General features: G+C 38.2%; 1 protein-coding gene across 1 annotated transcript; it reads right to left on the minus strand.

Annotated features, from left to right (window-relative positions):
* Positions 1 to 129,728: 129,728 nt before the first annotated feature.
* Positions 129,729 to 130,325, minus strand: LOC145157408 (uncharacterized). Its single transcript, XM_079076451.1, has 2 exons — positions 130,293 to 130,325; positions 129,729 to 130,244 (listed from the first exon to the last, which is right to left on the minus strand). The coding sequence occupies exons 1-2, from the start codon at positions 130,323 to 130,325 to the stop codon at positions 129,729 to 129,731; spliced, it is 549 nt and encodes a 182-aa protein (XP_078932577.1).
* Between the last annotated feature and the right edge of the window lie 158,033 nt (positions 130,326 to 288,358).

Here is a 288,358-nt window from a genome sequence, read left to right on the forward strand (position 1 = left end):
ATCAAATTCGGAATTTTTCGGATACCAAAGACCTAGTTTTGGGTTGCCTTTGAGGTACCGAAAAATTCGTTTAACAGCAATAAGATGAGATAGTTTTGGATTAGCCTGGTAGCGCGGGCATTGACAGACCGCAAACATCACGTCTGGGCGACTTGCAGTCAGATACATCAGTGATCCAATCATCAATCGGTAGTACGTTTGATCTACGGATTCGCCTTCAAGATCAGGAGTCAGCAGTGGTCTCTCCGCCATGGGTGTCAAAGCAGGTTTGGCGTCTCTGAACCCGAACTTCTCGAGCATATCATCCACATATTTGGCTTGATGAATCAGGATTCCGGTTGAAGATTGTTTGACGTGAAGCCCCAAAAACGTGGTCATTTCCCCCAATGAACTCATCTCGAACCGATTTTTCATGACGTCCTCGAACTCCGTGCATAGCTGAGGACTTGTCGACCCGATAATGATGTCGTCCACATAGATTTGAACAAGAATTTGATCTGGACCGACATGCTTGATGAATAGGGTCCGATCAATAGTGCCGCGTGAGTAGCCATGATTGAGCAAGTACTGTGCTAGGGTAGCATACCAGGCCCTAGGGGCTTGATGCAGCCCATACAAAGCTTTGTCTAACTTGTAGACATGGTTGGGAAGTTTTGAGTTAACAAACCCAGGAGGTTGCTCAACATAAATCTCCTCATTCACCTTGCCGTACAGGAAAGCCGTCTTGACGTCCATTTGGTATACAGTGAAGTTCATGTAGGAAGCATAGGCGAGGAAGATACAAATAGCCTCCAAGCGCGCCACCGGAGCATAGACTTCTGTATAATCAAGACCCTCAATTTGCCTGAACCCACGGACTACCAATCTCGCCTTATTACGTACAATGACACCCGAATCATCCTGCTTGTTATGACATACCCATCTGGTGTCGAGAGATTTCTTGCCTTTAGGCAGCTCCACCAACTTCCAAACCCTGAGCTTTTCGAATTGATTGAGCTCGTCATGCATGGTATCCACCCAGCTGGGCTCATTCAAAGCCATTTCGAAGGTCTTGGGCTCTATTTGAGAAATGAAGCAAAAATAGAGACATGTGTTGACATCTCCACTCTGGCTTCTCGTTTGAACTCCGTCGCCTAGCTGGCCAATAACGTTCTCTATCGGGTGATCGTGCTGTATGCGATAGGGGATTTCGTGACTGATGTCATTAAGTGAAACGGGAAGAGTATGAATATTAACAGCTTCTTCATGTGCTGAAGAATCCACGGTAGATGTACCAGCTTCGTTTGGTGGATTTGCTACAAACTCATCAGCGATTTGATCGGGAAAGAGAAGGTCCATCATATTCTGAGTGATAGCGGAAGCATCTTGGTTCATGAACTCTCTTTCGACCGGAGTTAGAGGAGTAGCATCAGCATCTGGAGTAGATTGTTGTGTTGAGGACTCAGGAGAAGCAATTAGAACGGTAGACTCCACCGGAGGATCAGTAGCAGAAACCAATGGTGGTCTGTAGACAACCTCTTCATCTTCGTCTTCAATAATAGTCTTCGAGCAAGAGGTAGACCCAGCTTGGTTATTAGACGACACACTAAAAGATTTGAATAGCGATGTGTAGTCAAATAGCCAATCCACAAATAGCCAATCCGGACCCACCCTAGCGTCCGTTTCATTCTCTTCAAGCCAGCGAACATCGAAAGACTCCACTATTTGTTTCGTCTTCTTGTTGTATACCCGGTAAGCAGTACGAGCAGCGTAACCGACAAAGTAACAATCATCGGCTTTTGCATTGAATTTTGGGTTGGATTCCAAGTGGAGAAGGGTGCAAGGGCAACCAAATACTCGGAAATGGCTGACCGATGGCTTGTGTCCATAAAGAATTTCGTATCGAGTTTTCATCTGGGCTATGTTGATCAGGTCACGATTTTGAACGTAGCACGCAGTGTTGATTGCCTCTGCCCAAAAGAAAACTGGAAGTTTAGAATCACAACACATCGTCCTTGCTGCGTCTTGTAGCGTCCGATTTCTCCGTTCAGCAACACCATTTTGTTGTGGTGGCCTAACAGAGCTATACTGATGCACAATACCCTTTTCAGCGCAAAAGTGATCAAGAACAGCGTTCTTGAACTCTGTTCCGTTATCTGTGCGTAGCGCTTTCACTTGGTGGTTTGTTTGATGCTCGATCATTATAATGAAATTTTTGATGAGGTCAGCGATCCCAGCTTTGTTGGACAGAAAGAAGACCCACGTGAAACGAGAGAAATCATCTATCATAAAGAGACAATACGAATTTCTGTTGATGCTGAGAACGTTGACCAGACCAAACAAGTCCATGTGCAACAAATGGAGCACCTGACTGATGGAGTTGACTTGTTTTGGCAGATGTGGTTTCCGATGATGTTTGCCTTGAGCACAGGAAACACATTTTTCAAAAGTAATGAAATCTCTGACGGGCAAACCGCAGACCATTTAGTTCTTAGCAAGCCGATTCAGGTTCTTTGTATTTGCATGGCCAAGTCGACGATGCCACAACATTGCGCTTTGTTCGGAGACTTTGGAAAAGAGACAAGTAACTTCATCGGGCACATTGTTGTTCATGTCAATAATATAGGCATTCCCATCCCGCTTAGATTTGATGAGAATCTACTCTTCCGGAATGACAATGTCTGGATTTAAGATTAGACATTCTTTATCAGTGAAGTATGTTGAGTAGCCCTTGTCACAGATTTGAGAGACACTCAACAGACTGTGCTTCAGCTCAGGAGCATAGTTGACATTCTCAAAACTAAGCACTCCATTCGTCACCGTTCCTTTTTGCGTTATCTTTCCGCCTTCTCCGCCCGCGAAGGAGACATATCCCCCATTAGATGTCTGAATATCGTGCAGTTGGGAGATATCTCCAGTCATGTGCCGGGAGCAGCCGCTGTCGACATACCACGGTCTGACGACATTCCTCCGCAACTGTCCCTGCACGATGAGCGGGATCATTTAGATTTAGGAACCCAGGTCATCACTGTCCTGGGTTTCCTTTTCGCTTTCTCCGATTTATCTTTTAATGATTTCAAATTAGGATCCTCATTACTAATCACTTCAGAGGATGAAGATCATGGATTGGAAATTGATTTGGGCATCCAATGATATTTAGGTTTTACAATATTCTCGGGTGGTTTTGAAATAGGTTTCTTATGAGTGTGCACTGAGCCTCTGGATGTTCTACCAGAAGTGGTTGAAGATCCAGAATTGCTTTTTGACGAAACCGATCTTGGCGGAGCCTTGTTAGGTTTTGGAAAACTATTTTGAGCTTTGTTAGAAAAAACCTTTTTATTCTTTTGAAAAACATCCCTTTTTCTGCTTCGATCATCTTTCCAATCATCATTTCGAGAACGAGTTCTTGAGGATTTTCTAATTAAAGACCTTCCTCGAGATTCGTTCTCTCCTCTTGGTGACATATAGCTCACAAAGATCCTATTTTGACAATTCCTACCTATATGACCACCAACACCACAATTAAAACAAATATGTTTATTATTTGAACTTGTACTACATTTCTCAGATTTATTTTCTTGACAGACACTCTTACTCTTCTCAGAAGAACATGCATGAGAAATAGGTTGTGAGATAAGTGAGGGTGCCTCAGAATGTGTGACTTGTGGAATTGATGGGTTTTCATGAGAATCACAAGCATCAGAATTACCAAACAATTCGTCAAACAAATCAAAGAAATTAAGTTCCATAGTAGCAGATATGGAAACATCACACGAAACATTATCAGTCTCAACATCAGAAACACAATACTTTTCATTTGAAACAGAAATATCAGAATTAGAAACAAAAATAGAAACAGATTCTCCAGCTTCATGCTTTGCCTGATCTAATGGTTGATCTGCAGGGGAAGTAGAAATGTTAGTACTTTCAACATTAATAAATCCACCTGAAACGAAACCAGACGGCTTGCCATAAACCATAAATGATTCGTTGGCAATCTCATCCTTGGATAGGGGTTGATATTGATATGTATGATTATAAGGAGGAGGTACACTATCATATCCTAGACCCTTTTGTTGGTTTCGTTTAAACTGCATGCAGTGATCAATCATGTTGGCAACTACCTCGCTTGATCCATCAAATTTTCTAAAATCAAAATATGCAGTTTCAAATTGTCTTTTTAATGTATCAAGCTTGGTAATTAACTCATCATTTTGTCTTTTAACATAATCATAAAGCTCACATTTTTCACTGTATTCTGTTTGAATTCTCTTAAAGTCCTTTATTTTTGTCTCTAACCGGGCCTTAAGGGGTTTCTGCCCTTTCCTAAGCTGATAGCCCTCATATCTAAGGTCCTCTACTTCTCTACGTAATAACTGAATTTCATCATGAAGAAGTTTGACATATTCATTACATGCCTGAGAGCAAGAAGGTAGATTTACCTCACTCTTCCTGGGCTAGGAAGTAGAAGATACCATCAGAGCAAACTGCATTTCCATTATTTCAGCTTCAGGATCAGCTTCATCATTCTTCATGGGAACATCATCAATTTGAGCTAGGACAACATTTTCTGGCCCTGAAATATTTAAAGCCTGAATTTGGTCCTCCCAATCAAAGGACTGAGCGACCATAGCAGTTTCACCATTAACCGCAGCGCCTGCACGGTTGTTTCCCACTGCAACCATTGTCCCGTTGTTGTTCGTCCTACGATCTGGTTTTGGACACTCACGAGCAAAATGACCCGGCTCGTGGACGTTGAAACAACGTAGCTTGCCCTTGTTGAATCCCACCTTTTTATCAGCATTCATGCCCCAGTTGTTTTTCCCTATTTTGTTAGCAAATTGCTTGGCCCTGAAAACAGCCATAGCAATCTGCCATGTAATGTCCATTTCTTCCACGTCTTCAAGATGAATCTGATCCAGGTCAGCAAATGACAGCTGAGGTGGAAGCTCTCCAACTAAAAAAGCATTGTAGCAGTTAACAAGCCCAGTGGCTAGAGCCAGATTTTCATCAGTGTCTTTAGTGTTTGAGGTAGAGGCTACAACAGGCACATTTGGAGAGGGAACAACTTGTGGAGTGACAAATGGCTGGCTTTGAGAATGAGAAATGGATGATGCAGCAGCGAAGGTCTGAATCTGAGGTTGTTGAGTAGCAAAAGCTTAACCTGAGGAAGACATGAATGATGAGAGAGCATTGTTGGATGAGATTCCAAGATTTGCAGTAGAGTACGAGTTCACATGGTTGATTTCTCTTTGTTTATCATCAATATCACAAGCTTTGATGATCGCCATGATTTCAGCAAGCGTGAGACGATTCAGATCCTTGGTCTTCTTAATCACAGCAACATTCATGTCCCATGATCTAGGAAGAGCATTCAGAAGCTTCTTGTTGATCTCTGACTTGGTCAAGAAAATTCCAGATATGTTCATGTCAGTGGTGAGAGTTGTGAATCGCTGCAGCTGTGCCTCAAGAGTCTCTCCGGGAACGTAGTTGAACAAATTGAACTTTTGTCGCAACATGTCCTGGCGACTCTCCTTCATATCTTCATTTCCTTTATATACCTCAATTAGTGCTTCCCACAAATCTTTAGCGGAAGTATACTCTCGGAAGCCTTGAGCAATATCAGGAGATAATGCCATGGTTAGAGTGGCTAGGGCCCTTTCCTGTTCTTCCACCTTTTCAAACTCTTCATCTGTGTAGTTTTTAACCGCTTTGTCAATCACTTGACCTCCAACTGTCATAGTGATTCTAACAGGGCCTCTAAGAATGCTTCTCCAGACTTTGAAATCCTTCATTTTAATGTATTTTTCAATTCTGTATTTCCACTCAGGAAAACCATCTGCAGACATTAATCTAGGAATACGCGTAGTAGTGCCCATGACATTATCAAGTTCGTGGAAATGAGTTTGACTTTGAGATTCCATTTTGTCTTTTTCTAGAAGGAACAACTCAATAGGAAGATCAAAAATTAGAAAAATTTTGAACCAAGAAAAATGCGTTTCACACTTCAGCCGCACACGCAAACCGCACACGCTGACTGCACACACTTTGACCGTACACACTGACCGCACAAGCTGACCGCACATACTTTGACCGTACACACTGACCGCACAACCAAACGTACACTTGGCAACACACTGGGCAGTACACCTAGCCTTTCACTTGGCAGCACTCGTTTAACCGTACTCCTTAACCGCACTCCTTCAAAATCTCAGCCTCACACCTTCAAAGTCTCAACCGCACACCCAAAAATACTAGATTTTTTAGTGAATTTTGGTTTCAAACTAGTAAAAACAGAGATTAGACGTAGTTTCTCGATACAAAATATAAGTGCACTTCAAAAACCACAACTATCTTCAACCGCACACTCTTATGATTCTTCAAATTGACACTGATTAGGCTCGGATACCAATTGTAAGTCCCTGATCTATAGATCCAAATCAGTGATCAATGAATTGCAAGCAATCAAACAGAGTGTAGAAGAAGTAGAAAGAGAATTAAGCCAAGCATGCACACATCTATTACACATAAATGTCAGGTACACCTTGGGAAACACATACATACGTCACTGTTCAACTGACACAGACTCAGACTATTTATACCACATGAAGCATCACACAAGTGTGCAGCCGCACACACGTGTACGGCCACACACAGCGTGTGCGGCCGCACACACGTGTATGGCCGCACACACGTGTATGGCCGCACACACCCACTAACAAACCACAACCACCACAACACACTCTAACATCCTACCAAGACCTATACATTAGAATGCCTAGCCCAAACCACAAAAGTATAGCCTATCACCACTCTTACCCACCACACTCTTGACTAGTGGAGGGTCGTTAGCCGCACGGGTAGGATAGGGCAAACCCCTGTCCTCATTAAAAGTATAATGAATAAAGTAACTAAATGTTTTTACTAAATTCCCAAATCTTAGTTACTTTAGGAAAAAGTGAAATCGATGCAATTCCATGGAATTACACTTTGTACCCTTGTCAAGACAATTAGTGGAGCGTGTGTGGTTAACCGGCACACTAAGTTGGGTTTGGCATTGGTAGCGAAGGATGACTCGATGTTTGTCATAGATCGATGGAGCGTGTGTGGTTAAGCGGCACGTCGATTAGGTGATTGTAACATTGAGGGCACCACGTACATTCGCATGGTTATTCACACCTTATTTGTGATCCTCGGCATCCCAGTCACAAATGAAGGGCATAATCGAGATTAAACATGACATTGAAAAGTTCAATGAATCTCAAAAGATCTAGGAGTTTCAATTCATTTAAAACTTAACCTTCTTTTCGTTTTTCATGGTGGAAATTGGTAAATCGTCATTTACCTACCTTCAAATGTTCTGCGAGTTGGATTACGGCATCCCTTTTCCAATTTGTAGGATATTGTGTTGGGTCCTAGCCTTAATATCTCATTTGGGTGTTTTATTAAGGACTCAACTTGAATTTTCTCCCGTTTCGTAGATGTCAAAGTCTGACAACTATGGTCTTCCTAAATCCATTGGAAAAAAGTTTTCCATGTGAAGATGATGTTCCATGATTGTATTGTGGAAATGGAAATCATGCTTCATTTCCTCCACCTCCTCCAATAATTCTCCCTGACCCACGTGTTCGAAGACTTGAAAAGTTCAAGGTCATTCAAGCCCTATTGGCAAAAGACATGAAAATGGAAAGTCTATATGTGCTCATGTCTTAGATAAAAGATTACATATTGATAGACTGGGATTGTTAGGTGTCAATGTTTAAAGTAAGTTGGCTGTTGACTGGGTTCTTAAGTCACTTCCAGAATCATATAGTAAGAGAGTACTATATGATGGACCGCGACATGACCCTTATTGATTTGACTTATTTGCTTATTGCTGCTAAATCAGAAATGATTTGGCGCACCGGTCAGCAAATTTGTCTGGTAAATCAATATCCCAACCTTCTATGGGCAATGACAACATTGGAAGTCCAGAAAAGTTTTCTCTACGCAAGAGAAAAGCTGAGTCTGAGATAGTCCCGTGTACCATTCCATAAGAATCCATGTGTTTCTACTGCCAAAAGAAGGGGCATTGGTTACGAAGCTGCCCTGACTACCTGAGAGATCTAAGAGATGGGAGAGCCAAGATGTATGACTCTGCATCAGGTAAAATCCACTATCTAACTCTATTAAGTTCCTTTTTTTGATTCTTGATACATGATGTGATAAGATTACATTTGGTGTTTTGTAGAATCGAAGAAAAAGGAAGCTTAAAAGGAAAGAAGTGAGCTAAATCTGATCATGAAGAAGTGGATCTTGATCACATGATTCAAATATCGGATTATTTTAGCTACTACTTTAGAGTTAGGATAGACTACTAAATAATATTTGCATAGTTTTTCATTTGTAATCGCGTTGTAAGGACAATATTTTTCTGCAATAAAATAAATTTTGATTTATCTTATTTATGTTTTCTTGCGATGGATTTTATGAAAAATTGATGTTTGAATGGTTCTATTGTTAGCAATATTGTGAATGGATTTGATTCTTAGTTAGTTATTTGTGGAAATGTCATAAATTTACCAAATGAGGAAAGTTTCTCATCACCCAAGTTTCAATTGGACAGAAACTTGGAATCATGCAACTGATATTGTGTGATGAATGAAAACCTTCGTATTTGGGAAATTGAAACTAATTCTTTGTTCACATAAGTATGTGAGTCAAGTGAAGGACTAGGAGATCTGGTACACAATGTTGTGCACTGGTCAAGTCCACCACAAAGAACAATAAGTTTATTCGTCATGATTTACTAAAAGTCTAGTAAACGTGATTATGCTTACAAGATTAAGTATAATTCTGAATCATTGAAAAGTTTCAATGAATAGCAGAACGAATAAGAAGAATCAATTAGGCAGAAAGATAAAAGTTTCTCCAATCTAAGAAGGGAGAGTACTTTTGTATCATGTTTTATGATCTTCTTGGTTATTGTAGGAACCATATTACAATTCATCCTCTAAGGATACCTTAGTGCACTAGTTTGGCTAAGAAGAGGAATGGTGAATTGTAGAAATGGTTAAGTCAATAAGATGTATCGTACTTCGTTCCAATATCAAGTCTTAGAGTCATACTCCAAGACTGTGAATTGAGTGACATAATCTTAAGTAGGAATGTTCTACATTTGCACATTTTGGTAAGTTGTGATGTCTTGGATAAGACAAAGACCAGCTAATACCAAATTGTGTGTAGGTTTGTCTTGATAAAGACATACACTGACTCTTGAATATTTGTTTTGTCAAGAAATGTTTCTTGACAAGAGAATCTTATATGTCAAGAGGTCAGTGGGAGTCTAAAGATCTTGGAAAGTTTCAAGAACAAATCAAGAAGTAAACCTATTAAACACTAGCACACGACTTGAGGATTGTAACCTATCGTGTTGACAAAATTTTATTTCTGTGCCAATCCGATTGAGTGATTATGCATATGAGTTCTACGAGTTCTCAATTGAATGCATAAGGGCAAACACCTTGATCAATGAAAGTACATTGACTGGCATAGGTGGACTGCTAAATAACTTGGAAGCAATGATGGGACCCTTGATGGCAAGAAATTAAGAATGAACAAGTTCTGTCCATAAGAGGTTGAATTTGTCACAAACATTATCTTACGATTATGCTTATGAAAAATTTGCATGGATAGGAACACATGCACCATAAAATCTAAGTGTCATAAGGTTTCTCTCCTTCATGAAAATGATTGTGAGGAAACGCTTTCACTAAGAGAGATTTTAAGGAGATAGCGATTATGTAAATTGCATTCTAAAATTCGATTATGATTACGGCATCCCTTTTCATAGTTTGAATTGTGAGATTTGGCAATTAGTTTGAACAATCAAGATTTATTGCTATAAGTTCTGGAATTGTTTAGACACACATGTGAGCAGTCTAAAGTAGGGTGTATGAGTTTGATATGCTTTTTTGCTATAAGTTCTGGAATTGTTTAGACACACATGTGAGCAGTCTAAAGTAGGGTGTATGAGTTTGAGATGCTTAGATAAAAGCTTATCAAAGCATATCGTATTAGAAACAATGAACTTTGGAAGCCAATAAGTATTGTTTTCTAGAAGTTTAGCTGGTTTCTGAATACGCGTCAAAGCTAGTGGGAGCATAAATGTTATGCTAGTATGGATATAATCATCATGTTAGTGGGAGCATGATTATTATTGCAAGTTAGCAATATTAATTATAGAAAACAAAAGTTTCACTTTGCAAAGTTGCATAGGTTGAAAAGTTGTTTTGCTATAATTAAGGGAGAGAATGTTATACTTCGTTTCAAATCTAAAGGTTTAGATCGAGAAATTTTAATCAAATTTAGTCAAAAAGATATATGAATGTTATGTTGAAAGGATTCAACGTAAGAGAATTCTATATATGGAAATAATTGTTGCGTTCTCACACTCGATTATGATTACGGCATCCCTCTTCATAGTTCGAATCGTGAGAACATGGCAAATAGAAATAGAAATATTATAGCAAAAGACTGGTAAAGTATCATGTCATTGTCATATTCGACCGTTCTAAAATTTTCCGAATGCCTAGCGCATTAAGAGGGAAAGAGGACTAGAATCGGATTTGACTGAATTAGTTAAACAACTGTCAAGGATAATCTAAAGTTCGCCAAGGATTCGTCGCTTGTGAACAGTTGGAAGTATAGTAATGGAAGGACCATATTGACATTATTATTATTAGATATGATTCTATTAATAATGAGTTGTCATATGGAAAATATGGAAATGTTTCCTTATTGGGAGTTGGACGTTAAGAGTTTATGTGTAGATTAGAAAAACTTTTATGCAAGAAGGATGTTCAAAGGAATGTACTTTGAATGTGAGACTTCATGTCTATGGAATTGTCTTGTAACAATCTCCAATAGAGCATTTTGTAATTTCATTGGCCGAGTCTTGGTGACTTTTGTGCCATGACATTACGAAAGGACTGTTGCATAAAGTGTTAGAATCTAACATATTCTATAAGTAGAAAGAATTTGGTATTCTTACACTTGTGGTAAGGATTGGGAATTGTAAAATGAGTGTGATTGAAAATGTTATTCAATTATACTATTTCACAGAGCAAGGACCATAAGTAAACATAGTGTGCATGCTAAGAGCATGGGACAATTGTCGTTATAATTCAAGTAAGAAGTTGATTACCCGAAACAACAAATAATGAATAATCAATATGGTGATTAAATAAAAGTGTTTATTTATACTCAAAAGTTTGGGGCCATATAAGATTAGTATTATTCTTGTGTTTCAATTTGCATGTTTTGACTTCCTAAATAATTGAGTTATTTGAGAATAAACGAATTATTTGAACGTTCCACAGTCGCTCATACTTTGGGAGTAGGTATGAAAGAAGATTGTCATGAATTGGTGTGTAGATTGTCTAAAGCGTATTAGACATATCAAAAGTTTGCTACAACGTTCATGAGTGCTTATGAATATGATTTGAGCATTGGATTAAACCCACGCTCACTTGGATCGCTTCATGGATTTTTTATCACGAGTGATTGGTGAGACGATAATATCTTGTATTCTTGAAACCAAGATGTGTGAGTTGTATCTTGCGAGTCGGTTGCACGTTGATAATATGTAAACGCACCAGTAACTTGGTGTTATAAAACGTATTGTTGTGTGTGATTCGGTGAGTGAGTACAAGCGAGCATTGAGTCGAAGTTTATCCGTTCCTTTTACCCAAAGTGGGATAAAAGCGATATCTGTGGGCCCCTCGATGATTTAGTGATGACAAGGGAAAGTGCTCGGCCGGTCCAGACTGATTTGATTTGTTCAATTATCCAGTTATCATAAATCAGAAATCAGGAAACGACACATAGACTGAGAGAATGATTTCAATCCATGTATCACGTATATACGATATCTAGAATGGAGGAATATATGATCCCTTATCTAAAGGACGCGTATCTGATAAGATCAGAGTTGACAGCGGCTTTTGAAAGCTACGATTCCGGATCTGGATCTGAAGTCATACGCAGAATAGTTATTAGACTTATCCAAGTGGGAGACTGTTGGATTAGTGTCTAAGTCCATAACTATTTTGGTATGTACTTGACCCGATGGTGCATGGTCCTTTTGGGTTGCCTTCACCAAAGCAACTTGATAGGATGAATTATGGAGAGAGAGGATTAATTATGATTTATTAATATATTATATGAATAATATATTAAAGGAGAAATCATATTGTTTAATTAATATTGGTCAATAATTAATTAAGAATTAATTTTGTGGCTAAAAGAGATTAATTAAACTTAAGGGACTAGAACTGTCAATTGTGTTATAGTTGAATATTGGGCTATTGGACTCCTTATTAGAGGAGTGGACGAATTCTATGGGGAAACCCATTAGAAATCGTCCAAGGCTTCTAAAGGAGGAGTCCATGGGTTGCTTAGGGCCTAAGCAGTCAAATTAGGGTTTCCTTGTTAGATAACCCTAAAAGCCTCACTATTTAAGTACCCCTAGGGCACCAAAAAAACGTGGCTATCTTATTCCTTAGGGTTTCTAGATGTTTTTGAGTGCCTCTCCTCTTCTCCTTCTTCATCCTCTTGCTCTTGGTGTTTGTGAGCCATTAGAGGAGTGACATTTGTAACTCTAAGCTTTTCAGAAGCCAATTACAACAAGGAATAGATTGTTATTGCTACATAACAATCAAGGTAAGAGCTAAACCCTATTCTTATGTTTATATTGATTATCACATGCTAGATCTAGGGTTTATGGCTTTGGATGATTATTGCATGTTCATTAGACAAACTAGATCCAAAGCTTTAGGGTTTGCATGTACACCATAGGAATGTTGTAATGCTCAAAACCCATCAAATAGCGCCTCGCTCTCGCTGCTGAACAAAGAATCGATCCGCGCTGTGGCCTCTCACCCTAAATTACTAACTCTCCCCCACTGGGAGTGCGAACTCTAACCAACTGTCGCTCACAATCTATCACTGCTCCATTGGAACTCAACCAATCCATACCCACTATAACTTTGTTCCCCCGTAGGGGAATAGCAACCAAATCTACTGGGAACCGCTCCTCAAATAACCGCAGTGTACATCCTCTATGAACTCTCGCGAACCTGACGGTCCTGTCATCTGCTATTTCCACGTCAAGTGGACAATCCAGCTCCCTCGGAGCTCTGCTAAATCGCTTGCTAAGCGCAAGTGACACAAATGATCGGGTAGCCCCCGAATCAAAAAGTACCATAGCTAAAATGTCATTCACTAGGAACGACCCTATGCATATATACATAACATAAGTAATAATCAAATAAAATGATAATAAGAAGATGGAGAAGATACATACCAGTAACCACATCTGGAGTCGCTCGCGCCTCCTCTGCTGTCAACTGAAAGGCTCTGCTCTTCGCCACTGGCGCCTTAGCCCGGCCCTGACGGCCGTGTGTAATCCTCATATTAGCAGGAGCGGGTGCCACCACCTTTCCTGCTGATGCTAAACTCGGACACTGGGACTTCTTGTGTCCCCTTTGATTGCAATGTAAGCAAATCAGATCGGATGCTGCTGTGGTGGTAGTGGTAGTAGTTGTATAATCCCTACTCATATGCCCAGTCCGACGGCACTTGAAGCAGCCGGAACTCCCCGCCTTGCACACCCCATCGTGCAACCTGCCACACTTGGCACACCGACTGTGGCTCTGCTGTCCCCTAGACCTGTGATCAGACACCTTGGGCTTCTTGCCCGAACCCGCTGTGCCAGACGCCACCTCTGGCTTCCTCTTCCTCTCCATCTCTAGATCAATCTCCCTCTCACGAGCCCTCGCAATCATGTCCTCTAGTGTCTTGCAGCTGGAGCGGCTCACAAACTGGCGGATATCACTCCGCAACATCTCATGGTATCGGGCCTTCTTCATCTCCTCGTCCGACATATACTGCGGAACAAGAAGGGCCCTCTCCCTGAACTTGGCGGTAATCACCACCACACTCTCTGTCGTCTGTTGAAGGTCCTGAAACTCTCTAGCAAGCTGCTGCACCTCAATAACAGGTGCAAACTCGGCCCTGAACCTGGTCGTGAAATCACCCCAGGTCATCGCATCCAATACTGTGTCATCATCCACGGTCTGTCCGACCTCCTCCCACCAATCTCTCGCCCTGTCCTTCAGAAGGCAGGATGCTAATCTGACCTTGTCCCCCCTCGGGACATCTGCTAATGCGGAACGCGTTGGCGACATCCGCCAACCACCTCGTACTGGTAATGGGGTCCCGAGCCCCATGATAATCGGGAGCCCCACATGCTCTAAACTCCCTGAAGGTGAGCGTGCGCGACCCCATCATGGCCGCCACCTCAGTACGATAGGCGCTCAGCTTCTCGTCCAGAAGATCTAGAATACCCTCCTTGACCGTACCGAAGATCACAGGAGTTTGCTCGAGTATAACGCGAGTAACCTCTGAGGAGAGGAACTCCCTAGTCTGCTCATCTAGCTGCCCGACTCCAGAGCCCGAGCCTAATCCCTCCCCGGCTCCTAAACTGCCGACTGCTGGTCTGGGTCGTAAAAGCACCATTCTAAAAATACATCATAACAGACATCCGAATACTAATATAACTGAAGGGATCACATATACTACAAGTTCCCTAGTCTCATCTCAGCCTTCCTTGATTCGAGTACGGATCCTCTGCTTTCAGTAGTACGGGGCTATACTACCTTCCACGTCTATCCGTACTTTCCTCAAGAACTGTCTCGACTCCACCAAGTCCCTTCTACTACTACTACTGCTGATCTCATGCTAAACTCATCCTAGGCTTGCCCCAGGGTAATCACCAACCCACTCTCCGCCATCAGCTGCATAAGAAGTCTCTGCTTCCTTTCACTAACTAGCTCGCGAACACTATTACATATTACTAAGACTAGATAATTCTTCGAATGAGAGATCCTACTCTACAACGGTTGGACTCAGACAAGAGTTGCGAAATAGAGCTAGACTTAACCTTCTGGAATTATTTAGTCCTTGCGATATGCAACGTAACATATTCGTTTACTACTTAGTGAAAGATAACTAAGACTCCTAAAAGCACAAAGCAAGCAGTATTCGAGCATTGAGTACACATAATCAAGCATCTACTACTCTGACTATCATACGGGCTAATCTGTACTAGCATGCAGTTCTCATAAAGCTGAACACATATAACAGGCACATAAGGCATCCTTCCTAGATCCTTAGTCCTAATCTAGCATATTGTTCTAATAAAGCTGATAATCATAACATAACATAAACTTGTATGGGTAATTTGGGAGTACTTACTTGAGCTCGGCTGATTGCATGCACCACACCCTTTCTCTTTTCAAAGTTCCTTTCTATTTTCAAAATCCTTTTTGAAAAATGATTTTCTTTTGAAAATTTCATACCACTTCCTTAGTTTGAGTTCAGACACACCCGAAAGTGTGCCCGAATCCCTCAAACCAAGGCTCTGATACCAACTTGAAACATACCAAAAATACAACCCAAAAATTTCGTTTTAAAAATCATCTCATGACATAAATATCATTACCATAGTATAAAATCATAAAACATGTATCTCAAAAATATCATAAGATCTGTCATCATATCATAATCTCATATATAAAATATTAAAGTAAACTCCCAGGCTAAGAAAAACTGTGGTGTGTGCCATGCGATCATCCCGAGCCCTTCCCTTTGCTAGTGGAAGTACCTGAAACCAAAACTGAAAACCGTAAGCAAGAAGCTTAGTGAGCTCCCCCAAACTACCACATACCATACAATAACACATATGACAAATACTGGGCCTTGCACACTGCATCGGGCCCCGCCTGGCATCGGACCGAAGTCCAGCATAATTTGGGCCTCGCCCGGCATCGTACCGAAGTCCGGCATAGTTTGGGCCCCACCCACTGCATCGGGCCCCGCCCGGCATCGGACCGTAGTCCGGGATAAACTGAACATACCATGAGCATAAACATATAACATATAACATAAACATGTAACTGCTGCATCGGGCTTGCCCGTCATCAGACCGAAGTCTGGAACACATAACTCATAACATAAGCGTATAACTGCTGCATCGGGCTTGCCCGGCATCAGACCGAAGTCTGGAACACATAACACATAACATAAACATGCATGAAGCACAAAGACATCAAGCATACATAACTACTTCTCGGGACCACCCCGGCATCAGACCGAAGTCCAGAAACGTATAAACTGCATCGGGCTAACCCCCAGCATCGGACTGAAGTCCGGAACTACTAACATCTAAACAGGCCGGCATTGTGGCCGTAGACCCGTTCCTACTGGAAGGAAACTGTAACACTAGTCAAAATAGGTCAATAGACAATCACATGTGATTATGCCAATCATGTAATGTGATTATGTTAAACTAGTAATGTGGTAAGAGTGTTATGTAGTTCATGATAAATTCTAATACAAATACGAACCTTCTTTATGATACAACTCAATGTATACGTCCATACGATTCCAAAAATATAGAGAATGTTTAAATCTAACTTCGCATGAAGAAGTTATGATAAACCGAACACTATAAATCTCTATAATAAGTGGAATTTACAATAGACTTAGAATTAGCTATTCAATTCTAAAAGAGAGTTGTAGTACTCGTAAATACCTACCCGTGGATATAAAGAACATCAAAAACGGAGTTCGTATGCAAAAGTTATGGCCTTCCGAAGATATCGCTGTCAGAAACCCTAATTTGATTGAACTCACGACGTGAGCATAAAAACTCACGACGTGAGGACTCAAACCGCCACATTTCGGATCTAGAAGGTGTGACGAGGCTGCGAGGGGATAAGATCCAAACTCACGACGTGAACAAGGAGTTTTTCACGACGTGAGGAGTCACATGGCCACCTTCCGAAGCTAGGGACGCAAATGGCAAGTCTACAGGATGAACACGCAGGACTCACGACGTGAGCCTTATAAAACTCACGACGTGAGGTTCTAAAATCATTACTATAAACAGTAGGTCCGACTTCAGCCATTCTTACACCTAAACTTCTTCCCTTTCTCTCCTTTGCTGAGGCCCTCTTGCATCCCGAGCCCCGACGACCTCGCACGTTGACCATTTTTGCTTAGATAACATAAAATCACGCTACTAGGGTGAGTTTCACGGCCCCACTTTCTAATATTTCGGGGGAAAACGCATGCTAGATATTATATATATGTTATTATTACGTCTATATGATAGTATATAGTTATAATAGCTGGGGTATAGTTTTTCTAAATATAATATTTTGAATATATACAACTATTATCAACTTATCAGTATGTTAATTTACTAATGTAGATCTTGAGTTATACTTAAGATTCTATATATATGTTGTGTGCGATATGGTTCCGAAGTTATATTCGGAACTTTTAAGTTTATATGTTAAGTTATAATGTATGTTGCTATTAATAGTTTTATGTCAAGATAAAACTGGATATGTTATACGTTGTTATTGTTAGTTTTATGTTAAGATAAAACTTGGTATTGTTATTGATAGTTTTATGTCAAGATAAAACTAGGAACGTTATATGTTGTTATTATTGGTTTTAGGTCAAGATAAAACCTGGTTTTACTTCAAGATATAGTTGTTATACTGCCTAAATATTATGAAGTTAGGAGTAATGTTTAAAAGCATAGTCTAGTAACTTAGGGTTTTAGACATAAAGATGCTTTTGTTGTCAGAGCTATAGGAAGCCGTCAAAGTCTACATGAGTAATTGTATTTATCAACTAAGATTGGGGATCTTAGTGGAAATCCCTGAACTGTAACCGTTAATCCCGTGTGAGCGAGGAAGTCGTGTATAATTAGTATACGGGTTGACCACCCCACTTGTGACTGTTAGCTACAGTCAACCAAAAGCAAGTGATGAACTATCCTTTTATTTGTTATTGTTCCGGCGTCGATGAAGCGTACGGTGTTGTTTCTCATGGTAAATCATGAGTGTGTTTGTTTCTCATGGTAAATCATGAGTGTGTTCTATCAGAGGTATTATGTCATAGCAGCGGTTACAGGCTCATGGTAGCAAATTGTTAGAAACATTATACTTTGTCGTATACAAGTATTAATGTTAAGTATAAGTTTCCCCTACTTATACCTTAGGATTAAGGAATGTTTAGGTATAACACTTAATTGATAAGTAAACTATTATACCTAATATACATACTAAATGTTGGAGAGTCAAAATGATACTTTCAAAAACTATACTTTTGAATGTGGTAAATGTATTATTTTATGGAGTCAAAACCTGTGGACTCACCAACTTTATGTTGAGGTATTTTAAAATGGATGTGTTTTCAGGAACTTGAAAAGCTGGTATGTATTCGAACAGAAGAAGTTTTACTATTACCTTTCTGTTCATTAAGAAGTATGCCATAGTCGGATATTATGTAATAGGTTCTAGAAAAACAGTTATGTAACTTTCAGTTATCAATAAAGGTATGTATTTTCTTTAGTACTGTTCAATGTATGTTATATAACTGTGATACGAAGAATAACGTTACACTACCCGGTGTTTCTGTCGATGGCTGGGGATGTGACAGAAACTCACCTCGTGTGTCTGACTGCTGAAACCCTGAGTGAGAATTATCTGGCTGCTGCTCCGGCGACTCTCCGGCTATAATTCCCACAATGACATTTAGTCAAAAACATATAACTAATCTCAGGGTGAAATGACCATTTCACTCTTGGTTAAAGTCAATATTCTGGTCAAAGTCAAAATTCTGGTCAAAGTCAACATTCCGGTCAAAGTCAACATTCCAGTTGACCTGGCTCGCCGAGTTGGCCCGCCAACTCGCCGAGTCCCTATTCTTTCATCTGCCCCCCCTAACCCGACTCTACTCGTCGAGTTTAGCAAGAACTCGACGATTTCCCTTTCCAATCATATCATCGGGACAATCCTCATCTGACTCGCCGAGTTCTTCCTAAACTCGTCGAGTTTTCTTCATCTTATGAATGTGTCTAGTCTGTGACCCGCCGAGTTGTATGAAGAACTCGTCGATTCCATCTTCATAAGTTGGGAGATGATCTTGGACTCGCCAAGTACGTTCCTGCACTCGCCGAGTCCCATGGTTTCCAGATCCATGGCTTCGTCCATTTCATTGAGCCCCTTCCCTGGACTCATCTAAAACCCTTCTGAACTAAAACGGGTTCCTCTGAGTCATAAAAGTTTTGGGAATCAACTTACGACTCGCCGAGTCCCAAGAACGGCTCGCCGAGTCCATGCATGTCCAAGTCTATAATTCGATTTCTGATGTGCAAAAACTCATCCAGAAGGTAGATCTAAGCTCCTAAGATCGGTATAACAGGTAAAGTCATGAACTTTACGTTCATGCATGGGACATTTATGCTCAAAGGACCAAAAATGGGGTTTATTTCATACTTGGGGTTCTCATGGCCATAAAGATGGCACCTTTATGCCATGAGGACCCTCCAAGGTTCCAGATCTGTGTGTAAATCGACTTGGGACGTCCAAGTCCCAAGGATCAAGCTCCTTGGACCCCAAAACCTCATAAAAATGACCACAAGGATATCTAAGAAACTACAAGTCAAGTATGAGGCTTGATTATCAGAAAGTGAAGAGAAGCTAATGTTGTTCTTTGGATCTACAATCTCCTCTTGAAGTCCTTCTTTTTCCTCTTCTTCTCACAAGCTTCAAATACACCAAATAACTCTCAAAATTACAAAAAAAGCTCAAATTCACTTATGGGGGATTAGGGTTTCGAGAGTACTGCTCTGGAGGTGATGGAGGCTGAACAAGAGGCCTATAATGTTGCTTAAATAGGGTGCAAACCCTAAATATTAGGGTTCTCCCAGACTAGCCTACTCGTCGAGTCAAGGCGTGGACTCGCCGAGTAGACCACTGAAACCCGCGTCCAAACCTGGCATCTACTCGACGAGTCAGTGCTACAACTTGTCGAGTAGATCTTATAAAATGACATTTAACGAATTAAATACATACCAGAAACGGGGCGTTACAGGATTAAGCCCCTATACTTCAGATCTAACTCCAAAACTTTAAAGGTACTCTGGAAATGACCTCATGAGGGTAAAGTTTCCAACTTTACCCACCTCTAGTCCTTCTTAATGGGTTTAGACAAAACCCTAGCTTATTAAGACATAACTCTTAGGTCCAATAGACCTTATTACTCCAAACCAATACAGGGGAAACCAAGATCTAGACCCTAAGCACCCAGCAAACATGTAAAGCTTCAACCTTTCCTTTCATGCATGGGCTCTTGGGCTAAAAAGGACCATCATAACATTATTAGGGCTTGTATGGGACTTTAATGGCATAAAGGTTGCAACTTTATGCCTTATTCACCCTCAAGGACATCAGATCTGAAAGGATCTTGGCTTTAAATGTCCAAGTCCCAAAAGCTAACAATCTTGGACCAAAACCCCATAAAAATGACCATAAAGAGATCTATGAAACCATAAGGCAAGAAAGGAACTTGATTACCAAAAAATGATGAAGATGAAACAAACTTCCTGGATCTACAACCTTCTCCTTGAACCTTCAACCTCCTTCTTTTTCTTCTAGACTTTAAGAACACTCTAAATCCTTCAATAATGGCTCACACACTCAAAGAGAACATTAGGGTTTCGAGGGTTAGGCTCTGGACAGTGGAGGCTACAAATGAGGCTGATGGAATGAGAATGAGATGTTTAAATAGGGTACCAAGTCCCGATTTTAGGGTTTCCCACCCCAGACCAAACTCGCCGAGTTGGTCCCCCGAGTCGCCGAGTCGGTCACTTAACCCCTGCCACGACAACTTGCTCCGAATCGTCGAGTTCTTCCTTGGACTCGACGAGTTGACCCATTACCTTAGGGTTTTCCTTCCATTTCTTGGTCTGCTGGATTTGGGGTGTTACATATATATATATATATATATATATATATATATATATATATACACACACACACACATATATATATATATATATATATATATATATATATATATATATATATATATATATATATATATATAAATAGAGAGAGGGAGAAAAGGAGAGAAAGAAAGAGAGAAAATTATGCAAATTATCCTTGTTGTTTAGTATAAATCGCACGCTTGGTCCCTAACTTATTTTTCTAACTCAGATTATCCTCATGTTTTAATTATGTAACGCAGGTAGTCCCTATATTAAAAATTCATCAATTGTTTCTGTTAGATACCCACGTGCCTTGCACGTTGGGGGTATAATAGTCATTTACCATTGCCAACGTTCTACTGCCAAGAAATAAAAGATGAATTGCTTATGAGCATGATCGGAGACAAACATACACAGATAAAACCTTTGAAAACCCTTGATCGAGAGAACCCTACATTTGAAGACGACGATGGCACCTTGGAGGATACGTGCTACCATGGACGAGATTGACATTGCTCGTAGATATGGTAAGTGTTCACCCTCAATCTATGAGTAATTTAAATAGAAAATTATGTTACTCATGCATCTTCCCCTCAATCTATAGCTGGACATCCTACGATATTCTCTATCTGATTACACCATGGTGGACAGTTTACACAGCTCCCTTGAAGAAGGGTCATCAAAAGCAAACAAAATTACATTGATTTACTGGACATTGACACATTTTCTATTCACGACATTGATGAGATGATGGGGGAACTTGAGAATATTGATTTAGACCATACGCTGCTCTACTATCATTTTCTGAGACCATTTGGCAATTTGGATTTTGGGTTATTTGCTTTGGGTTCTGATCAGGATGTTCACCATATGGGTACGTATGTTGGTAACCATAAGCTAATTGACGTATATACTGAGCATGGGAATAAAAATTTACATACTTATTCTATGTCCCCCAATCATAGTAAGGTTAGAAATGTCAAAATTAAAGAGCCACCAGCTTGCTCCAAAAGGTTGTTCTGGGAGTGGCATGACTATCTAATTAAGAATGAGAGTCTTCTAGACCTAACCCAAGTTGAGTATGAGAGTTTTTGAGACCAAACACATGTTAAGAATAATAGTTACTTGGACAAAGAACAATCTGTGGTCGACCATGTTGATTTTGAAATGAATTTAGAGCATGAGGATGATGATGATGATGGTAGTGGCCACAATAATGGCAGCAATAGTGATGAGTTTGATAATGATAGTGATAGTGAAGATACTTATTTTTTTTATTGATGAGGACAATATCATACACGATGTTGATGTGGATATGAAAGATTTCGATATGAACATTGAGAAGGATGTAGAATGGGTTGGAGGTTCTTCTAAAAGTAATGTACCTGAAGATACATAAGAAGGTGACTTCGAAGTGATCAACACAAAGGTTTTGTTGTCTGGGTCTTCATCAGATGAGAAAAATGATGGTAAGCGAAGGAAAACTATTAGATCCATACAAAGGGCTTATGAAAATCATGTAGCCTTGGGTAGTGAGCCTTTATACATTTTTCAAACTTTCAGTTCATGTAAGGCCTTTAAGAGCAAGCTAGAAAAAGGTCGTGATGAACCAATCATTACTTATATTGAGTTCATTAGAGAGTACGTTATGAAGAAGATTGTCAAATTGGTCAAGGAAATTCAGAAAGCTGTAGGTGCTTTGACTCCTACAACTACAAAAATATTGGATAAGATAAAAAGTAAGGTAGAACAATATATTGCAACATTTTGTGGTGATTGAAAATAACAAGTTGTTGGACCTTGGCAAGATCAGGGTATTATGGATGTGGGTCAATAAAGTTGCACGTGAAAAAGGTGGGAATTGACAAGAATACCGGGAAAACATGGTGTAGCAGCTACTTTGGACATGGGGCGGAATAACAAGGATGTGGGTATCCCATAATCATTTGTGCATCCATGTTACTGGTTATCAAGATGGAAATAGAGGTATTCTTTAAAAGTTAGCCCAATCAATGGAAGGTCCATGTGGGAGAATTCAACTATACGAACAACTTTGTTGCCTCCAAAACATCGTGTTGCAATAGGAAGACCAAAGAAGAAGAGAACAATATCAATTGTGGCGGTGATGAGTTTGATGATGATAATGATAGTCAAGATAATGATTTTTATTGATGAAGACAGTCTTATACACGATGTTGATGTTGATATGAGATATTTACATATGTGTCACACACCCAAACCAGAACGGTAGAAACGTCTGAGGGTGGATGACTTCATGTACAATATCATAACATAATGAATAATAGTGACCAAAGCCATACAACCATCATAATTATAAATAAGAAGATTACATTGTATCCAAAACATTGTTTGTTTCAATACCAAATACTGATGGGTTTTGAGCATTACATCAATCCTATGGTGCACATGCAAACCCTAAAGCTTTGGACTTAGGTTTATCTAATTGTACATGCAAATCATCCAAAACTTACAAACGATAGATCTAGCATACAAATATCGAAATTAATAACTAATACAAGTTTAGATGATTACCTTTCAATTGAAGCTTCAAGATCATTGACTTGAGAGCTTAGTATCACAAATGTAATACCTATAATCGATCACAAACACCAAGGCAATTAGAAGAATGTAAGAGAGATAGGAGGGAGGTGATTTTCGGCTCTAGAAATCCTTCTAGGGTAAGGTGTAGCCGAAAATATGATGCATAGGGTCCCTTTATATACGTGAGGATTTGCGTTTCAGTCAAACACTTATCCGGTTGCTTAGGCTCTAAGCAGCCCATAAGATCCTTTTGGAATCCTACCTTGGACGAATTCTTAAGGCCTTATCCATAAAAATTCATCCACCCTATCATTAGGGTTTCCTCAGCCTACTTTGCAACTATCCAATAATTACAATATCAGTCCCCTAGGTTTTAATTAATATCTTTTGATCACAAAATTAATTTCTTAATTAATTCTTGACCAATATTAATTAACCAATATGATTTCTCTTTTAATATATTATTCATATAATATATTAATAAACCATAATAACCTCTTTCTCTATAATTCATCCAGTCAAGTTTCTCTGGTGAAGGCAACCCAAAAGGACCATGCTACAACCGGGTCAAGTACATACCATATATAGTTATGGGCTTTGACACCTAATCCAACAGTCTCCCACTTGGATAAGTCTAATAACTATAGATGCAAGTATGTCTTCAAAATCTGATTAGCAATCGTAGCTCTCAAAAGCCGCTGTCGAACTCTGACACGTCCTTTAGATAAGGGATCGTATAGTCCTCCGTTCTCGAGATATAGTGTAGAAAATTACATGGAACATAGTCATACTTATTGTCCAGCAATTTGTTTCTCGATCTCTGATTTTTCTGACATAGAACTTAATTGAACACATCAACTTAGTCCTGACCAGGCCCAACACATAAGTCAAACCAAATCATCGAGGGGCCCAAGATATCACTTTTACCCTCGTAGGATAAAAGGAACGGATAAACTTCGACTTATATGCATTTACTATTCACTTATCAAATCATACACAATAATGTGTTTTATAACATCAAGTTACTGATGCGTTTACGCATCATCAATGCACAACCAATCTAAAAATAATAAACCATATATCTAGGTTTAAAGACGATATGATATTATCGTCTCACAATCACTCGTGATTAATTCCATGAAGTGATTCAAGTGAGCGTGGGTTTAATCCAATACTCAAATCTTATTTCAAGAGCACTCATGAACGTTGCAACAAACTTTTGCTATGTCTAAACACTTAGACAATCTACAAGCCAATTCATGACAGTCTTCTTTCACACCTACTTCCAAAGTATGATCGACTGTTGACAGTTTAAATAATCTTATTATTTAGGAAGTTAAAAAATGCAAAGTGAAACAATAGTAAATAATTAACACAAGTTAGCAACTTTACTCATAAATAATACTCTTTTATTTAATCATCAAATGTTAATTACATTTTATCTATTACAAGTTTCTAAAGCTATCTAATCACTAAAACTAATATCGTCCTTCAGCCCAATGCTCCTAGCGTGCTGTAAATGCTTAACCCTACTCAGTCCCTTCATAAGGGGATCTGCTGGGTTATCCTCTGACGATACCCTCTTCACTACGAGGTGTCCCTTTTCTACCCGATGTCTAATAAAGTGATATTTCCTGTCGATATGCCTAGATATTCCATGATCCCTAGGTTCCTTGGTCAAGGCAAGCACACATTCGTTATCGCAGAAAATATCCATAGGCTCCTTTATGGCAGGTACAACTCCAAGGTCTCCGATGAAGTTCTTTATCCATATTGCCTCCATTGACGCTTCACTCGCTGCTATCTACTCTGATTCACACGTTGAATCAGCCACAGTTTCCTGCTTGGAACTTTTCCAAGTCACTGCTCCTCCATTCAGGGTAAAGACCCAGCCTGACTGAGAGCAAAAGTTGTCTCGGTTGGTCTGAAAAATGGCGTCACTATACCCTCGCAGTCTTAAGTCATCACTCCCACCGAGGATAAGAAACCATTCCTTAGTCCTTCGTAGGTACTTAAGAATATTATTTATTGTGGTCCAATGTGCTCTACCAGGGTTTCATTGATATCTGCTGACCATGATCAAAGCGAAGGCCACATCAGGACGAGTACAAGTCATAACATACATGATCGAGCCAACAACAGAAGCATAAGGTACTCGGCTCATCTCTGCTATCTCGGTTTCGACACTCGGGCTTTGAGTCTTACTCAATTTGGTATTGCTTTGGATTGGTAACTCCCCTTTCTTGGAATTTTCCATACTAAAACGCTTTAGCACTGTATCGAAGTAAGTACTTTGACTAAGTCCTATTATTCTTTTACTCATGTTTCTCATTATCCTTATCCCTAGAATATAAGTAGCTTCTCCGAGGTCCTTCATAGCGAAGCACTTCCCAAGCCAGGACTTAACCTCCTGCAAGGTTGGGACGTCGTTTCCTATGAGTAGTATGTCATCGAGATACAAAACGAGAAAATTAACTATCCTCCCACTGGCTTTGACATATACATAGGACTCATCCTCGCTTCTAGAAAAACCAAACTCTTTGACTTTCTCATCGAAACAAAGATTCCATCTGCGAGATGCTTGTTTCAATCCATAGATGGATTTGTCAAGCTTACACACTCTATTAGGGTGCTTCGCATTGACAAAACCCTCTAGCCGACTCATGTAAACATCCTCAGCCAATTTCCCATTAAGGAAAGCGGTTTTGACATCCATCTGTCATATTTCATAATCATGAAACGCAGCTATGGCTAGCATAACCCTTATAGATTTAATCTTTGCTACTGTTGAGAAGGTCTCATCATAGTCAACTCCGGGAGTTTGAGTAAAGCCCTTCACCACCAGTCACGCCTTATACATTTGTACTTTCCCATCCATGTCGGTCTTCTTCTTGAAGATCCATTTGCACCCGACCGTCTTACGACCTGGTACATTGTCAACCAAGTTCCAAACTTGATTACCATACATGGACCGAATCTCGCTGTCCATGGCCTCTTTCTACTTTACAGACTCCAGGCCTGCCATGGCTTCCTTGTAGCTGTTAGGTTCATCCAAATTTATTAGTGTACTATCACTAATAATCGTATCACCCTCACTTGTTATATGAAAACCATATAACACAGGTGGAACACTAACTCTACTGGAATGTCTAAGAGGTAAGGACTCGTCAATCGGTTCAACAGGAGTTTCCTCCTCGGGTTGAGCGTCAGCGTTAGAGGTTCCTTCATCGCTTGATTCTTCAAGATCTTCAAGATCAATTTGCCTCCCACTGTCCTCTTGACTTATGAGTTCTTGCTCTCGGAAAACCCCTATCCTCGCAACGAAGACAACATTGTCACTCGTTCTATAGAAGAGATATCCAAATGACTTCTACGGGCAGTCGATGCAAATACACCGCTCACTACAAGGTTCGAGCTTGTCGTGAGTCTCTCGTAATAGGAAAGCCTCGCAACCCTAAACCTTTATATGTGCCAACGAGGGAGCTTTCCCTGTCCACGTATCGTGAGGTGTTTTGGCATCCTTCTTAGTAGGGACTAGATTAAGGATATGGGCGACAGTCTCTAAGGCATACCCCCAAAATGATATAGGTCACGAACCACGACTCATCATGGAACGAACCATGTCTAACAAGGTTCGATTGCGCCTCTCAGCCACACCATTCTACTGCGGTGTCCTAGGTGGCGTCAATTGCGAAACAATTCCGCATTCCTTGAGGTAATCGTGGAATTCACGACTAAGGTACTAACCACCTCGATCGGATCGGAGCATCTTAGTTTTCCTGGCCAGCTGATTCTCCACTTCTTGCTTAAACTCTTTGAACTTTTCAAAGGTTTCTGACTTGTTCTTGATTAAGTAGATATATCCATATCTGCTATAATCATCGGTGAAAGTCACATAGAAGCGGTTCGCATCCATTGTGGTGGATCTAAAGGACTCACACACATCGATGTGTATGAGATCCAATAAACTGTGACATCCTCATTTTCACGGCCACAAAATACCGATTTTGTTTATGCTTTATAAAAATCAGAGTACCTCTTTTTATAAAAATGTTGCAGAATTTGTTCCCAGAAAAACATGATAAATACGTTATCAAAGCATTTCCGAAGAAATGTATTTTTATCCATTTTAAAACATTTGGGATGTCATCGTCAATATAGAAACATAAGCATAAACAGAACTTACATTCATTTACACTAGTGATCTACATCTCTTTTACATCCCTCAGTGTAAAGTAACTTCATATCGACACATGTGATACAAATAAGCTTAAGCGGGTCAGGTTAGGAAACCTGGTGAGTACATAGGGTTTTCAACCCACAATAATATAATTATTATGTTAAACATCAAACAATCAACCCAATTACCCATCCCCATTATCTTCTTTACTCTTAAGGATCTACCCTAAGATTCAGCTATTCCTCGTTCATTCATTCCTAAGGATCATCCTAAGGAATCGACACGAAATACATCGTTGCCAGGGTTTACTCGACAGGCACTAAGTCGCATAGTCGCCAAGGTTTAGGCACTAAGTCTCATAGTTACCAGGGTTTAGAGTACACCGGGTGAACACATCGTTCACAACACCTACAGGTTGCGAGCCTGCTAGTGTTCTACTGCACTGTCAAGAATAGTTCGTGGTTGTTATCCATACTCTGCTAGATGACGGGGCCTTCGTTTGGTTCATCGCTTGGGTAATCGCTTGGCTCATCGCTTAGGTCACCGCTAGGCTCATCGCTTAGGTCATCGCTTCTCACCATAATTTACCACTCATATATCATCGCTCATCATTCATCTCATCTTTCATCGTTCATCATTTATCTCATCTATAATCTACCCATGTTTTACCCAACATATTTTGTAGATATAAAATAATATACAGTTTAAATCATTTAAAACATGTATAAAATCGTTAATCCAGCATAGATAGCAAGTATACAGATAATATGCACACGTAACACGTAATTTATATAAAATACTTCATATCTATGTGTAAGATGAAAGTAACTATGCATTCACTTGTTAATATGGTGATTCCGAACTCAGACAGCGCTTCGCTTCTTAAAAATAATTTCCTTCGACGAAACCTAGTATTATTACCACTAGATTTTAGTCTAATATTTACCGTGACTAATTATTAGTCTTATTATTATTATTATTATTATTATTATTATTATTATTATTATTATTATATAAGCGTTTAAACAATATTTTCCAACCACTATGTACAGACAGGGCCAGACATAAAACACCGGAGGGCAGGACCATTTTGGCATATAACACTTCTGAAATCCAACAACCCTATGCGGCCCTTTAAACCAGATTCCCCGGATCGCGAGTAGTTAAAAAGATATTATAACGACACTTATATAAGTCATAATAATAGCCTAAATATTTATTATAAGTTCATAATAACAATACTAATTTTAAATATAAGCTATATTAAAATAGGGTAAGCATAACTTGCGTACAAGAGGGTTTTAGCTAGGAGTAGAGCTTTGCAGGGGCAGAACTTCGTCGTTGAATCTTTCTAAGAAAGATTTGTGCAACGCTTCAGCACTCACCTTACTATACTAAAACTACAGAAAGAGAAGTTGAATCACGAGGGACCAAAATGCTCGGGGGATAAGAAGAGAAAGACACTTGAATCAAGAGAATGGTGCAAGAAATATGAGAGCCCAAGGCTGTTATTTATTGTAATTGAATTTTCAAAAACTACCCTCATAGTTACTTAATGACCTTATAGTTATATAAACAACTAAACACCCATTTATAATGCTATTTTAAATAGATTTAACGATATTTGTACTAAACTAATGTCGAAAGTATTCAACACTAGTCTTATAATGACCGCATTGTCGATACCTTTCTAATGATATATACATATGTATATATATGTGTATATATATGATTTATACTTTATTTTAATACGTAAATATGCTATTATAATTTGTAACTCGTTCATACGAACTCTATTTTTGACGCTCTTTATATCCACACATAGGTGGAGATGTACTCTAAAATTTTCATTTAGACTCCGTCGGCTAGTTTTGACTTTATTTTTAAAAGTTATATTTTTAGCAGGCCGGGACAGGAAAAGTCCGTTAAAAATTCATAACTTATTCATCCGAAATCCGTTTTCGTCTGTCTTTTTACCACTACGCTACTATTAATGAGATCTTCAATTCTCATTTAGGTTGCATTGGCCAAAAATCGATCGATCTAAAATTCGAATTTCGGGTTGTGCACTGCTATGCCAAATCTTAGAAAAATCATAACTTCCTCATACGAAGTCAGATTTTGATGTTCTTTTTATGCACACTCTTGCTTTAACGTATATTACAACTTTCATTTAGATATCTAAGGGTAAAAATTAGCTTATCAAAAATTTACTTTTTATGTTACGCGGTGTTGTGCCGGTTTCGCCGCAAAACTTCGACGTCCCATAACTTCTTCGTTATAACTCGGATTTTGGCGTTTTTTATATGTACAGAACCCTTGTAACATATAATATAACTTGGTTAAGATTAATCCTTCTAAATAATCTTCCATCAAAAACTTATTTTTGATGTTCATTGTCTCTAAATTGACTAGCCTAAATCTGCGGGCGTTACAATTATCCCCCCCTTAGGATGATTACGTCCCAGAATCATCAACAAAACAGGGCTTGTATAATGAATCCATACGTTATCTCTTCATTCTAGGTAATAATTGTAACTTTTGTATTCCTTCGAATCAGTATCTATCTCTTAGACTTATTGACTGCAAGCAGTACTAGATCGTGCACTCACTCTCTATCTCACGTTAGTCTTCCAATCATGACCTTCGAATCACAATCTTGATTCCTTATTGGATACTCCTTCTTAAAAATACTTAAGATAAGTTCTTTGATTACCACCATGGACCAATGGGTCATGTTCTAATGACCTCTCATCGTATGATGCGACGTTTAGACTCAAGTCCTTTAGAGTCAAATTCCAGAACAGATTATACCTTCCTTCATGTTCTAATGTGATATAATCACATTCTAGCATATAGCAATTCTAGCTACAATATTCTTACTTTAACAACAATCGCGGTACTTCTACTGATCGCTTCGTTTATCCTTTGTTTCAATCTTTTGTCTTAAGTCAGATGCGACATCGAACTTGGTTCTCTGAACCATTTAACCTACTCATCTTAGTCGAACTCGATTTGGTATAACCACTTGGTTCGGAACAACAATAATCTTTTTAGTCATTACCGAAACGATGGTAACGACATACATGAACAAAACGGAATCAATTACTAGCGCCTTGGTAACCTTGTGACTTTCCCTGATCCTAGTGTGAGTCTTGTGCTTCCGGTAGTATAGGCCTCTACTACCTTTCACACCTACTGTAACGCCCGTGTTTCTGGGCAAAGCATTAATGATGGTGTCATAGTCTAGGTCAACCTTTGTAACTCATTTTGAAGTAATAAAAAGGAATTATGTGAATTATGTGTTTATTTCCTTAATTATTATAATTTAATGAATTAAGAATAAAAATGAGCTTTGAAAATAAATATTAGATAACGCCGATATCTATTAAGAAAGTTGTAGTGGTTGAAATAAGGATTCTGAAGATATAAATAATACCGAAATCCGAGTTATAACGAAGAAGTTATGACCTGTCGAAGTTTCGCGACAGAACCGGCACGACGTTGTATGACGTAAAATGTGAATTTACGATAAAGTGATTTTTAGCTTTAGCGGTCTAAACGAAAGGCATAGAGTTCATTAAACCGAGAGCGTGCATAGGAAGAACGCTCAAATCTGACTTTGTATGAGGAAGTTATGATTTTTCTAAGTTTCAGCTTAGCAGTAGACAGCTAGAAACTCGAATTTTAGATCAAGTGATTTTTAGCCGAAACAACCTAAACAAGAATCGAAGGTCTCGTTAATTAGAGTAGTACAACGGTAAAAAGACAGACGAAAACGGACGTCGGATGAAAAAGTTATGAAATTTTAACGGACTTTTCCTGTCTCGGCCCATTAAAAATATAATATTAATATAATATTAAAAATAAAGTCAAAATTAGCCGACGGTGTCTAAATGAAAGATGTAGAGCATAATATCACCTACGTGTGGATATAAAGAACGTTAAAACAGAGCTCTTATGCCAAAGATATGGATTTTTGAAGTTCGGAGCACAAACTTCGAGAATTTGACTGCATTCACGACGTGAACACAGTGTTCACGACGTGAACTCAGTGAACGACGCGTTTCGAGCCTAGAAGACACACGGAAAGCCTAGGGGATGACCAGGATCAAAGTCACGACGTGAACAAGCATTGTTCACGACGTGAATGTCGAATTTGCACCCTATAAATAGAAACCGAAGGCTGTCGTATCTTGTTTACAATCTCAGCTTCCTTTCACGTTCTACTATCCTTTTAGCCTACTTTTAACCCCCCGAAGGCTAGGTATCATCCCTAACACCCGAAGCAAGTCCCGACGCCCCGAAGATCCCGAGAAAAAGAGTTTTCGAGCCGAAACTCTGCCCGCGTGAAGCCTGGTTTTTGAGAAAAACAAACCGGTTTCATCGAAGAATATTATTTTTAGAGCCGAAGTACTGTCCAATCGTCTTCTTAACAAGTGAGTGTGTAGTCACTTTCATATTACACATAGATATGAAGTATTTTCTATAAAATACGTGCTATGTGTAATTATATTGTTTGTTTATTTGAGATGAATGTTGAATGAATGTTTTATACAGGTTTTAAAATGTATATGTATTTTTATCTACTAAAATGTTGGCTAAAACATGGGTAGATAGTTGATGTGTGATCAAATAAAATGATGAGAGGCCTCGATGTTATTGTGATCCAGTCATCTAGCGGAGTATGGATGACGACCACAGACTCTTCTAGACAGTCCAGTGGAATGCTGGCAGGCTCGCAACCTGTAGGTGTTATTGAACTTGGGTGTTCAATTGATGTACTCCATCCCCCACATGGTTGCCTTGTTTGACATATATTGCTGAGGAACCCCCGAAGCATGTGTTGTCGCCCCGATGAAAATCCTTAGGCTAGGTCCCTTGTGATAGTTGTTTTAGGGACGTAAAGTGAGGATAATAGGAATGGGTAATTGGGTTATTGTTGGTTGATGAAATTAATATAATTATATATTATGGGTTGAAAACCCTATATGCTCACCAGGCTCCCAAGCCTGACCCACTCAGTTTTCTTTGTATTACAGGTAGTGGCGCGAGAGCATAAGTTGGACGACTTATCAAGATATTTTGATTATAGGCCTGTAGTGTATATAACTGTTGTAAGGCTTATAATGTGCCGTTTATGCTTTTGGTCTGTATCAGAACATGACATCCCGAGTTTTGTTATATAATAAAAATACATTTCTTTATGAAATGCTTTGGTAAATCTTATTTTATCATATTCCGTTTTGGGAACAAATTCCGCAACTCTTTTAAACAAAGGATTACTCTGAAATTATTTTAAAAGCATAAATTAAACCGGTCTTTTGTGGCCGTGAATTTGGGGATGTCACACCTACTCATACTCGTCTCAAGTATTGTCTCGCATTTCTCCAAGTTATTATCACAAAAACAGTTTTAACACATACAAATGTGTCCAAATAATCATAACGATTTCCCTAGACTCTATTAGGACTTCTTCCATGCATATCTTCAACAGCAATTCTGCTTCAACTCGGTTGGTGATGGAAACACCAGAGGATAGGACAACTTCAGGAATTACACCAATCATTCTATCATCCCGTCAATCAAATGTGTACATTCGTATGTACCATACTCCTCTATACGTAACGTTATTTTATCAGACGTATTTTAAAAGCAAGATACCACTCTTACGATATCTTTCGATAGGTATCATTCACTATCGTAAGCCTTCTCATTTCATCCATTTATTCAATTCACTACGAGTCTTCACCAAGACGTTATGTTCACGGAAGCACACGTTCAGTGAATCGAGACGAGAATATAGATAGAGAAGATTTAGACGTGTATTCCTCCTTATTACTCTGAAAAGTTACATGCAAGTTCTAATATCGTAATTAAACGTTTAGAAACATGAGCACATAAAATTTCAAGATCCGGTCGACAACAGACCATAGATCCAATCAAATAGAGGCATCATAAAGCATCACAAATCATTTAGCACATAAAAGCATTTTAGACATCTTCCCTAAACGAGCTAGTGCTCGTGTCTATTCAGGTGTACTTCCTAAAATATATTAGACACACTCCTCATGATCATCGCTTAGAATTCTAAGTTTAAGTCTAGCAATAAATCCTTATTCCTAGTTTGCTTAAACTAATGCTCTGATACCAACTGTGACATCCTCATTTTCATGGCCAGAAAAGACCGATTTTGTTTATGCTTTATGAAAATCAGAGTACCTCTTTTTATAAAAATGTTGTAGAATTTGTTCCCAGAAAAACATGATAAATACGTTATCAAAGCATTTCCGAAGAAATGTATTTTTATCCATTTTAAAACATTTGGGATGTCATCGTCAATATAGAAACATAAGCATAAAAAGAACTTACATTCATTTACACTAGTGATCTACATCTCTTTTACATCCCTCAGTGTAAAGTAACTTCATATCGACACATGTGATACAAATAAGCTTGAGTGGGTCAGGTTAGGAAACCTGGTGAGTACATAGGGTTTTCAACCCACAATAATATAATTATTATGTTAAACATCAAACAATCAACCCAATTACCCATCCCCATTATCTTCTTTACTCTTAAGGATCTACCCTAAGATTCAGCTATTCTTCGTTCATTCATTCCTAAGGATCATCCTAAGGAATCGACACGAAATACATCGTTGCCAGGGTTTACTCGACAGGCACTAAGTCACATAGTCGCCAAGGTTTAGGCACTAAGTCTCATAGTTACCAGGGTTTAGAGTACACCGGGTGAACACATCGTTCACAACACCTACAGGTTGCGAGCCTGCTAGTGTTCTACTGGACTGTCTAGAATAGTCTGTGGTTGTCTTCCATACTCTGCTAGATGACGGGGCCATCGCTTGGGTCATCGCTTGGCTCATCGCTTAGGTCATCTCTTGGCTCATCGCTTAGGTCATCGCTTCTCACCATAATTTACCACTCATATATCATCGCTCATCATTCATCTCATGTTTCATCGCTCATCATTTATCACATCTCTAATCTACCCATGTTTTACCCAACATATTTTGTAGATATAAAATACATATATAGTTTAAATCATTTAAAACATGTATAAAATCGTTCATCCAGCATAGATAGCAAATATACAGATAATATGCACACGTAGCACGTAATTTATTTAAAATACTTCATATCTATGTGTAAGATGAAAGTAACTATGCACTCACTTGTTAAGGTGGTGATTCCGAACTCAGACAGCGCTTCGCTTCTTAAAAATAATTTCCTTCGACGAAAGCTAGTATTATTACCACTAGATTTTAGTCTAATATTTACCGTGACTAATTATTAGTCTTATTATTATTATTATTATTATTATTATTATTATTATTATTATTATTATATTATATAAGTGTTTAAACAATATTTTCCAACCACTATGTACAGACAGGGGCCAGACATAAAACACCGGAGGGCAGGACCATTTTGGCATATAGCACTTCTGAAATCCGACAACCCTATGCAACCCTTTAAACCAGATTCCCCGTATCGCGAGTAGTTAAAAATATATTATAACAACACTTATATAAGTCATAATAATAACCCAAATATTTATTATAAGTTCATAATAACAATACTAATTTTAAATATAAGCTATATTAAAATAGGGTAAGCATAACTTACTTATAAGGGGGTTTTAGCTAGGAGTAGGGCTTTGCAGGGGCAGAACTTCGTCGTTGAATCTTTCTAAGAAAGATTTGTGCAACGCTTCAACGCTCACCTTACTATACTAAAACTACAGAAAGAGAAGTCGAATCACGAGGGACCGAAATGCTCGGGGGATAAGAAGAGAAAGACTCTTGAATCAAGAGAATGGTGCAAGAAATATGAGAGCCCAAGGCTATTATTTATAGTAATTGAATTTTCAAAAACTACCCTCATAGTTACTTAATGACCTTATAGTTATATAAACAACTAAACACCCCTTTATAATACTATTTTAAATAGATTTAACGATATTTGTACTAAACTAATGTCGAAAGTATTCAACAGTAGTCTTATAATGACCACATCATCGATACATTTCTAATGATATATACATATGTATATATATGTGTACGTATATATGATTTATACTTTATGTTAATACATAAATATGCTATTATAATTTGTAACTCGTTCATAAGAACTCCGTTTTTGACGCTCTTTATATCCACGCGTAGGTGGAGACGTACTCTAAAACTTTCATTTAGACTCTGTCGGCTAATTTTAACTTTATTTTTAAAGTTATATTTTTAACAGGCCGGGACATGAAAAGTCCGTTAAAAATTCATAACTTCTTCATCCGATGTCCGTTTTTGTCTGTCTTTTTACCATTGCGCTACTATTAATGGGATCTTCAATTGTCATTTAGGTTGCGTTGGCCAAAAATCGATCGATCTAAAATTTGAATTTCGGCTGTGCAGTGCTATGCCAAATTTTAGAAAAATCATAACTTCCTCATACGAAGTCAGATTTTGACGTTCTTTTTATGCACACTCTTGATTTAACGTATATTACAACTTTCATTTAGATATCTATGGCTAAAAATTTGTTTATCAAAAATTCACTTTTTACGTTACGCGGTGTCGTGCCGGTTTCGCCGTAAAACTTCGACATGCCATAACTTCTTCGTTTTAACTCGGATTTCGGCGTTCGTTATATGTACAGAACCGTTGTAACATATAACATAACTTGGTTAAGATTAATCCTTCTAAATAATCTTCCATTAAAAACTTATTTTTGATGCTCATTGTCTCTAAATTTACTAGCCCAGATCTGCGGGCGTTACATAAACCCTCACCCCTTTCACAAGTACCAATGAAGCGTGACTTGGTCATCTTTCCAAGCAAAAATGACTCTCACACGTCATTGTCCCTAAGGTTGAATGACTCCAACACTCCATCCTTTTGGAGTTGGGCTATGCGCTTCTTGTTGACATATCCAAGACGACAATGCCACAAGAATGCTTTGCCCAAACTATTGGAAGAATCGATATGTAACACATGATTTCCTAAGTTGTCTACAACCATCACAGTTTCATATATACTATTACAAGGAAATGATTCAAAATAGAAAGAACCATTAAAGAAAGCATTAATAGAACCTTTTTCATTATCAAACGAAAATCTAAAACCTTGTTTATGCAAACCATGAAAATAAACAATGTTTCGTGTCATTTCTAACGAGTAACAACAATTATTCAAATCTAAACCTAACCCACTACTAAGCACTAAAGAGTAAACTCCAATCTTGGTGACAGGCAACGCTTTCCTATTCCCCATGATCAAGTTTATCTTCCCATGCTCCACATCCCTACTTCTTCTTAGAACCTACAAATCAGAGCAAATGTGAAAACCACATCCTGTATCGAGGACCCAAGATATAACATGTGATGAGTTGTTAGAATGAATAGTATAAATACCTGCGAAGGATGGTTTTATCTTCCCATCCTTGATATCTTGCAAGTACTTCGGGCAGCTTCGTTTCCAATGCCCTTTGTCGTGGCAGTAGAAGCACTCTGCATCCTTCGGGTTGGAAGAGGGAGCAGCAGGACCAACTTTGGTTCCACTTCAAGAGGTACCATCGTGAGACTTTCCCTTGTGGCTCTTAGAAGGAGTCTTCCTCTTCTTTCCTTCTCCTTGCCCAATAGCCAAAACTGGGGCAGGAGTAGTAGGAGTAGATGCAATAGACTTGCCTTTTAAACTGCTCTCAGCAGTTCGCAAGAGATCTTGAAGATTGCTAAGTGTGACTTCCTCCTTGTTCATGTGATAGGTCATACGAAACTGGTTGTAGCAAGGAGGTAAGGAATGGAGAATGATATCAATCGCCAGCTCCTCATCGAAGTTAACATTTAACTTCAGCAAGCGGTCCACATATCTTTGCATCTTCTACAAGTTGGCCGTGATGGACTCTCCATCCTTCATTTTGATAGTGATCATCGAGGCGATGATCTCATACCTCTCTTGCCTGGCACTTTGATGGTACCTTTCCATTAAGTCCTGGTGCATTTCATAGGGATAGTAGTCCTCATAGGACTTCTGGAGTTCAGCAGTCATAGTAGCTAGCATGATGCAATGGACTTTCGTTTCATCCCTTTCATGTGCCTCGTAGGCAGCTATTTCTTCAGGAGTGGCAGTATTGACATTTGATGGGTTTTGAGCATTCTAACACTCCTATGGTGTACATGCAACCCTATAAACCTTGGATCTTTGTTTTCTCTATTATACATGCAAATATTCAATATTCCAAGGTTTTATCCTAACTAGCATAATATGAAGTAACTATACTACAAAAGCCTAGTTAGATAACATACCTTTTGGTGTAGCTTGAAGTCTTTAACTTTAAGAGCTTATCCCCAATAATGTGGAAGCCTCAAGTGGAATCACAAATCAACAAAAACACCTTGGAAAACTTGAGAGAATAGCAAGCACTTCTAGAAATCGGCCCACCCTTTGTCCTCACACACTAGTGCCATTTCATGTGCCAAAGACCTCTTTTTTCATAGTATAGAGGATTAGGGTTACATCCATGTAAACCCTAATACCCATGACCTTTCATTTACATAGGATCCATGGGTTAAAAGCTCCATGGACCATCCATGAAAGCTTAGCCCAACCTAAATAAACTTGGCCCATTCCATATATATAAGAGTCCATATTTAATTAGTTCTTTTTGATCACTTAATTAATTCTAAATTAATTCTTGATCAATACTAATTAAATAATATGATTCCATATTAATATGTTAGAACTTATAATATATTAATATAAATCACAAACATACTATTCTCAAAATACTATCCATATAAATTGATCCGGTGAAGTGCAACCCAAATGGACCATGCCAAATCGGGTCAACTACATACCAATTATAGTTATGGACTTAGACACTAATCCAACAGTCTCCCACTTGGATAAGTCTAAAACTATTATTGCATATGACTCCAAAACCCGACTAGCAATCGTAGCTCTTAAAGCCGCTGTCGAACTCTGACCTTAGTCAATGACTTGTCCATTAGATAAGGGATCATATATTCCTCCATTATAGATATCATATGGACTGAGACATGGATTATAATCATTCTCTCTGTCCATTTGTTGTTTCCCGATTTTTGATTTATGACGACCGACTAATTGAACAAATCAAATCAGTCCAGGCTTGGCCAAGCACTTCGGGGTGTCATCACTAAATCATCGAGGGGCCCACATATATCGCTTTTATCCCTTTAAGGGTAAAAGGAATGGATATACTTCGACTCATATGCTTGTTCTACTACTTGTTGAATCATACACAAAGGCACGTTTTATAACATCGAGTTACCAATGCGTTTTTGTACAATCAATGTATAACCAACTCATAGGCAACAACTCATATCTCTAGGTTTGAAGAATATAAGATATTATCGTCTCATGATCACTCGTGATAAAATCCATGAAGTGAGTCAAATGAGCGTGGGTTTAATCCAATACTCAGAACTTATGAGCACTCATGAATGTTGTAGCAACTCTTGCTATGTCCACTACCTTGGACATCTACAAACCAGCTTCATGACAGTCTTGCCTTAATACCTACTTCCAACGTATTATCGACTGTGGATGGTTTGAATAACTTAGTATTCAGGAAGAACGACCTAGTAATTCTGGAAGTCAAAACATGCAAAGTGAAACACAAGAATAATCGAATCCAATATGGTCTCAGAACTTATGAATATAAATAGAACACCTTTTATTTATCACCATATTGATTACACATTATTCATTGCATATTGTTTCAAATTATCAACTTTATACTTGAATTAAAACAATAGTTGTCCCATGCTCCAAGCATGTACACTATGTTTTCTAAACACTAGTCATGCCATACACCAAGTACGCACACTATGTTTTTCCAAGCATTAGTTATGCCATACACCAAGTATGCACACTAAGTTTGTCTATGATCTTTACTTTGTGAAATAGATCGATTGAACATAATTCCAATGATTCTCATTTCACAATCCCAAATCCTTACCGCAAATGCAAGAATTCCAAATTCCTGCCATTTACCGAAATCTTGTTAGATTTTAAACTTATATGCACTGATCCTCTTGTAATGATTATGCACAAAGTTACAAAGACTTGTCAACAGTCATTACAGAGTATTCCAATGGAGATCATTCCATGGAAACGAAGTCTCAAATTCAAAGTACATTGCTTTGAACATCCTTCTTGCATTAAGTTTCCTAATCTTACACAGATTTAATGAATAACTTCCACCTATGGGAATATTTCCATATTCTCATTTTGACTATCACTTCTGAACAAGAGTTGCCTCTTTTCAGAATATGTCAATATGGTCCTCTCCAAAAATTTACACCATACTTCCAACTGTCCCTGAGCAACCAATCTTTGGTAAACCTTAGATTGTCCTCGACAATTGCTTAATCAAATCAGTCATATCTAGTTCTAGTACTTTTTCCCTCATAATGCTCTAGGCATTTTGAAAAATTTAGAACAGATGAATATTATAGCACATGCAATCGACCCTATATGCGAAGCATATGGGACACGATTCATGATGTCTCACATAAAGACATGATACTAGACTAGTCTTTTTCTATAATATTTCTATTTCTATTTGCCATGTTCTCACAATTCAGATTATGAAAAATGATGCCGTAATCATAATCGAATTTTAGAACGCAAATAATGTTCCCATATATAGAATTTCCTTATGTTGAACCATTCCAACATAACATTCATGTATATACTTGACTAAATTTGATTAAAATCTCAATCTAAGCTTTTAGAATTAAAATGAAGTATAATTTCCTCTCCCTTAATTATAGCAAAACAACTTTTCCCAATTGAACTTTTGTTTTTCTATAATTAACATTTCTAACTTGCAACACTTATCATAATTATCATGCACCCACTAACATGACGATTATTCGCATAACACTTATGCTCCCACTAGCGTTGACATGTACTCAGAAATTAGCTGGACTTGTAGAAATCAATACTTTATTGACTTTCTTACCAAAGTTCAGATTTCCGATACGAGATGCTTTGATAAAACTTTATCAAAATCATACACCTTTCCTTAGATAGCTCATATGTGTGTCTAAACAATTTTAGAACTATGAAAAGGGATGCCGTAATCATAGTCTCAATTGTTTAGACCTTTTCCATTACTCACAAGTCCATGTTAGTGTGTCGGTTAACCACACATGCTCCACTAACGACTTTGAGAATGCAAATATCACAATTGCTATCTACTTAAAATCTACTTAGTGAAAGCGTTTCCTCGCCATCATTTTTCATGAATCAGAGAGAAACCTTATGACACTTAGATTTTATGGTGTATGTGTTCCTTTCCATGTGAATTTGTCAAAACCATAATCAAGACACGGTTAGTGACAAATTCATATGGACTGAACTTGTGCAGTCTTAACTTCTTGCCACCTGGCAGCACAAGGGCCTACCATTGCTTCCATGTTGTTATGAAATCAATTGAGAACTCTCAGAACTCATATGCAAAGCCAACTTTAACTGGAATGGGCACATAAATAGGAATATGTCAACACGATAGGTTATAAATCTCAAGTCATGTGCTAGTGATAAACTACAGGTTTTATTTTTGATTAGACTCTTTCAGAATCTTTTAGACTCCCACTTTCCTCTTGACATATAAGACTCTCTTGCCAAGACCCATTCCTTGACAAACAAATATTCAAGAGATAGCGCGGGTTCTTATCAAGAAAAACACTTCACACAATTGGCCTTAGTTGGTCTCTGTTTTATCCAAAGCATCACAACTTACCAATTTCAAATGTACAATAGTTGGACACATTTTACTCTTACATTTGACAAGTGTTAATAAACCTTCTTTAAGATGTGTCACTCAAACTACAATCTTGGAGTATAACTCTAAGACTTGTTTTGGAACGAAGTATGTATCACCTTCTTGATTTAGCCATTTTAATAATTCATGACTCATCTTCTTAGCCATAGGAATGCACTAAGATGTCCCTAGAGGATGAATTGTGATATGGTCTCACAATCATTAAGATGATCATAAAACATGATACTAAAGTACTCTCCCATCTTTTCAGATTTGAGAAACTTTTATCTTTGTGCCAAATTTGATTCTTCTTATTCGTTTTGCCGTACATCGAAACTTTTCCAATGCTTCAGAATTATACTTAAACTTGTATGTATAACCATATTTACTAAACATTAGTAAATCATGACGAATAGTCTTATCGATCTTTTGTGGTGGACTTGCCCAGTGCCCAAGAATGTGTACTCGATCCCTTAGTCCTTCACTTGACTCACATATACATGTGAACAAGGAACTACTCTTAATTTTCCAAAGATGAAAAATTCTCATTCACCATACAATACAACTTGCATAATTCCAAGTTTCTATCCAACTGAAACTTGTTTGATGAGAATCTTTCCTTATTTGGTAAATTATGACACTACCACAAACGAAAGAATCAAATCCATTTTCCGATGTTGCTATAAATGGAATCATATAAACAACATTTTTTTTTTCACAAATGCCACTGTAAGGATATATAAAATAAATAAAATCAAAAATTTTCTTTTATTTTAAAACTTGCGGAAAAACTTATCCTTACAATGAAAATGCATATGAAAAACTATGTTGTTATCTATTCCTAAGCAATCTATCACAACGCTTAAGCAACAACTCAAAATTCTGATCACTGAACCATGCGATCGAAATCCATCTTCGCGATCAGAATCAGCTTACTCTTATTTAAGCTTTCTCTCTTTTCTTTGATTCTTAAAACTTCAACATGTGAGCCAGTCACATCATGTAATAAGAATCTCCAAATATGAACTTAATAGAGTTAGATAGTGGACTTACCTGAAGTAGAGTCAAACTTTTTGACTTGACCAACCTTATGATCTTTCAGGTAAATAGGGCAACTTTGCAACCAATGCCCCTTCCTTTGGCAATATAAGCATATGGACTCTTTGGGAATGGTACACGAGACTGTCTCAGACTTAGCCTTTCTCTTTACCATTTGGTCAATCGAGTTGACTATGGTCGATCCCTTTCCATTGGGAAGAGAAAGCTTTTCTGGATTTTCAATGTTACCATTGTCAATGTCCATGGCAGTTTGGGAAGTTGATCTTCTAATCAAATTTGCTTTACCAATGCTCCAAATCATTGCTGATTCAACAACACCTAGTCAAATAGATAAGATCATTAAGGGTCATGTCATAGTCTATTTCATAGTAGTCCCAAAGGAAACTCACTATGTGACTTAGAAAGTTATTAAACAACCAACTTTCTTAAGACTTTGACACCCAACTCTCCCGGCTTGTCAATATGTGACTTCATCTTCAAGATGTGAGCACACATAGACCTTGCTTGCCAATAGGGCTTGAGTGACCTTGAACTATTAAAGAACGTGTGGGATAGGGAGAATAATTGGAGGAGGTGGAGGAAGAGAAGTATGATTTCCATTATCCAACCATGGGACATCATCTTCATTAGGAAAGCTTGTTCCTAGGGATTTGGGAAGATCATGGTTGTCTGAACCAGACATCTACAATGGGAGATATTCAACTTAGTTGATTTAAGTCCTTAATATAACACCCAATATGAAATATTAAGGCTAGGACCCAACACAATACTTTTATAACTTGGAAGAGGGATGCCGTAATCCAAGCTATACAATATTTGAAGGTAGGTGAATGACGATTCACCAATTTCCACCATGAAAAACGAAATAAATTATTAGGTTTTTAATTGGCTTTGAAACTCCTAGATCTTTTGAGATTCATTGAAATTTTCAATGGCATGTTTCAATCTCGATTGTGCCCTCTCAAGTTTTGTGACTGGGATGCCGAGGATCACAAAACAAGGTGTGGTTAACCATGCAAATATACTAGGTACCCTTAATATTTATCACTTAATCGATGTGCCGGTTAACCACACGCGCTCCACCGATCCTATGATAAACATTAAGTTACCCTTTGCCTACCTTGTTAAATCCAGGTTAGTGTGCCGGTTAACCACACACGCTCCACTAACGACTTAAGCAAAGTGCAAAGTGTAATTTCATGGGTTAGCACCAAATTCACATTTTCCTAAAATAACTAAGATTGAGAATTTATAAAAGGTTTAGTTACTTTATATTTATCATTATACTTATAATGAAAATTATAGTCCTTGTCCTACCCGTTCGGCTAACGACTCTCCACCAGTCAAGGAAGCGGTGGGTGAGAGTGGACACCCATTAAGCTGCCATTTTATAGGCAACAACCTTATACCCCCCTTATAGATCGGCTTCGTGAATGAGGCCTACTAACAGTAAGACTGACTTGCTCCTATACATATATATATATATATATATATATATATATATATATATATATTATTAACTTATAATACTATAAAGTATAAGGGTTGAATTTTAACTTTAATAATCTAGGGTTTGGAATTAAACTGTGTGTGAGACTTTACAAATTCCAAAACTTGAGGGCAAGTTTTGAACTATTCAAAAACCTCTGGATTTTCATAACTTATGAGTTAAATTAAGGTTTTAAAAACTTTAATGAAGATATTCTTGAACATCCATAACTTGAGGACAAGTTATGGAGTTCATAAAACAAAAAGATTCTTCAATTATGTAACCTATGCATTTTAATGAATCTTTAAAAGAAAAAACTCTTCATTTTCCATAACTTGAGGACAAGTTATGGAGTTCATAAAAACCATTAAGATCAAATTACCAATTAACACAATAATCAAGTAATTTTTCTATGAACAAGATCAAACTCATAAGTGAAGATAATTCATATCAACAATTTTCATGAACTTAGCTAATCACATAAACAAAAACAAGTCTTGAAACTTGGACAATTATCATTTATTTGGATGAGAATAAACATTACCATAACATAAAAATCAAGTTTTATGAACAAAAACACTTTGTGCTAATGATTCTGTCACACCCCCGAACCAGACGGCGGAAACGTCTGAGGGCTCGCGTGACTTAAATTGAAATATCATCACAATGAATATACATGAAGCATAACATAAACATCACCATGCATTAATACATTACAACTGACTTTGTTCACATCAAGTACATTGTCTAATATTACATATCAATAGCATAAATTGTTTGAGATTCACAAAACATAACATCCAAACACACTTGGAAATTTTCTTCCTCTTATCTGTTACCTGAGAATATAAGTTATTTTGAAAATGGTCAACATATATAATGTTGGTGAGTTCATAAGCAGGTTTGTTATGAAAATGTTTTGTATAGTTTGTAAAACCCAGAAAATCCGATATTTTCTGAAACGGCAATTGTTATTACAATAGGTGTGATGATCCATAAGTATATGCGTGAATGATTTCAAAACGTGAAAAAGATGATATGTTTCTCATAATGAATTCTTGTATTGAAAGTGCATTTGAATAATGTTGTTTCCCCGGAAAACCCGATGTTTTCCAATAAAATAGTATGTTCGTTTTGTATTATTGTATCGTCACAACGAATGAATATGATTTCCCATGATTACTTAGATGGTATTGGATCTCTATGTGAGTCGTTATAACCATGCATAATAATGACTAGTTCGTCTGTCTTGGCATTCTTGCGAATGCCGGTATTGAAATTAAGATTTTGTCACCCTAGACTGGCCGAGTCTAACTGTAGCGAACAACTTAGGTGTGGGGGAGTCACCCCGTATAGATCTATACACAAACTGTCGCTCTCCCTCCAGGAGACTTTGATTATAATTACAGACTACGACCGACACTTATTGGTGTCGCCCGTTATTACTCACTAAATCGAAATGAAATTGAATAACCTTGTTTAACGACCTGATTTTTGTTTACTTGAATAGAAGATAAGCCTAACAGACGAAGAGAAGAGGACTACGGGGGCCAACTAATCATGTATGTTATTAAAGGCTGTCGAGTATGCGAAGGACTCGTTCGCCCATCACGCATATGATTTATTTGGACCTTACTAGCAATGCAAATGGGCCACTACGGCCCAATAGCATGTAAAAGTCATTGAGGGTCCATTAGGCATGTAATTGGGTCACCTGAGGCCCAATAAACATGTGTATTTATGTTGGGCCCAAAAATCATGATATTGGGCCACAAAGGCCCAATAACACGAAAGAAGGTATTTGAGTCCAACAATTGAATCGTTTATGTTTTATCGAGTTTAAGTTCGTATTGTTGATATCTTTGTTGTCTACTAAATGTTTATTCACAATGTTTGAAAAAAAATAACTTAACGTTCGAATTATAACGAAGCTTTAGTTATATATATATATATATATATATATATATATATATATATATATATATATATATATATATATATATATATATATATATATTTCAAATCATGCATTAAAAACGTGATATTTTTAACCCAAACATTTATAATTGTTTATTTGGCCCAAAATATTTAGGTTGATCATTGTGGTCCCTTTTTCTAGAAAAATGGCACTTTTAGTCCCTTTTTATGAAAATTTACATTTTTGGTCCTTAAACCATTTTTCTTGATATTTTCCACCGAAACTTTATTTGAATAGAAATTTTAGCCCAAAACTATTGCATTTGTCATTTCCAGCCTTTATTTGTAAAAAGTTTACATTTTTGGCCCGAATTCCGTAAGTTTTACAGTTTCGACCCCAAATTCAAAAACTTTGCAATTTTAGTCCAAATTTGGTAATAAGCTCATTTTTAACCCCTGAAAAAGTTTATTTACATTTTAGACCCATAGTTTGTTAACTTTTCCAATTCAGCCCCTCAAAACCTCATTTTTTTCGCAACTTTGGGCCCAAAACCCATTAGGCCCAATTTTAAGCCTATTAAGCTAAAATTTATGTTTTTGACCCTTGAAAAGTGTTATTTTCATAGAAATCAACTTTTATAAAAATAAACAACTTATAGCCCTCATAAAACCGACAATTTACAATTTATACCCAATCTTTGTTATTTTTGCAAAAATGACACTTGTAAGGTTCTTTTGGTTTTGTTTTTTTTACTTTTTAAACTTAAGGACCCTTAGATCTATGATGTATGTTGTTTATTATGTTTTTGTTCATGATTCTTTCACCATTCTTGCTATAGATCTCGAAATATCACAATTATCACAACCAAAAACTAAGGAAATCACACATAAGATGCAAACACACATAGATCATCACATAGTACTTGAATTCTCCCCCCCAAAACAAGTAAAAACCGAAAACAAGGGGGTATGAACTCACCTTGGTTTGTGGTTTCGGTTTTGGAGAAGAAATGAAGAAGATTTTTGGTCCTAGCAAGCCTCCTTGAGTTGATTTCGAAATTAAGAAGCTTCTAACGAGTAGATCACAAAAATTGTATGAGTTAGGAAGAGGCTTTGATGAAATAAAGAAACTAGGTCATGGATCCAAACAACAACTTACCGAAAGTGATGATTATCTTGTAAAAATCCCCTTGAGACACAAGCAAAAACCTTGAGAACTTTTGGAGGACGAAGGAGGATGATTTAGAGATGTTTGGAGAGAGTTTGGTGTGATGTGTGTGTGTTTGGGGCTCTCGGCCGAGTAGAAGAAGAGAGGGAAGAGAGAGGTGGTGAAATGACTAACATGGATACATGAAGGATCTTTCATGGATACATGGTATGCAATAAGGAGGTGGCAACTCCCAAAGTCAACCCTCACCTATTTACCTCTTCTTTTTTATGTTGGGCCGAGTTGGGCTTGGTAAAAGAAACATGGATTACTTGGCCCACTTCTAGCCTAAGTTCGAAACTATGATATTCATAAAGGAGGTTTTCACCCTGTTGGGCTTCTTTGGATGGTTAACGGCCCATATTGTATAAAAGAATGAGTTTTACGGCCCATTAGGGCTATTTAGATTTGTTATGGCCCAACAAGGTTAATTAGGTTAGTTATGGCCCAATAAGGCTTATTGGAGAAGTTTATTCCATTTTAGGCCCAATATGGCCCAAAATGTCCATTCTTATGAAGGTGGGTTGAATTAGAGCCGAATTAAGAGTTCTATGTCCAAACTAGTCAAATTGGAGACTTATTGGGCCATTAGGCCCAAATAAGAAAATCCTAGTCCACATTGGACTTAAACCGGGATTTTTAGGGTTTCCAATCTTTTGTTGACTATTTAAAGTCTTTGCATAGAGTGATTGATGGAATCTTGTTGTTATTGAATAAACATCATGTTTTCAAGTCATGGTTACAATTGTTGCCATTGATAATGCTTACATAAGGGTAGAACTTCCTAGCCAAATTTGCTAGTTGTGACATCATCCCCCCGTTAGAGGAAATTTCGTCCCGAAATTCTTTTCGAAGCTAGAATTGAGAATGCGAGAATAGGTGAGGGTACTTTTGCTTCATCTGGTCTTCGCGTTCCCTTGTGAATTCCAGTCCACGTTTCGCATTCCACCGAACTTTCACAATCGGAATGTGACTTTGCTTAGTACGCTTCACTTCCCTGTCCATGATTTCAACTGGTTCCTCGATGAACAGGAGATTCTCGTTGAGTTCGATATCTTCCAAATGGATGACGAGAGTTTCGTCGGATAAGCAGTTCTTCAAATTGGAAACATGGAACACAGGGTGTACACTGCTGAGCTCGGTAGGTAGCTGCAGTCTATAAACCACTAGACCAATTCGGGCAAGAATCTTGAATGGTCCAATGTACCGTGGGTTTAGTTTTCCCCGTTTCCCGAAACGAATCATCCCTTTCCAGGGAGAGACCTTTAGCAACACCCGATCCCCGACTTGAAACTCCAAGGGCTTTCGCCGTTTATCAGCATAGCTCTTCTGTCGGTCTCGTGATGCTTGAAGTCGAGCTCTGATTTGAACTATCTTCTCTGTCGTTTCACGTATGATTTCTGGTCCTGTTAATGCATTGTTTGGTGTCTGTCCTCTTGCTAGCTGAGTGTCGCCTACCTCAGCCCAACACAACGGTGATCTATATTTACGACCATATAATGCTTCGAAAGGAGCAACTTTGATGCTTGTGTGATAACTGTTGTTGTACGAAAACTCAATTAAAGGTAAGTGGGTATCCCACAACCTCCCAAAGTCTATCACATGTGCTCGAAGCATATCCTCAAGCATTTGAATGATTCGCTCACTTTGACCATCCGTCTGTGGGTGGTAAGCAATGCTCATGTCGAGTTTTGTGCCCATAGCCTTTTGAAGTGATTGCCAAAAGCGTGAAGTGAACCTACTATCCCGATCTGAGATGATAGATATCGGCACTCCTTGGAGTCTCACAATTTCCTTGATGTAGATTCTTGTCAGTCGCTCCATCTTGTAAGTCTCCTTTATTGGCAGGAAATGGGCGGATTTTGTCAACCTATCAACTATTACCCATATGGCATCCATTCCATCAGTTGTCTTGGGTAATTTGGTCACAAAGTCCATGGTAATCCCTTCCCATTTCCACTCGGGTAGTACTGGCTGTTGTAATAGTCCCGAGGGATTTTGATACTCTATCTTCACTTTAGCACAAGTGAGGCACTTGCTAACGTAAGTGGTAATCTCTGCCTTCATGTTAGGCCACCAATAATTTTGCTTAATATCCAGGTACATCTTATCTGATCCCGGATGGATGGAGTATCGTGTCTTATGAGCCTCATTCATGACTACTTCTCTGAATCCCCCAAGTTTAGGGACCCAAATTCGGTTCATGAAATAATATGTTCCGTCCTCCTTGACTTCGAAGTTCTTTTCCATTCCACGTAACGCTTCGCTTGTTCTGTTTTCTGTCTTCATGGCATCGAACTGGGCTGCTTTGATTTTCGAGGACAGATGGGATTGAATGGTTATTGAAAGAGTTTTCACATGACGATTTGAGTATTCTTTCCGACTCAAGGCATCAGCTACCACGTTAGCCTTGCCTGGGTGGTACTTGATTTTGCACTCATAATCGTTTAGCAGCTCAACCCATCTTCGCTGCCTCATGTTTAACTCCCTTTGATTTAAGATGTGTTGGAGGCTCTTGTGGTCGGTGAAAATGGTGCACCTTGTACCATAGAGTTAGTGCCTCCAAATCTTCAAAGCAAAGACCACGGCTCATAATTCGAGATCATGGGTGGTATAATTCACCTCATGTGTCTTTAGTTGTCGGGATGCATAAGCTATCACCTTCCCACGCTGCATGAGTACACAGCCTAAACCCTGATTTGAAGCATTGCAGTAAACTACGAAGTTCTCATTTCCCTCTGGTAAGGATAGTACTGGTGCACTACAGAGAGCTCATTTCAGAGTTCGGAAGGCAACCTACTGCTTTTCCGTCCATTCAAATGGTACGCCCTTCTGCGTAAGCAGGGTAAGTGGCTTGGCTGTTCTAGAGAAGTTCTGAATGATCTTCTGTAATAGCCTGCGAGACCCAGAAATTGACGAATTTCTGTGGGTGTCGTTAGGACTGCCCATCCTTCAATGGCTTTGATCTTAGAAGGGTCCACATGTATCCCTTCTTGACTGACAACATGACCCAAAAAGTTTACGCTACGGAGCCAGAACTCACAATAAGAGAGTTTTGCGTAGAACATTTCGGTCCGTAGGGTTTACAATATTTGCCGGAGATGTCGGCTATGCTCTTCTTTGCTTCGAGAATAGACCAGGATATCGTCAATGAAAATGATGACAAAGTTGTCGAGGAATGGTCGGCAGACTCGATTCATCAGGTCCATGAATGCGGCAGGGGCATTCGTTAAACCGAAGGGAATTACAACGAATTCATAATGTCCGAAGGGAATTACAACGAATTCATAATGTCCATATCCTCTTCTTGGACCTTGAGTTGGTGGTAGCCGGATCGCAGATCTATCTTAGAGAAGTAATTTGCTCCTTGGAGCTGGTCGAATAGATTGTCGATTCGTGGAAGGGGGTAGCAATTTTTGATAGTGAGCATATTCAGTTCTCTATAATCGATACACATCCTAAAGGATCCGTCCTTCTTCTTAACAAAAAGCACCGGAGCTCCCCAGGGTGAGAAGCTAGGTCGGATGAATTCTTTTCTCAAGAGTTCACTGAGATGGCTTGACAGTTCTTGCATCTCCACAGGAGCCAACCTATAGGGCAATTTGGCAATTGGTGTACCTCCCGACAAAAGGTCAATTCGGAACTCGACTTGTCTTTCTGGGGGTATCCCCGGAAGGTCTTCAGGAAAGACATCCGGGAAGTCGCAAGCCACTGGGATGTCTCGAATATTGACCTCTTCCTTGGACTTATCCACTATGTGAGCCAGAAACGCCAAGTCCTTCTTTTGTAGAAACTTCTGTGCCTTAATGCACGAGATGAGATGAAGGTTCGTACTGGGTTTGTCTCCGTATATAACTAGGTTTTCGTGGTTAGGGAGATGAAGGCGAATGACCTTCTCGCAACACATAATTTCGGCATGATGGGGGCTCAACCAATCTATGCCGATTATCTCATCGAAACTCCTAATAGTTACAGGCATCAAGTTTATTTGAAAGGCGTCGTGATTTAAGGTTAGGGTACATCCTATGTAGATTTCCCCGGTTGATTCTGTTTTCCCATTAGCCATTTACACCGTAAAGGTTTCATTAAGCTTCTGGGGTTGTTGTTTTAGCATATGTTTGAATTTATTACTCACAAAACTTCGCTCTGCCCCGTATCAAACAGAATGCATGCATATGTGTGGTTAAGGAGAAACGTACCAGTGACAACAGCGGGATCTGAACCGCTTCTCCTTGACCCATGGTCAGCACTCTCCCCGCTCCTCCATTCCCTTGGTTGTTGCTATTGGGGCAGTTTCGACGGAAATGTCCAATCCTTCCACATCCATAACAGGTGTGGCTAGCCCCAGCGTTGTTGTCGTTGTTGTTGTTGGTGTTGCTGTTGTTGTTGCGGTTGTTGTTGTTTCCTTGTTGCTGGTTCTGGGGAGGATAGGTCCTACAGTATTTTGCCGTGTGACCCTTTCGGTTGCAACTAGTACAATGCATCTCCCTGCATTCACCATTGTGATGGAGATTGCACTTGTTGCACTTTCGGAGATTCCCAGAATACTGCTTAGGGGCACTTGGGGTGGATGAGGCTGGAGCATGTGGTGTGGAGGGAACTTGGGTGGTTGCAGCATGAACTGTCACTGTCTGTTGTTTCTTTGACGACTCGGTGCCTTGTCGTCCCTTCCGCTTGTTATTCTTTCCTTTCTTGTTGTCACTCTCCTTCTTGTGTTCAGTTTCCCCTACCTTCTCTCCTTTCTTGTTGTTGTGGTCGTATAATTTCTTGGCCAACCTCTTGGCACTGTCAAAGGTCTCTGGATTCGCAGAAATCACGTTTCCTTGAATTAGGGGAGTTAATCCCCAGATGAATCGTTCGATTTTCTTCCCTTCAGAAGTAATCATGCAGGGCACAACAGGGACAGTTCGCTAAACCTCGATATGTAGGCATCGATGTCGGAGTTTCGGACTGTGAGTTCCCATAACTCTTGCTCCATTTTCTGAACTTCGCCATGCGGGCAGTACTCAGCCATTAGCATTTCCTCCAATTCCGTCCAAGGCATGGCATTAGCCACCAGAAGAGTCATAGCCTCCACATGTCCATTCCACCAGGTGAGAGCTTGATCAGCAAATATACATGCTGCAAACATCACCTTGACTTCTTCAGGGCATCCGCATATCTCGAACACCGATTCCACCTTTTCAATGCATCTCTTCAGGGTTATCATTCCCCCTGTTCCATTAAAGGTTCGTGGCTTGGCGTTGGTGAAATGTTTGTAAGAGCATGCCTTGATAGGTCCTTGGTTCATCCTGCTGTTTGAACTTCCGGCCCCCTGCCCGTTTCCTCCACCATTGTTCCCATTGTAGATTTGCATCATTGCTGCTGTGACTGCATCAGATACAGCTGCTTGAAACGCAACTGAGTTGATTTCTGGTGGTGTCGGTGGTTGATTGTTTCCGCGGTTTGGTCTTTGCAGCATCTTGCTGTTATGGAACAGAAAGATGTTGAGTACGTATTGTATTAAGTTGGGAATTTCGTGAGTCGATTTTGCATTTAAGTGATTCCATATATTTACACCAAACAATAAGAGTATAAAACACATAGCAGATCAGAACATCACAAATAAACACATAATATTTTCCACTAATAATATTCGCACTTTGATACATGAAAATTTGCTCGAAAGAGCATACATAAGGGTACAAAGTTCGGTAGCATAACGACTCTATGAGCAGTGTAATCACTTAAACATGGAGTCAGTAGTACATAACATGGTAAGCATACGAGAACATAGCACTAGTAGGGTAAATCTTGTCCTAAACACACTAAGGGGCGCCCAACGGTGGTGGCGAAATCATATTCCGAAATGTTATGCCAACAACAGGGCCATCTCAATCATCTCTCCAATGACTTCATCCCTTTCTAGTTCAGCCTGCACCGCTCATGCTTCCATGGCAAATAGCTGTTGCCGTAGTGCGGATGGGCGGTCTGACGGCGGTCAGGCCACTAGAGTTTCCAGATTTTGAGAATGTTAGAAAGGAGTATCATAGCGGCAGAAGGGTTGGTCTTGTTCCGGACTTGGGATTTCTGTGGGGATTCAGGAGCCCATAGGAAAGATATCGGTGTAGTGAGAGATCCTTTCGGTGGTGCCTTCGGGTTGTGGGATTCAATCTATGTGTGATTAAGGAGTGATTTCGGGGACAAAATCTAATTCAAGTGGGGGAGAATTGTAACATCCTGATATCTGAGGTATGGCATTTTGATATATGGGCATGAGTTTGAGTGGGGGACTCGACGAGCTGGCTCCTCAACTCGTCGAGTTGGGTCGCGGCTTGGAGACGTGTCGAATGGATGGACTCGACGAGTCGGGTATCTGACTCGCCGAGTCAGCGCTGTGGACAAAAACCCTAAATCCTTGGGCCTGAGACCTATTTAAAGGCCCTTAAGGCCTCCTATTGCGGCTACTCTTCTGGAAGGAAACCCTAAACCGTGTGTGAGAGCTTGGAGTGAAGAAGAAAGCTATTGTGAAGCTTTGTGGTCGTTTTTTAAAGAAAGAAGTAAAGGGTCAAGCTAGAGGATCAAGAAGAGGTGTAGGATCTGCTAAGGTTTCATCCTCAAAGCAACAGGGAAGGTATAAATCTCGATTCGTAACCTCTCCTTAGTGTAGATTTCTCATTGTGGATAATTAGAGCTTTTCTTCTTCATATCTTTTTGGGGCTTTGTGGATTTGAGAGTTGTGAGGAGGTTTAACCTCAGATCTGGACCCTAGGAGGTCCCAAATGCCTTATGATTCATGCTTCTCTTAATTTTGTTGAAGCTTTTGGTGTGTACAACCCTTCTAGCTCATGTTTATGGCATGTATTGCTCTAGATGCCATGCATGAGCGTAAAGTTAATGACTTTACGTGATTTCTGAGCCCCATAAGTGTATATCTGGAGTTTGGGAAGAGATCAGGCCCTGAAATCGTCTGTATGCATGAGAGTCTGAATAGACTCGCCGAGTCCAGCTTCTGACTCGGCGAGTAGCCTAGGGTTTCTCCCGAATAGCTGAGTCGCGTAATGACTCGATGAGTCGGAGGGTTGACCCGTCGAGTTGGGTCAGCCAGAGGGCCCCTGACAGTCGATGGGACTCGGCGAGTCACTATATGCACTCGACGAGTTAGGTCAAAAAGGACTGTTGACCAAGTTTGACTTCTGTTGACCTTAGGGTTTGGTCAACAATTAGAAATGAGATTTCGGAGGGATAAAATGGTCTTTTATTCGCTCCAGAAGTTAAGAAGGAAGAGAGAGTGGTCCTTGGGGTATTTGAGTAGGATCAAAGTGATAATTAGAGATGTGTAATCGATGTGTTAGGCGGAGACTAGTTCGGGATGTCCGAGTACAAGATTAAACTGGACGGCTTATGAGGTGAGTCTTCTCACTATACTTTACCTTGAGTGGTAAATAGAGTTATGTGACAGAGTATCTTGTATGCTATATAGGTGATGTGTTGCACTGCATTATTTCTATGTGATTTATGTTGTGTGTATTCCAGAGTTACAGAGTTAGGACCGGAAGGTCCACAGAGTTAGGACCAGAGGGTCCACAGAGTTAGGGCCAGTGGGCCCATAGAGTTATAGCCTCGAGTGGCTAATAAGTGTTATATGTGGTATTTTGGGGAACTCACTAAGCTTTGTGCTTACCGTATTATGTGTTATGTGTTTCAGGTTTTCTCAGGATCGCGGGACGGCACCTGCTTGATTGTACACACCAGAGAAAGAGTTATATTTTGAGGATCCTGGATTATTAATGGAGTTGTGCTTGTAATTTGAATAAACGAGATTTCTATACAATATGTTATGAAAAGTATGCGATTTTGAAATGAAAAATCTGTTTGAAAATTTTCGGTGTTACAAGTTGGTATCAGAGCCTTGGTTTGAGGGATTCGGATGCGCCTTCGGGTAAATCTGGACTCAAACTGAGGATTTAAGAAAAAATTTCGAAGAAATGATTTTTCTAAAGCGAGCAAGAGTTTCTAAAAGAATACAAGTTGGAACAGTGTGTACAATCAGCCAGAGCCCGAACGGTGATTTCCCAAAATACCCTTACGTTTGTATTATGAGATATTTATGAGATATGCTATGAGATATTATGCATGCTAGAGATAGGCTAGGCATTTCATATGTTAGGACTAGAGTGGCCTGATTTGTGATGCCTTAGCCTAGGAGTTAATGTTATATGTGATGTGCTGAGTAAGAGTATCCAGCAGGAATCCCCTAGAGAGGGATTTGAGTAGAGGAGTAATCTAGGAGAGATACCTAGATAAGCATTTGAGGAGTCTACTGAGGGAGTAGTCAGATGCCCGCGTGGGGTATAGTCGCTTGGGTTCGGTGGTATCCTTTGAGTATGAGGAGAGCAAGTGGGTAATGACCTAGAGTGGTTTTGCATGTTGGTAGAGATTATTCGATGCCCGAATGTTGCTTGCTTCGTGCTTTGTGGAACTCATGATGATGAGAGTCAGCTACTAAGTGAATATGACGATATTCAGGAGGTAGATGGCTGGCATCATAAGGAGTTCTTCGGCAGCTGATGGCGGAGAAGTGTGAGTACCTAGGAAGAGCCTAGAAAAGGGTGACCCTAGTCAGATGAGTACGCTGACAGAGTAGGATATTTCGTAGGGGAGCGAACACGCATGACGGGGTTGGTGATTGAGAAGGTCGAGCAGCTACTTAGGAACTCGGGGATGGTCCGTGTGGAAAGTATGGGTAGATGTGGCAGGTAGTATGGGCCCGTACTACTGAAAGCAGAGGACCCATACTCGATACAGGGAACATTCCGGAGGTTTTAAGTAGCAGATTGAGAGGTAATTTCATGGTTCGTGTACCATGATAAGTAGCAGATCGAGAGGTGATTTCATGGTTCGTGTACCATGATTTGCAGGAGATCGAGAGGTGATTTCATGGTTCGTGTACCATGATTTGTAGCAGATCGAGAGGTGATTTCATGGTTCGTGTACCATGATTTGTAGCAGATCGAGAGGTGATTTCATGGTTCGTGTACCATGATAAGTAGCAGATCGAGAGGTGGTTCCATGGTTCGAGTACCATGATTTGCAGCAGATCGAGAGGTGATTTCATGGTTCGTGTACCATGATTTGTAGCAGATCGAGAGGTGATTCCATGATTCGAGTACCATGATTTGTAGCAGATCGAGAGGTGATGTCATGGTTCGAGTACCATGATTCGTAGCAGATTAAGAAGAGATAACATGGTTCGGGTACCATGATTCATAGCAGATCGAGAGGTGGCCACATGGTTCGAGTACCATGACCCGTGGCAGTTAGTGTTATTGGTTCTACCAGTTATTCAGTGGTGATTGGTTAGACCGAGATCAGAGGTGAAAGAGTATGGGGCCAGAGGGCCATGATGGTCGAGTTTTAGTGAAGCATCCCTTAAACGGGAGATCGAGTTAGCTTCGAGGGATTGTTGGTGAGATGCCAATTGGAGTCGCAAGACTCAAGAATGAGTAGAGATGGCGGTTATGGAGGATTACGGCATGAGTTGAGCAGTCAGCCGATGGTGGAGATGTCATTTTCTGTGACCTGAGCGGTGCTATTTCTGTTCCTGTGGAAAACAGGAGAGGTATTGATATTTTCGGTTTCGAAGGTTAGGGGTGAGCCCTGTGGGGTAGCTTTCGTTACGATCTTTCATCAGAGTATTTGGGCAGTATGTCTGCCGAGAGGTAATGTTAGAGCATGAGCAGGTTGTCAGCGGAGACTGAGATGGTTAAGGACAAGGATACACCCTATTTGAGCATAGTAGGGCATGTATTAGCTGTAGCGGCAGACGATCAAGAAGAGGATATTGGGGCGGTAGCTCTTATTGTCTATGATGAGTATCAAGTGTGGTAATGAGGACTCCACTCTTATTACAACCCACGTGCTGGAACGTTGGTTGAAGAGTCGAGGATGAGGAATATGATAGTTCATTATTTTCAGACTGAGAGTCAGGGCTACGACTGGAGAGTTGAGATGTCCGGTAATGGGATGGTATGAGATTCTGAAGGACTAGAGGTAGTCACGATGAGAAGTTTCTGAGGATTTCATCGGAGATTCGGGGTATTTGGAATTGCTTGACCTCCATCGGGGAGATCATCGAGCATTGCTTATCACCTCCCAAGAGTAGGTGCAATGTTATTGGTAAAAACAGTCTGTGGGATAGATTGTTAGCGAACCAATTGGTGATGGTTCGAACCCTGAGTGGGGGAGAACCGGGTACTTTTGAGGAGATAAGAGATTTGTTCAAGAGCGTTTAGAGAACTGGATAGAGAGGCATGCGGTACGGATTCCTGAGACCAGGGTTATTGGTGGTCAATGAGAGGTGCAGAGTGAGAGAGTGCATATGGTACGTGTTTGAGAAAGGATGAGTGTCTCCATGGCAAGTGGCCGTTGGTCGGAGACGTTATGGTGGTTAGGAATCCTTCAAGGTTAAAATGGTGAATTCGAGGTGGTTGGCTTGTGAGGTTAGTTCGGCGGTTGAGAATTTCTGGATCAGAGTATGGGCTATTATATGTAGTATGGGAAGGGAAGAAGTTGTTTGGGCAACCAACTTCAGGGTTGTTATGAGTATTCTTGCATAAGTTTTGAGCAATAGAGGAGGAAGTTTCAGATTGTCATCTTCGTGTTCTGAGTCGTTGGCAATTTCTCCGTGTTTTAAATTGGGAGATGGAGTATTCTGGGGTTACAAGTGGCACGAGAGAAAGACCGGTTGCGAGGTTCCGAGGAAGCAAAACGGTATCTGAGTATGATGCCATGAGTATGAGATCAGTGGTAGAGTCAAGACACTGTTAGGCGTTGTGATGATATTCCGTGGTATCCGAGTTTAATGTCCTAAAATGTCGGATTATTTTGAGTTTGAGTTTGAGATGACGAGTGGTGTATCAAGTGTCTATGGTTCCGGTGGGGGCCCTTCAGCTAATTGACATCAAATGGATTTATATGAGAATGTGAATTGCAGCGAGAAAAAGAGGTTTTGTCACGACGGTGGTCGTCCGAAGTAGTGATGCTTAGCCTGGATGGGTGTGTGTGTACCTATCTATGCTGGGCCGCAGAGCATGAGTTAATGATCGCAGTATGGTGTCAACCTGAGGATGAGACTGTGAAGTGGTAAGAGTAAGTGCGGTAAGACTGCGGGGAGCTGCAGTTTCAATGAGTCAGTGCAGAGAGGTGTGGTGATGCTACGAGGAGCCGTAGTACTCATTATTCAATGAGAGGTTGTTGTGATACTGCGGGGAGCCGCAGTACTCACTAGTCAGCGAGAGGGTGTTGTGATACTGCGGGGAGCCGTAGTACTCACTAGTCAGCGAGAGGGTGTTGTGATACTGCGGGGAGCCGTAGTACTCACTAGTCAGCGAGATGGTGTTGTGATACTGCGGGGAGCCGTAGTACTCACTAGTCAGCGAGAGGGTGTTGTGATACTGCGGGGAGCCGTAGTACCCACTAATCAGTAAGAGGGTGTTACAGTGCGGCAGGGAGCCGCGTTATTTGTTAATCAGAGCATGACGCAGGAGAGTTCTTAGGCTTGAGTAGCCTTATTGGGTTGAGTATTCGGGAGCCTGGGGGCAGATCAGGAAAGAGACGGAGGTCTCTATATTTGTCGGTAAACGTTATACTCTGAATTGAATTGTGGTTGTCGCAACCCAGGGGAATTGGAGAAGCGGTTTATGCACGGGTTGCGCGTCATGAGTCATGAGTTGAGTGCTTCATCGAGTCGAGTGGTTCCGACTCTGGGTCAGACCAAACTCTCGAGTATGAGTTTGACTCTGGTGGTGCGTTCGGTAGGCGGAATGAGATTCTGGATTCTGAGGTGGCTTCCATGTTGAGGGGAATTGTTTATCATCTAATGTCTTAGACCTGGGTAGGTCAGTACTGGGGTACAGGAGGTACCGCGAGATGCATGAAACTATGAGCAGTAGACAACAGAGGTTGGGTTGAGCTGATTTTCAGTTAGGGCGTAGCATTAGCTCGGGGTAAAGCGAACTTCGTGACTTGTGTGTCACAATGGGCCAGGGTAGTTATAGGGAGGAGGAAACCATTGGGACGGTCGGGATAATGCAATGGGGTAACCTTTGGAGGTTCTATGGTGGAAGATGAAAGTGACCTGGTACTCAGGGTTGAAAGGGGGTACCTGAGAGGAAGCTGAGGCTTATGATTACTAGATGTCAGAGGATGTTTCTGAGCAAGCATGAGCATTTCCCTGAGTTTGAGGGCAGAGTGTTGAGAGTCCTTTGTTCAGATAGGATTAAGATGACAGTGCAGTGGATGGGTCCTTGGTGTAGCGTGACCCTTTCGCTCCTTTGAGTAGGGCATGGAGCACTTAGTGCGAGTGGTATGAGTGATCGGTAGCCAATTGTTGGTTTCTGTTTGGGAAGAAATCAGAGGAGCAGGGAGTTATCAGGGTTTGTTGATTCGAGTAACAATTAGCGTGGTGGTTGTTTGGATAGGCGGTCTGACGGCGGTCAGGCCACTAGAGTTTCCAGATTTTGAGAATGTTAGAAAGGAGTATCATAGCGGCAGAAGGGTTGGTCTTGTTCCGGACTTGGGATTTCTGTGGGGATTCAGGAGCCCATAGGAAAGATATCGGTGTAGTGCGAGATCCTTTCGGTGGTGCCTTCGGGTTGTGGGATTCAATCTATGTGTGATTAAGGAGTGATTTCGGGGACGAAATCTAATTCAAGTGGGGGAGAATTGTAACATACTGATATCTGAGGTATGGCATTTTGATATATGGGCATGAGTTTGAGTGGGGGACTCGACGAGCTGGCTTCTCAACTCGTCGAGTTGGGTCGCGGCTTGGAGACGTGTCGAATGGATGGACTCGACGAGTCGGGTATCTGACTCGCCGACTCAGCGCTGTGGACAAAAACCCTAAATCCTTGGGCCTGAGACCTATTTAAAGGCCCTTAAGGCCTCCTATTGCGGCTACTCTTCTGGAAGGAAACCCTAAACCGTGTGTTAGAGCTTGGAGTGAAGAAGAAAGCTATTGTGAAGCTTTGTGGTCATTTTTTAAAGAAAGAAGTAAAGGGTCAAGCTAGAGGATCAAGAAGAGGTGTTGGATCTGCTAAGGTTTCATCCTCAAAGCATCAGGGGAGGTATAAATCTCGATTCCTAACCTCTCCTTAGTGTAGATTTCTCATTGTGGATAGTTAGAGCTCTTCTTCTTCATATCTTTTTGGGTCTTTGTGGATTTTAGAGTTGTGAGGAGGTTTAACCTCAGATCTGGAGCCTAGGAGGTCCCAAATGCCTTATGATTCATGCTTCTCTCAATTTTGTTGAAGCTTTTGGTGTGTACAACCCCTCTAGCTCATGTTTATGGCATGTATTGCTCTAGATGCCATGCATGGGCGTAAAGTTAATGACTTTACGTGATTTCTGAGCTCCATAAATGTAGATATGGAGTTTGGGAAGAGATCAGACCCTGAAATCGTCTGTATGTATGAGAGTCTGAATAGACTCGCCGAGTCCAGCTTATGACTCGGCGAGTAACCTAGGGTTTGTCCCGAATAGCTGAGTCGCGTAATGACTCGATGAGTCGGAGGGTTGACCCATCGAGTTGGGTCAGTCAGAGGGCCCCTGACTGTCAATGGGACTCGGCGAGTCACTATATGCACTCGATGAGTTAGGTCAAAAAGGACTGTTGACCAAGTTTGACTTCTGTTGACCTTAGGGTTTGGTCAACAATTAGTAATGAGATTTCGGAGGGATAAAATGGTCTTTTATTCGCTCCAGAAGTTAAGAAGGAAGAGAGAGTGGTCCTTGGGGTATTTTAGTAGGATCAAAGTGATAATTAGAGATATGTAATCGATGTGTTAGGCGGAGACTAGTTCGAGATGTCCAAGTACAAGATTACACTGGACGGCTTATGAGGTGAGTCTTCTCACTATACTTTACCTTGAGTGGTAAATAGAGTTATGTGACAGAGTATCTTGTATGCTATGTATGTGATGTGTTGCACTACATTATTTCTATGTGATTTATGCTGTGTGTATTCCAGAGTTACAGAATTAGGACCGGAAGGTCCACAGAGTTAGGTCCAGAGGGTCCACAGAGTTAGGGCCAGTGGGACGGCACCGGCTTGATTGTACACACCAGAGAAAGAGTTATATTTTGAGGATCCTGGATTATTAATGGAGTTGTGCTTGTAATTTGAATAAACGAGATTTCTATACAATATGTTATGAAAAGTATGCGATTTTGAAATGAAAAATCTGTTTGAAAACTTTCGGTGTTACAATGTCATCATCGGTCCCATCAAACTCGTAGTCCATGTCCGTGTACTTGTCGGGCCCAATGTCGTGTGCTGCCCCTTGTTCTTCCTCGGGGTCGTCTGCAATCATTCCGTGGTCCACCAAGACCTGGTGAAACTGAATGCCTTGATGCTCCTCTGTCATGGTGACTGTGATGAGGAACACGTAAGGAGGGTATATAATTAAACCATTATTAATCCTAAGATATTTTTAGGTGTTATAAAATTGGATTGATGTTCTCCTCCTGTTTAACAAGAGGGTATGCCTTAGGTTTACTGACCATCGCGATCGCCATAGGGCATGTGATAGTCGTATTCTGAAGAAATGTAGTTGATCAGGCTACATTTATCCCTAATACAACCGTAAACAGTCCTGGCTTAACCGAGACGTCAGGTTTTTCCCAATCATCTTCTTTGACTTGTTATTATGTTCATTTTTCTAAGTCGCACAAGTAAGAGTGTTTATTAGTTTATTTTATTTGTTTTGTTCAGAGTTGTTTAGTCTCTCTTTGGGTTTATAGTTGCATATTAGTGTGTGGTTAGATATGTCAGTCTACTATAAACAGAGCTCTGATACCAACCTGTCACACCCCCGAACCATACGGCGGAAACGTCCGAGGGCTCGCGTGACTTAAATTGAAATATCATCACAATGAATATACATGAAGCATAACATAAACATCACCATGCATTAATACATTACAACTGACTTTGTTCACATCAAGTACATTGTCTAATATTACATATTGTCACACCCCGCTAAAGCGGAAACGCAAGGTATGACAGCGACAAAGGTTTCATTGCAAAAGATAAAGATACATCACCATAGCAATATTTAAAAGTTTACAACCCATAGCTTAAACAAAACAAAGTACAAGTTTTCCAAAATGACATTGTTCAAAATATATAACTTCATAAAATAACTTCCACATGATGCAGCATGCTCTATGATGATGAATCTCTATATCCACTTACTAATTATTTCCTGAAAAAGCATGTAAAACGAGCGTCAACTATGAAAATAGTTGGTGAGTTCACAGGTTTATAAAATCAAGATTTGGTATAAGACTTTTCATAAATACAAGTACATTGCTTTAATGAGAACAAAGTTCATTGCTATAATGAGAAACAAAGTTGATTGCTAAAATTGATAAACGAGTTTATTGCCATAATAAATAACAAGTTTATTGCTATAACGAGAAACGAGTTTGTATGTGTATGAGCAAACAATGAGTCTCAACCGAACCTATGACTGAAGCCCTATCAAGATCTATGCTTATCGTTCCATAGATGAATATGGTATCATGCACTCCAGCAATAGGGCGAGTGAGGATTTGTCAATTCCTAATAGCGCTATCCATAATGACCATTGGCTCAAAGAGTTAATGGTTAGAGATAAGGGAAGGGCCTTAGTACGATAAGTTCTCATGTTCCGTGTTGCATAGACATACATAGAGAGACATAGCAATACAATAGCAATCATGTTTGATATAAATCGATTTAAATACAACATGCAAATAATAGTTTTTCGGGACATGCTTTTCCACCCCAAAACATAAAAACTGAAAATAGGGGAGTGCGTGAATACTCACAATTTTTCGAGTAGATACAAGTGGTGCCTTGGAATACACCAACGTCTTAATGCCGGGATCCTACGACATCAAACACACACTAGTGAGTTTCCATGTCGAAAACTAATGCTAATATACTAAACTCTACATATAGTGAAATGCCAATTTATGTTCTAATATTGGATTTTATATTAATTGGTTACACTTTTTCTGAAATGATGAAATTCTACAAGTCATGCGATAAATACAACTTTGGGATATTAATTTTCCAGATTTAGTAATATAAATTTAAGGGTGTTTCAACACATTTAAAGGTGTTTTAAATTCCTAAAAATGTCAAATATTATCAAATAGTTTCCAAAAATTGTCAAACCTCGTATTTTTCATTCTAACAATAGAGGTTTTCCAGAAAATTTTCCTTGAATTTTTGATATGGTTAACTATTTTCCAAATTTTTAAGCCTTCATAACAACATAAATTCACGAAAAATAGCATTCAAAGGATAAAAATTCTCAAACTTTTTATTTTATTGTTATTACACATTACTAAGCTGGGAAAAATATAAAAATGGATTTCCAAGCTGTTTAATTATATTTTACGATTTTTGAGCATTTATTCCAATAAAAATTGAAATAAATAGAAAACAGTTTCCAAAATTACCCAAACTTTTTATTTAACTGTTATTATACATAACTAGGCTGGGAAAATATAAAAGATATTTTTCAGCGGGTATTTCTATTTTTCCTTGTTTTATCCCCTTAAATAATCATTAATTGAAGAATAAATAATAAACAGTTAGAATAAATTACCACAAACTTTTGTAACATCATTTACAGTGTAAGTAATCTGGAAAAAATACCAAAAGTGGTTTTCATGTTGTATAATCCGGTTTTGGGTATTTATGTGTATTTAAGTGTATTTAAGTGTATTTAACCTTAGCAAATAGGAGAAAAATAGTATACAGTAGAGAAAAATCATCAAAAGTTTTATGTAACCTCCTAATGTACAACATGATGTTCTGGTAAATTTTCATGAATTTTGGATAATCATAACTATTTTTCCTAGTTTTAGGCCATTATAATTACCAAAAATTGGGAAAAATAGGAAGGCATGATGAAAAATTCTGAAATTATTTTTCTGAGTCTCCAACCTCAGGTAAGAGCTGCGAAAATTGTTAGATAAAATTTTCACACTCTTTAAAGTGGTTTTGCGATTTATTGGAACCAAACAAAAAGAACATCAAAAGTCATACTAAACAGAAACATAAATCGATGAAACTTAATGAGAGGTCATTATTCACCATAGGGGTCATCCCTGAATTTATTCCGGATTTATAGACCTCTGGAAGTATTTTATGTGATTTATGCCCTTGTTTTCTTGTAACAATTTTAATAAATCAAGGAAATGATAAAAACTCTTGAAATTTTCTAGATGTTCATATTACCTTAATGGGAATCTGGAAAAATTTTGATTTGAACAGAAAAGAACTTTTAGATATTTGTATAGACAAAATCATTTACATGCACTATTAACAATGTACTTTGATCACCAAGCTCTTTAGCTTGGTGTTCATCACATGCATCACGGTTTGAAGACCATGCATGGACATATCTTTGTCATAGTGATGTTTTTAATGGAAATACTTGAATGCATAAGGTGTATGAACCTTTAAAACTTGTAAAAAAATCCGAACTTTAGTGTTTGACATAGGTTTTGGTCCTTGGATTTCACCATTAAACAACATGCATGTTGTTCTTGGGTGAAACCCTACCACCATCATCATCAAACTCGACATTCATGAACATGTTCATGAATGTTCATAAAGAATGGTGTAGAAGGAAGAGAAGTACAAGAAAACCCTTTAAAACAAGAAGGAAAAGTAAGGGAAAATGAAGGATTTTCATGAATACCTTGAAGAACAACCTTAGAAGATGAAGATTTGAGTGTGGAGAGGTGTTCTTGGCTGATGATTTTCGTGGGTTTGGAGAGAGGAAGAGAGAGTTTGAGTGTTGTAAAGAGTGGAGTGTGAGAGAGAGAGTGAAGGGGAAGTTGAAGTGTAAGAGAGGGATAAAATGATTAAGATTTTTGGGGAAAAAGAGTGCCTTCGAGGAGGGGGCCGATTTTATGAGTGAGAGAGGCTCCCTCTCTCTTAAAATTCAAATTATATGCATTCCCTCTTCAATTTTTATAAAACCCTAATTTTTATAAAAATGCTTCTTTATGTAATTCTTGATTTATTTAAAAATCTTTGTTTTTAACTAATAAATTATGATTAATGTTTGATAATTAAATTTTTATGTCATTGATTATAATCTATAATTTGATTAATAAAAATTTTATATTAGGAAGTTTATAGCAAATTTTATAAAGTTTTTAAGCTTTAAAGTTTATAAATTTGGATTTTTGGCTCTTTAGGGTTTTTGGAATATTGGTTGATATTCACTATCATATTGGAATGTAATTAGAATATTTTAATTTATTTTTAGGGTTTTATACCCTTTTTCAATTGTAACAAAGTTTGAAGTTTCATTCTAATTATGGTATTGGCATTTCCTATTGTAGTTAAGCAACTTACTAGAATCGTAAGAGTCAAGTATATTAGTCCTAGATCTTAGTTGGATCCTAGTTTATGCAAGATTTTGACCTAATTTATACTACTAGGCCATGGCATGTTGTGCATGAATGGTTTTTATAAAGATGCATGAGTCTGAGAATGACCTGAATTGACAGTTGTCACAGTATCCCCCACTTAAAAAGAATTTCGTCCCGAAATTCATTCTATGTCATCGTTTGTCATTGCATGGGAAAAGTTGTGGATACTTTTCCTTCATGAAGTCCTCACGCTCCCAGGTGTACTCCGGCCCGCGTTTTGAGTTCCATCGAACTTTTACAATCGGAATCTTACTCTTCTTAAGTTGTTTCACCTCTCTGTCAAGGATTTCTATCGGTTCCTCAACAAAGGTTAGCTTATCATTGATCTTAATTTCCTCCAGAGGTACTATCAATGCTTCGTCGGTTAAACATTTCTTAAGATTGGAGACGTGGAATGTGTCGTGAATGGCGCTTAACTCTTGGGGTAATCGGAGTTTATATGCCACCGGACCAATCCTTTCAATGACCTCGAAGGGTCCAACATATCTCGGGCTTAGTTTTCCTTTCTTACCAAAACGTACAAGCCCTTTTCAAGGCGACACCTTTAGAAGTACCTTGTCTCCAACTTGGAATTCTAATGGTTTTCGACGATTATCCGCATAACTTTTCTGACCATCTCTGGCGGCTTTAAGCCTATCTTTGATGATAGCAATCTTGTCAGTTGTTTCCTGGATAAGGTCGAGTCTAGTCAATTGTCTATCTCCGATTTCTGTCCAGCATAAGGGCGAACGACACTTGCGTCCATACAATGCTTCATATGGAGCACATTGGATACTCGTGTGGTGACTGTTATTGTAGGAAAACTGAATTAGAGGCAAATGAGTATCCCAATTTCCTTTGAACTCAATGACACACGCCCGTAGCATGTCTTAAAATGTTTGTATTGTTCTCTCTGTCTGCCCATCTGTCTGAGGGTGGTAAGCTGTGCTCAAATTTATCTTGGTTCCTAGTGCCTTCTGTAACATCCACCAAAATTGTGATGTAAAACGACTATCTCTATCAGAAATGATAGATAGGGGTACACCATGCAGAGAAACAATTTTGTCGATGTAGATTTGGGCCAATTTTTCCATCTTGAAGTCTTCCCGAATGGGGAGAAAGTGAGCAGATTTCGTCAGTCGATCCACTATGACCCAAATTGAGTCGTGACCTTTAGAAGTTCTAGGAAGTTGTCCGGACAGTTCTTGCATCTCGGATGGCGCGAGGCGATATGGTGCTTTTGCTACCGGTGCCGCTCCGGGAATTAAGTCTATCCGAAATTCGACATGTCTGTGAGGGGGTAGACTGGGTAATTCCTCCGGAAACACTTCGGGATAGTTTTGAACCACTGGAATCTCCTTGAGTTGCTTAGCTTCGGGTTCTCTTTCTAGCACGTGGGCCATGAATGCAATACAATTCTTCTTCAGGTACTTGTGAATCTTCATGCTTGATACAATGTTTAAACTTATTCCTGGCTTCTCACCGTGTATGATAAGGGTTTCTCCATTGGGGAGAGGTACCCTGATGACTTTCTCGTAACAACCAATGTCCGCTCTATTTTTGGATAACCAATCCATTCCTACTATTACATCAAAACTACCTAGCTCTATAGGAATTAGGTCAATGCTAAAGAGTTTATCAGCTAAATTCAGAGTACAGCCAGGAATTATTTGATTAGCCCTAATTTCATACCCATCAGCAAGTTCAATAGCATAAGTATTCCTCATCTTTCTCGATTTCAAGTCAATTAATGGTCTAAATGCTAAAGAAACAAAACTCCTTTCTGCTCCCGCATCGAATATTACTGATGCAAAATGGTTGTTCAGGAGAAACGTACCTGTTATCACCTCAGGGTTCTGACGAGCTTCTTCTGCACCAATCACAAAGGCTACACCCCTTGGCCACCCACCTAGATTTCCTTGGAAATTTTGCCTAGCTTGGCCTTGTCCATTGTTACCAGGCCCCTTGTTCAGTTTGGGACATGCTCTACGGAGATGATCAGCACTCCCGCACTCGTAACATGCCCTTTTTCCATCCTTATTCAGCTTACAATACTTCGAGTAATGGCCTGTTTGTTTATAGTTTTGGCACACTGGGCAAGCTCCCTTATGATGGAAGTTACACTTATTGCACTTCGGAAGCGGTCCTGAGTACTGCTTTCGCTCCTGCACTTCCATGACTTCCGGTTCCTGAGTTTTCACTGGTTCTTGCTCCTGGGCTCTTACCATAAAGTTTCTTGAGACTTTCTGCTTCCTCCCTGACTTGCCTCCATACTTCTTCTCTCCCTGATTTGCTAGCTTCCTCTTGCTACTAGAGATTTCCTTTGTCGATGCTCCCATCCTTATCACATCATTGGTTAGTCGATTTGCTAGACTTACTGCACTTTGAATGGTAGTTGGGTTTGCTGAAGTAACCATTCCCCGAATATCTGGTGCCAGACCCCAGATGTAACGATCTATCCGTTTCTCCTCAGGAGTAACCATGTGAGGTACCAGTTTTGCTAGTTCGTGAAATCAGACTGTGTACTTCTCTATTTGTGTTCCAACCATAGAATGGTTCCAGAACTCAGATTCAAGCTTCTGAATTTCATCCTTGGGACAATACTCCTCTATCAGTAGCTTCTTCAGGTCTTCCCAAGTTAGCTGATATGCCGCTGCACGACCTCGGGTTTGCACTAGAGTATTCCACCAGGTCAATGCCCTATCTTGGAGTAGACAAGTTACATACTCAACTTTGTTGCGCTCGAGGCATTTGCTAATGTGAAGGACCGACTCCATGCTGTCAATCCATTTCAGCAACCCGACCGCACCTTCCTTTCCATGGAACTCCTTAGGTTTACAGGCCATAAAGGACTTGTAGTTGCATTCTCTTTCATTGTTTCCCCGGTTTCCTCCACTACTTCCTTGGTTAGCATTAAGTCCCGTAGTTACTTGAGTAACAATGTTTGGGATTGCTTCCAAGAGCTGTTGTGCTACAATTTGAGCAACATCGGGTGTTTCGTTCTGTGGGCGCCCGCGATTAGGCCTTCCTGACATGGTTCTAAGACACAAGAGAAGAAATATGTATAAATACATAAAATAATGTATAATATTTAGTTCACTACTATTTTGAAAACCGTAAGTGTTGTCAAATTAATGGTTTGCATTAATACTAGGAATATAGATTTAGAAAGGAAAGAAAAGAAAAATCTTTTTATTCGACCATTGACTAAGAAAATTCTAGGGTTTGACCTCATAGTAAAAGTTTTCAAACATAAAATAAACTTCTCATCACCATTTGAAATAGTCTTAAAACCAAAGCAATACATAAATTCCCAAAATAAAGTTTTAAATGTTTTTCCCCAAAAGACACCCAACATGGGTTTTCGTTTCGTGACAAAATAAAATAAAATACTGAAATCAGAACCAATTACTAATCGCTATCCCAACAAGAAACATCAACACCACAATCAGTAATAGCCCTCCAAGCACATAATATGCGGTCATCGCACGACCTGCCACTCGTCTAGCAGCACTAGCAGTGTCAGCAGCCTCCATCGAATGCTGAAACAGGATTTCCATTCTTGTCAACACTTCATCCAAAACTTCCCGATGCCCAGCTATCACAGCGAGACTGTGACGTAGGCCCGCTGCCATCGACTGCATTCTCCGGGACTCCTACGGGGTCATACCTGGCTGCCTGACAGGTATCCCTATGACTCGCTGTGGTGGGGGTGCTCTCGGTCCTGCAATGCTAGGTCCTACCCTGGTAGGTCCTGTCGTGCCAAGTCCTGCTGTGCTGGTGGCTATCCTTCCTGGAATGGGAACACTCTTCCTCGCCGTCCTCCGAATGCGAAGCCCATAAAGTGGTGGCTGTGGCATCACCAATGTAGGCGATGCCTCGCGTCGCTGACTCGGGGCGCTGTCATTGCTGATCTCCACCGTGTTTCCTGTATCTTCTGTGTCTTCCGAGGGGTCTTCCTCCACCGAGGCGGGGGGATCACGTCGAGGGATAACAGTGACGTAGCCGGACTCATCGGCTGAGGCGGTAGCGTGAGAAGATGACGATGTCCACATAGTGGACTGAGACATAGATTCAATCAGATATGAAATAAATGACAATGCATGCCTATAATATGCAATGCTTACTCACACCAAAATTAACCTTTTTGAATTTTTTTTTTTTTTGAAATAAAGTTTTCTCAAAAATTTTGTTGAACATATTCCCATTATAATTAGCTCAAGCTTTGTATAAATCTTTCCTTAATTAAACATAGGTGATCAGGCTATGTTTAAGTGAGGTCCAACGATACAATTCCCGACCTAATTATATTAGTAATATGTTTGATGTAAAAAGAATTTTTATAAGTTTTGGTTATAGGTTGTGTTTTCTTAAAGGAAAACTGATGTTCTCTATAACTTTAGCTCTGATACCACTTCTGTCACACCCCGCTAAAGCGGAAACGCAAGGTATGACAGCGACAAAGGTTTCATTGCAAAAGATAAAGATACATCACCATAGCAATATTTAAAAGTTTACAACCCATAGCTTAAACAAAACAAAGTACATGTTTTCCAAAATGACATTGTTCAAAATATATAACTTCATAAAATAACTTCCACACGATGCAGCATGCTCTATGATGATGAATCTCTATATCCACTTACTAATTATTTCCTGAAAAAGCATGTAAAACGAGCGTCAACTATGAAAATAGTTGGTGAGTTCACAGGTTTATAAAATCAAGATTTGGTATAAGACTTTTCATAAATACAAGTACATTGCTTTAATGAGAACAAAGTTCATTGCTATAATGAGAAACAAAGTTGATTGCTAAAATTGATAAACGAGTTTATTGCCATAATAAATAACAAGTTTATTGCTATAACGAGAAACGAGTTTGTATGTGTATGAGCAAACAATGAGTCTCAACCAAACCTATGACTGAAGCCCTATCAAGATCTATGCTTATCGTTCCATAGATGAATATGGTATCATGCACTCCAGCAATAGGGCGAGTGAGGAGTTGTCAATTCCTAATAGCGCTATCCATAATGACCATTGGCTCAAAGAGTTAATGGTTAGAGATAAGGGAAGGGCCTTAGTACGATAAGTTCTCATGTTCCGTGTTGCATAGACATACATAGAGAGACATAGCAATACAATAGCAATCATGTTTGATATAAATCGATTTAAATACAACATGCAAATAATAGTTTTTCGGGACATGCTTTTCCACCCCAAAACATAAAAACTGAAAATAGGGGAGTGCGTGAATACTCACAATGTTTCGAGTAGATACAAGTGGTGCCTTGGAATACACCAACGTCTTAATACCGGGATCCTACGACATCAAACACACACTAGTGAGTTTCCATGTCCAAATCTAATGCTAATATACTAAACTCTACATATAGTGAAATGCCAATTTATGTTCTAATATTGGATTTTATATTAATTGGTTACACTTTTTCTGAAATGATGAAATTCTACAAGTCATGCGATAAATACAACTTTGGGATATTAATTTTCCAGATTTAGTAATATAAATTTAAGGGTATTTCAACACATTTAAAGGTGTTTTAAATTCCTAAAAATGTAAAATATGATCAAATAGTTTCCAAAAATTGTCAAACATCGTATTTTTCATTCTAAATACAATAGAGGTTTTCCAGAAAATTTTCCTTAAATTTTTGATATGGTTAACTATTTTCCAAATTTTTAAGCCTTCATAACAACATAAATTCACGAAAAATAGCATTCAAAGGATAAAAATTCTCAAACTTTTTATTTTACTGTTATTACACATTACTAAGCTGGGAAAAATATAAAAATGGATTTCCAAGCTGTTTAATTATATTTTACGATTTTTGAGCATTTATTCCAATAAAAATTGAAATAAATAGAAAACAGTTTCCAAAATTACCCAAACTTTTTATTTAACTGTTATTATACATAACTAGGCTGAGAAAAATATAAAAGATATTTTTAAGTGGGTATTTCTATTTTTCCTTGTTTTATCCCCTTAAATAATCATTAATTGAAGAATAAATAATAAACAGTTAGAATAAATTACCAAAAACTTTTGTAACATCATTTACAGTGTAAGTAATATGGGAAAAATACCAAAAGTGGTTTTCATGTTGTATAATCCGGTTTTGGGTATTTATGTGTATTTAAGTGTATTTAAGTGTATTTAACCTTAGCAAATAGGAGAAAAATAGTATACAGTAGAGAAAAATCATCAAAAGTTTTATGTAACCTCCTAATGTACAACATGATGTTCTGGTAAATATTCATGAATTTTGGATAATCAGAACTATTTTTCCTAGTTTTAGGCCATTATAATTACCAAAAATTGGGAAAAATAGGAAGGCATGATGAAAAATTCTGAAATTATTTTTTTGAGTCTCCAACCTCAGGTAAGAGCTGCGAAAATTGTTAGATAAAATTTTCACACTCTTTAAAGTGGTTTTGCGATTTATTGGAACCAAACAAAAAGAAAATCAAAAGTCATACTAAACAGAAACATAAATCGATGAAACTTAATGAGAGGTCATTATTCACCATAGGGGTCATCCCTGAATTTATTCCGGATTTATAGACCTCTGGAAGTATTTTATGTGATTTATGCCCTTGTTTTCTTGTAACAATTTTAATAAATCAAGGAAATGATAAAAACTCTTGAAATTTTCCAGATGTTCATATTACCTTAATGGGAATCTGGAAAAATTTTGATTTGAACAGAAAAGAACTTTTAGATATTTGTATAGACAAAATCATTTACATGCACTATTAACAATGTACTTTGATCACCAAGCTCTTTAGCTTGGTGTTCATCACATGCATCACGGTTTGAAGACCATGCATGGACATATCTTTGTCATAGTGATGTTTTTAAAGGAAATACTTGAATGCATAAGGTGTATGAACCTTTAAAACTTGTAAAAAAATCCGAACTTTAGTGTTTGACATAGGTTTTGGTCCTTGGATTTCACCATTAAACAACATGCATGTTGTTCTTGGGTGAAACCCTACCACCATCATCATCAAACTCGACATTCATGAACATGTTCATGAATGTTCATTAAGAATGGTGTAGAAGGAAGAGAAGTACAAGAAAACCCTTTAAAACAAGAAGGAAAAGTAAGGGAAAATGAAGGATTTTTGTGAATACCTTGAAGAACAACCTTAGAAGATGAAAATTTGAGTGTGGAGAGGTGTTCTTGGCTGATGATTTTCGTGGGTTTGGAGAGAGGAAGAGAGAGTTTGAGTGTTGTAAAGAGTGGAGTGTGAGAGAGAGAGTGAAGGGGAAGTTGAAGTGTAAGAGAGGGATAAAATGATTAAGATTTTTGGGGAAAAGGAGTGCCTTGGAGGAGGGGGCCGATTTTATGAGTGAGAGAAGCTCCCTCTCTCTTAAAATTCAAATTATATGCATTCCCTCTTCAATTTTTCTAAAACCCTAATTTTTATAAAAATGCTTCTTTATGTAATTCTTGATTTATTTAAAAATCTTTATTTTTAACTAATAAAATATGATTAATGTTTGATAATTAAATTTTTATGTCATTGATTATAATCTATAATTTGATTAATAAAAATTTTATATTAGGAAGTTTATAGCAAATTTTATAAAGTTTTTAAGCTTTAAAGTTTATAAATTTGGATTTTTGGCTCTTTAGGGTTTTTGGAATATTCTTTGATATTCACTATCATATTGGAATGTAATTAGAATATTTTAATTTATTTTTAGGGTTTTATACCCTTTTTCAATTGTAACAAAGTTTGAAGTTTCATTCTAATTATGGTATTGGCATTTCCTATTGTAGTTAAGCAACTTACTAGAATCGTAAGAGTCAAGTATATTAGTCCTAGATCTTAGTTGGATCCTAGTTTATGCAAGATTTTGACCTAATTTATACTACTAGGCCATGGCATGTTGTGCATGAATGGTTTTTATAACGAAGCTTTAGTTATATATATATATATATATATATATATATATATATATATATATATATATATATATATATATATATATATATATATATATATATATATTTCAAATCATGCATTATAAACTTGATATTTTTAACCCAAACATTTACAATTGTTTATTTGGCCCAAAATATTTAGGTTGATCATTGTGGTCCGTTTTTCTAGAAAAATGGCACTTTTAGTCCCTTTTTATGAAAATTTACATTTTTGGTCCTTAAACCATTTTTCTTGACATTTTCCACCGAAACTTTATTTGAATAGAAATTTTAGCCCAAAACTATTGCATTTGTCATTTCCAGCCTTTATTTGTAAAAAGTTTACGTTTTTGGCCCGAATTCCGTAAGTTTTACAGTTTCGACCCCAAATTCAAAAACTTTGCAATTTTAGTCCAAATTTGGTAATAAACTCATTTTTAACCCCTGAAAAAGTATATTTACATTTTAGACCCATAGTTTGTTAAATTTTCCAATTCAGCCGCTCAAAACCTCATTTTTTTCGCAACTTTGGGCCCAAAACCCATTAGGCCCAATTTTAAGCCTATTAAGCTAAAATTTATGTTTTTGACCCTTGAAAAGTGTTATTTTCATAGAAATCAGATTTTATACAAATAAACAACTTATAGCCCTCATAAAACTGACAATTTACAATTTATACCCAATCTTTGTTATTTTTGCAAAAATGACACTTGTAAGGTTCTTTTGGTTTTGTTTTTTTTTACTTTTTAAACTTAAGGACCCTTAGATCTATGATGTATGTTGTTTATTATGTTTTTGTTCATGATTCTTTCACCCTTCTTGCTATAGATCTAGAAATATCACAAGTATTACACATTATCACAACCAAAAACTAAGGAAATCACACATAAGATGCAAACACACATAGATCATCACATAGTACTTGTATTCTCCCCCCAAAAACAAGTAAAAACCGAAAATAAGGGGGTATGAACTCACCTTGGTTTGTGGTTTCGGTTTTGGAGAAGAAATGAAGAAGATTTTTGGTCCTAGCAAGCCTCCTTGAGTTGATTTCGAAATTAAGAAGCTTCTAAGGAGTAGATCACAAAAATTGTATGAGTTAGGAAGAGGCTTTGATGAAATAAAGAAACTAGGTCATGGATCCAAACAACAACTTACCAAAAGTGATGATTATCTTGTAAAAATCCCCTTGAGACACAAGAAAAAACCTTGAGAATTTTTGGAGGAAGAAGGAGGATGATTTAGAGATGTTTGGAGAGAGTTTGGTGTAATGTATGTGTGTGTGTTTGGGGATATCGACCGAGTAGAAGAAGAGAGGGAAGAGAGAGGTGGTGAAATGACTAACATGGATACATGAAGGATCTTGCATGGGTACATGGTATGCAATAAGGAGGTGGCAACTCCCAAAGTCAACCCTCCCCCATTTACCTCTTTTTTTTTATGTTGGGCCGAGTTAGGCTTGGTAAAAGAAACATAGATTACTTGGCCCACTTCTAGCCTAAGTTCGAAACTATGATATTCATAAAGGAGGTTTTCGGCCTATTGGGCTTCTTTGGATGGTTCACGTCCCATATTGTATAAAAGAATGAGTTTTATGGCCCATTAGGGCTATTTAGATTTGTTATGGCCCAACAAGGTTAATTAGGCTAGTTATGGCCAAATAAGGCTTATTGGAGAAGTTTATTCCATTTTAGGCCCAATATGGCCCAAAATGTCCATTCTTATGAAGGTGGGTTAAATTAGAGCCCAATTAAGAGTTCTAAGTCCAAACTAGTCAAATTGAAGACTTATTGGGCCATTAGGCCCAAATAAGAAAATCCTAGTCCACATTGGACATAAACCAGGATTTTTAGGGTTTCCAATCTTTTGTTGACTATTTAAAGTGTTTGTACAGAGTGATTGATGGAATCTTGTTGTTATTGAATAAACATCATGTTTTCAAGTCATGGTTACAATTGTTGCCATTGATAATGCTTACATAAGGGTAGAACTTCCTAGCCAAATTTGCTAGTTGTGACAGATTCTAATCCAAAACAGGCCAAAAACTATTTTTTTTTCACTGAATAGTCACCACCTCGTGGTAAATTTTACCACCTCGTGGTGAACTGGCAGATTAAAAAAAAACGATTTTTCTTGCAAATAGCATCAAGTATAATTGAAAACAAGCCTAGGCTCTCATACCACTGATGGGTTTTGAGGATTCTAGCACTCCTATGGTGTACATGCAACCCTATACACCTTGGATCTATGTTTTCTCTATTATACATGCAAATATTCAATATTCCAAGGTTTTATCCTAACTAGCATAATATGAAGTAACTATACTACAAAAGCCTAGTTAGATAACATACCTTTTGGTGTAGCTTGAAGTCTTGAACTTTAAGAGCTTAGCCCCAATAATGTGGAAGCCTCGAGTGGAATCACAAATCACCAAAAACACCTTGGAAAACTTAAGAGAATAGCAAGCACTTCTAGAAATCGGCCCACCCTTTGTCCTCACACACTAGTGTCATTTCATGTGCCAAAGACCTCTTTATATAGAATGGAGGATTACGGTTACATTCATGTAAACCCTAATACCCATGACCTTTCATTTCCATAGGATCCATGGGTTAAAAACTCCATGCACTATCCATGCAAGCTTATCCCAACCTAAATGAACTTGGCCCATACTATATATAAGAGTCCATATTTAATTAGTTCCTTTTGATCACTAAATTATTTCTAAATTAATTCTTGATTAATACTAATTAAATAATATGATTCCATATTAATATATTAGAACTTATAATATATTAATATAAATCATAAACATACTATTCTCAAAAGACTATCCATATAAATTGTTCCGGTGAAGTGCAACCCAAATGGACCATGCCAAATCGGGTCAAGTACATACCAATTATAGTTATGGACTTAGACACTAATCCAACAACATTAACCTCCTTGAGCTCCTTATAGAGAACATATTATTTGTCCTCGTATCTGGTCACCATTCGTATGTTACGAATCCAGTCGTTAGGTGCCATTAAAGATCACTCTCCCACAAAGGTTCATCAGAGAGAAGGAGCCAGAAGCGTTAGAGCCTGAAGCATTGTTGTTGTTTTGATTAGACATCTGAAAAAGAAAAGAGACAAAGTTTTGATTAGATATGTCACACCCCAAAACCGGAACGGCGGAATCGTTCGGGGGTGGAGGACGTCATGTTCAGTATCACAACAATGAATAGTAGTAAACAAGCAACAACATCATCCATTGCATTAATAATATAATTTTAATACAAGTGTGTTCTGTCAAGTTAATAGACACCAAAAATATAAATCAAAATAAAATATGAGTCTTCAACGAGCTCCATCTTCTCAAAACCTGGCACCGGTACCTGTCTACTGGTGACCTGAGAATACAAGTTATTTTGAAAGAGTTTATTAGCTTTAAAGTGTTGGATTAGTGTCTAAGGCTGTAACTATATTTGGTAAGTACTTGACCCGGTTATGCATGGTCCTTTTGGGTTGCCTTCACCATAGCAACTTGACAGGATGATTTGTTAAGAGAGAAGAAATATTATTAATATATTATGAGAATAATATATTGAGGAAATAATAATATTATTTGATTAATATAAGTCATATATTAATTGAGAATTAATTTGGTGACTTAAAGAGGTTAATTGAATAAAGGGGCATAAACTGTCAAATGTGTGATAGTTGTATTTTGGGCTATGTATCCTTATAGATATTAGGGTGAACGAAATTTAGGGGCTTGGCAACCTTGATTTCGTCCAAGCCTTGTATCTAGAAGGATCTTGGATTACTTAGGGCCTAAGTCATTCAACTAGGGTTAAAGGAGAAACCATAATAGCTCATAGTATAAATAGGACCCTTGGGATGGAGAAATCGACACTCTTGCAAGCCAAGGAACCCTAGGGCCGATTTCTATCCCTCCTCCCTCTCTCTCAAGATCATCTTCTTGCTAGTTGGTGTTTGTAAGCCATTAGAGGAGTGACAATTGTGACTCTAAGCTCCAAGAAGAAGAAGTATCAAGCAAGTAATTCAAGGTATTCTTTCAGATCTGATTTCATATGATTAGATTCAATATATTACATTAGATCTAGTATTGCAAGTCTTGGATTCAATGCATGTTCAATTAGAGAAACCTAGATCCAAGCAATTAGGGTTTGCATGTGCACATAGGAAAGTTCTTATGGCTCAAACCCATCAGTGGTATCAGAGATTTGATTGATTTCTATTGAATTGATGCATTGGTTGATTGCTTGTTGCTTGAAAAATTCGATTTTGTGATTCTGACTGCTGTACTCGGCGAGTTCCACTGTGGACTCGGCGAGTCCATAGAGGTACTCGGCGAGTTCGAGCGTCAGAAGGAGGAAGTTTCGGGATTTCTTGCTGTTTTACTTGAGGATACTTTCCTTAACTGTTTTGGGTCATTAAAATCCGATTTTAATCATATATATGAGTATATTCTTGACCTAACAAAAGATAATTACCAATTAGTTGAATAATAATTTCCTTATATGATAATTGTTGATTATTTGAATTGAATTGGTAAATTGTTTTGCAAGTAACATTAAATAAGATCAAATTGAGATAATCTAATTAGATGATTTATATTATTTGCTATTTGATCCTTATGCTTTGAAAAAGTTCAAGACTTGTCCTCAAGCTTTGAAATTTTAAATTTTGTGATTAAAAGTTTAATTTGGATAATTTTAAATTTCAAATCCCTAGAATTTTACAAGTTTAAAATTCAACCCTATACTATTATATTATTACAAGCTTAATATATATATATATATATATATATATATATATATATATATATATATGTATGATTTACAATGCTAGTCTTACCGTTAGTAGGCCTCATTCACGAAGCCGGTCTATAAGGTGGGTATAAGGTTGCTGCCTATAAAATGGCGCTTAATGGGTGTAGATTCACACCCACCGCTTGCTTGACTGGTGGAGGGTCGTTAGCCGAACGGGTAGGATAGGGCAAACCTCCTCTCATTAATAAGTATAATGAATCTATATAAAGTAACAAAACATGTTTTATAAAATTCCCAATCTTAGTTACTTTAGGAAAAGTGAATTGATGCAATCCCATGAAATTACACTTTGTACCCTCGCTAAGACATTAATGGAGCGCGTGTGGTTAACCGGCACATTAATTGGGTTCTAAGCAAAGGTGGCAAAGGGTGACTCATTGTTTGTTATAGTTCAATGGAGCGTGTGTGGTTAACCAGCACATTGAATAGGTAACTGTAACAGTGGGGGCACCTTGTACATTTGCATGGTTATTCACACCCACTTTGTGATCCTCGGCATCCCAGTCACAAACGAGAGGGGCATATCGAGATTTAAACATGTCATTGAAAGGTTCAATGAATCTCAATGAAATCTAGGAATTCTCAATACATTTAAAACTTAAAGCTTATGTTTTTCATGGTGAAGAATTAGTGAATCGTCATTCACTTACCTCCAAATTATTTGCATGTTGGATTACGGCATCCCTTTTCTAATGTGTAAATAATGTTGTTGGGTCCTAGCCCTAATTTTCTTTTTGGGTGTTAATTAGGGACTTAATCTAATCAAACTTTGTTCTTTCTATTTGTAGATGTCTAACGCAAACAACACAGCTGCTAGCTCATTTCCTCTAATGAGCCTTTGTCAAAAAGTGACATTCGATGGAACGAACTTTAGCGAATGGATAAGATACATTCGCATAATCGCGCGTTACGAGGACAAAGAGTATGTTCTCGATGAGAAGCTCGAAAAGATCAATCCAGAAACTGCTACTCCTGAAGAAATGGCTGTCTTTGAGAACCATGAGCGTGATGCAACGAAGGTCCATTGCATCATGATAGCCACAATGAACTCAGAATTCCAAAAGTCCTATGAGGATATGTATCCTTATGAGATGCATCTAGACTTGATGGAGAGGTATCACCAAAGCGCGAGGCAAGAGCGCTATGCAATCATAACGAATATGATTACTGCTAAAATGGGAAGTGGAGAGTCTCTTACTGTGCACTTGCAAAAGATGCAAAGGTATGTTTATCGTCTTCGCAAGTTGAATGTCAACTTTGGGGAAGATTTGGCTATCGACATTGTTCTTCACTCCTTGCCCTCATGCTACAACCAATTTAGGATGACCTACCACATGAACAAGGAAGAGGTCACCCTAAGCAAACTCCAAGGGCTCCTGAGGACTGCTGAGAGCAACCTCAAGGACAAGTCTGTTGCACCAACTCCCAATCCACCCGTTGCTCCTGTTTTGGCTATTGGACAGGGAAGGGGCAAGAAGAGGAAGGCTTTTTCAAAGAACCGCCACAAAGGAAAGTCCCAAAATGGTTCCTCTTCTAGTGGGACCAAGGTTGATCCTGCTAAGCCCAACCCAAACCCAAAGGAAGCAGAGTGCCACCATTGCCACAAAATAGGGCATTGGAAGAGAAGCTGCCCGAAATATCTGCAAGCCATCAAGGATGGGAAGATCAAGCCATCTTTCGCAGGTATTTACACAATTAAATCTAATGATTCATCTCATGCTATTTCTTGGGTTCTTGATACAGGGTGTGGTCACCATATTTGTTCTGATTTGCAGGGACTAGGAAGAAATAGGGATGTGGAGCTTGGAAGAATAAATCTGATCATGGGAAACAGAAGAACGTCACCTGTCACCAAGATTGGAGTGTATTCTTTAGAGCTTAGGAATGGTTTGAATTTAGAATTAAATAATTGTTGCTACTCGCCAGATATGGCAAGAAACATCATTTCTTTTCATGGTTTATTTAGACAAGGATTTAGATATTCGTTTAATAATGAGAATGGTTCGATTTATGCTTATCTAAATGGTGTTTTATATTTTGAAGCAATGCCTGGTAATGGAATTTATGAAACTGTTATGGTTGTAGATAACCTAGGAAATGATGTGTTGTGTATGGATTCTTCCAATGGTATGAATAAAGCATCCTTGTGGCATTGTCGTCTTGGACATGTCAACAAGAAGCGCATAGCCCAACTCCAAAAGGATGGAGTGTTGGAGTCGTTCGACCTTAGGGAAGATGACACGTGCGAATCTTGTTTACTTGGAAAGATGACCAAGTCACCCTTCACTGGCACTTGTGCGAGGGGTGAGGGTTTATTGGATCTCATACATACAGATGTATGTGGACCCTTTAGATCCACCACAAGGGATGCAAATCGCTTCTATGTGACTTTCACAGATGATTATAGCAGATATGGGTATATCTACTTAATCAAGCACAAGTCAGAAACCTTTGAAAAGTTCAAAGAGTTTAAACAAGAAGTGGAGAATCAATTGGGCAGGAAAATCAAGATGCTTCGATCTGATCGAGGTGGAGAGTACCTAAGTCTTGAATTCCACGACTACCTCAAGGAATGTGGAATAGTTTCACAATTGACGCCGCCTAGGACACCACAATTGAATGGTGTAGCTGAGAGGCGTAATCGAACCTTGCTAGACATGGTTCGTTCCATGATGAGTCGTGCTTCACTACCTATCTCATTCTGGGGATATGCCTTAGAGACTGCCGCTCATATCCTTAATTTAGTACCCACAAAGAAGGTTGCCAAAACACCTCACGAGATGTGGACAGGGAAAGCTCCCTCGTTGGCACATATCAAGGTTTGGGGCTGTGAAGTTTTCGTAAGACGAGAAACTCACGACAAGCTCGAACCTCGTAGTGAGCGATGTATATTCATCGGCTACCCACAGAAATCCTTTGGATATCTCTTCTATAGACCGAGTGACAATGTTGTCTTCGTTGCGAGGAGAGGGGTTTTCCGAGAGCGAGAACTCATAAGCCAAGGAGACAGTGGGAGGCAAGTCGATCTTGAAGAGATTCAAGAATCCAGCGATGAAGGAACCTCTAACACTGGCGCTCAACCCGAGGAGGAAACTCCGGTTGAACCAATTGACGAGTCCTTACCTCTTAGACGTTCCGAAAGAGTTAGAGTTCATCCCCAGTTTTATTGTTTTCATATTACTACCGAAGGGGACACGTATATTAGTGATGGAACACTAATAAATCTAGATGAACCTAATAGCTATAAGGAAGCCATGGCAGGCCCAGAGTCTGTAAAATGGAAAGAGGCGATGGACAGCGAGATTCAGTCCATGTATGACAACCAAGTTTGGAATTTGGTTGACAATGTACCAGGTCGTAAGACGGTCGGGTGCAAGTGGATCTTCAAGAATAAGACCGACGTGGATGGGAACGTGCACACTTATAAGGCGCGATTGGTTGCGAAGGGTTTCACTCAGACTCCTGGAGTTGACTACGACGAAACCTTCTCACCAGTTGCGAAGATAAAGTCTATTGGTGATGCTAGCCATTGCTGCATTTCATGATTATGAAATATGGCAAATGGATGTAAAAACCGCTTTCCTTAATGGGAAGTTGGCTGAGGATGTTTACATGGCTCAGCCAGAGGGTTTTGTCGATACAAAGCATCCCAATAGAGTGTGTAAGCTTGAGAAGTCCATTTATGGGCTTAAGCAAGCGTCTCGCAGATGGAATCTTTGCTTCGATGAGAAAGTCAAAGAGTTTGGATTTGTACGAAGTGAAGATGAATCATGTGTATATGTCAAGGCCAGTGGGAGTATAGTCAGCTTTCTCGTTTTGTATGTCGATGACATACTGCTCATAGGAAACAACGTCCCGACTCTGCAGGAGGTTAAGTCCTGGCTCGGGAAGTGTTTCGCTATGAAGGACCTCGGAGAGGCTTCCTATATTTTGGGAATAAGGATAGTGAGAGAACGAAGTAAGAGACTAATAGGACTTAGTCAGAATACTTACTTGGATAAGGTACTAAAACGTTTTAGTATGGAAAACTCGAAAAAGGGAGAACTACCGATACAGAGTAATGCCAAATTGAGTAAGACTCAAAGCCCGAGTACAGAAGCCGAGATAGCTGAGATGAGCCGAATACCTTATGCTTCCGCAGTTGGCTCAATCATGTACGCTATCACTTGTACTCGCCCTGATGTGGCCTTTGCTTTGAGCATGGTCAGTAGATATCAAGGGAACCCGGACAGAGCTCATTGGATTGCGGTCAAGAATATACTTAAGTACCTTCGGAGGACCAAGGAATGGTTTTTAGTCCTTGGAGGGAGTGATGACTTAAAGGTGCGAGGGTATAGTGATGCCAGTTTTCAGACCGACAGGGACAACTACCGTTCGCAGTCGGGCTGGGTCTTTACCCTCAATGGAGGAGCAGTGACTTGGAAAAGTTCCAAGCAAGAAACAGTAGCTGATTCAACGTGCGAATCAGAGTACATTGCAGCGAGCGAAGCGTCAAAGGAGGCTATGTGGTTGAAGAACTTCATCGGTGATCTTGGAGTTGTGCCTACCATAAAGGAGCCTATGGAAATTTTCTGTGATAATGAAGGAGCGGTTGCCTTGACCAAGGAACCGAGGGATCATGGTAGATCTCCACATATCGATAAAAAATATCATTTTATTAGACATCGAGTAGAAGAAGGACACCTCGTGGTAAAGAGGGTATCGTCAGAGGATAACCCAGCAGATCCGCTTACGAAGGGACTTAGCAGGGTTAAGCATTTGCAGCACGCTAGGAGCATTGAGCTAAAGGACGATATTAGTTTAGATTAGATAGTTTGGAAACGTGTAATAGATAAATGTAATTGACATTTGATGATTAAATAAAGGACTATTATTTATAAGTAAAGCTACTGTCTTATGTTAATTGTTTAACTATTGTTTCATTTTGCATGTTTTGACTTCCTGAGTAATTAATTATTTGATAATAATCGAATTATTCGAATAGTCCACAGTCGTTCATATGTTGGAAGTAGATATGAATGAAGATTGTCATGAATTGGTGTGTAGATTGTCTAAAGTGTATTAGACATAGCAAAGGTTTGCTACAACGTTAATGAGTGCTTATGAACTTGATTTGAGCATTGGAATAAACCCGCACTTGTTGGAATCACTTCATGGAATTTATCACGAGTGATCACAAGATGGTAATATCATATAGTCTTAAAACCTAGATATATGGTTTATTGTTTGTTAATTGGTTATGCATTGATAATACGCAAACGCATCAGTAACTTGATGTTATAAAACGTATTGTTGTGTGTAAATTGATTAGTGGATAATAAATGCATATAAGTCGAAGTTTATCTGTTCCTTTTATCCTAAGAGGGTAAAAGCGATATCAGGGCCCCTCGATGATTTGATTTGACTTATGTGCCGGGCCCGGTCAGAACTAAATTGATGTGTTCGATTAAGTTCTATGTCAAATGAATCTGAGATCGAGAAACAAATTGCAGGACAATAAGTATGACCATGTTCCATGTAATTGTCCGCACGATATCTAGAACAGAGGATTATACGATCCCTTATCTAAAGGACAGGATACTGATAAGATCAGAGTTGACAGCGTCTTTGAGAGCTACGATTGCTAATCGGATTATATTTGCATATATAGTTACTAGACTTATCCAAGTGGGAGACTGTTGGATTAGTGTCTAAGGCTGTAACTATATTTGGTAAGTACTTGACCCGGTTATGCATGGTCCTTTTGGGTTGCCTTCACCATAGCAACTTGACAGGATGATTTGTTAAGAGAGAAGAAATATTATTAATATATTATGAGAATAATATATTGAGGAAATAATAATATTATTTGATTAATATAAGTCATATATTAATTGAGAATTAATTTGGTGACTTAAAAAGGTTAATTCAATAAAGGGGCATAAACTGTCAAATGTGTGATAGTTGTATTTTGGGCTATGTATCCTTATGGATATTAGGATGAACGAAATTTAGGGGCTTGGGAACCTTGATTTCGTCCAAGCCTTGTATCTAGAAGGATCTTGTATTACTTAGGGCCTAAGTCATTCAACTAGGGTTAAAGGAGAAACCCTAATAGCTCATAGTATAAATAGGACCCTTGGGATGGAGAAATCGACACTCTTGCAAGCCAAGGAACCCTAGGGCCGATTTCTATCCCTCCTCCCTCTCTCTCAAGATCATCTTCTTGCTAGTTGGTGTTTGTAAGCCATTAGAGGAGTGACAATTGTGACTCTAAGCTCCAAGAAGAAGAAGTATCAAGCAAGTAATTCAAGGTATTCTTTCAGATCTGATTTCATATGATTAGATTCAATATATTACATTAGATCTAGTATTGCAAGTCTTGGATTCAATGCATGTTCAATTAGAGAAACCTAGATCCAAGCAATTAGGGTTTGCATGTGCACATAGGAAAGTTCTTATGGCTCAAACCCATCATAAAGCTGGTGAGATCATAAGTATTTTAGTGTCTGTGTTTGTATGAAAGTGTTTGTAAGTGTGTGATGTACAAGTTTGTAAATGTTTGTAAAGGTTTATAAGTGTTTGGGCTTTCCTAGAAAACCCTATGTTTTCTACTAAAAGTAGCCTTCTACCAAGGCATCAACTGTTTGTATGTAAGACTCTTGTAAAAGTATGTATTTTCCCAAATCTGACTATCATTAACCAAAAATATAGTTTTTACATTATTTTTCATTGTGTGAAGATCAGAAAGTGAATGCAATGGGGAAATAAAATAGTACTATAGTGTTGTATTAAGTAACTACTGCTGTACTAACTACCTTAAACCAATTGTTATTTATGAACATGTTTGTATACCTTTGCTACCCAAAGGTATTGAATAGAAAGAAGGAACTTTTATATCTATATACATATACACAATATATAACTAGGATTCAAACGACCTTCGGACAAATAACCGATACCCTAAGTCCACCACCAAACAAGGAACAGGAGGTAAGGTGAGCTATCATTCCTAAGTCCTTTCAATCCTACTTATATAACTATATCTATATAGATACACATTTAACAGAATATAAAGTTTAAAAGAGTTTAATAAAAGTATTTGACATGTAACAGAGTTTGATAAAAGTATTTGACATGTAACGGAGTTTGTAAAAACAGTTTGAAGTAGTTTGTTTGATAACACAGTTTGAAAAGTAAGAAATCCACTGGTTTGGTAGTTATTAATCACATGTGATTGATATAATAACTATAATAGTTCAACTTGTATCCCCCCTATAAAAGCATTTAAAATCATTTAAAAGGTTTATTAAGGGGTATGAACTCACCTGTAGTGAGTGGTTTGGATGAACGGATGTTATAGGATGCTAAGTGTCAAGTGAAGGCTTGAACACACACAAGAATCCTAGTTAACATGCAATAACACATATATGTATCCAATTAGTCATTTACCAACTAATTAATCAAGTAAAGACACCCTAAATCATGGAAAACACTTTGATTCAAGTGCTATAAGTACCAACGATTGCATCTAAGGGTTGTAGGGCTTTGCTTTTGAGTTTATGGTCCAAGGGTAAACTCTTTATGACTTTACGGTTTTGGGTTTACGATCCCAATGGGTTTAAGGCCGTAAACCCATGGTAACTTCTACCATTTTGTGTTTTAAGGTCTTATAAGTCATAAAGAAGCATCCTAACTTCAAGTCTAAGCCTTAAGAAGTGATTGTGGCACCATTGCACCACATTATAGAGTTTACGGCCCATGGACCATTTCTCCATGATTTTACGGCCGTAAACTCTAATGGTTCTTGATCTTTTTGATGTTTAAGGTCCTAAACAATTCAAGGATGTGATCTAGACTAGTATCCAAGAATTGGTAAGGGACTAGGGCTCACAATGTCCCTTTCATTAGGGTTTACGGTCCAAGAACATGTCTTGACCGTAAACACCTTTGATCTTGTGTTTCTTTGTGATTTCTAGTTGATTAACAAGTGTAACAAGCCTTATAACACACTAGTGTAAGAGTACTTACAATAAAGAAGCTTGTAAGGGTGTTTAAAGTCCAAGAACAGTAGTGTGTGTTCTTGGTGAAATGAAGAACACTTGAAGATCAACACAAATGGAATGATTTCATGGATGAAATCATGTAAGATCACTAGATGAAGGAAGAGAACAACTAATCAAGGAAGAAAACACTTACTTTCTTGAAGATTTTGAAGAAACTTTGGATGATACTTGAGAGAGAAATGGTTCTAGTCTTGAAAAGGTGAAAAAGTGATAAAAATGACTAAGTGTCATATTTATACTCCTTAGAGTTTACGGCCGTAAACACCATGTTTGGGCCGTAAACTCCAAACTCTTAGAGTATTGAGACTTTATTGATGCACAATAAACCCTAGAGTATCCTCTCTCTAGTTATCTCTTGAAGTACTACGCTTTAAAACACTCAAACTGACTCCAAAAAGCTTAAAAGTTAGCATAAACAATTCTGACTTCTATTGAAGTGAGTGGTTGTACAGAATAGAAATTTCGGGTTGTCACATCATCCCCCCGTTAGAAGGAATTTCGTCCCGAAATTAGAGTTTAAGCAAATAAGTAGTTACAAAATAACTAAGTAAAAGATGAGGATATTTCAGTTTCCACTTATCCTCTCGCTCCCAAGTGAATTCATGTCCTCGCTTGGCGTTCCAGCGAACCTTCACTATCGGGATTCGACTTTGCTTTGTTTGCTTGACCTCTCGGTCCATGATCTCTACAGGTTCTTCCACGAAGTTGAGGCTCTTGTTGATCTCGATTTCGTTGAGTGGGATTACAAGAGTCTCGTCGGACAGACATTTTTCAAGTTGGAGACGTGGAAAGTAGAATGTACGTTACTGAGTTCGCGGGGTAAGTTAAGTTTGTAAGCTACAGGGCCGATTCTAGCGAGAATCTCGAAAAGCCCTGCTTAACTTTTCTGTCGATCACTAGAGTCTTTCAATCGTCCACTAATCTGAACGATCTTCTCTAATGATGCCCTCTGACTCTAGATCGTGAATTTCATAGCTAGCTTTGAGGGTTTCCAACTGATGGGAGGCTTATGTCACACCCCCAAACCAAGGATGGCGGAAACGTCTGGGGGTGGAGGACTTCATGTATAGTATCATAACAACAATTTCAATAGTGATCAAAGTAAACATAACCAACATAAATATAATTGAAAAAGTTACATCATTGTATGAATTACATGTTTATGAATCAATTACATTATGTTGATAAAATATGAAATGTTTGACGCCTTAACGTCCCATCCTCAAAAGCACTTGTTTACCTGTTTAGTGATTTCCTGAGAATACAAGTAGTTTTGAAAGAGTGTCAACAATTAAGTTGGTGATTGCATAAGCTTTTGTATGTAGTTATGAAACATTTTCTTGTAAAAGTAGTGTTCGTTCCAGAAAATCCAATATTTTCCTTAATGTGTAAATGTAGTCTTAAAACCCAAAGACCGAAATGTACAAGTAATTTGTCATATTTATAGTAAAACAAAGCAAGTTTAAATCGACATAAACTCGTTTGATTTTAGTGAAATCCCCGTAAATTCTATGTTTGTTTATATTTAATGTGAGTTTATGAAAGCCTTTTCTTGTAAAAGTAGTGTTCGTTCCAGAAAATCCAATATTTTCCTTAATATGTAAATGTAGTCTTAAAACCCAAAGACCGAAATGTACAAGTAGTGTTCGTTCCTTATAGTAAAACAATGCAAGTTTAAATCGACATAAACTCGTTTGATTTTAGTGAAATCCCCGTAAATTCTATGTTTGTTAATACCACATGTGAGTTATTATAACCATGCTATGACCTAGTTGGCCTGAAACGACGTTCTTCAGGCGTCGGAAATGTTATGACATTTGTCACCCCAGACCTATCGGTCTAACTGTTGCATGCAGTTTAGGTGTGGGTTTGTCAAACCCAATATAGATCTATACACAACTATCACGCTCTCCCTCAAGGAGACTCTGGTTACAATACAGGACTTAATGGTAATTTGAAGTAAATGTCTCACAAAGTCATTAACGGAATTACGTGTTATGAAAACTTGGTACCGTATGGCCGTACCTTGCTTAATGAAAATCTTCTTTGTATAAATGTACCCTTTTTAAATTTATGTGTTATGTAATGTATCATAAACTATACCTATTATAGTTTATCAACCAAGGGTAGTACGTAGTAATGTATGCAAACTATATTCAAAATAGTTTATTAAATGTTTGAATATATCGGTTGTACTTTGATTATAATCACTTGTTATTCTTTATATTCAATATGTCCAAATCCATTTGTAAACTGATGTGTGTCTATATATTAAGACAAAATGACATATATTGCAATAACATATAATCACATAAAGATATACACCTTGCTCAACATGTTACAAGGTGAAATGAAATTGACAGCAGCTTTTTGTTGAATACAGTTTCTGTTGCTGTTTTAGAAAATTTATAGAAAAATCATCAAAGCTCCAAATCCAAATCCGCAAATTCTGAGAGTTTGGAATATGAGTCTAGTTTGTTCGTAAATTTTATCATGATTTTTAGTGATCTGTAACAGAGGTGAAAATGTCCATAATCACAGACTGGTCCGGGTTTGCCTCTGAAATGATAGGCAGTTTTGTAAAAATCAACATAAATTGCAGAAAAATCACATGGAGATGTGCAAGTAGCCATTTTAAAGATAAGAGTTTGAACTACTTGCACCTGGAACAGTTTTGAAAACTAAAATATTTAAGTTGACCAAAACAGTCCGTGATCGAAGTTCATCTTTTCTGATGTAATCTGATAGAAAAAATTTAATTGTGTTCTTGATGATTTTACTTGTATTCCCCCATTAAAACTTAAGAAAAACATGTAAATGTAGGGGTATGAACTCACCCTATGTGGTTTCAGTAGATGAAAGTAAGAGAGAGGAAGTGTTCAACCCAAGAACACTAAGAAGATGTCTTGATGATTCGAGAATCTAACACCGAATAAGATGGAATTTGTGTAAGATATCAATGATTTGAGTAGAATGGAGTGTAATAATTATATGAATGATGAAGATACTTACTAATTGAAGAAAGAAATCCCTGGAGAAAGCCTTGAAGTTCTTGAAGTTGAGAGAAAAGATGAGAGAATTTTGGAGAGTGTTCTTTGGTTGCTAAGTGTAGAATGAAAGAAGTTAATGAGAATGAGGAGAGATGACCAATTCTCCAGCTCTTAGAATGTGGGAAGAGCTGGAGATTGGGTGTAAAGGTCCACCAAGGTGACAAGGGGTAGTGGGAAAGAGTGGCTGATCATAGAGTGAGGTGGTGGTGGTTTGCTTTTGTCATAAAATAAGGAAAAGCAAATATTCCCTCAATAATTAGTTCAACCACTAATTCTTTTAATATATTTTTATAAAAACCCTGGGGATTTATATATTTTGGGGCCTTAGTTTATAAAATAAAGTTTTGGGTGAAAATCCCACGTTAAAATAATGAAAAACGGAGTTAAAACGAAGTCGTAGTCGAAAACCGGGAAAAACAAGTTATCTGCGAGACCTCTCGCATGGGGCCGAAGGTGCGAGGCTTCGTACCAGCAGGCTCGCATGCGAGGCTTCTGTCTCGGTAGCTTCGGCTTCGGTCTGTCATGCTGGCTTCGGCTTCGGTCTCGCATGCTGAGAGGCTTCGGTCTCGCATGCTGAGAAGCTTCTAATAGGAGGGTTTTGGGTTCCTTAGGGCTATTTCACCCGTTTTTACCTCGTTTCAAGCGGTTTTTGACCCGGTTAAGGGTCGAGATAACCCAAATGATTACAAAAAGTTAAAGTAACTTTTGAGAGAGATTCGGGAGAGATTTGGGAGAGATTTTAATAGAAAGAGATTGAGAGAGGTTTCGTTTGTGATCTTTTTGAGTGTCCGGCTTCGCAACGCAAGGTCCATAAACCCCCTTTAAGCCATGATTTAGTGTCCTACACAATCCCGATGATTGTGCAATAGTGTTTTATCGCTTTGGTTCGTTGTTTAGCACTGTTAAGGCTAAGGAAAATCAAACACATGAACTTTCCAAATGATGATTTCTCATTAAAATAGCGAATTGTATAGTGATTACATAACGTAAACCCTAACATACAAGGGTTATTGGAGTTGACCGGTTTGACTTGTTGACTTTGTTTGACTTTGACTTGACCGAAATTTGACGGTTGTCACATCATCCCCCCGTTAGAAGGAATTTCGTCCCGAAATTTTCATTTTGACTGGGATTTCAAGAGTTTGGGAAGAGATGTGGATACTTTTGTTTCATCTGATCCTCGCGTTCCCAGGTGAATTCGGGTCCTCGTTTAGCGTTCCAGCGGACCTTCACAATGGGAATACGACTTTGCTTTGTTCTTTTGATCTCTCGATCCATGATTTCTACCGGTTCTTCCACGAAGTGGAGACTCTCGTTGATTTCAATTTCGTCAAGAGGTATCACGAGGGTCTCGTCGGATAGATTTTGTCAATCATATTTTCGGGGTTAAAAAATAAAGTTTTATTAGTTACCTATAGCGACGACTTGTCGTCACCACAGGTTTAATCTATTACGATGACTTGTTGTCGCTATAGGTTTTTAACAAGAGCCAACGACATACCTATAGCGACACACAAGTCATAATTTGCATGTGTGAAGACTTGGAGTACTTTCTAACTGGTTCATGTGTGAAGACTTGGAGTACTTTCTAATGAAAACTGTGCTACTTGGGAAATTGGAAACTGGTACGTAGCTTCAAAGTCAAGAATATGCAGTAGGCATGTGATGCATTAAATGCATGAGGCACACAAGTCATAATTTGCAGCAACATATACGTATATATGTGTGAATTGAAGAAGAAGGTTACGGCTCAAAGAATATATATATATATATATATATATATATATATATATATATATATATATATATATATATATATATATATATATATATATATATATTTATTTTCTCTTCATTTGTTAGATACACAATAACCATAACATCATAGACTATATATATTCAATTTCATTTGTAATTTTCACTAGTTTATATTCCGCGAGTGTTACCGAAATCATTTATCAATTTTTCAGAAGTGCTTAACTTGTTTTGTTGCATTCCCAACAATTTACTATTAATTACTTCTCCCACTTTACTTATATAAATCATCACATTCTTACCGCGACTTTTAACTTCTCCCTCACAAATGGATCCACCTGCAGATCATCAAAACCCCATAGATGACCTCGATTGGTTTCAGTACTTTGATCATCAAGATCTTTTCAGGTATATATAAACGTCACTCATTACACCATCTTACGCACAGAAAAGTGATTTTGTCGACATTGATCAAAACATGGTTTGGATTTGTAGTGATCAAAAAGAGTCTTTCATCGTGTTGGATTTGATTATCTTGAGTTTTTGGATTTTTGCAGTGGTGACATGCTCAACCATCATGATTACGAGTTGTCGGAAAAATTGCATGAAGTGCTCGATCAGAACGTTTCCACAGTACTTAACAAAGATCAAAACATCATTTCTAGAAATGAGTTTCACGATTTTGATCCCCTTGAAGATATAAGCTTATGGGATTGTTGGGAGGATGGTAATTTACCATTGGTTAGTTTCAGTGAAGACTGTAAATCCGGTGGTGAGGCTACATGTAGTTCTAGTGCTGCCACCACTGATCACGGTGGCCGGAAGGTGGCAAAGAGATTGAGACCATTGGAGTTTGAAGAGATAGAGAAGTACTTTGAGATGCCGATAATCATGGCAGCAAAGGAACTAGGTATAAGTTTAACAGTGTTGAAGAAAAGATGCAGAGAGCTAAACATAAACAGATGGCCTCATAGAAAACGTAAGAGCCTTCAATCCCTCATTGAAAATGCCAAGGTAAATTATGATAATAACCTTCTATACATTACTCATGCACTTGGTAACCAAAGTAGTTTTGGTATTTTCTAAAATTTTAATTGTTAGTTTCTTTATAACTAAACATAGGTCCTAGGCATATGCCACATCAAATCAATTGATTTACTACGATCTCCTGATTTATATTTATATAAACTTAACTCATTGTAAATTTTGTGAACTCACATGAAAAATATATTGCATCTACCTTTAAAAAAAATTAGGAGTTGGGATTAAAGGAGGAGATAGAGACGTTAGAAGGGCACAAGAAGATGATGGAGAAATTGCCAGGTATGGAATTGACAGAAAGAACAAAGAAGCTTAGGCAAGCTTGCTTCAAAGCTATTTATAAGAAGAGAGGACTTAACAATCCTTAGCCATTTTGTTATAATTAGTGGATTTTAATCTACATTGTATGTGTTTTTCTCTTGATAGTTTGATACCCTTTTTAGTTTCATTGTATGTGTTTGTCTATTGATTTTTAATGCAGAAAATTTTGTATAATTTGGGTATTATAGTTTGTATTATGTATTTAGCCATATTCTAGATTGCCGACACGACTACGCCGACGACTCTATACCAGAGATCTATATAAATAGACTTATGAATTTAGTATGAATAACTTGATTATAATCTTGTGATTTGTTCCATGTCTGATCCACTCCAAAGATTCACTTGACATGCCCCCAGTTATGTGTAATTAAAATTTTATTAGACTGTTGATCCTAATGAGTCTACCCTAAGTCCACAACCAAACAAGGAACAGGTCCTAAGGCGGACTCACCATTTCTAGGTCAATCATTTCTTAATTACACATAACTTCGAGGTACACCTAAAGAATCTTAGAGTTACCAGTTGTAAATTGTTTGTAATACCAAGTAGTGAGATTCAATGAAATAAAATGCATGCCTATTTCATTGATAAACCTTTTAGTAAATATCCTTACCATTTATATACACATGTATAATTTCGCACTTTAGTGAACTATTCTTGGTGTTTCTGTTAATGTGTTGGAGACGGAGTTATGGTAGTGGGTAGAAGTAGGTTTTGTACGGGCGTTAAAATTTACACATCATGTTGCTCGTGCGAGAATAGGGGTAGAAGAGATAATTAATAGACGCCTAATCCTATAATTACTTATAGGGGTGATCCTTATTAGTTACGTCTATAATCACGTAGTGCATATCAGTTATACATAATTTGAGATAGAATAGACTTTCGAATAAATGACTCTACTCTAAGTCCATAACCAAACAAGGAACAGGAAGTAGAGCAATAGTCATAGATTCTGAGTCTATAATATCTTTAATTATGTATAACCTTGGCGTATGCACTCAGTTATCATAGGCCTACTAATAGAGGTCTTTAGTTTTCACATAAGTTGGTTATAGTATCACCAAATACTCCTATAGTATTTTTAGGTGTTTAGATTCGATTCATAAAGTATTCCCTGTAGGGTGTAGTTAGGTTGTTAGATTTGTTGCCCATTATGACTATCCCCCAGTATATGCAAGTCACTCCTCGGACAGATATAGTTGATCAGGCTATATCCTTCCCAGACTTGATTTACATATACCAAGGCATACCCATAATGTACAACTCCTCTTCTTTTACTTTATGTTCTTCTAGTTATGACACTATGTGAGCATGTATGCATGTATTTATACTTTTAATAAGAAACCATTCATTTTCTAAATGTATAGTCATTTGAAAATGTTCAATCAGAGACTTTCAGTCCCAAATGTGTTTATAGTTTGTACATCTTATGTGGTTCGATATACTGAGTTCACTATAAACATTGCTCTGATACCAATCTGTCACACCCCCAAACCAACGATGGCGGAAACGTTCGGGGGTGGAGGACTTCATGTATAGTATCATAACAACAATTTCAATAGTGATCAAAGTAAACATAACCAACATAAATATAATTGAAAAAGTTACATCATTGTATGAATTACATGTTTATGAATCAATTACATTATGTTGATAAAATATGAAATGTTTGACGCCTTAACGTCCCATCCTCAAAAGCACTTGTTTACCTGTTTAGTGATTTCCTTAGAATACAAATGTACAAGTAATTTGTCATATTTATAGTAAAACAATGCAAGTTTAAATCGACATAAACTCATTTGATTTTAGTGAAATCCCCCTAAATTCTATGTTTGTTTATATTTAATGTGAGTTTATCAAAGCCTTTTCTTGTAAAAGTAGTGTTCGTTCCAGAAAATTCAATATTTTCCTTAATGTGTAAATGTAGTCTTAAAACCCAAAGATCGAAATGTACAAGTAGTGTTCGTTCCTTATAGTAAAACAATGCAAGTTTAAATCGACATAAACCCGTTTGATTTTAGTGAAATCCCCGTAAATTCTATGTTTGTTAATACCACATGTGAGTTATTATAACCATGTTATGACCTAGTTGGCATGAAACGACGTTCTTCAGGCGTCGGAAATGTTATGACATTTGTCACCCCAGACCTATCGGTCTAACTGTTGCATGCAGTTTAGGTGTGGGTTTGTCAAACCCAATATAGATCTATACACAACTATCACGCTCTCCCTCAAGGAGACTTTGGTTACAATACAGGACTTAATGGTAATTTGAAGTAAATGTCTCACAAAGTCATTAACGGAATTACGTGTTATGAAAACTTGGTACCGTATGGCCGTACCTTGCTTAATGAAAATCTTCTTTGTATAAATGTACCCTTTTTAAATGTATGTGTTATGTAATGTATCATAAACTATACCTATTATAGTTTATCAACCAAGGGTAGTACGTAGTAATGTATGCAAACTATATTCAAAATAGTTTATTAAATGTTTGAATATATCGGTTGTACTTTGATTATAATCACTTGTTATTCTTTATATTCAATATGTCCAAATCCATTTGTAAACTGATGTGTGTCTATATATTAAGACAAAATGACATATATTGCAATAACATATAATCACATAAAGATATACACCTTGCTCAACATGTTACAAGGTGAAATGAAATTGACAGCAGCTTTTTGTTGAATATAGTTTCTGTTGCTGTTCTTAGAAAATTTATAGAAAAATCATCAAAGCTCCAAATCCAAATCCGCAAATTCTGAGAGTTTGGAATATGAGTCTAGTTTGTTCATAAATTTTATCATGATTTTTAGTGATCTCTAACAGAGGTGAAAATGTCCATAACCACAGACTGGTCCGGGTTTGCCTCTGAAATAATAGGCAGTTTTGTAAAAATCACCATAAATTGCAGAAAAATCACATGGAGATGTGCAAGTAGCCATTTTAAAGCTAAGAGTTTGAAATACTTGCACCTGGAACAGTTTTGAAAACTAAAATACTTAAGTTGCCCAAAACAGTCCGTGATCGAAGTTCATCTTTTCTGATGTAATCTGATAGAAAAAGTTTAATTGTGTTCTTGATGATTTTACTTGTATTCCCCACTTAAAACTTAAGAACAACATCTAAATGTAGGGGTATGAACTCACCCTATGTGGTTTCAGTAGATGAAAGTAAGAGAGAGGAAGTGTTCAACCCAAGAACACTAAGAAGATGTCTTGATGATTCGAGAATCTAACACCGAATAAGATGGAATTTGTGTAAGATATCAATGATTTGAGTAGAATGGAGTGTAATAATTATATGAATGATGAAGATACTTAATAATTGAAGAAATAAATACCTGGAGAAAGCCTTGAAGTTCTTGAAGTTGAGAGAAAAGATGAGAGAATTTTGGAGAGTGTTCTTTGGTTGCTAAGTGTAGAATGAAAGAAGTTAATGAGAATGAGGAGAGATGACCAATTCTCCAGCTCTTAGAACATGGGAAGAGCTGGAGATTGGGTGTAAAGGTCCACCAAGGTGACAAGGGGTAGTGGGAAAGAGTGGCTGATCATAGAGTGAGGTGGTGGTGGTTTGCTTTTGTCATAAAATAAGGAAAAGCAAATATTCCCTCAATAATTAGTTCAACCACTAATTCTTTTAATATATTTTTATAAAAACCCTGGGGATTTATATATTTTGGGGCCTTAGTTTATAAAATAAAGTTTTGGGTGAAAATCCCACGTTAAAATAATGAAAAACGGAGTTAAAACGAAGTCGTAGTCGAAAACCGGGAAAAACAAGCTATCTGCGAGACCTCTCGCATGGGGCCGAAGGTGCGAGGCTTCGTACCAGCAGGCTCGCATGCGAGGCTTCTGTCTCGGTAGCTTCGGCTTCGGTCTATCATGTTGGCTTCGGCTTCGGTCTCGCATGCTGAGAGGCTTCGGTCTCGCATGCTGAGAAGCTTCTAATAGGAGGGTTTTGGGTTCCTTAGGGCTATTTCACCCGTTTTTACCTCGTTTCAAGCGGTTTTTGACCCGGTTAAGGGTCGAGATGACCCAAATTATTACAAAAAGTTAAAGTAAATTTTGAGAGAGATTCGGGAGAGATTTGGGAGAGATTGTAATAGAGAGAGATTGAGTGAAACAGATTGAGAGAGGTTTCGTTTGTGATCTTTTTGAGTGTCCGGATTCGCAACGCAAGGTCCATAAACCCCCTTTAAGCCATGATTTAGTGTCCTACACAATCCCGATGATTGTGCAATAGTGTTTTATCGCTTTGGTTCGTTGTTTAGCACTGATAAGGCTAAGGAAAATCAAACACATGAACTTTCCAAATGATGATTTCTCATTAAAATAGCGAATTGTATAGTGATTACATAACGTAAACCCTAACATACAAGGGTTATTGGAGTTGACCGGTTTGACTTGTTGACTTTGTTTGACTTTGACTTGACCGAAATTTGACGGTTGTCACATCATCCCCCCGTTAGAAGGAATTTCGTCCCGAAATTTTCATTTTGACTGGGATTTCAAGAGTTTGGGAAGAGATGTGGATACTTTTGTTTCATCTGATCCTCGCGTTCCCAGGTGAATTCGGGTCCTCGTTTAGCGTTCCAGCGGACCTTCACAATGGGAATACGACTTTGCTTTGTTCTTTTGATCTCTCGATCCATGATTTCTACCGGTTCTTCCACGAAGTGGAGACTCTCGTTGATTTCAATTTCGTCAAGAGGTATCACGAGGGTCTCGTCGGATAGATTTTGTCAATCATATTTTCGGGGTTAAAAAATAAAGTTTTATTAGTTACCTATAGCGACGACTTGTCGTCACCACAGGTTTAATCTATTACGATGACTTGTTGTCGCTATAGGTTTTTAACAAGAGCCAACGGCATACCTATAGCGACACACAAGTCATAATTTGCATGTGTGAAGACTTGGAGTACTTTCTAACTGGTTCATGTGTGAAGACTTGGAGTACTTTCTAATGAAAACTGTGCTACTGGGGAAATTGGAAACTGGTACGTAGCTTCAAAGTCAAGAATATGCAGTAGGCATGTGATGCATTAAATGCATGAGGCACACAAGTCATAATTTGCAGCAACATATACGTATATGTGTGTGAATTGAAGAAGAAGGTTACGGCTCAAAGAATATATATATATATATATATATATATATATATATATATATATATATATATATATATATATATATATATATATTCATTTTCTCTTCATTTGTTAGATACACAATAACCATAACATCATAGACTATATATATTCAATTTCATTTGTAATTCTCACTAGTTTATATTCCGCGAGTGTTACCGAAATCATTTATCAATTTTTCAGAAGTGCTTAACTTGTTTTGTTGCATTCCCAACAATTTGCTATTAATTACTTCTCCCACTTTACTTATATAAATCATCACATTCTTACCGCGACTTTTAACTTCTCCCTCACAAATGGATCCACCTGCAGATCATCAAAACCCCATAGATGACCTCGATTGGTTTCAGTACTTTGATCATCAAGATCTTTTCAGGTATATATAAACGTCACTCATTACACCATCTTACGCACAGAAAAGTGATTTTGTCGACATTGATCAAAACATGGTTTGGATTTGTAGTGATCAAAAAGAGTCTTTCATCGTGTTGGATTTGATTATCTTGAGTTTTTGGATTTTTGCAGTGGTGACATGCTCAACCATCATGATTACGAGTTGTCGGAAAAATTGCATGAAGTGCTCGATCAGAACGTTTCCACAGTACTTAACAAAGATCAAAACATCATTTCTAGAAATGAGTTTCACGATTTTGATCCCCTTGAAGATATAAGCTTATGGGATTGTTTGGAGGATGGTAATTTACCATTGGTTAGTTTCAGTGAAGACTGTAAATCCGGTGGTGAGGCTATATGTAGTTCTAGTGCTGCCACCACTGATCACGGTGGCCAGAAGGTGGCAAAGAGATTGAGACCATTGGAGTTTGAAGAGATAGAGAAGTACTTTGACATGCCTATAATCATGGCAGCAAAGGAACTAGGGATAAGTTTAACAGTGTTGAAGAAAAGATGCAGAGAGCTAAACATAAACAGATGGCCTCATAGAAAACTTAAGAGCCTTCAATCCCTCATTGAAAATGCCAAGGTAAATTATGATAATAACCTTCTATACATTACTCATGCACTTGGTAACCAAAGTAGTTTTGGTATTTTCTAAAATTTTAATTGTTAGTTTCTTTATAACTAAACATAGGCCCTAGGCATATGCCACATCAAATCAATTGATTTACTACGATCTCCTGATTTATATTTATATAAACTTAACTCACTGTAAATTTTGTGAACTCACATGAAAAATATATTGCATCTACCTTTAAAAAAAAATTAGGAGTTGGGATTAAAGGAGGAGATAGAGACGTTAGAAGGGCACAAGAAGATGATGGAGAAATTGCCAGGTATGGAATTGACAGAAAGAACAAAGAAGCTTAGGCAAGCTTGCTTCAAAGCTATTTATAAGAAGAGAGGACTTAACAATCCTTAGCCATTTTGTTATAATTAGTGGATTTTAATCTACATTGTATGTGTTTTTCTCTTGATAGTTTGATACCCTTTTTAGTTTCATTGTATGTGTTTGTCTATTGATTTTTAATGCAGAAAATTTTGTATAATTTGGGTATTATAGTTTGTATTATGTATTTAGCCATATTCTAGATTGCCGACACGACTACGCCGACGACTCTATACCAGAGGTCTATATAAATAGACTTATGAATTTAGTATGAATAACTTGATTATAATCTTGTGATTTGTTCCATGTCTGATCCACTCCAAAGATTCACTTGACATGCCCCCAGTTATGTGTAATTAAAATTTTATTAGACTGTTGATCCTAATGAGTCTACCCTAAGTCCACAACCAAACAAGGAACAGGTCCTAAGGCGGACTCACCATTTCTAGGTCAATCATTTCTTAATTACACATAACTTCGAGGTACACCTAAAGAATCTTAGAGTTACCAGTTGTAAATTGTTTGTAATACCAAGTAGTGAGATTCAATGAAATAAAATGCATGCCTATTTCATTGATAAACCTTTTAGTAAATATCCTTACCATTTATATACACATGTATAATTTCGCACTTTAGTGAACTATTCTTGGTGTTTCTGTTAATGTGTTGGAGACGGAGTTATGGTAGTGGGTAGAAGTAGGTTTTGTACGGGCGTTAAAATTTACACATCATGTTGCTCGTGCGAGAATAGGGGTAGAAGAGATAATTAATAGACGCCTAATCCTATAATTACTTATAGGGGTGATCCTTATTAGTTACGTCTATAATCACGTAGTGCATATCAGTTATACATAATTTGAGATAGAATAGACTTTCGAATAAATGACTCTACTCTAAGTCCACAACCAAACAAGGAACAGGAAGTAGAGCAATAGTCATAGATTCTGAGTCTATAATATCTTTAATTATGTATAACCTTGGCGTATGCACTCAGTTATCATAGGCCTACTAATAGAGGTCTTTAGTTTTCACATAAGTTGGTTATAGTATCACCAAATACTCCTATAGTATTTTTAGGTGTTTAGATTCGATTCATAAAGTATTCCCTGTAGGGTGTAGTTAGGTTGTTAGATTTGTTGCCCATTATGACTATCCCCCAGTATATGCAAGTCACTCCTCGGACAGATATAGTTGATCAGGCTATATCCTTCCCAGACTTGATTTACATATACCAAGGCATACCCATAATGTACAACTCCTCTTCTTTTACTTTATGTTCTTCTAGTTATGACACTATGTGAGCATGTATGCATGTATTTATACTTTTAATAAGAAACCATTCACTTTCTAAATGTATAGTCATTTGAAAATGTTCAATCAGAGACTTTCAGTCCCAAATGTGTTTATAGTTTGTACATCTTATGTGGTTCGATATACTGAGTTCACTATAAACATTGCTCTGATACCAATCTGTCACACCCCCAAACCAAGGATGGCAGAAACGTTCGGGGGTGGAGGACTTCATGTATAGTATCATAACAACAATTTCAATAGTGATCAAAGTAAACATAACCAACATAAATATAATTGAAAAAGTTACATCATTGTATGAATTACATGTTTATGAATCAATTACATTATGTTGATAAAATATGAAATGTTTGACGCCTTAACGTCCCATCCTCAAAAGCACTTGTTTACCTGTTTAGTGATTTCCTGAGAATACAAATGTACAAGTAATTTGTCATATTTATAGTAAAACAATGCAAGTTTAAATCGACATAAACTCGTTTGATTTTAGTGAAATCCCCCTAAATTCTATGTTTGTTTATATTTAATGTGAGTTTATGAAAGCCTTTTCTTGTAAAAGTAGTGTTCGTTCCAGAAAAATCCAATATTTTCCTTAATGTGTAAATGTAGTCTTAAAACCCAAAGATCGAAATGTACAAGTAGTGTTCGTTCCTTATAGTAAAACAATGCAAGTTTAAATCGACATAAACCCGTTTGATTTTAGTGAAATCCCCGTAAATTCTATGTTTGTTAATACCACATGTGAGTTATTATAACCATGCTATGACCTAGTTGGCCTGAAACGACGTTCTTCAGGCGTCGGAAATGTTATGACATTTGTCACCCCAGACCTATCGGTCTAACTGTTGCATGCAGTTTAGGTGTGGATTTGTCAAACCCAATATAGATCTATACACAACTATCACGCTCTCCCTCAAGGAGACTCTGGTTACAATACAAGACTTAATGGTAATTTGAAGTAAATGTCTCACAAAGTCATTAACGGAATTACGTGTTATGAAAACTTGGTACCGTATGGCCGTACCTTGCTTAATGAAAATCTTCTTTGTATAAATGTACCCTTTTTAAATGTATGTGTTATGTAATGTATCATAAACTATACCTATTATAGTTTATCAACCAAGGGTAGTACGTAGTAATGTATGCAAATTATATTCAAAATAGTTTATTAAATGTTTGAATATATCGGTTGTACTTTGATTATAATCACTTGTTATTCTTTATATTCAATATGTCCAAATCCATTTGTAAACTGATGTGTGTCTATATATTAAGACAAAATGACATATATTGCAATAACATATAATCACATAAAGATATACACCTTGCTCAACATGTTACAAGGTGAAATGAAATTGACAGCAGGTTTTTGTTGAATACAGTTTCTGTTGCTGTTCTTAGAAAATTTATAGAAAAATCATCAAAGCTCCAAATCCAAATCTGCAAATTCTGAGAGTTTGGAATATGAGTCTAGTTTGTTCATAAATTTTATCATGATTTTTAGTGATCTCTAACAGAGGTGAAAATGTCCATAACCACAGACTGGTACGGGTTTGCCTCTGAAATGATAGGCAGTTTTGTAAAAATCACCATAAATTGCAGAAAAATCACATGGAGATGTGCAAGTAGCCATTTTAAAGCTACGAGTTTGAACTACTTGCACCTGGAACAGTTTTGAAAACTAAAATATTTAAGTTGACCAAAACAGTTTGTGATCGAAGTTCATCTTTTCTGATGTAATATGTTAGAAAAAGTTTAATTGTGTTCTTGATGATTTTACTTGTATTCCCCCCTTAAAACTTAAGAAAAACATGTAAATGTAGGGGTATGAACTCACCCTATGTGGTTTCAGTAGATGAAAGTGAGAGAGAGGAAGTGTTCAACCCAAGAACACTAAGAAGATGTCTTGATGATTCGAGAATCTAACACCGAATAAGATGGAATTTGTGTAAGATATCAATGATTTGAGTAGAATGGAGTGTAATAATTATATGAATGATGAAGATACTTACTAATTGAAGAAATAAATCCCTGGAGAAAGCCTTGAAGTTCTTGAAGTTGAGAGAAAAGATGAGAGAATTTTGGAGAGTGTTCTTTGGTTGCTAAGTGTAGAATGAAAGAAGTTAATGAGAATGAGGAGAGAGGACCAATTCTCCAGCTCTTAGAACGTGGGAAGAGCTGGAGATTGGGTGTAAAGGTCCACCAAGGTGACAAGGGGTAGTGGGAAAGAGTGGCTGATCATAGAGTGAGGTGGTGGTGGTTTGCTTTTGTCATAAAATAAGGAAAAGCAAATATTCCCTCAATAATTAGTTCAACCACTAATTCTTTTAATATATTTTTATAAAAACCCTGGGGATTTATATATTTTGGGGCCTTAGTTTATAAAATAAATTTTTGGGTGAAAATCCCACGTTAAAATAATGAAAAACGGAGTTAAAACGAAGTCGTAGTCGAAAACCGGGAAAAACAAGCTATCTGCGAGACCTCTCGCATGGGGCCGAAGGTGCGAGGCTTCGTACCAGCAGGCTCACATGCGAGGCTTCTATCTCGGTAGCTTCGGCTTCGGTCTGTCATGCTGGCTTCGGCTTCGATCTCGCATGCTGAGAGGCTTCGGTCTCGCATGCTGAGAAGCTTCTAATAGGAGGGTTTTGGGTTCCTTAGGGCTATTTCACCCGTTTTTACCCCGTTACAAGCGGTTTTTGACCCGGTTAAGGGTCGAGATGACCCAAATGATTACAAAAAGTTAAAGTAACTTTTGAGAGAGATTCGGGAGAGATTTGGGAGAGATTTTAATAGAGAGAGATCGAGTGAAAGAGATTGAGAGAGGTTTCGTTTGTGATCTTTTTGAGTGTCCGGCTTCGCAACGCAAGGTCCATAAACCCCCTTTAGCCATGATTTAGTGTCCTACACAATCCCGATGATTGTACAATAGTGTTTTATCGCTTTGGTTCGTTGTTTAGCACTGTTAAGGTTAAGGAAAATCAAACACATGAACTTTCCAAATGATGATTTCTCATTAAAATAGCGAATTGTATAGTGATTACATAACGTAAACCCTAACATACAAGGGTTATTGGAGTTGACCGGTTTGACTTGTTGACTTTGTTTGACTTTGACTTGACCGAAATTTGACGGTTGTCACAGCTTAGGTAATGACCTTACCTCGTTACATCAAAATGCAACTGAGCCCTGGGTTTGGACGCATCGCCATAGACTACAAAGTCTTTTATTCCTTTTTGAATGGGATAGCATTGGCGTGGTGCACAAGGCTTGTTTTAGCGTTTGGAATGCTCTCTCCTGCTTCTCTTCCCAGCCAAAGGCCACGCCCTTCTGGCTCAAAGTTGAAAGGGGCTTCGCGAATCGTGAGAAGTTCTGAAAGAACCTACTTAAGTAGTCTGCGAGACCTGGAAATGTACGAATTTCTGTAGGTGTCTTCGGATCTAACCATTTTCAACAGCCTGGATTTTGGAAGTGTCTACTTGAATTCCCTCTTCACTAACAATGTGACACAGGAATTTGACCCTTCGAATCCAAACTCGCATTTAATAGAATTTCGCGTAGAGCTTCTCTCATCGAAATGTTTCCAAGACCTGCTGAAGCGGTTGACTCTGCTCCTCCTTACTACGAGAGTAGATAAGTATGTCATGGATGAAGACGATGACGAACTGATCCAAGTAAGAACGACACACCCTATTCATTAAATCCATGAATACTGCGGGCGCGTTTGTTAATCCGAACGGCATCACTACGAATTCGTAGTGACCATAACGAGTTCGGAAGGTTGTCTTCGGAACATCCTCCCCTAGCACTCATAGTCGGTGATACTCGGATCTTGGAACGACTTTTGAAAAGAAGATCGCCCTTTTTCAGTCGATCGAATAATTCGTCTATGATAGGCAAAGGGTACTGATTTTTGATGGTTAGCTTGTTGAGCTTCCTGTAATTGATGCATATACGAAGTGATCAGTCTTTCTTTTTGACGAACCAAACCGGAGTTCCCCAGGGTGAGAAGCTTGGTCCTATAAAGCCCTTGTTGAGCGGTTCGTTAAGTTGATCGGACAGTTCTTGCATCAATACAGGTGCTAGACGATAGGGCGGTTTGGCTACTGGGGTAGCCCCTGGAACTAAGTCGATCCTAAATTCGACTTGACGTTGCGGAAGTAATCCTGGGAGTTTTCTGTTCTATCTGAATCTATTGTCTCGATCGGTGAGAAGGCATTTGATTGGATTCTAAGTTTATCCTCATGGCAGTACGATCACTCGTAGTCTTGGGCAATCTCCGTCCTAAAGTTCATATCAGAAGTCATATTTGGTTCATCAATCACAGCTTCCTGTATACGAGTCGTATATAATTAAGACTGAAAAGGCAGTCGAATAAATGATTCTTCTTTAAGCTCACATCCAAACAAGGAAAAGAAGTTAAAGCGGAATCATCAATTCTAAGCCTGTAGAACCTTGATTATATACCACCCTTGCGTATACCTTCTCCAGCGATAGATCAATCGTATGGGTCTTCGGGTGAACTTGACGTACTGTACGAGTGGTACTCCGGGGAGGTTTGCTGAGGTGTCTTCGGGAAGGATACGAAACATAAGGTACTCTCTGCATGAGTACCTCGGAGTTCTGGAATGGCGGTTTCGCTAGAAAGGAGACTATGGGGAAAAGGATTTTCGCACGTGACTAGCATTGTGAGGATCGAATTGACTCTTGTTACATGATACTGTCGGACTACTCGGAATAAAAGGCGTTAGACTAGATCATAAAGGTGTTACAAAAACATAATGGTGCAACTTTTACAGAGTTTCGGTACTTTAGTTTTACCTATAAGACTACTACTGCGAACAAGGTATACTACAAAAAGCAAGTACACGCAGCACGAGAGTCCCTTGTCTGACAGGGTCTCGCAAAAAGATAAGACTCGAGTTGCACTAGTTTTTAACAGTTTATAAGTCTACTAAAACGAAACGCCCTAATATTTCAACGTGGGTCCGAAGTAATCTCTCCTGCAGCAGTGATCCTTAGTATCTTCCCGTTTGCGCCAGAGTTCTCTGTTATTGGACAATCCTTCTTGAGATGTCCTATCTTACCACATAAATGACATATCCGGCTTGTACCAGCATTAGTGGTGGAAGTGAAGTGTCGGGTCGGAGTTATGTGGACACGTGTACTTTCGTTGTTCCTCCCTTTTAGACAATTCCTATTATAGTGCTCGGCTTCACCACAACCATAGCAAGTCGAACTGACTCCGATGTTAGTGGCTTGGGAGATGTTTTGTGTTGGCGTTCTACAGACTTGAGTAGTGTGCCCCACACAGTTGCAATCGCTGCATTTTAAGTCACGGCAGACTCCGTGATGATGGAAATTACACCTGCCACACTTCGGGAGTATCCCCTTATATAGTTTGATCGGGGCTGGAGTGGTAGGGATCGCCACTTGTTGCTGTTGTGTGGCAAGTTTTTGTGATCGCTTGCGCTCCTTATAGGCTTGACGCCTTCACTTATTAACCTCAGATTTGGGGCCTTGGGTGTTTGTAACAGTTATCGTTTGCTGATTTCCCAGATTGTTACAACAATTTGAACTGTCAACACCCTTCCCAGCCTCGATTGTGTTACCAGAGTCGTAGTGTGCAAAGACAGCTGCAACGGCAGCTGTTACCGCTGCTTGGAAGGTGGCAGCGTTTATATGAAGGATCAGAGTTTTTTCGTCCGGCTGACTATTTCTGGATGACGACATGATTTTGTTATATGACAAGAAAAGGAGTTCATGAGTGATTATGGTCGGCCCTAGATGTATTCTACTCAATCATGTAATTGTAAAGTTTTTGTTTCGTTAAACTGCCCTCGATGGTTTGACCTACATCCCTATGATGCAGTACTGGAAAAGAGTTGAAGTAAGTTCGTAGAATGTTTACTAGGCAATTGCTATTTTGAATTAGACTATCATTGGTTGGTGGATAACCGGATCCAACCGTTGACAAGAATTGGAAGAAATCATTGAGCTAATTCACCACAGCTCAATAATTTGACGAAGTGAGTGTTTAGATAGGATTCTAATGATAGCAAAACGAAAGTATTTGGACAAGGATTTGCACAGAAATTAGTCGACTGTCAATAACATTGATATTCAAGATGTAATACGTTTGGGAAAAAAATGACCTTGGAGTAGGTCTTACATCATATCCGAAGTAGAAAAGTTTTGACAGCATAAAGGCCTAACTACAAGTACTTAAAGTACAGGGGTAGTTACTTAGAAAAGTGGTACTTAGAGCATAGATAGGAAGACTATTCTTTCAACCAAGGAAGAAAGGTAGAATATCTCCTACTGGTGATGGTTATCCCTTGGGTGAACCCTTAGTTCAGCCAGCTGACGCTCCATATCCAGTAGGTACCTTTCGTACACCCTTTGGCGTACTCGGAGCTCTATGACTTCAGCTCGAGTTTCAGCTAGCTCTTGCTGCATGGTCTCATGGTCTCCCCTAGATCTCTCACGAGCATCTTCCAGACGAATGGTGCAGATGGTATGCATTCTCGCATTGGTTTCAACTTCCGTGATTCGATGGAGAGTTGTCCTGCCCTGAATCTCGTTTTGGGCCACTCTGCGGACCAGAATTGGCAAGACTCTGTCTGCTGAGCCTCCTTCGCTCAGGTCATAAAAGCTTTGGTCTCCGTCGAATGGTATGGGCTGATACTGTTCTTGACTCCATGTTTCCAAGCTTTCCACCCACGGAGGCGTCGGGCCTTGAAAGGCCGGACGAAGGTTAGGATTTGGGACAGGAGCCACCGGGGGTAGTTTCTCAACTTCAGGCTCGGAGTCAGAACCATCTGCAAAGCCTTCAGCCTGGTGATCATCCATAGGGATTTGGTGATCATTTTCTGGCTTTGCTTCAAACCCTCCTCCATTACCTTGGTTAGGGAAGTACAAGTCGCCGTGGGGATGGAATCCAGCCATGTTTTCTACGCGAAAAAAGGGATATAAGAATTAAGCACATAAGTAATTTATAGTAACACTAAATACTCCTATAGTTATTTTAGGTTTATGTTCTGTTCTAAGGTTTTCATTGTGGTATTGTTGGTAAGTTTTTAGACTTGTTGCAATCTCACAACCACACTTAGGCACATGCTAGTCAATCCTCGGATAATATAGTTGATCAGGCTATATCTTCCCAGATTTGACTATATGTGTGTAAGTCTACTTGTGCTGCCCAACAATCGTAATACTTTTGTTCTGTCCTAGTGACACTGATTTTAGTATGAATGCAGGTATGTATACTTGGTTAAATATTTTATTATTTAAAAGTATAAACTCTTTAGCAGAGTATTTTTAAATCCCGTTGTGTTTATAGTTCGTATATCTTTTATGGGTTGATATACTCGATTCACTATAAACAATGCTCTGATACCAATCTGTCACACCCCAAAACCGGAACGGCGGAATCGTTCGGGGGTGGAGGACGTCATGTTCAGTATCACAACAATGAATAGTAGTATACAAGCAACAACATCATCCATTGCATTATTAATATAATTTTAATACAAGTGTGTTCTGTCAAGTTAATAGACACCAAAAATATAAATCAAAATAAAAGATGAGTCTTCAACGAGCTCCATCTTCTCAAAACCTGGCACCGGTACCTGTCTACTGGTGACCTGAGAATACAAGTTATTTTGAAAGATTTTATCAGCTTTAAAGCTGGTGAGATCATAAGTATTTTAGTGTTTGTGTTTGTATGAAAGTGTTTGTAAGTGTGTGATGTACAAGTTTGTAAATGTTTGTAAAGGTTTGTAAGTGTTTGAACTTTCCTAGAAAAACCTATGTTTTCTACTAAAAGTAGCCTTCTACCAAGGCATCAACTGTTTGTATGTAAGACTCTTGTAAGAGTATGTATTTTCCCAAATCTGACTATCATTAACCAAAAATATAGTTTTTACATTACTGTTCATTGTGTGAAGATCAGAAAGTGAATGCAATGGGGAAATAAAATAGTACTGTAGTGTTGTATTAAGTAACTACTGCTGTACTAACTACCTTAAACCAATTGTTATTTAAAGTACCATGTGATCGGCCTGTACCATACTACCGACTAGAAACACGACGATGTAAGACGTCGGAAGAAATGACGTTTTGGCACCCGTAGACTTGCAAGTCCCACTGTAGCGAGCAGCAAGGTGTAGGATAGTCAATCCAGTATAGATCTATACACAAACTCAACGCTCTCCACTTAAGGAGATTTTGGATACAAAACGAGCCATGACAGGTGATGTCATGCCCCGTTACGTGGCTCACATAACTGTAGTAGTATTCTTGTATATGTATGGTGTGTACTAGCTGTATTGTGTTTTCTCTCCCTATCTAGTATGTATGTATGTTCTCTCTGTTGTTCTTAATAGTATGTTCCTTTGTATAATGTATAGTATGTACTAGCTGTATTGTAATGTATAGTATGTACTAGCTGTATTGTAATGTATAGTATGTACTAGCTGTATTGTGTGTTCTCTCTCTGTCTAGTATGTATGTATGAACTGATTCCTTGTGTGTTTCATTGTTCTACTAATAGTATTAGTAACTTCCTAAACTATGCCTATTATAGTTTACTAGTAATGTTGTTTGTATGTATGAACATGTTTGTATACCTTTGCTACCCAAAGGTATTGAATAGAAAGAAGGAACTTTTATATCTATATACATATACATAATATATAACTAGGATTCAAACGACCTTCGGACAAATAACCGATACCCTAAGTCCACCACCAAACAAGGAACAGGAGGTAAGGTGAGCTGTCAGTCCTAAGTCCTTTCAATCCTACTTATATAACTATATCTATATAGATACACATTTAACAGAATATAAGTTTAAAAGAGTTTAATAAAAGTATTTGACATGTAACAGAGTTTGATAAAAAGTATTTGACATGTAACAGAGTTTGTAAAAACAGTTTGAAGTAGTTTGTTTGATAACACAGTTTGAAAAGTAAGAAATCCACTTGTTTGGTAGTTATTAATCACATGTGATTGATATAATAACTATAATAGTTCAACTTGTATCGCCCCCATAAAAGCATTTAAAATCATTTAAAAGGTTGATTAAGGGGTATGAACTCACCTGTAGTGAGTGGTTTGGATGAACGGATGTTATAGGATGCTAAGTGTCAAGTGAAGACTTGAGCACACACAAGGATCCTAGTTAACATATAATAACACATATATGTATCCAATTAGTCATTTAACAACTAATTAATCAGGTAAAGACACCCTAAATCATGGAAAATACTTTGATTCAAGTGCTATAAGTACCAAGGATTGCATCTAAGGGTTGTAGGGCTTTGCTTTTGAGTTTATGGTCCAAGGGTAAACTCTTTATGAGTTTACGGTTTTGGGTTTACTGTCCCAATGGGTTTACGGCCGTAAACCCATGGTAACTTCTACCATTTTGTGTTTTAAGGTCTTATAAGTCATAAAGAAGCATCCTAACTTCAAGTCTAAGCCTTAGGAAGTGATTGTGGCACCATTGCACCACATTATAGAGTTTACGGCCCATGGACCATTTCTCCATGAGTTTACGGCCGTAAACTCTAATGGTTCTTGATCTTTTTGATTTTTAAGGTCCTAAACAATTCAAGGATGTGATCTAGACTAGTATCCAAGGCTTGGTAAGGGACTCGGGCTCACAATGGCCCTTTCATTAGGGTTTACGGTCCAAGAACATGTCTTGACCGTAAACACCTTTGATCTTGTGTTTCTTTGTGATTTCTAGTTGATTAACAAGTGTAACAAGCCTTATAACACACTAGGGTAAGAGTACTTACAATAAAGAAGCTTGTAAGGGTGTTTAAAGTCCAAGAACACTAGTGTGTGTTCTTGGTGTTCTTGGTGAAATGAAGAACACTTGAAGATCTACACAAATGGAATGATTTTATGGATGAAATCATGTAAGATCACTAGATTAAGGAAGAGAACAACTAATCAAGGAAGAAAACACTTACTTTCTTGAAGATTTTTAAGAAACTTTGGATGATACTTGAGAGAGAAATGGTTCTAGTCTTGAAAAGGTGAAAAAGTGATAAAAATGACTAAGTGTCATATTTATACTCCTTAGAGTTTACGGCCGTAAACACCATGTTTGGGCCGTAAACTCCAAACTCTTGGAGTTTTGAGACTTTATTGATGTACAATAAACCCTAGAGTATCCTCTCTCCAGTTATCTCTTGAAGTACTACGCTTTAAAACACTCAAACTGACTCCAAAAAGCTTAAAAGTTAGCAGAAACATTTCTGACTTCTATTGAAGTGAGTGGTTGTACAGAATAGAAATTTCGGGTTGTCACAAGATATGAATCCCCAATTTAGCACCCAATTGAGAAATTAGGGCTAGGATCCAACAACATTATTTACAATTCAGAAAAGGGATGTCGTAATATTAAATTAGGATCCACCATGAAAAACGAAAAGCACTTTAAGTATTAAATGAATTGAAATTCCTAGATTCTTTTGAGATTCATTAAACTTTTCAATGGCATGTTTAAATATCGATTATGCCCTTCAAGTTTGTGACTGGGATACCGAGGATCACAAACAAGGTGTGAATAACCATTCAAATGTGCTTGGTGCTCTCGATGCCATTTACCACCTAACCAATGTGCCGGTTAACCACACACGCTCCATTAGTCTATGATAAACATCGAGCCACCCTTTGCCACCCAAGCTAGTCCCAAATTAGTGTGCCGGTTAGCCACGCACGCACCACTAACGACTTGGCAAGGTGCAAAGTGCAATTTCATGGAATATCATACAATTTCACATTTTTCCTAAAGTAACTAAGATTGAGAATTTCATAAAAACATTTAGTTACTTTATTAATCATTATACATTTAATGAGGAATTAGTTGCCCTATCCTACCCGTTCGGCTAACAACCCTCCACTAATTAAGGAAACGGTGGGTGAGAGTGAACAGCCATTAAACTGCCATTTTATGGGCAGCAACCTTATGCCCCCCTTATAGATCGGCTTCGTGAATGAGGCCTACTAACGGTAAGACTAGCTTAATCTCATATATATATATATATATATATATATATATATATATATATATATATATTATTAATCTTATAATATTATAATAGTATAAGGGTTAAATTTAAAACTTGTAAAAATTCTAGGGTTTAGAAATTAAATATTTCAAAATTAAACTATTAATCCAAAATTTTAATTCCAAAACTTGAGGGCAAGTTTTTAAACTTTTCAAAACCTTCTAGATCAAATTACAAATAATTTAATTAAACAATTAATTAGTGAATATCTAAATTTGACCTAATCCCTTTCATGGCAAGATAACGCAATCAAATAATTCAAATAATTAAAGATTATCATATAAGGCAATAATTATCTAATTAATTTGCAATTATCTTCTATTTTGATAAGGATAATCATATCAGTATAATAAAAATCGGATTTTATTGATCCAAAACGTTTTTGGTAATTATCCCAATCAAAATATGGTCAAAATCCCGAAAGTTTTGCTCCCTGACACTCCGACTTGCCGAGTCACTCATTGGACTCGTCGAGTTCATCTGACTCATCGAGTTCATCTGGGGACTCGACGAGTTAATCTGTCAGAGGGCAGAATTTTTGATTTTGCAAGCAATGAATTATCAAACAAGGCATCAAATACATTAGAAAACAGCCTAGGCTCTAATGCTACTGATGGGTTTTGAGCATTACATCAATCCTATGGTGCACATGCAAACCCTAAAGCTTTGGATCTAGGTTTCTTTAATTGTACATGCAAATCATCTAAAACTTATAAACCCTAGATATAGCATACAAAAATTGAAATTAATAACTAATACAAGTTTAGATGATTACCTTTCAATTGAAGCTTGAAGATCCTCGACTTGAGAGCTTAGTATCACAAATGTAATACCTCTAATCGATCACAAACACCAAGGCAATTGGAAGAGTGTATGAGAGAGAGGAGGGAGGTGATTTTTGGCTTTAGCAATCCTTCTAGGGTTAGGTGTAGCCGAAAATATGATGCATAGGGTCCCTTTATATAGGTGAGGAGTTAGGGTTTCAGTCAAACACTTATCCGGTTGCTTAGGCTCTAAGCAGCCCATAAGATCCTTCTGGAATCCTACCTTGGACGAATTCTTAAGGCCTTATCCATAAGAATTCGTCCACCCTATTATTAGGGTTTCCTCAGCCTACTTTGCTACTATCCAATAATTACAATATCATTCCCCTAGGTTTTAATTAATATCTTTTGATCACAAAATTAATTTCGTAATTAATTCTTGACCAATATTAACTAACCAATATGATTTCTCTTTTAATATATTATTCATATAATATATTAATAAACCATAATAACCTCTTTCTCTTTAATTCATCCAGTCAAGTTGCTCTGGTGAAGGCAACCCAAAAGGACTATGCTACAACCGGGTCAAGTACATACCATATATAGTTATGGGCTTAGACACCTAATCCAACAAATACATATGACAAAAGTAATTAACGTGATGTTGTGACGCCCCATCCTCAAAACCTTTTTATTACCTGTTTACTAATTTAATTCCTGAGAATACAATTAGTTTTGAAAAAGTGTCAACAATTAAGTTGGTGAGTTCATAAGAGTGTTGTATGAGAAAAATCGGTAACTTTTCCTTGTAAAATGATAGAGTACGCTTTCAGACTATCCAATATTTTCTTTAAAAATAAGCTGTAAGTCTTAACCCTTAAGACCAAAAATGTAAGTAGTGTTGTACTGGAAAATAGTATCATGTAGTTTTATCATTATATAAAACCATTTGAATGTATGTTAGCCTCGTAAACCAAATGTATTATTAATACCCCATGTAAGTTATTATAACCGTGCTAAAAGACATAGATGGCCTGTTACGACGTTCTTCGGGCGTCAGAATGTTAAACATTTCTCACCCTAGACCTGCCGGTCCAACTGTAGCTAGCAGCTTAGGTGCGGGATTGTCAGTCCCGTATAGATCTATACACAAGTGTCGCGCTCTCTTACCGAGACTCTGGTTATAATTCAGGACTTTAGTATGTACTCAGGTAGGTACGGTGAAGACTATGTCTCACAAAATTGTATTAACAGGTTTACATATAGTGTAATGAAAACCCTTTAATAAGTGGTAATATTACCTTTCCATAGTAATTACATAGTGTAAAATAATTATATCTTTAAATAATTATTTGTTCGCCCTAAAATGGTGAAATAGTGTTAGTGACCCATAAACTACACCCATTATAGTTTATCATAAATGTTTTCTTGTGTACATATATATATAATATATATATATATATATATATATATATATATATATATATATATATATATATATATATATATAAGTTAACATGTTTAGATGGTTTAAAGGATTATATCATATAATTTACATCTAATATAGGTATAAGAACATTTAGTACGATAAAGCCAATTTTCTAGTTTTTGGCCCTTTTTAAACGACATTTACCGGTAATTAGTAAAATATAACTTTGTAAAACTTATTTTTACCTTTTTGGGATATTTAACTCAAGTTAACTTTATATGTTTGAAACAATATATTTTTAGTCAAAACCCACAAAAATGGTGTCATAAACTAGTTATGACCATTTTTGCTAGAAAACTTATTTTTTTTTCATAAAACCCTATTCTTCATAGTTTTGTGGTTATAACTTATTCTGAAGAAACATATAGCATGTTTAAGTTTGTTTTTCTTAGTTTTTTATTTCATAACTAACAAACCACATATAAATATTCAAGTAACTAGTAATAAACTCATTTCAAGCAAATAATACTTTATATACAAAATAGAGATAAATCATGCATAATAATTTGTATTAATATACCATTTCACTTGTATTCCCCCCTTAAAACATGAAGATCTCGAAAATATAGGGTATGAACTCACCTTGAGTGTGTTTGTGGTTGGATAAAGAGATGAAGATGAAGGTCTTCAAGCTTAGAACACTTGAAGGTTGTTGAAGAACACTTGAAGATGGTATTATCCTATGGATTTTAACACATGTTAATGTGTGTAAAAGTCACAAAACTAGTATGTATGTGTGTGACATCACTAGATTAACAAGGAAATGCTTACCAAAAATCTAAGAACCAACTTGGAAGAATTAATCTTTGGAATATTGGAGCTTGTTCTTGAGAGAAAATGGAGAAGAGTGAAGATGATGAGGTGAGGGAAGGCCCTCTTGGCCGCAACTTTTATGGGGGTGGGGGTAGGAGGGGTGGGTGGGGGTTGGGGGTGTTACATGGTTACATGTTGGGTACTGCTTGGTTATTTGTTGGATAAAATTTTTGTTGGGAAAAGATGGTGCATGTCTTATCTAGTTAGTACTTCCATAACTCCCAAAGTCAACTCTCTCTTTTTTTTATAAAAAAATGGCATTTATATAAAAGGGTGTTAAGTTTTATAAAAAGAGTAATACTTTTATAAAGTGTGTGGTAAAATAATGTATTATTACTTAATTTGAATCATAAAAATTCAAATTGTTATAAAAACCTCAATATCATTAAAGATATTAGCACATTTGTGTTATGAATATTATTTTTGCCAAAATAATATATAATTGAATTATCAAATTTCGTGTCGTTAATCCTAAATAGGATTTTTATTCAATAATTGATGAAAAGCGACGTACTTTGTATTGATATTGGTAAGTTGTACATTAGGAATATTATGAACATAGTATTTATCCTAAATTTTTAATACTCGTCGAGTTGACTTGGTTGATGAAACATCCCAAAAATACAGTCTAAAAATTTCATTTTTAATTAATAATAAAACCATAGTCATCAAACGTCATATAAAAATCATAAACAATGTATCTCAAAATATCATAACAACTGTCAAATATATCAGAGTATAAACATCCTAGGTTGAACAAATGGTGTGTGCACTGCAATCATCCCGAGCTCCTCTTTTGAAAACCGAAGAACCTGAAACCAAAACTAAAAATTGGAAGCACGAAGCTTAGTGAGTCTCCCCAAACTACCACATACCATACACATAATCACATAACTTGGGCCTAGCCCACTGCATCGGGCCCCTCCCGGCATCAGACCGTAATCTGGTACACATATAAACATATCAACAATGTGTATAAAATAAACACCTAACATAAACATAACTTTGGGACTCCGCCCAGCTGCATCGGGACAAACCCGACATCATCTTACCGGGCATCGGGCCCCACTCGGCATCCGACCGCATCGGGCATTGGACCCCGTCCAGCATCGGGCTTGCCCCGGCATACATACAACACATCATAAACAAATAACATAAGCATATAACTTTCATCGGGCTTTCCCCGACATACAACATATCATATAACATATAAGCTAACATGCATCAGGCTTACCCTGGCATCGGACCGAAGCCCGAAACACATAACACCTAACATATAAGCTAACATGCATCAGGCTTACCCCATTATCAGACCGAAGCCCGAAACACATAACACATAACATGAATGAATCACAAAGATATCAAGCATACATATACTCTTCTAGGGACCGCCCCGACATTAGACCGTAGTCTGTAGCTACTAACAACTAAACGGGCCGACATTATGGCCTTAGACCCGTTCCTACTGGAAGAGACCTCACCTCATACTGCTAAAGTCCCGCTGACAAAACCCTAGCTGCTGGATGGCAGATTCCCGAATCTGTCGACATCAAAATGACACCCAATTAATAATTGGGTTCCAACACATATCCATAGATCCATGCTTGGGGTAAAAGACTACTTTACCCCTAACTTAGATTGACTCAAGCCCGAGGCCCAATCCAAGGGCCCAAAAGTCTAATAATGAACCAAGGCCCAACATTGGCCCATCTATGGCCCAATTTTCCAAATTGGGCCCAAACCCTCATATAGGCCTTACCCTAAAGCCCATTTAAATATTCTAGTCCATATGATTATTCTTGGATGGCCCATTATTGGCCCAATTACAAAAAACCCAATATGAAGGACCAACTCAGGCCGAAGTGAAATTAGGGTTTCACATAAAATGAGAATTAGGGTTAAGTGTTTCTCACTTAACCCATTAAGCACTTAATCCATTAAGTCCATTACTCTACTAGATAAATGATATGGTGTAGTTGGGCTTAATACATAATCCAATCCCAATGGCCCAAAATGCGGGTCCCGATAAGTCCAAGCCCATTATTCCAAAATTAGGGTTTTCTAAACCCTAATTAGGGTTTCCAACCCATTCATAGCCCAATAGGCCCAATAGCTAGGTCCTTAGATCAATTAGGGTTTATTAGGTCCATTAGGGTTTTATTAGGTCGATTAGGGTTTTAGTCCCTTTGTCCAAACATCCCGAACGAATCAAACACAACAAGCACACTGCCGCCCACCACGACGGCTGGTGGCGGCAGCCACCACCCTATGGTGGTGGTTTTGAGATTTCTTTTCATTATTCCGACACTATTACAGTTTACAACCCAAATCCCGGTAACACACACACTCACTAACATAAACACACACACACACAACCACCCTAGTGTTGGCCGACGGTGGTACATGGCGGCAGCCACCACCTCACGGTGGTGGCGGTGGGTCTTCCGGCCAAAAATTGCAAATAAAACATCACAAATGCTAAAAACAACGCATACACGCCCCTTGACACACACACACACATATCGTATTACAACAGAAAACACACACACCTGGTTGCAAAACTCGAACACAATCGTCCCTCCCCGGTGGCATGCGGCGGCGACGACGTTTGGCAGCAGCTCCCGGTAAAACAGCCGTGTGGCGGCGACAGTAGTGACGAGACCCAACATCATCCATTTCGACCAATATTCCCACAAGCACAATATCGATATCGGTGGTATTTCTCGGCTACACAAGACGTCCGAAGATAGGGGCTGTTGAAGAGGTGCCGACAGCAAGCCACCAGGTGGAACGATGGCGGTGAATGCAGTGGGGAACGGAGGTCGTGCCTCCACCGGAAAACGACCATAGTGGTCGTTACACACGCTTCATCCTGTCTTCACGGAGGTTGTGGTTTCATCCTTGGCTTCATCGGCGACAGAAGTGATGGTGGTGCAAGCAACGGTATCCGGCGGCGATGTGGTTGACAACGGCGGCTAGGGATGAGGGGCGATAAGGTGGCGACGGCTGGAGACGTTCCAAGGGTTGTGGCGGCTGGGGAAATGACGATCTAGGGTTTGGTTTAAGCAATGCAAAAGGAGGGACGGGATACATGGGGTTAAAGTCCCGCTCCAAGCAAATCTTTGCACAATTGACGAGTTTGGTCCCTCCCCATGAGAATCTTTTCAACCATGGTCTAAAATTTACCATTTGTACCCTGCTTTCTGAAATCCCTATCAAATCAAATCCTCAATTTACCCAACAGCCCTCGGTTTCCAAAATCTCTTCAAATTAAGTCCCAATATTTTACCAAGTAGTCCATGCCTTCATAAATAATTACGAAACTAATCTGAAACTTACACTTTAACCCCCGACTTCTAAAATAGTAGCAATTAACTCCTCGAGACCAACACCTTGCTATATAATTATTTATTTTAGGGCTACTATTCATTCATTAATTTGTTTATTTATTTAATAAATAAACGGGGTGTTAAAGTTGACTTGTTGACTTTGTTCGATTCGGAATTGACAGTTGTCACAATATGAACATTGACAAGGATGTAGAATGGGTTGGAGGTTTTCTGAAAGTAATGTACCTGAAGATACACAAGAATGTGACTTGGAAGTGATCAACCTAGAGGTTTTGTTGTTTAGGTCTTCAGCAGATTAGGAAAATGATGGTAAGTGAAGGAAAACTACTAGAGCTATGCAAAGGGCTTATGAAAATGATGCAACTTTGGTTAGTGAGCCTTTATATATTTTTCAAACTTTTAATTCATCTAAGGCCTTTAAGAGCAAGCTAAAAGAAGGTCGTGATGAACCAAGCAGTACTTGCATTGAGTTCATTAGAGAGTAAATTTTGAAGAAGATTGTCAAAGTTGACAAGGAAATTCAGAAAGTTGTAGGTCCTTTGACTCCTACAGCTAAAAAAATATTGGATAAGATAAAGAGTAAGGCAGAACAATATATTGCAACATTTTATGGTGATGGAAAATATCAAGTTGTTAGACCTTTATGGATATAGGTCAACAAAGTTGCACGTGCCAAAGGTGGTAATTGATAGGAACATTGGGCAAACATGGTGTGGCTGCTATTTGGGACATGGGTAGGAATAACAAGGATGTGGGTATCCCAAAATCATTTGTCTATCCAAGTTACTGGTTATCAAGCGAGAAAGATACATTCTTTTAAAGTTAGTCCAATCAATGGAAGGTCCATGTGGGAGAAGTCAACTATACTAACAACGTTTTACCTCCAAAACATCATGTTCCAATAGGAAGACTAAAGAAGAAGAGAACAATATCAGTTGTAGAAAATTAGGACTATATTAGAGGAAACACAACATCGAGAGTCTATAGATCAATAATCTGTAACAAGCGTAACAATGTTGGTCACAATGCAAGAACTTGCAAAGGGCAAAGACCAGCAGTTGGTGGTGGTGGTGGACAGTCAAAAGCCAAAGGAAAAGGGAAAGGGAATGCAATAAATTGATGGTTTGTAATAGGGATAGTATTTTGCTACTTTTAATATCAATGGATTGTCTTATGTTGCTACTTTTAATAGGGCAAATATTTTGGTACATTATTTATGAATAGTTTGTAACAGGGCTAGTATTTTGCTACTTGTTTTGGCCAATATGTTTGACACTTCTGAATGAACTAGTTTGTAATAACTAATCCTCATTGCCCTGTAATAGTTTGGTACAAATTAATGGAATGTTTTCTTCTTATGATGCACTATTGCTACCTGTTTTGGTCAAAATGTTGCTTATACGTCACTTTAAAACATAATCAATACAACACAAAACCATTTTCATTGACCTTAAAGAACATAACCATTTGCATTACAAATACTTAGACAACCTAACCATTACAGAAGAAGATATCATTACATTCACTACTACCACCTAACCATTACAAAAGACTTTACCATTACAATAACAACTAATCTTCACCTTACAACTCGTACAAAAGTATCACCAAGAACAATACCCAACTAATAAATAAACATTTCTTCAAGATTAGACTTTCTTTTTCAGCTTCTTGTTCAACCTCACAAGCCATGAGATTGTCAAACCATCACCGTGATCCTTTTCATCATCATCATCTACCCAAGCAATAAATCCTTTATGTGGTCCCTGTCAATTTCAAAAGCCATAATTACAATACCCATAATCGCATACAATGTAATCTACAACTAGGGTTACGATTACAAAATTCTCAAATACATAATACCTTACTTGGACATGCGTAAAAGGGTCTTCTTGGATTATTGTTAGTAGTTGAAGTCTGAATTACAACAACACGCCCACAATCACATTTAACCATTCCTAATTTGAAGGAGAGAAGGTGTAACCGATCAACGATGTAGAAATTGAAAGAAACTCAAAATTAGGGTCGATCCTGATGAAAAAACGAGTATATGAAGATCGTTGGCAATGGTAAATGACTATTATACCCCCAACATGCAAAGAACATGGGGTGTCTAACAGAAACAATTGACGGATTGTTAATATATGGACTAGGCGCGTGACATAATTAAAACATGAGGATAGTCCAAGTTAGAACAAACTCAAGCCAGTTCAGACTGACTTATGCATGATGATTTGCACTCACATGTCAAATGATTATTTCTTAACAAAGCTATCTCACGTGCTTCTTAACGAAGCGTGATTTGCGTATCAATGAATAGTTAAATACTTTTTCATATATGAATACTTATTCATATATGAATAAAATTTGTTTCGTCCTCCCGGTACGCTGGAGCGTTTAAGCGACAGATTCGAAATGAGTTATCTTGATTCATTCCTACGTTCTCAACCATTTTTTCTCATTTGAGCCCTCCTCTAAAGTAGGTTTCAATTAATAATAAAAAGGTTATGAATAGGGGAATCAATCTCAGCCACACATTTTTTTGCGGCAAAATAATTGGTCGTACTGGCGGAAAGCGGCAATGGTATACATGTGTGTTTTTAAACAAAACATATTTCCTTAAACTATGATAATCATTACCTTAATATATACAAAAACATAGTTTTTTTTCTTTCTTTATTTAATTTTTAAAGAGCTTTTTTTTATCGAAAAACAGTTTTAAATATATCAAAATTCGTAATTTTTATTCTCTATAAATAAACATCTATATTGATATAGTTTTAAGATAATACAAAAAAGGGTAAATTACACGGATTATCCTTGTGGTTTAGGGTAATCTACGTGTTTGGTCCCTAACAACTATTTATAACTCGGACCGTCCCTAATATATGTTTTTATTGCGTGATTGGTTCCCGCCACACTTAAAAAGACGCTATTACCCTTATATATATATATATATATATATATATATATATATATATATATATATATATATATACACACTTATAGACACTGCTTGCCAATAGGGATTGAGTGACCTTGAACTATTCAAGAACTTGTGGGTTAGGGAGAACAACTGGAGGAGGTGGAGGAGGTGAAGTATGATTTCCAGTCCCATTAATGCAAAACAAAGGGATTAATCTTTCACCTTCATTGCCATTTGGGATATCGTCTTCATTAGGATAGCTTTATCCAAAAGGATAAGGAAGACCATAGTTGTCATAACTAGACATCTATGAGGGAGAAATTCAAGTTTAGTTGATTTAAGTCCTTAATATAACACCCAATATGAAATATTAAGGCTAGGACCCAACACAATATTTTATAACTTGGAATAGGGATGCCGTAATCCAAGCTACAAAATTTTTGAAGGCAGGTAAATGACGATTTACCAATTTCCACCATGAAAAACGAAATTTAACATTAGGTTTTAAATGAATTGAAACTCCTAGATCTTTAGAGATTCATTGAACTATTTAATGGCATGTTTAAATCTCGATTGTGCCCTTCAAGTTTGTGACTGGGACGTCGAGGATCACAAAAAAGGAGTGAATAACCATATAAATTAACTTGGTACACTTAATGTTACAACCACCTAATGAATGTGCCGGTTAACCACAGACGCTCCATTGATATATGATTAACATTAAGCTACCCTTTGCCACACATTGTCAGTCCCATATTAGTGTGCCGGTTAACCACACACACGCCACTAACGACTTAACAAGGTGCAAAGTGTAATTTCATGGGTTAGCACCAAATTCTTATTTTCCTAAAGTAACTAAGATTGAGAATTTAATAAAGTTTAGTTACTTTATATTTATCATTATACTTTTAATGAAGGGAAAATTAATGTCCTGTCCTACCCGTTCGGCTAACGACCCTCCACCAGTCAAGGAAGCGGTAGGTGAGAGTGGACATCCATTAAACTGCCATTTTATAGGCAGTAACCTTATACCCCCTTATAGACCGGCTTCGTGAATGAGGCCTACTAACGGTAAGACTGACTTACTCTTATACATATGTATAAATATTAAACCTGTAATATTATAATAGTATAAGGGTTGAATTTTAAACTTTTAAAATTCTAAGGGTTTAATTTGGAATTAAAGTATTCATGGAGGGAAAGTTTACAAATTCCAAAACTTGAGGGCAAATTTTGAACAATTCAAAAACTTTTGGTTTCCTTAACTTATGAATTTAAAGTAGTTTAATGAAAAAAATCTCCAAGTTCTATAACTTGAGAACAAGTTATGGAAGACTTTAAAAAAATTTAAAAATGAGACTCTTCATTTTCATAACTTATGGAAATTTCATGAGTTTTAAAATTCATAAATGAGCTTTTCATATAACTTGAGGACAAGTTACAAAAACTCATATTATGAACAACATTTAGATCAATTTGAATCGAAAACCAATTATCACATAAATTTTCTATTAATCTAAACTAACTCATAAGAACAAGATAATTCATATCATCAATCTTCAAGAAATTAGCATAAACATATAAACTAATACAAATCTTGAAATTATGACAATTATCTTTTAATTGGATGAGAATCATCATTACCATAACAACAAAATCAAATTTTATGAACAAAACACTTTGTGGTAATGATTCTAATCCAAAACAGGCCAAAAAAAACTCGAATATATGCTGTCAGGGGCTCCAACTCGCCGAGTGCAAGAACCAACTCGACAAGTTGGATGAGTTTACACATGGACTCGTCGAGTCCCCTATCCAGACACCAAAAGATTTGTTTTTTTTTCAGCTTTTTTCAGCGAGTAGCATCAAATATAATTTGAAAACAACCTGTCTCTGATACCACTGTTGGGTTTTAGTGTACTACAACATCCTATGGTGCACATACAACCCTAAAAACTTTGGATCTATGTTTTCTCTAATTATACATGCATATGGTTTCCAAAGCTTTAAGCCTACAACTAGCATATAAAATAACATATGTATAATAAGACAAGTTTTAGACATACCTCTTGATGTTGTTGATGTTGCTATGAATACTTTGGCCTTTAAGAACTTAGTGCCCCAAGTGTTGCACCTCAAATGGAATCACAACTCACCTAGGACAAAGGTGACTCTTGAGAGAGAATTTCCATGCACCAAAAACACCTCATGAACTCCAAGAATATGTGTGTAGGCGTTTTTTGGCTAAGGAGTACATATTTATATGTTGGATTCCAAAGGTCATGGGTATAACCCAAATCCATACCCATGGATTTATGATCCATGGTTCATGTGGTCCAACTCATTATGTATCCATACATAATCTTAGTCCAATATGGACCATAAGCCCAACACATATAAATATAACCAATTACCATAATTAGTCCCCATAGATTTAATTAGTCTCCTTTGATCACTAAATTAATTCTAAATTAATTCTTGATCAATACCAATTAAAACATATGATTTCATATTGATATATTAGAACTTATAATATATTAATATAAATCATATATAACCTTCTCTCAAGAGTCCATCCTAACAAATTGTCCTGGTGTTATGCAACCCAAATGGACCATGCTACTCTCGGATCGAGTACATACCAATAATAGTTATGGGCTTAGACACCTAATCCAACATTATATTCATATATGAATAAAACAATTATCATATTTTTGTTAAGTTAATTTGTTATTATTATATAAATAAATAGTATGTTAATAAAAGACAAAGTGTTTTGAAAATTCAAACTACTTATTTATATATGAATAGAAAATGAACCGTAACAAAATTCTGATAAATATGTTATTCACATATGAATATAACTTGTGAGTAGAGCTAATACACGTTTTATTCATATGTCAATATAATATGTGACGATAGCTGATGTAAAAAATATATTTTAGCTAAATTTTATTTTATAATATGTCAATATTTATATATGAATGATACTTAAATTTTGATTAAAATTAACTGAATAACGAATGTACTGTTTATTCGTATATGAATGATACTTAAATGGATTATTCATAAATGAATAACGAATATACTGTAATAACATTTTGATACACTTTTATTTAAATATGAATAAGAATGTATTTTGGGTAAGAAAAAAGTTTATTAAATGTTATATTCATATATGAATGATACTTAACCTGTAAAAAAAATTAAACATATTTTTTATTTATATGTGAATAACGAATGCACTGTAATAAAAATTTGATGCATTTTTATTTACTAATTAATAATGATAGCTGAAACAACAAATAAAAAAATTATTTTATATTAAAACTATATCAATATGGATGTTTATTTATAGAGAATAAAAAGTTATGAATTTTGATATATTTAAAATCATTTTTCGATAAAAAGAGCTTCTTAAAAATTAAAAAACCAAAAAAACTATGTTTTTATATATTTTAAAGTAATGATTAACATAAACATATTAATACTTTGGAAACACATGTATATATTTTTCCATTTCCGTCGGTACGATAAAGTATTTCACTGCAAAAATAAATGTATTGTTTAGATTGATTATGCATTCTCAACCTTTTTTCCTCAATTAAGATTATATATATATATATATATATATATATATATATATATATATATATATATATATATATATATATATATATATATATGGGAACTCAAAAAATTATAGGAATGAACAAATCTTGAATTTTTTTTCATTAAATTAGATGGTTTAGATCTAATGTTAAAAATGATTAAACTTCATAAATAAGATGGCTATTTATGTAAGTATATGGGGTTATTAGATAAAAGTTGAATGGCAATAAATTAATGAGATTTAAATTTAACGTTATTCCAACTCCGGTGAATCATCGAACGCACCAAACTCTCGCCACCGCCAAGACACGTGTCGGCATTACAACCACTAGGTTTGTTTATTTTTTACTAGTTTTATAACCCGTGGGAACCACGATTATAAAATTAATTAAACTCTTTAGTAAAAATTTATAATTATTAATCAATTATTTTAAATAAGTCATTTTAAATAAATTATTAATTAAGAGATATATCAAAATTTTAAAGTCATTATAACTTCATATTTAACATATAATTAGAAATATAAATTTGAATTTTGAAATAAGTTGTCTAATTTATCTATATGACATATGACATAACAGTAATGACGAGTTGTATTAGAGTGACATTTGTCAAAAGAATATTAAAACTATTCATTTATTAGAATTAGAATAGGGATTTCGTTTTTAGTTAATAACTGTTTTTTCGTTGAAAAAATAAATTATGAGAAAATCAGGTTTTTAAAATTAAATTTTCTAGAAAATCAGCACAATCATGAACATATGAAAAGAAAATATTTCTTTAGTTTTTAATTTTTATAAAAAAATTAATAAAAAAAATTCTCAAAAAATTATAAACTTTTAAGTAATACATCTAGTCACTATACTAATGACTTTGTAAAAAGAAATTTAAGAAAATAAGTTTGTTTACATACGAAACTTTATTTTAAAATATTATAAGTTTAAAAAATATATTGAACATGATATGATGAAAAATAGAATAATTCAAAGTCTTTATGATTTAAAAATATTATGATTCATTACGTTTATGATCCTTAATTTGTTATAATGTAAAAATACTTTGTACATATATTTAATGTTCCTTAATTATTATATATTATATAATTCAAAGTTAAATGATTAAAAAAATAGAATGATCTAAATGCTATATTAAACAAAAAAAATATTTAATTTAAAATATTATGATCCAAAATAATAATGATTAAAAAATAGGATAATCCAAAATACTATGATTTGAAATGATATAATCCAAAATATTATGATTCAAAACTTTATGAGCCAAAATGATACGATCCAAAGTTTTATGATCAGAAAATGTATGATCCATAATATCAATATGATTCATAACTTTTTATAATTATTAAACATCAAACACACAACCAATATTTAAATAAAAAAAAACAAAAAAAAAAACAAGAAATTTCAAAGGCGTAGTAAAGTTGTTAAAAAATAAAATAAAATACTCGAAAAAAATAATAAAAGGAAAAATAATAATAAATAAATAAATAAATAAATAGAAAACGAGAAAAAGAAACAGAAAAAACAAAACCGAGTATATATGCCTTTAAAAAGGTTTTTTTAATGTTTTTTTAAAAGATTAAAAAAAACTAAAAGAAAAATAAAAACTCGTTTAAATGATGTTTAATGGACGTTAATCACACGTTATTATTTTCTAGTGTTCGTATTACGTTCGACGGACATGCGTCACATACAAAAGTGTCACGAACTAATAATTACATTTGACGTTTTTGCCATTGACGAACTAAGTGGTGGAGAATTGTCATCGTGGTTAATACAATTTTTTTTTGGGTTTTTACCGGATCACGACCTCATACATAGGGTCCGGATCCAGTATGAACCGAAATAATGTTATGAACTGTAATGATAATTTTTCACCACCCATTTCGTTAAGTGCACAAGCGCTAAACGCATTTAGTTGGCCGTGATGTGTTCGCATGCGGCACACGTCGGTAGAACGTAATAGAGACTCAAGGAAATAATTATATACGACGAATATCCATGAAATTTCATTTAAATGAGTTTTTCTTTTCTTTTTCGTTATTTTTCATTTTTTTTATTTTTTTTTAAATAATTTAATTTTTTTAGATAAACATATAGTTTGAGATTTTTTTTTCAGTTTTTATAAAAAAAAGTGTACATTTTCTTTATTCTTTATTTTTTATTATTTATAAAAAATAAAAATAAATTTTTTTAGATCAATATATATACTCGGTTTTACAGTGTTTCTATTTTTTTTTGTTTTTTTTGTTCTTTATTATTATTTTTATTTTTTATTTTTTGATTTTTTTAAACATCTTTAGTACGCCTTTAAAGTTTCTTGTAGTTTTTTAGTTTTTTGTTTCTAATTTTTTTTCACCTTTTGAGTTCTTTGAATTAATATCGATTTGAGTTTTAGATGTTTAACAACTATAAGTTTTTTTGAATGATATTATGAATAATATATTTTTGAATAATGGTATTTTGGATCTTAGCAGTTTTTAATCATATGATTTGGATTATAATATATGGAATTAAACAAAGTTTTGTTAAATACAACATTTAAATCATTATATTTTAATTATTTAATTTTAAATTATAAAAGATATAATAATTAGGGTTCATAAAATATTTGAATCAAAATATTTTTATATTATAACAAATTAAGGATCATAAATATATTGAAGTATAATATTTTTGAATCATAAATATTTTGAATCATCCCATATTGGATCATATATATGATATATAATAACCTTTAAAAGAATTTTTTATTTGAAAAACGAAAACTAGTACTTCTTATTTTTTATAAAAAGTTAGAATCATTTATACAAAATGCTCATATCCTTAACAATAATATTTTTGAAAATTCTTTTTTATAAGCCCAATAAAATATTATTCGAATAACTCTGCCATTTGTTTTTTTGAAAATGGATAAAAAAATTCTTATATTTTATAAAAACAAATATATCTTAAAATTAAAACAAAAACACTTCATCAACTTATGTTTTTTTTTAATCTTTGTACAAATCACTATTATATTGAGTAGAAGTATTTCTTAAATTTATAAAAAATTTGGAGAATTGTTTTTTTAGGTTTTTTTTACAAAAATTATAATTTAGAAACATTTTTTTTTTAATTTTCATTATTGTGCTTGTTTTGTAGCAAATTAAATTTTAACAATCTTAGTTTTTCAGATTTTTTATAAAGAAAAAAAAAGTATGGCCGAAATACGAAATATGTGGAAAAAAAGCCACCATGTAACACTTGTCATGCTGGGTAGGGGTATGTGTCAGCGTCTGTAGAGGCAACGTTGTTGAAATTTATTTTTCTTTCAACCCTTTATCTTTTGTCACTTGTATCATTCAAAAAATTAACCTTTCACGAAAATTACCAAAATCTCACAATTAATTACCAAAATATCATATCATCTTGTGATATTTTAACGATAAACAAAATCAAATCTTGACCATTTATTTTTTCAATCTTAGGCCCAAAAATTATCATCTTGGTATATATATATATATATATATATATATATATATATATATATATATATATATATATATATATATATATATATGTGTGTGTATGTATTCAAAATCACATATATTTATAAACGTTAAAATGTGAAATAATGAAATGGATAATAGGTTCCGATAGTGAACATGCATGTATGTATGTGGGTATTGCATATAATTAGGTAAATATAAAGTAGTTTATGTATAATAAAGATGTGAAAATATGAAGAAAAAAACAACTTTGAAGCTTAAAAATGAAAAATAAGAGAATGTGTTGCTAATATGTAGGTGATTAGCGAAAAATAACTATTTAACTACGTTCGGAAAGTGGTTTCAATATAAAAAATAAGAGGCTTATTATTATTATTATTATTGTTATTATTATTATTATGTTATCTTATTGCATGTATATGTGTCTATGTATGCGTGCATGTGTGTATGTGTATGTGTAACGATGGATTACCGACAATATAACGATGGATTATTTATTTTTCATTTTTGAAGCTGCAAACGTCATTTTTTTCTTTATTTTTCACATATTAGTACCCATTATTTACTTTATTTTCAATAAATTACAACTAATATTTACATACGTACAAGCATGTGTATGTCTATGTACGTGTACTTATATAGTGATAATAGAGTTGTGAGTGTGCATGTTAGTTATGATAGTGCACACTATTGTATAATTGAGTTACAAAAAACATGAAGTTTGGAAACTGTGTTAATAATGATAATAGTACTAGTACTAATAATATTATTGACGACGACGACGATGTAAATTGGTTTAAAAAAAATGGAAACAACTTTTTACTACACGAGGCCATAGCCCAAGTGGAATGTACCCCTCCATCGGATAATAGTGTTCCACTCTTAACCAAATAAATGGAAACAACGTTTTACTAGATGAGGATTGGTGATTAACATAATCTCTTCTTTAATTCCACATAAGTACTTCTTACTTTTCGTTCCAAGTGTAGGTAATTCGTTTCCGAATCAAGGTTGTCAATCGAGCAGCGCTTGAAGAGAAGTCTTTGATGAACCATCGGTGGTATCATGTCAATCCTAGAAAACTTCGTACTTTTGTGGGATTCTTTGGCGTCTCCCATATCATAACAGCTTCAATATTTGTTGGGTTGACCATTATGTCATCTTGGATAACCATGTGACCCAAGAATTTAATTTCTTGAATTTAGAAATCACACTTGAAGAACTTTGCGTAAAGCTTCTTTTTCTTCTGGACTTCTAAAGCCTCTCGAAGATGTTTACCATGATCTTGATTGTTCTCCGAATAAATCAAAATATCATCAATGAACACTATTACTGATTTATGGATAAAAGGTTTACAAACTCGATGCATCGAATCCATGATTGTCGTTGGTGCATTTTGTTATCCTAAACGACATAACAATGAATTTGTATTGTGTATACCTTGTTCTAAAGGATGTCTTGTCAACATCTTGTTCTCCTATTTTCAACTAATGATAGTCTAACCTGAGATCAATCTTGGAAAAAAAGTCGCTCCCTGCAAATGATCGAAGAAGTCATCTATTTTGGGTAGTGGGTATCGGTTCTTTATCATTTCTTTGTTTAGCTCGCGATAATCAATACATATCCTCATCGCACCATATTTCTTCTTTACAAATAGTATTAGATCTCCCTTTGTACAATAATTTCTAATGTTGTGTCATTAACTCCTTTATTTCTGTAGGCGCTGAATGGTATGGTGCTTTTGGAATCGGCGTCGTGCCTTGCATTAAGTCAATTCTAAAATCTACTTTTTCTCTCTTGTAGTAATCCTGGTAGATCATCTGGAAATACCACTGGAAAATCGCACACCATTGGTATTTCAGCCATTGCCTTCTTTTCTTTCTTCACGTCAATCACATGGGCAAAGAATGTTGTACATCCTTTGCTAAGACATCTTCTGGCTTTCATCATTGTGATGATTCTAGACTTCACTCTATTCTTATCACCGCATACGACGAATGATTCTCCTCCAGGAGGATTGATGCGCACCATCTTTCTTCCACATAAGATGTCCGCAAGATTTTCTCCCAACCAATCCATTCCCAAAATGACATCGAACTCGTTTAACTCAAAGGGTAATAACTCTTTATATAATTTTTTCCCGTTCAAGTTGATGGTTACATTTTCTAACTTATTACTAACAGATACATCCCTACCACCAGCTACTTCTACTATTACTGGAGAATTTAGTCTATGTTGTGATAAACTAAGTTTTCTACCATATTTCATGCGAAGTAAAGTAGTGATCTGCTTCTAAATCAAATAAAATTTTGGCAAGAATTTGATTTAATAGGAATGTACCTGAAGCAAAAGCCATCTCTTCTTTGGCTTCATTGAGGGTCAATTGACAACTTCGACCCTTGGGTTTTGCTAATAGGATCTTCAGGGTGGGTTTCTTAGCTTCCAGGCATTCAACTTTCACGTGGCCCTCTTAGGGCCGATCCTAAGGATTTAAATATCCTCAATTGCCCTAGACGAGCTAGAAAAATGCCCTTTATTGCTATCATAACATTCTTAATTTTAAATAAATATATACTATAATAAAAAAAATTGGGCCCTGTGAAGCTGCCCACTTTGCCTCGCCCTCAATGCCCTCATGACCCCTCTTCTCCGTAGTTATAGAAAACTTTCCTATTATCGGCTAGTTCATAGAAACATGCCCTTCCTGGTTACATTTGTAACAGACAACACAGTCGCTAAAATGTCTCTTCTTGCACTAGTTGTACAATTTCCCTTCTTGGTTGCTCCCAGATTTGGTGTTGGTGTTTTGCTTTGAAAACTTCGTGTTGTGTTCGTTGTTTTTGGTGTTGTCATTGTTGTCGTTGTCTTCGTTATCATCGTCGTTGTTGTTTCCCAAGGAGCATTCAATCTTCCTCTTCTCGTCAACTTTATCTTTGTCGGCGTTCCTTCATTTGATCATGTTTTCAATAGACTTCGCAACCCAGATGGCTGCCTCAAGAGTAGGTTCCTAATGTACTAGCTCAAAGTATTCCCATGGTAGTCCCTTCGCATACCTATCGAATTTTGCTAGTTCATCGGGGACAATACTCAAAGCGAACTCCATATTCTCTATGAAAGCATTGGTATACTGATCAATGGACATGCTACCCTTCTTCAGTGTCAGGAATTGGTTCTCCAACTCCAACATATTTTGAGCTAAGCAAAACATGTGCTTGAAGTGTACCAGGAATTCTTCCCATCTCAATTGCAATTGCTTGTTAGGCCTGATTGTCTTTCACAATGTGTTCCACTAACGAACTGATGCAAATCTGAATTTGACGCACAAGGTAAGTGGTATGTATTTTTCCCGTGCAACCACATGTTATGCAGGCTAGATCTAATTCAAAAATCCAGTCCATAATTGCAATTGGATTCTCTTTCCCATTAAACGATGTTGGTTTGCAAGTCATAAAGTTATTATACTTGCATATGCTTCTGACTTCATCGTTCCTCCTGAGTTCTGGTCTATCTGCAGGAGGTGGCCTTTAATTATATTTAGATTTACTGTTGTGTTCCTAAACAGTCGGTTCATGAGTAGGAATAGGTTCATCATTTACTAGGTCGTTAATCATTGGTTCATTGATCACTAGCATTCCGCCTTTAGTATTTTCTATTTCGTGAGTCATAAGTTCCCTAAACTCACGTTGTTGTTAATCCAGAAGAGTCTGCATTATCATTCAAGCTTCTTCCATAATGAATAGAACAACTCCAACTCCAGCGTTCTGAGTTGTTGGACTCCATCGTTATTGATGACTCTACCGCTCCTTATGATCGTAATTTCGTTCTATACTCATAGATATGAGTAATTTAGAATATTAGTAATTTACTTACTAAGCACATTTATATTCAACACATAATAAAATTAAGGCATCTTCCTATATTATGCTGTTGTTTGTGTCTATATTATAGTAACCCATGTATCTATTTTAAACTATGTTATCAAGCACCTTATCATTTACACTTAGCTTCTAAGTTTAAGTCTATATTGATTAAAAATTCCTAGTTCACTTAAGCTAATGCTCAGATACCAACTATGACATCCCCCATTTCTCAGAACCAATTAAAACTTTTTCTTTACACTTTAAAATATCATTTCTCTTTGTTTTGGAAAATCCCAGTTAAATAATTTTTTTTTGAGATAATAGTAAGTTTCAAAATAACAAAACATTAATGATGTCATAAATAAATATCCAACATAGGTTACAGCGTAAAGAAAAATGGTTCTGAATACCAATTACATGCTTGTCTCTTATTCACTCTACATCCTAATTTAGATTCCAACAACCATAGTACTATAACATCCCAAAAATCATAGGTAAAAATTTCATTTTTAATTCAATTCAGACCATCAAATATTCACCACAAACCAATGAAAAGTATGTCATAGCAAAATAGTCATCTGAGTACAAATCCAAAAAATCACAAAGTGCTGAAAATATGGACGGATGCGGTGCGATCATGTTGGAGGTATCCCTATCGAACTAGAAGTACCTGAAACCACAAACAAAAACTGTAAGCACAAAGCTTAGTGAGTTTCCCAAAAATACCCCATACCATACATACATAACAGTCAAAAACATAACTGGGTCTATTTCACCCCTTTGGTCTCTTTCAACCAGTATTGGGTCTATTTCACCCCCTTCGACCTCTTTCAACCGGTACTGGGTCTATTTCACTCCCTTCGGTCTTTTTTAATCGTTACTAGGTCTATTTCACCCCATTCGGTCTCTTTTAACCGGTATTGGGTCTATTTCACCCCCTTCGGTTTTTTTTACCGGTATCGGGTCTATTTCACCCCTACAGCTAGCATACAATCATATCACCAAGAGTCACAGAGACAATAATAACATACATGCATAACAGTAATTGTCACAAAGACAACTATCATCCTACAAATATATTGCAATGGGTCGACATTGGTGCCTTTGACCTACGAGTATAGTGAAGGAAACCACCTCAGTCTGAAGATAGACAAACCACACTCCTGGGTTGTTGCTACTATGGCTCCTCACACTAAACATTCCAAACAAACCTTAATCAATACTAAGAGTAATAACCCATGAATGGTCCAAATTACCCTCTTACATGCCAAGGGGTAAAAGACCATTTTACCCCTTCCTCTAATGGGCCCCTCAATCCATGCCCGAAGTCCAAAAGTCCTAAGGCCCAACAATGACCTAAAGCCTAAGGACCAATAATGGCCCAAGACCTCCAAAATGTTCCCTGGAGAGTACGCCCAACGTACTACTTACTCGGCGACGGGGGATCAGAGCTCAAACCCAATATGTGCATCGTACTCAGAAGTACACCCAGTGTACTGGTCAGTTCCACATTCTCATTCTCATGGCTTAATCCCTTAAAATCTTAACGTCCAAAACACATTTCTACATCTCAATAAGGTCTTAATCCCTAAAGTTGGAAGTTTTATGCCCTTTCATGACTTCAAGAGGTTCAATCCTTAGATTTAACATTATACTTTCATCAAATAGCCATTAACTCATGTATGGTTGATCTATAACCATCAAGATGCAAACTTTATGAACTAGTAACCTCAAAAACGTCAAAAGAAACACCTCAAAGCTTCTGGAGTAGAATTTACTCATAAGAACTCATTCATGGGATCATAAGATGCTCTAATATCAACTAATCCTAGATCTATGCATAGAATAATCAAGGTCAAGACTTTATACCTCCAAGAAGCTGAGAAAGATGAGTAAACCATGGATCTACAAGCTCAAACTTGATCAATGCTCCTTCACTAAGCTTCTTCTTCTTCGAGATGCTTCAAAAACACACCAAAACACATATAAGGGTCAATTCTCTCTAAGATGGGTTAGGGTTTCGAAATAATGCTTTTGGGGACAATGGAGGCTGATAATAAGAGAACCTTGGGGCATAAGGTTGCTTTAATAGGGTCGAAACCCTAAAATATAGGATTTTAATTCTGTGTAATTATGCCCAACGTAATATATGTATGCCTATTGTACTAAGATGAATCCCTACGATCACTTTTGCCCAGTACACCCAACATACACCCTGTACGCCCAACGTACCAGAATAAACACATATTCTTCCTAACTTTTAATGGTCATAACTCCCGCGTCTAAAATCTGTTTTTGGCGTTCTTTATATCCATTGAAAGGTCTCGAAGATCTCTACAACCCCATCTTGTTAAATTTGGCTTAAAACAAGTCGATCTCAAAACCAGAATCCTTGCAACCAGTCTAACACCTATCCTTTCCCAGTTCACCCTTGGGTCCCATTCACGATTCGAGGCTTAGATCTCACAAACAAAATTGTAAACCATCAATAAGACCTAAACTTTACTTTCTCAAAGCCCCAAAGTCATTACATAATCAATTTAAGGCCCACGAGTCCCGAATCACAGATTGGTCGAAAACAGGGTGTTACAACTCTCCCGTACTTAAACTAGATTTCGTCCTCGAAATCGTCCCTCACTACTTCCGTTGTCTTAATAGTCAAACCTCTTCAATACCTCTATTAGAGCCCATTCTTAACAGAAAATCACACCTTTTGTTGAAGAAATGAACCTTATTACTCTGTCTTCAACAATTGAAAGAAAACATAACTGCTCTTCCTGAAAATGAGAAACCTTAAACAATGTATGTCTTCGCAACAAACAAAAATTATCACATCCTACATCCATAAAACTCCAATTCACAATCCAATCCAAAAAAAATTCTTCCATCTCTGAATTATTTTGCTGACCACTGGAAAGACACAATCCCTATCTTTTCATGTGGCTGAAGCATTTCAGTAGAAAAGAAGGCGATTTCCCGATGCAAGTTTCACCCCCTAGGTGCCAAACCAATACATAACACACATTTTGATATCCAAAAATTTTCATATTTGATCTACCCGAGATCTCTTGTTCCCATATCATCCTTCTACTAAACTAGAATGTAGAATTCCTAATCGTCCGTTGTGACTAACAACCTAATGCATGGTCGTGAATCGAGACTCCACCCGAGAGTCTAACCGACAAAAGTTACATTAGCCCGTTTGCCATCATGGTTCCAAAATTCCTCAAGGGATGACGTAACTGACCTATATACGAATGAAAGCTAATCAAATGCGTTCTAGGTGAATGCTACCGACCTAGCGGTAGTCTCGCATCACGACCAGTCCCAAATAGGCCTACATCCTCCCTCGATCCCCAGAATCTTGTGGTCCTTCCACAGTCTCTCAACATATTCTTCCATGGTCTAATCCTACCTTGAGGAAACTACAAGACAAGCCGATGATTATCTACATCCTCACAAATTACTCATTGACAAGGTGAATGCTACGATCCACCCTGAAGTCTTACAATACTACTACCACTACCAGAAAATCTAGTGAATTCTACGGCCGCCCCATAGTCTTAAAATACTCCTACAACATGATATCAACTTGGTGAACGCTACGGATACTACGTAGTCTTACAACACTTCCAAATCAACATATCAACTTGGTGAATTCTACGGCTACCCGTAGTCTTACAACACTCCTACAACAACCTATCAACCTAGTGACGACTACGACCACCCCGTAGTTTTACAACACTTCCACAACAACCTATCAACCTGGTGAATGCTACGGCTACCCCGTAGTCTTACAACATTTCCGCAACAACCTATCAACCTAGTGAATACTATGGCTACCCCATAGTTTTACAACACTTCTGCAACAACCTATCAACCCGGTGAATGCTATGGCTACCCTTATAGTCTTACAACACTTCCACAACAACCATGAACCCATGGATTTGCCATTCATCTACCATACCATAATCAACCACGACTCGAAACCTCGACCGACTATACCTTAATCAGGTGTTCAAGCTATGCTTTGAACCCCAAGGCCTTCATTAGACAAGAACAAGCAGAGAGGCTCTAACACAACCCTCAACCTAGACCTAATCACATATTCGCCATGTGCCACTACCGATGCGTTACAGCCGCCACGTCCTGTCCTCAACGGGATAACCATGAATCTTCAACCCTTGCTTCCCTGATTAAAACTAACCATTACATTATCCCTTACATAATTCTTGGCTCAAACCACAATCAAAAGTGACTATCCACTTGACTGGGGTATGCAATTCCTCCTTGTTTTCGCCCTTAGAAATATTCCTAATAATACAAACGATTCTCCCCCACTTGGATTCAACTGCGCTCTGTCAACATCGCAATTGATGGTTTCCGAACTATTTCGTTACCTTAACACTCCACTACTATCCTCCTGGGCCAACAAGGTCCATGATTCCACTATTAACCACCTAGGGCATCCACTTCTCGAATCGGCTCATACACTTCAACACTCTTGTAGGGAAAACATTGCTGGACGCAAAAGCATTTTCTCGTAATATGATCTCAAATATTTAAACAACTTCATCAATGCATCGAACTATAAACCCTTAACTGAAACGAACGGATCACCGATACACCATCCACTTGTCGAGAGATTGACGTCCTTAGAACATTTCTAACGGATACCCTATAAATCGTTTTAAGAATCCTAGCGTCTGAATAAACCCATGCAGCCAATTCATCACCCACTCTTTGGAGTGATGGGTCAATACTGCTCTTGCCCTACAAGCAGTAGCGATCGGATCAAAAGTATCTCAATAACCAGCTGGCATCCATCCTGATTGACACAAGTACTTCTGAAATCTGACTTCGTTGTCCCAAAGGAGACAACCAACTTCCATCAGATCCATTCCCAAAAGCTTCTTATGCGAGTACAACACCCAAATTTTCGTAGACATGAATCTGGCAGTTATTCACCCTGCACTCGTGTTCTGACCAATCCCTTACACCTCTCAATCATGACATATCTTCACCAACTCGAGTTCCAATAATCTCATGAACTTACTCTGCAACTCTTTCTGACCCATTATGCTGAAACCAACACATCAATCTGGTTGCCGATCCTCCGAGCAGGATACCCATTTCACTCAAGGGCCCACTCTAATGATGGCTGGCGATCTAAATCCAACTTCATAAGATGTGTTTCCAAGCATGACTCTCGGTATGCAAAATGGCATACGAAAACTTCCGAATAAAATAATTATATCACTCATACAGGTGCTTCCATTCTTAGATAATTAGTACATAACATTTCACACACATCAACATGGGTTCATAAGAATAATTATTAAAGCATGAAAGAGAACAATACGATACATACCCGTAGTGTCTCAAGGTTCTGTTCCCCCTTCCCACATAAGAACTTGCAATGGAATTTGAGTCGCCCCAACCACTAAATGTGGGCAATTTTCCCTAAGGTGACTAGGAAGATGACAACGATGATAGAAATCTACCTCCAGGGTGCATTCTTGGCGAAGGTGGCCCTTCCATCCGTACCTGTACATATGGTCTTGTTACGCACACGCTCATGGGTTCCTCCACCCTTAGCATAAGCGCTGTGGCCTCGGTGGCCTCCATCCCTAGGCATGGCAACATCAAGCTGCTTAGATGCTGTTAGCAGAGCCAGACCACTAGTAAGCTTGCTCTTTCCCGGTTGCCTCTCCAAACCAATATTTTGCTTTCGAGTCACCCCGACAAACCCATCAGTAGCCTAGATGGCCGAAAACTGATACTCGAACTTGGCGACCAACCTGCCGGAAATGTGACCAATAATACCTAGAAATTCCTCTTGTAAGGTCCGAGAAACCTCATTGACAATCCGATCACGGAATCGATCCCCTCGAAGGCATGATGCATACCCGACCTTCGATCCCTCAGAGCAAGAACTAGAAATAGTATCTTCCTCCCCAAAGAACTCTAGGGTTCCATGTGCCTTGAACTCCCGATTAGAGAGAGTTCGAGCCCCCTACTGACCTGCTACAATCTATGCCTGAAATGCCCCAAGGCGCTCATCCAAGAGATGCATGATCCCTTCCTTGATGGTACCAAACATCACAGGAGTCGCACCCAAAAATCCGCGAGTGATCTTTGACATAACAAACTTGTATATCTTCTCATCAATCGGCTCAACACCCGAGCCTGAACCTGGACCAGAACCTCCTCCACGATTTCCCGTCACCATACTGAAAATAAACCACATAAATGATCAAAAAATACCCAAAGAATCCTCATCCTCTTGGCTTCCTAGATTCTCCATGACTTTCCTCGATTCGAGTATTGATCATGTGCTTCAGTTGTACAATACTACCTTCCACACCTATCCATACTTTCCTCAATTTTATCCTGAAACCTCCAAGTCACCTTCTCAAATCGGTACTCCAAGCACTAGCTAAGCAACACACCCATACCTACTAAAACACTTCCTAAGCTCTCCTTAGTTCCTCACCGCACCGTGCCATCAGCTGCTAAAGAACTCCTACTAATTTCAGTTAACTACTCCATGAATACAATCACATGCAACAAAGATTAGATAATCCTTCGAGTAAAATACTGAAACCTACAATGGTTAGACTCAAACGAGAGCTGCATAATAGGGCCAAATAAGTCACTTTGAGATTATTTAACCTTTACAACATGCAACTTAACATATTCATGAAATAATTAAATTAGATTAATATGAGTCCCACAAAGCACAAAGCAAAAAACATTCGAGCATCGAAAATCAAACCAACACATCACCTATTCAGAGCACTGCCTAACAGGCCATCCTAACATATCATCTGAAATCCATACTAGCATGCAGATCTATAAGCTCATACAATAGGCACATAAAGGAATCTCTCCTATCATTCTATAATGCAATCCTGAGCAGATACTTAGCCCTAATCTAGCATGCGATTCTCATATCATAGTGTAAAACATATAATATGTATGGGTATTTTGGGAAGACTTACTTGAGCATGGCTGATTGCATGCATCAGACCACCTTCTATTTATAAAAGTTTATTTAGAAAACTCTTTTATTTCAAAAAGGTTATCAATTCCTCAATTTGAGTTCAGGCATACTCGAGGTGTGCCTGAATCCCTTAAACCAAGGCTCTGATACCAACTTGTAATATCCCAAAAATCATAGGTAAAAATTTCATTTTTAGTTCAATTCAGGCCATCAAATATTCACATCAAACCAATGAAAAGTATGTCATAGAAAAATAGTCATCAGAGTAAAAATCCCAAAAATCACAAAGTACGGAAAAACATGGGTGGATGCGGTGCGATCATGTCGGGCCCTTCCCTATTGATTTGGAAGTACCTGAAACCAAAAACATAAACTGTAAGCACAAATCTTAGTGAGTTTCCCCAAAATACCCCATACCATACATACATAGCAGTCAAAAACATAAATGGGTCTATTCCACCTCCTTCGGTCTCTTTCAACCTGTATTGGGTCTATTTCACCCCCTTCGGTTTCTTTCAACTGTTACTAGGTCTATTTCACCCCATTCGGTCTCTTTCAACTGGTAATGGGTCTCTTTTTCCCCCTTTCGGTATCTTTCAACCGGTACTGGGTCTATTTCACCCCCTTCGGTATCTTTCAACCGGTATTGTGTCTATTTCAGCCCTCTATCTCTTTCAAACGGTATCGAGTCTATTTCACCCCTACAACTAGCATACAATCATATCAGCAAGAGACATAAAGACAACAAGCACACACATGCATAACAATAATAGTCAGGAAGACAACTATCATCCTACAAACATAATCCAGTGGGCCGAAATTGGTGCCTTCGACCCACAAGTACAGTAAAGGAACTCACCTCAGCCTAAAGATAGAAAAACCACACTCCCGGGATGCTGCTACTATGGCTCCTCACACTGAACATTCCAAATTAAACTTAATCAATACTAAGGGTAATAACCAATGAATGGTCCAGATTCCCCTCTTACATTCCAAAGGGTAAAAGACCATCTTACCCCTTCCTCTAACGGCCCCTCAATACATGGCCTAAGTCAAAATGTCCTAAGGCCCAACAATGGCCCAAAGCCTAAGGCCCAATAATGACCCAAAACCTCCAAAATGGTCCTTGGTGAGTACCCCCAACGTACCACCTACGTATGCCCAACATACTGCTTACTCAGCGATGGGGGATCGGGGCTTAAACCCAGTACACACAACATACTCAAAAGTACGCCCAACATACTAGTTAGTTCCTCATTCTCATTTTCATGGCTTAATCCCTTAATACCATAACATGAAAACCACATATCTACTTCTAAATAAGGTCTTAATCCATGAAGTTGGAAGCTTTAAGCCGTTGCATGACTTCAAGAGGTTCAATCCTTAGATTTAACATTCTACATTCATAAAATAACCATTAAATCAAGTATGGTTTATCTACCACCATCAAGATGAAAACATTACGAACTAGTAACCTCAAAAACATCAAAAGAAACAACTCAAAGCTTCTGGAGTAGCATTTACTTACAATAAATCATTCACGAGACCATAAGATGCGCAAATATTAACTAATCCTAAATCTAAGGATAGAATAATCAAGGTCTAGACTTTATACCTCCAAGAAGCTGAGAAATATGAATAAACCCTGGATCTACAAGCTCCAACTTGATAAATGTCCATCACCAAGCTTCTTCTTCTTCTTCAAGATGCTCCAAACACACACCAAGAGACATACAAGGGTCAATTCTCTCGAAAATAGGTTATGGTTTCGAAATAATGCTTTAGGACATAATGGAGGCTTATAATGAGAGAACCTTGGGAAATACACAGCTAGGGGAGTCCTTGGCCAGCTAGGGATTATAAATCCACACTTGCAATGTGATTCAGAAGACCGTCTAGGATAGCCTAGTGTTCTCATCTTACTCTAGAAGATGATCCATATATACCTAACAGGTCTCTGATCTGGACATGCTAATACTGACTATCCAAAAAGTGGATGTGTAACATCCATAAAATTCAGGAAAAATTTAAACTTTTCAAACAATTCCACAAAACATCATTGTTTACAAATTAGTTTTCAAAACATATCTATTATTAGAGTTTTCCTAAAATCGTAAAACAAAACACGAGGAGGTGCAAGGTCACGCCTATGCCTTACCGCGATCATCTGAGGTACCTGAAACATAACCCAAAACTGTGAGCCCAAAGCTTAGTGAGTTCCCCCAAAATGCCAACACAACATGAAACGAGAATAATAACAATAAACAACATGCATAAAGAGCCTTCAGTCTGACTGGAACACTCAACCGGCCTGCAGTCTACCTGGGACGCTCACAGAACCTACAACATGACTGGAACGCCACACCGGGTCTTCAGCCTATCTGGAACGTTCTCCGGGCCTTCGTCCTGACTGGTACGCCTCACTAGCCTTCAGTCTATCCGGTACGCCCTGGGTCTATTGGCCTTTAGTACAAAGCATGACCGCCTCAACCCAACCCCACATACACCGTGTCGACACACATATATGACATATAATCATACAATTAACCAGCCAATATTGGGCTTTTTGAGTATTAGATGTTGCGTCATTGGGCTTTTTGTAGTCTGTTATGTAAATGGGTTGGGCCTCTCCTCCCGTAGTTATCTTCTAGGTTTAGAATATTTAAGGTGTATGCATGCATCGTGTTTTGGTAACTTAGATATTACTTTGTAACCCTAATCACGCCTCTACAGTAGCAATTCTTCATCGAGTTCTTCTGAGGCGTGATCTTTTGAATCACTAAGCATATTTTGAGTTATTGTCGTGTTCTTACTTTAATTTGTTTGAATCTATAGATCATTCAAGGATATTTAATCCTAACAATTGGTATCAGAGTAGGAGACTGTGTAATAAATAAGAATATCTTCTGTTTTAGAGCTTTTAGGGTTTCCGTTAATATTGGATGTAGCGTAACGATCATCACTGTGTTCTTGACGTTGTTTAGCAATCTCAACATTACCCTAAACTGCTTTAGTTTTACACGTCTGATTCTTAGTAGGTTTTAAAGATCTTATCTTCATGCAGCACGTCGATTCTCACATCAACTCCATAAATCTCTCAAGCAGCATTGGATCGACAACAAGGATCCTGATTCTCTTTCCCAATGAGTATGAAGTTTGGGCGCTACACTTCGAAGATTATGTTCTTGGCTTTGAAGATAATGGATATCTGATATGGGAGGCTATAACTCTTCGACCGTTTGTTCACACTGAAAGTAAAAGAGTCATAAAAACTCAAAACGACTACAACAAACTCCTTCTTGATATTAGGGACGTTCCTCAAGATGAAAAGGAAAAACTGATCAGCAAAGTTAAGGCATTGAGAATCATTCGATTTTCCTTGCAAGCTGATACTTTTCGTCTAGTCAGTTTCTATGACACTGCCAAAGCCATTTGGGATCGAATGAAGGAACTCTACTCAAGAGATGCGGATCTTGAGCACTCAACACAAACGCTCTTGCTTTCAGAGTTTGGTGCTTTTTCATAGAAGGCTGAAGAGAGTTTAAGTCAAACCTTCAATCGATATAATCATCTTTTGAGCAGAGTGACGAAACATGGGATAGGACGTGAGTTAATTCAACAAAAAGTCATGTTTATGAATGGACTTCGATAAGAGTGGAAGGCAGTGGTGTCTACAGTTAAGGCACATGAGCAGTTAAAGAACTATGCATTTGCCAAACTTGTTGGTATCCTAAGGTCACATGAAGATGAAGTGACTAAGGAAGCGAAAGTTGTCTTAAGAATGGGTTCATTGCCCATTGTTGCGAAGAGTAAGAAGATTGCTGAAGAAGATGATTCAGATTTTGAGCTTTCTGAGTGCGAACTTTCTAAAGAGGAGTTTGCAATGATAGTGTCGCAACCAAAGAGATTCGCAAAGAAGAACTTCAACCGGAACAAGAACCATAATTGGCAGGGTAGTTATAGCTCTGAAAAGGTGAAAGAAGAACATGCGAACGATTCGCAGAAAGATGAAGACAAGAAAGAGAAGAAGCTCATGGGTGACTCCGGATATGATTGCAACTATTGCCATGGAAAAAACCACTTGGCAAAGGAGTGTATGCTGCGAAGATTGAACGAAAAGAAAGAGGGAGAAGATGATGAAGCTTGCCATCTGCGAAAGCTTGAAGAAATCAAGAAGAAAAAGAATGCAAATAACTCTATGCCTGCTTTAATTGTGCAGGAAAACAAAGTTGATGATGAATTTGGCAGGGTAGAAGTCTGGTCCACAGACTCTGAAGATGAGGAGGTTCGCATGCCTACTCACGGGAAAAGCTTTGATGCGAAAGAAGATGATTCGCACCATGAAGGAAGATGTTTTGTGGTGACAAACAATTGGGAAAATGAGAGTGATAGCTGCTTTGCTGCGAAGCCGGTGTTTGAACAAATCAACGAGTGTGATCAAATCATCAATAAGGTACACTCCATTCTTGAATCACTCAATATTCCTGTGTCGAAATACGAAACTGAACTAAAAGAATTGAAATTCACATTATCAAGTATAAGTAAAAATTTGAAACAAACTCGATTGACAAATTCTAACCTAACCGATCAAACGAGCAGGGTTTTGTCAAAGTGTGAGGAGCGACGCATATGGATTGAAAAGTTCGAGTCAGATATTTCTAAGTCTAGGGATGAACTTATTTACTTGCAAAGAGACAATTTAATGCTTTTAAAACAACGCAAAATTTTTTGTTTAATTGCAAAAAGGATTTATTTCAATATTACACAATTGCATCTTGATTGTGAGATTGGTAAGAAAATTCATAAAATGATCTTGCCTTTCCTTGAATTAAAGGAAGATGAAATCGACGCTGATTGCTATAAGTGTGAGTCGATTGTCTCTTCTGATGAAATTTTAGATGCTTACAGGGTGGGACCGGACAAAATTGAAACATAGATTAAGTCCAAAGAACATAAGAACATGTTGAAGCAGCTTTTAGATGAAAATGATAAACTGAAAATCAAAACCGAAACTGTACAAAAATTTGACTCATTGAGTTCAAAGTTGAGTTCAGATAATAAACTCAATGTTGATAACACATCTGAATTCGACGATGATAGTGACATAAGTGGAATTTCGGTAGAAGATGAGGTTGATTGTTCAACTTTTGTTAAAAACGAATCAGAACCTGCAAAAATACTAATTTCTGAAAATTCTGTAGAATTCACATGTCTTTCACAAAATAAACCAAAGTCTTTAAAATAAAAATTTGTAGTTTATCAAAAGGTTCAAACCGTCCCAAATCATGTTTTTGCAACCACAAGACTGGATAAAAACCAAACTATCGAATTAACGTCCCTTGTAAATGAAGATAACAAAGGTGGATGTGACGAACATTTCTGGTATGCACCGATCGATAACACATATGAGACTGTGGGTATCTCAAAAAAGACTTCATGGCGAGTAAAAGGGAGATATGTAGCAGAACCACTCAACAATCCATGAAGCTACGAAAAAGGAAGTCCAAGTGGGACAAAGGATGTTACATGCGAAACCTCATCAGCAAAAAGCGAACAACCTGTGAGAAAGGAGAAACCTAAATCATAGATCCACAAGTCAACTGAGCAATTGACGACTCAGAAATGCCAAAGAAATGAGAGATATAACAAAAATCTCATGGAAAGAAAACAATTTTGGAAATCTTGAAATCCCAATCACGTGCATAAAGAAAAATCCCCTCGTTTCAATCCAAATGCGAAACTCTCTCAAACTGCGAAACCTCAAGGTTTTTCACAAAATCAATCTAAATCGCCATAGGGTTCAAAACCAAAGCTTCAAAATCCAGCTAAACCAGTGCTGAAATAGAAAACCAAGGAGAATGGTTCAAACTTTGCTAATACATCAAAAGATGTCAAAGGCAAAAGTAAGATGGTTTCGGAATCTAAAGCTCATTTCAAGCAGTCTGAAACTAGGTCTAAGAAAGTAGAAAAGCAATTTGTTAAATAGAAAATTCAAGAACAGAAAAAGTCCTCTAAAGATGAGAATCTAAAAGACAAAATAATAACTATTTTTCAAATTACTAAGAAAGATAGCACCACATTAATAAAACGAACATACTTGCTTGATCCATCTATTGCTTTTCCCACTTCCATGAAAACCTCACAAGGGCCCAAACAACTTTGGGTTCCTAAATATGCTCGAATGTTTTGTAGGTAATTCATGACGAGCAGTTTGACTTAGAATGGTATATCGACAGTGGCTGCTCACGTCACATGACATGTAAGAAGGAGGAACTGCGAGAGTATAGGGAACTGAAAGATGGAGGAAGAGTAAAATTTGGAAACAATTCTCTTGGAACAATCAGATGTTTTGGAATGATCAAAAATGTTGAATTCTCAATTCGCAAGGTGGCTTATGTGGAAGGACTTCAGCACAATTTAATCAGCGTTTCGCAGCTAGTGGTTGGAACTGGACTAAAAGTTTCGTTTGATGATGAAGGATCTGAAATTGTTGAGAAGAAAACAAAGAACATTCTTATCAGATCAAATCGAAAAGGAGAGATGTTCCCTCTTGATCTGAAACCCATTATAGGGAAGCCAGCTATATGTCTGCTTGCGAAAGTTTCTTCAGACGAAAGTTGGTTGTGGCATCGTAGACTTTCACACCTCAACTTTAAAGATATCAACAAGCTAGTTCTTGTTGATCATGTGCGAGGACTACCCCTCTTAAAGTATGACAAAGAACATCTCTGTGCAGCTTGTGAAATGGGAAAGCAAAGTAGGAAAAGTCATCCAACAATAGTAAACACGAAAGTAATTGAACCACTGGAACTTCTACACATCGACATTTTTGGCCCCTATGCAATCGAAAGTGTTGGTGGTAGTAAGTACATTCTTGTCATAGTTGATGATTTTTCACGATTCACTTGGGTGTTCTTTCTTAAACAGAAATCTGAAGCGACACCAAAGCTCAAAGATTTTATAAAGCAGATAGAGCTTCAACTGCAAAAGCGAGTTTGCAATATTCGCAGCGATAATGGGTTGGAAATCAAGAACGAAGCGTTTGAAGAGTTTCTAACTACAAAAGAAGTCTCACATAATTTCTCTGCTCCTTATACTCCACAACAGAACGGGGTTGTTGAAAGACGAAACCGGTCTTTATGTGAAACTGCGAGAACCATTCTCTCATTTGCGAATCTGCCGCTCTACTTCTGGGCTGATGCAATTGGAACAACGTGCTTTACACAAAATCGCACAATTCTTAACAAGCGATTCACAATTACTCCCTATGAAATCCTGAATAAATGCAAACCGAACGAAGGTATTTTCTTGGGATATTCGCTGACCTCCAAGGCATATAGGGTTCTTAATAAAAAGTCCAAGAAGATCGAAGAAACCTATTATTTCACGTTCGATGACAGTTATTTAAAGAGGTATCAGGAGACTGCGAATCAACCAAAGGAGATCTTTCCACAAGCGAATCCTGCAACCATACCATTGGCTAATCACTACGAAGAATTCATGCTTTTATTTGATGAACCAACTAAAGATATTTTGTCAGAACCCAAAGCAACAGACAATAAAGAGGATGAATTGAAGAAAATAATCGATGATGTTGTGAAAGATCTAGAAAGCGATCCTCACAGTCCGAAAGAATCACAACCAGCTAGCACACCTCTCCACGGGGAGAATCTTGAATCAACTACGAGTGCAAGCTTTCAGGGGGAGCAACCCATCCCATAAGATACAAACACTCCATTGCAGGGGGGAGGGTTTTACTTCATCTATTGACCCACCAACAGTGACCCATGAACATCCATTCGACAGTGACAATTCAATTCATGTAGTAAAGGAGTTCTAATCATTCGAGGGGGAGAATAAAGAAGCAAATGATGATTCGGATGCTGCAAATGATGATTCAGATGTTCAATCAGAGTTCGAAGAAGTAAATGCTGAATTGGATCCCTCCTATGATCCAAACTATCCTCCACTAATCAAATGGACTAGAGATCACCCAAGAACTCAAGTAATTGTAGAATCTTCTGTAGGAGTCCTTACGAGATCTTAGCAAAAAGCAAAACAAACTGCATTATTCTCCAAAGTAGAATTTTGTATGTTTAACTCATTCGTTTCCAAGGTTGAACCCAAAACGGTTAATGTTGCTCTCGATCATTCTGATTGGGTGCAAGCGATGCAAGATGAACTCAATGAGTTTGAACGAAACAAAGTTTGGAGGCTAATTGCAACTCCACTAGATGCATCAGTTGTAGGTTTTAAAATGGGTGTTTCGCAACAAAATGGATAAAGAAGGGAATCTTATAAGAAACAAGGCAAGACTTGTGGTTAAGGGATATTTCCAGGAAGAAGGCATCGACTACGAAGAAACCTTCACACCAGTTGCAAGGTTGGAATATGTTCGCATCTTCTTGGCATACGCAACGCATAAGAACTTTGAGGTATTCCAAATGGATGTCAAATGCACATTCTTGAATGGCGAACTTGAAGAGACTGTTTATGTGGAACAACCACCTGGGTTCGTTAATGAGAAGTTTCCTAATCACTTTTACATCTTAGACAAGGCTGTTTACGGTTTGAAGCAAGCTCCAAGAGCCTGGTATGAAACTCTCACTCGTTTCCTTAAAATGTCTAAATTTAAACAAGGTTCGGTTGACCCAACCTTCTTTTTCAAGAAAGAGAGTGACCACTTGATGATCGTCCAAATTTATGTTGATGACATCATTTTCGGTTCTACGAATCCCAGCCTAACAGCTGAATTCCGAAAGTTGATGGAAACTAAATTTGAGATGAGCTCTATGGGTCCTATTAACTTTTTCCTTGGATTAAATATAAGACAGGGACTGGAAGGCATTATCATAAATTAGGAACCATATACGAAGACTTTGCTCACTAAGTTTGGCATGGTGGGAGACTCGAAAGCGAAGGTTTCAATGGCATTCGGTACGAAACTAACACCATCTCTGGAAAAACCAGCTGCTGATATGACCATTTATCGTTAGATGATAGGATCATTGATGTATCTAATAGCTAGTAGACCATACATTATGTTTTCCGTTTGTTATTGTGCTAGGTTCTAAGCAAATCCCCGTGAACCTAAAATGGTGTCCATCAAGAATATCTTCAGATAATTGAAACGATCCACATCACTTGGCATATGGTATCCTGCGAACTCAGGGTTCTTCATACAAGCGTTTTTGGATGCTGACCTTGGGGGATGTGGATTAGATAGGAAGAGCACAACTGGAGGATGCCAATTTCTCGATGGTAAACTTGTCAGTTGGCAATCCAAGAAGCAAACTTGTGTATCCCTGTCAACAGCTGAAGCTGAATATATAGTTGCTGCCTCATGTATATCCTAGGTCATTTGGATTCAAAGCCAACTTCGTGATTAGGGCTTATGCATGAAACGAATCCCACTATATTGTGACTCCGAAAGTGCTATTCGCATTTGTCACAACCCAATGCAACACTCAAAGACGAAACACATAACATTGAGGTACCATTTCATTAAGGATCACGTGGAAGCTTGCAACGTTGAAATTCACTTCGTAAGATCCTCTGATCAGTTAGTTGACATATTCACAAAAGCCTTGCATGAATCCACCTTCAATAGAATTCTTCAAGGCCTAGGAATGATGGAAGATGAATCTGTTCCAAAACCACTTTCGCTTTAATAAAGTTGTCGCTGCGAATTGGTGCGAACGTTCGCAGTGATTCGTAGTCCACTTTCACACTGCGAATCGATGTGAACGCTCGTAGTGACTCGCAGTCCACTGTTCATTTGTGGTTCGGATTTTCCAATATCCTCTTGTACATTATGTATAATTTTTCTTTTCTTTCGATCCTTTTTCAATATTTTCTATTTTTAATTCTTTTTCAGAAAACTTAAAAAATTCAAAAATAATCTGTTTGTTTCTATTTTTATATTTTTTTTTGAAAACTCCTAAAATACAAAAATATTTTTGTTTGTTTCTCTTATTATGTTTTTTTAATCTTAAAGTTCAAAAATATTGCTCTTATTTTGTTCATTAACCATTTGTGCAGGGTTCAAGGCTAAATTTTTAACACGAATGATGGGGCATGTATACATCTCTTTATTTATGAACTAGCTAAGTGTCACTAGAAGCATGTTGGTGCATGTTGTCTAAAGCCTCGACGACTCTATATGAAGCCATAATGAATCGATTCTACCAATCTTTTCTTCCCAATTAGGCTCTCAATCTCACATAATTCACGAGCTACCTTACTCTTCTAAACTTTAGTTAAGAGTTATCTGCTTAGTCATTTTCACATAGTAGAGATACATTCGTTTCTTCTTAAGCCACCTCTAATTTTCTTCATCACTTTCGAATTCAGCATTGTAACCCTTGAGACTCTCAGAGATTACCACTGAGGTTTATGGTTGCACAACGTCTGTGTTAATGATCTTAGTTTCGTACTACCACGAGCTAAATGAGACCCAATATTCAACACACTTAAATGAATTGACGGTGAACAATTAAAAGTTCAAGATTTTCACCATGGAATTAACGAAAGCCATTTTCGTGGTTTGTACCAAGAAGTCTCTTTTTCTTTTGCGAGATCTTTATGACGTGTTCTTCTCCCAAGACACTTCTTCCCATAAGATCTAGTTTTATTTTTTTTAGATTTCAGAACTTAATCTTGTCACCCAAATAATTTCAAACCTACTCGTTCAACTGACTACACTGGTCACACGAGTACTTCATCCAACATTCGTACTTATATCAAGTTCGTTGTTTGGTTGGAGGTTAAGCCACCCATTTAGCCTAAAGAAAAGTTGTCTTTCAATGTTTCTTATCAAACACTTGATCGTATTTCAACGGGAAACCACGCAGACGCTTCTTGGTCTCTCTTGACTTCGAAGGAAGAGATTTTTTCCCGGGATCCACAGTTTCGTGTCTTTATTTAGACATCACAAAATCCCACATACAAGTATTGTTTTATTTCTTTATCTTTGACACTCTTGCACGAAGATCCTAGTGATTTTCAAAAGTCTGGTTCGTTGTACTTACATTCAGTTCCAGGTTCGCAGTTCAACCTATGCTCTCTTAAAATGAAGTTCGCTTTCATATGAGACAAATTAAATCACTCTCAACTACGAAAGGAGAAAGCTGACAAGGAAACTCAAGCCACTCTTCAGAGCAAAAAGCTTTTATTTCCTAAGTGGACTTTGAAGCGAATCCAACATGATGTTGTTGATTTACCTAGCCAGTATTGGTTAGATCCAGTTGTGTCGTTTGATCTTCAAAACACACGAGATTCACAACTGGATCTACCAATCACTCCAAAGGCCTTCAAGTTTTGCTCTTTTGTTAAATTACGAACGCTCCATCCACGGATAGCGGGGCTGATCACATGCTTTTATCATTTCATCTGAAGGACATGAAGCCACAATATGAACCATGGTGTGTAAGCAAAATAACTGTCATGAAAGTCACAGGACCAATGGAAACTGACAGCTTCTCAAATGCGAAGTTCAAAGTGGCGAGAGGTTCAGTCAGCCAGGTATATGAATTCACACTCGCAGACTTGCCTTGTCTTAACCCATATGACTGGATCGTACTCTACAACATGCTGCTGAAAGATAAAGAGAAATACAAAGCTGTCATGTCCTATCTCAAGTTGATGATAACATCTTACATTCAAGAGATTGGGGAAATGGATGTGGAGATAGCCATGGTGTTAGGAAAGAAGCCTTCTGTTCTTCCTAAGGAAACTCCGAAGGACTTTGAAAAGCTGAAGCCAGGGAAGATTTACAAGGATGGATGGTTCGTGGTGTATCAATCTAGGGAACGAACTGGTGCAGACTTTTGCAAGAACTGCTTCTTTCTTCATGACAAACATCTATATACTACATCCTGTCTTGAGTTTATATTGGACTTGGTGAATAAATTCAAGGGCAACAGTAAGGAGGACATCAAGTGCTTCTCTGATATGGTCTTGTGGTATATTCAAGTTTGCAAGGTACTTTTGAGCTTCATTCCAAAGATTTACGAAGTGTAGAATCGAATTCAAGGATAATGGACTCTTGCCTCAATTGACGTAAAAGGGGGAGATCGTTGAGTATTAGATGTTGCATCATTGGGATTTTTGTAGTCTGTTATGTAAACGGGTTGGGCCTATCCTCCCCCAATTATCTTCAAGGGTTAGAGTATTTAAGGTGCATGCATGCATCATGTTTTGGTAACTTAGATATTACTTTGTAACCCTAATCACGCCTCTACAGTAGAATTTCTTCATCGAGTTCTTCTGAAGCGTGATCTTTTGAATGATTCAACATATTTTGAGTTATTGTTGTGTTCATACTTTAATCTGTTTGAATCTATCGATCATTCAAGGATATTTAATCCTAACACCTATCTACCAGGATACAGATCTAACAGATCACTACAGTAGTCAATCATACGGTAATTAGGATAACAATCCAAAGGGCCGACCTTGGTGCCTTCGACCCATAAGTACAACGAGGAAAACTCACCTCACACTACTAAATCATATTGAAAGTCTCCGGCTGCTAGCTCACCAAAATCCTCGCGCTATCACAACAAAATAATCATCCAATTAATAATTAGATTACAACTCAAGCTAATAGTCCATCATTAGGGTAAAAGGCGACTTTAACCTTTCCTTAGTTGGGCTAAGACCCAAGCCCAAATCTAGATCCAAAAGGTCCACAACTAAGTAATTACGCAAGGCCCATAATCGGCCCAATTTTCCAAATTGGGCCCAAACTCCTATTTGGGCCTTACCGTAAGGTCCCTCTCGTCACTTAGCCAAAAACACCAATACTCAGATGGTCCAATAAGGTCCCAAGCATATAAGCCCAAAAGGTGGCCTAAAACTTAAAGCCCAAACTCCTAAACCCAACAGGCTGAGTAAGCGGGGCGAACTCAGCTGTACGCTCAACATACTCTGCATTGACCAAGAAACGCTCCGCTGACCACCTACGGATAACGTACGCCCTAGTACGCCCAGCATACATGGTAGCCATGCAAGTCATCGAATAAGATCTTAATCCATTCAGTCCAAATGTCCAATAACCAGATCCAAGTCCAAGAAGGTGCTCTTAACCATAAAGTTTCCAACTTTATGGTTATGCATGCACCATTAAGACCCAAGACCAACCTCCTAGTTGGTCATAACGACTAAGGACATCTACACTTTTCATTAAAGCACTAAATGAGTCAAGAAAGCATTTTTATGACTTTACACAACCCAAATCTTTGGAAAAGGTGGCTCCTTTGGTATTAGAGTAGAATTTACTCATTAAGTCCAAGACAAGGGGACAAAACTCATAAAACTCCATATGGCTAGATCTCTAAGAAGTACAAGTAAAGTTCATTATGGAGCTTCCCAAAGTGATGAAGATCTCAGATCTACAAGCTTGAATCCCACACCAAAGCTTCTCAAAGAATCCTTTCTTCTTTCTTCAACACTAAGAACACACACACACACACACTCAAGCTCAACACACACAAGGTCTAGGGCTTCCAAAATCGACTCAAAGAGGGTGGAGGTTGAAAGGGTGAGGGAAATGAGGTTATACGGGGGATTATATAGGGCTCAACTGTAAAAATTAGGGTTTTCCATGTCTGATGAGTACGCCCTGCGTATTAGGGCATGCCCTAGTACACTAAGCGTACACACGTACACATAGCGTACTCCCATCTTTTCAAATTACAGTTTTCCAGTAGGGCTTCTCATGGCTACTTACTTCTATTACAGGGACCAAAATGACATAAATCATCCAATGAAACCACCGCATCCTCATCCAATACGCACTTCCGCAGCTACAAAACATGGAAACTACTGTGAATCTGGCTGAGCTCCTTAAGAAGATCCAATTTGTAAGCAACCTTGCCAACCCTGGGGATCAGTCGAAACGACCCAAAATACCGGGGACCCAATTTTCCCCTCTTCCTGAAGCGTATCAAACCTTTCCAAGGTGAGACCTTCAGTAACACCATGTCGCCGACCTGAAATTCCAACTTGGATCGACGCCAGTCGGCATAGCTCTCCTGCCGACTCTGAGCAGTCTGCAATCTCTGCCTGATCTGCTGAATCATCTCCGTGGTCTGAAGGTCCACTTTGGTCTGCCCTATAACCTTGTGACCAACGTCGCCCCAGCAAACCGGGGTACGACATTTCCGCCCATACAAGATCTTAAAAGGCGGAACACCAATGCTGGAGTGATAACTGTTGTTGTAGGAGAACTCCGCAAGAGGTAGGTAGGAGCCCCAGCTCCCAACAAAATCGATAACACATGCCCGCAACATATTCTCAAGGGTCTGCATCGTCTGCTCACTCTGGCCGTCGGTCTGTGGATGATAAGCTTCGCTGAAGTGTAACCTCGTCCCAAGTTCGTTATGAAACTTCTGCCAAAAATAGGAGGTGAACCAAACATCGCGGTCTGAAATAATGGAGAATGGAACCCCATGGAGAGCAACGATCTCGCGAACATACACATCGGCAAACTTCTTAGCTAAATAACTCTCCCGAACCGCCAGAAACTGGGCACTCTTGGTCAATCGATCCACGATGACCCATATTATATGAAAACCCTTCGTTGTATTCGGCAACTTGGTGATGAAGTCCATCGTAATCTGCTCTCATTTCCACATGGGAACCTCAAAAGGCTACAACGTTCCATGAATCCTCTAATGCTCATCCTTTACCATCCTATAGGTCATGCATCTCTCCTCATACCAGGCTATCCCCCTCTTCATACACAACCATCAATAGCTCAATCTTAGATCCTGTTACATCATGGTGTTTGATATGTGCATATCTACATATATAGTTTACATCATATCTTAATACTTTTAGTAATAATTATGCTTATTATTGAACAAAAGGTACTTATTATGTTTAATATATGTTATGTAGCATAAAAGACATTCTTGGAAGCAATATGGAAGCTGGAAGCAGGAAAATGCGAGCTTAGGCAAGAAGAAGACACAAGAAGGATGTTGCTGGCCAACTTGACCCCTCATCAGTATTTTGAGTATATCTCATGACTCATAACTCCGATCGACGTGATTCAGAATGATCTGAAAACTAGACACAATTTTAGATAACTTTCATGTTTTGCAAAAATTCTGATTCTCGATACTCACGACGTGGTGATCCCACCACGACGTGGTGATCCCACCACGACGTGGTGAATGGAATCTTCATGATTCTTGACGTGACTTGGGGAATACGACATATATTCGAGGACCACGACGTGGTGCCATTACCACATCGTGGTGGCCAGATTTTAGATAAGTATGTATATATGAACAATAGGACGAATTGGGAGACTTGGAGGTGACTTTTTGGACATGTATTATGACAAATACCCTCTGGAAAAACCTTAGAAAAGGAGGAAACGATTGGAGATCAAGAGTTGAAGAGATCTAGAAGAAAACATCATCAATTCATTCAGTTTGATCAGGTTTAGATTTATTCTTATTGAGTTTTTATGTTTGATTACTGCCATGAGTAGCTAATTTAGTAGACTTTCGTTTAGTTAGATGAAACCCTAATAACAATGGTTTAGTTTATTAGTTTATGGATTTATGAAAGTTGGTTTGGAGCGTGTGTTTGATTAACTTACCTAGCATGTTAAAGTGTTTCTCTTTGTATCTTTAATTCAAGTTAAGTGTAGCTTAGTGACCATTAAATCTACATGAACTTATTTACCTAGTGATTTAGTGACCTCTAAATTGCTAGAGCTAGGATTGACCACATCTTAGTTAAGTGATAAAAATAACAATTTAGCTGTGTTGGAGAGCATAATTGTGACCATGGTTGTGTTTAACAAATCTTACATAGCCCAATTATAATTAATAACTAATTATGTATTTTCTTGTGTAGGAACTTACAAAGTAGTACATGAATTGGTGGAAATATTAGTAGTTTGGACCAAATCGCTATTTACATAATATGATAATCATTGGTAACCAACTTAATTAATCCATAGATAATAACTAACCATAGGGAAAATCTGGATTCGAAATTAAACGAAAGTGTTTTAGATATAGATGACAACCATATTAGTTGAGTGATTAAGTTTTTATGAACTTGTAAAATCAGATAAAAACCCTCATTTAGTTGTTTTTCTTAATTTAGATTTTAGTAGTTATTTTATTATTTAAATATCGTTCCCTGTGATTGACACCCGACTTACCTAAAATATTCTATAATTTGACTAGGTTATAAATTTAAAACTAGATAGGTGTAACCCCACCAGAAATTGACACCTAGACCCGACCAAATCGGGTCAATAACCCATGACTATCAAGAACAAATCTGGTAATCTTACCTCTGATCCTCTCTTTCTTCCAATTCTCTTCCCGAACACCCTCGGCCTGAGCCTCCCTAATCAATCCAAAAAGCGGAGAATCCACTGATATCCTCATACACGTTACCCCAACTGAAGACCCAACCGACTTGCGGCTCAAGGAATCCTCCAACACATTCGCTTTACCCGGATGGTAAAGGATATCGCACTCATACGTCCAGCCACCTGCGTTGCCTCAAGTTCAGGTTCGGTTGCATCACGGCCTCGATCGTGTCCGGATCAACCAATATCCTATCCTGGTTAATGAGGTATCCAGGGAACTTAACCTCTCGTAACCAAAACTCACACTTCGAGAACTTAGCATAAAGTCATTTTCGCCTCAAAACCCATAGGATCTGTTGAAGATGCTCCTCATGCTGCTTCCTGGTCTTGTAATACACCAAGATATTATCAATGAACACAATAACGAAACGATCGAGCATCAGTCTTGTGACATCCCCTAATTTCTCGGCCAGAAAAGACCGATTTAATATATGCTTTTAAAATAAAATCAGAGAAATCCTTTTAAAAGATGTTGCGGAATTGGTCCCCAAAACAAAACATGATAAAAGTTTATCAAAACCTTTCTTTAAGAAATATATAATTTCATTTTATATCAAAACCTCGGGATGTCATGTTCCGATACAGATCAAAAGCATAAACAATACATTATAAGCCTTACAACAGTTATTTACAACTACTGGCCTATAATCCAAAAATCACTCATCATCATCCAACTATGCTCGGGGTCCACTACCTGTAATATAAAAAGCTGAGAGGGTCACGCTTGGGAGCCTAGTGAGCATATAGGGTTTTCAACCCACAATAAATAAATTTATTATGTTTAAACATCAAACAATCAACCAAATTACCCCAACCCCAACCCCATTATCTTATTTATTTCTTAAAGATTTACCCTAAGAATCAAGTATCACTCAATCCTAAGGATTCATCCTAAGGAATAGGCACGAAGTCACATCATCGCCGGTGTTTATACAACAGGCACTAAGTCCATAGCTGCCAGGGTTTATACAACATGTGCTAAGTCCATAGCTCTTATTTATCACCAGTATTATACATGGGAATCCCCCCGTGCAATACATGCCAATGGGTTTTTAGAGTACAACTGATGAACATATAGTTCACACACTTACAGGTTGCGAGCCTGCTAGTGATCCACAGATCATCTAGAATAATTCCTGGTTGTCATCCATACTCTGCTGAATGACGGGGGCCAACGTCTGGGTAAGTGATTCTCTCATAATTTACCACTCACCCTCAACTCATGATCTATATCACTGATCATCTCATTTATCTAACTCATCTTTCATCACACACCCACTATTTCATCTACCCATGTTTTACCCAACATTTTTGTAGATAAAAATACATATACAGTTTAAATTATTTAAAAACCTGTATAAATCATACCTTCAACATCCATCTCAAATAAACAAACAATATATATTCACACAACACGTATTTTATATAAAATACTTCATATCTATGTGTAAGGTGAAAGTAATTACACACTCAGATGATTTAATGATAATCGGGTAACACTTCGTTTCCTAAACTAATAAAATCGGGAGTTTTATTGAGAAACGGGCTCTGCGAGGGTCGGGCTTCGAAACCGAAAAGATAAATTTCTCGGGCTCTCCGGGCACTTTGGGGCGTATTTCGGGTGTTTGGTATAATACCGGGGCTTTGGGGGAAGTTGGAATGAAAGAAATATGGGTTTAGGGGTGTAAAGTGTCACTTTTCCAAAATATACCCGGGAGGTCTCGCACCCTTCTATTTATAGGGGCGAGGCTTCTGATCCAATGGTTGAGAAGCTACCAGGTGTCAGCAAATCCGAAGAGGAGGCACATGGCTCGCACGTGCGAGGGTCCTGGTGTAGGCTTCTGATTGGACCGAGGTATAGGTCCGAGGGGGAAGTCGTGGTGCCTGCGAAGCTCGGACAGGTGGTGCGACACGCGTCGGTGCGAGGTAAGGCGGCTTCGGATGCGAGGAGTCACCTGGGCACGCGTTAGACCGCGGTTGGACCTGCACTTCGGATGCGAGGGTTGCGACACACCTCGCCAGCTGGCCTCGGTGACTCAGCAGTTTCGGACACGTGGCGCGCATGCAGGGAAGGTGACGTGGCCGAAGTCCCCCCTTGCGAAATTTCTCGGATTTGGCATTTTTCTCGGTTTTTGTCCAAAAACTTCTAAAATCCATAACTTTCGCATACGGGCTCCGTTTTTGACGTTCTTTATATGCACGCGTAGGTAAAATTACGCTCTACAACTTTCGTTTAGACTTCGTCGGCTAATTTTGATTTTAATTTTTATATTATTATTTTTAACAAACCGGGACAGGAAATCCGTTAAAAATTCACAACTTCTTCATCTGACGTCCGTTTTCGTCTGGCTTTTTACCGTTGTACTACTATTGACGAGACATTCGATTCTCGTTTAGGTTGTGTCGGCTAAAAATCACTCGATCTAAAATTCGATTTTTTAGCTGTCTACTGCTAAGCTGAAATTTTGAAAAATCATAACTTCCTCATACGAAGTCAGATTTGGGCATTCTTTTTGTACATACTCTTGGTTTAACGAACACTACGACTTTCGTTTAGATCGCCAAGGCTAAAAAGTAGTTTATCAAAAACTCACTTTTTACGTCATTCGGCACCGTGCCGGTTTTGTCGCGAAACTTCGACAGATCATAACTTCTTCGTTATAACTCGGATTTCGGTATTCTTTATAAATCTGTAATCTTGTCACGACCACTACAACTTTCTTAATAGATATCGGCTCTATATAATATTTATTTTCGACGCTCATTTTTATTCTTAATTAATTAAATCCTAATAATTAAGCATAAAACACATAATTCACATAATATTCACATAATTCCTTTTCATTTCTTCAAAATGAGTTACAAAGGTTAACCTAGACTATCACGTCAATATTAATGCCTAGCCTAGAAACACGGGCGTTACAATTCTCTCCCCCTTAGGATGATTCCGTCCCCGGAATCACACATCAGCAAACAAATGCGGGTAGCGACTCATCATGTCACTCTCCGTTTCTCAGGTGAGATTTGGACCATTCGTATGTTTCCAACGCAGAAGCACTAAATCGACCATCTTGCGTCGCAACTTCTTAGTCTTACGGTCAACGATTGCCTCAGGTTCTTCAATTAACCTCTTGTTTTCGTCCAACCTTAATTCAGAAATGGGAATTATGTCGGGCACATCTCCCGTGAACTTTCTCAAATAACATACATGAAAGGTATTATGAATACCCTCCAGTTCTTCCGGTAATTCTAGCTTGTAAGCTTGATTCCCGATCCTCTGAAGAACTTTAAATGGTCCAATAAACCTTGGACTCAATTTTCCCCTTTTACCAAATCTTATAAGTCCCTTCCACGGTGAGACTTTAAGTAAAAACCGAATCTCCAACTTCGAAGGATATTGGTTGTCTTTTCTTGTTAGCATAGCTCTTTTGATGATCTTGAGCAGCTAACATCCTTTTAATAATCACTTTCAACTTTTCAGCAGTCTGATGGACTATTTCAGGTCCCATAAATTGCTTTTCCCCAGCTTCCAGCCAACATGACGACGTTCGACACTTTTCTCCATACAAAGCGTGATAAGGTGCCATCTTGATGCTCAAGTGCAAACTATTATTATAGGAAAATTCTACTAGAGGTAAGTGTTCATCCCAGTTACCTTGGAATTTCAGGGTACATGCTCTCATCATATCCTCTAACGTTTGAATTGTTCATTCGCTCTGACCATCGGTTTGCGGATGGTAAGCTGTACTCAAACACAACTTGCTACCCAATTCCTCTTGTAGACTCCTCCAAAACCTTGAGGTAAAATGGCTGTCACGGTCTGATACAGTCATTAACGGAACACCGTGAAGCCTCATAATTTCCTTCACGTAAGAATTTGCAAGTTTATCCATAGACCATTTCTCGTTGGCTGCTATAAAATGTGCACTATTAGTGAAGCGATCAACGACCACCCAAATCATGTCGTTACCGTTCCTTGTTCTGGGCAGTTTAGTCACAAAATCGATGGTGATGTCTTCCCATTTGCCCATGGGTACAGGCAAAGGTTCTAAACTACCATACGGTTTCTGATGTTGTGCTTTAACCCTAGCACAAGTTACACACTTGGCCACATACAGCAACATCGAGCTTCATCGTCGGCCACCAGTAATAGGGTTTTAGATCCCTATACATTTTTGTACTGCCGGGATGAATCGAGTACATGGTCTTGTGAGCTTCTTCCATTAGAAGATCTCTTACTCCTCCCGTCTTTGGTACCCAAATCCTATCTTTGAATACCTTCAGTCCTTGACTGTTTGTATCAAACACCAACGTTTTACCCAAACATTCCTCCTTTCGGTCATTTTTCTCTAAAGCTTCCTCTTGAGCTTTCTTTATAATTTCCACAATTGTCGAGACAACTTCAATTCTCAACGCTCTTGGCCTTTTCTTTTCAAGATTTACCTTCCGACTGAGAGCATCAGCAACAACATTTGCTTTACCAGGGTGGTGAAGTATCTCACAGTCGCCAGTGCCGTTGCCTCATGTTCAATTTCTTCTGATTAAAGAGATATTGAAGACTCTTATAAATAGTGAAAAGTTTGCATTTAGTACGATAAAGATAGTGCCTCCATATCTTTAAGGCGAATACTACCGCTGCCAACTCCAGATCATGAGTGGGGTAGTTCTTTTCATGCTCTTTCAATTGCCTCGATGCATATGCTATCACTTTATCCCTTTGGGTCATAACCCAACTCCAGGGGCATCACCATAAACTGCGAAGTCATCAACTCCTTCAGGTAAAGAAAGAATCGGTGCTTCACACAACTTCTTCTTTAACTTCTCAAAAGCTTCCTTATGCTTCTCATTCCAAGTATAAATAGCTCCTTTGTGGGTCAAAGCTGTTAATGGAGTCGCGATCGAAGAAAAACCTTGGATAAGTCTTCGATAATATATGACTAATCCTAAAAAGCTTCAGATCTCCGTAGGACTTTCAATTGTAACCTTCAAGTTACAAAATAAATCCTTATTGAGGACTCCTTCTTCTTCTTAGAATAAGTACTTTCTTTCATTTATTGTAACAGACCGATGGGTTATGTTCTAATGATCTCTCATCGTATAATGCACTACTTAGACTCAGGTCTCTTAGAGACAAATTCCAGAACAGACTATACCTTCCTTCATGTTCTAATGTGATACAATCACAGTTCAACACGTATCATTTCTAACCACCAACTTCTTTAACAACGAGCGCGATACTTCTTTTGATCGTTTTGATCATCTTTCACTTCCATCTTCTGGCTTAAGTCAAATGCTACATCGAACTTGGTTCTCTGAACCACGTGACATACTCATCTTAGTCGGACTCGATTCGATATGACCTCTAAGGTCGGAATCATAATCATCTTCTTAGTCATTACCGAAACGATGGTAACGACAGACTAGAACAAGACAGAATCAATTACTTGCTCCTTGGTAACCTTGTGACTTTCCCTGATCCAAGTACGAGTCCTGTGCTTCCGGTAGTATAGGCCTCTACTACCATCCACACCTACTCATACTCGTCCCAAGTATTGTCTCACAGTTCTCCAAATCACCATACAAGAATTTCACATAGTCATTCAATTCATCAGATGACAAAACCAGGGTTTATATTATTTCCTTGAAACGATTACACAGAGGTTCAAGTTTACCCTATACTATGCCTCTAATAGGCTAAACCACTTGTTACTATTCACATTACTACTTCATAACTTGATCTTCGGGTATCAAGTCTTTACTTCTAATTCCTAGCGTTGTTATTTGCTTCGTCAAGGATATTATGAAATTCCCTTGGCGTTGGCGGTGCGCTTGGCCTTGTTACTTCATTTTTTCTTCGGACAGTCCTTAGAAATATGGCCTTCTTCCTTACATCCGTAACACACCTCCTTGGGAATCGTACACTCATCCGCGTAATGCCCAATTTCTCCACTCTTAAAGCAATTCACCTTCCTGCCATAATTCCCAGAGTGTTTATTTTTGCACTTCCCGCACCATTTTCCTTTACCTCCTCTTTTTCCAGACTTTGAGAATGTGTTGCTCTTGTTGGGCCTTGAAGACCCCTCAAATTTCCTCTTCTTGCCAACTTCAACCTTGTTGGCGGTCCTGTCATTGATCATTTCTTCAATAGACTTAGCAACCCAGATAATTACCTCAAGAGCAGATGCCTGACGTACTGGCACAGTAAGTTCATCCTTACTTTGTTGAAGTAAACGTTTCGTCTCTTCCATCTGTTGATCCAACATCGTACGTACCATTTCCTGCACTCCAGCCATCGTGATTGGCTCAGGCTGCGGATTATCGTTTCCGAATCCACTTTGAGTACTCGCCATTTCGATCTATACATCAATTGTAGGTGAATTTTATGACAACCCGAAAGTTATTCCGTTACCGTAACCCGTTCCGTTAATAAAATTTATTTATTATTAAAGTTTTTCCGTTAAACTTGGCAATATCCATCCTGTCTTCCACGTTTCTAATCTTAAAAAGTGTCTTTCCGATGAAACCCTTGTGATCCCTCTTGATGAGATCGAGATCAACGAAAACCTGAACTTCGTGGAAGAACCAATCGAAATCATGGATAGAGAAATCAAACGTACGAAACAAAGCCGCATCCCGATAGTGAAGGTTCGCTGGAATGCCAAGCGGGGACCCGAATTCACTTGGGAGCGCGAAGACTCGATGAAACAGAAATATCTGCATCTCTTTCCAAATCCATGATTTGTAACTTGATTCTAAATTTCGGGACGAAATTTCCCTTAACGGGGGGATGATGTGACAACCCGAAAGTTATTCCGTTACCGTAACCCGTTCCGTTAATAAAATTTATTTATTATTAAAGTTTTTCCGTTAAACTTTAAGTCAAATAATTTAGTTAGAATTATTATTATATTTTATTATGGGTCGGAACGAAATAATATTGAGTGAAAACACTCTTAATAATTCTTTTGAGAATTTCTAGTTTACGACTAAGACGGGTGAGAGTTAGTTACCCGGGTAAAATAATTAGCTCCGTTCAATGTCGGGATTGGGTGTATCCCCACCTGGCCACTAGCTCCGGACCTATAAAAAGGTTGAGTGGCCACCATTTTGAGCTTTTCCCACCTTGAACTTTCTCTCTCTACCCTCTCTCTAAAAATCGAAACCTCTCTCAAGAATCTTCACTTTCAAGCTCCAAATTCGTAAGTGATCCTTCCTAACTAGTTGTTTATCCTAACATGCATGCAAATCCATGTCTTAAACTCTCAAATGCATCACGAAGTATGTGTTTACGGTTTGGGGAGCCTCCCAAAAACCGTAAAATCGTAAATGGGGGTTTTGAAGCCCCAAAACCCTTCCAAACCTCTTCTAAGGCTTAGATACTTACATGCATGGAGTTTGAACCACAAAATCATGTCTTTTTGAGGATGAACATGAGTTTATGGTTTTTGAATGTTCAAAAACCGTAAACACCCCAAAGTAGGGTTTTGATGCCCCTTAAACCCTCCAATGCATGTCTAATGGCCTTGAAACTTGTTGGTATGATCTTAGAACCCTAAAACATGTCCAAGGAAGTGTAAACATGAGTTTACGGTTTGGGAACATCTCCCAAAACCGTAAACACCTTCCAAGGGTGTTTAAGTGCCCTAAACACCTTGCATGGCTTGTATATGAGTCTAGAACTTGCATGAATGACCTACAAACCACCAAAACACTTGGAAAATGGACAAACATGGACAAAGATGGGTTTACGGCCGTAAACCCATGTGTTTACGACCGTAAACTCCCCAAGGGTGGTCCAAGAACCGTAAACCCTAATTCCTAGGTCATTTCATGTCCCGATCACTTCCTAAGCCATTGAATCAACCTTAGAACCTTTCCTTGTGCAAGATAAGGCCATTGATCAACCAAGAACACTACACCCATGAGTTTACGGCCGTAAACTCATGGGGGATATGGTCTTTGGACCGTAAACATCCCTAAGGGTTTACACTTGAAGAGTAAACACCTTATCTAAGCCCTACACTCCTTAGATGCAACACGTATCACCCCTAACACTTGAATTGAAGTGTTTTTCGTGCCTCGGAGTGTATTATCCTACTAATTTAGTAAATCAAAGTCTAATTGGATACAATTATGTATCTCCTCATGTTACATAGGATCCTCACGCGTGTTCAAGCCATAAATTGACACTTAGCATCCTATCCGACACATTTCGCGTCTGGTGAGTTCATACCCCTACACCTTTTACCGAGTTTTTACATGTTTTCAGGGGGGGAATACAAGCAAAAGTACAAGGAAACTTGTACTCAAAACTAATTATTTTGTGTGAAATACTTATATGTTCGGCATGCTTTCAAACACAGGAAAACCGTTTTACCACTCAATTTATAAATCAACTCGTAGAAACTGTTTTCAAAACTAAAGCATGAACTTATGAATCTTGTCTTAAACTGTGATATTTTACAAAGGATTCATACCAATCATAAACGTGATTTTCTCCATATTATTACTTGTAAATTTGTTAGACTAAGGATTGGAGACATGTCCTTGGTAACACTCCCCCGGATTCGTGAGTGTAGGACTACTCCTGTAACCAGAATCTCCTGGAGGGAGAGCGTGTCTATTGTGTATAGATCTATACGGGACTGACTACCCCGCACCTCGCTGCTAGCTACAGTGGGACCGACAGGTCTACGGGTGACAAAAGTCATAAATCGATACTGGCCCATTTACGATGCCATATCCAGTTTATTGTATGGTTATAGAACTCGCAACCTAGCTAACACAAATTTACTTTTGGTAATAACAAATATAGTGAACTAACCTCAAAGAAATAACCGGTTTGATTTCTAGAGGGCACTGGTAGTACCCTTAGGACTTAGTTCACTACTTACTTACTTATTAGTTTTACGTACATATCAAAACTAATACATCACACTGAAGGTAACAGAGTTCTTCAGGGAAAATCTTACTTAACAATACAAGCGTGATATGTGCTTGTACCATTTTGTTCAGACTCAATAACCAACCGACATCTTTCATAAGAAAACGTAGGGTTTTCTTGGGATAACATAACTTTTCATAAACAGTGGTTTATGGTATAACTAATGTGAAACTCAATACTTTTCATAAGAAAATACAGGATTTTCTTGGTAAACAACTTTTCAAAGGATCAGAGAAACATAACTTTTACCAAAGTTAAACAGCTTATGAACTCACCAGCTTTATGCTGATATTTTAAAACTGCTTGTATTCTCAGGTTCTCGTTAGACAGGTATCCCGTTAGTTTTGGAGAAGACGGAGCACATAGAAGTCTCGTCTTTACTTTTGATAAACTGATGTATTTATAAAACATGTATTACCTTGCTCTCAAACGAATGTAACTTTTCTTATGTAATGTAATGGTTGTGTTTACTATGCTTGCTATGTACATTGGTTGTGATACTTTACATGACGTCGCTCCGCCCCGGGACGTTTCCGTCTGCGGTTCCGGGGTGTGACAGATTGGTATCAGAGCCCTTGTTTATAGTGAACTAAGTATACCGAACCTTACATGGTATACAACTATAAACACTAAGGGGCCTAAGAGCTCTAAACTAAAAGTATGCTTTTAAAATACAAGTATTTTTATAAAAGTATACAAGTATACCCGAGTACCAGGACCCGTATCATGAATAGAACAAAACATAAGTAATTGGGTGTTGTGCACTGTGGTTAAACCTGGGCAGTTATGTAGTCGTGTCTAGGGTCAATATAGCCTGATCAACTATATTCATTCGAGACACGGCTAACATGTGCTTGGGAGTGACTGCGGCGTGCAGCAAGCCTAAAACTTACCTAATATTCATCCAACTCGAAATACTATAGGAGTATTTCAGTCAAACCGAAAGCCTTGTAGGAATCCGATCCGAGTGTTGCTACTCATTCCTTCCTTAGCGATAGTTTATTTGCTTTAGCAACTTTTCCTATCCTATCGCTTAGTAGAGCACTCTAACTGCTATAATGAGATATCCCTCGTTTCATATCTCTTAATTCTATCCAGAGGACTTACCATCCTCTTTTTCCTGATCATTTCAGATCAAGATGCCTCCCCTAAAGAGACCCATCAGAAGAAACGACGACACTCCACCACCACCACCGCCTCCTCAATTTGATCCTGTCATGTTCCAGGCAGCTGTCACTGCTGCAGTGGCCGCCGCCATGACACAAATGAATCCTGGTGGATCTGGTGGGCAAGGAAGTGGCGTGCATCCCCAAATCCAGGAAGGTGGTCAGGGACACCAGAAAGAATGCTCTTATAAAGATTTCATGAACGCAAAGCCCACACCTTTCGACGATACAGGAGGTGTTATTGCCCTGACTCAATGGTTCGAAAAGATTGAGTCCATTTTTGAAATCTGTGCCTGTTCGGAGGCCAACAAAGTGAAATTCGCCGCTTGCACTTTCTCCAACAGAGCATTGACCTGGTGGAATGGTCGGGTCAAGTCCTTAACCCTACCGGTGTTATATGCCATGGGTTAGGCAAACCTAAAGGAACTCATGATAGCCCAGTACTGCCCGCGGGGCGAGTTGCAGAAACTTGAACATGAACTCTGGACCCTAAGGATGAAGGGTTTCGACATTGCTTCCTACACTTCTAGGTTTGAAGACCTAGCACTCCTTTGCCCGGGAATGATATCCCCGGAAAGCAAAAAGATTGAACGATTCATTTGGGGGCTGACCCAGCCAACCAAGGGAAATGTTTTGTCTGCGAAGCCGGACACCTTCGACAGCGCTAAATGTTTGGCGCAAGCTCTAATTGATCATAGCGATGATCCCGAGGAAGTGGCCATCGTCCCCGAACCGGCTAAAGGGAACAGTGAAAATAAAGAGAAATCCTGGAATAAACGTAAGGGTCAGGGTTCGCAGGGATCCTCAAAGAAACAGCAAACAGTGGCAGTCCACGCTGCTACTACTCCTACTGCTACTCCTGCGACCCCAGCACCTGCCAATAGGTATACCGGTACTCTTCCTTGGTGCAACAAGTGCAATTACCACCATCGCATCCCAGGTCCATGTCATGAGATGCTCTGCAAAAATTGTGGTAAAAAGGGTCACCTGGCTCGAGACTGCAGAAACCCAGTTCAACAAACTACTCAAGCTTCCGGAGCAGGTATCGGTCAGGCCTGCTATGGTTGTGGTGAAGTCGGACATTTCAAGCAAAACTGCCCCAAAGCAGCAACAACCAACAACACCGGGAGAGTTCTAACTACGGGGCAAGAAGAGGTAGTCGCCGACCCTACCGTTGTCACGGGTACGTTCTTTCTTGACAACTCTTATGCATGCATCCTTTTCGATTCTGGTGCGGAACGAAGTTTTGTTAGCCATTCATTCAAACATCACCTTAAACATAAATCCCAACCATTAACCGAAAAGTTTAGCGTCGAGATGGCTAACGGTGAGAAAGAGAGAACTAACGAAATATACGTAGACTGTCTCCTTACTCTGAACGACCGTTCTTTTCCCATCGACCTTATGCCAGTCTCAATAAAAAGCTTTGACGTCATCATTGGCATGGAATGGTTGAGCCCCAATCATGCTGACATCCTTTGTTTCGAAAAGGCTATCCGTCTCAATCTTTCCCCGGATGAAACTCTTGTAATCTACGGTGATAAACTCAGTTCAAACCTCCGCATCATTTCGTGCATCAAAGCCCAGAAACTCCTGCGGAAGGAGTGTTACGCGTTCTTAGCCCACGTTGTCAACAAAGAGCAGGAAGTTAAAGACCTCGAGAGCATTCCCGAAGTCTGCAACTTTCCCGATGTTTTTCCAGAAGAGCTTCCGGGAATTCCTCCTGAACGCCAAGTCGAGTTTCGTATCGACCTAGTCCCCGGAGCTACCCCCGTAGCCAAATCTCCCTACCGATTAGCACCGGCAGAAATGCAAGAGTTATCCAGTCAGCTCAATGAGCTGCTCAGTAAAGGGTTCATCCGACCGAGTTCCTCACCATGGGGAGCCCCGATCTTATTCGTGAAAAAGAAGGATGGATCTTTTAGAATGTGTATCGATTATCGGGAGCTGAATAAGCTCACAATCAAAAACCGTTATCCTCTTCCTCGAATCGACGACCTCTTCGATCAACTTCAAGGAGCCAGTTACTTTTCCAAAATCGATTTAAGATCAGGGTACCATCAGCTACGAGTCCATGAGGGTGATGTTCCCAAAACAGCCTTTCGGACTCGATATGGTCACTACGAATTCGTAGTCATGCCCTTCGGTCTAACCAACGCACCGGCAGTGTTCATGGATCTGATGAACCGGGTGTGTCGTCCCTTTCTGGACAAGTTTGTTATCGTGTTCATCGACGACATGCTTGTCTATTCCAAAAGCGAAGAAGATCACAAACAACACTTGAAGTTAGTATTGGAAACTCTTAGATCGGAGAAACTGTACGCGAAATTCTCCAAGTGTGAATTCTGGATTCGGAAGGTAACTTTCCTTGGTCACGCGGTAAGCAATGAAGGCATACACATGGATCCTTCCAAGATCAAAGTGATAGAAAACTGGTCAGCACCGAAGACACCCACCGAAATCCGTCAATTCTTGGGTCTCGCTGGCTACTATCGCTGATTTATCCAAAATTTCTCCAGAATTGCCAAACCCTTAACCACTCTAACTCAGAAAGGTGTACCCTTTTGCTGGAGTGAAAAGCAAGACACTGCGTTCCAAACATTGAAACTAGCCTTGTGCAGCGCACCCATTCTGTCCCTGCCCAAAGGGACGGAGGACTTCGTTGTCTACTGCGATGCGTCCAATCAAGGTCTCGGTTGTGTTCTGATGCAACGAGGTAAGGTCATCGCCTATGCCTCAAGACAGCTGAAAGTACACGAAGTCAACTACACGACTCAATACCTAGAACTGGGAGCAGTGGTCTTCGCATTGAAAATATGGAGACATTATCTCTACGGAACTAAGTGCACTATCTTCACTGACCATAAAAGTCTACAACATATCCTCAACCAGAAGGAGCTGAACATGAGACAACGGCGATGGGTCGAACTACTCAGCGACTACGAGTGTGAAATCCGCTACCATCCCGGCAAGGCCAACGTGGTGGCAGATGCCCTCAGCCGGAAGGAGTACTCAGGTCATAGAGTGAAGGCACTGACTATGACTATCCATTCCCACTTATCCGCGCAAATCAAAGAGGCTCAGTTGGAAGCCTTAAGACCAGAGCACATGCCAGGCGAAGCCCTGAGAGGAATGGATAAGAATCTTGAGATCAGAAGCGACGGAGTCTATTGTTTCATGGACCGAATCTGGACCCCAAAGTTCGGAGGTTTCAGGGAGGTTATCATGAACGAAGCTCACAATACGAAATACTCCGTACACCCAGGTTCGGACAAGATGTACCTCGATCTCAAAAGACTGTATTGGTGGCCAAACATGAAAGCAGAGATCGCTACCTTCGTGGGCAAGTGCGTGACTTGCGCCAAGGTGAAGGTCGAATATCAAAAACCCTCCGGTCTGCTCCAACAACCCGAGATACCCGAATGGAAGTGGGAGAGGATTTCTATGGATTTCATTACCAAATTGCCCAAATCTCCGAGTGGGTACGACACCATTTGGGTAATTGTCGACCGACTAACCAAATCCGCTCACTTCCTTCCTATTAAAGAAAACTTCAAAATGGAAAAACTCACACGAACCTACATCCAAGAAGTAGTTCGACTGCACGGTGTGCCTGTGTCTATCATTTCCGATCGAGATAGCAGGTTCACTTCGAGGTTCTGGCAGTCACTACAGAAGGCTCTTGGAACTAAGCTGGACATGAGCACAGCTTACCATCCTCAAACAGATGGACAGAGTGAGAGGACCATCCAAACCTTGGAAGACATGTTGAGAGCCTGCGTCATCGATTTCGGCGCATCGTGGGATACTCATCTTCCTTTGGTTGAATTCTCTTATAATAACAGCTACCATACCAGCATCAAGGCTGCGCCTTTCGAAGCTCTCTATGGCCACAAGTGCAGATCCCCTCTGTGCTGGGCTGAGGTGGGCGACACGCAGCTAGTCGAGGGAGAAGTCCCTGACAGCACTCTCACTGGTCCAGAAATCATCCGCGAAACCACCGAAAAGATCGTACAAATCCGAGAACGACTTAAGGCGTCCCGAGATAGACAAAAGAGCTACGCAGATAAACGACGAAAACCCTTGGAATTCCAGGCAGGAGACCGTGTCCTGTTGAAGGTCTCACCCTGGAAAGGCATGATACGCTTCGGAAAGCGTGGAAAGCTGAATCCAAGATACATAGGACCTTTCGAGATCCTAGCCAGGATCGGTCCCGTAGCCTACAAACTCCGATTACCTCATGAACTTGGCAATATCCATCCTGTCTTCCACGTTTCTAATCTTAAAAAGTGTCTTTCCGATGAAACCCTTGTGATCCCTCTTGATGAGATCGAGATCAACGAAAACCTGAACTTCATGGAAGAACCAATCGAAATCATGGATAGAGAAATCAAACGTACGAAACAAAGCCGCATCCCGATAGTGAAGGTTCGCTGGAATGCCAAGCGGGGACCCGAATTCACTTGGGAGCGCGAAGACTCGATGAAACAGAAATATCCGCATCTCTTTCCAAATCCATGATTTGTAACTTGATTCTAAATTTCGGGACGAAATTTCCCTTAACGGGGGGATGATGTGACAACCCGAAAGTTATTCCGTTACCGTAACCCGTTCCGTTAATAAAATTTATTTATTATTAAAGTTTTTCCGTTAAACTTTAAGTCAAATAATTTTGTTAGAATTATTATTATATTTTATTATGGGTCGGAACGAAATAATATTGAGTGAAAACACTCTTAATAATTCTTTTGAGAATTTCTAGTTTACGACTAAGACGGGTGAGAGTTAGTTACCCGGGTAAAATAATTAGCTCCGTTCAATGTCGGGATTAGGTGTATCCCCACCTGGCCACTAGCTCCGGACCTATAAAAAGGTTGAGTGGCCACCATTTTGAGCTTTTCCCATCTTGAACTTTCTCTCTCTACCCTCTCTCTAAAAATCGAAACCTCTCTCAAGAATCTTCACTTTCAAGCTCCAAATTCGTAAGTGATCCTTCCTAACTAGTTGTTTATCCTAATATGCATGCAAATCCATGTCTTAAACTCTTAAATGCATCAAGAAGTATGTGTTTACGGTTTGGGGAGCCTCCCAAAAACCGTAAACTCCTAAATAACCCATCCAAACTTCTTCTAAGGCTTAGATACTTACATGCATGGAGTTTGAACCACAAAATCATGTCTTTTTGAGGATGAACATGAGTTTACGGTTTTTGAATGTTCAAAAACTGTAAAAACACCCCAAAGTAGGGTTTTGATGCCCCTTAAACCCTCCAATGCATGTCTAATGGCCTTGAAACTTGTTGGGATGATCTTAGAACCCTAAAACATGTCCAAGGAAGTGTAAACATGAGTTTACGGTTTGGGAACATCTCCCAAAACCGAAAACACCTTCCAAGGGTGTTTAAGTGCCCTAAACACCTTGCATGGCTTGTATATGAGTCTAGAACTTGCATGAATGACCTACAAACCACCAAAACACTTGGAAAATGGACAAACATGGACAAAGATGGGTTTACGGCCGTAAACCCATGTGTTTACGACCGTAAACTCCCCAAGGGTGGTCCAATAACCGTAAACCCTAATTCCTAGGTCATTTCATGTCCCGATCACTTCCTAAGCCATTGAATCAACCTTAGAACCTTTCCTTGTGCAAGATAAGGCCATTGATCAACCAAGAACACTACACCCATGAGTTTACGGCCGTAAACTCATGGGGGATATGGTCTTTGGACCGTAAACATCCCTAAGGGTTTACACTTGAAGAGTAAACACCTTATCTAAGCCCTACACTCCTTAGATGCAACACGTATCACCCCTAACACTTGAATTGAAGTGTTTTTCGTGCCTCGGAGTGTATTATCCTACTAATTTAGTAAATCAAAGTCTAATTGGATACAATTATGTATCTCCTCATGTTACATAGGATCCTCACGCGTGTTCAAGCCATAAATTGACACTTAGCATCCTATCCGACACATTTCGCGTCTGGTGAGTTCATACCCCTACACCTTTTACCGAGTTTTTACATGTTTTCAGGGGGGGGAATACAAGCAAAAGTACAAGGAAACTTGTACTCAAAACTAATTATTTTGTGTGAAATACTTATATGTTCGGCATGCTTTCAAACACAGGAAAACCGTTTTACCACTCAATTTATAAATCAACTCGTAGAAACTGTTTTCAAAACTAAAGCATGAACTTATGAATCTTGTCTTAAACTGTGATATTTTACAAAGGATTCATACCAATCATAAACGTGATTTTCTCCATATTATTACTTGTAAATTTGTTAGACTAAGGATTGGAGACATGTCCTTGGTAACACTCCCCCGGATTCGTGAGTGTAGGACTACTCCTGTAACCAGAATCTCCTGGAGGGAGAGCGTGTCTATTGTGTATAGATCTATACGGGACTGACTACCCCGCACCTCGCTGCTAGCTACAGTGGGACCGACAGGTCTACGGGTGACAAAAGTCATAAATCGATACTGGCCCATTTACGATGCCATATCCAGTTTATTGTATGGTTATAGAACTCGCAACCTAGCTAACACAAATTTACTTTTGGTAATAACGAATATAGTGAACTAACCTCAAAGAAATAACCGTTTTGATTTCTAGAGGGCACTGGTAGTACCCTTAGGACTTAGTTCACTACTTACTTACTTATTAGTTTTACGTACATATCAAAACTAATACATCACACTGAAGGTAATAGAGTTCTTCAGGGAAAATCTTACTTAACAATACAAGTGAGATAGGTGCTTGTACCATTCTGTTCAGACTCGATAACCAACCGACATCTTTCATAAGAAAACGTAGGGTTTTCTTGGGATAACATAACTTTTCATAAACAGTGGTTTATGGTATAACTAATGTGAAAGTCAATACTTTTCATAAGAAAATACAGGATTTTCTTGGTAAACAACTTTTCAAAGGATCAGAGAAACATATCTTTTACCAAAGTTAAACAGCTTATGAACTCACCAGCTTTATGCTGATATTTTAAAACTGCTTGTATTCTCAGGTTCTCGTTAGACAGGTATTCCGTTACTTTTGGAGAAGACGGAGCACATAGAAGCCTCGTCTTTACTTTTGATAAACTGATGTATTTATAAAACCTGTATTACCTTGCTCTCAAACGAATGTAACTTTTCTTATGTAATGTAATGGTTGTGTTTACTATGCTTGCTATGTACATTGGTTGTGATACTTTACATGACGTCGCTCCGCCCCGGGACGTTTCCGCCTGCGGTTCCGGGGTGTGACAAATTTAGATCTTTATTTTCGATAGACGTTAAATCTTCGTCATTACTCCGAAACGTTTATATGTTAGTTCTAATATCGTAGTCATACGTTTAGAATCCTACACACATAAGGTTTCCAGATCCGGTCAGCAACAGACCATAGATCCGAACAAATAATGGCATATATGACAAACATATAGCATTTAGCACATATAAGCATTTTAGGCATCTTTCCTAAAATAGACTAGTGCTCGTGTCTAAAATATGGTAGACACTCATCTCATAATCATCACTTAGGATTCTAAGTTTAAGTGTAGAAATCCTACAAATTCCTAGTTTGCTTAAACTAATGCTCTGATACCAACTGTGACATCCCCTAATTTCTCGGCCAGAAAAGACCGATTTAATTTATGCTTTTAAAATAAAATCAGAGAAATCCTTTTTAAAGATGTTGCGGAATTGGTCCCCAAAACAAAACATGATAAAAGTTTATCAAACCTTTCTTTAAGAAATATATAATTTCCTTTTATATCAAAACCTCGGGATGTCATGTTCCGATACAGATCAAAAGCATAAACAAGACATTATAAGCCTTACAACAGTTATTTACAACTACTGACCTATAATCCAAAAATCACTCATCATCATCTGACTATGCTCGGGGTCCACTACCTGTAATATAAAAAGCTGAGTGGGTCAGGCTTGGGAGCTTGGTGAGCATATAGGGTTTTCAACCCACAATAAATAATTTTATTATGTTTAAACATCAAACAATCAACCAAATTACCCCAACCCCATTATCTTATTTATTTCTTAAGGATTTACCCTACGAATCAAGTATCACTCAATCCTAAGGATTCATCCTAAGGAATAGGCACGAAGTCACATCATCGCCGGTGTTTATACAACAGGCACTAAGTCTATAGCTTCCAGGGCTTATACAACATGTGCTAAGTCCATAGCTCTTATTTATCGACAATATTATTCACGGGAATTCCCCCGTGCAATACATGCCAATGGGGTTTTAGAGTACAACTGATGAACATATAGTTCACACACTTACAGGTTGCGAGCCTACTAGTGCTCCACAGATCATCTAGAATAGTCTGTGGTTGTCATCCATACTCTGCTGAATGACGGGGGCCAACGTTTGGGTAAGTGATTCTCTCATAATTCACCACTCACCCTCAACTCATGATCTATATCACTGATCATCTCATTTATCCAACTCATCTTTCATCACACACCCACTATTTCATCTACCCATGTTTTACCCAATATTTTTGTAGATAAAAATACATATACAGTTTAAATTATTTAAAAACCTGTATAAATCATACCTTCAACATCCATCTCAAATAAACAAACCATATATATTCACACAGCACGTATTTTATATAAAATACTTCATATCTATGTGTAAGGTGAAAGTAATTACACACTCACATGATTTAATGATAATCGGGCAGCACTTCGTTTCCTAAAACGATCGTTTCTAATAAAACCGAGAGTTTTATTGAGAAACCGGGCTCTGCGAGGGTCGGGCTTCGAAACCGAAAAGGTAAATTTCTCGGGCTCTCCGGGCACTTCGGGGTGTATTTCGGGTGTTTGGTATAATGTCGGGGCTTTGGGGGAAGTTGGAATGAAAGAAATATGGGTTTCGGGGTGTAAAATGTCACTTTTCCAAAATATACCCGGGAGGTCTCGCACCCTTCTATTTATAGGGGCGAGGCTTCTAATCCAACGGCTGAGAAGCTACCAGGTGTCAGCAGATCCGAAAAGGAGGCACATTGCTCGCACGTGCGAGGGTCCTAGTGTAGGCTTCTGATTGGACCGAGGTCTAGGTCCGAGGGGGAAGTCGTGGTGCCTGCGAAGCTCGGACAGGTGGTGCGACACGCGTCGGTGCGAGGTAAGGCGACTTCGGATGCGAGGAGTCACCTGGGCACGCGTCGGACCACGGTTGGACCTGCACTTCGGATGCGAGGGTTGCGACACACCTCGTCAGCTGGCCTCGGTGACTCAGCAGTTTCGGACACGTGGCGCGCATGTAGGGAAGGTGACGTGGCCGAAGTCCCCCCATGCGAAATTTCTCGGATTTGGCATTTTTTCTCGATTTTTGTCCAAAAACTTCTAAAATCCATAACTTTCGCATACGGGCTCCGTTTTTGACGTTATTTATATGCACACGTAGGTAAAATTACGCTCTACAACTTTCGTTTAGACTTCGTCGGCTAATTTTGAATTTAATTTTTTTATTATTATTTTTAATAGAGCAGGACAGGAAATCTATTAAAAATTCATAACTTCTTCATCCGACGTCCGTTTTCATCTGTCTTTTTACCGTTGTACTACTATTGATGAGACCTTCGATTTTGATTTAGGTTGTGTCGGCTAAAAATCACTCGATCTAAATTTCGAGTTTTTAGTTGTCTACTGCTAAGCTGAAACTTAGAAAAATCATAACTTCCTCATACGAAGTCAGATTTGAGCGTTCTTTTTATACATACTCTCGTTTTAAAGAACACTACGACTTTCGTTTAGATCGCCAAGGCTAAAAAGTAGTTTATCAAAAACTCACTTTTTACGTCATTCGGCACCGTGCCGATTTTGTCGCGAAACTTCGACAGGTCATAACTTCTTCGTTATAACTCGGATTTCGGTATTCTTTATATATCTGTAATCCTTGTCACGACCACTACAACTTTATTAATAGATATCGACTTTATCTAATATTTATTTTCGACGCTCATTTTTATTCTTAATTAATTAAATCCTAATAATTAAGCATAAAACACATAATTCACATAATATTCATATAATTCCTTTTCATTTCTTCAAAATGAGTTACAAAGGTTAACCTAGACTATCACGTCAATATTAATGCCTAGCCTAGAAACACGGGCGTTACAAGTCTGCATACCCAATTCATCAAATCCCTGAATAATGCAGGTGTATTGGTGAGGATAAATGGCATCACCACGAACTCGTAATGCCCATAACGAGTCTGGAACGCGGTCTTCTCCATGTTCTTCTCTCTCACTCTTACCTGATGCACCCTGCAAATGATCAAAGAGGTCATCAATCTGCGGAAGGGGATAATGGTTCTTCACCGTTAGCTTGGTCAACTCCCGGTAATCAATACACATCCGATGTGAACCATCATTCTTCTTGATAAAAAAATCGGCGTTCCCCACGGAGAACTGCTCGGTCGGATGAACTGCTTACCTAGGAACTCCTGCAGCTGAGAGGACAACTCTTGCATCTCAGGCGGTGCCAAGCGGTATGATGCCTTAACAATAGGGGCCGCACCTGGCACAAGGTCGATCCTGAACTCAACCTGCCTCTCGGGTGGCACATCGGGTAGCTCCTCAGGAAACACATCTGCGAACTCCCTGACAACCGGAACCTCCGAAACTGAAGTCTGATCCCCAACACGTGTATCCACTACATAATCCAAGTAGCCCACACACACATGCTGAATATATTGCCGAGTCCTGGCGGCAAAGCAAAACCCTGAACCCATTATGGTGCCCTCTCCATAGATAACCAGTTCTCCCCAACTTGGGGTTCGAACTACCACACGCTGGCCCTCACAATCAATCATAGCACCGAAACGGCTCAACCAATCCATACATACAATCACTTAAACATCCCCTATGGGGATAGGGATCAAATCGATCGGATAAGGCACCTCGAAGATCTCCAGAACACAACCCTAATACACTGATGATGCAGAAACCCCATGTTCATTGGCGATAGAGACTCGCAACGGACACTCTAACTCCCTAGTGGGCATATCAAACTCCCTACTGAACGATCGAGATACAAAGGACCGACTCGCACCCGATTCAAACAACACTAGAGCAGGAAAAGAGTTCACTAGGAACATACCGAACAAAGACACATATATAAGCATAACATAAAACATAATCAACAAGATAATGGATATAAACGTACTAGTCACCACATCTGGAGCCGCTCTTGCCTCCTCGACAGCGAGCTGCAAAGCGCGGCCTAGAGCCCTCGGGGGCTTCGCCTTCCCCTGGCGCCCATCAGTGATCCTCAGAGTACCTGGCGCGGGGGCCTGCTCCGGCTTGGCGGTGAGAGATGGATAGTTGACCTTCACATGGCCAACCTGATCACAATGATAACAAATCATGGTACTCAGAGCTGGGGAAAACTGGCGGCAATCCCTCACATAGTGCCCCTCCCTGCCATATTTCCGGCACCCACCTCCTGATCGACAAGCCCCATAATGAACCTTACCGTACTTACCAAAAGTGCGGCCTCGCTGACCCCCAGACTTAGAATCAGCGGCCTTGAACCGCTTCAGTGTTGGATCTGACTGCGCTGGGGTTGGTCTCTGATGTGAATTATGAACATTGGTTTGGTATGCGGAATTAACGAACGCACAATGAACAATGTGATATCGGTGTTTAATAGATGCATTTGATTATGTATGGTGTTACAAAAAGGGATCTAGATCTAAATCTACATAAATAACACACACTTACACACTCAATGTTACATCTCTCAAGCACACCTCTACATGTGGAATAAACCTACCTTATATAGAGGTGTTTACATGTCTCTCTCTCACTCTCTATCTCTCATGTCACAAGGCTAAAGCACCACATGCAAGTTGGTCTACAAAAGTCATACCATTTACAAAGTCATACATGGATAACTTTGTACCCCAATATTCTCCCCCTCAAAGTTAGGAATGGATGAACCACTTCAAATCTTCAAAAATCGAGCAACTACGCGATCCGAGCCTCAAGCGTGACACATGTAGAGATGAATTTCAAATCTTTAATTCTTCCATGATTTCTTCAATTTGGGTTCTAGGATGTGAGACCATACGAACCGAGCATCAACGAATGATCAAGAGCTTCTCAAACTCCAAATAATCACCCTAAAGTTGAGCATAAAAACGCACCCCAAAAATCTTCAATAATTCGAAACCCATCTCGAACCGAAATCACTTCCGAATCTCCGATCGTATCATTTCATAAACTTCAAAAATTCAAGGTCACTTCGGTCTTCAAGTTCGCGTAATATGAAAAATTCAACTTCGAATTTCCAAATAAATTTCTCCCCCTTTTTATAATCGAAATTTGATTATAAAACCATCAAGGAAAGAGAACGTGCTCTATCCAGAATTTTTCATGTCAAAACTCCCCATTAACATGTGGCATAAACTTTGTGCTTCAATCCGGAAAATCCAAAAAATCTTCAATTTTTAGCTTCGTTCACGGACCGCCTTTGACAAAATTTCTCAAAAATGGGTAGAAATTGTCAATTTCAAAATTCTGCAGTGACCCGGTGCGCCCAAAACAGCCAAAAATACGAAACTCTCCCCCCTTTTCCAAAGCTGGGTAGAAAGCGTCAATTCGCATAAACTGTAGAGGCCTGAAATGCATATTCTTGAATTTCTCAGCAAAATCAGTCTATTTTCGAATTTGGGCAAAAACTGCCAAACTTTCGAAACTTCAGGGACTGATTTCGAAAGTCCTGCCTTTTGTCCTCCAAACATTCGAAAAATACCCCAATTGTCGAAGTTGGGTAAAAAATGTCAAAATATCGAAACATCAGGGACAATTTTCGAAACTTCTTCCTTTTGTCTTCCAAACTGTCGAAAATTATACCAACTGTCGAAATTGGACCATTTGTGCCACTTCGTTAAAAATGCAGGGACCAAAATCGAAAATGATTGTTTTCTTCCCCAATCTAACGAAATTATATGCAGTGAACGAAACTTCATTCTTCACTTCGTTAATCAGGCAACGAAACTTTCTTCGTTTTAACGAAAAGTTTGCACCACCATTTTAATGAAAACGAAGGCATGCAAAGCCTCTTTATCTCGTCTGAACCATTTACATTTACTCACTGAATCGACATTCAAAACATCAAAAAAAAAATCTTCGCTTTTTGTTCAAGTATTTAGACTTTCGTTATCAAACCTTCAAACCTTGGATATCGACATACAATTTTTCGTTGTTCATTCCAATGACAAGGCTTCGTTATCAACCATCGAAATTATCAACCTTCGTTTTTCATCAACCATTGAATACCGATTACTTCCCAAAACATCGACATCAGTAGTATTCCAATTCATTCGCCTTTGACTCCAAAATCAAGATTAACACCAACTCAGACTCCAAACTTTCGAAATCCAAACCACCGTTCGCTTTTTGTTACTAACCCAAAATCTATTTCACTTCTTTCATTCGATCGACTTCCAATATCACGAACCAGTGAACTTTAATTCCAAACAATATACCAACATCAATCGATCGAACTTTGACTCCAAAAAGTCAACTTTCAAACCAATTTCAATTCATCTGCCTTTGAAATCATCAATCGAAGCATCCAGTTCATCAACATCAAACCAACGATCAATTTCTGAGTTTCAAAACAACTCGCAAGTGTCAAACACCCTTCACAGTTAAATCAAAATCACCGACTAACGAAATCAACATACTTCGTCTCCATTCAAACCACCGACTCCATATGTTTCAATTTCAAATCATCAACTACTGATTCCAAAGAATACCTGTCGAAATCGACTTTTGATAATCACAGATTCACAAGTGCCAGTCGAATTTGACTCTAAACATCTTGAATCAAAATGCGACTTCATCAGTCTCTATTTCAAACCAATCGACCAACCATATGTTCACAAATCAAAACCTGCTTCTATGGATTCCAATCGAATATCATTATAATACAGTTTTGATTCAAACACTCAATTTTGACTTTCTTAGTTTGACCTTAGATTCGACTTCAAGAACAGATTGAATCAGCTTTCAAACCAATCATTAGTAAATTCAATATCATTACTCAAATCGGTTTCAAATATCAACAAATCAAATTTGAATTTATCAGAGTTAGAACAAGAGAAGATGATCTAAAAGTTATTCGTTCAACCTCTGAGTTCATCGATTTTGAGTCGAATACAGATCAAATAACTCGAAATGGGCCACGATGAATAATGAATGATTCGAAACTTAGGCTCAATAGGAATAGTAATCAGATTAAAAAAATGAATTATATCGGTTCAATTTGGATGAACAGTAACTGAAAGACATTTGAGCTTGAAATTTGATCGATGAACAGTAATTTTCGAAACCTTTTAGAATTTGATTTTATTTAAGACTTTTTGATCTAATCAACAATAAATGGATCAATCAATGGGATGAAAACGAATTTTGATCCATTGAGACAAAACGATCAAACAACCAAGAACGTAACGCATGATTTAATGAAATTAAGAGAGATCATAGAGAGAGACTCACCAAAAATGCTCCAATTGTGACACATTTTGCCAAACTGAGAATCGTTTCTTCAAATAATCATGTTGATCTTCGAAGACCCGCTCTGCTACCAATTGATGTGAATTATGAACATTGGTTTGGCATGCGGAATTAAAGAACGCACAATGAACATGGTGATTTCGGTGTTTAAGAGATGCATTCGATTATGTATGGTGTTACAAAAAGGGATCTAGATCTAAATCTACATAAATAACACACACTTACACACTCAATGTTACATCTCTCAAGCACACCTCTACATGTGGAATAAACCCACATTATATAGAGGTGTTTACATGTCTCTCTCTCACTCTCTATCTCTCATGTCATAAGTCTAAAGCACCACATGAAAGTGGGTCTATAAAAATCAAACCATTTACAAAGTCATACATGGATAACTTTGTACCCCAACAGTCTCTACTCACTCGTCTGAAGCTCTATCTCGATCTCACGCCGCCTAGCAGACTCCTTCATCTCCAACAAAGAATCATATCGTTGGGTGGAAACAAACTGCTTGATATCCGTCTTGAGCATGCTCAAGTAATGGGTTATCTGAGCCTACTCCGAAGGAAACTTAGGGCAAAACATGGCTCTCTTAGTAAGCATCCCGACAATCTTCGTCACCGACTCCAACCCCTGCCTCAGATCCAAAAACTCATGGGACAACCTCTCGTGCTCTACCCGTGACACATATCAAGTACGGAAAATATCCATGAACTACTCCCAGGATACCGCAGCCCTCTGCTCAGCAGAATATGATCCCGTAACAAGTCTCCACCAATCCTTCGCTCCAGACCTCAGGAGGTTCAGAGGACACGTGACCTTCTTGTTAGCTGGGCAAGAGCAGGTAAAAAATCATCCCTCAACATCCGATAGCCACCTAAAGGCTACGATCAGGTCCTGAACTCCATTGAAAGTCGAGGGCTTCGTATTGTCGAAGTCCTGATACTGAAAAACCCGACCCGGTCCATCACCTGTAGCTACAACGGCTACGAAGGATGCAGCAGTAGAAGTCTCAGCAATGGATGTGTATCTGTCATCAAAGAAATCCATCATCGTGGTCTTAATAGACCCAAATAACTCCGGAATCTGATCCCTGACAATGGCCAGAACCTCCTCTCAGAGAATGTCCTTAATCCTGTCATTCAACACAACTAACCCACCTTAACTACCAGCTCCCGATCCCGATTCGGACCCAGCCTCAAATCGCCTCGTAGTCACCATACTGAAAATAAACCAAGGGGATATCAGATAACACATATAACATATCAGGGGAACCAACTCCCAACAAAGCCCTAAGGTTCGTGACTTCCCTGTTACGCGTACGGGTCCTGTGCTTCCAGTAGTATGGGCCCATACTAGCTTCCACACCTACCCGTATTTGTTTCAGAGGATCATCACAACAACCCTAACAATACACACTAGCATAATCATACACTCAATCCTCACACCAAAGAGGAAAGGCTAATCATCTCAGAACTGGCCGCTTGACCCCACATAACTCATCCATGAAACTTCCACCAACCCTGCAACACTCGTTTATGCTAATCATACATAACGCTGGACCCTATAGATAGTCGAATAATTGATCCTACCCTAAGCCCTTAATCAAACAAGAACAGGAAATAAGGAAAACCAAACATTCTTAGGCTATAGAATCTTAGTTATGTATAACCATGATACATACACTAAGCAACTACAGTAATGATTTCAATTCCATATAAGAAGAACCCCAGGCTATCGGGCATTATATAATCATGCAATTCTATCATGCTAATTCTTGTAGATCCGTATCCTACCACTAGCATGTTGTTCCAACATATTACCATATCAAATAATAGTGTGGTATTTTGGGGTCTACTTACTGGCTCCAGCTGATCATACACATCGCATCCTCGATTATTTTGAAAATATTTTAAAAATCATTTGAAAAATATTTCTCCTTAGTTTGCGACTGGACTCACACAAGTGTTTCATCCAATTCACTCAAACTAAGGATCTGATACCAACTTGTAACATCGATAAAATTCATGAAAATTTAAACTTTTCAAACAATTCCACAAACCATCACTGTTTACAAATTAGTTTTCAAAACATGTTTATTATCAGAGTTTTCCCAAAACCGTAAAACAAAACACGATGAGGTGCACGATCACGCCTTTTCCTTCCCGAGATCATCTGAGGTACCTAAAACATAACCCAAAGCTGTAGGACCAAAGCTTAGTGAGTTCCCCCAAAATACCAACACAACACGAAACCAGAATAAGAACAATAAAAAACATGCATACAGATCCTTCAGTCTTACTAGAACGCCCCACCGTCCTGTAGTCTACCTAGTACGCTCGCAGAACCTACAGCATGACTGGCACACCACACCGGGACTTCAGCCTATCTGCAATGTTCTTCGGGCCTTCGGACTGACTGGTACGCCCCACTGGCCTTCAGTCTATCCGGGACGCCCTGGGTCTGTTGGCCTTCGGCACAAAGCAGGACCGCCTCAACCCAACCACACAGACACCGTGTCGACATATATATATATATATATATATATATATATATATATATATATATATATATATATATATATATATATATATATATATATATATATATATATCGCATATAATCATACAATTAACCAGCCAATAACAAGCAGACAAATCTTACATATCACTAAGCATAACATCATCCTATCTACCAGGATACAGATCTAACAGATCACTACAATACTCAATCATATGGTAATCATGATAACAATACAAAGAGCCGACCTTGGTGCCTTCTACCCATAAGTACAGTGAGGAAAACTCACCTCACACTACTGAATCACACTGAAAGTCTTCGGCCCTAGCTCACTAAAATCCTCGCGCTATCACAAGAAAATAATCATTCAATTAATAATTGGATTACAACTCAAGCTAGTAGTCCATCATTAGGGTAAAAGGGAACTCTACCCTTTCTCTATTTCGGCTAAGACCCAGGTCCAAATCTAGATCCAAAAGGTCCAAGACTAAGTAATCACTCAAGGCCCATAATCGGCCGAATTTTCCAAATTGGGCCCAAACTCCTATTTGGGTCTTACCGTAAGGTCCATCTCTTCACTTAGCCTAAAACACCAATACTCAGATGATACAATAAGGGCCCAAGCATCTAAGCCTAAAAGGTGGCCCAAAACTTGAAGCCCAAACTCCTAAACCCAACAGGCTGAGTATGCAGGGCGTACCTAGTTGTACGCTTAATGAACTCCGCATTGACCAAAAAACGTGCCGCTGACCACCTACGCCCTGCGTAGGCCCTGGTACGCCCAGCGTACGTGGTGGCCATGCAATTCTTTGAATAAGAGCTTAATCCATTCAGTCCAAACGTCCAATAACTAGATCAAGTCCAATAAGGTGCTCTTAACCATAAAGTTTCCAACTTTATGGTTATGGATGCATCATTAAGACCCAAAACCAACCTCCTAGTTGGTCTTAAACACTAAGGACCTCTACACTTTGCATGCAAGAACTAAATGAGTCAAGAAAGCATTCTTATGACTTAACACAACTTAAATATTTGGAAAAGGTGGCTCCTTTGGTATTAGAGTAGAATTTACTCATTAAGTCCAAGAAAAGGGGACAAAACTCATAAAACTCCATATGGCTAGATCTCTAAGAAATACAAGTAAAGTTCAAGACTTTATACTTTATGGAGCCTCCCAAAGTGATGAAGATCTCAGATCTACAAGCTTGAATCCCACACCAAAGCTTCTCAAAGAATCCTTTCTTCTTTCTTCAACACTAAGAACACACACACACACACACATACTCCAGCTCAACACATACAAGGGCTAGGGTTTGCAAAATCGACTCAAAGAGGGTGAAGGCTGAAAGGGTGATGGAAATGAGGTTATCTGGGGGATTATATAGGGTTCAAACCTAAAAAATAGGGTTTCCATGTCTGATGAGTACGCCCCACGTACGTTGACGTACACCCTGTGTACTAGGGTGCCCCCTAGTACGCTAAGCGTACATACGTACGCAGGGCGTACTCCCATAAATCACAACCATAAGGATGAATTTGAAAGTACCTGAATAGCGGGGTGTTACAGGATAAGTACTACACTCTACCTTAAATCTGACAAATTACCCAACTATAAGACTATTCAAAATTTTAACTTACTCGGAACTAAAACATCATTGATAAGTCTTAATTTAGAATTACACGAGAGTATAGTAAAAGAAATTTACTTCGAATAAAGTTTCCTGATCATACGTTACTATTATAATTTAAAACATAAGATTAGCATAAAAATACTGTTAATAAACAATTAATATATAATTAACATTCAAGTGATAAATACTTTTATTATAATTATGCACTTGAAAGTAACTATACACCCACTTGGTTAAGGTGAAAGACTTTTAGTTAAATCTGCGCTCCAAATACTCTTCAACCATTTCTTTTAAAAGAACCTAGATATAAATATTACTATGCTCAGTCATCGTTTATATTATTCATGGTTATAATTATAGTTTCTTAGATTTGTCAATAATCCCAAATGAAATACTGACTTATAGCTGATAAGAAACAACTAGGTCAGATTGTATCGGATGTAGGATCCGTTTGGCATATAAACATATATTGTTTGGAAAAAACAATTTAAACATATCACTGATCTTGCCTTTATTTCATTCCTGTAAGTAGACCGATCAATATAACGAATGGTATTACTAATAAGTTTTATTTATAAGTTCATAACAACGATTATAAATATAAATATAAGTTACACATAATGCACGGTAAGCATAACTCAACTTACAAGTTGTTTACTGGAAAAACGGGAATTACACGGGCATAACTTCGAAACTGAAAACTCTATTTCTGCAGGCTCTCTAGCATTCCAGAGCTTTCCTACTAACAACTAAGAAGTACTAGAATTGGGCCTCGAGGGTTCGGGAGAGTTAGGAAGGGTTTGTGAGAGAACTGACACCAAAAGAAGCTAGGAAATGACCCTAATTATAACAAAATTTAGGAGGCGCGCTGCATCATGGACACGTGGCATGATCTGGTGACTTGTCGTGGCGACAAAGGGTGGATTAGGATCGCGAAACGTGTCACCCTCTGGTGGGGCCACTTATCGGCCTCATATTGGGCTATATTTAATATTTTCTAAAAATCATAAATTTCACATACGGGCTCCATTTTCGATGGTATTTATATCCACACGTATCTATCGACGAGTACAACTTTTATTTAGACTTTGTCGGCTAATTTTAAGTTATTTTTAGTTTTATGGTTCGAGGAGGCTTGGACATTAAATAACGTTGTCAAATTCATAACATCTTCATACGAGCTCCGTTTTCAACGATCATTATATTGTTGATTTCATGTCGAAGAGCAATACAACTTTTATTTAGATTGTTTCGGCTAACAATCAACCGATTTGTATTTCAATTTTTGTGTCACACATTGTTGTACTATGTTACACTCGGATCTTTGAAAAATCATAACTTCCTCATACTAATTCAGATTTAGGAGTTCGTTATATCTAATGTGTTTTGAGCATTACATCAATCCTATGCTGCACATGCAAACCCTAAAGCTTTGGATCTAGTTTTCTCTATTGTACATGCAAATCATCCAAAGCTTATAAACCCTAATTCTAGCATATGAAAATCGAAAATACTATCTAAACAAGTTTAGATGACTACCTTTCAAGAGTAGCAAGAATCTTTAATCTTCAAGAGTTTAGTATCACAAATGTAATACCTATTATGGCTCACAAACACCAAGGCAAGAAGAATAATCTTGGAGAGAGGAGATGGAGGCACAAAATCAGCTTTAAGAACTCTACGGTTTCACTTGTAGCCTATTTTGGATGCCCAAGGTTTCCTTTTATAGGTGTGCTGCTAGGGTTTCAGTAAAAACCCTAATTGGATAGCTTAGGCCTTAAACAGTCCAAAGAACCTTCTGGAATAAGGCCTTGGACAAATTCAAGGTGGGATTCCACCCTAATTTCGTCCACCCCTTGCTCCATATGATCCACAATCCAAAATCCAATTATCTTATAATTGCAATTCCAGTCCCTTAAGTTTAATTTTTTCTTTTGATCACAAAAATTATTTCTTAATTAATTCTTGACCAATATTAATTAACTAATATGATTTCTCTTTTAATATATTATTCTTATAATATATTAATAAACCATATTATCCTCTCTCTCCACTAATCATCCAGTCAAGTTGCTCTGGTGAAGGCAATCCAAAAGGCTTATGCTCATAATCGGGTCAAGTACATACCAAATATAGTTATGGGCTTAGACACCTAATCCAATAGTCTCCCACTTGGATAAGTCTATTAACTATAATTTCAAGTATATCTTCAGAATCCGATCAGCAATCGTATCTCTCAAAAGCCTCTTTCAACGCTGACCCAGTCAAATGACACGTCCTATAGATAAGGGATCGTATAGTCCTCCGTTCTCAAAATATCATGTGGACAATCACATGGAACATAGCTATACTTATTGTCCAGCAATTTGTTTCTCAATATCTAATTTGTTCGACATAGAACTTATTTAAACACATCAACTTAGTCTTGACCGGGCCCGGCACATAAGTCAAACCAAATCATTGATGGGCCCAAGATATCACTTTTATCCTTGTGGGACAAAAGGAACAGATAAACTTCGACTCATATGCTTGTAGTATTTGCTCATCAAATCGTACACAACAATACGTTTTATAACATCAAGTTACTGATGTGTTTACGCATTATCAATGCACAAGCAACTCGCAAACAACAACTCATATATCTAGGTTTAAAGACTATATGATATTATTGTCTTACAATCACTGGTGATTAAATTCCATGAAGTGATTCAAGTAAGCGCATGTTTAATCCAATACTCAAATCTTATTTCATAAGCACTCATGAACTTTGTAGCAATATTTTGCTATGTCCAAACACTTTAGACAGTCTACAAGCCAATTCATGGCAATCTTCTTTCATACCTACTTCCAATGTATGATCGACTGTGGATGGTTCAAATAATCTTATTATTCAGGAAGTAAAAACATGCAAAGTGAAGCAATAGTAAATAATTAACACAAGACATTAACTTTAATTATAAATAAAACACCTTTTATATAATCATCAAATGTTAATTAAAATTTATCTATTACAAGTTTCTAAAATCTATCTAATCACAAAAACTAATATCGTCCTTCAGCCTAATGATTCTAGCGTGCTGTAAGTGCTTGACCCTACTCAGTCCCTTCGTAGGGGGATATGTTGGGTTATCCTCTGACGATACTCTCTTCATTACGAGGAGTCCCTCTTCTACGCGATGTCGAATAAAGTGATATTTTCTGTCGATATTACTGGATCTGCCATGATCCCTTGGTTCCTTGGTCAAGGCAACCGCACCTTCGTTATCGCAGAATATCTCCATAGGCTCCTTTATGGTAGGTACAACTCCAAGGTCTCCGATGAAGTTCTTTATCCATATCGCCTCCTTTGACGCTTCACTCGCTGCTATGTACTCTGATTCGTACGTTGAATCGGCCACAGTTTCCTGCTTGGAACTTTTCCAAGTCACTGCTCCTCCATTGAGAGTAAAGACCCAGCCTGACTGAGATCGGTAGTTATCTCAGTATGTCTGAAAATGGGCGTCACTGTACCCTCGTACTCTTAAGTCATCACTCCCACCGAGGATAAGAAACCATTTCTTAGTCCTTCGTAGGTACTTAAGAATATTCTTGACTGCGGTCCAATGGGCTCTACCAGGGTTCCCTTGATATCTGCTGACCATGCTCAAAGCGAAGGCCGCATCAGGGCGAGTACAAGGCATAGCATACATGATTGAGCCAACGGCGGAAGCGTAAGGTACTCAACTCATCTCTGCTATCTCAATCTCTGTACTCGGGCTCTAAGTCTTACTCAGTTTGGCATTGCTCTGGATCGGTAACTCTCCCTTCTTGGAGTTCTCCATGCAGAAACGTTTTAGTACTTTATCCAAGTAAGTCATATTAGTCTCTTACTCCTGTTTCTCATTATTCTTATCCCCAGAATATAGGCAGATTCTCCGAGGTCCTTCATAGCGAACCACTTCCCAAGCCAGGACTTAACTTCCTGCAAGGTTGGGATGTCGTTTCCTGTGAGTAGTATGTCGTCCACATACAACATGAGAAAGCTAACTATGCTCCCACTAGCTTTGACATATACACAGGACTCATCCTCGCTCCTCACAAAATCAAACTCTTTGACTTTCTCATCAAAACAAAGATTCCATCTGCGAGATGCTTGTTTCAATCCATAAATGGATTTCTCAAGCTTGCACACTCTATTAGGATGCTTCGCATCGACAAAACCCTCTGGATGACTCATGTAAACATCCTCAACTAACTTTCCATTAAGGAAAGTCGTTTTGACATCCATCTACCATATTTCATAGTCATGAAACGCTGCTACGGCTAGCATCACCCTGATAGACTTTATCTTCGCAACTGGTGAGAAGGTCTCATCATAGTCGACTCCAGGAGTTTGCGTAAAGCCCTTCGCAACCAATCGCGCCTTATACATGTGCACTTTCCCATCCATGTTTGTGTTCTTCATGAAGATCCACTTGCACCTGACCGTCTTACGACCTTGTACATTGTTAACCAAGTTCCAAACTTAATTGTCATACATGGACTGAATCTCGCTGTCCATCGCCTCTTTCCACTTTGCAGACTCCGGACCTACCATGGCTTCCTTGTAGCTGTTAGGTTCATCCAAATTTACCAGTGTACTATCACTACTAAATGTATCACCCTCAGTAGTAATATGGAATCCATAAAACTCAGGTGGATGACTAACTCTACTAGAACGTCTAAAAGGTAAGGACTCGTCACCAGGTTCAACAGGAGTTTCCTTTTCAGGTTGATCCCTAGTGTTGGAGGTTCCTTCATTGTTTAACTCTTGAATCTCTTCGAGATCAATTTTCCTCCCACTGTCCTCTTGGCATATGAGTTCTCTCTCGCGAAAGACTCCTCTCCTCGCAACGAAGACAACATTGTCACTCGATCTATAGAAGAGATATCCAAAGGACTTCTGTGGATAGCTGATGAAAATACACCGCTCACTATTAGGTTCGAGCTTGTCATGAATCTCTCGTCTTAGAAAAGCCTCGCAACCCCAAACCTTGATATGTGCCAACGAGGGAGCTTTCCCTGTCCACATCTCGTGAGGCGTTTTGGCAACCTTCTTGGTAGGGACTAGGTTAAGGATGTGGACGGCAGTCTCTAAGGCATACCCCCATAATGAGATAGGTAGTGAAGCACAACTCATCATGGAACGAACCATGTATAACAAGGTTCGATTGCGCCTCTCAGCCACACCATTCAACTGCGGTGTCCTAGGTGGCGTCAATTGCGAAACTATTCCGCATTCCTTGAGGTAATTGTGGAATTGAAGACTAAGGTACTCACCACCTCGATCGGATCGAAGCATCTTGATTTTCTTACCCAGCAGATTCTCCACTTCTTGTTTAAACTCTTTGAACTTTTCAAAAGTTTTTGGCTTATGCCTGATTAAGTAGATATACCCATATCTGCTATAAAAATCAGTAAAAGACACATAGAAGCGACAAGCTGATGGGTTTTACACAAAATAACATCCTATGTGCTCATGCAAACCCTAAAGCTTGGATCTAGGCTTCTATATTGTACATGAAATTCATCCAAGACTTTCAAACCCTAGATCTAGTGTAAATAATTCGAAATTGACATAACAAAACAGATCTAGATGATTACCTCTTCTTCAAAGCTTGAATCTTCTTATCCTTGGAGCTTAGAGTCACAAATGTCACTCCTCTAATGGCTTACAAACACCACAAGAAAGAGGATGATATTGGAGAGAGGTTGGAGGCTATAGAATTCGGCTCTAGTACTCTTAGGAATAGGGTTAGCCGATTTCTGAAGCCTAAGGGGTCTATTTATACTTGTGCTGCTAGGGTTTCAGTCAAAACCCTAATTGGATAGCTTAGGCCTTAAGCAGTCCAAAGAACCTTCCAGAATAAAGGCCTTGGACGAAATTAGATGGGCTCCCACTCTATTTTTGTCCACCCCTTAAATCCAAAAGGATTCTCAGCCCAAATCAACTATCACACAATTGACAGTTCCAGTCCCCTTTATTTAATTAATCTCTTTTATCCACATAATTAATTCTTAATTAATTCTTGTCTAATATCGATTAAAATATATGATTTCTCCTTTAATATATTATTCATATAACATATTAATAAATCATAATAACCTCTTTATTCATAAATCATCCTATCATGTTGCTTTGGTGAAGGCAACCCAAAAGGACCATGTACAACCGGGTCAAGTACTTACCAAATATAGTTACGAGCTTAGACACGAATCCAACAGTCTCCCACTTGGATAAGTCTAGTAACTATAAACGCAAGCACAATCTGATTAGCAATCGTAGCTCTTAAAGACGTTGTCGAACTCTAATCTTATCAGTAACCTGTCCTCTAGATAAGGTATCGTATAGTCCTCCGTTCTAGATATCGTGCGTACAAATACATGGGACATAGTCATACTTATTGTCCAACAGTTGTTTCTTGATCTCTGATTCTTTTGACATAGAACTTAATTGAACACATCAATTCAGTCCTGACCGGGCCCGACACATAAGTCAAAACAAAATCATCGAGGGGCCCTGATATCGCTTTTACCCTCTTAGGATAAAAGGAACAAATAAACTTCGACTTATATGCATTAACTATACACTAATCAAATCATACACAACAATGTGTTTTATAACATCAAGTTACTGATGCGTTTACGCATTATCAATGCACAACCAATTAGTAAACAACAAACCATATATCTAGGTTTTAAGACCATATGATATTATCGTCTTGCGATCACTCGTGATAAATTCCATGAACTGATACCAGTAAGCGCGGGTCTAATCCAATGCTCAAATCAAACTCATAAGCACTCATGAACGTTGCAGCAAACCTTTGCTATCTCAAATACGCTTTAGACAATCTACACACCAATTCATGACAACTTCTTTCATACCTACTCCCAAAGTATGAGCGACCGTGGAACATTCGAATAATCTTATTATTCAGGAAGTCAAAACATGTAAAATGAAACAATAGGTAAATAATTAACATAAGAAAGTACTTTACTTATAAATAATACCCTTTTATTTAATCATCAAATGTCAATTACATTTATCTATTACATGTTTCTAAACTATCTAATCTAAACTAATATCGTCCTTCAGCCTGATGCTCCTAGCGTGCTGCAAGTACTTAACCCTACTCAGTCCCTTCGTAAGGGGATCTTCTAGGTTATCCTCTGACGATACCCTCTTCACTACGAGGAGTCCTTCTTCCACCCGATGTCGAATAAAGTGATATTTTCTATCGATATGTCGAGATCTGCCATGATCCCTCGGTTCCTTGGTCAAGGCAACCGCTCCTTCATTATCATAGAAAATTTCCATGGGCTCCTTTATGGCTGGCACAACTCCAAGGTCTCCAATGAAGTTCTTCAACCATATTGCCTCCTTTGACGCTTCGCTCGCTGCTATATACTCTTATTTGCACGTTGAATCAACTATGGTCTCCTGTTTGGAACTTTTCCAAGTCACTGCTCCTGCATTTAGAGTAAACACCCAGCCCAACTGCGAACGGTAGTTGTCCCTGTCGGTTTGAAAACTGGCGTCACTATACCCTCGCACCCTTAAGTCATCACTCCCACCGAGGACTAGAAACCATTCCTTGGTCCTCCGAAGGTACTTAAGAATATTCTTGACTGCGGTCCAATGTGCTATGCCAGGGTTTCCTTGATATTTGCTGACCATGCTCAAAGCGAAGGCCACATCAGGGCGAGTACAAATCATAGCATACATAATCGAGCCAACTGCGGAAGCGTATGATACTCGGCTCATTTATGCTATCTTGACTTCGCTACTCGGGCTTTAAGTCTTACTCAACTTGGCATTACTTTGGATTGGTAACTCTCCCTTCTTTGAATTCTTCATACTAAAACGTTTTAGTACCTTGTCCAAGTAAGTATTCTGACTAAGTCCTATTAGTCTCTTACTTCTGTTTCTCACTATCCTTATTCCCAAAATATAGGCAGCCTCTCCGAGATCCTTCATAGCAAAGCACTTCCCAAGCCAGGACTTGACTTCCTGCAGCGTTGGGATGTCGTTTCCTCTGAGTAGTATGTCATCGACATACAATACGAGGAAGCTTACTATAGACTTTCTCATCGAAACAAATATTCTATCTGCGAGATGCTTGTTTTAGTCCATAGATGCACTTCTCAAGATTACACACTCTATTGGGATGGTTCGCATTGACAAAACCCTCTGGCTGAGCCATGTAAACATCCTCAGCCAACTTCCCGTTAAGGAAAGCAGTTTTGACATCCATCTGCCATATTTCATAGTCATGAAATATAGAAATGGCCAACATCACCCTGATAGACTTTAACTTCACAACTGGTAAGAAAGTTTCATCATAATCAACTTTGGGAGTTTGAGTGAAACCCTTTGCAACCAATCGCGCCTTATAGGTGTGTACATTCACATCCATGTCAGTCTTCTTCTTGAAGATCACTTGCACCCGACCGTCTTACGACCTGGCACATTGTCAACCAAATTCCAAACTTGGTTGTCATACATGGACTGAATCTCGCTGTCCATAGCCTCTTTCTATTTCGCAGACTCCGGGCTTGCCATGGCTTCCTTATAGCTGTTAGGTTCGTCCAGATTCACTAGTGTACTATCACTAATGAAGGTATCCCCTTCTGTAGTAATATGAAAACCATAAAACCGGGGTGGAACACTAACTCTTTCGGAACATCTAAGAGGTAAGGACTCATCAATCGGTTCAACCAGAGTTTCCTCCTCGGGTTAAGCGCCAGTGTTAGAGGTTCCTTCATCGCTAGAATCTTGAATCCCATCAAGATCGATTTGCGTCCCACTGTCCCCTTGGCTTATGAGTTCTCGCTCTCGGAAAAATCCTCTCCTCGCAACGAAGACAAAATTATCACTCGGTCTATAGAAAAGATATCCAAAGGGCTTCTGCGGGTAGCCGATGAAAATACATCGCTCACTACGAGGTTCGAGCTTGTCGTGAGTCTATCGTCTTACGAAAGCCTCACAACCCCAAACCTTGATGTGTGCCAACGAGGGAGCTTTCCATGTCCACATCTCGTGAGGTGTTTTGGAAACCTTCTTCGTAGGGACTAAGTTATGGATATGGGCGGCAGTCTCTAAGGCATACCCCCAGAATGAGATAGGTAGCGAAGCACGACTGATCATGGAACGAACCATGTCCAGCAAGGTTCAATTATCCTCTCAGCCACACCATTCAACTGCGGTGTCCTAGGTGGCGTCAATTGCGAAACAATTTTGCATTCCTTAAGGTAGTCGTGGAATTCAAGACTTAGGTACTCTCCTCCTCGATCGGATCGAAGCTTCTTGATTTTCCTTCCCAACGCAAAGGTTTCTGACTTATTCCTGATTAAATAGATATATCCATATCTTCTGTAATCATCGGTAAAAATCACGTAAAAGCGGCACGGATCCCTTGTGGTGGATCTAAATGGTCCACATACATTTGTATGTATGACGTCCAATAAACCCTCACCCGTCGCACAAGTGCCAGTGAAGGGTGAGTTGGTCCTCTTTCCAAGTAAACAAGATTCGCACACGTCATCGTCCTTAAGGTCGAATGACTCCAACACTCCATCCTTTTGGAGTTGGGCTATGCATTTCTTGTTGACATGTCCAAGACGACAATGCCACAAGCATGCTTTATCCAAATCATTGGAAGCATCAATACACAACACATCATTTCCTAAATTGTCTACAACCATCACAGTTTCATATATTCCATTACAAGGCAATGCTTCAAAATAGAAAACACCATTAAGAAAAGCATTAATAGAACCCTTTTCATTATCAAATGAATATCTAAAACCCTGTCTATACAAACCATGAAATGAAATGATGTTTCTTGCCATATCTGGCGAATAGCAACAATTATTTAAATCTAATCCTAATCCACTACTTAGCACTAAAGAGTAAACTCCGATCTTGGTGACAGGCGACGATCTTCTGTTCCCCATGATCAAGTTTATCTTCCCATGCTCCACATCCTTATTTTTTCTTAGGCCTTGAAAATCAGAACAAATGTGAAAACCACATCCTGTATCAGGAACCCAAGAAATAGCATGTGCTGAATCATTAGATTTAATAGTGTAAATACCTACGTAGGACGGCTTGATCTTTCCATCCTTGATATCTTGCAGATACTTCGGGCAACTTCGTTTCCAATGCCCTATTTCATGGCAGTGCTGGCACTCTGCCTCCTTGGGGTTGGAGTTGGGTTTAGCAGGACCAACCTTGGTTCCACTAGAAGAGGAGCCATTTTGGGACTTTCCCTTATGGTGTCTCTTTGAGGGGGCCTTGCTCTTTTTTCCCTTCAGAAACATCCCAAAAATCATGGCCAAAAATTTCGTTTTTAAATCACTAATCAAGTCATAATTATAAAATCATTCATTCTAAAACATTAGACATTATGTTTAAATCAGAGTTTCATTTTCAAAATACTTGTTCAATCTATCAGAGTAAACATCCCAGGTTAACATATCATGGTGTGTGTGCAATCCGATCACCCCGAGCTCTTCCCTCTGCTACCGGAAATACCTGAAACCAAAACTGAAAACCGTAAGCACGAAGCTTAGTGGGTTCCCCAACCTACCACATACCACATACATAGCCACATATTGGGCCCCCGCCCGCTGCATCGGGAAGTACCTGGCATCGGACTAGCTCCGGCATCAGGCCCCGCCCGGCATCAGGACCCGCCTGGCATCGACCCCCGCTTGGTATACATATCTGTTCTCTTAGTCCCCGCCTGTCTCTGGGCCTCGCCCGCTAAGCATATACAAGCATATAACATAACACATATCATAACGCCAAACATACTCTACTATACTACTGATCTAAGGCCTCGTCTAAGTTGGGCCTCGCCCCTGTCCTGCTACTGATGAGTCATGGAACCCCGTCCATGCTCCTGCTGGTAGTGAGATACGGGCCCCCGCCCACACTCACCTCCCTCCTAACTTGGGCCTCGCCCCTGCTCTGCTACTAATGAGATACGGAACCCCTTCCATACTCGGCTAGTGATGAGATACGGGACCTCGCCCGACTCACCTCCCTACCAGGCACATACAAGTATCACAAAGACAACAAGTATATCCACACATACACTACTGCCTCGGGTACCACCCGGCATCGGACAGAAATCCGGAACATATAAACTGCATCGGTCTAACCCCGGTAACAAATCTAAATCCGAAACGTCTCACAATAAGTGCCTAGGGCTAACCCTCATGTCTTCCTACTATACATAACCATAACAATAAGCATAATGGGTCGGCATTGTGGTCGTACACCCATGCACACAGTGAGGAGAGGCACCTTGCACCGCTGAAAACTGGCTGAAACCTCTGGCTGCTATCCGACAATTCCCCGAACCGCTGCTCCCCTAGCTCCCTGAGCTACCAATACCAACATAACACTTAGTCCCAAAAATGTCCTCCATAAGTCAAACTAAGTCAACTCTGGTCAAAGTCAAAGCCAATGGTCCATGGTCAAAATCAACACTTCCAGGTTGACCTGACTCGCCGAGTTGGTCAACCAACTCGTCGAGTCCCTATTCTTTCATATGTTCCCAACCCCGACTCTACTCGTCGAGTCTAGCTAGAACTCGACGAGTTCCCCTTCAACATAACATCGGGACTATCTTCTTTCGGCTCGCCGAGTTCATCCTTGAACTTGTCGAGTCCATCTTCATCATATAAGTGTGACTAGTATGTGACTCGCCGAGTTGTATGGGCAACTCTTCGAGTCCGTCTTCATAGGTTGGGAAATTGCCTTGGACTCGCCGAGTTCCTCTTTGAACTCGTCGAGTACGATGATCTCTAGCTCCCCTAAGAACCCAGACTGGCCGAGCCCCTTTCCAAATCAACTCATACGCTTCAACAGAAGGGTTCTTGGGGCAAGAACACGGTCTGACTCGCCGAGCCCATGAACCGACTCGCCGAGTCCACTTGTTTCATCTCCATTCTGTCGATTACAGTACATTCCATTGTTTCCAATTCGTAGATATGGACCCTTAAGGCTAGCATTACACGTAAAGTTGCTAACTTTACGTGCATGCAAGGTGCTATGAAGCTAAAACACTTAATCCAATCTAAAATGAATGTCTAAATCATGGAATGAAGCCAGATCTGGGTAAAGCTACCTACTCAGAGCTCCTAAAGCTCAGAGATGCCCAGATCTGAAGTCCTTTTCATCCTCAAAGGCTCAATGTTCGGATTGGCCTTGGAAATGGCCCAAATGACAAAATCAAATGCTAAGAAGGGGATCTATCTAATGAATTCTCAAGGTACTGACTTGTTAACTTCTACCAACTGTCAAACCGATGTAGAGGCTGGATCTACACTTCCTTCCTTGGTCCTTTCTCCCAAACGTTCAAGATGCACTCCAAATGTACCTTAATCCTCACAAAAGCTCAAGAAATGAAGTTGGGTGGCTAGGGTTTCGGTTCTGGACTAGAGAGGCTGTAAATGAAACCCTAAAGAGGAGAATAGGATGCTTAAATAGGGAACCAAGTCCCGAAATTAGGGTTTCCTAACCCAGACTTGACTCGCCGAGTCAGTCTCCCGACTCGCCGAGTCGGCCACTTAATCTGCGACACGGAACTCGCTCCGACTCGTCGAGTTCTAACTTGGACTCGACGAGTTGACTCACTGATTTCGGGTTCTCCTTTCCTTTTCTTGGTCTGCTGGATTAGGGTGTTACAACTCTCCCCCACTTATAGTAGACTTCGTCCTCGAAGTCCGCTACGACCAACTATCCTGCAATCTGCTCACCACATCCCTGTTCGGTGAATACATCTCGTACTGGGTCCGATCTTCTCGGAATCACTTCCATTGACATTCCGTTCGGTCATTCAGCTAGGACTAGTCCTTTCAATTAGAACCTCATGAGCACTCTACTCACCAACAACCCTGAAAACACAGCTCTTACCCAACCGACAATCCCTTCGGTACTCCTCGAGTACTTATGTTGAACATCCTAGGGGTTTCACCCCTTTTACCTTGCGCGTTCATTGGCCTTCCCAAGGAAACTTTCCACACACAACTACAACCTTTTCTTCATCTGTGAAGGATATACCTTCCGTTGTGTCAACATTCCCAGCCACTCCCAGTGCTGGTCACTTCACTGCTACTCGCTGAATGCTTCCTCTTCCTATATTCCAGTGCTGATCACTCAACCCAACGAATGGATCAGATAATCCTTTGAGTAAAAGATTCATCCCTAAAACGGTTAGACTCATACAAGAGTTGCGCAACAGAGTCAAATCACTCACTCTGAGATTATTTAATCTTGTTGCGAGGGCCTAGCACGTCTCAGTCGACTACCCACTTCCACTCCCGAATCCTCTTATCGTTGTCCCTGTCAGAAGATTCTGTTGTCTCTGATCCGCTCTCCGGATGAACCGAGAACACCCCGGTTCCAACTAATCTACCATCACTTTGACTACCGGACTCCTACCGGTTATTGAACACAAACTCCATCTCTCAGTCGCTCTCCGCAACTTCCAAAGGAAACTTCGGCTAACTAAAACTACTCTGTCTACCTTGCCACTCTGGCTCTCTAATTCCTGGGATCCTCGATCCCATATCTTCACTCTAAGGCCTCTACCAGGTCCCACCTGTGCTGCTAAAATCTCACGGGCCTCGCCCACGGGTCTCACCCAAACTATATCTAGAGCGGTCTCTCCCTCTAGTCTCACCTGTACTGCTACTAACATACAGGCCTCGCCCACGGGTCTCACCCAACTGTATCTTGGAGTGGCCTCTCCCTCAGCTCTCACCTATCTAGGGCTATGCAGGCCTGCCTCTATACTGAATCTCAACGAACTATGTCCACCTGCTCCTGATCATACTAACTAGGAGATACGGGCCTCGCCCACACTCCGCTAACTAGGAGATACGGGCCCTCGCCCACACTCCTCTAACTGGCTACTAATAATTGTTACGGCTATCCCGCAGTCTTACCACACTCCCCGTGCCGTCTCTACGCTGACTACTAATCCAAAAGCATCTCATGCCGAATATCCACTCAACTTGTATCTTGACTCACTCGAGTCCTGCTAGCGGTCCTCCAACCTGGTTTTCCAGACCAGCTATCAACTAACGTGAATACTACGGTCATCCCGTAGCCTCAATACACTTCCCGTACTGTCTACTTACTGGTGAATGCTACGGCTATCCCGTAGTCTTATATCCTGGCTAAAATCACGTTCTGCTGAGAAAATCTTCAACATGGTTTCCCAAACCAACCATCTACCGATCGCTATTACATGCACTCAACACTGGGAAGTTCCCCAAACTTCCAACTCACGTGTTTCTCATCCGAACAGCCACTCAGACTATTACCCTGCTCAACAGAGTTACGAACTCATTCCAACTCCTTACTTACTTCTGATCCTAAATACTTGGAGGGTTCTCCCCCAATTTGATTCAACTAGCTCCTTACAACTTACTGTCTGGGAAGGATCCCTAATCCTTCCTACCACTCCATGATCGTTCTGCTGAAAACTGATGCTTACCGCTGCCAGTGCTCCAAAGATAACTAATATCTTGACGCTACCGTCCTTGAAAGCTGGTGAAATACTTCTACAGTCCCAATTCACGCTTGCTACAACGACCGTATCCTGAGTAACCTGCTCTAAAAGGGTACAACTATGGACTACTACTCTAAAACCCATGGTATGCAGATGACATATAACTCAATCATAAGCAGGAAACAGAATCCAAAGTACAATCACTAATACCGATGCAGTACCATAGCAATTAAATCATAAATAAAACGGTCAAGCAGCTAAAGGATACGCACCTGCTACATTCGGGGCTGCTCGCATGTCATCTGAAATCAACTGGTACGCCCTGCTCCGTGTCGTAGGCGCCTCTGCCCGGCCCTGCCGACCGTCGGTGATCCTTAAAGTCGTAGGGGCAGGTGCTATCACCTGTCCTGCTGAAAGTAAACTCGGACACTGCGCCTTCTTGCGGCCCCTATGACTGCAATGAAAACATATCAGGTCTGATCCCTGAGTGGTGGTAGCTGTACAATCTCTGCTGAAATGGCCAGTCCGGCCGCACTTGAAGCAGCCTGAATCCCCACCACTGCCACTCCTGCACGCACCCTCGTGCGTCCTGCCACACTTCCCGCATCGGCTGCGGATCTGTAAATCCCTCGATCTCGAGTCTGACCCCTTGGGTCTCATGCCTGAACCTGTGGCTACATGAATCTCATCCGTTTTCCTCTTCCTCTCTAACTCCAAATCGATCTCTCTCTCTCTCTCTCTCTCTCTCTCTCTCTCTCTGGCACGAGCAATCATATCCTCCAGTGTCTTGCAGCTGGACCTGCTCACAAACTGGTTGATGTAACATCTCAGCATCTCGTGATATCAGGCCTTCTTCATCTCTTCTTCTGCTACATACTGCAGAACAAGAAGAGCCCTCTCCCTGAACTTGGCGGTAATCTCCGCCATAGTCTCAGTCGTCTGCTTCAAATCCTGAAACTCTCGTGCTAGCTGCTGCACCTCGATCACTGGTGCAAACTTGGCTCTTAATCTGTTCGAGAAGTCAGTCCATGTCATCGCATCCAACGCGGCATCATCTCCAATGGCATGTCCAACCTCCTCCCACCAATCCCGTGCTCTGTCCTTCAGAAGACGGGAGGCAAGTCGAAACTTGTCCCCCTCGGGACATCGGCTCGTACGGAAAGCGTTGGCAACATCGGCCAACCACCTACTGCTAGCGATGGGGTCACGAGCCCCATGGTAATCTGGAGCTCCACAAGCTCTGAACTCTCGAAGCGTCAAAGTACGCGCTCCCATCATGGCTACCATCTCAGTGTGGAACGCTCCCAACCTCTCATCCAATATCTCCAGTATGCCCTCCTTGACCGTGCCAAAGATCACAGGAGTCTAATCTAGGATACTGCATGTAACCTCGGCTGATACACACTCCCTCATCCGCTCCTCGAGCTGCTCGGTTCCTGAACTCGAGCTTGATCCCTCTCCGGCGCCTGATCTGCCAACTGGTCTACCCCGTAGTGTCACCATTCTGTAACATATCATAACTACCATTAGCATACACATCTCTACCGAGGGATCACACTCACACTACAAGTTCCCCGGTTTCATCTCAACACTTCTTGAATCAAGTACAGATCCTCTGATTTCAGTAGTATGGGCCCCTACTACCTTCCACATCTATCCGTACTTTCCTCAAGAATTGCCTCGACTACACCAAGTCCCTTTTACTACTACAAACATTGCTCCCAGCACTACTCTCATCCTAGGCTTGCCCTAGGGTAACCTCCAACTCACTATCTTCCATCAGTTGCATAAGAAGTCCCTGTTATATCCCCTTAACTGACTCGCGAATACCATTACATATTGCTTAGACTAGATAATTCTTCGAATGGGAGGTCCTACCCTACAACGGTTAGACTCAGACGAGAGCTGCGAAATAGGGCTAGACCTAACCTTCTGAAATTATTTAGTCCTTGCAATATGTAACTTAGCATATTCGTTTACTAGTTAATTATAGATAACTAGAACTCCTAATAGCACAAAGCAATCAACATTCAGGCATTGGGAAAGCTAACCACATAATCCAATCAAGATGTTCTATCCTCTAATCAGGAATTTGTACTAGCATGCAATTCATAAAGCTCATACACATATAACAGGCACATAAGGCATCCTCCTAGATCCTTAGTCCTAATCTAGGATGCAGTTCAAATACACATATCATAACATAAACTTGTATGGGTAATTTGAGGTACTTACTTGAGCTCGGCTGATTGCATGCACCACACCCTTTTCTCTTTTCAAATCCTTTTCTCCTTTCAAATTCTTTTCTCTTTTCAAGGTTCTTTTCTAAAAATTGATTTCTTTTAAAAATTTTCATACAAAGTCCTCAGTTTGAGTTCAGACACACCCGAGAGTGTGCCCGAATCCGTCAAACCAAGGCTCTGATACCAACTTGAAACATCCCAAAAATCATGCCCAAAAATTTCGTTTTTAAATCACTAATCAAGTCATAATTATAAAATCATTCATTCTAAAACATTAGACATTATGTTTAAATCAGAGTTTCATTTTCAAAATACTTGTTCAATCTATCAGAGTATACATCCCAGGCTAACATATCATGGTGTGTGTGCAATGCGATCACCCCGAGCTCTTCCCTCCGCTACCGGAAATACATGAAACAAAAACTGAAAACCGTAAGCACGAAGCTTAGTGAGTTCCCCAACCTACCACATACCACATACATAACCACATACTAGGCCCCCGCCTGCTACATCGGAAATTGCCCGGCATCGGACTAGCTCCGACATCGGGCCCCGCCCGGTGTCAGGCCCCGCCTGGCATCGAGCCCCGCTCGGTATACAGATCTGTTCTCTTAGGCCCCGCCTATCTCTGAGCCTCGCCCGCTAAGCATATACAAGCATATAACATAACACATATCATAACGCCAAATATACTCTACTGTACTACTACTCTAAGGCCTTGCCTAACTTGGGCCTCGCCCCTGTCCTGCTACTGATAAGTCATGGAACCCCATCCACGCTCCTGTTGATAGTGAGATACGGGCCCCCTCCCACACTCACCTCCCTCCTAACTTGGGCCTCGCCCCTGCTCTGCTACTAATGAGATACGAAACCCCGTCCATACTTGGCTAGTGATGAGATACGGGACCTATCCCGACTCACCTCCCTACCAAGCACATACAAGTATCACAAAGACAACAAGTATAACCACATATACACTACTGCCTCGGGTACCACCCGGCATCGGACCAAAATCCGGAACATATAAACTGCATCGGGCTAACCCCGGTAACGGATCTAAATCCGAAACATCTCACAATAACTGCCTAGGCCTAACCCCCGGGTATTCCTACTATACATAACCATAAGCATAAACATAATGGGTCGGCATTGTGGCCATAGACCCATACACACAGTGAGGAGACTCACCTCGCACTACTGAAAACTGGCTGAAACCTCTGGGTGCTATCCGACAATTCCCCGAACCGCTGCTCCCCTAGCTCCCCGAGCTACCAATACCAACATAACACTTAGTCCCAAAAATGTCCTCCAGAAGTCAAACTAAGTCAACTCTGGTCAAAGTCAAAGCCAACGGTCCATGGTCAAAATCAACACTTCCAGATTGACCTGACTCGCCGAGTTGGTCAACCAACTCGTCGAATCCCTATTCTTTCATCTGTTCCCAACCCCGACTTTACTCGCCGAGTCTAGCTTGAACTCGACGACTTCCCCTTTAACATAACATCGGGACTATCTTCATCCGACTCGCCGAGTTCATCCTTGAACTCGTTTAGTCCATATTCATCATATGAGTGTGACTAGTCTGTGACTCGTCGAGTTGTATGAGCAACTCGTCGAGTCCGTCTTCACAGGTTGGTAGATTGCCTTGGACTCCCGAAGTTCCTCTTTGAACTCATCGAGTACGATGATCTCTAGCTCCCCTAAGAACCCAGACTGGTCGAGCCCCTTTCCAACTCAACTCATACCCTTCAACAGAAGGGTTCTTGGGGCAAGAACACGGTCTGCCTCGCCGAGCCCATGAACCGACTCGCCGAGTCCACTTGTGTCATCTCCATTCTGTCGATTACAGTCCATTCCATTGCTTCTAATTCGTAGATCTGGACTCCTAAGGCTAGCATTACACGTAAAGTTGCTAACTTGACGTGCATGCAAGGTGCTATGAAGCTAAAACACTTAATCCAAGCTAAAATGAATGTCTAAATCATGGAATGAAGCCAGAGCTAGGTAAAGCTACCCACTCAGAGCTCCTAAAGCTCAGAGATGCCCAAATCTGAAGTCCTTTTCGTCCTCAAAGGCTCAATGTTCGGATTGGCCTTGGAAATGGCCCAAATGAGAAAATCTAATGCTAAGAAGGGGATCTATCTAACGAATGCTCAAGGTACTGACTTGTTACCTTCTACCAACTGTCAAACCGATGTAGAGGCTGGATCTACACTTCCTTCCTTGCTCCTTTCTCCCAAACCTTCAAGATGCACTCCAAATGGACCTTAATCTTCACAAAAGCTCAAGAAATGAAGTTGAGTGGCTAGGGTTTCGGTTCTGGACTAGAGAGGCTGTAAATGAAACCCTAAAGAGGAGAATAGGATGCTTAAATAGGGCACCAAGTCCCGAAATTAGGGTTTCCCAACCTATACCTGACTTGCCGAGTCAGTCTCCCGACTCGCCGAGTCGGCCACTTAATCTGTAACACGGAACTCGCTCCGACTCGTCGAGTTCTAACTTGGACTCGACAAGTTGACTCACTGATTTCGGGTTCTCCTTTCCTTTTCTTGGTCTGCTGGATTAGGGGTGTTAAACCTTCCCTTGCCCAATTGCCAAGACTGGGGCAGCAGTAGGAGTTGGAGATGATGCAACAGATTTATCTTTGAGGTTGCTCTCAGCAGTCCTTGAAGCTTGCTCAAGGTGACCTCTGCCTTGTTCATGTAGTAGGTCATGCGGAACTGGCTATAGCAGGGAGGCAACGAATGAAGGATGATGTCAATTGCCAGCTCTTCATCAAAGTTAACATTTAGCTTTAGCAGGCGATCAACATATCTCTGCATCTTTTGCAGATGAGCAGTAAGGGACTCTCCCATACCCATTTTGGTAGTGATCATCGAAGTGATGATCTCGTACCTTTCTTACCTAGCGCTTTGGTGGTACCGGTCTAGCAGATCCTCATGCATTTCATAGGGGTACATGTCATCATAGGACATCTGGAGTTCTGCAGTCATAGTCGCTAGCATGATGCAATGGACTTTCGTGGCATCACGTTTATGGGCCTCAAAGGCCGCGATCTCTTCAGCAGAGGCAGTGTTGATGTTGATTTCCTTTAGCTTCTGATCGGGGACATACTCTTGGTCCTCATAATGAGTGACCATTCGATGTTGCGGATCCAATCATTGAAATTGGACCCGTCAAAGATCACTCTGCCACACAAGTTCATGAGTGAGAACGAGCCAGAGGAAGTTGAACCAGAAGCATTGTTGCTGACGTTCGACATCTGAAAAGGAAAAAGAACAAATTTTGATTAGAAATGAATCCCCAATTAAACATCCAAATGAGAAATTAGGGCTAGGATCCAAAAACTTTATTTACAAATTAGAAGAGGGATGTCGTAATCTAACAAGTAAATAATTTGAAGGTAAGTGAATGATGATTCACTAATTTCCACCATGAAAAACAAATTAAGGCTAAGTTTTAAATGTATTGAAAACTCCTAGATCTTTTGAGATTCATTGAACTTTTTAATGGCATGTTTAAATCTCGATATGCCCCTCAAGTTTGTGACTGGGATGTCGAGGATCACAAAGCGGGTGTAAATAACCATGCAAATGTACATGGTTCCCTCATTGTTACAGTCACCTATTTGATGTGATGGTTAACCACACACGCTCCATCGAACTATGACAAACAATAAGTCACCCTTTTCCACCTTTGCTTAGAAACCAATTAGTGTGCCGGTTAACCACACACGCTCCACTAACGTCTTAGCAAGGGTACAAAGTGTAATTTCATGGAATTGCATCAATTCACTTTTGCCTAAAGTAACTAAGGTTGGGAATTTTTTGTAAAAACATTTAGTTACTTTTATAATTTCATTATACTTTTAATGTGGAAGGGGTTGCCCTATCCTAACCGTTCGGCTAACGACCCTCCACTAGTCAAGGGTGCGGTGGGTAAGAGTGGATACCCAATGGCGGTCATTTTACAGGCCGCTTCCTTAAACACCCCTTATAGACCTGCTTCGTGAATGAGGCCTACTAACGGTAAGACTAGCATTTAAGTTATACATATATATTAATCTTATAATATTATAAAGTATAAGGTTGAATTTTAAACTTGTAAAATTCTAGGGTTTGAAATTTAAATAGTTCAAATTAAACATTTAATCAAAAAATTAAATTTCAAAACTTGACGGCAAGTTTTGAACTTTTCAAAACATATAGGATCAAATAGCAAATAATTAAAATTAAACATTTAATTTAATGATTATCTAAATTTGACCTAATCAATTTTATTTACAAGATAATTCATCAAATAATTTAAATAATCAAATATTATCACATAAGGAATTTATTATTCACATAAATGGTAATTATCTTTTGTTTTGGAAAGGATAAACATATAACAATAATAAAATTCGGATTTTATTAGTCAAAAACGTTTTTGGTAATTATCCTTCAGTAAAACAACAAGAAATCCCGAAAATCCCTCTGACAGACGTCCCGACTCGCTGAGTCCCCTTATGGACTCGTCGAGTTCATCCTACTCGTCGAGCCCACTATGGGACTCGCCGAGTCTGTCAGTCAGGGGGCCAAAAATCGATTTTAAGGATTGAATGAAAACACAAAGCATCAATACAATAGAAGCCAATCAAGGCTCTGATACCACTGATGGGTTTTATACAAAATAACATCCTATGTGCTCATGCAAACCCTAAAGCTTGGATCTAGGCTTCTCTATTGTACAAGCAATTCCTCCAAAACTTTCAAACCCTAGATCTAGTGTAAACAATTCGAAATTGACATAACAAAACAGTTCTAGATGATTACCTCTTCTTCAAATCTTGAATCTTCTTATCCTTGGAGCTTAGAGTCACAAATCTCACTTCTCTAATGGCTTACAAACACCACAAGCAAGAGGATGATCTTGGAGAGAGGTTGGAGGCTATAGAAATCGGCTCAAGTACTCTTAGGAATAGGGTTAGCCGATTTCTGAAGCCTAAGGGGTCTATTTATACTTGTGCTTCTAGGGTTTCAGTCAAAACCCTAATTGGATAGCTTAGGTGTAACACCCGGCCTCGGGTACGCATTTAAATTCATGCTAGATTTCATATTTTTACTCTTGGACTCGGCGAGTTGGAAGCCCAACTCGTCGAGAAGGATCGACTCCGGGTCGGGGAATTAAGTGACCTAGTCGATGAGTCGGAGGACCGACTCGGCGAGTAGGAGCTGTTGAGTGAAACCCTAATATTTAGGGTTTGTACCCTATTTAAGCATCATTATGGGCCTCTATTCTAGCCTCCATCACCTCCAGAGCATAAATCCCGAAACCCTAGTTCTCCATAAGTGAACTTGAGCTTTGTTGGTTATTTTAAATGTTATTTGGTGTGTCTTGAAGCTAGTGGAAGAAGTGGAAGATAGAAGACTCAAGGGAGAAGGAATAGATCCAGGAACTACACCCCATTTGCCATCTTTTTTGGTAATCAAGCTTCCAACTTGATCTTCTTTCTCTTAGATCTATTTGCCCCCATATTAAGAAGGTTTTGGCTCAAAAATCTTGGTCCTTGGTGTTGGGACGTCCCAAGTGGTTCATATCTCAGATCTAGGTCATAGGAAGGGTTACATGGCATAAAGGTGAAACATTATGACCATAAGAACCCCTATGCATCTTGTAGACCTCATTTTTTGGTCTTTTAAGCTTAAGGACCCATGCATGGACGTAAAGTTCATGACTTTACGTGTAATATCGGCATTAGGAGCCCAGATCTACCTTTTGGATGAGTTTTGCACAACAGAAATCGAGTTATGGACTTGGACAAAAGTCGACTCGACTCTCATGGGACTCGGCGAGTGAGGGGTTTGGTCTCCCCAACCATTTCTGATTCCAAGGGATCTAGATGAATCCGGAGGGGGGGGGGGACTCAAGAAAATAGATGTAGTTATGGATCTGGAAACCAGGGGACTCGGCGAGTGTATGAACACACTCGGCGAGTCCAAGGCAATCTCCAAAACTATGAAGATGGACTCGACGAGTTGTTCATACAACTCGGCGAGTCACAGACTTGTCTCACTCATATGATGAAGATGGACTCGACGAGTTCAAGGACGAACTCGGCGAGTCATATGAAGATAGTCCTGATGTTATGTTTGAAGGGGAACTCGTCGAGTTCTTGCTAGACTCGACAAGTAGAGTCGGGGTTGGGAACATAAGGAAGAATAGGGACTCGACGAGTTGATGAACCAACTCGGCGAGTCAGGTCAATTAGGTGTTGACGTTGACCAGGATGTTGACTTTAGCCAGGGGTAAAATGGTCATTTTACCCTAAGAGTAGTTATCAGTTTTTGACTAAGTACCTTTATGGGAATTTATAGTCGGAGAGTCGCCAGAGTAGCAGACAGAGATTCCTCACCTAGTTTTTCAGCAGTCAGTCATACGAGGTGAGTTTTCCTCTAGTAGGAACGGGTCTAAGGCACGAATTCCGGCTCGTTTAAGTAGTAGAGCATGACGGGGTGAGCCCGATGCAGTTTATATGTTTCCGGACTTCGGTCCGATGCCGGGGCGGTCCCGAGAAGTAGTTATGTAGGCTTGATGTCTTTGTGATTCATGCATGTTTATGTGTTATGTGTTATGTGTTCCGGTAAGCCCGATGCCGGGGCAAGCCCGATCTATGTTAATTATTATGCCATGTATTATATGTTCTGGGGCAAGCCCGATGTATGCTAGTTTATATGTTATGATTATCTGTTCCGGGCTTCGGTCCGATGCTGGGGCAAGCCCGATGCAGATTATGTGTTTTTGATATATGTTATGCTGTGTATATGTCCGGGTAAGCCCGATGTCGGGGCAAGCCCGATGCCCGATGCGGTCGGATGTCGGGGTGAGCCCGATGCCGGGCAGGAGTCTGATGCCGGTTAAGCCGATGACGGGATTCGTCTTGATGCAGTTGGGAGTAGTCCCAGAGTTATGTTATTTGTTGTATGTGCTTTTATGGTATGTGGTAGTTTGGGGGAGCTCACTAAGCTTCGTGCTTACCGTTTCAGGTACTTCCGGTAGCAAAGGGAAGAGCTCAGGATGATCGCATGGCACACACCACAGTCTTCACCCTGGGAGTTTTGCTCTGATATTTAGATATGACATTTGACATGAGATTTGATATATGATAGTTATTGTGAGATTTTGAAACACATGGTTTATAATTTTATTACTTTGGCAAAGAAATTATGGTTTAATAATGCTTTAAAAACGAAAATTTTGGGTTGTATGCTTGGGATGTTTCAAGTTGGTATCAGAGCCTTGGTTTGAGGGATTCGGGCCCACTTTCGGGTGTGTCTGAACTCAAACTAAGGAATTGGTATAGAAATTTTCAAAAAGAAAGTCATTTTTACAAAAAAGGATTTTGAAAACAGAAAAGAACTTTGAAAAGAGAAAAGGGTGTAGTGCATGCAATCAGCCGAGCTCAAGTAAGTACTCCCAAATTACCCATACAAGTTATGCTATGTTATGATTATCAGCTTTGTTAGAACATCATGCTAGATTAGGACTAAGGATCTAGGAAGGATGCCTTATGTGCCTGTTAGATGAGTTTCAGCTTTATGAGAACTGCATGCTAGTACAGATTAGTCAGTATGATAGCCAGAGTAGTATATGCTTGATTATGTGTACTCAATGCCCGAATGCTGCTTGCTTTGTGCTTTTAGGAGTTCTAGTTGTCTTTCTCTAACTAGTAAACGAATATGTTAAGTACATATTGCAAGGACTAAATAATTTCAGAAGGTTAGGTCTAGCTCTATTTCGCAGCTCTTGTTTGAGTCCAACCGTTGTATGGTAGGATCTCTCATTCAAAGAATTATCTAGTTTGAGTAATATGTAATAGTATTCGCAAGCTAGTTAGGGGAAGAAGGCAGGGACTTCTTATGCAGCTGATGGCGGAGAGTGAGTTTGTGACTACCCTAGGGCAAGCCTAGGATGAGAGTAGCAGAGATCAGTAGTAGTAGAAGGGACTTGGTGGAGTCGAGGCAGTTCTTGAGGAAAGTACAGATAGATGTGGAAGGTAGTATGGGCCCGTACTACTAAAAGCAGAGGATCCGTACTCAAATCAAGGAAGGCTGGGATAAGACCAGGGAACTTGTAGTGTATGTGATCCCTCTAGTTATATTAGTATTCTGACGCTTATTATGATGTGTTTTTAGAATGGTGGTTTTACGCTCTAGACCAGCAGTGGGTAGCTCAGGTGCAGGAGAGGGATCGGGCTCAGGCTCTAGAGTCGGGCAGTTAGATGAGCAGACCAGGGAGTTCATCTCCTCGGAGGTCACACGCAGCATACTAGACCAGACTCCTGTGATTTTTGGATCGGTCAAGGAGGGTATCTTAGAGCTTCTTGATGAGAAGCTGAGCGCGCTCCGTACTGAGATAGCGGCCATGATGGGATTGCGCGCATTGACTTTCAGGGAGTTCAGAGCTTGTGGAGCTCCCGACTACCATGGGGCTCGGGACCTCATTGCGAGTACCAGATGGTTGGCAGATGTCGCCAACGCGTTCCGTACCAGCAAATGTCCAGAGGGGGACAAGGTCATATTAACATCCTGTCTTCTGAAGGACAGGGCACGAGATTGGTGGGAGAAGGTCGGGAGAGCCATTGGAAATGACACTATGTTGGATGCTATGACCTAGAGTGATTTCTTGACCAGGTTCAGAGCCGAGTTCGCACATGTTATTGAGGTGCAGCAGCTTGCTAGGGAGTTTCAGGACCTCCAGCAGACGACGGAGACTATGGCGGAGATTACCGCCAAGTTTAGGGAGAATGCCCTTCTTGTTCCGCAGTATGTGGCGGACGAGGAGATGAGAAAGGCCCGATATCATGAGATGTTGCGGAGTGATATCCGCCAGTTTGTGAGCCGATCCAGCTGTAAGACGCTGGAGGATATGATAGCGAGGGCTCGAGAGAGAGAGAGTTGGATTTAGAGATGGAGAGGAAGAGGAAGCCAGAGGGGGTTCAGTCAAGAGGTTCGGGCAAGAAACCCAAGGTATCAGATCACAGATCTCGGAGCCAGCAGAGCCACGCTCGTTGTGGCAAATGCGGTAGGATGCACGAGGGGGCGTGCAAGGCAGGGAGTTCGGGCCACTACAAGTGCGGCCGAACGGGTCACATGAGCCGAGATTGTACAGCTACTACCACCACCACACCAGCATCATACCTGATTCGCTTTCAGTGCAATCAGAGGGGACACAAGCGGTCCCCGTGCCCGAGCTTAGCAGCAGCAGGGAAGCTCGCAGCACCTTTTCCTGCCACCTTGAGGATTACAAATGGCCGTCAGGGCCGGGCTGAGGTGCCTACAGCGCGGAGCAGGGCTTTTCAGCTTACTGCAGAGGAGGCACGAGCAGCTCCGGACGTAGTGACGGGTATGTATTTTCCTCTTATCTTTGTTTTTGATATTGTTTGTTTCTCATATTTATGGGTTTGTGTATAGGATCGTTCTTAGTGAACGGTATTTCAGCTATGGTATTGTTTGATTCGGGGGCTACCCGATCATTTGTGTCGCTCGCTCTTAGCAAGCGATTTAGCAGAGCTCCGGGGGAGCTGGATTGCCCACTCGACGTTGAGATAGCTGATGACAGGACCGACAGGGTCACGAGAGTTCATAGAGGATGTACAATGCGGTTATTTGATGAGCGGTTCTCAGTGGATTTGGTTCCTATTCCCCTGCGAGGGAATAAGGTTATAGTAGGCATGGATTGGTTGAGCCCCAATGGGGCGGTGATAGATTGTGAGCAGCAGCTAGTGAGGGTTCGTACTCCTAGTGGGGGAGAGCTAGCGATTCAGGATGAGAGACCGCGGCGCGGACCGATTCTTTGTTCAGCAGCGAGAGCGAGACGTTACTTTCAGCAGGGTTGCGCAGGATATGTTGCTTACGTCGTGGATACCCGGGATAAGGGTAAGACGACAGTCGATGATGTACCAGTGGTACGTGGGTATCCAGACGTATTCCCGGAGGGTTTTCCTGGGATACCTCCGGAGAGACAGGTTGAGTTCCGGATTGACCTGGTCCCTGGTGCGGCTCCGATAGCCAAGGCACCATATCGGTTGGCTCCTCCTAAGATACAGGAGTCTACGCATCTGCAAGAGCTGCTAGACAAGGGTTTTATCAGGTCGAGCAGTTCACCATGTGGAGCCCCGATCCTGTTTGTGAAAAATAAAGGCGGGTCGCACTGTATGTGCCGGAGGGAGTAGATGACTTTATAGTCTACTGTTACGCTTCGATCACAGGTATGGGAGCAGTGTTGATGCAGTGGGGGCATGTGATAGCTTATGCCTCGAGACAGTTGAAGCCTCACGAGCCTAACTACCCGATGCATGATTTAGAGTTGGGGGCGGTGGTGTTCGCCCTCAAGATTTGGCGACATTACCTCTACAGGGTCCGGTGTACTATCTACACGGATCACAAGAGTTTGAGGTACCTCATGGATCAGCCGAATCTGAACATGAGGCAGCGTCGGTGGTTAGATGTGGTAAAGGATTACGACTGTGAGATCATTTATCACCTGGGCAAGGCCAACGTAGTGGCCGACGCCCTGAGCCGCAAGGCGGTGGCGGCTCTGATCCGAGACATCTGTTTGAGGATGACAGTGATGACTCTACTACTGGAGCAGATTAGAGAGGCGTAGGTTGAGGGCCCGAAGGAGGAGTGCCAGAAGTGTGAGAGGATTGTGGGCCGAGTAGCTTCGTTTGATTACGATAGCTGAGGATTGTTGACCCTGCATGGGAGGGTCTGGGTACCGTACTGGGGCGGAGTACGGCAGGTGTTGATGGATAAGGCCCACAAGTCTTGGTTCTCCATCCATCCAGGGGCGACGAAGATGTACAGGGATCTTCGACCCGATTACTGGTGGCCCTGCATGAAATGGGACGTAGCTTGGTATGTGGAGAGATGCCTGACCTGCAGGAAGGTTAAGGCAGAGCACCGGAGGCCCCACGGTAAGATGCAGCCGTTAGACATTCCCGTGTGGAAATGGGAGGATATCACTATGGACTTCATTACTAAGCTTCCCAGGACCGCACGTGGGGTCGATTCGATATGAGTCATCGTGGATTGGTTGACCAAGAGTGCTCATTTCATATCGATCCAGGAGAGCATATCGGCCGAGAAGCTGGCCGAGATTTATGTGCGAGAGGTAGTGGCACGTCATGGAGTGCCTGTCTCGGTGGTGTCAGACCGAGATGTCCGGTTTACTTCTAGGTTTTGGAAGCGGTTTCACGACGAGATGGGTACTCGTCTCCATTTTAGCACCGCTTTCCACCCTCAGACAGACGGATAGAGCGAAAGGACGATTCAGACTCACGAGGACATGCTTTGGGCATGTGTGCTAGACTTCGGTGGCAGTTGCGATACGTATCTTCCGTTAGCAGAATTTTTGTATAACAACAGCTATCACTCCAGTATAGACCGGCCTCCCTTCGAGATGCTTTACGGGAGAAAGTGTAGGACCTAAATATGTTGGGGTGAGGTCGGTCAGAGAGTCATTGGGATTACGGAGGTAGTACTCAAGACCACGGAGCGGATTTAGCAAGTCCGGAGCAGGCTTCAGACTGCTCAGAGTCGGCAGAAGAGTTACACCGACAAGCGGCATTCGGACTTGGAGTTTCAGGTGGGCGATATGGTCCTCCTGAAAGTGTCACCCTGGAAGGGTGTTATCAGGTTTCGGAAGCGGGGCAAGCTAGGCCCCAGGTTCATTGGTCCATTTAGGGTTTTGGCCCGGGTGGGTCGGTTTGCCTATCGGTTAGATCTTCCAGCAGAGCTCAGCCAGATCCACATCACGTTTCATGTTTCTCAGTTGCGGAAGTGCTTAGTGGATGATTCAACAGTGGTATCCCTGGAGGACATTCAGGTTGACGATAGCCTGAACTACATCGAGAGACCCGTGGCGATTTTAAATCGCAAGACGAAGTAGCCGAGGAACAAGTGGGTAGAGTTAGTGAAGGTGCAGTGGCAGCAGCGGAAGGGTTCAGAGTGGACATGGGAGACCGAGGAGGAAATTAGGGAGCACTACCCGGAGTTGTTTTCAGAGACAACAGACTTCGATGACGAAGTCTAAGACAAGCGGGGGAGATTTGTAACACCCGGCCTCAGGTACGCATTTAAATTCAGGCTAGATTTCATATTTTTACTCTTGGACTCGGTGAGTTGGCAGCCCAACTCGTCGAGTAGGATCGACTCCGGGTTGGGGAATTAAGTGACCTACTCGACGAGTTGGAGGACCGACTCGGCGAGTAGGAGCTGTTGAGTGAAACCCTAATATTTAGGGTTTATACCCTATTTAAGCATCATTATGGGCCTCTATTCCAGCCTCCATCACCTCCAGAGCATAAATCCCGAAACCCTAGTCCTCCATAAGTGAACTTGAGCTTTCTTGGTTATTTTGAGTGTTATTTGGTGTGTCTTGAAGCTAGTGGAAGAAGTGGAAGATAGAAGACTCAAAGGAGAAGGGATAGATCCAGGAACTACACCCCATTTGCCATCTTTTCTGGTAATCAAGCTTCCAACTTGATCTTCTTTCTCTTAGATCTATTTGCCCCCATACTAAGAAGGTTTTGGCTCAAAAACTGTAACATCCCGAAATTCAGGTACAACTAATTAACCCTTCTTTTTATTCAAAGTGTCAAGTTTAGCCCTTTAGAGGAAAATCGTGGCCAATGAGTACGTTGGGCGTACTCGGGAGTACGCTGCGCGTACTCATGCGCTTTATTTGGACGCGGAGTCGCCTAGGTACGCTGGGCGTACCCAGAGTTACGCCGGGCGTACCCGGCCCAAGTGCAAAACCCTAATCTGACTTGTGCCCTATATATTGGATGCTAAGGCTCGTTTCTCAGCCTCCATAGCAGTGAGTAAAACCCTAAGAGAGAACCCTCCATTGTTCCTAGTGAGTGTGGGTGATTTTGGAGCTAAAAGTGCCTTTGTGTGTTAGTAAAGAAGAAGGAGAGGAGCTTGTGGAGGCTAGAGCTGGAAGTGCAAGTTTGGATCTGAGATCTACAGAGGAAGGAGCTGCTTTTAGAGGTATAAAGTTCAAAACTTTCCTCTTCATTTTGTTTTGTTGTTTCATGGACCATTTTAGGGTTAAAAGTCCCAAAGGTGGAGACTTTATGAGTGTAATGAGCTCCATGGACCTAGATCTGTTCCATCTCAGTGATATTTGTGTTATAGACCCATAAAGTTCCTATCTTGGTCGTGGTTTTGAGGTCATGCTTGATTATTGAGCTTTCTAGCGTGAGAAATGGAGTAGTATGGGTGTTAGTGACTTGTCCAGCCATGCAAAGGCTTAAAGTCATCAACTTTATGGATTAAGAGGCTTAGGGGTGGTCAAATCTAGAAGTTGGACGTGGGTCTTAACTGTTTAAGACCCCAAGGGTTGAAGGACTGAAGTAGGGGAGTACGCCGGGCGTAACCCCAGTACGTGCCGCATACTGGCTGGTGTTCCCCAATTCTGAGAGGCAGCCGGGTACGCTCAGCGTACACATATGGTACGCGCAGCGTAACCCGGGAAGTTGACTTTTGTTGACTTTTAGGGTTTGGTCAACTTTAGGGTCTTTTGAGCCATGGGAGGGGTAAAATGGTCTTTTACCCTTCTGAGAGTACTAAGAGGAGGAATAGTCTAGCCCTGAGAGATGTATTGATTTAGAGTGTTTATTTCATATGATTAGGCGGAGGGTAGATCCGATTTTTATAGAGTTCGAGCTTTACCGGGCTACCCGAGGTGAGTCTTCTCACTATACTTTACCTTGAGTAGGTAATTAGAGTTATGTGACAGAGTATTGTATGCTATTTATATGATGTGTTTCACTGCATTATTCTATGTGATTTATGCCGTGTGTATATCAGAGTATATCAGAGTTGGAACCGAAAGGTTCACAGAGTTAGGACCAGAGGGTCCACAGAGTTAGGGCCCAAGGGCCCTAGAGTTATAGCCTCGAGTGGCTAATATGTGTTAAAGTGGTATTTTGGGGAACTCACTAAGCTTTGTGCTTACACTGTTTTGTGTTATGTGTTTCAGGTACTAGTGAGGATCGCAGGAAGGCGCCGACATGATCAGTACACACACGCGGAGTTTTATATATGTTATGATCTTGGGATTTTGACTTATGTTTGGATGTATGAAACAATGAGTTTTATAAAATTATGAAATAAAGGGTGTTTAAAATGTGAAAATTTGTTTGAAAATTTTGGGTGTTACAAGTTGGTATCAGAGCCTTGGTTTGAGGGATTCGGGTGCACCTTCGGGCGTATCTGAACTCAAACTGAGGATTTGAGAGATTTACAAAATAAAATTCGAAAAAATTTATTAAAGTGTAAAATGTTTTGAAAGAGCAGAGTAGAGCAGTGTGTACGATCAGCCAGCGCCCGAACGGTGATTTCCCAAAATACCCTTGCAATTAGTGTTATGAGATAAATTATGTTATGATATATGATGAGTTATGTTATGCATGCTAGAGTAGACTAGGTATTCTTATTTGGACTAGAGTGGCCTAATATGTGATGCCTTAGTCTAGGAGTTTTGCTGCTAGGGATGCTTGAGAATGTGTAGATAGCAGCGAGGAGTTTTTGAGAGATTTGTTAGAGGGCAGTATATGCCAGTGAGACATAGAGTACTTGTGACATGGGATCCAAGGAGGAGGACTTAGAGTGTATGCTGATGCGGTGTGGACGGTAGTATAGGGCCCGTACTACTGAATACACCGGAGCAGTGCGCACCCTAAGTAAGAATCCGTTGGGTACTAGGGAGCAAGTAGGGTTGAGTTATCGAGTGCGAGTATACTCGAGCGAGTCTCTGACATCTTGTGTTGTATTTCAGAGAGACATCATGGTTGGGACGCGCCACCGGCCAGGGACTAGCGAGGGGATTGTGAGCGATGAGGAGCTCCGCCAGATGATTCATGATGAGTTGGTTGCTGCCATCCGCGCAGAGATTCCAGAGATGTTCGGGTCTATCAAGACCACGTTGATGGAGGCTTTTGATGAGCGGTATGCTGCTCTTACTGATGCTGCTGTTGCTGCAGCCACTGCAGCCGTTGCTGCTGCCAGGCCGCAGGGGGGTGACGCGTTGTTGTACCGGGAGTTCAGCAACACGAAGCCACCAGAGTTTGATGGGACTCAGGATCCGATAGCCGCGATGAGGTGGATCTCTGACATTGAGGGGTGCTTCTATACATGTTCGTGCCCGGAGCATCTGAGGGTACGGTTCGCTTTGAACCAGCTTCGCTTGGGAGCGAAGGACTGGTGGAAGTTTGTGACAGCACACTTTACTTCTGCAGAGCACGCTGCGGTGAACTGGGAGAGGTTCACCACTATGTTTCGAGATGAGTATGTTCCCCAGGTGGAGAGGGAGCGTTTGGCCCAGGAGTTTCTGACCCTCAAGCAGGGTACCGAGTCGGTTACAGCGATTACGAGGATGTTCCATGAGAGGGCGATGTTCTGCCCAGAGCACGTGTCTTCCGAGCAGGCACGTATGAGCCGATATCTGAGTGTTTTGAGGAGGGATATACGAGAGTTCATGGCGAACTCGTCGTACCGGACATTTGCCGAGCTTCAGGCAAATGCTCAGAAGAGGGAGATAGAGCTGGAGACTCAGGCTAGGGAGGAGGCGGAGTCTCAGGGGAGGGATCGGCGACCGGCACAGTCTCAGCTGGCAGCCAAGCGGGTCAAGCCCGCCGATTCGAGATCTGGGAGCCAGAAAGGCCGCACTTGTGGCAAGTGCGGCAAGGGTCATGATGGAGTGTGCAGAGCAGGGTCTTGCTACAAGTGTGGCAAGGAGGGGCATATGGCCAAGGATTGCCCCAAGGGGTTCGCAGTCTGTTTTCACTGCAACCAGACCGGACACTGGAAGGCAGAGTGTCCGCAGTTACGTGGGTCAGCACAGGGAGCATCTCCGGGATCTGCCCCTGCTGCAGTGAGAGCTACCGATAGTCGGCCAGTGAAGGTCGAAGCGCCGAAGGCACGAGGGAGAGCCTTCCAGTTGACCGCGGAGGAGGTCCACGCAGCACCCGATGTTGTGGCTGGTATGTATTCTTTCTTTGCTTATGCTAATTTTGTGATATTGTGCTTATATTATGTTATGCGTAGGTACTTTTCTTGTGAGTTCTGTACCTGCTTTAGCGTTATTTGACTCGGGTGCGAGTCGATCATTCGTGTCGATGGCATTCAGTCGGCACATCAGTGTTCAGCGAGAGGCGTTGAGTCGACCTCTACGAGTTTCTATAGCCGACGAGCGATCAGTGTATGCTACGGACGTGTTCCGGGGGTGTGTGCTTGAGATCTTCGGTGTCGAGTTTCCGATTGATCTGGTCCCGATTGCGATGGGGGACATATTTGTTATAGTGGGTATGGATTGGTTGAGCCGATTTGGGGATGTGATAGACTGTGAGCGACAGTTGGTGACGATCCGAGACCCCAGTGGGGGAGTACTTACGGTGTATGGCGAGGGTACCCGTTCTGGGTCAGCATTTTGTTCAGCCGCCAGGGCGAGGCAGAGTCTACAGCAGGGTTGTAGTGGGTTTGTGGCTTATGTGGTGGATACGAGAGTAGATGCAGAGAGACCGAGGTCGGTCGATGAGGTTCCGATAGTGCGTGAGTTCCCGGATGTTTTCCCCGAGGAGTTGCCGGGTGTGCCTCCCGAGAGGCAGGTAGAGTTCCGTATTGATTTGGTTCCGGGGGCAGCGCCTATCGCCAAGGCGCCCTATCGTCTTGCGCCACCAGAGATGCAGGAGTTGTCCTCGCAGCTTCAGGAGTTGTTGGGGAAGGGGTTTATACGGCCGAGTTGGGTACGAGGTTACATTTTAGCACTGCATACCACCCGCAGACCGACGGGCAGAGCGAGCGAACGATTCAGACGCTCGAGGACATGCTCCGGGCATGTGTACTCGACTTCGGAGGAAGTTGGGACACGTACTTACCCTTGGCTGAATTTTCCTATAACAACAACCATCATTCGAGCATTGGTATGCCACCTTTTGAGCTGTTGTATGGGAGGAGGTGTCGGACTCCCATTTGCTGGGGCGAGGTCGGGCAACGTGTGATGGGTAGTACAGAGATAGTACTTCGGACGACCGAGCAGATTCAGCAGGTCAGGCAGAGATTACTGACGGCCCAGAGCCGTCAGAAGAGTTATGCAGATAGACGACGGTCAGAGCTCGAGTTCCAGGTCGGTGATTTGGTACTCCTGAAGGTATCTCCTTGGAAGGGGGTAATCCGATTCAGGAAGAGGGGTAAGTTGGGACCTCGGTATATTGGTCCTTTCAGGGTGACTGCCAGGGTGGGCAAGGTAGCGTATCGTTTAGAGCTACCTACGGAGTTGAGCCAGATTCACGATACCTTCCATGTGTCTCAGTTAAGGAAGTGTATCGCTGATGAATCGACAGTGGTTCCATTAGAGGACATTCAGGTAGATGCGAGTTTGAACTACGTGGAGAGGCCGATCGCGATTCGGGATAGAAGGATCAAGAATTTGAGAAACAAGGAGGTGCCATTGGTTCAGGTCCAGTGGCAACATCGGAAGGGTTCCGAAATGACCTGGGAGCCGGAGTCAGAGATGCGCGAGCAGTATCCAGAGTTATTTGTGGAGTGAGACTTCGGGGGAGAAGTCTGGTTCTAGTGGGGGAGAATTGTAACATCCTGAAATTCAGGTACAACTAATTAACCCTTCTTTTTATTCAAAGTGTCAAGTTTAGCCCTTTAGAGGAAAATCGTGGCCAATGAGTACGTTGGGCGTACTCGGGAGTACGTTGCGCGTACTCATGCGCTTTATTTGGACGCGGAGTCGCCTAGGTACGCTGGGCGTACCCAGAGTTACGCCGGGCGTACCCGGCCCAGGTGCAAAACCCTAATCTGACTTGTGCCCTATATATTGGATGCTAAGGCTCGTTTCTCAGCCTCCATAGCAGTGAGTAAAACCCTAAGAGAGAACCCTCCATTGTTCCTAGTGAGTGTGGGTGATTTTGGAGCTAAAAGTGCCTTGGTGTGTTAGTAAAGAAGAAGGAGAGGAGCTTGTAGAGGCTAGAGCTGTAAGTGCAAGTTTGGATCTGAGATCTATAGAGTAAGGAGCTGCTTTTAGAGGTATAAAGTTCAAAACTTTCCTCTTCATTTTGTTTTGTTGTTTCATGGACCATTTTAGGGTTAAAAGTCCCAAAGGTGGAGACTTTATGAGTGTAATGAGCTCCATGGACCTAGATATGTTCCATCTCAGTGATATTTGTGTTATAGACCCATAAAGTTCCTATCTTGGTCATGGTTTTGAGGTCATGCTTGAGTATTGAGCTTTCTAGCGTGAGAAATGGAGTAGTATGGGTGTTAGTGACTTGTCCAGCCATGCAAAGGCTTAAAGTCATCAACTTTATGGATTAAGAGGCTTAGGGGTGGTCAGATCTAGAAGTTGGACGTGGGTCTTAACTGTTTAAGACCCCAAGAGTTGAAGGACTGAAGCAGGGGAGTACGCCGGGCGTAACCCCAGTACGCGCCGCGTACTGGCTGGTGTTCCCCGATTCTGAGAGGCAGCCGGGTACGCTCAGCGTACACATATGGTACGCGCAGTGTAACCCGGGAAGTTGACTTTTGTTGACTTTTAGGGTTTGGTCAACTTTAGGGTCTTTTGAGCCATGGGAGGGGTACAATAGTCTTTTACCCTTCTAAGAGTACTAAGAGGAGGAATAGTCTAGCCTTGAGAGATGTATTGATTTAGAGTGTTTATTTCATATGATTAGGCGGAGGCTAGATCCGATTTTTACAGAGTTCGAGCTTTACCGGGCTACCCGAGGTGAGTCTTCTCACTATACTTTACCTTGAGTAGGTAATTAGAGTTATGTGACAGAGTATTGTATGCTATTTATATGATGTGTTGCACTGCATTATTCTATGTGATTTATGCCGTGTGTATATCAGAGTATATCAGAGTTGGAACCGAAAGGTTCACAGAGTTAGGACCAGAGGGTCCACAGAGTTACGGCCCAAGGGCCCTAGAGTTATAGCCTCGAGTGGCTAATATGTGTTAGAGTGGTATTTTAGGGAACTCACTAAGCTTTGTGCTTACAGTGTTTTGTGTTATGTGTTTCAGGTACTAGTGAGGATCGCGGGAAGGCGCCGGCATGATCAGTACACACACACGCGGAGTTTTATATATGTTATGATCTTGGGATTTTGACTTATGTTTGGATGTATGAAACAATGAGTTTTATAAAATTATGAAATAAAGTGTTTTTAAAATGTGAAAATTTGTTTGAAAAATTTGGGTGTTACAAAAACCTTGGTCCTTGGTGTTGGGACGTCCCAGGTGGTTCATATCTCAGATCTAGGTCCTAGGAAGGGTTACATGGCATAAAGGTGCAACATTATGACCATAAGAACCCCCATTCATCTTGTAGACGTCATTTTTGGGTCTTTTGAGCTTAAGAACCCATGCATGGACGTAAAGTTCATGACTTTACGTGTAATATTGGCATTAGGAGCCCAGATCTACCTTTTGGATGAGTTTTGCACAACAGAAATCGAGTTATGGACTTGGACATAAGTCGACTCGACTCTCATGGGACTCGGCGAGTTAGGGGTTTGGTCTCCCCAACCTTTTCTGATTCGAAGGGATCTAGATGAGTCCGGAGGGGGGGACTCAACAAAATAGATGTAGTTATGGACCTGGAAACCAAGGGACTCGGTGAGTGTATGAACACACTCGGCGAGTCCAAGGCAATCTCCCAACCTATGAAGACGGACTCGACGAGTTGTTCATACAACTCGGCGAGTCACAGACTTGTCACACTCATATGATGAAGATGTACTCGACGAGTTCAAGGACGAACTCGGCGAGCCATATGAAGATAGTCCTGATGTTATGTTTGAAGGGGAACTCGTCGAGTTCTTGCTAGACTCGAAGAGTAGAGTCGGGGTTGGGAACAGAAGGAAGAATAGGTACTCGACGAGTTGATGAACCAACTCGGCGAGTCAGGTCAACTAGGTGTTGACGTTGACTAGGATGTTGACTTTTGCCAGGGGTAAAATGGTCATTTTACCCTAAGAGTAGTTATCAGTTTTTGACTAAGTACCTTTATGGGAATTTATGTGACAACCCGAAATTTCTATCTTGTACTATTATTCAAAATCAATCAAAGTCAGACTCATTTCTGCCACTTTCCTGCTTTGTTTTGAGTCATTTGAGTGTTCTAAAACTAGTAGCTTCAAGTTAGAAGTTTGGATTTGAGTTCCGCAAGTTCACCCGACCCAAAAATTGGCCAAACACTCCAACCTCAGGAGTGTACGGCCGCACACTTGGGTGTGCGGCCGCACACCCCTCCTCCGGTAGCACACTCTCGTCTGGCAGCACACTCATGCCTATATGATAGAGTCTTGGCCTTCATTCAATCCTTTTCACCCTCCTAGACCAGAACTCATTTTCTCTCAAGTAGCTTCCGATTTTTCAACTAGATCTTCAAGTGGTAAGTGTTTATTTCCTTTGATTTGTTGATTCCTTACTTCATCTAGTCTAGATCACCGATTTCATCCATTAAATCACTCCATTTTCGTAGATCTTCAAGTGTTCTTCAGTTTCACCAAGAACACCAAGAGCACCTACTAAGTTCTTGGGCTCCAAACGCCCCTAAACGCTTCTAAATCATAAGTACCCTTCTCCTGCATGTTATTTGCTAGATTTAAGCTTTAGAAAATGTCCAGAACTCCAATAGTATGCTAGCACATGATCAGGGACACTTAGAGGATACAAGATATGACCTTGGAATAACGTTTTTGACCATTTTCCCTAGGAGTGTGCGGCCGCACACTCCATGGCCGCAGACACCTGGTCGCACACCCAATGGGCAGCACACCAGGTGGCCGCACACGCCCCTGTACGACCGTACACCCATTTCAGACGACTTTTGATGCTTCTAACACTTCAATCTAAGTGTTTTCCAAGTCTTAGGGTGTTTTCCTTTCATTATTAGTTGTATAAAGACTAATTATATACATATATGTACCAATATATGCTTATTAGGATCCGTTGTGCTCAAGTCTTCACTTGGCACTTAGCATCCTACAAATTGAACTTTCATTCGTACCACTCACTGCAGGTGAGTTCATACCCCTTTAACTTACCTTTTAAATGATTTTAAATGCTTTTATGGGGGGGGATACAAGTAGAAACATTATAGTTATTATATCAATCGCATGTGATTAATAGCTATCAAATAATGGATTTCTTATACTTCAAACTGTGGTTTCAAACAAATTACTTCAAATCGTTTTACAAACTCTTTTATATGCAAACTCTTTAACAAACTTATTTATATGCAAAACTCTTTATCAAACTCTTTTAAACTTATACTTTGTCTAAAACATATCTATATAGATATAGTTATATAAGTAGGATTGAAAGGACTTAGGACTGACATCTCGCCTTACTTCATGTTCCTTATTTAGTTGTGGTCTTAGGGCATCGGTTGTTAGTCCGAAGGTCGTTTGAATCTTAGTTATATATTATGTATATGTATATAGATATAAAAGTCTTTATTCAGTTAAGATCCTTTGGGTAGCAAAGGTGTTCAATCATGTTCATTCATACCACCAACATTTCTAGTAAACTATAATAGGTATAGTTTAGGAAGTCACTAATACTATTACTAGAACAACGAAACATACTAAGAGTCAATTCATACTAAGAGTCAGTTCATACTAAGAGTCAGTACATACTATAACGAGAAACAACACTTACTATAAAGAGAAATAGATAGAGAATACTATAACGAGAATCAGTACATACTACATACTAGAGAACATACTACATACTAGAGAACATACTACATACTAGAGAACATACTACATACTAGACGGAGAGAATACTATACTAGAATACTATAACATTAATGTGAGATACTACTTCCTGGCTCGACATACACTGATGTGTCACGTTTTGTACCCAGAGTCTCCTGGAGGGAGAGCGTGAGTTTGTGTATAGATCTATATGGGATTGACCATCCCACACCTTGCTGCTAGCTACAGTGGGACCTGCAGGTCTACGGGTGACGAATGTCATATCATATCGACGTCTCGAACGTCGTGTTATTCTAAGTCGAATAAAGCATGGATACAATCAGATCACATTTTACCTTAATTAAACTAACAAGTTTAAGGGTAGTTAGTACATCAGAAGTTACCTAGATAAAACTACTAGTACATCTTTATTTCCCATTTTCATTCACATTGTGATCTTCTCGCATAAACGGTAATGGAAAACTATATTTTTGGTAATGATAGTCATACTTTGGGAAAAATCACACTTTTACAAAAGAACAAACATAGAAAACAGTTGGGTCTTGGTAGAAGACCACATTAGTAGAAAATATAGGATTTTCTAGGAAGTTGCAAACATTTTCAACAAACTCTTACATCAAACATTTCCAAATACTTTCTTCAACTCATACAACAGCAACACTAAAATACTTATGAACTCACCAGCCTTAATGTTGATCTACGCTTTCAAAATAACTTGTATTCTCAGGTCGCCAGTAGACAGGTACCGGTGAGCAGGTTTTGAGAAGATGGAGCGCATTCAAGACTCATATCTGATTTTGATTATTCATTTTTGGTGTCTTGTAAACTCCAGAACACACTTGTATTAAAACTATTACTATTAATGCAATGGATGATTTTGTTGCTTGTTTACTATTATATATTGTTGTGATACTGTACATGATGTCCTCCGCCCCCGAACGTTCCGCCATTTCGGTTTTGGGGTGTGACAATTTATAACCGGAGAGTCACCGGAGCAGCAGACAGAGATTCCTCACCCAGTTTTTCAGCAGTCAGTCATACGAGGTGAGTTTTCCTCCAGTAGGAACGGGTCTAAGGCACCAATGATGGCCCGTTTAAGTAGTCGAGTATGCCGGGGTGAGCCCGATGCCGGGGTTAGCCCGATCCAGTTTATATCTTTCCGGACTTCTTTCCGATGTCGGGCGGGACCCAAGAAGTAGTTATGTATGCTTGATGTCTTTGTGATTCATGCATGTCTATGTGTTATGTGTTATGTGTTCCGGGGTAAGCCCGATGCCGGGGTACACCCGATGTATGTTAATTATTATGCCATGTATTATATGTTCCGGGGCAAGCCCGATGTATGCTAGTTTATATGTTATGATTATGTGTTCCGGGCTTCGGTCCGATGTCGGGGCATGCCCGATGCAGATTATGTGTTATGATATATGTTATGTTGTGTATGTGCCGGGGTACGCCCGATGCCGGGGCAAGCCCGATGCCGGGGTGAGCCCGATACCTGATGCGGTCGGATGTCGGGGTGAGCCCGATGTCGGGCAGGAGTCCGATGCCGGTTAAGCCGATGCCGGGATTCGTCCCGATGCAGTTGGGAGTAGTCCCAGAGTTATGTTATTTGTTATATGTGCTTGTATGGTATGTGATAGTTTGGGGGAGCTCACTAAGCTTCATGCTTACAGTTTCAGTTTTGGTTTCAGGTACTTCTGGTAGCAAAGGGAAGAGCTCGGGATGATCGCATGGCACACACCACAGTCTTCAGCCTGGGAGTTTTACTCTGATATTTAGATATGACATTTGACATGAGATTTGATATATGATAGTTATTGTGAGATTTTGAAACACATGGTTTATGATTTCATTACTTTGGCAAAGAAATTATAGTTTTAATAATGCTTTAAAAATGAAATTTTTGGGTTGTATGCTTGGGATGTTTCATTAGGCCTTAAGCAGTCCAAAGAACCTTCCAGAATAAAGGCCTTGGACGAAATTAGATGGGCTACCACTCTATTTTCGTCCACCCCTTAAATCCAAAAGGATTCTCATCCCAAATCAACTATCACACAATTGACAGTTCCAGTCCCGTTTATTTAATTAATCTCTTTTAGCCACATAATTAATTCTTAATTAATTCTTATCTAATATTGATTAAACTATATGATTTCTCCTTTAATATATTATTCATATAACATATTAATAAATCATAATAACCTCTTTATTCATAAATCATCCTATCATGTTGCTTTGGTGAAGGCAACCCAAAAGGATCATGCACAACCGAGTCAAGTACTTACCAAATATAGTTACGGGCTTAGACATTAATCCAACACAATCGTCCCTTGTGGTGGATCTGAAGGGCCCACATACATCAGTATGTATGAGATCCAACAAGCCCTTACCCCTTTTGCAAGTACCAGTGAAGGGTGACTTGGTCATCTTTCCAAGTAAACAAGACTCGCAAGTGTCATCTGATTTTAGGTCAAATGACTCCAACACTCCATCCTTTTGGAGTTGGGCTATGCGTTTCTTGTTGACATGTCCAAGACGACAATGCCACAAGCATGATTTGTCCAAACTATTAGACGAATATATATGCAACACATTATTTCCTTAGTTATCAACAATATTCACAGTTTCATATACTCCATTACAAGACAATGCTTCAAAATAGAAACTACCATTCAAGAAAGCATTAATAGAACTAATTTCATTATTAAACGAAAATTTAAAACCTCATCTGTACAAACCATGAAAAGAAATAATGTTTCTCGCCATTTCTAACGAGTAGAAACAATCAATTAAATCTAAAACTAACCCACTACTAAGCACTAAAGAGTAAACTCCAATCTTGGTGCCAGGCGACGCATTCCTATTCCCCATGATCAGGTTCATCTTCCCATGCTCCACATCCCTACTTCTTCTTAGACCCTGCAAATCAGAACAAATGTGAAAACCACATCCTGTATCAAGGACCCAAGAAATAGCATGTGATGAGTGATTAGATTGTATAGTATAAATACATGCGAAGGAGGGCTTTATCTTCCTATCCTTGATATCCTGCAAGTACTTCGGGCAGCTTCTCTTCCAATGCCCTTTCTCATGGCAGTAGAAACACTCTGCTTCTTTAGGGTTGGTGGAGGGGATAGCAGAACTAGCTTTGGTCCCAGAAGAGGATCCATCATGGGGCTTGCCCTTGAAGATCTTAGAAGGAGCCTTCTTCTTCTTCCCTTTACCTTGCCCAATAGCCAGGACAGGGGCAGCAGTAGTAGTAGGAGTTGATGCAATATATTTGCCTTTTAAACTGCTCTCAGCAGTTCACAAGAGGCCTTGAAGCTTGCTTAGTGTGACCTCATCCTTGTTCATGTAATAGATCATACGAAACTGGTCGTAGCAAGGAGGTAAGGAGTGGAGAATGATATCAATCACCAGCTCCTCATCGAAGTTGACATTTAACTTCAGCAAGCGGTCCACATATCTCTACATCTTCTGCAAGTGGGTTGTGCTGGACTCTCCATCCTTTATTTTGGTAGTGATCATCGAGGCGATGATCTCATACCTTTCTTTCCTGGCACTTTGATGGTACCTTTCCATCAAGTCCTAGTGCATCTCATAGGGATAATAGTCCTCATAGGACTTTTGGAGTTCGGCAGTCATAGTAGCTAGCATGATGCAGTGAACTTTCGTTGCATCCCTTTCATGTGCCTCATAGGCAGCTATCTCTTCAGGAGTTGCAGTATTGACATTAATCTCATTGAGCTCCTTATCGAGAACATATTATTTGTCCTCGTATCTGGTCACCATTCTGATATTACGAATCCAGTCGTTAAACTTGGTGCCATTAAAGATCACTCTCCTATAAAGATTCATGAGAGAGAAGGAGCCAGAAGTGTTAGAGCCTAAAGCGTTGTTGTTCTGATTAGACATCTGAAAAAGAAAAGAGACACAGTTTTGATTAGATATGAATCCCCAATTAAACACCCAAATGAGAAATTAGGGCTAGGACCCAACAACATTATTTACAATTCAGAAGAGGGATGTCGTAATCCAGTTACAAATAATTTGAAGGTACATAAATGACGATTTACCAATTTCCACCATCAAAAACGAAAAAGACTTTAAGTTTTAAATGAATTCAAATTCCTACATTCTTTTTAGATTCATTGAACTTTTCAATGGCATGTTTAAATCTCGATTATGCCCTTCAAGTTTGTGATTGGGATACCGAGGATCACAAACAAGATGTGAATAACCATGCAAATGTGATTGGTGCTCTCGCTGTCATTTACCACCTAACCAATGTGCTGATTAACCACACACGCTCCATTAGTCTATGATAAAAAACAAGCCACCCTTTGCCACACATGCTAGTCCTAAATTAGTGTGTCGGTTAGCCATGCACGCTCCACTAACGACTTGGCAAGGTGCAAAGTGAAATTTCATGGAATAGCATACAATTTCACATTTTACCTAAAGTAACTAAGATTGAGAATTTTGTAAAAGCATTTAGTTACTTTATTAATCATTATACTTATAATGAGGAATTGGTTGCCCTATCCTACCCGTTCGGCTAACGATCCTCCACCAATCAAGGAAGCGGTGGGTGAGAGTGGACACCCATTAAACTTCCATTTTATATGCAGCAACTTTATACCCCCCTTATAGATCGGCTTCGTGAATGAGGCCTACTAATAGTAAGACTAGCTTAATCTTATACATATATATTATTAATCTTGTAATACTATAATAGTATAAGGGTTGAATTTTAAACTTGTAACATTCTAGGGTTTAGAATTTAAATATTTCAAAATTAAAATTTTAATCAAAAATTTAAATTCCAAAACTTGATGGCAAGTTTTGAGACTTTTCAAAACTATCTAGATCAAATTACAAATAATTTAATTAAACAATTAATTAGTGATTATCTAAATTTTGACCTAATCCAATTTCATGGCAATATAATTCAATCAGATAATTCAAATAATTAAAGTTTATCATATAAGGCAATGATTATTCAATTAATTGACAATTATCTTTTATTTTGACAAGGATAATCACATCACATTAATAAAAATCGGATTTTATCAATCAAAAACGTTTTTGGTAATTATCCCAAGTCAAAATAAGTCAAAATCCCGAGATTTTTGCTGTCTGACACTCCGACTCGCCGAGTCACTGTTTGGGCTCGTCGAGTTCAGCCGACTCGTCGAGTTCATCAGGTGACTCAACGAGTTGCCCAGTCAGAAGGCAAAAAATTCATTTTTCAAGCAATGAATGATTAAAGAAAACGTCAAATACAATAGAAAACAACCTAGGCTCTGATACCACTGATGGGTTTTGAGCATTACATCAATCCTATGGTGCACATGCAAACCCTAAAGCTTTGGATCTAGTTTTCTCTATTGTACATGAAAATCATCCAAAGCTTATAAACCCTAATTCTAGCATATGAAAATCGAAAATACTATCTAAACAAGTTTAGATGATTATCTTTCAAGAGTAGCAAGAATCTTTAATCTTCAAGAGCTTAGTATCACAAATGTAATACCTCTTATGGCTCACAAACAGCAAGGCAAGAAGAATGATCTTGGAGAGAGGAGATGGAGGCACAATATAGGCTCTAAGAACTCTAGGGTTACACTTGTAGCCTATTTTGGATGCCCTAGGGTTCCTTTTATAGGTGTGCTGCTAGGGTTTCAGTCAAAACCCTAAATGGATGGCTTAGACCTTAAGCAGTCCAAATAACCTTCTGGAATAAGGCCTTGGACGAATTCAACGTGGGGTTTCACCCTAATTGCATCCACCCCTTGCTCCATATGATCCACAGCCCAAAATCAAATTATCTTATAATTGCAATTCCAGTCCCTTAAGTCCAATTAATATCTTTTGATCACAAAATTAATTCTTGACCAATATTAATTAACTAATATGATTTCTCATTTAATATATTATTCTTATAATATATTAATAAACCATATTAACCTCTCTCTCCACTAATCATCCAGTCAAGTTGCTCTGGTAAAGGCAACCCAAAAGGACCATGCTCATAATTGGGTCAAGTACATACCAAATATAGTTATGGGCTTAGACACCTAATCCAACAATATCGACACGTTCCTATTGATGAGTACTTCGACTTTTGTTTAGACCATTTACCCTAATTATACTTCTATTGTTAATTGATATTTTTAGCCTTTTTGTCTCGTTTAAACCATCTTTTCATACAAATATTATATCGTTATAATATTTATCCGTATGACAAAAATACAATATTATGTATGTATATATATATATATATATATATATATATATATATGTGTGTGTGTGTGTGTGTATATATATATATACACACACACAACACTCTATAAATATATAACACATAAGAAAACTTCTTATTTATTTATAATAAAATTTATATTAAATTTCATAATGTAAATGAGAGACTATCTGTTGGGATACATATTTTTATAGATTTGATGATGTAAAATATATACATTATAGTTATAATTTATTTGCTCATTGTAGATAGTCAGTCTTATCTAAGTAAGTGCAAAACAAGCTGATATATCAGTGTTTGTATATATAGTTAATCTGAAGATATGCTGATGGAAGTTCATATGTCGAAGACTGACAATCATCCTCCAATAAACAAAAGACACTAGAGACACTATCAACACAGAAGGAACTGAAAGTGTTATCAATACGAAGAGAATTCACTGAAGACCTGATCAGTGTGTCCCTACACTGAAGTCCTTACACTAATGGCACACTGATAAGGTGATACACTGAAGACATGCTGATGTAAAATTTGGCCCTGATGGAGTTACCAAGATGTGAACCAACTGAAAGCAATCTCAACACGAAGAGCTCCATTCACTGAAGACTTGATCATCGTTCCTCCAGCTGCTGATAAGCTGAAGACTGATGTACACCGATGGTCATAAACTATATGTTGAAGCTGAAGTTGTTTGAGTTGAAGTTGAAACTGATTAGTTCATGACTTCCTGACGCTGACCCTAATGCCCGGATCAGTGTGATTCCCTGACGCTGATGTCGTGATCAACATATAACGTACTGATGTTGATGTCTGAATCTGGAGTAGATCAGAATTACTTGGTGAAGAAGCATTTTGAATATCTGATTAATGTTGTACTAGTATCTACAGGACCTAAATTATCAACAGGCTCGCCAAGCACGTTGAAAATTCGTCCGAGATCTGATCCATTCCTTAAATACCACATCTTCATTTATCACTGAAGATTCAATCCCTTCAAATAAGGGATTTGATTTAAACAAAGATCTAGGGTATCTACAAAATTCACATCTCCTAGGTTTTGACTAGTATTTATAATAGCCTCTCTCATTAGTTGAGTGTTGATGCTTTGTATTGTTTTTAAGAGATGTGGTTTATGTAGAGTAGAGTTCTTAGTGAGTTCTGAATCATTGTACGTGTTCTCTTTGTGAGAACATTTTTCTTAATGAAAAACCCAATAAATAATATTGGTTATTATTTGTCAAATACTTGAGTTATTATTCCATTTTTCTATTAGATTTATACACAAGTGTTAGGGTTTTGGGACCATCACTACGCGCATAATGTATAACGAAAAATGTGGGTGTTACAATGTACGCTACCCACCTCCCCCATCCCTATATCGGAGAGTAGGGTTCCACGCTTGGCCAAAGCATTTGTAATTTTTTTGTCAGTGTTTTGTTGGAAACCAAAATGAAGTGGATTTTAATATAACAATATATGAAAACAACTTATTACCACATGAGGCCTTTGGCGGTACCCCCACAACTAAAGTCGGGGTTTGAACCCTACCCAAAGCATATTTTCCTTTGGTATAAGATAAGAAATGTCATCTTATATATATATATATATATATATATATATATATAGAGAGAGAGAGAGAGAGAGAGAGAAAGAGAGAGAGTGTGTGTGTGTTAGGTTCATATATAAACTTTACGTATTGTGTGAACCTATGGCAAATTCTGGACCAATCAAAATAAAAAGGTAATTTTGAGATTTTACATAAAATTATTTTAATAATCCAAAACAAAATCCTTAAATTATGGATATGTTATACCTATTATATATATTGTCTATTTCTAAGCCCTAGTCTTGATCGTCTTCTTCCTTATGAAGACCGACAAACCGGAGGCAACCGTCGTGACAAACGCCACACCATCATCTCCTAACGGACTTCATTGGCAATAAGCCACTCGATGCAACTACCACTCCAACATGTCTCCTGACAATATATATATATATATATATATATATATATATATATATATATATATATATATATATATATATATATATATATATATATATATATATGTGTGTGTGTGTGTGTGGGGTTGTGTTGTGTGTGAGTATTTCTTCTTTGTCATAATTTTTCTTTATCAAGATTTTGAATTGAATTGGATGGTTAATATTTTTGAGACAAATATAACAAACATAGCTATAAAAATTAACCATTTTTCGATTTATTCAGGTTTGTCCTAAGAACTAGATTATGACTTATAGAAACTCATGTTATACATATTCGGTTAAATTATGAATAGGTTGGAATAATATGATTCTTTGGTGGCTCTGAAATTGATAATTAAACTGAATCCTACTTGTAGGTTAATTGCGATTCAGGGCCACCAAATTTAACCTAAGGAAAAATAATTAAATAAACAATATTTGTAATTGTATATTAGCGTATATGTCCAACAACCATCCTAGAATTGAGTTTGTGTGAAATCATTTCAGAATAGTACCTACTGCTTTTGTCACCATATGTTTATCAATTTTAAAGTGGTATGCAGTCATTGGTATCCGGTGTTGCCCTCCCTCCTTGAGGTTGAGGGTTCAAGTCCCGTCGTGGACATAGGTGAATATAAGGTGTAATTTAGAAGGAGATTAGATTTGCCGTTTCAAAAAAAAAATTTAGTTTTATTATAGTTAAATGGTTTGAATTCCAGACATTATAAATGAAATAATTATATTCATAGTTTGTGTTTGTAAAGTAACCAACGTAGCTTATCAGTTTAATCAATCTTGGTTCATTATATCATATTATCATGTATTTAGCAATTTGTAATGCGAAAGAATGTAGTAAATAATCTACACTAAATATTAGTAGGTACTAGTGAAGCATAACAAGTGTTCGATTTAATATCTATATGGGGGAATGAAAGTAAGATGTTATATATTTGTCTTAAACTAAAATAAGTTTGTTTATATATCTTGCATGTAACCCGTTATTATTTTAGTTTTACTTTTTCGAGTGACAACATAAAATACATGAACTGTTGATTTTTATGTCGCCTGCTGTTTATCGTCTTTACAAGAATGTTTAGTCTTGTATCGGCTGGTTAATGAAAGCGGAATTCAATGGATGGAGGATTGACAATCTTATTTGAGGCGGAGGAAAAAGAAACTGATTTGATGTAATGAACATTTTGTTAACATTTGTAGTTCATGTATTAATCTTCAAGAATGTCAGTATTATTCTTCAAGAATGTCAATTTTATACTTGTAATTCATGTTTTATTATTTATTATCATAGAATAGCATTTCTTCGAAAAAAAATGTCTGATTATTTTTGAATGGTCTGATCGATATACATATTTTTCATTTTTATAGAATATCAGTTATGTACTTGTAATTTATGTCTCGTTATTTTATTCCCGTAGAATTAAATCCTCAGAGGGATATGCATTTGTAGATAATGTATTATTCTTCAAGAATGTCACGCAATTGTAATTCATGTCTTATTATTTCACTCTCACTAGAATATTGCTTTTCAAAAATGTATGCTTATTTTCCTGGAAGCGTATAATTCTAATCGTCAAATTATATTATAGATTGCATTAATATTTATTTGATTTGTTTTTTATTAATTAATTTAACTCGTGAAAATTCTGGCAAATTGTATTTATCTCTCAATAAAATGTCATATTTACTTTTACAATTAATTAAGAGTAATTATATAGTAAATGTTATCACATGATAATACCATGTACCTTAAGATTACAACATTTCATTCTTTTAATCTAATGGTCAAAATTTGGACAAATATTTACACAATATTTGTGATTCATATTTGATCCTAACCATATATATATATATATATATATATATATATATATATATATATATATATATATCTTAATAAATAAAGATCTTTTTTGTCATATGTCATACTCTTATTTATTTTGACAAATGTTATTTTGTGGTTATTTTAAATTAGTTTTTTTTCCACATGTCATTTTATGGTTTTTCCCATTTTATTAAATTTCACATAATATTTAAATATAATAATTGCAACAAATGTATAAATAAATGTATATCAATTTCATTGATTGACTTTCCTTCTAATTTTTAAATTTCTAAATTAAAGTCTTATTAGTTTCATTTATTTATTTATTTAAATTTAAAAAAGAAAAAAAAACACTTTAATTTTAATAATTCAATATTTTTTTTCTTATAAAATAAAACTTGTCAAATGTTTACAATTTTATATTTAATTTTTTTTTTCAAATGAACACATGTAATATATGGGTCTTACACCTAGTATATATATATATATATATATATATATATATATATATATATATATATATATATATATATATATATATAAACACAAACAAACATATATCGGCAGTACTAAGTGGTTCTAGGTAGGTCCCGAGCCACTATTGAATTTCTACTCATCATTTTAATTTTTTTATGGTATTTTTAGTAAAGTACAACAACAATAAAAGGTAAACCTATTATTTTATTGATGCCACTTCTATTGCAAAATCATGCATCCGCCATAGTATGTATATATTTATGCGTATGTACATGTATGTGTATATGAATGCGTTTTATGTATGTGACTGAATGTGTGTGTGTGTGTGTATATATATATATATATATATATATATATATATATATATATATATATATATATATATATATATATATATTAAATTGTTAAAGAATGAAACAAGAAACGAGTTTTGATGGTGCGGATGGTTGCACGTGTGTGTGTGTGTGTATATATATATATATATATATATATATATATATATATTTATTTATTTATTTATTTATTGATAATTGAGTTGATGTGTGCGTTAAGAAGTGCACACTTTTGTGCAATAGAGTTAAAAAATTATTTGATGTTAGAAATTGACGACGATGATGATGATGATGATGATGATGATGATGATAATAATAATAATAATAATTCTTTATATGTATGAACTTAATTTAAGTTCTCTTAAGAACCGTACCTGACCATGGTATTGTTTGTCGGGTTCCACAGAGGTCAACTCCACCAATCTACATACATTCTTCCAGAAACTCTCTACCCTAATCACCATTCTCATTCCGAAGTTTTGTCTCTTGGATATCAGCCGATAACCCTTCTTTATATTCTTTTGGCTCCTCCGCTTCACCTATGATTACATCATTAAACCAAGGCCATATGACCTCCTTCTCTAAGCCAATATTTATCGATCATCTGTTATCCACGATGATCTAGGTTTGAGGGTTCTTCCGCCTGCTCCACTACTGTCTCCACCGCCTCTCTATCTTCTCGCTTCCGCAACTTATTCTCACTTCGATGAGGGATTTACCTTCGTCTGCTTTCGTTTTTTACTTACACCCTTCATCGATGGAGAGCCTAAGTCCTCGATTTCCCGTCGTCGGCGTCAAGTGTCCAATTTTCGTTGGTCTTCAGTTTTGGTTATAGGGAGCCCTAAAATTGATTTCTCAAAAGAGCCCTAAAATTGATTTCTCAGACAAAGTTAGTAACTATTACAATTTCTTCAAACATTTCCACTCTTTTAGCAATCGATTATTTCAGGTATTGAACTGCTTTGATTCTCCACCGATTTTGATGATTTCATGCTTGCTATAGGTGGAAGAGAAGCAACATGACAATATCAAAGTTACATAATCATCAAAGGGTTTTACCAGTGGTATTATTTCTTCACACGTAAATTGTAAACCTTCTTCCGTTCACTTTATATATCTACATTTTGTGAGACTTTCAATTTTGGCATCGAGTTTCCTAATTTTATTACACTGAATTTAATTTTAGGTTACCAAATAGGTTCATCCATGCTTCACTTTCAATTTATGGAAATCATTTACAAAATGTCTTGCAAGTTATCTTACTCTTACTCTTTATCTCTCGATTTACATAAAGTGATTAATATTTTTTTTTGTTTCTTACTGGAAAAAATTTATGTCAGCAAGTGTATGAATGTGTTGTTCACAAGGATGAGAAACAAATCATATCTCTTTTAAAGTAAGTAAATTCTTTTTGGGAGTCTGTTTGCCACTTTATTTTATGTACCTTCGTGTATATATGTGTAAATGTTGCTCTTTTCCCCTCTAAGTAATTCACTTTTATTTGATTTTCAGGGGATAAAGACCTTCACCAGACCTGGAAGATCGTTGTTCCTTGATTATCTTTTTGAATTTTTGTGTTCTTTGTATAAAGCAAGTTCCGATTCTGATTTGTATAATTGAAAGACTCCTGCAGCTGAATAAGGGAGGGGAGGGGAGGGGACTGTAGGTAAAATATTCATACCTAATTTAAATCATTATTGTTTTTTTTTTGTTCTTATGTTTTGCTAAGAGTTCATATTACAACTAATTTTAATATTTTATTTACATATTTATTTACTTATTTTTAAATGTTTGAATTTATAGAATGAAGTTAAAAAATGGTTGTGCCAGATTAACCTTGATCTAATGGAGTCTAAATGGAAGATTGGATAAATAATCGTTAGTCTATGATAAAATGGTTTTTTCCTGTTTTTAAACTATCATACAACCATTTTGTTTTAATATTCCTTTTTATCACTAGGAGTAATGTCTAAGTATTTTTTTTTAATTGGTAAAATAGTGATAGATGCCATTTTATGCATCTTTTAGGGAAGTTTTTATTAGCATTTAGCATCATCTTTTACACATTTGCATGTCATTAGTTTAAATAAAGTTTAGCACATGCCATTCGTTAGAATTCATGCACTTTAGCGTTTTTATGTCATTTTCAGATAATTTGAGTGGAGTAGTACTTTGGAAGCAGCTTTGGATGCGTTTAATGGAGAATTGAAGTGTAAATGGAACTTGGAACTTATTAAAGATGTTGAGGAATGATTGGAATATGTTTTGGTCAAGAAATATTTGATCGAATTGATCATACGAAGATAGATTGTTATATTCTAAAGCCAAACGGATGTTGCTGGTAGCTTTGACCCCCTGTCAGTATTTTGACCATATCTCATGACTCATAACTCCGATTGACGAGATTTAAAATGTTCTAGAAACTATAAAAAAAATTTGGACGACTTTCGTGTTTTTAAAAAAAAAATGAGAAAATGCAAAAATTCAATCACATAAACATTTCGCAGTCCAGAAAGTCCGAAAATCAGAAAAATGAAAAATTCGACCAGAACTCAAAAAATTCGATCGTGTGACCCAAAAGTTCGAGTGAATTATTTGGTTTTATTGCTCCTGAAGACCCTGGCTTGTATATATAAGACGCCTCTCTGTAAGGGTCGAAATATTGTAATGAGTCGAAGTTTGTGTTGGTGTCTTCGAACATTTTTTGTAATGTAGTTTACTAAGGCATTGTATTCGAAACTTAATGTTTAGTCCTTAGTATATTTTTTGTACGCTTTTCTCTCCTATATATAGGAGTGTTTACTAGAGTCTAAGTAACGAAGTCTTTACAGAATATTCACTTGTACTCTGTAAATGTTGAAAGCGTAATTGAGCTAAACAGATCATATTTACATTCGGTGTCCAAATTTCATATTCATACTTTGAATTCAACTCTGGTTAATTCAATACTCGATTCTTTGTTTCTTCAATTGGTATCAGAGAAGGAATCATAATCTCTGATCTGATTTTTACTTTGTTCAAAAGGTTTTTGAATCAACTTTTTGATTCAAAAGTTTCCGCACTTTTTGAAAGTGAAAAATTGTCTAGATCTTAGTCTGTGATTCGATTATGCACTTAATTCATTGAATCGAGTGTTCTAATAGTGATTTTGATTTTAATCAAATAGTTTGTTGTCAAATTTTCAAAGTTTCTTAAAAAAATTCTCAAGAATTTTTCCGTACATCAATGGCGTCTTTCAATCTGAATTCCATGACTTCATTTTCTCATCTTCTAGGATCATCCACCAAAATTCTTATGCTCATCCCTGAGTATTACGATCAATGGGCTGATCGTATGCAGGATTATCTAAATGGATTGGATGAAGAACTGTGGAATTGCATTTCTGGCAATCTCAATCCACCATCGAATGTTCAACCACTTGGATCATCTTCTGGAAATTCTGAAGTTGAGAATCAAACTGATCGTCTGAAAAAGCTGGAGAAAAGATGTGTAAGAGAGCTAAGAGGAGCTTTGCCTCCAGTTGTGTACAACTATGTGAGGAGTTGTACAACTGCAAAGGAAATCTGGAATAATCTCAAGGAGAAATTTCAGGGAAGTGAGAAGACAAGAGTTAACTCTGTGAAGCAATGCTTAGTGGAACTGAAGGACTTCAGACAGAAAGATGGTGAAACGATTGAAGTTTATTACGATCGTCTTAATGAATTGATATATCGATGCAATCGATATAGTATCACCAGGTCAGCTATGGAGTTCAATCTAATCTTTGTTATGGGACTTCGTAAGGAATGGCGTAGTGTGAGCATGATGGTTAAAAATCAACAGAGCTTTGATACGTCAACTCTGAATGACTTGTACAATCAACTGAAGACTCATGAAAGCGAAGTTAACGAAATAGCTGAAGAAACGAAGGCAAGTTTGGGAGGTCCACTAGCGTTAGTTTCGAAGATCTTTGAAAAAGAAACTGAGAAAGACGTTTCGGATGAAGATGAAGGGTTCATCATGAACTCAGATGATGAGGCAATTGCTTTCTATTCAAATAATTGAGTGAAAAAGTTCTTCAAAAAGCCTTTCAATTCGAAGGCAAAGTTATCTGAGTCAAAAGGGAGTTTTGTGAGTAAGAGTGTTGGGGATGAGAAGAAAAAGGAAGAGATGAAAGATACGAAGCCTGTTGAGGGAAAGACAGAGAAGAAGTTAAAAGGAAATGTTAGGATTGATTGTCATTATTGCAACGGTGCTAATCACCTTGCGAATGACTGCATGCTTCGAAAGAAGGATGAAAGGAAGAATAGGGTCAAGGATGATGCGTACTACGCTGAGAAGCTGGAGGAGGTTCGTGCAAAAGCCAAAAATTTATTCCTGGTTGCAAAGGGTGCGAATGAGGATGAAGAAGGTACTTATCAAATCTGGTCATCTGGATCAGACGATGAGGAGATGCGAAATCCGACCCACGGAGCAATGTTCGCAAAGATGGAGGAAGAATCAGATGAGGAGGTATACGAAGTGCGTGGGAGATGCTTCGTATCAAAAGTTGCTGACAAATCTCCGATGACCACAAAGGTACGAAATATTCTTGAATCTTTCAATATTCCAGTACATGCTTATAATTCTGAATTAGTATCTTTCAATGAAACTGTTATTTACTTTGATTCGATTGTGGTATCTGCTAGCAATGAAGCTAAGAAGCTGTCTATGCAGTTGCTACAGACACAGAAGAAATTAGATTCGAAAATCACTAAGATAGATTGTTTAGAACTTCAAATAACTAATATCATGGTTGATAGGGATAATTTGTCTAGTGATAATAAACTTTTGTTAGCCCAGAGAAACATTTACTGTAACTCTGCTAAAAGATTGTATGGGAAATTAACTGAACTTCATCACTCATGCGAAATCAGTAAAGAACAACATAGAAAATTGCTGCCATTTTTAGCTTATGAAAGAGCTAGGGTAGATAATATTTCATATGATTGTGAAAAGGAAATAGCTGATTTTAACAAAGTTCCGAATGATAAGTATAGATATGGAATAGTCAAAGTTGATGAATGTCTTGATGAGAATGAATTAGTTAACATTGTGAATGATACTTTGACTAAATCTGAACAAATTCAAATTTTGAAAAAGACTGAGAATTCAACGTCTGATTCTCAATCTATTTTTGCTGATATTATAGATAATTCTGATAATATTAGTGAAATTAGTGAGTTTGAAGATGTTGATTGTTCTCAATTGTCTGTTGTTAATGTTGCTTCAACATCTAAAGGGAAAGAAAAAGTTAAGGATTTGATGGTTGAAAATGAAACTGATATACTCTCAACTTCGAAAGTTTGTGAAATGAACTTCATGGATCTCAAAGATTGTCAAACTGATGATAGTGATGATGAAGAAGTAGAGAAAGTTTCGAAAGAAAAAGCATCCTCAAAGGAAGAAGAAATTCCACGAATAGTTGTAGATCAAGTGTATGGTGATACACAAAAGTTCGAAAAAGTAATGAATGAAAAAGGTGAACATTATCTTGAAACAAACACAGTGGTTTATCCAAATTTCAAATGCACAGATGATGTCATTTTTCCAAATCAAATTTTCGTAACTACAGGAAATGTTGAGAACATCAAACCAGAATTAAAGAAATTGGTTGAGGAAGATAATTCAAAAACAACTGAAGAAGGTTTTTTCGCAAATCAAAACACAGTTGAAAACAACTTAACAAAGAATTCGTATAAATTTCAACGACAAAAACCACAAAACCAATGGGTTGAAAAATCGAAAATTGAAAAAGAGAAAACAAAACATGTTGAAAAAGAAAATGAAAAAATTGTCAAAATAAACTCTAAGGAATTTAAAGATCAAATTGACAAATTTTCGAAGGAAAACAACATTTCAAAAAGACAAGCAAGAAAGAAAATATTTTGGCAAAATATTGAGTCTCAAAAGATGTCTGGAACACAATCAAAGAAAAATGTTTTCAAAGCGAAAAATTCCACTTTTTCAACAAAAACTCAACAATCATCTCAATCAAATTATACAAGGTCTGAAGTGAATAAGCAAACAAAGTTTTCGAAAATTTCTAAATCAAGAGTATTTTCAAATAAATCTAATTCAAATCAACAAGTTTTTCAACAACAACATCTTAAATCAAAAGTTGGTTCATCAAATGCTTACTCGTTTGTAACAAAACCCACAGTTGCTTTTATACCTCAAAAGCCAAATTTTCCTAATCATACAAAAACAGAAACTATGAAAATGTCACGAGAAAAAGGAATGACTTCTAAAAAGAACATTGATCATTGGCTTGAAGGAAAAAGAAAAATGTATCAATCAAATGCATACTCAAAGGAGCAAATTCATGATGCATTTGAAAAATATGTAAATAATTCTTCGAATGGAAGTTCATCATCCAAGGATTCGAACATCACGGTCAAAGCTTGGAGACCAGTCACAAAAGCAAAGACAGTTCAGTCACAAACTCAAAATGCGAAGGGTAATGTTAGTGAACATTCGAAACTGCCAAACACTTATGTTTCAATTCCTTTAGATGATGAAGTAAACTTAATCGATAGTCTCAAAACCAAAGTTTGTGATTGGGTTAAAAGTTCTTCATTACATTCGAAATTGAAATCTAATTTCCATGGACCTAAAAAGCCTTGGGTACCTAAATTTTTCCATTAATTGCAGGTATTGTGTGACGAGCAATATGATAATAAATGGTACATTGATAGTGGTTGCTCTCGTCACATGACTGGGAAGAAGGAGAATTTACGAGATTTTCGAAGTCTCAAAAATGTCGGAGTAGTGAAGTTTGGGAACAATCAAAAGTGTCAAGTCAAAGGATATGGGAAAATCACGAATGGACAATTCACAGTGAATCGTGTTGCATATGTTGAAGGTCTTCAACACAACTTGATTAGTGTTTCTCAACTTGTTGTGGGCACTGGCAATCAAGTTCTTTTCAACGAAGAAGGAAGTGTTATTTCGAATGTTAACACAAACGAAATATTACTGAAATCTAAAAGGAATGGTGACATGTTCACTCTGGACATCAATCCAATTGTAGGCAAACCAGCTGTATGTCTTCTTTCGAAAGCAACATCTGATCTAAGCTAGTTATGGCATCGAAGACTTTCACATCTCAATTTTCGAAACATCAATAAACTTGTGGTACAAGATCTGGTAAGAGGTTTACCTATACTGAAATTTGACAATGATTCTTTATGTGCAGCTTGTGAAGTTGGCAAGCAACATAAACAAGGTCATCCAATAACAATTGATTCGAAAATTGTTGCACCTCTGGAGCTTTTACATATTGATTTGTGTGGTCCTTCGACTGTTTCAACTCTTAACAAGAAAAGGTACATCTTAGTTGTAGTTGATGATTTTTCAAGATTTACGTGGGTTTATTTTCTCAGCCTTAAATCCGAAGTTGCACAAATCATGATTGACTTTATCAAGAAAATGGAAATCACATTGAAGAAGATTGCTCGAAAAATCAAGAGTGATCATGGAACTGAATTTAAGAACAATGTTCTTGATTCATTTTTAGTGGACAAAGGGATTTCGCATAATTTTTCATCTCCATACACACCACAACAAAATGGTGTTGTAGAACGAAGGAATCGCTCACTATGCGAAGCAGCAAGAACCATGTTGGCATATGTGAATTTACCTCAATATCTTTGGGCTGAGGCTGTTTCAACTGCATGTTTCACTCAGAACAGATCGTTCATTCATCGTCGTTTTAATATTACACCATACGAAATTCTGAATAATCGTAAACCAAATGTGAAATTCTTTCATGTTTTCGGATGCAGATGCTTTATTATGAATCTCAAGGATCATCTTTCGAAATTTCAAGCAAAAGCTGATGAAGGAATTTTTCTTGGATATTCGCATAATTCTGTCGCATATCGTGTGTTAAAGAAGAGGACACGAAAAGTGGAAGAAACTTTCAATCTCACATTCGTGCAAAGAATGAGGTACTGAATGTTCATCAAGAATTTTGCATGTTCAATGTTTTCATATCTAAAATTGAACCAAAAACAGTTAAGAATGCAATGGAACACTCAGATTGGGTTGTTGCAATGCAATCTGAATTGTCTGAATTCGAACGAAACAAAGTTTGGCGATTAATTCCTAAACCTGAAAATGTTTCGATTGTCGGGTTAAAATGGATTTTCAAAAATAAAACCGACAAAGATGGAAACATTGTTCGAAACAAAGCCAGACTTGTTGTAAAAGGATATTCACAACAAGAAGGAATCGACTATGAAGAAACTTTTTCCCCTGTCGCAAGACTCGAGGCGGTTCGAATATTTCTGGCTTATGCAGCTCACAAAGATTTTGATGTTTATCAAATGGATGTGAAGTGTGCATTTTTAAATGGAGAGCTTGAAGAAATTGTTTATGTGGAACAACCCCCAGGTTTTATTAACGAAGAATATCCTAATCATGTTTATGTTTTAGATAAGGCAGTTTATGGTTTGAAACAAGCACCACGAGCATGGTATGCAACTCTTACATCATTTTTGAAACAATCTAAATTTAAACAAGGATCTGTTGATCCCACATTATTTCGAAAGAAAGTGGGGAATCATCTTATGCTTGTTCAAATTTATGTTGATGATATTATTTTTGGCTCGACTGACCCTGCTTTGTCTAGAGAATTCGAAGATTTGATGAAAAGCAAGTTTGAAATGAGCATGATGGGAAAAATTAATAATTTCCTTGGATTGAATATTCGTCAAAGCAGAGAAGAAATTTTCATTAATCAAGAAAAATATACGAAAAATCTGCTAGAAAAGTTTGGATTGACGAATAGCACAAAGCTTCGTGTACCAATGGCAACAGGCATAAAGTTAACACCATCATTAGACAAACCTGCTGTTGATATAACGTTATATAGGAGCATGATTGGCTCATTACTTTATCTTACAGCAAGTAGACCTGATATCATGTTTTCTGTGTGTAATTTTGCTAGGTATCAGTCTAATCCACACGAACCACATCTCATTGCTGTGAAGAATATTTTTCGTTACCTTAAAGGAACAATTTCGTTAGGATTGTGGTATCCTTCGAAAACAGGATTTTTCGTACAAGCATACTCAGACGCAGACTTGGGTGGTTGTAATCTTGATCGAAAAAGCACAAGTGGTGGATGTCAATTTCTTGATGGCAAATTAGTAAGCTGGCAGTCGAAAAAGCAAACATGCGTGTCAATTTCCACAGCTGAAGCAGAATATGTGGCTGCTGCTGCTTGCACTTCACAAATAATATGGATCCAAAGTCAATTGCGTGACTATGCAATTAATATGAAAAAGATTCCTTTATATTGTGACTCTCAAAGTGCGATAAGAATTTGTCATAATCCTGTGCAGCATTCGAAGACTAAACACATAGCTCTTCGTTATCATTTCATTAAAGATCACGTGGAGGATGGAAATATTGAAGTACATTTTGTGAAAGCAACTGATCAGTTAGCTGATATTTTCACAAAACCTTTGGATGAAAAGTCATTTGTGAGAATAATAGAAGGGCTTGGAATGATCGATGGAAATTCTGTTTATGTGAAAAAGAAAACTGATGGGTGACAATGAATGAATCAGAGGAGCTGAATAATAGTTAACGCAAAGTTATTCAGCATTCAGCGGTTACTGTTCATGGTCAACGCTTCGACCGCTTCGAATTCGCACGTTTGTCACTTATTTTAACACATTGAGTTACTGATTACTGTTCATAGTCAACGCTTCGACCGCTTCGAATTCGTACATTTGTTACTCATAGAAGAAGCTGTTTGCAACAAATATAGTATTTTTTTCAACTTTTCGAAAAATCAAAAATTCAAAAAGATTTTTTTATTGTTTTCGAAAAATCAAAAATCCAAAAAGATTTTCATTTGTTTTGTTCTTAAATTTTCGAAAAATCAAAAATCCAAAAAGATTTTCTTTTGTTTTGTTCTTAAATTTTTGAAAAATCAAAAATTCAAAAAATTTTCTTTTGTTTTGTTCTTAAATTTTCGAAAAATCAAAAATTCAAAAAGATTTTCTTTTGTTTTGTTCTTAAATTTTCGAAAAATCAAAAATTCAAAAAGATTTTCTTTTGTTTTGTTCTTAAATTTTCGGAAAATCAAAAATTCAAAAAGATTTTATTTTGTTTTGTTCTTTATTTTCGAAAAATTCAAAACCACAAAAATATTTTGATTTTTACTTCATTGTAGTATTTTGTTGCAGATATTGATGACAATACAGAGGGGATTAAGCAAGTCGTACTAGGGTCAGGTACAATTTTTTTTCGAATTCAATTTTTTTTTGAATTAGTTAGGTTGTCCCTAGAAGCATGCTGTTGTATGTTGTCCAAAAGCCTCCATGACTCAATGTGTGTGTACTACAATGAAGTCAAGGTTGCTTTCAATCACATGTACTCATTCGAAAAGAAGCCTAAGCAGAGTTATGTGGTCACGAACACTGATTTATGCCAGTTGGATTTCCCAATAAACGAAATGATGTTTATCATGCCACAGTTCAAGGCTGAAGGGAATTTCAAGGAAAAAGATGAAGGCACACACATGAAAATTCGTTTTCATGTTGTACTTGGAAAAGCCCCTGAGGAGGTATGGTCACTGATCAAAATCAAGAAGGTGATCAGTATGAAAAAGGATGTGGTTTTTGAAAACATAATCCAAAACATTAAGTATGTGGTGGCCAGAGCAAATGGAAATATTTGCGAATTTACAATTGCAGATTTTCCATTGATGAACTTGTATGACCTTATACAAGTTGCATTGCTCTTGAAAGACAAATCATTTTCTTATCTTCAAAACACAGAGCCGGAGGAATTCAAGCTTGGAGTTGTTCACATCAAGATTTTTATTGAAAATTACTATGAGTGCATTGCACTAACTGATGTGGAGTTGGCTACTGCGAAGGGAATGGAGATAAAGCCCCCAATGGCTCCTTCGAAGACTCAGACTGAGTTAAAGAAATATGATGATGGAGAAATTTGTCTAAAACCTTTTGGGTTAGTCTTCGCGGGAAAAGATAAAAATGGAAAAGCGAAGTGCTTCTTGTTCCAGGCAAGCGAAGTGGAAAGATACTCTACATCTCAATATACGAACTTAATTGTTCGTATGAATCACTGCAAAAAGAACAATAAAGGAGATAAGAAGGAGTTGAAGAAGGTCATATCATGGTACACAGAAGTTCGAAGAGTTTTGCTGTACTCCATCACACTTCTAACAAACTGAAGACTTCGACTTTGATTACAAAGGGGGAGATTGTAAGGGTCGAAATATTGTAATGAGTCGAAGTTTGTGTTGGTGTCTTTGAACATTTTTTGTAATGTATTTTACTAAGGCATTGTATTCGAAACTTAATGTTTAGTCCTTAGTATATTTTTTGTACGCTTTTCTCTCTTATATATAGGAGTGTTTACTAGAGTCTTAGTAACGAAGTCTTTACAGAATATTCACTTGTACTCTGTAAATGTTGAAAGCGTAATTGAGCTAAACAGATCATATTTACATTCGGTGTCCAAATTTCATATTCATACTTTGAATTCAACTCTGATTAATTCAATACTCGATTCTTTGTTTCTTCACTCTCTGATCAGATTAAAGGTTGGACGATTCCTGAAGCTCCAGACGACAAAAAAGACGATTTATGAGATGATTTCTCTCCGATTTCAGCGATTTCTGAAGATCTGAAAGTTGAAGATCATCTCCTACATTAGTTAGCAAAAAGGGGTGAATTATTTGGGTTTTATAAGGATTCATGTTAATAACAAAGGGGTTTTCATTGTATTATTCATGGATTCGTTGAGAGAACTACAGTGTGAGACGCCTTGTAACCAGAGTCTCCTGGAGGGAGAGCGTGAGTTTGTGTATAAATCTATACGGGAGTGACAATACCGCACCTGAACTACTAGCTACAGTTAGGCAGGCATGCCTGGGGTGACAAACGTCATTTTTCACGACGTACGTCCGAGTACGTCTAAGTGTTGAACGTCCATAGTATGGTTATAAGAATCCGCAGGTTAAACAACGACTCGTCCACGTAATAATGTACTTATCAATCAGTCATCAGGGTTAGTAACTATGTGATGATTTAGTATGTACATCAAGGTAATATGAAATTAACATCCGACTTGCTGTGGGATGTGTGATTTCCACCTCATTTCCTATTCCTTGTTTGGTTGTGGGCTTAGGGCGGATTCACCCAATCGACTGTTTGTTCGATCTAAATTTCTATGACTCGTATGTACTAAGTGAGCACGGGAGGGTATGAACAACACTCTCGGGATTCAGATCACCACGTTTTCAACTAGTTTTATTTATGTAATAAGACTAATATCAATCACTGAAGGTAGCCAGGGTTTTCAAAAAGAACAATGCTTAAATAATATAAGTATGGTAGATACTTGTACTTTCCGATTTAGAACGGATAATTCAATAACTTAAACTTAGGGAAAATATAGGATTTTCCAGGGTAAACATCAGTATTTTATAACCAGATGGTTTAGTAATCCACTAACGAATACTCATATTTCTTCCATAACTTCCGGGTTTATGCATCCGGGTTACATGTGAAGAATACCCGACAGACTGTGAAATGTGTGGTTTCCGCCTCATTCCATGTTTCTTGTTTGGTTGTGAGTTTAGGGCAGATCCACACAATTGACTGTCTATTTGGTATTGGTTTATGCGTGACTAGTATGAACAAAGAAGTTATAGAAGAAATCGGCTTAATCATGCTTTTCATAAGAAAATATGGGATTTTCTTGGATATCAAAGATTTATTTTACTTAAGGTTTACACGTTTATTACTCCGGATAACATAAGGTTTTCTATGAAAGATATCGCACTTTTCAAAAGAACCGAAAACTGTCCTTCTAAAACAAAATGCTTATGAACTCACCAGCTTTATGCTGATACCCTTTCAAAACCTACTTGTATTCTCAGGTTATTAGTAGGCAGGTACACGCGCGGATTTAAGAAAACGGAGCATAGTAGCTTCGAGTCTTTACTTGTATTTACTTTTGGAGTCAATCATGTGCGATTCAAATGTAATGTAAACACTATCCTATTAATACAATGGTTGTTGTTGCTTTGATTACTATTATTCAATTGTTGTGATACTGTACATGACGTCCTCTGCCCCCGAACGTTTCCGCCCTTTCGGTTTGGGGGTGTGACATACAGCGTGTTAACAAATAGTGATGCATTGTGTCTTTAATGAGGAAAACTTAGCAATTATTCTATAAATTATAGAATTGCACTTTGATGAGTTTTTTTATTGTTATTATGGCTTCGTTAAGACTATTGCATTTTTTGTTTTGAAGTTATGTATGGAGTAAAAGAGTTGATGGTGACAGATGCTGAGAAATTTTTTCGGAGTGATGGTAACATATAGACTAGCAGCTTCCTTACAAAAGATGTTGAAGGGTTAGAATGGGAAAAAATAGTTGTTAGTTATTTTTATTTTGAACATTATTAATATAGTTTCTTAGAACATTTTATTTTTATTGATGATTAATTTTGCTACTGGATGTATTTTTCAGTATGATTCTGCACATCAAGAAGCTTTGTGAAGTACCAAGTTGCAAGTTTGAAGTTGCAAAACTTAGATGGTAATACAAATGTTAAGATCAGGATCATCCGCAAATGTTGGTAGTGTTCTATTAGATCAGCTAATCAATGCTTCTTATTGTTTTAAATAAATTTAAACTTTTTGTTGCCGATATTTATTTAAAATTTATGTTGTTATTAGCAGAGTTGACATTGACAATGTCATAGTGATTATATGCTAATAACTATGCTAATAAATGTTGCAGAGTTGAAATGTCGACTCAGTTTACAAGTTCTTTTTTTATTACATTTTATCATCTAAAAGGTAATAAAATGGTTATATTTTGTAATTTCAGGTACATAGGGCAATTGATGCTTATAAGAGTGTCTTAAGAGGGTTGCATAGCAAAAAGATAGGCGGTCATCCATTGGACCGGGTGAGTGAGTTGTTGTGTACATTAATTAAGAAGAAAAATTATGGATTTCACCCTTGATTGACTCTGAGAGGCTAAATGGACCTTCCTAATGAAACATGAAGCTGAAAGTAAGTGATAGCTCATTTGCAGGTTGCTTCTGTCTATAGAAAGATGATATTTTTTACCAAAAAGGAAAAAAACTATTTTACCCTTTAAAGTCAAAACCCCTGATAAAGTGTGTTTTTGCAGGATATGTCATGCATTAAAGACTATTGAATGAATCTTATCCTATATCAAAATTGGAATTTTGATTTTCGTCTCTAATTTCTCCACTCTGTTGAGGTAAATACTTTTCACTTTTATGATTTTTCATAGAGGCAAATAAGTAATCATGTAATTTCTCAGCATAGTATTGACATAGTTTGTAACTGATTTTGATTAAAACTTTTTTTTCTTGATATTTATGTGTGATGGACAATGACTTCTATAATTTATTTATTGAATTTTTGATCTGTCCTTAGACTAAGCTTTAAAATTACCAACATCAATCCTGAATTTCTTTTATGAATTTCTGATCTATCCTTAGACTAAGCTTTAAAATGGTTTTTTAGAGCCAAAATGGTAATGTACTTTTAGATGTAACCTATCTAACCATTTTTACCAGTTTTGGCATCTAAAAAACGATATGGAGTGTATGGTAGTTCTATATCATCCACATCAGAATCTAAAAATGCTTTCCTTTTTGCATTTACTTTGCTTTTTATTTATTTTCATTGCTTTATGGTTCTATTTGACAACTTTATAATATTTAATGAAAAATTTTGTTTCCTGACCATTACAGACCAAAACCAGTAAGTTTCAAGTGGATAAACCAGAAATGAAGGGAGGGTCTTCACGTGGCATCTATGGGAACCACAACTATACATTGGGGAGCTATACCCTCTTAACTTTTTTTTTTGCCTAAACATCATGACTTTATAACATGATCTATTTAAAGTTTCCATTCTCATTTTCTTTTTTTTTTTCAGTTAAATGCAAGGTATAACAATAGCTATTATATCTAAATACAAAGAAATTTTCACTGATGTGATAAAAAAATATCTAAAGTAAAATGCTATAACTTTGATAAAGTTTCCAAAGTACAATGCTTTATGAAATTTGATTGCATATTCCAGTGCTATAACGAGAAAATAATTAAAAGTACAATGTAGGGATGAGCATATGGACCGGGGAACTGACCGGAACCGGTCACGGAACCGGAACCCGATGGAACCGGTCGGGCCGGGACCGATACTATAATTTCGCCAATTTTTGGAACCAGGACCCGGTAAGAAGCGATCGTTAGAACCGGCGCAAAACCGGGAGCCAGACCGGATAACTCACTCAAATTTTGAAAGTTGCATAACTCACTCAATTTAACTTTTATTGACCTAAATATTTTTTCTACGTGTAGATTATGATTTGTAGTTAACTTTAGACTATAAAAACGCTTGATTTTGTTAAAAACTGAATGAGTTACAAGCCTCTCAAGGAAGGGTGTCAAATCAGAATTTTTTTTATGTTTCAACAATTAAAAGTAATATGACTTTTTTGTTCAAATGTGCATAACTCACTCAATTTAACTTGTTTTGAGATGAATCATTTTCCTACATGTATATTAGGATTTGTAGTTAAGTTTAGACTATAAAAACGCTTGATTTGGTTAAAAATTGAATGAGTTACAAGCTCCACAAGGAAGGGTGTCAAATTAGAATTCTTTTATGTTACAGCAATTAAACGTAATCTGACTTTGTTGTTCAAATGTGCATAACTCACTCAATTTAAGTTTTTTTTACCTGAATGTTTTTCTTACACGTAGTTTAGGTTTTGTAGTTAAGTTTAGACTGTAAAAACGCTTGATTTGGTTAAAAATTGAATGAGTTACAAGCCCTGCAAGGAAGGGTGTCAAATCAGAATTTTTTTATGTTACATCAATTAAACGTAATCTGACTTTGTTGTTCAAATGTGCATAACTCACTCAATTTAAGTTTTTTTGACCTGAATCTTTTTCCTACAAGTAGTTTAGGTTTTGTAGTTAAGTTTAGACTATAAAAACATTTGATTTGGTTAAAAATTGAATGAGCTACAAGCCCCGCAAGGAAGCGTGTCAAATCAGACCAGTTCCAAAATCGAAAACCCGGAAAAAACCAGACCCAGAACTGGAACTGGTAGAACCGTCGGGCCGGTTCGGTTCTTGATTTTGGCCGAAGCCGGTTCCAGGGTCGGGTCCGGGTCAGGCCGGTTCCGGTGGGTTCGGTCCGTTTGCTCATGCCTAGTACAATATTATAACTTATTGGGCAGATTTTTAATGTATAATGTTGTAATCGGATGAAAACCGATTTATATGTTCGATTTTATTAACATATTATTGCGTAAAGTTGAGAAATATGAGAAAAAGGTTTTATTAACATATTATTACGTGTCTTTCTTGCAACATTTTCTACGAAACAGATAGTTGGGAGTTGATGTATCAGTATCCAAAAAACCTGTGAAACCTGGAAAACTTGATACCTTCTTTCTCGCATAGACTTTATATGCTTCCAGACTTGTGAGGTTCTCTAAGTATTCGTTGCTGCAATATATGTTTCTCATGTATCCTTTATTACGTAATTGGAGAGGGCATGTAGTGAAGTATGATGGCGGAATGGTCCAATCCTTAGAGAATGTGAATCCTTATCATGGGTTGATTCTGATTCATGGAGGAGGTGTGTGTGTGTGTGTGCGCGCGCTATTCCACTCTTTCAAGGAGCGGAATGACAAAGTATATTTTATTTTGTAATTTTATTTTTATATTGTATACATTAAATTATTACATAAATGGTCCATGTGACTGTTAACTATTACAAAACCCAATTCTGTACACTTAACAGGAACCATTTATGTATCAATTTATTGCCATATGGATCATTGTTGTAACAATTCACAGTAAATTGTGGCAGTGACCATTTATGTAACAGTTTGCTACAACATGAACCATTTCTTAACTTGTTGGTAAAACAAGAATTACATGAACCATTTATGTTTGATGCATCCACGACACAATCAAGAAAAAAAACAAACCCCTTTCCAACCCATAGAAAGCATGGATAACTTCCCTAATAATAATAATAATAATAATAATAATAATAATAATAATAATAATAATAATAACAACAACAACGAACAAAAAAACAAAAAAAAAAAATAATAATTTAAAAAAAACGTTAAAACCGAGCATACATATGTTTAAAATTTTTAAATTTTTTAAACAATCAAAAAATAAAAATAAATAATAAGCCCACTTAAATCACGTTTCATGGACGTTCGCCGCACGTGATTAAATCCTCGAGCCCGTATTAGTTATCAAGGACGTGAGTCGCATGTGAACGTACCACGACAAAGTATTTGGGTTTGACGTTTGTGTTCTCGATGAAATGGGTGGATGAGAATTGTCCTCGCAGTGCTCATAATTTTTCGAGTCTTTATCGTAACCAGACCATTGTATATATATATATATATATATATATATATATATATATATATATATATATATATATATATATATATATAAGGCTGAGTGATTGTTCGAACTAATAAAAGAATGATAACTTGTGAACAAATGATCAACAGTTGAAAATAATGTGTCAACAACATAAGGACTGCAGATACATATGAATGAGCAGTCATATGGACTGTAAACGCAGATATAAATGCATGCATCAGCAGTGCATAAACATGAACATTTTTCAAAAAAAAATCATTGAATCTTTTTTTTGGCGTAAATATGTCTTGGACGCACCATTTGGAGAAGATTTGTGCTTTTAGTGATGATAAATGATGAACAGATTATGAGTTCGCAAGTTCACACAATTCTTTTTTTTTCTCAAAAGAATATATATATATATATATATATATATATATATATATATATATATATATATATATATATATATATATATATATATATATATATATATATATATATATAGAGCTAGGTTCAAATGTTTTTAGCAACTATTGTGTGCATGAATGCACCAATAGGAATTTAAGAATAATTTAATCATTAAATAAATTTAAAAGGGTAAATTAGTAAATCATGACTCTAAAATTATGGTAATTGAGATAAATGGGGGATTTGATTTTAAAATTACCAAAATAAAAGGAGGAAGAACGACCATCTTCTGATCCGCTTCTTCACAATCCAACCCTAAATCACGAAAGTCATCGGCACTACCGAATTCCCAGTTGGGGGCGATGTTGGTTGGCGAATCCCTGCAACCAATGAAACTGAACTCTACAATGTTTGGGCTTCCAGACGAAACTTCCATATCGGCGATACCCTCAGTCTGTTCAAGACTGAATTGGAATTGGAATTTGATTTTATGTTTGTTCACAGGTTTTCGTTACAATAATGATTCAGTGGCTGTGGTTAAAAAAATGGGGGTTCTACCATTTTCAATCAAAACCGAAGCCACATAACCATTTATGCTTTTTTTTTCTTCGATCGTATGGAAACCGAACACAGGAGGTATACCCTCCTGTGTAACTCATTTGATGTTGATGGTTCTGAATTGGATTTTTTTTTCATTCATGATTCATAGAAAATGTGGTGATTTAGGGAGCGCCCTTAAAGTGTTTGATGAAATACCAAAGAGAAATATGACAGTCTCAGATTGTATTCATGGTTAGTGATGGAATCACCGGTTAATGAGGAGATGCTGGTAAGTTTACATGAACTTTATTGATCTTTGATTAAGTTTTTTGAGTTGGGTTTTTGTAATTTTTTATTTTTTTCAGAAATTCAGAGACACCATTCTTTGATGGCCGAGAACTTGTAGCTGGAAGTATTGATGATTCAATCTATGTTTATGATGTTGAAGCAAACATCTATCCTGATCATAGATTTGATGTTGAAGCAAACTGACTTTTCCTTATGTTTATGATGTTGAAGCAAACAGACATATGGGCTGATCATAGCTTTGACCTTGTTTACCTTTTTATAATATTTCTATTCTGAAAGAATAGTTTATTATATAAGAATATTATTGCTTTATTCTGATAGAATTTGTAGTTAATTAATTATATGTTTAATGTGCACTTGTTATAAGTGTATCACTACAAAGTATTTGGCAATGAATTTGTGATAGAAATGGCTTGAAGACCTGATGGGAAAGGCTCCTTGTATAAAATCATTCTCATACATTACAATTCTGACAGAATGTCAATGTCACAAAATGTCAATCTCATAGAATGCTAGCATATTTTGAATTGGCTTAGAGGTCAAACATACACAAGACATCTAGAATGTTGTTATTTTTTAACAATTATACTTGTTATTCTTTCAGAATGTTTGTTATAATTCAATGAATCACAATCGTACAATGTAATTATTTGGTATATTATTAGTTCAATAATCGATTTTGTGTATTCTTTCAGAATATATTTACTAGTTTATGGTTGACATTCTGTCATTCTGACAGAATAAAATCGAAAAATATGTTTACTACTTTATGGTTAAAATTCTATCATTCTGACAGAATAAAAATCAGATTTTTAATTTTAAATTAATTTAAAATATTTAGATTTTTAAAAATAAAGGAATTAATTATCCCTAAAAATCCGAAAATTTCCTTTTTTAATATAGGTTAATTGACTAGAATGCCCTTATGCTCAAATTTGTGTGATTATATGGTACATGTTATCCTATTCTACTATCATAGACCCTCAGATCATGACCTTTGAGTATATTCCATCCAATGGTCCAGATCTGTGCATTCTGGCACACAATAGTTACTAAAAACAAAATAACCTAACCCTATATATATATATATATATATATATATATATATATATATATATATATATATATATATATATATATATATGGCTGAGTTATTGTTCGAACTAAAAAAAACGTGATAACTTGCGAACTAATGATCAGTAGTTGAAAATAATGCATCAAGAGTCATATTGACTGTCGACGCAGGTATAAATACATGCATCAACAGTGCATATACATGAACATTTTTCGTAAAAAAAAACCATCAAATCTTTTTTTTTAGCGTAGATATGGCTTAGACGCACCAATTGGAAAAGATTTGTATTTTTGGTGTTGAAAAATGATGAACTGATTATGAGTTCGCAAGTTCTCACAAATCTTTTTGTTCTCAAAAGAATCTTCATATATATATATATATATATATATATATATATATATATATATATATATATATATAGGGTGAGGTTCAATGAAGAACAATTCTAAAGAAGGAGCCAAGGAACCAACGTAAGCGTCGGAAACCATAATTATCAATGAACAAGGGAAAGGGAATGAATATACACTTGTACATTGGACGCATATACACTGAATTATATCGAAAAAAAAACCGAATATACCGTTGTTCAAGATTTTTCATCCTCTGTCCATAGAGATCAATGTTGACATATAAAAAAAAACTTTTTTTTTCAAAAAAAATCCACTTCGGTTTTGTTGTTATTTTTTTTTCAATATTTAAGTTTATTTTTATCCAAAAAATTAACTATACCAAAAATCCCAATTTTTTGTCCTCTATATATTAACATCAACATAATCTAAAAAAAACATCGATCAGTTCATATTCGCACTGTGGATCTGAACTTTAATATTTTAATTTTAAAATTACAATGTGAATCTGACTTAGTATTTCAACTCTTTGATCATTCACAAATTAATTTAATGATATTTACATATGAACCGAAATATATGTTCATGTAGTTTATAATATTTTAAACGTTTTGATTATTAATAAATTAGTTTTGTAAAATCAACAAATTGATTTACTCACATTGTGAATCTCAACTGTATATAATTTAGTTTTCATAATTCACAATGTGAATCTGACATACTATTATTCACACTGTGAATCTGAGTAGATTCGTAATTATGAATCTGAATATATTCACAATATAAACTTAAACTGAAAATTTGTTTTTTTATTTATATTTTATTTATATTTTTTATATTAATATGAATCTATGTTTAAAGAGTACAAAAAAAATGAATTTTAATATATTTATTAAATTTTTTTGATAAAAAATAGACCTTAGCTTTTCAAAAACCAAAGAAATGAAGTGAGTTTTTTTGAAAAAAATCATTTTTTGTATATATCAATATTAATCTCTGTGGAAAGAGGACGGAAAATCATGAATAATAGTAGATTCTGGTTTTTTTTAATAGAAAGCAAGGCCTAAGAAAAATCAAACGAAAAAAGTAGGTTTTCTTATACTCTGATGCATGTGCGTCCATTGTAAAAGTCTACAACACTTACTTTTGTCGTTGGTCGCTTTAAATTCTGACGTTTTAAATTGGTTCCTTGTGTCTTGATTAATAATAGTTCTCTATTGGTTCCTTGTGTCGTTGGTCGCTTTATATATATAGATGTCAATCCACATTTGAACCTAGCTCTATCTCTCTCTCTCTCTCTCTCTCTCTCTCTCTCTCTATATATATATATATATATATATATATATATATATATATATATATATATATATATATATATATATTGAGCTAGGTTCAAATGTGGATTGACATCTATTGTGCAGACGTGTGGTCAGTACTATTATGTGAGAATGACAAAGAAAATATGTTGTTTGATAATGTGAATACGTTTAATCTTACATAATATTGTCATGACCACGCATTCTCAGCAATTAAACGGTCTATAAGGTTATTATAGATTTTTTATTAATATTCACATTCTGTCAGAATGTTGTCAGGATGTTTATTAAGTCGTATTCTGTAATAATGAAAATGAGTGAAAAATGATACGTAAGAAAAATAATGAATAAAAATTAGTGATGTCCACACGTCCGCAACCATCCACATTATAACCTAGCCTTATATATATATATATATATATATATATATATATATATATATATATATATATATATATATATAAGGTCCGGTTCCTGTGAGGACTCATTTTAAAGTGAGGATTCGTGAAGAAAAAAATATTAGAATTTTTTTTTGCATCATTAAAATTGATCCATGATTCAACTTTAATTTTTTATTTTGCATCATTATGATCCATGATTCAATTTTAATGACCCAATTTTTTTTTTCAATTTTTTTCTTCCGGAGATAGATCTATGCTCGATTTTATGATTTGTAATTTTTTTAGATTTTTTTTCAATTTGTTTAAGGTGTATTCACGAGTCCTCACTTTAAAATGAGTGCTCACCTGTTTCTATATATATATATATATATATATATATATATATATATATATATATATATATATATATATATATATATATATATATATATATAAAAGTGATGCTATAATAATTTATTAACTTGATGGACGATGGTATTGGTTTCGATTTAAAATAGATAATTGATAATTCATTTAATATCATGTTATTGGTATATGATGTTTAGATTTTTAATGTAGGGATTTTTAAGCTACTATGTTGTTATAGAGCGTGAACGTTACTAACTTCTTTTCTTTAATTAATGAATGATTAATCTGTTAACTCTAATCAATTTTAAATGGTTTTTAATATTTTGATTTGCGTTTTGTCTCAAATACTGTAAATAGGTAATTACGTAATGGTTAACAATGGTAGTTTAATCTATTTGGTATTTGATGGTTATCAAAATAGGTAATTACGTAATGTGGATGGACAACTATTGTGCGGACGTGTGGACATTGCTCTTTTATAAAAATTAGTAAGAGAATAAGTTGTTTAGTAATGTGAATACGTTCAACCTCGCACAACTATCGTCATTTTCATGCATTCTTACTAATTGTTATTTATATTTGTTCTCATATATCGTTTTTCATTCATTTTCATTCTTACAAAACATGACTCAATAAATATTCTGACAACATTGTGACAGAATCAGAATAATAATAAAAAGTTTGTAATAACCTTATAGACGATTTAATTAATCAGAATGTTTGATAAGGACAATAGTTATGTAAGATTGAACGTATTCATATTATCAAACAACATATCGACTACAACCCTTATCTAAGATATATAAAAATTAGAGTACATATCGAAGTCTTCGTCATACAACATAACTTAACCTTTACATTCTCCCATTTTGTGTTGAATGTGACTTTCTTCACTTTTTTTTTTGCAAAGACCTGATAACTGCAAAAAGAGTTCTTCGAACTTCAAGATATCATCTAAGAGTAGAACGTATCTCCTACTTATCTTCCTCTAAGTTCTTCGTGTAATTCTCCATTCTCATCAAATCACTGTTGATTTGCAGTGTTGAGAATATTTCCTTCAAATCCGTATAGAACATATGTTTCTTGTACACTTTGTACTGTGGTTTTCCAAAGAAAACAATTCCTTTAGGATTTTAAAGTGCTTCCCCGTCATCAAATTCTTCAATTCCTTCCATCGTATTACTTGGTTTACGAACATTATTTTTGAATTCCTTAGCAAACTCCATTTGAGAATAGTAGACCATAAGAAATTCTTTAACATGTAAGAAAGCATTGTTGTAGATGGCAGTGTTTGGAACCTATTTTATATAAAGCTTCGACATGATATGCACTAACACTACAAAGTCATATGGATTCATCAATGCAAAATCTGCAATAGTGAATTCATAGCTCCCTTGATATCAACCACATTGAATCGAATATTTTGAAATGCATTCTCAAGGAATACATCTTTCGATATGTTAAGAATCTTAACTCTCTTATTTGAAGACCAAGCCTTATCCTCCTCTTGAGCAAAGTTTAAATGGAATCTAATCTTCATATAATTGTGAGTAGGAGTTTCAGAAAAATCATGAGGAAGATTAAATTGACGAAATTTAAACATCAAATAACACATTGGAAAAACAAGTGATTCTCAATTGTGTTATCGATTGAGTAACTGAATTTAGGCTCCTTCTCAAATTCTTGGACATCATAAAATTTTAGACTATCAATAGTCTCGAAAATCTAGAACTTTTTCACATCCCCCTTGTTATGAGCTTCAACGCCTTCGTTTTGTCGTTGTCGAATAAAGCAAGTAGTTTTTCTCATTCTCACAATGATCTTCTTGCCTTTGTTTGAGTTCTTTATTCAATATCAACATCCCATTTCCTTTATCTGAAGCAAATTGAACAACTTGCTATTATGTTTGCTGACCTTCAATAGAAATTCCTATTGTGGATTGGAGTTTATTCATGTCAGAATACGAAATCTTTTAAATAGGAACTGATGTAGTAACAATAGAAGACAACACTTTTCCCACCACTATTGCTTGAATTTGCTTCCACTGAATCCCTAAACCAGATCCAGATCCTAATCCTAACCCACTAACCTTTTCCCCCTTGTGACATAAGATTTGGAGAAAATTGTGGAGCACTTGTGGGTAATATTCTCACCACATGGACTTAATATCTTCAAAAGCCTTTGAGTAGCTTTCATCAATATTTGATAACTTTTCAGTACAATCTTTGTTGAAAGTGCTTACATCTTCGATCACAGTTTAAACATATAGAAGAAGCTTATCCATAAATGTTCCAAGTTTTGTATTCTCCTCTTTATGGGCTTTAAGATTTCGAGCCAATGTCTCAACAATAGAATTTAGCTTCGTCTGAAAAATATTGAGATGGTGAGCTTGTAACATTGATATTATGATTAACAACATATCATACTTAATCTTAAGGATATCTTGAGCTTCAACTAACTGCTTAGAAGAATTAATAATATAGTAGAAATCCTTTCTCTAACTACAGCAAGGCAATTCTCCACATACTTTTTCACTTAGACTTCATAAACAACAAACATTTTCTTAAGTGATTATTTAGTAATTGGAATAGCAGTAGAAGAAGTATAAGTAGAAATAGTGACAAGATCCAGTAACTTGTTCAATTTGTTATTCAAAAATTTGTATTCATAGACAGCCATGATCACATCATCACGAACATCCTCAACATCAGTATTGAATGGAATAAGACCAGAATCAAAATCATCAATATTTTGATCCAAATTCCTCAACTCGAGAACTTCATGTTCAATATTTTCAATGGATTGAGACAAAATAATTTGATCATCCCGATTTTTAAACATGAGAATAGCTTCATATATGGGTGAAGTAAATGATGTAGTAACTGTTGGAGGTAGAGGTGGAGGTGTTGTTACTGTGGAAGTAGACATCGAAGGTGGAGGTAATGGAATTATACCTTCGATAGGAGTTGTAGTAGAAGCAGATGTCGATGGTGGTGGTAAACGTTTTTCTATAGGAATAGTAGAAGTAGTAGCTAATGTCAAAGATGGTGGAACATTATCTTCGGAATGCTGTTCACCAACGTGCATGTTTGTCTCCATAGTAGATGTGTTAACAGTGACATCCAAAGGACGTCCCTCCTCTCTATGAGATTCGGAAGAGGTCTTCCTCAGTGGTGACTGAGGATCACTATCATCAATATTTTGATCCAAATTCCTCAACTCGAGAACTTCATGTTCAATATTTTCAATGGATTGAGACAAAATAATTTGATCATCCCGATTTTTAAACATGAGAATAGCTTCATATGTGGGTGAAGTAAATGATGTAGTAACTGCTGGAGGTAGAGGTGGAGGTGTTGTTACTGTGGAAGTAGACATCGAAGGTGGAGGTAATGGAATTGTACCTTCGATAGGAGTTGTAGTAGAAGCAGATGTCGATGGTGGTGGTAAATGTTTTTCTATAGGAATAGTAGAAGTAGTAGCCAATGTCGAAGATGGTGGAACATTATCTTCGGCATGCTGTTCACCAACGTGCGTGTTTGTCTCCATAGTAGATGTATTAACAGTGACATCCAAAGGACGTCCCTCCTCTCTATGAGATTCGGAAGAGGTCTTCCTCAGTGGTGACTGAGGATCACTATCATCATTGTGATGTGATATCGTATCTTTAGAATCATCATCATCGTCTTGAACATCTGCCTTCTTTACTAACCTTTTCCTCTTTGGTTTAATTGCTTCCGCCTTTTTTTGACCTCCTCAAAACGTTAGGCTTTTTAATTTCAAATTCCATGCTTGTCTCCTCAATCGGAATACCCTTCTTTTTCTTCTTTGATACATCCTTCTCCTAAACTACCTTCTGTTTCGATATCGCAGCTTGAGAATCATCAACAAATGGTCAAACATGTAGACGAATAATCATTATAGATTTAAACTCTAGCAAATACTTGTTATCCTTGGGTGTTCGTTGACGTAAGGACTCAGGAATCTGTCCAACATAAGGAAATTCAATATCAACCACCACCTTGGAATACCAATTCCTAACTACTTGTATGCCTCTACAACCACGAGAGTCCAAAATCGTGCATTTGTGATCTTTGAAATTTTGTTAGAATGATTAGCATGAATTACAAACTCCTCCCATAGAATAGAAATAAAATCCGCTGGTTCTTGATGGCAAATCACATTTGAAATCTACATCAAGCATTGATTTGCTTTATCAAGCCATGAATTACGATCACTAATACATTGAACCACCACTCCAAATAAGAAACTCTAAATAGAAGGAAAATGTGACTTCTTGAATTCGTTGATCATAGTCATATAATGTAACATCCCAAAAATTTCAACCAATTAAAAATTTTCAAAACAACCCATTTACTAATGAAAGTGTTTACAAAACATTGTTTCCAAAACATTATTTGCAAATCAGTGTCTCCCAAGATCAATGACATAAAATAAGGATGTGTACGGTCACGCATTCGCCTTGCTACGATTTTCCGAAGTACCTGAAACCATAAACCAAAACCGTAAGCACAAAGCTTAGTGAGTTCCCCAAAGTACCACCACACAAACATATAACATATACCAACAAACAGCATGCATACAAGGCCTTCATCATGACTGGAACGGCCTACCGGCCTATAGTCTATGTGGTATGCCCACAAAGCCTCAGTCTGACTGGAACGCCCCTCCAACCTGCAGTCTATCTGGTACGCTCATAGAACCTTCAACATGACTAGTACGCCTCACCGGGCCTTCCGCCTATCTGGAACGTTCTCCGGGCCTTCGGCCTGACTGGTACGCCCCACTGGCTTCAGTCTATCCGAGACGCCCTGCGTCTGTTGGCCTTCAACACATAGTAGGACCACCTCAACCCACCCACACACAACATGTCAACATATACATATCCAAAACACATATAAGCCCAGTAAATCATAACAGCATATTGATATAAACATTACCGGGTTTGTTGACTAACGACACAAAGCAGTACAGTCTCAACCCACCCATACCACGACAACATATACACAACTAAACATATAACCAATCAACAGAAAATCAGATAGATCTTACAGATCACTAATTATAGGATCATCCTATATACCAGGATACAGATCTAACATATCACTACAGTACTAAATTATATGATAAGTAGGATAATAATCCAAAGGGCCGGCCTTGGTACCTTTGACCCATAAGTACAGTGAGGAAAACTCACCTTAATCCGTTGATACTCAAATGACTGTTCGCACTTATGACATCCCCAAATTCACAGACATTTTAAATAATTTATTTATGCTTATTTAAAAATCAGAGTATTCATTTTTAAAGAATAATATTGCGGAATTTGTTCGCAGAAAAACATGATAAATATATTATCGAAGCATTTCTGAAGAAATGTATTTTGTTTATATTAATCTACATCTCCTTTAATCTCTCAATGTACTATAGCTTCGTATCGATACCTGTGATACAAATAAACTGAGTGGGTCAGGTTGGGAAACATGGTGAGTACATAGGGTTTTCAACCCACAATAATAAAGTTATTATGTTTCATCAACAAATAATTAAACCAATTATCCATCCCCATTATCTTCTTTATTTCTTAAGGATCTACCCTAAGAATCATCTATCATTCACTCATTCATTCCTAAGGATTGTCTTAAGGAATAGGCACGAAGTCCATCATTGCCAAGGTTTATTTAACAGGCACTAAGTCCACAGCTGCCGATGTTATTTGTTAGGCACTAAGTCCATAACTGCCAATATCCATTTATTGGGCACTAAATCCATAGTTGCCAACGTTCATTTGTAAGGCAATAAGTCCATAGCTGCCAATGTTTATTTGTAAGGCACTAAGTCCATAGCTGCCGGGGTTTATCTATTTGGAACTAAGTCCATAGTTGCCACGGTTTATCTATTAGGCACTAAGTCCATAGTTTTCGGGGTTTATCTATTTAGCACTAAGTCCATAGCTGTCAGGGTTTATCTATGTGGCGCTAAGTCCATAGATGCCAGGGTTTATCTATCAGGCACTAAGTCCATAGCTGCCAATGTTCATCTATATCATCTTGCATCTCTCATCATTCATCTCATCTTTCATCTCTCATCTCATCTCATCTTTAATCTACCCATCTTTACCCATCATAATTATAGGTATAAAATACATATACAATTTAAATCGAATAAAACATGTATATTTTTTTCATCCAACATAGATATCAAGAACACAGATAATATGCACACATAACACGCAATTTATATTAAATACTTCATATCTATGTGTAAGATGAAAGTAACTATGAACTCACTTGTTAAAGTGATGATTCCAAACTCAGGTAGCGCTTCGCTTCTAACAATTCTATTTTCCTTCGGCAAAAACCTAGTATCATTACCGCTAGATTTTAGTCTAATATTTATAGTGACAATTTACGAGCGATATTGTTTTATAAGTGTTAAACAATAATTTTCAACCACTATGTACAGACAGGGGCCAGACATGCAACACCGGAGGGCAAGACCATTTTGGCATTATAGCACTTCTGAAATCCAACAACCCTATGCAACTCTTCAAACCAGATTCCCCGTACCGCGAGTAGTTAAAAGATATTATAATAACACTTTTTATATTGTATTTTCTAATATATTTATTGTTTATAAGTTCATAATAATGATATTGAACTTAAACATAAGCTATACTTGAAGTAGGGTAAGCATAATTCACTTACCGGGAGGTTTGGTTAGGAACCGGGCTCTGTGGGGGCAAAAATTCCGAGCCGAAAGCTCTTTTTCTGGGGGCCTTCTGGCGCTCCAGGATTCACCTCTTAGCACTTGGGTAGTATTAAGGGTTGGGAGGGGTTTAGAGAGAAGTTTGAGAGAGAAAAAATGGGAGAGGTGTGAAGTAAATGGAAGATTTGCGCCTCTATTTATAGGTTGGGAAATGGCCCAACTCGATGAGTTCTGAGCCTCCAACTCGTCGAGTTGAGTGCCAAGTGTCACCATCTGGTGGAAAAGGGTGGGGAGGAAGCAATGGTCAGGATTGTGCCACATGTCACTAGCAGATTACTCCAAAAACTAATTATCTTCTAAAATCTGTAACTTTAGCATATGAGCTCCGTTTTTAACGTTCTTTATATCAACGCGTAAGAGGCGACATACTCTACAACTTTCGTTTAGACTCTGTCGGCTAATTTTGACTTTATTTTTAAAGTTATATTTTAACAGGCTTAGACAAGTAAAGTCCGTTAAAAATTCATAACTTTGTCAGTCGATGTCCGTTTTCGTCTGTCTTTATATTGTTGAGCTCCTATTAACGAGATCTTCAATTCTCGTTTGGGTTGTGTCGGCTAAAAATCGGTCAATCTAAAATTCGAATTCCGGGCTGCACACTGTTGTGCCAAATCTTAGAAAAATGATAACTTCTTCATACGAAGTCACATTTGGACGTTCTTTTTATGCACACTCTCGGTTTACTACGACTTTCGTTTAGATCTCTAAGGCTAAAAAGTACTTTATCGTAAACTCACTTTTTACGTTAAACAACGTCATGCCGATTTTGCCACAAAACTTCGGCAGGTCGTAACTTCTTCGTTATAACTCGGATTTCTGTGTTCTATATATGTACGAAATCCTTGTGACATATAGTATTACTTGGTTAAGTTTATTCCTTTCAAATTATCTTCCATCAAAAAGTCATTTTTGACGCTCATTGTCTCTAAGTTGACTAGCCCTAATTCGCGGGCGTTACAACACCGCCGAATTGGATATCCTTGCGCCAACTATCAATAAATATAATCTTAATCATTAATTAACCAGATAACCCAAAATCTGAGGCCCACTCTATAAACTAACTTCCTAAAGGGTAAAAGACCATCTTACCCTTTCCTTACTTGATCCATAACCAAAGCCCAGCCCAACATGAATAGAAAGCCCAAAACCCAAAATGGCAATCCAAAGCCCAAGACAAAAGCAACAACAGCTCAAAATGGCCCAACATCCTAATTGGGACTAAAAGTCTCAAGGGACCAATACCAAGAAAGTCCTTCAGTCTAACCATGGCCCAAAAACAGAAGCCCATTGGCCTAACAAGGACAAAACTCAAAAGGCCCAAAAATGTTGAACTGGGGAGTACGCCCAACGCACTCAATATGTACTCCCCGCGTACACACTCTCGAAGCACAGAGTACAGGTCCTTTAAGCCCAAATTCAGCATGGTAAAAAAGGACTCAAAAGCTCAATAAGGAGTTTGATTCTATAAGACTACTCACCACGTAAAGTAAGTTTACGTGATTGCATGGAAAAAAGGGACTCAAAATCTCAATAAGGACTTAACAAAGGTCTTAATGCACAAAATACTCCATGAACCTAGGGACTGAATGGAGCTTTAATCTAGCACCCATTGCTTCTGGAATAGATCAAAAACCCATCTTTAACACAAAGACTCCAAAATTCACAAAATACTCCATGAACTAGATCTATCACATAAGGTCACCAAGGTAGAAACTTTATACCTTCAAGATGTAGATCAAGGTGCAACAACCATGGATCCAAAAGCCTCAAGAAATCCCACACTTCTCCAAGAATCTCCTTTTTCTTCTATGAACACCAAAAGCATGAAATAACACTCAAAAACTCAAAAACCACTCAAATGGGGGCTAGGGTTTCATTTCTAGGGTTTAGAGGGATGAAGGATGAAGATATTAGGGTTAGGTGATGAGATAAGGAGTTTAAAAAGGGTCCAGGACCCTAAAATAGGGTTTGGAACTGACTAGAGTACACCCAACATACTTCCTATATGCTTTGCGTACTCCAAAGGATAATCGCGACCAACTGGCTTAGTACGCCCAGTGTACTCAAGATGTACGCCCCGCGTATTGACCCTCCTACTAGTACGCCATGCGTAGACTCGTGTACGCCCCGCGTACCTGGTGAAACCCTAATTTCACCAATCTTCCGAATGCCATAACGAGATGCTCTACACTTCTATCAACTAATAAAGACCTTAAGACATTCCGAACAAAAATCCAATTTCCATAAAAGCTCAGACTGACACTTTATTGAAATACCCCTAGGCTCCAAAATACAAAACAAACACCTGGATTACCTCAATTACATTACTCGCACCCAAATGGGTCTAGATCTCACCTTTTTAAAGTCCCTAAGCCTTATGATGACCGATCTTCGGCCCACAACCTCGAATTAGGAATCGATTCAGAGCAGGGCATTACAACTCTCCCCTACTTAAATTAGATTTCATCCTCGAAATCACTCCTTACTATGTACCTGGAAACCATGCACTCCAAACCGAGAACAAATACTGATCCTTTTACCGACGAATCGAGACGTTACTATTATAATTCCGAAGCCCCAAAACTTGCTTTACCTCCACACAGGTAGAATCAATCCGAACTACAATCACAAGACTCTCCTTCTACCAATAGACCGAAAATATCCTTTTGACTCTGTACCCTCCAACCGATAACTCGGCATGCCGATTCCTTAACCATATCCTGCTAATGAAAACACATGGTTCAAAATATCTTGACGACTCCCACTGAGAGTCTCAACTATATAACCGATGCAGAGGAACACGTGAAACGCCAACATATTCTACAACTTCCTGACTATAAGACCGAATCATCTCAATCAATATGATCCTCTAGACCGGAAAACCAACAGATCTAAACCTCAGAACCCATATTCCAGGACTGATATTCATCCTTTCAATAAACCCACCCCTTTGGATTTGACTAAGAACTCCTCCAACCCCACGGAATGAAGTGCCCAAAACGCATTGATTGTCAATTTCAACCAAATCCCAAGTCCATAAGGTGAACTTACAACCTTAAATGGACGATTGACTAACTGACACGCCATATCCAACCATTACTCTTGCAAGCAAATATGATTAATCCAAGAATTTTCACATTTACCTCCAATCATTATCAACTCAGGTGTACCCCCACATGGCAGATCACTCGAGACATATACAATTAACTTCATGAATCAAGACTACATAACCGATACATAACCTTGGTAACTAACCCCTAATAGCAGCTTGCGAACAAATGAGATTTATAATGCTCTCTTCCGAAAAGACCTTCTGATATCAACTAACACTCCCAACAACCTTTAACTGTTTCCTTTTATCCAAATCACATTACACCTTTCTCATCAATACACATACTATATTACTACAATGCATATCCTTAGGAATCCCATAATCTCGTCCCAAAAGGGGAAAAAATACTAGAGCTGTATTGAACGACAAACCTCAAACATTAACAACAGTCATTCCCATGAATGATCGAAACAGACCCCATACCTTGATTGAGACGGAACAGATTCCACCAATACGCAACTAGCTCGCGAAGACTTCCAAGGTGATTCTGAATGCTACCAAAACCTGAGCCTGCTATGAATCCAAAATTCCACACCACCATTATTGAGGATAAACGTACCAGAGATCAAGGAACATAAAACACACTAATCTTGATGATAGGTTCACACATCTGTTGAACTTCGATTGACACAACTCGAACTTTCGGAGAACCTCCGCTGAAAGATGAACGAAACGAACAATGATGAAGGACGTATTAACATAGATCTAATGAACCAAAACCCACGCGGAGCTGAACATACCCAACTCTGAAACTGATTTCCTGATCGGCCTCTGCCCAAGCTGGACTATAATTAGAAATCCATACAACGAGTCGACAAATTCCTCAACAACCGATACTCAATTTGAGTGATCTCAGCGGTGCCTCATCTATTCATTGGTACATCCAAAATGAACCAATAGCTGTAACGAGCCCTTGACCAACTCTTGAACCGAGATCTCGAAGACTCACACTTCATATCCTATGAACCATCCTCCCAATACCATGAACTCGAACAGATTGATGATCATCCAAGCGGAATACCCAGTTCTCCCCCACTTAGGGTTCGAACTACCACACACTGATGTTGAAACAAAACCATAACTCAACCGGCTTAACCAGGTACGACCATACTTGGCCCTGGAACGAATAATACACACATGATGATCCTCCAGATACAGATCAAACAAATCCGAAGGGAATCCTGAATTTCAGCTGAAGACCTCTGAAATTCCCATTTATAACCACTTAAGATTAAGGATTTCACACAAAAGCATACGCAACTACCAACTTACGATGCAAAACATACACTTCTTGCCTGCAATCCCAATTGACAATCCGACACGTGGCTTTCCTATATCCCAAGAATACGGACCCTTTCTGTCACACCTCCAAACCAGAACGACGGAAACGTTCGGGGGCAGAGGACGTCATATTCAGTATCATAACAGTTCATAGTAAGGAAAGTACACACCACCATACATATAAAGGTTTCAAAATGTTTACATAGTTGTATTTGTTACATATTCAAAAGGTAAATACATAAACATCTTTCAAAAGAAGTAATTAACGTCAGAGCGTTAATCCCCAAAAGTTGGTTTCCAAACCTGCTTAGCGGTTCCCTAAGAATACAAGTTATTTCAAAGAAAAAGTGTCAACATTTAAGTTGGTGAGTTCATAAGCAGTTTTGAGAAAATGTATGCCATTCCAAAGTCCGCGTTCGTTTTCCAAGAAAATCCCATATTTTCCTATAAAAGTATGAAATGCATATGAATGTTCGTGTTGTGAGTTGTAAATAGTTGCACCAGGAAAATCCCTTATTTTCCTATTAGTTGTTTGTTTTAGATGCAGGAAAAACCCTTATTTTCCTAACGTAACAGGCAGTCTCTAAGACCAAAAACCGCAAGCAACCGACGTGCTTAAATGTTGAGTCATAGTTTTATATAGTAAAACTATAAGAAGATCGCACTTGTTAGATGAAGAATAGTTTTAATAACTACTCGTTCATAAAAGCATAATACTATAATAGTTGTCTATTTGGTGAGTTTTATAACCATACTAAACATAATATGCCTGTGGAGACGGTCTTCAGGCGTCGGATCGTTTACGCCAAACTGTCACCCAAAGGACTGTAGCTAACAGTCAGGGCGCGTGATTATGACTTCCCGTATAGATCTATACACATTTGACACGCTCTCCAAACGGGAGACTCTGGTTATAATTGTCAGGACTTTAAGTTGTACCTTTTCGCAAAAAGGTAGCAGTGAAGATGTCTCACGGATTCTCAACTAAGTCTGTATTAGAATGATAGTTTTGTATGAAATGTTTATCCTCTTTCACAATGTTTGACAAAGCATAAATCATAAGTTCTTTAAATGCATAAAATGGTTTATCAAGGATGACTACCCTAGATACTATGCATTTTGTATAAATATCGTGCATTTTGTATAAATATAGAGCTTTCTGTATAAATATAGTGCATGCAAAATATAACAAGAGTTTTCATGTTTTCACCCGGGGTTAACAGGGTGTTTACTTGTATTCTCCCCCGAAATGTATTAAAAGTACATTATAAAGTATTTGAAGGTGTATAAAAGGGGGTTTGAACTCACATGATGATTGAAGAAAGCGAGACGAAAACCGAGCAGAACTTTGACAAGAGAAAACGGATTTTTCTCGGGATCCTCGGGAATCTCGGGAATCTCGGGAGCGTAAAACTTCCTTCCAAACTTGAATATGAAAACCAGGACTTCGGGATGGATTCGAGGGTTTAAACGCAGAGCTTCGGCACGAGAAAGAGAAGAAATGAGCAAATTTCCTTGGAACCCTCGCATCCCTTTTATAGGGAGGCTGAACCGCCTCGGTACGCTGGGCGTACGAGGTTACGCGGGGCGTACTCGTGCGTCACTGCTTACGCACTCCTCGGACGAAGCATCTGATGGGAGGGCATAGAGGCGTAGGGGCGACGTGGCCGAACCGAGGCCGAGCATCCGAGTACGCTGGGCGTACGAGGGTACGCTGGGCGTAATCCGGATAGGCCCGGTGACTCCTCCTCATTCGGATAATACCAGGAATTTAGACTTAAATTTAATGTTTAATTATTTAATAAACTTCGAAAATTCATATCTCCCTCATACGAACTCCGTTTTCGACATTATCTATATCCACGCGTAGGTGAGACTACACTCTACAACTCTTATTTAGACTCCGTCGGCTAATTTTGAATTTATTTTTTATTATATTATTTTTAACAGGCCGGACCTGGAAAAGTCCGTTTAAATTCCGTAACTCCTTTATCTGATGTCCATTTTTGTCAGACTTTTTACTGTTGTACTCCTATTGTCAGGGTCTTCAACTTTCGTTTAGGTTGTGTCGGCTAAAGACCGCTCGATCTCTATTTCGAGTTTTTAGCTGTCTACTGCTAGGTCAGGAACTTCCAAAAATCATAACTTCCTCATACGAAGTCAGATTTGGGCGTTCTTTTTACGTATGCTCATGGTTTTGGGATATCTATGACTTTCATTTAGATACCTAAGGCTAAAAAGTATTTTATTGAAATTTCTCGTTTTATGCTTAACAGCGCACTACCGGTAGTGTTACGAATCTTAGGTTGGTCATAACTCCTTCGTTATAACTCGGATTTTAGTGTTCTATATATTTTTGAAAACATTATCACGATATCTATCACGTAAGGTACTAAAACGGAGCGTTTTGAACATTTCATTTTCGATGATATTCTTATTACTTCACAAAAAGATTACAAGACTCGACTTTTAGACCATTTAGCAATTTACTTAGCATAGTCACTCAATAGCCATATCACACGCGAAAGAGTCATACAATAATCAATCAAGGATTCTAAAAGAGATAAGGCATTATATATTAGGCAATTCTATCAAACAGTTCCTGAAAATCCCTATCCTAACACTACCATTTTGTTCTAACATTTCAAAGTGAAATCCCAAATAACTATATGGTAATTTGGGGTCAACTTACTGGCTCCGGCTGATCGTACACATCGCATCTTCCTTGATTATTTTGAAAACTATTTGAAAATCATTTTTAAAATTATTTTCCTTAGTTTGAGACTGGATTCACACGAGTGTGCATGCAATTCACTCAAACCAAGGTTCTGATACCAACATGTAACATCCCAAAATTTTCAACCAATTAAAACTTTTCAAAACAATCCATTTACTAATGAAAGTGTTTACAAAACATTGTTTCCAAAACATTATTTGCAAACCAGTGTCTCCCAAGATCAATGACATAAAATCAGTACGCTTTTGCCTTGCTACGATTCTCTGAAGTACCTCAAACCATAAACCAAAACTGTAAGCACAAAGCTTAGTGAGTTCCCTCTAAAGTACCACCACACAAACATATAACATATACCAACAAACAACATGCATAGAGGGCCTTCAGCATGACTGGAATGCCCCAATGGCCTACAGTCTATCTGGTACGCCCACAGAGCCTTCAGTCTGACTCGAATCCCCTCCGCCATACAGTCTATCTGGTATACTCATAGAACCTTCAGCATGACTGGTACGCCTCACCAGGCCTTCAGCCTATCTGGAACATTCTTCGGGCCTTCAGCTTGACTGGTATGCCTCACTGGCCTTCAGTCTATCTGGGACACCATGGGTCTATTGGCCTTCAACACATAGTTGGACCGCCTCAACCTACCCACACACAACATGTAAATATATACATATCCAAAACTGTATGTCCGTAAATCACTTTGATGTATCAATCCGATCCACTTGATGGTGCGGAATCCCAATCAAGTGGATCGGATTGATACATCAAAGTGATTTAGGAACTTACAAGTGGTATCAGAACTTGGATCGTATCAATCAATTTGGCAAGATATCGAAAGTTTTTGGTCTTTTTCTTGAAGGTTTTGGCGTTTTTGATTTGTTTTTGATGAAATATTGGATGTTTGTTCTTCGTGTTCTTCATAAATTTTACTTTTTGATCGAGTTTTGCACTAAAAAGTTGAAAAAACGTGTTTTTGGTTGTAACTTACGAGACCCCCGCGGCTAATCTCGGTCAGGATCTAGGGTTTCCGAGGAGTTTGCGGCAGAAAACGAGTTTGCGGTCAGTGATTGCGGTCAGAGTTTACGGTGGAGCGGCTTCGGACGTTTTCGCTCCAGACTTTTTCGGTTCGGATGATTTCGGTTCGTAGGTTTTCGGTTCCGATTGCGGTCCTCACATTTTCGGTCAGAAGCGAGATTTCGGTGCGAGACTTCTCGGTTAGGATGAGAAGCCTCGCGATTTTGGTCTAAAAATCATTTTTTCAAATTTTCAAGCCACGTTTTCGACCTAAAGTTTTAACTTTCGATTTTTGACTTCCAAGTTTGACTTTTAACTTTCAATTTTGACCTTTGACTTTCAAAGTTGACTTTTGACTCTCAAATTTAATCTTTGACTTTTAACTTTGACTTTCTCGTTTAAATTTCAAGTTTTCACGTTTGACCTTCAGTTTTAACTTTCAATTTTGACTTTTAGATTTGACTTTCAGGTTTGACTTTTCAAGTTAGACTTTTACATTTGACTTTCAAGATTGACTTTTGAGGTTTCAAGTCAAAGGGCATTTTTGGTAAACAATGAGTTCCTCAAACACCAAGGTCAATGAAGCTTCATGTTCTCAGTCTTGTGAAGCTAAAATTAAACTTTATCGTGATCAACATGATTTGCTAAAAAGGGAAATTAAGGAACATAAATATGAAGGATATACACTTAGGAAGGCCTAAAAACCTTTAAAAGAACAACTAGAGGCCAAAACCAAGGACTTCCGAAAACTTCAAGAAGAATATAGCAATAAATGTGAAAATGATAACTATGCTAAAAAGGAAATTGCCAAATTAACTGCCGAACTTGATGCATTAAAAACTAAATATAAAGATGTTGAATTCAATTTTAAGAAATTTGACGTGTCAAGTGAGGTAGTTGCATCCATGATAGAAAAACAATTAAAATTTAAAGATAATCAAAATAAGGGTCTAGGGTGTCTAGGGTATCACCGTCTAGGGTATCACGATTCTAATGATAGTACTTCATGTGCTGGTAAAGTAGTGGAAGATGAGGACAAGGAGAACATAATTAATTCTAGTTCTGTTAATTCTACTGATTTTCAAACCAATGCCTCCTTGAACTCCGAATTTGTTGCTTCTAATTTAGTTACTTCTAATAATCCTGTTGTTGGTAAATACAAGCCACCAAAACAAGCGAAACAGACTGCTTACTGCAAGTGTGCATGTGGGAACAATCAGAAACAAGGCATGGGCATGCCACCAGGGGCATGCAGAAACAACTCCTGCATGAAGAAACAAACATGTTTTCACTATGGAACACCTGGACACATTGCCAGAAATTGTCCAAATCGTGCATATGTTCCCTACTATGCAGAAGTTTGGCAGAATACGCCAAGAGGGAGATCTTTCAAAAGAAACCCCTCGAGGGCACGCTCAAACAATGGTGATACCCTAGACAATTATTTTGATTATCTTTAAATTTTAATTGTTTTTATATCATGGATGCAACTACCTCACTTGACATGTCAAATTTCTTAAAATTGAATTCAGCATCTCTATATTTAGTTTTTAATGCATCAAGTTCGGCAGTTAATTTGGCAATTTCCTTTTTACCATAGTTATAATTTTCACATTTATTGCTATATTCTTCTTGAAGTTTTCGGAAGTCCTTGGTTTTGGCCTCTAGTTGTTATTTAAAGGTTTTTAGGCCTTCCTAAGTGTACATCCTTCATATTTATGGTCCTCAATTTCCCTTTTTAGCAAATCATGTTGATCACGATAAAGTTTAATTTTAGCTTCACAAGACTGAGAACATGAAGCTTCATTGACCTTGGTGTTTGAGGAACTCATTGTTTACCAAAAATGCCCTTTGACTTGAAACCTTAAAAGTCAAACGTGAAAGTCAAACGTAAAAGTCTACCTTGAAAAGTCTACCTTGAAAAGTCAAACTTGAAAGTCAAACGTAAAAGTCTACCTTGAAAAGTCAAACTTGAAAGTCAAACTTGAAAGTCAAATCTAAAAGTCAAAATTAAAAGTCGAATTTGAAGGTCAAACGTGAAAACTTGAAAGTTAAACGAGAAAGTCAAAGTTAAAAGTCAAAGATTAAACTTGAGAGTCAAAAGTTAACTTTGAAAGTCAAAGATCAAAATTGAAAGTTAAAAGTCAAACTTGGAAGTCAAAAGTCGAACGTTAAAACTTTAGGTCGAAAACATGGCTTGAAAAATTGAAAAAATGATTTTTAGACCGAAATCGCGAGGCTTCTCTTCCTAATCGAGAAGTCCCGCACCGAAATCTCGCTTCTAACCGAAAATGTGAGGACCGCAATCGGAATCGAAAACCTGCGAACCGAAATCGTCCGAATCGAAAACGTCCGAAGCAAAAACGTCCGAGGCCGCTCCACCGCTAACTCGTTTTCTGCCGCAAACTCCTCGGAAACCCTACATCCTGACTGAGATTAGTCGTCGGGGTCTCGCAATTTACGACTAAAAACACCTTTTTTTTTTCAATTTTTTAGTGCAAAACTCGATCAAAAAGTCAAATTTATGAAGAACACGAAGAATAAAAATCCAATATTTCTTCAAAAACAAATCAAAAACGCTAAAACCATCAAGAATAAGTCCCAAAACGTTGAATATCTTTCCAAATTTTTTGATACGATCCAAGCTCTGATACCACTTGTAAGTCCCTAAATCACTTTGATGTATCAATCCGATCCACTTGATGGTGCCGAATCCCAATCAAGTGGATGATGCAAGATAGAATAGAGAAGAAGATGAAGAAGAACAAGATGAATCTTCAACGCACACAATGATATTCAATGATGATCCGGTACACAAGATTCACACACACTCACACGTTCTCTCCTTTCTCTCTCTAGAACACGTTGATATGACAATGGCATCCCCTTTCACATTTTCTCCTCCTTAGACACCACCTAATATCACAATATTTATACATATGGACCAACCCAAGCCCAAAACCCAAAGGCCAAACCGAAATCACATGTGATTTCTGTCCAAACTACAACTAAGCCCAAGATTGTTTTTGGCCCTAGACCGAAAACTACAAATGCCTAGAAAAGCAAAGTATAAACCATAAATTTAGACCCAACAAAAACACATATAAGCCCAATTATTCATAACAACATATCGATATAAACATTACCGGGTTTGTTGAATGACGACACAAATAGTACAATATCAACCCACCCATACCACGACAACATATACACAACTAAACATATAACTAGTCAACAGACAATCAGATAGATCTTACAGATCACTAAGCATAGCATCATCATATCTACCAGGATACAGATCTAACATATCACTACAGTACTCAATCATACGATAACCGGTATAATAATCCAAACGGCCAACCTTGGTGCCTTCTACCCATAATCAATCCGCTAATACTCAGATGACTGCTCGCGCTGCCGAACCGGATAAACTTGCGCCAACTATCAATAAATACAATCTTAATCAATAATTAACCTGATAACCCAAAAAGCAAGGCCCACTCTATAAACTAACTTCCTAAAGGGTAAAAGACATTTTTACCCTTTCCTTACTTGATCCATAACCAAAGCCCAGCCCAACATGCATAGAAAGCCTAAAACCCAAAATGGCAATCCAAAGCCCAATACAAAAGCAACAAAAGCCGAAAATGGCACAACTTCCTAATTGGGCCTAAAATTCTCAAGGGACCAATACCAAGAAAGTCCTTCAGTCTAACCATGGCCCAAAAACAGAAGCCCATTGTCCCAACAAGGCCCAAACTCAAAAGGCCCAAAAATGCTGAACTGGGGAGTAGGCCTAGCGTACTAAAGATGTACGCTCCGCGTACACGGCTTCGAAGCACAGAGTACAAGTCCTTTAAGCACAAATTCAGCATTACGCTGAGCGTACACTTACGTACGCCCATTGTACTCCTCAGACCCCCTTTTCACTCCAATAAGCCCTTAATTTGTTAAGACAAAGTGCCAAACTCTCATATTTGATTCTATAATACTACTTATCACGTAAATTTGGCAAATTTACATGCTTGCATGAAAAAAAGGGACGGAAAAGCTCAATAAGGACTTAACAACGGTCTTAATGCTTGCATGGACCAAAATACACTATAAAGCTTGCATTTTTATGAACCTAAGGACTGAATGGAGCTAAGATCTAGCACCCATTGCTTCTGGAATAAATGAAAAACCCATCTTTAACACAAAGACTCCAAAATCCACAAAATACTCCATAAACTAGATCTATCACATTAGGTCACCAAGGTAGAATCTTTATACCTTCATGATGTAGATCAAGGTGCAACAAGCGTGGATCAAAAAGCCTCACGCAAACCCACACTTCTCCAAGAATCTTCTCATTCTTCAATGAACACCGAAAGCATGAAACAACACTCAAAAACATAAAAACCACTCAAATGGGAGCTAGGTTTTAGAGGGATGAAGGCTGAATATATTAGGGTAAGGTGATGAGATAAGGAGATTAAATAGGGTTCATGACCCTAAAATAGGGTTTGGAACTGACTGGGGTACGCCCAACGTATTTCCTGTACGCTATGCGTACTCCAAAGGATAATCACGACCAATTGGCGTAGTACGCCCAACATACTCAATATGTACGCCCCGCATACTGACCCTCCTACTAGTACGCCATGCGTACACTTGTGTACGCCCCGCGTACCTGGTGAAACCGTAATTTCACCAATCTTCCGAAGGCCATAACTTCTTCCCGAAGGCCATAACTTCTTCGTTACAAGTCTGTTTCCGACGATCCTTATATCCATAAAAAGCTAACAAGAAGCTCTACACTTCTATCAACTCATACCGGCATTAAGACCGTCCGAACAAAAATCCAATTTCCATAAAAGCCTGGACTGACACTTTACTGAAATACCCTAGGCTCCAAAACACAAACCAAACACCTGGATTACCTCAATTACATTACTCACACCCAAATAGGTCTAGATCTCACCTTTTTAAAGGCCCCAAGCCTTATGATGATCGATCTTTGGGCCACAGCCTCGAATTAGGAATCGATTCGGAATAGGGCGTTACATCTACGGTGTACGATCCATATCATTGAGCATATCAATGACTTGCTCAGTAGTCGGAATAATAGGGATTTGAAAAATTGGTAGATTAAGCAATTGTGCAAACTGGTGTTAAGTCAAAATTCGATTCCCCTTTCCAATCACTTAAAATTTAATTGTGTCCTTCTCCTGATTATAGAAAGATGAAGAACAAGCAGCAGCCAACCACTTCATTGGAACCTATTTGACAGTAGTTTGAGCATAATTCAACACCGAATCGAATGAGCTCCTAACCATAACATGTAAGCCTTTGGGATACTTTGTCACATTCGTGATCATCATGAAATTGTTAGATTGAATCTTCAATTGAGGAATGGAAGATTCTTTATCGTTAGTAGAAAGCTTATCAACAACAACCATTTGAAAATTAGGGTTGACTACAAAGAGAAATTTGGAAGTAAATAGAATTGACTGAACCGACGAAAATTTGAAGAGTGTATAACAAATGAACCACCAAATATGTAAAAATGCAGAGAAAATATGTGTTTTAGAAATTTAAGTCATTGGCCCTTTGGATGAGAACACATGGATTTAAACGTTAAAAAAATCACCACCGGATATGCGCCACATGTAAATGTAGTTCACGGTAATGATCACGTTTCTCTTGAGAAGAGTAACCGTCTTATCAACTCCCTTGAACATGATTCGTTCTCCCAATTATCAAGCTTTGAACTTTGAGAAACAGTAATATCTCCTTTCAAACCTAAACCAAAATTTGTAAAACCACAAGGATTATAGTGCAAGAGTTTGCTAAATAAAAATATAAAACCAAAAAAAATGTGTGGAATTTGTTATATCAAAATAAATTTTGATGTAAAAACAATGTGATCTCGGGCAAAGATTATCTTCCTTCAGTATCAAGAGAGAAATTGAAGTGATAATCTAGTTTCCCGTTGAAATAGATTCATTAATTTGTTAAGAAGTAATGAAGGGCCTCTTTTTTTTGGTATTAAAGGTTGGCTTGTTTTCAAACATATATGCAACTTAACATAAGGGCATTGATATGAATAAAAATCTTTGAGTGATCAACATAATCAACTTCAAGTAATCATTGATAAGATTTGATTGACAAAAGATCGAAATGCACCCTTGGAAAATTGATGTGACCAGGCAAAAAATCTTATTATGCCATTTTGAGTAAGAGACGGGTGGCTCATAGTCTGCGTTGATAGATGCCCTATGGGAAGAATTATTTTGGGTAGAAAAATATTTCTTAAGAGCACCACAACTACATGACTTGATGAGTGTTGTAGATAAACATTCAACAAAATGTTTCTAGGGACACCTAACTAATCAATGGCATAGAGAAACCAAATAGTTTCCCGTAAATTCAAAGTTGCATTCTAGATTATTGAATATCCACCGTCAATTCATGGTTTTAATTACTTCAGATCATAAACACAAAATTTTCTATAATCATAAACCAAAATTGGTTTTACGTAAGCTATAAAGGGTTATAGTGAAATTGTGATAAGGAAGAAAGAATATATGTAATGAACTAGCATCGTGAAACGTGAGAACTTTCTCCATTAGTTCGTTGGTTTCATGCTAAAATACAAAAGTATTCATCGTCAACGCCTTAGAAACAAATAAAGAAAATATTTTTTATTTTTCAAACTTTTTCTTAAAACAAGAAAATATTTTTTTGATTTTTCAGGCTTTTTAAAAATGAAACAACACATTTTGTTTTTTCTGAATATTTTAAGGAAACTTGAAAATATTTTAGGCTTTTTCTATTTTTCAAGAGTGAAGAAAATAGAAATTTTTAAAGAAAAGTTTGTTATCGAAAATTTGATATGAAAGAAGACCATCGAGATTTGAACAATCATCGAGTCGATGATGTAACGAAACAATCATCGAGTCGATCATACTGCTTATTCTGAGAATAGTAGCAACGGAGGTTATTGAATGCTTCCATAATGAACAGTAACCACAAAGATTAGTGAAGGCTTCGATAATGAATGGTAAAATCGAAGATCACATAAAAAGAATGATATTTAGAGAAAACATAACTCAACTTAGGAATATAGCAAGCTTCCGTCATACCCAAACCATTCAAAATCCTTAGAAATGATTTTTTATCAAGAGATTTTGTGAATATATCTGTAAGTTGATCTTTTGTTTGAACAAAATGAACTTCAGTGTTGCCTTCTTCAACATGATCTTTGATAAAGTGATAGTGAAGAGAAATGTGCTTTGTTTTAGAATGTTGACCTGGATTATGACATATATGAATTGCGCTTTGAGAGTCACATAACAACAAAATATTCTTCATACTAATAGCATAGTCACATAGTTGTCTTTGAAACCGTATGACTTGTGAAATACATGCAGCACTATCAACATACTCAACTTTGTTGTGGAAATCAAAACACTAGTTTGTTTCTTCGAATGCCAACTCACAAGCTTTCCATTAAGAAATTAGCAACTAGCAGTTGTGATTTTTCTATTTAATTGGAAACCACCCAAATCAGCATTTGGATATGCTTGAATGAAAAATCATGTGTTTGCATGATACCAAAGACCAAGTGTTGGAGTTTGATGAAGATATCGAAAGATATTCTTTATAGTTGTGAGATGTAGTTACCTTGGATTAGCTTGATACCTAGCGCAATTACACATAGAAGACATGATGTCAGACCGACTAGTTGTTAGATATAACAATGAACCGATCATGCTTCAATAATTTTTAATATCAACATCTGGTTTATCCAATGAAGGACTTAACCGAGTGCCAAAATCCATTGGAACTTTTGCATCTGATCAATTCTCTATTCTAAAAAGTAAAAGTAAATTATTCGTGTTAGATTCCTGATTAATAAAATTCCATTCTTTTCTTTGTCGAATATTCAAACCCAAAAAGAAATTTATCTTCCCCATCATACTCATTTCAAACTTGATTCGAATCAAGTTTTCAAAATCCTTCAATAAAGAAGGTTCAGTAGAACAAAAAATAATATCCTCTATGTAAATTTGAAGAAACATTAAATGATCCTCCACCTTCTTATGAAAAACTCTACGATCAACAGATCATTGTTAAGATTTTGAGATTTTCAAGAAATTACTTAAAGTTGCATACAATGCCCATGATGCTTGTTTTAATCCATAAACAACTTTATCAAGAACATAAAAATTATTAGGAAACTTATCATTTAAAAATCCGGAAGGTTGTTCCATGTAAACAGTTTCTTCGAGAACACCATTGAGAAAGCACACTTCACATCCATTTGATAAACATCAATGCTCTTATGAGCTGCATGAGCAAGAAAAATTGAAACAACTTCCAGTTGTGCAATAGGAGCGAAGGTTGCATCATAGTCAGTACCTTCTTGCTGACTATATCCCTTAACCACATGTCTTGTTTTATTGTGAACAACGTTCCCTTAGTTATGAACTTTATTTTTTGAAAACAAATTTTAATCTAACCACATAAACATTTTTAGTGTAGGAATTAGCCTCCACCACTTTGTTTATATCAAATTCATCCTGCTTAGCTTGCATAGCAATAACATGATACATGCAAAAATCATGATTAATATTTAAAATTTCACTTCTTTCTCTCAACTGCGCTCATGTTAACACTCTGTAATTAAGATTACTAAGAATTTGTTCTTTGGGATGATCCCGTGTCCATTTTTCCAATAGAGGAAAGGAAGGATCAAAATCTAATTTTGCATCCTCAAAAATTTCTTCTTGATCAGAAAATTCTTCTAAAATAGAAAGAGAATCATTAATATCAACATCATGATTTTCATTAATGAATGTATTGATCTCTCTCTCTCTCTCTCTCTCTCTCACTCTCTCTCGTTCTGAGCTTGATTTTGCTCCTCCTCAATATGAGCATGTAATTTTTTTTCCTTCGTCATGGAAACTTGTTGTGTTCTGATCCCCCTCGATGTGAGCATTTGATGCAAGTTGCTCCCCCTCAACACAAGCATTCAATATTTTCTACTCCCCCTCAATATGAGCATTGTTTGTCAAAGATTCAACCTCATCTTCAAACAAATTTATAGTTATAAATCATCCATATGTCTCGAAGCTTCAAGAACTGGATATCTTCAGTATTGAATTCTACATCAATTTACCTATCAGGAGTACCAAAAATAAAATCAAAATCTATATCAAAAGTAAGTATCAGATCATAATCATTTTGATTTTCAGGAAAGACTGAATTCTGAGGAAACAAATGATCGAATTTTTTAATATAATAATAATCAAAGGTCAATTTGAATGTTTCTTCAATTCGTCTTGTTCTATTGTTTATTACTACATATGCCACTGAGTTTTGTAAATATCCATGAAAAATTCCTTTATCTGCTTTTGATTGAAACTTCGACAAATTATCTTTCAAATTCATGATGAAACATCTACAACTAAAAAATGGAAAATTTATCATTAGGTTTCCCCTTTATTGATGATTTCATATGGAGTGATATTAAATCTTTGATGAATGAAAGATTGATTCTGAGTAAAACATGCAGTTAAAATTGCTTCATCCCAATAACAATGAGAAATATTAGCAAATGTAAGCATTGTTCTTGCCGCTTCACATAATAATCAATTTCATCTTTCAACCACTACATTCTGTTGAGGTGTGTATGGTGTAGAAACATTATGTGAAATTCCATGATCCAACAAATATGAATCAAGAACATGATTCCTAAATTTATTCCATTAACACTCCTAATTCTACGAATTTTATTCTTTAGACTAACTTTAATGGTCTTGATGAAATTAATCATTACTAATGTCGTTTCAGATTATTGTCTGAGAAAATGAACCTAAGTAAAACGTGAGAAATCATCTACAATAACAAAATTTTAATTATTCCCAACAATTGATTAAATTGTTAAAGGTCCACATAAATCAAAATAAAGAACCTCTAGTGGTTCAACAATCTTCGAGTCGATAGTTAGTGGATGTGTTTTTCGATGTTGGTTTACTTGTTCACAAGCTGTATATAGAGAATCCTTAACAAATTTAAGAACTGGTAAACTTCAAACTAAATCATGTAAAACAATCTTATTAAGATTTTTTAAATTCAAGTGTGAAAACCTTAGATATGAAACCCAACTAAGATCTGACAAAGCCTTCGATAGCAAACAAACTAAAGATAACACAACAATAGGTTTCATATATAAGGTAAACATGTCACCTTTTCTCTTCAAATTTAACAATACTTCTTTAGAGATCCTTTTGGATATAATGCTTCCTTCTTTATTAAGCATCACTTGATTTCCAGTACGTATAACCAATTGAGAAAAACGAATGAGATTGTGTTTTAAACCTTCAACATAAGCAACATGATTCATTGTAAAATTTCCATTTTTGATTTTGCCATATCCTTTGATTGTGCACTTATTATTATTCCCAAACTTCGCAACTCCAACATTTTCAATATTTCTAAAAGATCATAAACATTCCTTACTTGTAGTCATTTGACGCGAGCAACCACTATCAATATACCAATGGTCATCATATTCCTCGTCACATAGTACCTGCAATCAATCAGAGAGATTTAGGTAGCCAAGGCTTTTTGTGTCCTTTAATATGAGCGTGAAATTTGGTGCGAAATGTGTATTATGCAATCTAGTTTCAAACTTTAGTTTTAGTTCAATCAACCAAATCAAATTCAATTCTTCGAGACGAACAAACATTTTCATTTGATACCAATGAATGAACCTTTAACTTTTCATCTTCAATCTTATGCAAAAAAATCAAAGAATTAACACATGTGTTTTTGATGATGGAATACACTTTTGTGTCTCTATTAAAGTTTCCCGTGATGAAATACTTCCCTGTGTTCACTCACACAAATAACTTTCATAAGCATCTTTTATTTTTTCCTCTAAAAAAATCTTAATTGATATTTATTTCCCTTGTTATCCAACCAATGATTGAAATTATCAATATTATTTTTATGTTTAGAAATGGTTACCTTCGACTTTTGACATGGATCTAGAAATATCAGATCTAGTTCAAAACTTGATTTCTTTGGATGATAATTCATATTTTCAACATTTGATTATGAATTATCTAAGTTGATTTTTGAAAACATTGAAAATTCTTCTTATTCATCCATGGTTTTTGAAAGTGGTTTTCCTTGTGAAAATTCTATTTATTCTTCCATGACTTTTCAAAATAATTTCCATTGTTGATATTTGTGTTAGATTTAACGTGATATGTTTGTTTAGATTGATTTTGTTTGTCAAGGTTATGCCTATTCTTCCAGTCCGAATGATATCGAAAATCTCGATTTCATTGAGCATTTTTCAAAACTGATTTTTTATCTTTTGGTTACTCATTTTTAACTTTTGACCTTTCTAGTGTAGACTCAATTGGTTTTGATATCTCTTTAACAGGAGGTTTAGTTCCTTTAACAATTCAAACACCCATCTACTCTTTCTTGTTAAGTTTATAACTTGAATTAGGAATTTTCTTTCTATGAAAAGTCTTTAAGTTCTGATTAAGATAATTTTCTATGACATTTTCATTTGAGAAAAATCCTTCATAAGTTACCTGCAAATTATCCTCTTTTTCCAAATTCATTATGTTTGAATCAACATTTTCTCCATTTCCATTAGTAACAAAAATTTGATTTGGTAAACCCATAACTTTTGGAAACAAAACAGCATTTTGTAAGATAATGCTTTCCATTTTATTTCAAAAGCTTTTTGTATTCATGTGAATCTTTGAAAACTTGATCTTCGACAACACGAGGAATTTTATCGTTATCAAAATCTTTACCAAAATCACTTTCATGTCCAGTTATGTATTTTATGTTAATTGAATCATTCGTAACATTTTTGCAAGTTGAAGAAGAAAATATATCAGTTCCTTTTGATATCAAATTTTCATGTTTGACATTTTGAGTCAATGAATCAATTTTTATCACTGAAAAATCTAAAAAATCAACACTCAATTCTTCTTCGATTTCACTAATATTATCATAGTCATCTTCAATATCATGAAAATATACTTGATAATTTAGTGTCAAAGATTTAGTTTTATTCAAAATTTTCATTTGTTTCTTAGGAGTGAGTGTTTCATTTACAATTTGAACTAAATTATTCTTATCTAGAAAGTCATTAACATTAACTACCCCATAAGCAAATGACTAATTTGGGACCTGATCATGTAAAGACACTCTACTCTCACATTCATAATAAATTTCTTCAACAAGTTCCTTGTAAGGTCACACCTTATGATCTGGTAAGTCAATCACTCTGCACGCTAACTGTCAGCGTCAACGTTTACATCACCATCAACGTCAGCATATCAAGCCTATCAGCGTCAGCGTATAGTTAGTTATTCTATGTAATCTTTTGTATATTAGGTAATTATACAGATATGTATAGAATAGATAACAGATCTAATATCCTTGTGATAAGGATCGATTCTTAGTATAGATAAGATAAAATCCATTTAATCAAGGGATATACTTGTATAGATTAGTATATATTCACCATTAGGATGAAACCCTAAAATACCATGGTTTCCTGTCGTAATCGTCTTTGTGACAACCCATTTTCTTGGTGAAAACAACTCATTTCGTGGTGAAAGACAATTTGGTGAATCCTCAGTGTTATTTACTTTTCTATTCTTTAATTGATTATTAATTTTGTTCTTGTTTGCTATACATGAATTGTATTCCATTGACACAAACCTTCAATTGGTATCAGAGCAGGTTTTTGATACACTCAAGTTAGTATGCCGACCTCTTACAATCCAAAATCGACTGCTTGCAACAAGATCTCTATTTTTGATAAACTCAACTTCTCTGTGTTGGGTATTAGATGTTGCGTCATTTGGCCTTTTACTTGGTCTTTTGTATTATCGAGTTGGGCCTGTCCACTCGTTATTAATTCTAGAGTTAGAGTATTTAAGATGCATGTATGTATCGTATTTTAGTTAACTCTTATCCTTTACGCTGTAACCCTAATCACGCCTTTACTGTAGAAATTCCTTATCGAGTTCTTCTGAGGTGTGGCATTTAATCATTCGACATTCTTGAATATTTATTGTGTTCTTCAGTTTACCTGTTCTTGAATCTAATCGATCATTAAGGATTTTAATCCTAACAATTGGTATCAGAGCAGGAGACTGTGTAATCTGTACGCATCTCTTCTGTTTACAGAGTTTTAGGGTTTCCGTTAATATAGGATCTAGTTCAGTCGTCTTCATTGTCACATTGACGGCTTGAAGTGATCTTGATATTACCCTACAAACAATCTAAGTTTACAAGTCTGATTCTTTACAGGTATTAAAGAAAACTTCATCATGCAACAAGACGATTCCAACATCAACTCCATTAATATCTCAAGAAGTATTGGATCAATAATAAGGATCCCGATTCTCTTCGCTCATGAATATGAAGTTTGGGCGCTCCACTTTGAAGATTATGTTCTCGGTTCAGACGATAATGGTTATTTGATATGGGAAGCTATTACTCTAGGTCCGTTTGTCCACACACAGACGAAAAGAACCATCAAAACTCAGAAGGAATACAACCAGCTGCTTCTTGATGTGAAGGAGGTTCCCCAAGACTAGAAAGATAAACTGATCAGCAACGTTAAAGCTATGAGGATCAGTAGATTCTCTTTGCAAGCTGACACTTTTCATCTTGTCAGTTCATGTGATACTGTGAAAGCCATCTGGGATAGCCTCAAAGAACTTTACTCCACTGATGTAGATCTTGAGCACTCTACTCAAACACTCCTTCTTTCGGAGTTTGGTGCTTTTGCGCAGAAGCCAAAAGAAATTCTCAGCCATACATTCAATCGCTACAATCATCATCTTAGCAAGATGATGAAGCATGGTATTGGACGCGAGTTGATCGAACAAAAGGTTAATTTCATGAATGGGCTTAGATCTGAGTGGATAGTAGTGGTTTCTACCGTCAAAGCACCCGAACCATTCAAAAATTACACTTTATCCAAGATTGTTGGAATTCTTAAGACACATGAAAGTGAAGTGTCGAAAGAAGAGAAAGTTGTTTCTAGTATGGGTTCTCTATCTCTTGTCACGAAGAGCAAGACTGTTGCAGAGGAAGAGCCTGAGTCCGATCACTCTAAATGTGATCTCACAAGTGAAGAGTATGTGGTCTCAAATCCCAATCGGTTCGCAAGAAAGAAATTTCCATCAAACAAGAACCGAAACTGGCAGGGAAACTACAACTCTGAAATGGTGAAAGAGGAGAACAAAAGCGCTTCTCAAAAGGAGGAAGAAAAGAAGGAGAAAAATCTCATAGGAGACTCTGGCTATGACTGCAACTATTGTCATGGCAAAAATATCTGGCCAAGGATTGCATGCTAAGAAGGCTAAATGAGAAAAGAGAAGAGGAAGACGATGAGTCCTACCACTTGCGAAAGCTGGAGGAGATCAAGAAGAAAAAGGTTAATGATAACTCTATGCTTGCATTGATTGTGCAGGAAAATATGGCTGAGAATGATTTTGGAGGAGTTGAAGTCTGGTCAACTAACTCGGAAGACGAAGAGGTTCACAAGCCCACACATGGTAGGGCGTTCATTACGAAATAGGAGAGTTCACAGTTTGCAGGAAGACGCTTGATGGTGACGAGTGAAGTGTCACAGACGCAGGAGAAAGCAACCGAGAGTGAGAGGAGGGATGATAGCTGTTTCACTGCAAGGCCAATTCCTGAAGAAATCAACGAATGTGAACAGCTGATCAACAAGGTAAACCTAATTCTCGAATCACTCAACATACCTGTGTTTGGATACGAAACTAAATTAAATGATCTAAAATTCACCTTTTCAAACATTAGCGATAGTTTAAAAAGAACTCGTTTGACAAACTCTAACCTAACTGATCAAATGAGTAGGATTTCGTCGAAAAGCGATGAGATGTGAATGTGGATTGAGAAAATTGAGTCGGATCTGTCTAAGTCTAGGGATCAGTTAATTTACTTGCAACGAGACAATTTTATGCTTTTAAAACAACGTAACATTTTTGTTTGATTGCTAAAAGGCTTTACTTTAACATTACTCAGTTGCACCTTGATTGTGAGATTGGTAAGAAAATTCACAAGATGATCTTACCATTCCTCGAATTAAAGGAAGACGAAATAGACACCGACTACTATAAATGTGAATCCATTGGATCGTCTGATGAGACTTCTGATGCTTACAGAGTGGGACTTGAATGAATTGAATCATACATTAAGTCGAAAGACCACAAATATATGTTAAAACAACTTTTGGATGAAAACGATAAAAAGAAAATCAAATCTGATACTACACAGAAATTCGATTAATTGAGTACCAAATTGAGTTCAGAAAATAAGATAAATGTCGATAGCACATCTGAATTCGATGAGGACAGTGATATGAGTGAAATCTTTGTAGAGGATGAGGTAGATTGCTCAGAGTTTGTTAAAAACGAACATGAAACTCCGAATCCTTTGATTTTTGAAAATTCAGTTGAGTTCGCACGAATCTCTCAAAACAAACCTGAACTATTAAAAGCCAAAGCAACAGTTTTTCGCAAGGTGAAAACAGTCCCTAATCAAGTGTTTGCTACTAAATGACTTGAAAAAAAATCAAACTATTGAACTAACGTCCATTGTCAACGAAGACAACAAAGATGATTGTGATGAGATCCTCTGGTCCTCTCCTATCGACAATGCAGAAGAAACGAAGGGTCTGTCTGAACGAACCTCATGGAGAGTAAAAGGAAGATATGTGGCTGAACCGCTAAACAATCGTTCAGGTTATGAGAAAAGAAGTTCAAGTGGAACAAAGGAAAGTCCAAATGAACCTCCGTCAGTGAAGGACGAATAAGCTGCAAGAAAAACAAAACCCAAGGCGAATGTTCATAAGTCCACTGAGTAACTTGCAGAGAAAAAACGTCAAAGAAATCGGAGATACCAGAGAAATCTCACTGAAAGGAAGCAATTTTGGCAATCCCAAAATTCCAACTATGTTCGCAAAGAAAAATCTTCCAATCAGAATGCGAAAGCTCATTCTCATTCGAAGCCTAGTCAATGTTCGCACTGTCTTTCCTGCAATCCACATAAATCAACTAGGAACTTTGCACCAAAACCCTCTTTTTCAAAGAAGCCCAATGAAAAACCAAAATCTCATCCTTCTCAACCCACGAAGGCTTCACCCAAAGATGTCAAGGGAAAGGGAAAGTTAGTCTCGGATGTTGACGCTCACACGAGGAAATCGACTTCTAACCCAAAGAGAATTGAGAAAGAATTCATCAAGAATCACACTAAAAACAAACGAAAACAATCTGATTCAAAAGAGACTAAAATAAAAGAAAATAAAGTAAAAGTATTCACCATAAGTAAGAAAGATGAAACCACTTTAATCAAACGAACTTATATGGTTGATCTTGCAATTACTTTTCCTCGTTTTGTAAAAGGCTGACAAGGACCCAAGCAACTTTCGGTTCCTAAATCTGCTTAATCTTGCAAGTTATTCGTGACGAATAGTTTGACACCGAATGGTACATTGACAGTGGCTGTAGGGACAGGTTTGAAAGTATCTTTTGATGATGAAGGATCTGAAATAATTGTAAAGAAAATGAGAGCAGTTCTCTTAAAGTCGGAGCCAAAAGGAGAAATGTATCCTTTGAATCTGAAATCGATACGAGGGAAGCCAGCCATATGCCTGCTTACGAAATCTCGCTCTAATGACAGTTGGCTATGGCATAGAAGACTTTTGCACCTCAACTTCAAAAATATCAACAAGCTTGTTCTTGGTGATCAGTTCCTCTCTTGAAGTTTGATAAGCATCATTTGTGTGAAGCCTATGAAATGGGGAAGCAAAGCAGAAAAATTCATCCAACTCTAGTAAACACGAAAATCATCAAACCTTTGGAACTTCTACACATCGATCTTTGTGGACCTTCTGCAATCGAAAGTGTCGGTGGTAGTAAGTATATTCTTATTATTGTTGATGATTTTTCTCTTTTCACTTGGGTGTTCTTTCTTAAACAGAAATCTGAAGCTACTCCGAAACTCAAGAATTTTATAAATCAAATAGAGATTCAACTGCGAAAGCTGGTTTGCAATGTTCGCAGCGACAATGGGCTAGAATTCAAAAACCAAGCATTTGAAGAATTTCTTGTTGAGAAGGGAGTCTCACATAAATTCTCTGCTCCATACACTCCACAATAGAACGGTGTAGTTGAAAGACGAAACCGCTCTTTGTGCGAAGCTGCACGAACCATGCTCACGTTCGCATGTCTGCCTCTATACTTCTGGTCGGATGCAATTGCGACTGCTTGTTTCACTCAAAACAGATCCATTCTGAATAAGCAATTCTCCGTTACTCCTTATGAAATCTTAAACAATCGCAAACCTAATGTTATGTTTTTCCATGTATTTGGTTCCAAGTGTTTCATTTTCAATTCTAAGGAACAGCGAAACAAATTCGATGTGAAAGCTGACGATGGAATATTTTATGAATATTCGCTGACCTCCAAGGCATATTGTGACAACCCGAACCTTTTTCCGTTAACCGTTAGCCGATTTCCGTTAATAATATTTGAATTTTATTGAGTTCCGTAAAATTCCTTTCGTTTGGAAAATCATTTAGTTATATAATTAAATTTTATATGAGAGTCGGAACCAAAA

The sequence above is a fragment of the Lactuca virosa genome, chromosome 2 (assembly GCF_052849685.1).
Source record: "Lactuca virosa cultivar CGN04683 chromosome 2, Lactuca_virosa_CGN04683_v6, whole genome shotgun sequence".
In the NCBI taxonomy this organism is placed as follows: Eukaryota; Viridiplantae; Streptophyta; class Magnoliopsida; order Asterales; family Asteraceae; genus Lactuca; species Lactuca virosa.

Coding starts and splice junctions, on each gene's coding strand:
- LOC145157408 (XM_079076451.1), bottom strand. CDS start 130,325: ATGAAGCCAAAGAAGAGATGGCTTTTGCTTCAG. Junction 130,245..130,292: donor AGAGATGGCTTTTGCTTCAG/GTACATTCCTAT, acceptor TATTTGATTTAG/AAGCAGATCACTACTTTACT.